The following is a 244334-nucleotide window of genomic DNA, read 5'->3' on the forward strand; positions in this document are numbered from 1 at the left end:
CCAGCGCAGCACGACGCGATAACGAACCAACTGAAACTCCAAAGCGCGCGCGGCGCAGTCGAGTGCGCAGAGTCGAGCGAAAACGAACCCTTTCGACCACCCATACTACTGAAGGGTAACGTCAAAATGTTATTTTTTCTTAGAGTCGAACAGAAGTAGACAAGTAGCATTTTCTTCCGTCTTATAACCTAATAAAATGACCTTTTTAATACGAGTAGTTGAGTACCAGTGACATAAATTACGATGAGGAGTGCCTTCGTCATCGGGCTAGTACCGGAATGTCGCTGGGGAGTGTGAAATCGTTTCATGCATTTACCTCAATTTCTCGGTTACTAAAGCTCTGTTCGCGATTATATTGACGCCTTAGTCCTTCTAGACCATTGCTTTACCACTTTGACTGGACTTCATAGTAACCTTTAGTGTCCCTTTAAGGGAAATATTCACAGTATTTAAGAACTCTCCCGTAAAGTTATGTGCCAAGAATTTGATCATGCTAACAGATATACCATCATAACCCGGAGCTGCCGATCTCATACAAGGTACGACAGATAGAAGTTCCGACGAGTTGACTTCTTCAAAGTCATTGCACTGCGACGGAATTTTCAACACAACTGCGCACGGTGTCTGGAATCGCAATGCAAGTCCATGTGCCATGCAATCAAGATTAGTCTTACCTTCCAGTGGGGCCAGTAGAACGCAGTTCAAAATATGGCTGACAAAAGGTTTGTACTAGTGCTCCATGGACATGTGTTGGGCTTTCCTGTGCTTTCTGGGTCAGATAGGTAAGCATTTGCACTAGCGTGTAGCGAGACAGCAGTTTTTCTGACAGGCTGACCTGACGCGACGGAGACCATAGAAGAACCAAAGAACCAGGCGGGAAGTGCACGTCTCAGTGTCGCCGGTCTTACAAACGACTTTGACTTTCTTGGAATTTCAGAAGGCGGTCACGGGCAATTTCCCTTGCGTGGGCACAGCGGGCGATGGCGTCAAGTGCATATTCACTGGTCGGTGCCGGGTGAACAGCGAGGGTTGTGTCGAGGGGCAGTGCCGGCTTTCGGTCGAACAGAAGGAGAAATGGGGAATAACCGGCTATGTCGTGGCGCGAGGAATTATGCGCAAATGTGACAAACGGTAGAGCGAGGTCCCATTCAGTGGGGTATGAAGATACATATTTCGCGAGCATGTCTGTGAGAGTGCAATTGAGACGCTACGTGAGGCCATTTGTTTGCGAATGGTATGACGTGGATGGCTTATGCCTCGGGGCACAGGAATGCAGGATGTCCGCGATAACCTTTGATAGGAATGCCCGGCCACGGTCTGTGAGAAGTTGGCGCGGAGCTCCATCTAATAAAATCACATCGCGTAGAAGAAAATCGGCGACATCTGTGGCGCAGCTTGTAGGAAGCGCTTGGGTGATCGCGTAGCGCGTGGCGTAATCCGTGGCCACAGCGATCCACCTGTTCCCAGAGGTACAAAGAGGAAAAGGGCCAAGTAAGTCCAAACACACCCGAAATAATGCTTCCGCGGGAATGTCGAGTGGTTGAAGGTAGCCAGCAGGGAGCGTCGATGGTGCCTTGCGTCGCTGGCATTTCTCACACGCAGCTACGTATCTTCGAATGGAGCGAGCAAGCCCTGGCCAGAAGAAGCGTCGGCGGATGCGGTCGTAGGTACGTGGCACACCCAGGTGACCGGCAGTGGGGAGGTCGGGAAGTTCGTGGACAACAGTGGAGCGAAGGTGTTAAGGGATCACAAGGAGTAATGCAGGACCGTCGGGGTGACCGTTGTAGCGGCAGAGTACGCCATCTTAAAGTGTGAATAAGCGAAGGGAACTGTCGGCAAGTGACGATTCCAGGCGGCCAATGATGCGCAAGGACCGGTCGCGGCGCTGCTCGTCGGCGACGTGGAGCAGTGGAAAAAAAGAACACAGGCGTCGGTTTGAGTATCACACGTAGAGGTCGCTTTTTCGACTGGGTAGCGGGAAAGGCAATCTGCGTCGTGGTATTGGCGTCTCGACTTGTAAGTCACTGTGTAGGAATATTCTTTTGGTCGGAGGGCCCAACGACCGGGCCGGCCAGTAGGATCCTTGAGCGACGAAAGCCAACAGAACGCATGTTCGTCTGTGATTACTGAGAAGGGCTCGCCATATAAACAAGGGCGAAAATTTGAAACAGCCCAGACGAGAGCAAGAGATTCGCACTCTGTAATCGAATAGTTGTGCTCTGCAGTTGTCACAAGCCAGCTAACGTAGGCTCTAACGCGGTCGTGTCCGTGTAGACGTCGCGATAAGACAACGCCGGTCCCATAACAACTGGCATCGGTTCGGACCTCTATAGGTGCGGATGGGTCAAAGCGGTCCAAAACCAGTGGATTTGTGAGAATCGTGATAACGTTTGAAAATGCGGCGGCCGGAGGGTAAGCCCACGTAAAAGGCACGTCTTTCTTCAGAAGTTCTGTGAGTGGTCGAGCGATTGCTGCTAAATCTTTCACGAACCGTCGAAAATAAGAACAGAGCCCTACAAACCTCCAGACGTCTTTGACAGATTGAGGTACAGGAAAAGCCTTTACTGCTCGAACCTTCTCCGGGTTGGGTTGCACTCCGGAAGCATCGACGAAATGGCCTAGCACTGTAATCTGTAGGCGCCCGAAGTGGCACTTCGATGAGTTTAATTGGAGCCCAGCGTTGCGGAAGACGTCAAAGATAGCTGCGACGCGCTCAAGGTGCGTCTCAAATCTAGGAGAGAACACAAGGACGTCGTCGAGGTAACAAAGGCAAGTTGACCATTTGAAACCTTGAATCAGAGAGTCGATCATCGGTTCGAAAGTGACGGGCGCATGTATAAACCGAACGGCATAACCTTGAATTGGTAGAGGCCTTGTGGAGTGATGAAAGCGGTCTTTTCTTGGCTTCGCTCATAGACGGAAATCTGCCAATAACCAGATCGAAGGTCGATGGACGAAAAGTATTTGGCACCGTGAAGACAATCAAGAGCGTCGTCGATTCGTGGTAAAGGGTAAACGTCCTTTTTAGTAATTAGGTTTTGGTGGCGGTAATCAACGCAGAAACGCCACGTGCCATCTTTCTTTCTGACGAGCACGACAGGCGACGCCCAAGGACTCGGCGAGGGCTCAACAATGCCTCTGGCGAGCATCCTGTTTACTTCCTGCTAAATAACTTGCCGCTCTGCCGTGGACACGCGATAGGTCGGCGGTGAATGGGAACGGCATCACCAGTGTTTATACGATGCTTAACAAGGGATGTCTGACCAAGTGGTCGATTGTCAGTGTCAAATATGTCGCGGTAGGAAAGCAAAAGGCGATATAGCGCTGCTGCTTCGTCAGGTGCGAGGTCCGGAACGACCATAGGACGTAATGGGCCGTCGAGGTTCAAGGCATCCTGCGGGTAATCAGGAAGATCTCGAGACGCGTCGGCTGCAAAAGCAGTGACGTGGCCGTCTGTCACTAACCGGAGCGTGGCCACCGCTATGCCTTCAGGTAACACTTGCTTCGTCGAGCCAAAATTGATAACGGGGAGACACATCCGATTAGCGGTAAGGGTTACGATGGAGTGTGGCACAGAGATGTCGCGCGCCAGGAGGACATCACGAATATGTGCGACGACATAGTCGCCATCAGCCATGGTTGCCGCTCAGGCCAATTCGACGAAGGTTAGGACTTTTGGAGGTAAGCGAACAAACGCTGTAGAGCAGAGGGTGTTCGGTTGTTCGGGGTGAACGTCTGAAAGAAGAGGAAGCTCGAGGCACAGCGTACCTGTGGAATATCCGATGAGGGCAGAATGCGTCGTCAGAAAGTCGAGCCCGAAGATTAGGTCATGAGGGTAACTGGTCAGCACAGTGAACAGGACTGTAACTTGGCAGCCAGCAATTCCTACGCGAGCAGTGCACATACCCCTGACGACAACAGTGGCGCCATTGGCGAAGCGTACGGCTTGAGTGATGGCCGGCGTAAGAACCTTTTTGAGGCGACGACATAGGTTCGCGCTCATTATGGACACTTGGGCTCCAGTATCAATTATTGCCGTCAACGGAACACCATCTACGTTTACTTCAATTAGGATCGCGTTGGTGAGGAGCGTCAACGGAGGATTTGGACAGGACGAACGTGATGCAGCACTATCTCCAAGAGCTGTATGGCCTAGTTTTCCGTCCTTCGATTTCGCGAGGAAAAGCGGCGAGGCTGGGGTGGCGGGGAGCGCCGGCGTTGAGGCGACGGTGATCGCACGGAGGAGCGGCAGTCAGAGGCGTCAGAAGTAGGGTACAGACCGCGAGGTGAATAACGGCGAGCGTCGGCGTATGGGCGAGGAGCAGGGAATGAGCTCCAGTACGGCGGCATCCAGGTGTTGCGGAAATAGATAATGCGTCAAACAATGCAAATAAACAAGTTGCGCAATCACAGATTCACAGATCACAGAATCTGAAGGTCCACCCCCTCCCTCCACACCCCCCGATGTATCGTGCGCGACGGAAGGCGGCGCGCTTCTTCCCCGCTTTTCTACCTTGTGCGCACAAGACTGAGCCACCATCGTCGGCTCCCTCCTCCCCTCCCCCCTACGCTTTCATTCGCACAAAGAGCATGCGGCGCGTGGTGACGATGTTATCGCCCTTGGACTTTATACGGAACATGATGGCGACGCCAGGAATGCGCCTGAAGGCTCCATATAATTGCTGTCGCAATAGTATAATGAGAGTATCTATCAACTGAAGAGTCCCGTCACGCATTACTTTCCGCAAAAGAAGAAATAAGAAAATCGAACTTTCTTCATGCGACAGTTCGCTGCGCCGCAACAATGTCTTTTTTGTCTTTTGTGGGGCGGGGCCACCGAAATGAAAAAAAAATGGGAAAGGGAAGTATGTTGGCCACAATCGAATGCATACTTTGGGTACCTAATGTGGCTACCGAAGGAATATTGAAGAAAACGTGAGACGCTTGGTACACAGAGAACCATACGCATAGTGCCAGGTATCCAACACCGGCGAGACAAGCCTTTCCGGAGAGGTGGCACTCAAGCGAACGCGTTGCAATCCGTCGAGTCGCCACAGTGATGGCGGCGAGCGAGCATTGTTTCTTTTTCTCGTCTTCTAACCAGAAGGCGTCAAAAATTCTGCCAGGCCAAAATCCACTCCGTCAGAGAAAAACGAACGCGCACAGAAGCGCAATCCCTGCGGTGGTCGGGGCAACACGAGAAAAACGCATGCGCTCTGGCTGGCTCTGGCAGCCCGCGGGTCGCGAGATTAAGAAAATTGAAAGGGATCAATGTGGGTCCTCGGGAATAAAAGTCCAAGTATAAAAATAAATAAGAACGCAGTTACCTTTGCTGGCTTTAGTGTCTTGACACGGATGCTCTTGCGCAGGTGAAAAAAAATGTTGATATTCTTTTCTGCGACATGACTGCACAAATGAACCACGGCAACGCTTCGTCTCATTGGACCTCGCTGCGTGCTTTGCCAACTTGTGTGATAGTGTGTTGATTTGGCTTGTCTCGTTGTACGTTCCGATGTACGACTTTAGAAAATTTAATAAACCTTCGGTGTCAAATGCTTATATCATTGAAGCCACAAAATTCCGGCATTGAAAATCTAAACCACGACTTTCGAAGTGTCAACGCACCTTTATGACAAAAGTATATGAGAACTTTATACCCATAAAGTTTCAGAATTGAAATCCACGCGCTCCGCAGATTCCGCGGGCAGGCGCGGAATCTGCGGGATGCCCCGCCCCCGAAATTAGGCGCCATACCCCTTACCGCGCTAGCACTCCTCACAAACATTCCTAAAGCGCCGCCAAATCAATCTTGAGACTTGACAGCTATTCGGCGTTCAACATTTAGCTGCCTCTTACACTCTTTTTGGATGGCGGTAGGTAACGGCATCTCCTGGGGTGTGAAGGCCACTTTTCTCATCGATTCGATGCCCGCGCGATTAACTAGAGATACGTTTAGTTGTCACCATCTATTGCAACGGTCACGCGCAACGCTGTTGCTTCGTTATTTCAACCTTCTTTGTTTGGACTGATCCAGGGACCAGGAAAGGAATTCAATTTGTAGCCAGCTGGTCGGTATGCTCGTGCAACGAGTTGCGGCCGGAGACAACGCTAGTGGTGTTGAGAACAATGGCAGTCGCATGCTTGGTCGCTTAAGGTGCAATTTCTCTATGGCACCACCCTCATTAAAACCTTTACACTACATATAGCTCGTACGCCCAAAAGAGGAATATGCATGATTGGTGTGGGATCCCGGTCTTGAGTGTTTGATTCAAACTTTGGCATCGTTGCAAAATCGCATCGCAAGATTCATACTTCTCAGCTACTCTCGTCCATCTAGCGCGTCCACAATGAACGCTACTTTGAACCTTTCTCTTCTTTCCTTACGAAGGAAAGTGTCTCGGTCATCACACTTTCACAAAATTTATCATCATCGCCATTTTAAGTAAGTCCTATCTGAGCCAGAATACATTTCATTCCGTAGCGATCACCTTCATTAAGTAGGCGTCCCGTTTTCTCGAACGAACGTATATCTTTATTCATTCATTCCTAAGGCAAGTAACGATTGGAATCGCCTGCCCCTCCCCCCTCCACTTGCCGCAATTGCCGACACTGTGACTTGTTTAAATCACCTATTGAAGTTATTGTTTATTTTCAATAATCTGCATTTTGTTGCAATAGAGTTAACTGTTGTTTTTGTTCTTGTTTTCTGTATTGCCACATTTCTGTCTTAATACATTTGTTTTTTAAACATTCCACTCCCTTCTGTAATGCCCATGGGCCCTGAAGGTATATAAATTAATTAATTAATTAATTAATTAATTAATTAATTTTTCCTTTTGCTTCATGATTTCCTCTATATATATAGTGACGGCTCTCCGCGACCCTGGTATATCCTCGGAAGCATGTACCCGTGATAAAGGTTAGATAAGGTGGAAAATAAAATCACGCGAAACAGCGTCCACGACCAAACCCTGCAATAACCGTTAAACCCATAAGGAATGTGAATGTCACTCGTTACCTCATCTGGTTTTCCCTAATTGTACGGCACTTTTCATGCAAAGTTGGCAACTGAAAACATGAGTCTCAAGGAGTAGAGAAATTAAGCGATCTACTAAGGGAGAGAGCCGAGGCAGCAGCCACATAGGAAGGAAAAACGAAAATAAAGAAATTTACCCTTCGCTTGTGAAACTATTTATGGATCAACATATCTTTATTTAAAAAGGAATTCAGTAGAGAAAACACCGCCAGTAGTGGACAAGGATTCCAGGTGTTTTGAATGACGCTTCTATTGTTATCACTCTTAACTGCATGACGCAGCCACTTCTCAGCTATGCTTATGTGTGTGTTTTTCTAACCTTCCGTGGTGGGCGCAGTACGTGTAGAACCGCAGCGTCCTGCTCACTACGCGGTTGTACAGAACTGGCAGCCACGCATCGTTACGCAACTTCCCAAATAACAATACAGGTCGGTTTTGGTACTTAACTTGGCAGATCAATAAACTAGGGATCCAAAAGTAGTCTGAATGTTACGCAAATATATGTTTCTCTGTATTTCTCCAGAGCTAATTAAAAAACGCTACTAGAAATCTTTGTTTTACACTTTCGCTTGTTTACTTGTTCTTGGCCGTGTTCTTCCTGCGCTTCTTTCCTGCGCGAGTCCGTTTGATGTAGTTCCTCGTTTGTCAAGCAAAGGAGAGGTGTATCTGAAAGGCGCACCGGCGAGATACACCTTATTTGATTTCTCTTGTGCGAGTTTACGCGTTTTTATGGCGAACGGCGTCATTATTCACATATACACTAGTAAAGGTACTCCACCCCCCTCACTTGCACAGAAATGTTGCCTTGAGTTGACACCCCGCTCCCCAAAAAAAAAAAATCCTGGGTACGTGCCTGCGCCAGGTGCATCATTGTTGCCACAAAATCCAGCCCGAGTTCGAAATGTTCGCGCCGAAATGTCTTTTCCAGCGTGGAAAAGACAATCCCGACAAAATCCAGACTGATTTCCGGCGCCGTGGGTTCTCTTCGTCGGCGGTGCATGACAGCACGAAAAAATTTGGAGGGGGGGGATGAAGCCCCACAAGCCCCCCCCCCCCTCCTCTGGCTATACGCCCCTGGTATTGTAGTAACATATGAAGATGATGTAGTTCACAAGTTTCATTTTAATCAATAATTTCAATAATGTAAAAGCAGTTATTATTAACCGATCAAACAGACAATCAATAAATATGTTTTTTTTTCTTAATCAATCAGTTCAATAGGTGGCATAGGAGAGCAAAAAAGAAAGAGAGAAGGCTGACTCAAAGCACTATTGAAGTGAAGACTCTACTCTTGACGGTATAGCTAGGCCGACACCCGCCGCGGTAGCTTAGCGGCTATGGTGTTGCGCTGCTAAGCAAGAAGTCGCGGGATCGAATCCCGGCTGCTGCGGCCGCATTTTGATGGGAGCGAAATGCGAGAACACGTCATGCCCTGTGCATTGGAGGCACGTTAAGTATCCCTAGGTGGTCAAAATTAATCTCGAGTCGCACACTACGACTTGCCTCCTTGTTTTGGCATGTAAAAGGCCAGAATTCAATTCGTTTCAATTTAATAGTAAAGGAGGGGATGGAGGATGTGGGTAATGTGGACATATCATAGCCCAGATAATAATTCAACGTCGATTATTAAGACGGAGGCCCACGCGCTGAAAACGACGACAATACGATGTGTGAACAATCGGACACGTTCGCGAGAAGTGACGTTTGCGTCCACGCGCAACCGCAGGCCGGATCAGACACACGAGAAAGAAGAAAACAAAATGGTGTGCTCGTGTCTTATGGATAAAAATTCAAAACTCATACTTGTTGCTTTATTAGGGTCTTGGAACACGACTTCTATGCGGGTGTTCCGTATTTACGGTAAGGATTTGTTCGGGTCTAATTGATATTAATAAGTACTATTTTGTTTCCTTTCGGGAAGCCGTGACGCTGAACTCTTTATTTTCTTTTTTCTAGTGACATTTCCTATTCGCGTTCTTTCTTATTAATTTGTATCTCCATTTTTCTATCTCCTAATATGTTATACGACGTTGCGTTTATCTTCCTCACGAGATTAATTGCATCACCGGCTCACAGCGCATGCCAAAGTTATTTATTGGCTGCAAGCACATTCCAAGAAAAAAACTCATTTTTAGCCATAAGTGGCAGAATAAGGCAATAAGGCTTTAGCAGGCATACCAGATTGAGCAATTAAAACCCCAATCGGGCTACCTCTCGTCCGAGTTGGCATCAAAAATTTCCTTTTGGCTATGTGGTTCATTTTGGGGTTAGGTGCGTTCAAAAAGCTTTTCGAAATATTATTTGACAGCTTCCTTGTTGCTTATTCGGTGGCTACAGCGCAGGTCTGCTCAAATTCCGGCCTTCTGCTTTCAGTAGATATCTGCGGAAGGAACTAATATGCAGACATTTTTGGCAGAAAAGATAATTTAATATGCTTCACAAGAAATACAACTATTTAGGCACTTTGGGGCCACTAAAAATTTGTCTATCTTGCCTGCCGTTTCGCCACTACGGACGCCAATTTGGCGTCCGTAGTGGTCAAATGGAGTGATTTGGTAACCGCGGGCTTTAGCGAAATGGCCGTCTACAGCCAATCTCCGCACAGGGAAGCGGCGAAACTGAGCCACACTGACCATGCATGCAGCCTCACTTGCGTGCTGCTGGATGTTAGCGGTTTGGTTCTTTTTTCTTAATTTATTGAACGCAACCGGCAGAAACAAGTCCCGTGGACAAATGTGTGCGCCGTGAGCGAAGGCGGTATGTTTCTTAAATTAAAACAAAAAATTTCTCATCGAAGACATCACTCGTAAAACGTGCTTCTCGAGAAGAATTGTGCGAAGGGTCCCCCCGCACCGGTTTTCAGAGGACGTTCGAACCCTGACCTGATGCCTACCTTCCGCGAGTGCGACTCGCTACGGCGAACCCATCCGAAGTAAATCCCGCCTCCTGCCGCGTACCGGAGCGCCGCGGCAGCGTGCACCTCACCCGACGTCAACTCTTCATGTATGTACACAGCTGACCTTTCAGCGATTCGAACAGGTGCTTACGTCTTCGGACGTCAGCACCCGTGCAAAGGTGATGGAACAATATGCCCCACAAGCGATGACTTTCACGCTGTCATCTCGAATAAGACTGCCTCGGTGCTCCCAAGGCCTTCTTATCCAGGAAGTGCACCATTCGCGCATCCCGTCGCGGTCATCCTGGGCCCATTCGCTGCGAAACCGCCGAGGTCGTAAAAACGACCTGGGCCAAATACACAATTCACCGACATCGGATCAGAAACACCCGACGTCTCCCATTGCCGGACTACCGAGATACCTTACATGTATCATTGGCCGCGGTCCTGGTGAGGACTGGTCGTATTGCGACTGCTTATCAGTGTTATCGTGCAGGAGCACGTGCATGCATGATAGACCGTTACTATACGCGTATATATAATATATACGCCATACGAGGTAAAATGTACAGAAAGCGGCAAAGTGAACCTACTTGGGTCACCGAGTACACGAAGAGGAATTCGGGCCGATCTTCAATGACCTCTTCGCGGCCAACTTTGGTCATTGGATAAGTCTCATTGGGCATGTGACACCGAGTATGTGCCACATTTAAATGAACCTGTTTGAAGCCATATTCGGTCACGGAACTTGTGCAGCTCCTCTGCGACGAAAAAAAAAAGATTTCGTTAAATTTTTTTCCGGTCCTGGCCAGAATTGTAACCGCGTCATATTGTCACGTGGTGGTGACATTGAAGAACACAGTAGCAATACTGTGTAAGACAAAACTAACTTTTATTGGGCGAACCTGTGCCCACAAAAACAGCTAGCACAACGATAGCGGCGAACACGGTCGGCGATCGTCGAAAATCTGATCAACGGGTCAAGCGCGTCGGCTTTTATACACCAATCGTCGAATGTTCCAGGCTAATCGTTGGGACCCGCGTGCCTTCCACAAAGTTCTACACCATACGCGTCAGGTGATGAAGTCAGATAACATAGGGTTCGGCGACAACAGACAGTGCATAGAAGCATCGATAACTTTCCAGAAACTTCGGATACTACAGGCGCGTCCCATGCTGTGCGATAACATTTGTTAGGCGGCGAAACGTGGTCGCCCGATAAAGATTAGTACACGAGTCCTTACCCCCCTCTTAAAAAGCATTGTCCCGATGCTACAAATATAAGAGAGCAAAACACAAGAGGACACTTATTAAAAAAAAGTAACAAAACAACGAAAAGAAACAAAGTCCAAAGTACAGTTACGCGAAGTTCCAAAGTTCATTAACGCTGGTAGTACGGCTTGAGTCGCACAACGTGGGCTATTTCAGGTCGTGAACGGCGCCGCTGTGATAGCGAAATGTCGTCTGGCACGACCTCATAGTCCAGTGCGCCAATACGTCGGATGATCTTGTACGGTTCGAAATAGCGACGCAAAAGCTTCTCGCTCAGTCCTCGTCGGCGTATAGGGGTCCAAACCAAAACACGGTCACCGGGCTGGTACTCGACGAAGCGTCGTCGGATGTTGTAGTGTCGGCTGTCGGTACGCTGCTGGTTCTTGATCCGTAGGCGGGCTAGTTGTCGGGCTTCTTTGGCGCGCTGGAGAAAGGTCGCAACGTCAAGATTCTCTTCGTTGGTGACGTGCGGCAGCATGGCGTCGAGCGTCGTCGTCGGATTCCTGCCGTAAACCGGCTTGAACGGCGTGACCTGTGTTTTTTCTTGCACAGCCGTGTTGTAAGCAAAGGTTACGTACGGTAGGACCGCGTCCCACGTCTTGTGCTCGACATCGACGTACATTGCTAGCATGTCGGCGAGGGTCTTGTTCAGGCGCTCCGTGAGACCATTCGTCTGCGGGTCGTAGGCAGTTGTCCTCCTGTGGCTTGTATGGCTGTACTGCAGAATGGCTTGGGTGAGCTCTGCTGTAAACGCTGTTCCTCTGCCAGTGATGAGGACCTCTGGGGCACCATGTTGCAGCAGAATGTTCTCTACGAAAAATTTCGCCACTTCGGCTGCGCTGCCTTTCGGTAAAGCTTTAGTTTCAGCGAAGCGGGTGAGATAGTCAGTCGCCACGACGATCCACTTATTTCCGTATGTTGACGCCGGAAACGGTCCCAGCAAATCCATCCCGATCTGCTGAAATGGTCGGCAAGGAGGTTTGATTGGCTGTAGTAACCCTGCTGGCCTTGTCGGTGGTGTGTTGCGTCGCTGACAGTCTCGGCATGTCTTGACGTAACGGGCGACGTCAGTGGTCAGACGCGGCCAGTAATACCTTTCCTGCATCCTCGACAGCGTTCGGGAGAATCCGAGGTGCCCAGCGGTTGGATCGTCAGGTAGGGCTTACAGTACTTCTGGACGCAGCGCTGACGGAACAACAAGAAGGTAGCTGGCGCGGACTGGTAAGAACTTCTTTACGAGCAGGTTGTTTTGTAATGTGAACGAAGACAATGCGCGCTTAAATGCCCTAGGTACTACGTCGGTGTTGCCTTCTAAATACTCGATGAGGCTTTTTAGCTCCGGGTCTGCTCGTTGCTGTTTTACAGCTGCGTCCCACGCTGTACGATAACATTCGTTAGGTGGCGAAACGTGGTCGCCCGATAAAGATAAGTACAGATGTCACAATACTGGGCGTTAACACGTAACTTGTGCGAAAGTTTTGACACGTGTAAGTGCCACACAGCTGGACAGAACCAAAGTAATGTAATTTTCATAAGGTCAAGTTCAGTGCAAAAGCGGGCAAAAAGCGGGCTGGTCAACAAGGAATTGGCAACGACGTCATTGATTCTAGGCACACTAAAGGAGAGATGCTGGTAGAATTTGCGGGAAGCAATATGCTTCGAATTATGAATACCTTCTTCAGGAAGCGTAGCAACAGATAGTGGAATTGGAATAGCCCTAATGCAGAGAAAAGAACTGAAATAGATGTCGCACTTTCTGCTGACCCCGTATAGTGCAGGATGTAGAAGTATTAGGTAGAATAAAGTGCAGTGATCATAGCTTAGTCAGGTCTAGCATTTACCTCAACATGAAGAGAAAAAGGGTAAAATTAGTCAAGAAGAATCAGACCAACCTAGATGTAGTAATGGTAAAAGCAGAGAAATTCAGGCGGGTGCTTGTAAACAAATATTCAGCCTTAGAGCAGAGGGATGAATATCACATAGAGGTAATGAACGAAACCATAATTGGACTGGCTTCAGATGCAGCAATTGAAGTAGGAGGAAAGACACCAAGGAAACCAGTAGGTAAGCTCTCTCATAAAGAAAAGACAAAGAATGAAAGTGTCCAACACACGAGATCTGGTACGATTCGCGGAACTGATCAACAAGGAGAAAGTAAGCGATATTCGAAATTATAACGTGAGAAAGACTGATGAAGCAGTAAAAAATGGACACAGTATAAAAACAGTGAGAAGAAAATTTGGCATACGACAAGTCACTGAAAAATAAGCAAGGTAATATCATCATCAATTTCGATGATATAGTAAAATATAATTGTTCAACCTGACCTTTACAGTACCCAGAGCAGCCGCGGTAGCTCGATTCGAAGTAGTAATTTACAGGATACCGAGGTCCCTTCTATAACTAGCGATGAAGTTAGATAGGTATTGCAAGACATGAACCGGGGAAAATCGACAGGAGAAGATGGAATAACAGTCGATTTAACCAAAGATGGAGGAGACATTATGATTGAAAAGCTTGCGGCCCTTTATACGAAATGTCTCACGACTTCAAAGGTTACAGAGAACTGGAGGAATGCCAACATGATACTAATAAAAAAGCGAGATGTCAAAGTATGGAAAACTTAAGGGTCCATTAGCTTAGTTTTAGTATTGTATCAGCAAGATAATTTCCAATAGAGTAAGCGCAACACTTGACTTCAGTCAACCAGGAGAACAGGCGGGCTTCACGAAAGGACACTCTACAATGAATCACACCCATGTCAATGAATGTCAATGAATCACATCCATATAACGGAATAATTAAGAAAATTTGGCCATCTATCAACAATTGTAACTTTATTAGGTTGTGGCAGGTCTATGCACATTCGTATTGATCCATCTTTTTGCCGAACCACCACTATTGGAGACATCCACTGAGGGGTGTCAACGCGCTCAATAATGTCTTGTGCTTTTCTTTCTACATTTCTTGGTCAAGCTTCCGACAACATAAGTTACACAGCTTCTCTGCTTACCCTTAGCCACTCCTGGTAAGTTGCCGCAAATCTTAAATGCGTTGACAGAAGAGCGTCCCAAAGGGCAGCAGTTGTTTGCCTGACAATTTCATATGCTGTGGACCTCCCTGTTAGAAAAATTGTAGGATAAATTTCTTAATTTGGTCTCCGTTCGCAATGAACCTGATAAAAAAATCATATAAACCTTTCTTTTCAGAATAACACTCAATATTGTGCTGCACACAATATTTGCTCGGTATTGTACAGTAACACAGTTATAATTTCAGTGATAACATAATCAGTTAAGTAAATAATTACTGACTCGCATGTTCATTTTTTGCTCAATCGAGAATACTCAATTAAAATAAACTCGAGCTACACGTGCGAAAACAACGATCTGATCATGCACCACGCCACGAGTAAGAGTGTGCGTGTGTTCAGAAAGGAGGGGGGATGGAATTTTCGATCGCCTAGGTTTCTTGAGCGTGCACCAATGCACGGTACACAGACGTTTTAATGCACGGATCTCCCAATGCAATCATGGGCTGTGCGGTAAGCTTCCCGTGCGTAAATAAGATTTCTTTCATGTGTCAGTACAAGCGTAGCATATATACTGAGTATTCCTTCGTTACAGAAACAAATATCATTGAAATAGCTATAACCGTATCGTCATTGCTAGTCGATGACGACGAGAAATGGGATCTCGGAACGGTGTCACCTGCCCCTCAATCAAGGGCCGCACGAGACCGAGCGAAGTGGTGCAGACACTCGGCGGCATTCGCAGGTAGCTACGAGAAACGGCACGATCTTTTGTGAGCCTCGATAACATTCAAGTGGCAAGCACTAACTTCAAGAAATAATTATCCATCGCATACTCTCTGAAGTAGCTTTCATCCCTCACGCGCAGACGGGGAAGCAGAGTGTATGCCTGGCCCTCAGTGTCCCTGTATCTCCAAATCGGGCGCACCCAAACCTTCTCGTCCGCTTTCTGGCACATCGACGACACACAAGTAAAGAATGCGCTAAGATTATGATGTCCACAGTCACTGACACGTCATCCACATATGACATCTCTGAGCTTGAGCGACGCCCAGTGAAACGCCGAAACGCCAAAACAACTGCGACAGAGAACGTAAACAGCAGAATGGAGCGCGCGCATTCACGAGAAGTCTCGGAAGGGAACAAGGCAACACGAGAAGCCAGGTGGTGTTACGTGACTCCCGCGTCCCGCAGAACGCGGGTCAGCGTGACCTTCGCAACACGGGGCTTCTTCGATTTTCCACTTCTGGCTACCCGCGGGCTGCCAGAGCCAGCCAGAGCGTCTTCGTTTTTCTCGGGTTGCTCCGCCCCCCGCGCTACGCACTTCCGCCGGGCGTTCGTTTTGCTCGCGCTGGATGGTTCTGGCTACCCGCGGGCTGCCAGAACCTGCCAGGACGATTTTGGTCTGGCTGCCCTCTGGAAGTTCTCTGGCTAGCAGACGACTAAAAGAGGCGATGGGCGCTCGCCGCCATCTTTACGGGGACTTCACGGATTGCAACGCGGGTGCTTGAGGACTTAAATTTACCTCGCTCAGCCAACCGTCTACGGTCATCTTTGGATTTCCTTACTTCTAGCGTTTTTTAGGTACTAACGCACCGTTCCGCATCGCGAAGCGGTGTGATACGAGCCGTGGTGAACCGTTTGAAGCTTTTGTGTGCGTGTCCCCAGCTGATTGCTTCTTCGCGGCGGTGAACAGCGCGCCGCGCTCTCATGCGTGCATGTTATCTGCATCGTGTTCCACGCAAGTTGTAGACGCTCACTCACACATTGCGGTACATTTTGGGTTCGTATTTCTCTGGTGGCGTTCCTTTTCACATATCTCGCGTATGTATATCTCCTTTCTCTGCAGTTAGCGAAGGCCTTGCAGCTAGCCCGTGTTTGCTCCGTCTCTCCGTCGTATGCTGTGGCAGCTCGAAACCGATATGTGTTCGAACTGCAGGCCGTTGATCTAAGAATACACTGATTGCACTCGGTACGTTTAGACACACGTACATTGGCTTATTGCTCTCATGATTGCGACCAATGTTGTTTTTCCTGTGAAACGTTTCGCTCGTCACAGGCGACGTGCATTTTCATGAGCCAGCCGCGTCCCCAGCTCCTTAAATGAGAAGTACCATCAGCCACAACAAACTTTACGAAATCGAAGCCCAAGCAGGTCGACGCGAAATTTTATGCGTATGAGCTAGACGTACCCGATAACCTGCTTTTTCATCTCTTGTGATGACACAACGCCAACTTATCAAATGTCGCCGGTGGTCGACGTGATCGCTGCGAGCAGGGATCCTCCAGCTATCGCTTTCGAGTATACAATCACGATTTCGCGTCTTCTCATCCGCCGTGTCGGAGGCCATCTGTTGCGCTGCGCAAGCGAGATTGGCCGAGTACGAGTCCTGCGCCGAGTCGCGCGAAATCGCGCGAAAGTGATCGTATCCCTGAATGCAACAATATATTTTCAAGCTGGCAACGCATAAATGGGCCGACTACGCCGAGCGCGCGCCGGCCTCGACGGGCGCTGCCATGCTGGTAGCATGTCTACATTTGGCCAGCTGTACCGGCGTTCGATTTTGCAAACTTCGGGCAGGTTCGGGTTGTCTTGGGGTCCCAGCCCATGTGACTTCCTGTCAGAACCGGAAGTAACTGGCTGCCATCTAGCTGCCAGCGGGCTGCCAGAACTCCGAAAATCGAAGAGGCCCACGGATGTGCCGCGCACTTGCTTGCCGGGCACGTTTTTGCCGCTAGTATGTGCGTGCTCTGGGCTCTGCCCTCAACGCAGATTGCACTCAAGATACGGCCGCGCGCAGCAACCACATGCGCAGTTGCAGCCGGAGTAAAACACCGCCTCCTCCCTCCCTTCCCTCGCTCCGGTGCCTCGCAACGTTGGGCGCCGCGCGCGCGACGGAAGGTGGCACGCTTCGTCCCCGCTCATCTCACTTTCGCACAGGCGAGCGGGCGCAAAGGCGCAGAGGGGATATGGCCATGGACAGGGAAGAGAGCTGCTAGTCTCAATTGGTCTCCTCCGCTGCTTCTCCCATACACCATTTTTTTTTGTAGGCGCCGCTATATTGTGAACGCAGTGGCGCCGCCTATGAGCAGTGCCACTGCTCATAGAGTCTTTCATGTGACCTCTAGCCTGGATTTAAAATTTTTACCGGTATTTTCGAGTGCGCGGCGGCACGGATTCATTCGTTCGTACACTCAGACTGGTTGCTTCTTTGTTTCTGAAACTAGTTTCTTGCGCTTCGATGTCTCGCGTTATTTAACTTGGGGTGAAGTTACGTGTTTGCAAGCGGACATGTAAGCGCGGAAGTTGTGCTTCGGTTGTGAGCCATTCGGAACACGTCTGCATCGAAACGGGAGTTGGATTTTACTGCGGCTGACAACGGCAATAATGGTGAGTCGTTTAACACCGCTGCTTGAATCGCTATATAATATCCGTCTCATTACCTTCCAGGCGGGCACAAGTTAACGAACTAGATCCTGCATTACAAATAGGCAGTTAGGATTTCAGTTGCTGTTTCCTAAATAAACCTTTACTTGCTAAGGCTGTCGTTATACACACATAACCAGGAAAGAAAGAGCGATGTCGGGACACGCGTCTCATTTTTCATCTTATTGTAGCCGTGGTCTATGGTGACTGAGTAGTCTTATCAATATACATATTAAACTTTTTTTTCGAGTCCGCCGGAAGCTTCTTTCGTCCACAAAACCGAATATTCCTTTGGTAAAATGAAGTGAAAGTACAGAATTTAATGTATTAAACAGTTGCAATTGTTCTTCCTGTTCAGTTTGGTTTACCGTAGGACATTTATTTTTGCAGTAGTGAAGCGGTGCATCATTCATTCATTTGCGTGTGGAACCAGCAGTGTGATCTCTTCTAGTGTATAAATGAACGCACAAATGTTCTCATTTGTGATCTTAATAATATTTAAGCTGTTGACATGCATTGTAGTTAGGCAGGCATCAATTTTATGGACAATAGCAATATTTATTTACCATGCTGCTTAAGCACCCTAGAACAGACAGTGCACATTTGCATGTGTTCTGTAGTCACAAACCATTACAATATATATGTCACACCTTTTTGCATTTCATATTGCAAAATTTTGCTTTTTCAATTTCTGATTCAGTCAAAATTTCTGTTCCAGACATGCAGTAATGAGGACGGCACCAGTATAAAGCAACACACTCCACGCACTAAACAGAAGCTGCTGCCTGCTACAACAAGGTCATTGTGTGGACGCTGGCTACTACTACAAGGTAAACAACACATGGTTCAGAAATAAATATGTTTGATATATGCTGCATCGGCTTGCTGTTTGCAGCAGATATGAATGTTTGTTCATATTTATGGTTCAGCATAATTGGTTCGAACATAAAAGAAAACACACATGAGTTTGGCTAATCTGTGCTGCATCTCATGTGTCACCGTTCTGCCCCTACAGAGTCTATGCCAAGCACATCTTGGTCGTCACAGGAGCTCCCATCTGCACCAACAGGAAGGGGCTGGAGCGGAATTTGCAAGGCTTTTACACCACGAACAAAGAAGCGTATGCAGAAGAATATGGATGAAATATCAAGTCTGCAGAGGACTGTGTCAAGACTGAAAAGAGCTTCAGCCACCATTCCACCAGCACCGAGATTTGGCTGAGTCAGCCAGGTAACTCAAAAAGGACTTTCTAGAAATTCTTCGTCTTCAGATGCACCTGCAACATCTGACCAAGCACGGACGACGCTAGCCAAAAGATCGAGTTCCGTCACTGTTTGCCTTTAATCAGCTTCCTAGCCACGTCAATTCCGTTTGTGCCAAGTGTAATTTTTCTTCTATAAATGCAAGCTTTGTCATTGCCCATTTTTGTTAGAGATCATTCATCTTCATCTAAACATAAAGGTCAACCGATTCTTCGCTGATACTTAATACCAGTCACTGTCTAGTAGCCTAACATATCTGTAGCAGTATCTTCTAGTGTATGTTGTCATGCACGATTCCTCTCCTGAAATAGCTGATGCAGCATCGGCATGTGTCTTGCAATAACCTATGCACCATGTGCTATGCACCATTTTACTTTTCTTGATGTTTTAGCCTTCAATGCTTGCAGAGCAGAGTGGCTTCTCTCTTGAATGCAAGCTTTCTCATTTTCCATATTCCTAGTCTCGTTGATGATTGCTTTTCTTCCTCGATAGCCTGGGCCTTTGCGCAAGCTACACTAAAGTGATTGATTGCAGAATCTGGTTTTGCTGCCGCACTTGGTTGTGGTAACTGTGTTACGTTTCTCGGATGTAGGGGCCTGGTCAGTTGCATTGGTAAGCAGTCCCTCGAGGTAAGCATTTGCTCCTGCAGTCCGCAAAGCGACATACACTCCCAGCATACACACACCGTAACTGATGCTCCCCGTTCGTTCTTGCCTGCTGCAGCCATGGGCAAATTGTGCTTGTGGCCTTCCTCGGCCTTGATTTGTTCAAAGCGTAGACCAGCATATGTGCTTACATGGTTCGATGTGTACGAAGTTGATAGCCGTATGGGTGGAAAGGCCCACAAAAATGGCTGCCGAAGGTGATGCCCACAAAAGTGACTTGTCCACACTGAGGCAAAGCGGGACACAAAGTGTGAGCCACACATTAGCGGCCCTCGAAAGAAAATAAATGTGCAGGTTGGAAAGGAGTTAACGCTAAAGTGCCGGGTAGTCCATCTCGCTGTGTTGGTTGCGGCAGCAGATGCCTGCGTCACTTGATTGCTTCGCAATGGAAGTTGCTCATCTTCAACGGCAACTGTTGGTTAAAACAGGTGCGAGGCTCTGTCCAATATGTTTGTACCGCTGGTTGTCGCTCGTTGCCAGACCACCACATGCGACAAAGGCAAGCATTATACCTGTAAGATGGTTCGTAGCCAATGTATAATGTATTGTCTGAACCTCACGCGATGACTGATTGCTGTTTAATTTTGCATTTACGTCACTTGGTTACGGTCGCAGCGTTATGTTTTTCGAATATTGCGGCCTGGTCGGTTGCACTGGGAAGCAGTCTCTCGAAGTAAGCATTTGCTCCTACAGTCTGCACAGCGACATAGACTCCCAATTTAAACACACCGTGATTCGTGCTCCCCGTTCACCCTTTCCTGCTGCAGCCATGGGCAAATTGGGCCTCTGGCCTTTCTTGGCCGCGATTAAGCACGAACGGAGACCAGAATACATGCTTACATGGTTGGACGTACATGAAGTTGGGTGGAAAGGCCCGCAAAAGTGGCTGATGAAGGTGATGCCCACGAAAGCGACTTGTCCATATAGAGACAATGTGGGACACCAAGTGTGAGCCACACATTAGCGGCCTCCGAAAGAAAAGAAACATGCAGGTCGGAAAGGAGTCAATGCTAAAATGATGGGTAGTCCATGTCGCTGTGTAGGCTGCGGCAGCAGATGCCTGCGTCACCCGATTGCTTCGCACTGAAATTTCGGCATTTTTTCACGGCGACTGTCGCTGCAAACAGGTGGCACACTCTGTCCAATCTGTTTCCGCTGCTGGTTGTCGCTCGTTAACCTAACCACCACGTGCGACGACGACGGTGAGCCGTTTACGAGCTCGCGTCAATGATTCCAGCGTATCTCGACATGCAAATTTTATTTCTGCTATTGCACGAGAATGTACACTGCTTGTCTTCTGCCAATAAAGTCGCACGTTCTGTTCACTCACTTGTGGCTTGTTTGTATGGACGTCAGTAGAGGCGCTTGGCAATTAGAACGCACCAGCTACGCGGCAGCGAAGGCATTGAGGCATGCCTCATAGCCGGCAGGCAAGCACGGCGCGTACCAGCGTACGCGACCAGCAAATAGCGGCCATATTGGATTTTGCTCTTAAAAAAAAAGTGCACTTCCGCTTTTGGTTTGAGCAACGTCATCTGGCGTCCACCTAAGTAAGTTCCATGCGCTGCCGCTGCTTATTTTCGGACCACTGCGGAAGGTACAGTTTCCCTTCTCTAAGTTGGTTCTTTATTCTATGGCCATACTGACTTGGGTGAAAGCGGTTTTTAGCATGGCAGGTATACCGGTATACGCTCGGCGGTAGGTTCTGGCGTTTGTTTTCGTGGTCGTGTGGTCTGTTTAGCATGGCGTGCGTGTTCTACGTGGTAAACGGTTCTGTGAGACGTGCTGGAGTGGTTTAAGGCGTCATGGCGGGAGTTTCTGCTGGCGTTAAGGTGGATGGAACACACAGAGCGATGTGTGCGCGCATAGTTGAGCCTACAATCAGCCTCGTATGGATGGATGGATGGATGGATGGATGGATGAAAAACTTTATTAGGGTCCTTTATGGCGCCGCTCCCACGTCGGGACAGAGTCCGAGCCTCTCCGCCGCGTCGCGGGCCCGTTGGACAGCCCATAACTGTTCTTCGAGGTTCCATTCACTAATGTGACCTTATTGCAGTATTATCCTCTCTTTCTAATCTGCTGTTTAGGAGCCATGAAACATACGCGACGACCGTGAGAGCGTGGGTACCGTTCTGCTACAATAGGAGGTGTGATGTTATACTTTGGCAAGCGTTGAAACTGCTCGCTGCAGGTTACATTGCATGACTACTTGGCTCGATAGATGAGGTTTCCGCTCGTGTATAAAATAGTTTTGGCAAGTAATAGCAGCATACCTTACAGTCTGAATTAAGCTTGACCAGCAAAGGGACTGTTTACGAACTGCGCGAGCGTTCGAAGCAGTGGTAGGTGCTGGATTACAGATATCTTTGTTCTATATACCGCATGGTCCAAGCATACGGCATCAGCGGTTATGTATCCATAAACGCTGTGCGGCGTGACTATGCGAGGTCGCATTGCGGCGTTAGCTCATTTCCTCTTGCTTTTTCGAGAAAGAGGATGATAACCGATTTTTTTTTTTTTTGTGGTTGTGTTCATTCCGTTCTTTACGACGCACCCACTCGTATTACGGAAATTTTGTCCTCAAAAATAGCCATCGCATTCTTTTTATACGATCCCTCTCATATATTATGGCTGTATACAAGCCAAAAAGGCAATGCCGAAGCGCACAGCTTACATTTGTATCGTGCTGGCTCACCAACCGCAGTGATCGCTGTGTTGAGCAGCGCCATCGACCTCATGCAAGAAGGCCAGCATAGACATATAGTAATTTCAAGCCTACTAGACTTGAAATGCGCGAGAACGATGCCGGTGCATCACAAATATTTGATAGCGCCTGCTGCTTAGATGTTTGTGGTTGCCTTAGGTTGGCCGTGCACGAGCATGCGCTCTTATGCTTTGTTTTACTGCCTGTGCCAAGCGATCAGACAGTGAGCTGATTTATCATTTATTGCTGGTAATACAGAGACACCGGTTTTCTTTGTTGAATTGAAACCGATATATGCAGAATAGTTCACAACACGTACACACACCGCGGCTGATAAAGAGCGTCACATTTGTGCGCCCCCAAGACAAATTTCCGCCTACTGTAGCAACACACCGTATGAACGTAAGTACATGGCGTATATTTTACAAAGTACGGTTTAAAACATCTCGAAATCGTTCCGCAGCACGCGGCAGGATTACTTTCAAGCAGCGCCGCGGCGGATCGCCCAAGCCAGAGAAGAGGAAAGGCTCTCCGCGAGCCCTATCCTCCTCGCCCGATGAAAAGGTTCCAGTTCGGGGCGGCTTTCTTCCGGTAAACGTCCATGAAACGTCCATGAACGTCGTCTCGCCCTCCTCCTGAGTGGCAGTTCTTTCTTCCCTCTGTGGCGCTTTTTCTCTGATGAGGGGAGCTCGTTGCGGGAAAATTAGCAGCGCCCAGTATCGTGTGGGAACTGTCCTCCAACTGCGTGGCTCTCGCATTCTATTCCTGCGCGTCGCAAACAGCATGTTGGTTACTGCAGTCATAACAACGTTAAATCCGAATGTGAACCCCTGTTAGGGGATTGTGATGATGTGGATAGTGGCGTGTGGTGGTGGCAAGACCAGCTTGGAATGATGATTGCTTTGTGGCAACAACAACAGGAGAATTGGTGATGGTGATTGCGGAAGAAGACCACGTGCCACCAACAAGGAAGCGGCGTGCAGAGCGCGGAGAATGAATGAAAAACTTTATTTTCACAAAGGAGGTATCCCGTCGAAGGTGGAACCCTCAGTCCAAGGCCTCTGTGGCCTTTGCCATCTTGCTAGCTCTGTCGATCCGCTTGAGCTGTTCTTAAGGCTTCGAGCTGGGCAGCGCAGCCTCCCACTGGTCCGGTGTTGGTGTTTCGTGTACTGGTGCTACCTTTGGCTTTTGGCAGGGCCATGTAACGTGGTAACGCGTTGCGCGTTCCCCGCTTAGCGGGCATTTATTGTGATATGTTGCCGGGTAGATTTTGCTGAGTAGGCTCAGATTGGGGCATGTATTAGTCTGCAGTTGTCTCCAGGCAACCGACTGCTCTCTACTAAGGTCTTTATGGGGAGGCGGGTAGATCCTCCTTAGGGCTCTTTCGATTTCTAAAATTGCTCCATAGCGTCTGGTGACTGTGTCCGGTTCCGCGTCGTGATGCGCCCCCCGGTTGGCGTATGCTCGGGCGTTAGCGTCGACACGCTGGTTCCCTGTCACAGTTTCATGGCCTCGTGCCCACGTAATGAAGCATCTCGAAAGGGTGGTTTGTCTCGTCGTGAGTATGTGGATGGCCGCAGGGGATATGCGTCCACTGCTGTACCTTCTGCAGGCTTCTTACGAGTTCTTAAGTATTGCTGTAGTGGCCTCTTCGCCCTGGTGGGTTATGGCCAGTGCGACTGCCGCTTCCTCAGCCTCGAGGATGTTCTTGCCTTTGATCGAAGCGCAATTGACTTCTCTAAGCTGGTGATCACCAACGCTGACTACCACCCCCGAAAGTTCTTTGTACGTTTGTCGCGTCGACGTATAACACCTCTTTCCTCCCCGCGAAACATATTTTGTGTGCTTCTGATCTTGCCTTTCTTCTGGCCTCGTGTATTCGAGGGTGCATGTTTCTCGGGATTGGGCTGATCTCAATTATCTCTCGAATCTCTTTACGTATGCTTTCCGTGCTGTTAATTTCTCTGCAAGCATCCTTCATACCCAGTATCTTCAGTGTGTTCCTGCCCGCTGGGGTCAGCATGAGTCTCACTTCCTGCGCGAGAAGTTGAGCTTCGATGTGTTCTTGCACTGTAGTGTTTATTTCCAATTTAAGGAATTTCTCCGTCGAGGTGTTGACCGGCAGTCCGAGAGCGCATTTGTAAGCTTTCCTAAGGTTTGCCTCTAATTGTTCTTTTTCCTGCTCGAGCGGTATTTGGTAGGGGACACTGTATACAAACCTACTGACCAAGAGGACCTGTATTAGCCTACATGTGTCCTCTTCCTTCATACCTTGTCGTCTGTTTGAGATTCTTGCGATCACCCTCTTGATTTGCGCTGTGGTATTTGCGAGCTGTCTGATTGTGTGATCCACACGACAGTTGCTTTGCATCCACATGCCAAGGATCTTAACTTGGGATAGTTCCGAAATATTCTTCCCCCCTATGAAGATGTCTAGGGAGTTTTGCAGATTGCAACCTCTTTTGCAGACTCTCAGCACCTCAGATTTCTCCAGGGAGCATGCAAGTCCGCAGTGTTCAGTGTATGCGTGGACTGTATCAGCTGCACTCTGCAGAAGCTCTTGTTTTTCTCCGGAGGATCCCTCACTCACCCAGATTGTGACGTCGTCGGCGTATATGGCATGCATGGGTCCTTCAATTTTTCGAGCTTCCGTGCTAAGCCAGGGCGAGCGGAAGTCTCGAACGGCAGCTAGCTGAACGGCGGTTCAAGGCTCGATGACCGGCGACCGGGTGTCCTGTTACCGTGCGGACCTGGTCGGAGATCCCGCTCGTGGCTGGGCTCTCCTGCGTACCAGCGGCCTGCTCTTATAGCGGCCTAGTGCAGAGCTTCCTGCTGGGGACTGGGACGCCTGAGCTACCTGCCTGCTGAGCGAGCCCGACGTTCTAGCGGCCGAGGCGTTACAGGCCAAGCGTTACGGGCCAGCTACAGCAGTGGCCTGGTGTTCTGCCGGCCTGCTGTTCCCCTGCTTCCACGTCGCGACAAGGTGCGGCGTGATGACGATGGCCTAAGCAACACACCATCGGTCGTCGCAAGCAACACACCAGCTGTCTACAAGTGTCAGACGGCGCCGCGACGCACTACGCAACGACAACCGCCATGGTCACTGCATGGTCATCACGACGCACACCGGTGAGTGGGGATGCATGAGTCCTAGGCACATATTTATATAGAAGGACAAATGTCTTCCGAAGCCTAGCCCACGTGTATGTAAATCGTCTGTATCGTGTTAGCGTGTGTGTATAAAGTCTGTGTTGCATGTAAAAAGCTCCCGTCTGCCATGTCGTTACTAAAAGGATCTTGGACCGAATGGAAACAGCAAGTTTGTTTCCATCACAGGGACATATTCAAAATGGTAACATCAAACATATACGGCAGATCAGTTAGGTTCCACTGGTTCCCAAGCAATGTTGGGATATAGGGTAATGAAGCTGCTGATAGATGCGCATCAATGGCAGCGTACAAAGCTATAACAAACACAACACTTCCCTATAAAGATAGTATCCGTGCGATACGGGAGGCATTGAGATCAAAATGGCGACACGAATGGGATCACTGTACAAGCTACATCTCACTAAACCCGCAATTGGCGAGGGTAAGTCGGGCAGTCACCAGCAACGGTTCTGTGAGGTGATCTTATGTCGGCTTCGGATTGGACGCACACATGTTACACACAATTTTCTCCTTCAAAAACAAATGCCACCAGTTTGCGAGAAGTTCCATGAATTGTCTTACAATGATACACATTCTTATGACATGTCCACAGATCGAAACACAGAGACGGAAGCTTTTACACAATCTGTATAACTTACATATACCTTTACACCCTGTCCTAATATTGGCAGATGAACCACAAGTGCCATTTACTAATTTGTTCAAACTTTAGATAAATCTGTTTTTTAACAAACTATAATGTAACAGCGCTTTAGCTACTTTAACATTGCATTTTCTATTCTCTTGTGACTGGCGCAGCATAGCCTCAATCGTCCTTGCGCCATTAGACCGGAATAAACTAACCAACAAACCAGCCAAACTCTAGATTTAACCACAGAAAAGTGTTCGTACATTTAGTTTAAACGTTTACATCAACTTGTACCTTGATCGCTTGCTTCGAAAAGATTTTCGAGTCAGCCACAACACACGATTGAGATACACGTCTCAGAGTTTCCTGTAAAATAAAACTCAATGAGCTCGTGGTGTGAACCAACCTATATCGTCTTTCGGGCAGAATGAAAACGCCCTAGCATAGCACATCATTTCATTTTCCACCGCATAGCCCTTGACAATTTATCAACTATGCGTATTGACCTTTCCAAAACAGAATACTGCGCAGCGCGTGCAGCTACGCCAAGCGAAAAATGGACACATGGCCACGCGATAGGCTGAAGAATAACGATGGCAGTAGAGTGTATCACAAGAATCCACATCTACATCTACATAACTTTTAACACTGCGTGAACCTGCAGTGCGTAATTTCCTAGCGAAACTCGTAAGCACAATTCCGCAGCTGTTCTCGTGCGATGGTGTAGTGGGTATTGATGGTCAATTAAACAGCATGTGAGCAACGCGGCCTGCGTCTGAGAATCCAAGTGGGCACACCAACCCACCGTTACGTTGGTATGACCAGAGCGTCAGTGAAAATTTATGGCTGGACGCCGCGGTCGGCAAGGTAAGTCGTCACTAAAAATAGACACCAACGCAGCCCGTTCAGGGTGACCGCTACCCACAGTCAGAAACCGGTATCGGCAACATCCAGGGTCCGCCCTGAAAGGGATGAGAGAAGTCGTGGCGTTGCGCGCACGCGTGCTTGAGCGGGAAAAGGATAGCGGTGGGGGAATCTTTAGTTTCGCAGCACGACGAGTTCAGTTGGCGTCGAACTGGCAAAGCGAGTGCGTATACATGAGAGTGTATAGCCCTGTTTCGTCACTGCGACATCAGTGGCTCTGCACCATGATAACGCCCTACGACATACGCTGTTTCATGCTTAGCTTGCAACGCTGTGGAAACTACCCACAAAGTTCGATCATGAATTTCACCAGTTTGATCAGTTTTCATCAGTTTTCATCAGTTTGATCAGTTTGATCAATATTTCGCTGCTGGCCTAAAGCGTTTGCTCACGCGAGCACGCATGCGCAGCCGCCGCAACTGGCTGCTTGAAGATAAAAGTCCGCAAGAAAGCGAAAAACGAATTTATATAAAATAAAGCATCAAACTGAATTTAATCTCCGACAGGCGCGAGTAGCCAGTGCCTGAGCGATCGGCGGCAGCCATCTCTGTTTCATTTCGGAACGGGGCAGCCTGCGGCTATTAAGAAGAAAATTCAGTTTTGTTCGGCATATTAGCATCGTTAACGCGTACACGTCCCTTTGACGCGGTCAGTTCTTGCGGTTTTGTAACGTCGCGTGACAGGCAGAAGCGGGTGCAGCCCGAAAACTTTTGACCGATAGCCGAGGGCTAATGGCGAAAAGGCGTCGAATCAGAAATAACTATTTTTCTTTTGTTCAGTCAAATAATGCATAATCAGTGTGTACACGTCATATCAGATGGGGAGCTATCGCGGTTTTCGTGACGTTGCGTGACAGACAGGTGAAGTGGGGGTGGTCCAAAAGAAGGTTTTGACCAATCGCGGAGGCCTGATTGCAGAATTGGAATAGGAAAGTTTGGAATAGTTTTACGTTATAGCGCCCCTAGTCTTGGATCGACGCTAGCGCAGAACTATTCCGCGACATTTTTATGCCATATCCGCCGTTATACATCTGTGATTAATTAAAATCTTAAGCAACCACGGAGGTTTAACAGAGGACTTCGAATAAGGATAGAGGGAAATAGTTTAACGTTATCATGACCTTGCATTCGGCGGTCCGCTCAAGTTTTACCGCAATAGCGTGAAGGGCTCCGTGCCGCAGAAAACCCGGTGTCAGTGTCCGGAGGCGGCGTTACCATGAGCGAAAATTGCCGTGCATAGCTATATGCATACGTACACGGCGTACCTTGCTATATCACATGCTATATATGTGGGTTATATTGCCACAGCATTATGTCACTCATGTTGCTCATACTTTGTTTGACATTCTTGACCAAGTTATTCCTCGGACGCGAGTGCAACCACTCGCAAGGACTTCTGCGCGATCGCCGCAGCAAACAGAGTCACTACGATAAACGGTATACGGTTAAGACTACCTCGGTATGTACAACAGAGGCAGCGGCAATGGCACTGACGATACGAGACGTCGACTTCAAAGGTCAGTCGGATCATGTGCTTGCACACTCGCAGGCAGCGTGTCGACTCTTCACGCGGGGAATGCTACCGCGCAGCGCCCAAGGAATGCTCGGCTCACGCCTGGACCTGGACCACGGAATTATGTGGTGCCCCGCGCACGACGGACTGGACGGGAACGCAAGGGCAGACGGCATACCTCGCTGAAGCAACGACCGAGCGGTGGCCAGAACCCTAGAAGGCACCTCCGTCCGCAGTGCGCGACATATCAGAGAGTCGGAGCAGGGAGAGACGAAACTACGGCCCTCCGCACTGCAAACTCAAGACAAGCACACAACTGGGGTTGCATGTAAACCAATTCTTACACACGCCTAAGCCTCTTACACATGAAGCACCCGACTTAATACACAGACACCTGCCCGTGGTGCGGCGCAAAACCCACGCTGGCCCACATAACGTGAGAATTTGCGGCTAGGCCAAGAACGCCAACTCACCTTTTCTAAGGGTCACGGACTTCGTATGGCAGTGGCAGGCACTGCCCGCAAGCGAAGACCGGGTGACCCAATTCACCCTCCTCGACCAAGCTCAGCGAGCCGCGAGATCCAGTGGAGCCCTGGACTGAGGGCCTCACCCAGACCTGCCGTAACCCCAATTAACTGTTCAATAGTTTTTTTTCCTCCTCCTCCTCTAATTTTTTGAGAATGACAGCCCAGAAACAAATCATGAGAAGCCAACACACAAAGACACCAAGGACAACACCGGGGAAGTTACTTGTACTTACTAATTGAATTAGTACACGTAATTTCTCCTGTGTTGTCCTTGGTGTCTATGTTTGTTGACTTCTCATGATATGATTCATAAAAATTACGCCCCACGGTTAACCCCCGTTTTCTAGCCCAGAAACAAATATCATGAAACAAACCACAGACAGCGCATGCCTTTTATGTTAAATGATCTGTCTGAAATATCTAAAGTGCGAAACAATAATAGAAACCTGAAAATGAGGTCATTTCTTGGCGCGGCTTTCCGATACATCCAGAATCGGCCCAGGCAAGAGGCCGCGTTTCTACCAGAAAGCTCGCTTTCGTGCATAAAGTTCGCCCCCTGAGTCTCCTATTAAACATAACGGTCAAATAAGCTGCAGTTGTCGGGAAGTGTAAGAAACAGTCAGATATCTATGAATGCTAACGCGTTCCACTCTTAAAGGCAAAGCTTAAGCCTCCTCCAATTTTTTTCCCTTAGTTTGCCAGCCATTTTCGATAGTTTCTCGAACCATTAGTCATGGTGTTGATTTGTATTGTAATCGCCATCATCATCTTTTATTTAGGAAAATGACCATTCAGAAGAAGATCCAAACATTTGGGTCCCTAACCAATGGCATCGGGGGTGTATCAAGTTAGTGCACTAAGATACTGAACTGTAACAAAAAATTCAGTGCCCTTCCACTTTGTGAAGAAGGATTACCAGCGAAGCTATGTATGTAGGCCTCCTAATGACAAAATGCACCTCCGCCCCAGGCTGGCCTGGTATTGCCCTGTCTTCGGGATGGGCAGACGTATAGGGAGTGCTTTACGCCTGCTTCACCTGCGCCGCGGGTCGGCCCGGTTTTGCACTACCTTCGGGATCGGCCCACGCATGAATAGTGCTTAACGCCTGCTTCACCTGTGCCGCGGGTCGGCCCGGCATTGCACCTTCTTAGGGATCGGCCCACGTATGGAGAGTGCTTAATGCTTGCTTCACCTCTGCCACGGGTCGGCTCGGCATTGCAACATCTTAGGGATCGGCCCACGTATGGGGAGCGCTTAACGCCTGCTTAAACCGCCGCGGGTCGGCCTGGCATTGCACAACCTTCGGGATCGGCCCACTTATGCGAGTGCTTAACGCCTGCTTAACCTCCACCGCGGGTCGGCCTGGTATTTCAATATCTTCGGGATCGGCCCACTTATGGGTGTGCTTAACGCCTGCTTCACCTCCGCAGAGGGTAGGCTCGGTATTGAACTGTATTCGGGCTAGGCCTACGTATGAAAAATGTTGTTCTAAGCGCGGACGCGATGCGCCAGATCCTGGCCATATAAGTCACAGTTTCAACCGAAAGGCGAAGCATCGATTGCGATAGCAAAGTACAGAAAGCTGTACAGAGTAAGGACAGTAGTTTTATTGGCCGTGTGAGCTTCCGAACATTCACTTAATATCTACATTAACAACCTTGGTGTCAGAGCGCACAGGAAAGCATGGACAGATCACACCCGATGAAAGCGCATGCTTGGCGTGAGGATGCGCAGCAGCAGCAGCGAGCGAAGTGACCTTAGAGCAGTCTATCGCTTCAATGCAAATTGAGTGGCGACAACGAAGTACGCACAAATGTAGGATCCGTCCAAGCGCCGAGCCTCTTCCCTCAACGCAGATCGCTTTTAAGATACGGCGCGCCGACGCTTTTACCCATTTTGCTCTTTTTACGGAACATCAAGGCGACGGCGACGCCGACAGCAAGTATGTGCATGGTGTGTCCATATAATTTCTATCACAATAAAAGAACAACTAAAGCTAAGTGCTGCAATATTCGAGCATAGACACGCACGTTTCTGTGGACACAATGATGTGTAAGTCCTTAGCGGCAGCACTCTCGCGATGAGCACACGGTGCATTGTTATGCAGCCCCACTGATAGACAAATCTGTCTATTTCAGGCATATGGGTAAGAAAATCTTCCGAACTGCATATATGGTCTACTCTCATCTCTGAACTGCAATGATGTGTTTTATTACCATCTGTATCCTTACAATCCGTATGGTAGGCTAACATATGCAAGGTATTGGTGAAGTATTTTAATGTGGCTGCTACGATTTTCAGTTTTAACATAGGCTCGAGTGTGTGCTTAGTTAATGCCCGACAAAGGGGCGAGACCCATCGCGACGGGTCTAATATAGGACAAGCAGGTCGGAGCTTATACGTACTTCGGCTCCAAAGGCAACAGAAGGGGCTGCGGTGGTGTGGTGTGTAACACATGTGGTCTTCGTTAGTTCTTTGCGACAATTTAGTTGTCCTGGGTGCATCTAGCGTTAATCGGACGCATAGTTATAGAACGAAAACACTCCTTTAGATGCACGCGCTCTCAGCCACTGTGGCTTGCGAAGGTTTAGATACGTTGAATGCTAGTGGCACTGTCTCGCGTTTCTTTGTCATACCGCAACGCTCCCTAGCAAAGTACTCTTTGACGTCTCTCTCATTCCGTCCACCGGGCACGAATGGACACCACCTTTGTTTCATGATCCACGTGTGTATTCCCTAACATCGTAAACCACACTCGGAGAATTATTTACTGATTAATATGCACCTATTTATTCCTCTGATTGAGTACAGTGTCGCCTATCTTGAACATATAGCACCGATGAGAACGGAGAAACTTTCTATTAACGTTTCATCAGAATGTCAAAGCAAACAACAAAAAATGCCGACGAAACCAGCACGTCTGGCGATGACGCCGGTAAGCATTCTGCAAGCATCGAACACGCAGCAAACAGGACCTAGAACTGATATTTGTGAGTTTATAACTACCACTACGTCCATTCAGGGTTACTGTAGTGCGTCTTGTAGAGAGCACGCACTCAAGGCGTAAGGGCTCACAGGTCCCTCCACATATGGAAAATCGTCAGTGGTGGTGATGTCAGGCGACCATGCACCATCGCCAAATCTATATTGCGCTAGCAGTTGTCATGGTGACAAAGAGAACGCCTTATCGACATATTCTGTTTAATAGATTCATTGCCAACAAAAATAAAGCTTGGAACACAGTGGCAATATGGCGTTGTTGCCGGAGGCATTGACAACGATGAATTCACGCGACAGAATAGTACTATACGAGGCAGCATGCCATTCGAGTGCCTATTTTTGTATCGGTTCATGCGTTTCACATGGGTTATGGTGGCTAGCCCTCTACTGTGCGATTTGGTGCACGCCAATTCACGTGCGATGCAGAGTACGTTATGTGAAACCACGCCTTAGCGGTGAATGGCGTTATGTATGACATTCACATGGCCAAAAGCGGTGGGATATCGCGCTTTTTCCAAATTAAATACATATGATATCATACTTGTTCCTTGAAGTAGCCAGTATGTGGTGGGTTACATAAGGACGTGCGAGTAAGTGTTAGACCTGGCTGGACGTTTTCTTGACGGCTTGTTTCTCACCGCGTTTGCCACCTGGTGCCGAGCCTTGGGCCTCGTTCGACTTGCTTTTGATCTTCGACGAAGTCCCAGCAGCACTGCGCGTGGTTGACTTTGCGCTCGACGCTTGTAACGAGGGCGCATGTGCCGAGGAACCAGGCCTTTCTTGCGCTGGCCGAATTGCCGCCCGCGCTTCACGCCGTTCTGGCGACGCGCTCGCCTGATGCAGTGGCTCGTAGCTGGCGTAACCCGGGTAAAGCGCGAAAAAGTCGGAGTATCCCGGTGCGTACGTGCTGGTGTACCCGCAGTACGGCCCCCACACGGCCGGTGCATGGGCCCCTTGGTAGGGCACCTGCTGCGACCAGTAGAGTCCCTGCGGGTGGTACGGCATATATGCGTTGTAAGGGTCAAATGTCAAGGCTTCGTACTGATTCGGAAAGGCCAGGGGTGCCCCGTACGAGGCTGCGAAAGGGATCGGGGCGTTCCAGGAGTACACGTCTTCGGGCCAGCCGAAGCAGTCCTCCGGGTCTGTCATATACCCATCCAGGTAGGCCTCGTAGTCGTTCCCTTGCGACGAATAAGTGTAGGGGGGCGAACGCGTGCCCTCGGGAGACCGGACCGGGAGCCAACGCACCTGACTCCTGCCGCTGTTAGTGCCACCACGGCCCCTGGGCGTAGACGGCTCGGTGCGGGTGGTCTCCGTCCACTGAACACTTGCGCCCCTCCCGCTGCTCGGACCCGGTACGCTGTTGTCATCTTGCTCGGTCTTGTCGGTGGCCGTGCGAGCCTGCTCGTGTTTCCGACGGAGGTCCTGCTCGTGTTTGGAGATGGTGGCCGTTGGGCCCAGGGCGGCCAATGGCTTGACATTTTTGACCGGTGGTTTGGTCGGCTTGGCGGCTTTCGCCCCTTTCCCGCGCGTGACCAATAATCCGGGGTCGATGTCGCTGCTCGATTGCTCCTCGATGTTTATGATCTGGCTCCCAGTCATGGAGAGCGTCATCGACGGCCGCTGCAATATTTGTTACAGTGCATATCACACAATTCTTTCGTTCAGCGTGCGCAAATTTCGACACTGGCAACGTACGTTACAGCGAGTTTCTGTCGCTGCGTATCTGATCAGGGCCGGGTGTGACATTTGCAGAAACACCCAATTGCTGAATGTTAATAATTAGTTGAACTTCAGCCAATAAGCTTCGATAAACAACCTATCGAGTACGGGGGAATGGGGGGGAGGGCAACACGAGATCATTCGGTCCCTCTCTCTGCCCGTTGCCGTTTGGGCCTTGATTAAGATGTCAGTCTGTACATCGTCAGCTACGCTTAATCTTTGGCCGTAGGATGTGAGGGCGAACTCCGTTTGTACTCTTAGTAATTGCCGGTGAAATGCGCATGGTCTTGACGCGTGTTCTCTATGACGTCATTCTCTCTTTTGCCAATTCACTATTGGCAAAAGCAATCCATCTTGCGAATGTAATCCTGAACCCTGTGAAGTGTTATGTGCTTATTTGCCTCGACTTTAAGCGGTGTGATAACGTCCTACACGTCATACCATAATAAAAAGTAAAGGGCAACAACTCCATGCAGCCCACAACGGCAAACTGTTTTTTTTTTACTATTATTGAATAAGCTGTACATTCTTAATATTTAGAAGATACGATAGTTAAGATACGATTTAGGAGATACGATCTCTCTAATGCTATTCATAGCGTGTTTACAGGAGGTATTCAGAGACCTGGATTGGAAAGAATTGGGGATAAGAGTTAATGGAGAATACCTGAGTAACTTGCGATTCGCTGATGATATTGCCTTGCTTAGTAACTCAGGGAACCAATTGTAATGCATGCTCACTAACCTGGAGACGCAAAGCAGAAGGGTGGGTCTAAAAATTATACTACAGGAAACTAAAGTAATGTTTAACAGTCTCGGAAGAGAACAGCAGTTTACGATAGGTAGCGAGGCACTGGAAGTGGTAAGGGTATACATCTACTTAGGGCAGGCAGTGACTGTGGATCCGGACAATGAGACTGAAATATTCAGAAGAATAAGAATGGGCGGAGGTGCGTTAGGCAGGCATTCGCAGATAATGAACAGCAGGTTACCATTATCCCTCAAGAGAAAAGTGTATAACAGCTGTGTTTTACCAGTACTCACGTACGGGGCAGAAACCTGGAGGCTTGCTAAAAGGGTTCTACTCAAATTGAGGACGACGCAGCGAGCTATGGAAAGAAAAATGATGGGTGTAACGTTAAGGGATAAGAAAAGAGCAGATTGGGTGAGGGAGCAAACGCGAATTAATCACATCTTAGTTGAAATCAAGAAAAAGAAATGGGGGGCATGGGCAGGACATGTAATGAGGAGGGAAGATAACCGATGGTCATTAAGGGTTACGGACTGGATTCCAAGGGAAGGGAAGCGTAGCAGGGCACGGCAAAAAGTTAGGTGGGCGGATGAGATTAAGAAGTTTGCAGGGACAACATGGCCACAATTAGCACATGACCGGGGTAGTTGGAGAAGTATTGGAGACGCCTTTGCCCTGCAGTGGGCGTAACCAGGCTGATGATGAGGATGATAAATATTTAGAAGCTATTTACGCAAATATTTTTATTGCCATAACCTTTCTGATACGGAGTCAAGAAAGAAAGAGATTTATGAAGGTTGTGCGCTACGAACATCCGCATTGTTCAAGGTACATGCGGCAAACCAACTTTTTAACTCAACCAGTCGAGAGCAACCGCGTTCAAGGGCAACCATTTCTGATTGGCCCAAGAAATTGCCCTACGGTTTTAGCTGTTGGCTCAAAACGCCAACATGACCGAATTCGAGTGTCCGGAAGAACACCCCACGTCTTAAAGTGGCAGAAATGTACGTCCCAACTATAGTCTAAGATAGGCGGGAGTGCCGGTTCGTCCGATAAAATGCAGTCCAACTTGTCCGGCCCGATTGAAGCTTCGTGGGGTTAACACATTGCTAGCATTAAAACTTCTGACTAGTTGGGGCGATGGGGTTGAAATGTAGAAGAGACACGTATGTCTGCAGCCTTAATGGAGAGGGAAGTGGGAAGAAAGAGCGTAGAAGAATGAGGGAAGTGTTAGAGGAGTAAGCGGGCAGCCCATAACAAGACTGGCAATGGGCGGCAGCAGACTCCTAGAGTATCATGGACAGCCAGGTGACCTCCAGGATGTCGAGGACTGCCTTGAAGACGTGGATTTGGTGGCGGGTGGAAGATATCAGGGCCGCGGTGTTCGAAGTAGGGAGCCCTAGCAAGAAACACCCGCCGTGGTTGCTTAGTAGCTATGCCATTGGGCTGCTGAGGACGAGGTCGCGGGATAGAATCACCGCCACGGCGGCCGCATTTCAATGGGGGCGAGCTGCGAAAACACCCCTGTACTTAGATTTCGGTGCACGTTAAAGAATTCCAGGGGGTCCAAATTTCTACAGTCCCCCACTACGGCGTGCCTCAAAACCAGATCGTGATTTTGGCATGCAAAACACCATAATTATTTAGCAACGAATGTGCTGCGGGGTGACGACGCCTCCTCGCAACGCCGAAGATGCCGAAAACTTTCGCCGCGTTTCCTCAGAAATCGCACTGCGCAGATGGCAGCGTCTGTGCAATCGCGCAGGCTACACTCTGTTCACCAATGCGCCTATCGCTCTTTTTCCTTAATTTATTTTTGCAAGTGAAGGTAACGAAGCGAGGAAATTTGGAGACACTGTGTTCCACCCGATAACCGACGTATTTTGCAATGTCGGCTCTGTCCGACAAGCCGATGGGTGCTAGTCATCCTCGCCAGCGCCTTGTTTCTTCCTGGGTTTTCTACACCGCTGCACGCGCATTTATTGCCAACAAGGACAGCCGCATTGAAATATTAGGCCTCTGTAATGATAACTTCGTCTCTCGTGGCGAGAATATGACGAAAACGAAAAATTGGGATGGCGTTACCACTTCTAGACTATGGTACGTATCTTGACACGTCAGCTTTGGCTGATTAACAGAGTGCGTCTTAGAGAAAACTCGCATGGGGTGAGCGTCATGAGAAAGAAAGTGAAAAAACTTTGTACAAAAAGGACACGATTGTAGGTAGCTCCTCCGCTCTGCAGTGGGCGGTCCCCTCAGTCCGGGGATCAGCTGCCCTTCTCGCTCGTTTGACCAGGTTGAACTGGTCCATTGAGCCGGATCTGGACAGCGCTGCCTCCCATTGCCGTGTGGTGGGGTGTATTATGGGTGCGAGGTTTGGTGTGCTTGCGCAAGCGCATACATGTGGAAAAGCGTTGCATATTCATCGAAGTGTGGGCATTTATAGGAATCCAGCGCAGGGTAACAGATTCATTTTGGCACGGGTGCTTCTAATTCAAAAGCAGCGGCGAAACCTTCGGCTACAATTTTCTATGCAAGAAATTGACCTGTTCGCACACAATAATGGATAATAGACTTCTAGACCAACAATCTATCGACCAAGTTCAGCTTTCTTTTTCTTTAGTGAATCTTTTAATTTGGGTGCGACGCGTCGTCGAGACAATTATTTGCATAGCCAGAGTGCATTGCTAGACAAGCAGGTCGGTGCTCCCGCCTATCCTCAGCCAGCATGCCAACAAAATCAGGTCTGTGGAAGAGACTACGTGATGACGACTTCTGGTAGACTCGTTAAATATGGAACTGATTGTCATCTTTAATAGACATAATATTCGAAGAAGAAGAAAAAAATTACGTCCTAGTGATATCACACATTACTTAACATTGATTATAATATGCGCCGTAAATTCTACTTTAATTTCTAAAATACTGCGATTGCACAATGCACAGTCATATTCGTACTTCTCGAGGATTATTAGATTGCGATTTCATTTGCGAATTCTGCAGCTACAGTGACTGGGTGCTATAGCTTATCTTGAATATGTCCATTTTGGCATTGCAGACCGCGCCAGCCACCTTTGCAAGTCCAAATCAGGTCCTCAACACCTTAAGTGTCACCTTCCTCATCCTGAGCCTGGTCAATTTCGGGACTAAGACTCGAAGTTATCTTCAGTTAGTCCTCGCCTGCGCGACCATAGACGGCACTTCTAACTCCCGCGAAGTTACTAATCTCACAAACCCGTCTCATTTTCTACCGCCTTCGACCGTGCATCGCGAAAATTGCTTACGCTGCCAATACTTCGAGACAGAGAAATGTGAACGGAGTGAAGGTACTCGACAAAGGATGCAAACAAAACTGACGCGCCTAAATATAGCCCATAGAACTTCAACAGTAATGAAAATGAAGACAACAAAAGATTCAGTTAAATACGTTCCGGCAACTGTGCATGGGAGCCTTCTCCGCAATAAGACTGAAAAGCGTGAAAACGGTCCGAAGTACAACGCATACCGTGACCCAGTCACCACGACTACAGATGAGGCATAAGTTTCCGATATTTTGCCTTCATCTGTCATCCCTTACCTTGCGCGACCTGTGGGGAGGGGGGGGGGGATTACGTCAAATTAAATTGCGGTGTTTTATGTACCAAAACCACGACGCTATTATGAGACGTGCCGTAGTGGCGGATACCGGAAATTTGGATCACATGGTGTTCTTAAATGCGCACCCAAATCCAAGTACACTGGTGTTTTCGCATTACGCCCCTCTCGAAATGCGGCTGCCGTGGCCGGGATTCAATCCCGCGACCTCGGGTCTAGCAGCCCAACAACACAGCCATTACGCAACCAGGGCGGGTTGGATGCCGTCATATTCTTGATTTCAAGTTCAACGATAAAATTTTGAAATAGACCGAGAATAACTAAGTTTTAGTTCAGACTATACAGGAAGACGAGCAACCGTACAATTAGTGTAATGTCTAGAACCGATAAACGATGGCGTATTTGTAGGACAAAGCAAATAGCTCAAAAGACAAATGGCGACTGTACGTGATCCACTTAGTCATTTTTCTTCGATTTCCCCGACTTCTACGTTTTGTTAGTTTGTTAGTTTGTGCACTAATCGTGGATACCGAATGGTACTCACGCGCCGCGCGAAGGGATCGGCGGGGGGGCCTTTGGCGAGGGCTTTTTGTCCCTTGTCCTTGTTGGCCTTTTGCGGAGTCGCTGTGCCGCTGCTCGGTCGGATGACGTTCGGCATGTTGCTGCTAAAGGCTATGCCACGCTCCTTGTACCACGCCACGGCTTCCTTTTTCGTCACCAGAAGGTTGACCTCGTCAGCCGAAGACTTGATGCGTTCCACGACGTCCCGCTGGCTGGCGCCGATAACGTTCACTCCGTTCACCTGGAAGAAACCCGAGCAGCCAGCGTTTGGGGCGCGTTTTGGGGCGCGTTTTGGTGCCGGTAACGAGAGGGCGCCACATGTCGAAAAAAAGAAGTATCAAATATTCGCAATAGGACGAGGCAGGTGTCTGCTGCAGCAAAAGTGACGAGTCGATTGAGCACATTGTAATGCAATGCCAGGATATTCACCTGGCCAGGATCATGGAGAACGTCCAGCTTCCAGAAAAAGCTGCAGTTCTGGGCAGAGGAGAGTGTTAACTCTACAGCGGTCGAAAGAAGGAAGCCCCGTTTAGAGTACTTGTGAGAAGTAAGCAGGGATGGCATGGAGCCGGTTTAGGCACCTCTAAATTCATATTTCACTGTGATAAATTTAACCCAAACGGCACAGTACCATTTTTAATACGCTGTTGCGGGATTTCTATTGTACATACCAGTACATCGGCAAACCAATTACTTACTAGGTGGTCCCTATTCTATCTACCTTTGTCCTCAAAAATCATTTCATACTTTTTTCTGTACGATAAAGTCTCCATAGCCATAAATAACGGCGAATAATCAAGTTTTCAAATTTCGCTCGATTTGGAATAGTGTTTACGCTTTCCCAGGGTTTAAAGACGCCGTTCATACATATAGCGCATTTACTCTTCGGAGTTCATGCACAGAAATAATCTGTTCATATTTAAATCGTGCATCTGGATTCATAAATCAGATTATGTGAATTATTATTCCATTTAATTTCCAAATATTGCAATTGAGGCTTTCATTTGACGCGCTGCCCCATTTTAACGAACTGCGCCGTTGCGCTGGATGCTGCCAATGGAGCGTTGCCTTGCATTGCATATATTGTGCCTAATGCTCTGAAATCCCTTCTATCCAAACGGCTGGTGCTACTTTGCACGGGATCTGAATATATCCTACCATAATGCTAAATTATTTACAATATGGGCTACTATTGTCATTCACTATCCTTGTGCGGAAAACCCTGAGGCAGATTTTCGCCCATTCCTGTGTCTGAAGCATTTATTCTTTATAGCTTGATTTAATTGCTTAGGTTGGTCTTCGGCGCCCCAGGTCTCGTCCGGGAATTCTGCAGGCCTTTAGTGCCTCCAGAGATTTCTGTAAATCTCCGAATAAACTTACATGACCCTTACGTATTCTTATGTGTGCTCTTGCGTTTATTGTGACACTTGGAAACCTGCTCATGATTACTATGCTTTTGTTACTGTGCCAGTTACGACAGTTGTGTGGGTCTACACTATTAACTGCTAATATAGTACTTTCATTCTTCATATACGCGAGTTCTTTTTCTTTTTGTAACTGTATGAGATCTGGAGATTTAGAGATAATTAAGAAGGAGCTGCAGCCACTGGAACTTACGCACGAGCTTCTATGGGTAATTCCATGCGTTTTCTAGATCCTAGGCTTCACGTTTCGAACAAACATGTATACTGGTTCTTCGAAACGAGGAGTTGGAAGCCACTCTTGCCCTTTAACTCGGCACACTCAAAGCTCGTTAAACGAGGTATTATAAATTCATGCATTTTTAATAGCCTCAAGAAATCATGCCCGCACGCGATATAACATAGTTTTGCTGCACAGGTTAATCACATTTGTTGTGCTTGATACCCAATGGCCCAAATTTTTGTGCAGCTTCTTAAGCGCACCAAAGGTGATGAACCCGCTCAGTAACTGAGCCAACCTGATGAAATGCGCGGGTTTGCAGTGCTTCCGTATGTTTATGACCCCATCGGCTAAAATATATTGGGCAGCGCGGAGGAATAGCTGCGGTTTTCTAAGCTCCGAAAAAGGTGGCAAAGCTCTGTAAGCGTGCCAATGCGCCTGCATCACATGAGAGTTTTTACTCTGTTTGGCACACAAAACGTTTTGTGAACATGCGCAACAGATGTGGTTTATCGGATACCCCTGTTTTGCGGCAGTAAACTTGTTGGACAGAGCGGCAAGTGCTTAAATGGGCGCTTAAAGGAGCACTACAACAACGTTCACGACACTGCACAAGGCCCCCCATTTGGGCATCCGTTACCGAGATTGCGGCTGCGTGCCCTTCTTTGAAAGTACGGCAGCTCTGGCGTACTCATCTTACATCTTACGCGGGAAATAATAGAAGCAGATTTCATCAGGGAAGGTTGTGCGTTATTTCCCCTTCTATCGCGCTGGCTCCTACTGTTGTCATGCATCTGAAGAAATAAGCGACGACCACAGAGTTTCTCATTATATACCTAGAAGGAAATCTGGCGCTGCTGCGCTGTGGTGTGCATGGGAATACCGGTACATTGCGAATTCAGATTGGCATCGTTCTCGGATCGGCATCGTTCTCGGCGAGCCAGGACATCTGCCTGACAAGCACCCTTCTGTCTCTCACAATGATTCATTCTTTAATAAAACAGCACGTAAAAAGCTGTTTTAGCTTTATTATTACACAAAAACATGTTTTGTTTAATTACGAGAGCTCGTTATCGCATGTACAATTATATGAACCGTATAAGGTGTCCGCGGGCCGCTAAATATGGAGGACAGGCGACAAAATTCGCACTTGCTTTGGAACAACTTGTCGTTTACTCTTGCTTTTCTTGGGTTGATTATGCATTGTATTTGAGTAAACTTCATTGGAAGATTTATTATGGTTTAATGAAAGCCTTTTATGAAGATTTTACATTAAGAACGCATTATTTGTGTAGCCATATCCACGTTTTACACGAAGCTTCTTACAACACCAGCCAACACATGCCTCGCAGACACATATACCGTCATTCCCGTGACGGCAAAGCGTCCCTTAGGAAACTACCATAGACGGTGGCGCCAGATTTCCCTCTAGGTGTTATAGTGAGAAACTCTATGGCGACAACAATGTGCGTTTTTTTTCACGTGACCATGTACTTAACACAAATGACTTGCTCCTAGAGCACCCTTCTTGTTCACTTTTCGTGTTCTGCGCATGCCCCCTTGTGTATATATGGACATGATTTGGCAACGGCAATGAAATATTGTTGGCAGTCAGCGCAGTGAGCGTCAGCCCTCTCAGCCCTTGTCCTTCACGCTGTGCGTCGTTTTTACCATGAATTACCAACTAGCCCAAGCCTCCGCCCTTGTCAGACAATGACCGTCCGTTACTCCTGCTTCTGAAGAAAAGAAAGAACATCCCGTGACTTCCTCCGTTAAGCTGTGAGGCACAGAATTTCCCTCTCTATTTTGCCGTTAAAGAAGGGTGGAAACAAACGATTTCATTTTGTTTCATTAAACTACTATTCTGTCGGCAAGGCTGAGCTCACCAGGACGATGCAGTCCTCAGCTCGAAGACCTCCGGCTTCGGCTGGTCCTCCCTTTTCCACGTAGGTCACGGTGGCCAGCTTTTCCTTCTCGTCAACCAGCACGCCGAAGCCGTAGCCGTCAAAGCTGGGCCGACGCACGAGGTGGCACTGCCGAACGGGCGGGGCGCCAGCCGGGATCTCCGCCGCTTTGCTCGAAACGGAGGATGACGGAGCACTTTTCTTCGCCGCCGAGACTGGGCCCTTTTCCGCCGTCGCCTTGCCACCATTTTCTTTCTGATGGTGAGAGAATATAAATGAAAAAATGCATATATTCGCGTATAAATCCCGCTCATTGGTGCATAAAAAGCGAAAAGGAAAATATTCGCAAGAACCCATCTCACGATTAAACCCCAACGTTAATACGATTGGCTATTGAAACGCTTGAGTGACACATCGGGTTGCCAACACCGCAACCACGTCATGTATGAACCGTGTATGCAGCCGAGCTCCTTCCTGGCACTACCTTCTGTTTAAGCTGCGCCATCTTGCGCCGCCGCCGTGAAGTTCGCGCGTGCTTGTGCTTAAAATTTTAGCCAGAGTTTAAAAATATGCCAATGCACTCTAAGACAACGCGACCAAATGCATGTTGCTGAATATTGTATGGAGTAAGTCACACTATTTTTTGTATTCTGCTTAATTTTATAGCTAGTCAAGATTAATTATACAACTTCGGAAGCAACAAAGTTCGGCAAAAAATTCCAATTTGAAAGTTGTAGAGTGCTTTGCAAGATGTCCGAATAAATAGGTTCTAACTTTCTATCTATTAAGTATTAGTGGTTGCCCGCTTACTTCAGATGCGCGTGAAATACAAAAAAGAACGAATACCACGTGACTTGCCCGCTTGCGCGTCGTGATTGCAGCGCTCCTAAACATTTCTCGTAGAAACGAACATAGAATCTAGTAGGGTGGGCTGCCGCTTGAAAGGCGACAGGGCAGTGACGCGGGCGTTGACTGTGCGATTTACGCCACCGATGAGCTTCCCCCGTGGTGGTTCATGAGAGCGATAAGCAGGCGCAGCGGCAGCACATCCGGCTGAATGCTATGTTCCTTTGTACGAGAAGCGTTTGGGGGCGCAGTAAGCGGGAACATCGAAACGAATCCAGGACGACATCGTCCTGGATTGTTGGCGGCATCGAAACGAATCCAGGACTTACCCTAGACCAAATCGCAAGCTCGTTAAAGGAAATCGCTGCGTATATTAAACTCATCAAGGAAAACCGACTTGCTGATATAGATAAAAAACTAGATGCCTTAAGAAGACTCGAAAAGAGGGTTGGCTTGTGTCAAGAGGAAATTGTCAACATGAAGCGCGCATACGAAAGATTGGAAAGTAAAATCGGCGACCTAGAAAATCAGAGTAGGCGATCGAGTTTAATTATTTCTGGCGTGTCAGAAACTGACGGAGAGACGGAGAGACGGCTGAAATTCTTGAACGGACAGCGAACAAAACTGTCGTTCAGGACACTCTCGTCTTAAATCCGGTTACTATCGTACGTGTAACATCGTCTAGGAAGAGCATGACAGAAGAAAAATAGGCAAGTAATTTTCAAGCTGCTAGATTTCAAGCAGAAATCAGCCATACTTAAAGAAGGTTATAAACTGAAAAACACCAATTTCTCAATCGGACAAGATTTTTTCACCCAGAATCAGAGACATTAGAAGGAAGCTCTGGAATAGCGCCAAATGAAACCGCGAGAAGAACGAGGAAGTATCGCTAGCATTTGATAAGCTGTTCATTAACAATCGAGCCTTCTTTTGAGACGATGAAAAGAACGACAAAGTCCCTCTCCAAAAAAAGGACCAGGTACCACTAAGGCCGCAAACTCACCAAACTCGCCAACAACTAAAATTAAAGCCCTAACCATTTTAAATGTTAATGCGAGAAGCGTTCTGAACAAAATAGAAGCCATAGCATACCTATCTGCTTGCTGCCGCTCGGCTTTAGCTTTGCAGATCAACCGCGTGGACCAACTGTAATCGATTTTAAAAGGGCAGACGATAACAGTGTGCTAACCTATCTCACACATGAGTTTGAATTTTTTTCACAGCTAGCGTCCGACGCAGCCAGTGATACTAATCTAATTTGGCTCAAGTTCAAATCTGCTGTTATCCACTGTATTACTAACTTCATACCAATGAAACTGACGGAATCAACAGTCAATAATCTTTGGATAGCACATCAAGTAATTCAGGCAAAGCGAAGAATAAAAAGGCTGCGCAGGGTGATAAAGAACACAAACTGTGAGCCTTCCATTCGACACAAACTACACTGCGCCGAAGCAGAGTTCAGACAAAAAGCAAGAAATCCCAAACAATACTACTTCAGCGTCACCCTTCCTAGTTTTATTAAAAGCAATCTTAACAGGTTTTGGAGGCATCTTCGCACTAATAATTCCACGGCGTCGCACACGGTTCCCGGGGAAAGAGAGGAAAAAACTAATGCATACAACGATTTTTTTCCGCCCAGTTTTCACCACAGATAATGGTATCATTCCTCCCATTTTATCCTTTGGTCCATCAAGCATCGATTGCCTTGAAGTCACAGATGCAGGAATACTCAACCTACTGCTTAAGTTCGATCCTGAAAAATCCAGCGGCCCAGACGATATACCAAACGAGTTCCTTAGAAAATATGCGGAATGGCGTAGTAAGTATCCTGGGCAAATTTTCCGCAAATCACTTACTTTGTCTCAACTATCCGACGACTGGAAAATTGCAAAAATAATACGCATTTACAAGTCTGGAGTTAAGTCTTCAGTACCAAATTACCGTCCGATATCTCCTACTAGCCCTTCGTGTAAGTTATTTGAACATATTACCCTAAAACACATAAGCGCTTTTCTTGAACTACATTTTTTGTCCCCTAATCAGCATGAATTCCGTAGCGGTTTGTCCACTATTACCCAGCTAACCGAGGTAGTTCATGATCTCGCACTTAACATCAATAATCGCGGACAAATGGACATGATCTTACTTGATTTATCAAAGGCCTTTCATTGCGTATGTCACACTAAATTAATGGTGAAACTAAGAAGTGTAATCGGGGAGAGATCCGTTCTTTCATTAATAAAAGGTTTTTTTTAACAAACCCCTCACAGTTCATGTTTTTTGAAGGTGTTAAATCAGAAACAGTTCCTGTAACTTCAGGAGTTCCCTCAAGGTTTCGTCCTGGGACCACTATTATTTTTAATCTTTATAAATGATATTACAGAAAACATTGACTGTAGTATCAAGCTCTTCGCAGACGACTGCATTATTTATAAAGAGATTCACAGCATCACAGACCACCTTAAACTCAATACATCCCTTGATAAGTTAGCAGACTGGTGCGCTAAATGACAAATATCCATTAATGTAAAAAAATCCGTAACCATCGCAGTAACACGTAAACAGAACGCGTCCCGACTCACCTACACTATTAATGGTAAACCACTAGCGAATGTGGAACAACATAAGTATTTAGGAGTTACGTTGACCTCTGACCTCAGATGGGACACACACGTTGCCAAAATTACGGCGGCCACACTACGCAAGCTGTTCTATGTGAAAAGATGTTTAATAATGGCACCCGCGTCCGCAAAAGCTACTCTCATGCACTACATTCGTAAGACCGGTGTTAGAATATGCTAATACAGTTTGGTTCCTTCATTACCTAACTAGTACAACAAAAATGGAGTCAGTACAGCGCAAAGCCATAAGATTTGTGTATAACAAGCATGCACGCATAGACTCTCCCACTAACCTTCTAGGTTCTTCTGGCATTAGGACTCTATCCACGAGGGCAAATCAGGCACGTCTCAAGTTCTTGTACCAACTGCTTCATCACATCTATAAGATAGATGTGTCTAAGTATATCGCATTTTCACAGTCGCATCCAACTCGCCATCAGCGTAAATACACATTAACTGAATATTCTTTCAACAATGATTCGTTTGGGCAATCGCTTTTTCCACTTACGATGCGCAAATGGAATCGGTTGAATCCCGATTTCACGGACGCCGAAACAGTGTCCGCTTTCACTGCAAAGTTAGAACGTACATCTAACCTCTAGTACCATCGCCGCGCATCCTCTCTCGTTTGAACGCTAGTTCCCTTTTTAGATTCCTGCACTTTTACAATGTATTTCGTTTCCTAATATTTGCTTGTGATGACCGTTGAAATGTGTACCGGTCGTCTTGGTGTAAGAGATCGCTTATGCTATTGCACATAATTTTGTTCTTGTACTATCACTTGCTTGTTTTTTATCCCATTCCCATTTTGTAACAGATTGCAATCCTGTGCCCGGTTGTGCTTCGCTTTTTTTATTTGCAATATTATTTTGTGATGTTTGCACATTGCGCATGGTCGATACGGCGTTGATTCTCTTTGCTTGGCAAACTGGTTGTAAACCATCCTCGTGGTTGTGCTTCATTTCGTGTGCGCAGTATGCACATTTTCGAAATGTTAATTTGAATTTGTGGGTGATCTTTGCCTTAAATGCTCTGTATATAAGCTTGCTTTCTTCTCTTTTTTTCTCGAATAATATTTTGTATTTTAAATTTTTTTTCACAATTTGCTTGATTGTGCACTGTTAAACTTTATTGTAGTATTGATGTTACTTCTTGAGAAACTGCTTAGACCACATTTATTTCTTTAATGCTACCTTGGCCGATGTGCTTCGATATTTTCTTGTCGATTCTTTCTTTATTTTTCTTTTTTAAACATGATTGTCTTTGTAATGCCCACTTGCTATGCTCTCAACTGAGGGTGGCAGTATCGAAAATAAGATAACATACGAGTGGAAACAAACGTGACAGTAAAAAATAAAACATTCAGTGGTGCATATTGATGAACCGCACACGCATGTAAGGCATGGTGAAAACACATACTGTGTGGTGATGCGCGACTCTCACGCATCCCCAGATATGTTGTTTTCTCGCAAGCTCCCGTCTCCTGTGATCCGACTTCACCGGGGCAAAATTGGAGGTGGACGTAGTTTTCTCTGCCCCTGAGTGTCTACAGAAGCTATGCAAACAGGTTAATACAGATAATAACAAAAGGCACGCATATTCTACTCAAAATCGCAAACAATTTGTAACCGGCACTCATAACGTTGTTATGCCATTCCGCTTTCGTGCGCAAGAACGTACGTTGGTCAAACCGGCAGGTACATCAATGAGATATTAAAAGAGCATCGATATAACGTCCCTAAGGTAATCTCGTGTATTTTGGGTATTCATTGCCAAGATTGCTCCTGCAAACCCATGTTTGAAAATACTTCCATTCTGTATAGGGCTCAAAGCAGGATGACAGGGGAGATTGTGGAAGCCTACAAAATAGCAAAATTACAGGAAAGGTGCATGACCAAGCCATCAGTGTCGCTATCTGAAAAGGAGATACGATTCCTCGGTTTATCCTGGTAACCATTGCAGTATATGTTTTCACCATGTATACACACGTGTACGGTTCATCGATATGCACCACTGAATGTTGTTTTTTCCACGTACGGTATATATATATATATATATATATATATATATATATATATATATATATATTCTTCCCAATCCAGGTATCTGACTACCTCTTGTAAACACGTCACATACAGAAATACCTAATTGGTTGGTGCTTCGCTTAGTTTCGAACCCAATTCTGCGAGCACAACTGCTAGATGCGCGACCCTTCAGACTATGTACTACCGAGTGACCTAAGACGGCGGGAAAATGGTTGGAGAAATTGACAAAGAAGTGCATTCTAAGGTGTATTCTAAGAATGCTAATTATTTTAAAAGTTACCTTGGAATTTTCAATGTGACTGCAAGATGTGGTTGTCATTAGGGGGGGGGGGGGGGGGGGGCGAGCGATGAACAATGTGCCGACGCGCTTTTTTTTTACGTCGGCATCCACCGAGACAAACTTACCTGAACTACGTGGGCACGTCATTCCATTGCTATTTTATCTGCAGCCTCGATTTTGCAATGAAAGGACCATCTCGCCCTGATTTCAGTTTGCTTGGAGCTGAACCGCTTCCCCAGAATTTTTAAGATCGCATTTGAGTGGAAAAAGTCGCAATGACTCAGTCGAAGAGAGCTTTGAATATTATAAGCACAGACGCGCTGGGTGGCAGCCAAACAATTAAGCATGATCTCCGCCGACCATCACATATTCTTTCGTTAAGTTGGTCGCCATAGTGCACTTTTTTTGCTGCCGACAGCAGAAAGGTCTGTGGTCGTCTCCGACGACGTGACACTGCTTTAACAACAATCTCGCATATATGACGACTGGAAGCTTCCACTAAACAATGTCAGAGGCTCTTTCTTTAAACTAACTTACCTTACTGGAGCCTGGCGCTGAAGAGGTCATTACCCGTACTTCTTATTCTTCTTCTTCTTCTTCTTCTTCTGTTAAAATTCTGGCACGTACCCACGAGGGGGGATTGGCCATGGCTCTCAGTGGAAACATAATATGAACTTCTTGCTTCGTGTTAACTTATTGATCTGTACTATTCATATTTAATTAATAGTGAATATAAATCTTTTTCCGTTTCTTAAATAGTGGTCATGCTAATTTTTGCGAAGATGCTATATTATGAAAATAATGCGATTCAGCATTAATAATGAGGAAAATGTGCTTCACATGAGAGTCTCCCAGTCGCAATAACGTACTCATGTAGAATCTGACACAATTCCTTTCAGGCCTAGCCAAGGGTACTTGCCCCCAAAAGATTAAATGTTAATCACCGAGAGAGGAAGGCCCACACGCGATAGGGGCTGCTCTAAGTAGGTCTTTTTTGGGCTTGTAGCTCAGCTCAGAACGAGCAAGAAAGGAAGGTGGAAGGGGCAATGAAAACGAACGTAGAACAGGGTAGCGCTCACACTGTTCTCCAATCCTTTTCATTGCCCCTTTCCACCTTCCTTTTTTGCTCGTTCTGATCAGCGCTGCAAGCCTAAAAAAGCCATGACATACCAACTCGCCAAAACTGCCACGCTAAGTAGGTCGTTCTTTCGGAACTATATTTTCGGCAAAAGAGGAGGAAATGGTCCAGTGATTCTATATCCCCACATGATGCACAAAGGTTCGATGGTGCGAATCCACACCTATTCATGTACAGATTTAGTTGCGGTATTCGACATCTTAATATTGTAACGGAAACTTCGCATTGCCGAGAGGGACAAGCGCGGACATTCCAGGGGAACGCCAAAGGTTCCTAATATCGTTGCAGCAAGGAGGGGCTCGTTTTTTCTACCTAAGACTTGTCGCCTTCTAAATTTTGTTACCGCTAGCGGAGTAAGGCTGGGTACAAAGAAACTCACTGGTCCACCAAGCGCTGCCTTTTCCAAGCGGTCTGCCATCTCATTAAGTGCTAGTCCACAATGTCTAGGTATCTACAAATACCGAATTTCTTCACCATGACGTGGAATGAATAAACGTGTAGTGATCGGTGCAATCGTGAATTATTTGTGCCTTCTAGGGACATAAGAACTATTTTTCGGAATTCTGTATACGGCCAAGGATATGACCATGAATTTGGTCACATAAATGGGAGTGTAATTGAGAAGACGGATAGCAAAGCTCCATGATAGTGTTTGAGAGCAAGTGCCTATCGCTGATTTCTCATCTTCTTGTGACGCGTCCGTGTACACTACATTGTATGAGGGAAAACTTCCAGATACTCATTCAAGATTCCGACTAGAGTCTGTTTGGCTATGAATTTAGCATTCTTTGGAAAGACGTTATCAAACTTACAAGTATTACATGTTTTTTTTATTGATGCGACAGATTGAACTGATCCTAGGTTAAAGTTTTTATTTGCTAAAACACTCTGCGTAAACACGACTTGGGGGAGCTTGCACCTGCGCCACATAGAATCAACAAACAGTTCCGGTTGTGCGACAAACACAGGGTAACTTGCCCCGGGAACATGTTGGTATGCTCTAAGCCAAGTTTTTACTGTTAACAGCTGAAATCATGACACTAAATCTGGCATGCTTGCTTCTAAATACGGCACAGAATTCGCAAAATACTTGGGAATGCCAAGACGCTGACGCAGCGCCCGTCTCAATCATAAATAAAGTTTGCAACCTATAATTTGGAGAGCTAGATATAATCACACAACCAACTTCCAGAACGGGTCTAACATAAGCGCGATATATGTAAAGTGGAGTATCATTACGCATACTAAACTTCCTGTTGCATTTTCTTGTCAACCGGCCAATAGCAATTTCACCTCTTCTCAGATCGTTTTTTTTTTTTACATTAGGACGCCAATCTAGGTCAGGATTATCAGGTCAGGAAGTACCTGATATTGTCTACCTGCAGAATCAGTTGATTCTGATACACAAGAGATAAGGAAACCTATTGTTGCGTGGGGAATACAGGTAAAGCATCTGAGTATCTTTAGTGCAAGCAAAGGATGCAATGTCATCCGCATACACAAACAGCGTGACGTCCTGCATAATTGGAATATCATGTAGTAATATATTAAACAAAAACGGGAAAGCACTGAACCCTGAGGTACACCTCTGGCCTGGGAGAACCACTCAGGATGATGCTTTCTTTTTGTGCAGAAAAATGTTCTTCCGTGCAAGAAATCCTTGATCCGAGCGATGATATACGATGGAGGGTTTAAGACAGCAAGTTCATTCAGCAGAATGCTATGCTTTACGCTGTCATATACTTTTGCAACGTCTAGTATGACGAGGGCCGAAACTTCTATCTTTGAGCTAACCGTATTTTTGAGCCTACCGGAATCTTGGCAGAACGCTAACATAATCCTAATCCATAAGAAAGGGGATGCCAAAGACTTGAAAAATTATAGACCGATTAGCTTACTGTCCGTTGCCTACAAAGTATTTACTAAGGTAATTGCAAATAGAATCAGGAACACCTTAGACTTCCGTCAACCAAAGGACCAGGCAGGATTCCGTAAAGGCTACTCAACAATAGACCATATCCACACTATCAATCAGGTGATAGAGAAATGTGCGGAATATAACCAACCCTTATATATAGCTTTCATTGATTACGAGAAAGCGTTTGATTCTGTCGAAACCTCAGCAGTTATGGAGGCATTACGGAATCAGGGTGTAGACGAGCCGTATGTAAAAGTACTGAAATATACCTATAGCGGCTCCACAGCCACCGTAGTCCTCCATAAAGAAAGCAACAAAATCCCAATAAAGAAAGGCGTCAGGCAGGGAGATGCGATTTCTCCAATGTGTGTGATCTCTCACAGTGTGTTTACAGGAGGTATTCAGATGCCTGAATTGGGAAGAATTGGGGATAAGAGTTAATGGAGACTACCTTAGTAAATTGCGATTCGCTGATGATATTGCCTTGCTTAGTAACTCAGGGGACCAACTGCAATGCATGCTCTCCGACCTGGAGATGCAAAGCAGAAGGGTGGGTCTAAAATTAATCTGCAGAAAACAAAAGTAATGATTAACACTCTCGGAAGAGAACAGCAGTTTACGATAGGTAGCGAGGTACTGGAAGTAGTAAGGGAATACATCTACTTAGGACAGGTAGTGACTGCGGATCCGGATCGTGAGACTGAAATAATCAGAAGAATAAGAATGGGCTGGGTTGCGTTTGGCCGGCATTCTCAGATCATGAACAGCAAGTTCCCATTATCCCTCAAGAGAAAAGGGTATACGCCCCCCCCTCCAGCTGTGTCTTACCAGTACTCACGCACGGGGCAGAAACCTGGAAGCTTACGAAAAGTGTTCTACTTAAATTGAGGACGATGCAACGAGCTATGGAAAGAAGAATGATAGGTGTAACGTCAAGGGATAAGACGAGTGCAGATTGGGTGAGGGAACAAACACGAGTTAATGACATCTTAGTTGAAATCAAGAAAAAGAAATGGGGGGGGGGGCATGTGCAGGACATTTATTGAGGAGGGAAGATAACCGATGGTCATTAAGGGTTACGGACTGGATTCCAAGGGAATGGAAGCGTAGCAGGGGGGCGGCAGAAAGTTAGGTGGGCGGATGGGATTAAGAAGTTTGCAGGGACAACATGGCCACAATTAGTACATGACCGGGGTAGTTGGCGAAGTATGGGAGAAGCCTTTGCCCTGCAGTGGGCGTAACCAGGCTGCTGCTGCTGCTGCTGCTGCTGCTGCTGCTGCTGATGATGATGATGATGATGATGATGATGATGATGATGATGATCTTGCGTCTATATCGATATGCGGGGACCAGATAGAACAACTATTGTGAAATCCAACCTGAGCAATGCTTAATGCATTAGTTTTAGAAATTTGCTCTAATAGAGGATTATAAACAACTCATTCCGTTATATACCATATTAGAAGTCACAGCGACTGGCGAAATGTTGTCCAAATCAAGCCCTTTTCCGGCGTTCTTTAAAAGCAAGACAATTTTAGCTATCTTCCACTCGTCAGGTAGCCATGTTTTCTCAAGGAAAATATTCCCAATATATAGCAACTTAGCAAAGTTATGTGCCAAGAATTTGATCGTGCTAGCAAATATACCATAATAACCCGGAGCTGCCGATCTTATACAAGCTACGCCAGATAGAAGTTGCGACGAGTTGACCTCTTCAAAGTCATTGCACTGTGACAGCATTTTTAAACACAACTGAGCATGGTGTCTGGAATAGCAATGCAAAGCCACGTGCTATGCAATCAAGATTAGGCTTAGCTTCCACTGGGGCCAGTACAACGGAGTTCAAGATATGGCTGACAGAAGGTTTCTTCTAGGGCTCCATGAATCTGTGTTGGGCTTTCCTGTTTTTTCGGCCAGATAAGTGCTTGCATTAGCGTTATAATCATTCTTAGCTTACGCAGTTGTCCGCTTAAAGGTGGCCGCATAAAATTTGTAGTTAATTTAATTTAGAGGGTCCTGGTTATGAAGAAGGCTATTCCACGCAGCTTTACTAAGACCTTTTCAAGTTTTTCAGTCCACCACGGAGAACCGTTTTTGTCTCTAGTAGAAACTCCTATAGTAAATGTGGACTGTTCTCTTGCGTCAATCAGGCATTCTAGAACCTGCTCCATGCGCTCAGACTTATAAGGCGAAGTTAATGAGTTAATAGCAGGTTTCACATTTTTATATGTGCAGCTGCAGATAAATTTCAACGTCTTATCACTAACTCTCGGCGGGGGACACATGATAGAAAAAAGAATAGGGAAATGATCACTGGAGTCCCACCACCTAGAGATATCGATAATTTCGATATCGATATCGATAACTCCAGCAGCTACCAGAGTTAGGTCAATCACGCACCTTGAATCTCAGCACATAAATGTCGCAGCCCATCTAGTACAGCAGCGAGCACTTTCTGATGATAACCATGACCATAGGAGTTCATAACTCACATCTGAGCTGTAACGCCACGTGATATGATGTGAATAAATTCCCTTGCAATGACAACTCTGTCCGATTTACTCAATAAATCATCAAAGTAGTCTGTTTTACGGACATCCGTAGGAAAGTAAACGTTTACTATGGTAATGGGAGCGCATTTGGGAAGAACTAAATCAATGGCCAACAGTTCATATTCCGGATTCATGATTGCTAGATCTATAACAACCCTATGAAAAGATTTTGAGGAAACCATAGTAATCAAACCTCCACCACGGCCACAAATTCGGTCTACTTGGTAGACGCCAAAATTATTAAAAGAAAATGATTTGGCAGATGTCAGCCAAGGTCCTTGTGAAATAACTATGTCAGGGTCATAGGTAAAACAAGGCGTTGGAGAACTTGGAGAATCCATTGGCGAATTTTAACTCAGTCACGATTACTTCAAGACAGAAGAGGCAACGTCTTCTTTCAATACATCAATCTATTTTATGCTCGGAGAACCTTCCTTGCTTTTTGTCTGAGAATGATCATGTTTGGTTGACGAGAAATGAGAAGAGCTGCGCTTCTGAGCCACATTCGCCATTTCCACAGCAGCGTTAATGTTAAATTTGGACGTGCTGGCAATGGCATTTGCGGTTGGCATCATTCTAGGTGATTCACGCCAAACGGAGGCTACGGATGGAATGTCGGAGCTTAAAACATGTTGGAAGGCGAGTTTATAACTGTAGGAGATTCAGGGACATGCACCTTGGCCGAAAGAACTTGCGATAATGCATCAGAAAAGGTAGCCAGTAACTGATCTAGTACGCCACTCAGTGCCCTCACGACAGCTGTGTGTACTGATATCGTTATAGTGTTTTTTTTTTCTAGAATATCTCCAGGTGCTCTTACTGCATCAGCGTATGTGTGTTTTCTGCTCTCTAAAGAGTGCACATGGGTCTGCTCTGGAGCACTTGTTGTGTTCTATAATCTCCAGTATTCTGGTCTCATCGGACTTTTTTGGACACTGCGGGTAAACCGCTGCATGACCATTCAGGCAAACGCTTTAGCTTGGCAAATTTTAGGGGCAGACTTCTGATGTGTGATTTGCGCCGCAGTTGCGACAGCGCATCGCACATTTACAGGCTTTGCCGCTGTGTCCAAAACGCCGACAGTTTTTTCACTGGAGAGGGTGTGGTTCCAAACGATCTACCCTATAGAAATTAGGCCTTACGAAAAGCTCTGTAAGACATGATGTTCCAGCAAATGTTGCTATTATGGACTCTGTCGACACTCCAGTGGGGTCAGCCACCCTGTTGCAGCGGTGCACTGAAACAATCCCCGCGCCAGCTTCCTGGAAGTTCTCTAGTACTTCCTGGGGAGAGCAAGACGGGTCTTGCGCTCGAGAAGTTGCTCCAAAATGAAGGCCTTTACCGATAACAAAGCTAAGGTTGTGCATCGGAGCAAGTCAGACACACAAGCCAGATCTGAGGATTTGCAGATAATTTTCCTTCTTCCAAACGATCTGACCTCCGAAATTTCAAGATAGTGCCCCGTAGCTATGCGCAACAGCTCCCGAATGACTTTAGCAGTCTTGCTGATGGCCCCGCCGCCACTTGGCATGAACACCAAGGGTATGTCACATAAGCCATTCCGAGTGAAACATTATAGAGGATAGTCTTGGACAGACAAGCGGGCAAACCGGACTGCCGACTCTCGCCCTGGGGAGTTAACAGACATGACGACTCAATACACAGAGAAAAGCTCAAAAGCTAGCGTAGGTATCGAAAAACCTGACCAATCACCCACTTACGGGAGCAGCTGGTCTACACACCTTCAGCAAGAAATCGCTTCGCAGCAAGCTACAGTCGAGCGCGCCCTGTTACGTCACAACATGGCCAGAGGCGTTGATTAGACGTTTGCCACGAGGCAACCCCACCCATCTATCAGCGCCTGCTAAGAAGTCAATGCAGCGTTGACACCGACTGCTGACGGGTCCACAAAAGGCGCACACCCCCTCCCCAACCACTACCTGACAACCTGAACTAATGGTGAAGAGGACCAGCATCAAATGCTACCGAAGAACGGCACCGGCCTTGGATTACCAGGTTGCTAGCGTGTCCCCTATTCCATGCTTCGGGTGTGCGCGTGCATTAGAGGTTCGAGTGCTGCAGAAGAATGCGATATCATGGGCGTGGTACGTAGCTACAACGGCGATTTCTGAAAGTTTTATGGTTGCTTGCAAAGCAGCCAATTTTTCAGTATACATATATAAAATATATATGTATCGGCTTTCCATACGTATTATGCGATATATCAATCTTTACAGTGCCGTAACACGGCTAATATATATCTACCACATGCATGCACGAAAGCAGTCATCGAAAACGCCCATTTGCGGAAAGCGATGGCGCACCCAAAAACCGAAACGTTGAGCGAAAGGTTCGGACTATTTGGAGCAGTAATACATGTGCATAGGCTCCGCCCACGTAGCCTTCGCTGCACTGCCACAGAAAGTTGTCGCCAGGTGTAGGTGCGCTGGAAGACTGTGAAGGCGAATGGTTGCGCCAAAGTTGGTCGTCGGTGTTGCCGCCAGTCGCCAACTTCTCCAGTGCGCTGGCAAGGCGGTCGACTGTTTCCTCCAGGCGCCAGAGTCGGTCTCCTGGCTCCGAGACTCTGAGGCGATGGGTAGCTGTGCCGAATACGAGCAGTCGCACATGAAGTCAGCGGGTGCAGCTAGCCGATCGAGACTCGTCTCGTCGGAACCCGCCAGCACCATGTGTGTAGACTGTGGGAGGCGCCGCAAGAACAGCTCGCGCAAAATTAGAACTTGGCTCTCGATTGCTCACTCAGTAACAGACGCAACCAGTGCAGCAGGAGTTGTGATGGTCGTCAGTCGCTGGAGTTACTCGGACAGTAGCTGTTGGAGACTACGCTGTTGCGATGGCTCAAGGCGCTGCAGGACCGTGAGTTTCAGGTCGTCGTATGTTGTGGTCAAAGGTGTACCCGCTAGTAAGTCGTCAATGGCATCGGCAACGTCGGAAGGTTTAGCGGCGACGACGTGCTGGTACCTTCCTGTCTGTGAAGTGATGCGCCGGAGTTGAAAACGGGCCTCTACTTGCATAAACCGAACTCTAGGATTCCTGGGCCAAAGGCTGTGAAGCTGAAGCTCTGTGGCGATGACAGGTGATGTAATCGTGGCTTTGTCTCTGTCATCAGGAGTAGGAGCAGCGTCCTCCATGGCTAGTGTTTGACAAAAAAAAACGTAAATGCCCTGGGTCACCACTCGTTGGGAGCTCGGCTTAGCGGAGCTAAGTAATGCATGTTTTCTTGTTTGGGATTTGATTGAAGCGCACATAAGACGGGGACAAAAATGGGAAGGTAGACAGGACGGCGCTTGTCTACCTCCCTCTTTGTGCCTCCGTCTTATGTGCGCTTCAATCAAATTGCAAACATGAACGGCAACCAACTAGCTCAGCTCGCCATCTTATTGCAATACACGTCTTGATAGGTTGAGAACGAAGAGTCGACTGGCTTTATTCAAAAGTATAAAGAGGTTCGCCGAGTGGCTCTGGTGGTGCCCGCGTCGGGCGAGCAGGGGGCAATGACCCTCGCGGCGAGGCAAACTGGATTTGTGAGGATCGGGGACAACGAAGGGACGGACGGTTGCTACGTGTTCATGTTTCATTGTGCGCGCGTGACACCACGCTTGTTAATTTAGTTGGTACGCCTTTGTTTACAAGTTTATACGGCCGATAAAACTAGTGTCCTTATTTCGTATAGCTAGCTGTCCACTAATTTGCTATCGCAATCGATGCTTCGCCTTTCTGGCGAAAGTGCGACTTTTTTGATCCCCCGCTGCGCGCCGCCTTCGCTCTCATCGGTTACGCCGGGAATGCTGACGCTCGCCGCAGGAGCGGGTGCCTAAGAGCAGCGCTCTGAAACAAGCAGAGCCAACATGGGCGACTGGGTATGCGCGCCCGAGGACACAACTTTGGCCTTTCGTATGGCAGGATACTGCTTTTGTTTTCGTCGGGGGTTTGAGGTGATTATGAATTATTGTGTTTATTGTGATTCACGTAATTATGAGACACGCCCTGACTCCGGATTCATTTTAACCCTGCAGGTGTTTTTTAACATGCACTTTAACTGTAAGTACACGAGCGTTTTCGCGTTTTGCCTCTACCAAAATGCCGCTGCCGCGGCCGGTATTGAACTCGTGAACTCGAGCCCAACAGCGCTATACGCCATAGCGACCGGACTGTCGCGGAAGGTCGGTGATACACTATGGTTGAAACTAATATACTGGTTAGTGGTATCATTTTGCATTGTGGTTGGCAGCGAGACAGCCATTTCGTATTTCTACGAATAGGATTTGTTACGCAAGAAAGCTATCGCTGAATTGGACCCTGGTTGCGAACTTCTGACCCTGGACATGGCGGCAACAATCATGTTCATTGTAGTTGTGAATTTTCACCCGAGTGCAGCTTTGCGTACCGTCAGTGCTCCGGACTATCTCGGCTGACGATATAGTGTAAGAAGATATTTAGTATCTACGGGAAAGAAAATGTCGACATCTTAATTTAAGTATTTCCGTGTAGCAGAACGAAGTAGCCATTATGCACCAGAGTCTAGAATTCTTACTGATTATATGGCACCGCGGTAGGGTGAAATTCCCGTTAACAGTGCTGAACTGCCCTATACGGAAAAAGCCCCTGGTTGTACGACAAATCCTTTCCTCCAGCAAAAATGGGGAAAGCGCACCGCAGTTGGCCCGCGTGGCTACGAACGGCTAACGTGAAAACGTATGGCTGGGCCAGACTGGTAAGAACGTATGCGCCAAAGCCATCCGAAGCTTCGGGCGACCCTCAGAAAAGACGTCTGCCCCATCTGTTGGAGCCGGTTGGTACAGGCCCCGCACACTCTCAAGTTCAACAAATGGCCACAGAGGGCGAAAAATCAATCGAGGCGCGTTTCAGCGTAAGCGCGCAAGTGGAGCTACTGTAATTTGGTCGAATACTTTAATTTGTGCTTTCTCTGCTAGGGGCGCTGAACATGCTGAATTTTTTACTTTACACAAACCATTGACATAAACAATCGAGGTGTCTAAGGATGCTTTTTTACCTCAGGCAAATAGGTAGTTGATTTTTTTTAAATTTGATTGTTGAAGCTGCTTTTTAGTCATAGCGTCAAGGTTTTTGTACTTGATTAACCACCGACAGCCGACAGCCTATTGGTATCGATGTGTTTTCCTGGCCGTTGGCGTTCGAATACTACGGCGGTAAAACATTTTCGAAAGCATGCTGGTTTCGTCTGCGAGTCACTACATAGACTTGCTGTAAAGAGGTCTACTCTTGGCAAAAAATAGTGCCTCATTTTGTTTAGGCGTTGATTATCATAATGAATGCGGCGGAGGTTGAGGGAGTACGCTTGAAGGTACGTTTTTATGCCGTTGATCTCCATAACACCGTAAGTACGCAAGCCGATGTCACAGAACACCCGATGCATCATTGTGTGTTCTCCGTCATCGCTTGTTTGCTGTACGCCTACTAATTCTTCATTTCTTCTTCAAGTGTTGTATCCTCCTTTTGTCCTTGTTCTCTTGTGCTTCACTTACAGTATGTCGTTCCGTCAGCTGTAATGCGCATTTGCAAAACCAATACGTTTGATAAGACGCAGTGGTTATCATAATTTCACTACACATGTATTAAGCTGGCACATATGGTTCAGATACATGTATGCGGACTTGCACGACGTTGATGCGGAGATTAGGATAATTATGACACCCGTAAGGAAGAGGCAGCTGACGGCCGTAAGCTGTTGCGTTCTTTCCGCCAAACTACCCGGCCTGGTAGTGCTGTAAAGATGCTGTATAAAAGTGACACGCGGTGACAGGGAAATTATTATACTTAGCAGCCGACCATACGTTTTGTAGCTTAGGTCTTCTTTCTTGTGCGTTTGTGCTACCCTTATTAATGAGCCATTTCTTGACTATGTTCTTGACTATGTAACCGCGTTTGTATGGATGCGTAGTCGTGTGCTTTTTGTTGTACTTGTAAACTGCAAATAAAATATTTTCAGGCTTACTCAATCTTTGGTGTCGTGAGCGTTTATTCCAGTCGAGGCCATCGTGCCACCTGGAAACCGCATTCTGTCAGTAGCCCTACACGAAATGCAACAGCTGGAGCGCGGCGGCACAACTCGGGGTAACGGCGGCGTAATAAACGAAAAACCGCTCGGGATGCCCTTAAAAGTCAGTTGAGGGTGTGCCTTAACTCGATATGACTCAGTGCTACATGTATTCTGCTGCGCCTCGATCGTGCTCCCGCCAGTTTGGTTGCTGTGTGGCAAACGTAGCGCCTACATACATATATAGGCGTTACGTTTGCCACACAGCAACTAAACTCGCGAGAGCACGATCAAGGCGCAGCAGCCAGAAACCCAGTAAAGCCACAGAACACCTGGTAAACTGCGCAAAACCCCGTTTCCGTTTCCTGTTGTACAGCGCCACCCGTGGTCGCATACTTTAGTTCACGACGCCACCGCTACGCTTATTTCCGTAGCACTGTGGAAGGTACAGTTTCCCTTCTCTAAGTTTGTATAGGTGTTCTGTGGGTTGGTATACCTCTCGGAAACGTGATGTAAACTTGCAAATGCGTCGGACGCATTAACGGCGTGTACGAAGGCCGCTCATACCGCTAAGCGGAGGCAAGTGTGCTTTGGTCGAACGGCTTATTGGTTCGACGGGTCCGATGGTTACTACACGCATGTGTACCACGCTATAGCTCTATAAATAATTGAAATTTAATTCTTGGGTTTTACGTTCGGAAACCACGATCAAATTATGAGGCAGGCCGTTGTAGGACGCTCCAGAATATCTTTTTCCTCACTTGGGGTTCTTAAACGTGCAGCTAAATCTAATTCACGGGCGTTTCTGCAACGCGCCCCCGTCGAGACGCGGCCGCTGTGGTGGGGATCGAACCCGCGGCGTCGAGCTTAGCAGCGCAACGACATAGCCACTAAGCTGCCGCGAAGCGTAAATCACATAGAATACAGCAATAAAATGCATAAATGAAAATGAAACCGTGAACAAAGAACAGCGACAGTCTGTTAGTCAGAGTTTCCCGAGCCCTTGACAATGACTGCAGTGGGACAGCGCGTGGCAAAGAATCGTTTTTTTTTTTCTCTCAAGCTTCCTGCCTTCGCTTGGGATGGCGGCCTCACGCTCTTGCGAAATCTAAACAACACAAGTCAACTATACCGAAGAGCGAAATTCCCCACTTGAACAATGGTTTAACGCATCTGCTGGATCTCCTGGGGCAAAAAAAAAACAAGTAAACTCACAAGACCATTTCGGAAACAGAGGTATTGTCTGTGACTCGTAATAAGAAAAGAGCATTAGTTTATCTTAAGATTTCACATCACTACTAGTATTTCAAGACTACAGAGAGCTCGTGTGATAAAGGTAATGAATGCGCTCATTTCCTTCTGCTGTTTTTCTATTTTTATTTTTCTGCTACAGTCACTTGCTTTCTCGTCTACTACTAGGCCAGTACGTATTAACACCTTTAACAAATGTGAAATGTTCGGATCCCTTGCATGCGAATGACTTAGTCATGAGCAAATTTATGCCTTCACCTTGACTTAGATTGTAACGCAAGGTTAAATTATTTATTATTTCTTTATTCCCGTGAAATTTAGCAAGCATTGACTTTATACTTATTACGTAGCTTTATTTCCCTTTTTCTTTCTATTGACGAAAAGTTTGTGTTCTACTTAGATTTCTTAGCCAAACAATCTCAGCTTTCCCGTTTGAATGCTACTCTACAATGGATCACATCCATGTCATTATACAGGTAATAGAGAAATCCGCAGAGTACGATCAGCCCCTCTATATAGCTTTCATAGATTACGAAAAGGCATTTGATTCAGTAAAGATATCAGTAGCCATAGAGGTATTACGTAATCAAGGAGTACAGACCGTTTACGTAAATATCTTGGAAAATATCTACAGAGATTCCACAGCTATCTTAATTCTCCACAAGAAAAGCAGGAAGATACCTATAAAGAAAGGGGTCAGGCAAGGAGACACAATCTCTCCAAATTTATTCACTGCTTGCTTGGAAGAAGCATTCAAGCTATTAAACTGGGAAGGCTTAGGAGTAAGGATCGACGGCGAATATCTCGGCAACCTTCGGTTTGCCGATGACATCGTTGTATACAGCAACACTGCAGAGCAGTTACAACAAATAATTGAGGACTTTAACAGAGGAAGTGTAAGAGTGGAGTTGAAGATTAATATGCAGAAGACAAAGATAATGATCAATAGCCGGGCAAGGGAACAAGAGTTCAGGATCGCCAGTCAGCCTCTAGAGTCTGTGAAGGACTACGTTTACCTAGGTCAATTAATCACAGGGAACTCTGATCATGAGAAGGAAATTCACAGAAGAATAAAAATGGGTTGGCAGACATTGTCAGCTCCTGACTGGTAGCTTACCATTATCATTGAAAAGGAAGGTGTACAATCAGTGCATTTTACCAGTACTGACATATGGGGTAGAGACTTGGAGGCTGACAAAGAAGCTCGAGAACAAGTTAAGGACCGCGCAAGGAGCGATAGAATAAATATTGCGAGGCATAACGTTAAGAGACAGAAAGAGAGCGGTTTGGAACAGGGAGCAAATGGGTATAGAAGATGTTATAATTGACATTAAGAGAAAAAAAATGGAGATGTACAGGTCATGTAATGCGCAGGTTAGGCAAGCGTTGGATCATTAAGGTTACAGAGTGGATACCAGGAGAATGGAAGCGCAGTCGAGGATGGCCGAAGACTAGGTGGGGCGATAAAATTAGGAAATTCGCGGGCGCTAGTTGGAATCGGTTGGCGCAGGACAGGGTCCGGTAATTGGAGATCGCGAGGAGAGGCCTTCGTCCTGCCGTGGACATTAGATAGGCTGATGATGATTATGATGATGATGGTAGTGGTGTTGGTGGTGGTGGCGGTGGTGATGATGATGATGCCGATGATGATGATGGTACTTCGACCGTATTCATTCCGGACCGATGTAATCATTCAGAGACGGCATAATGTAAAGATTTCTTTCGACTGGTTTTTATCTTTTGTTATCACCCACCGTTCCCAGCCGACTGATCCCGGTGATAACACGAGTGAAAGCGCGAAAAGGAATGACATTGGAATGGAATTGTAGAATCGGCAAGCAAACTTAGGAGCACACGAATTTATTTGTACATGCCTTCACTTGATCTACTCTATCATTTCTAGCTCTTCTTTCTCATCTCCGAATCCTTAGCCGACTACTCGCTCATGTCTAGAACCAGCGACGCGGTAGACGAAGAAAAGTTTGCCACAGGTGGGCCCCAAGCATTGGTCAATGATCTTCAGTTTCGTAAAATTTTGCATGCTCTACAATCTCTACCTTTCGATTATGGCTAGCCTATTATAAAATTTTGGATTTTAGACGTCACAATATCCCATCCGATTCTTGGCAAATCCACCGGAGTGAGTACGTTCCAGTAGATCACAAGGATCTACATCTACACTACTGCTGCACACAAGTTCATTGAAGCATCGGGAAGGATTCGCTGCTAGAGTACCGACTGTGGGGCGCTTTGCTTTATCTTCATTTATCCCAAATTTATGTATAGACCCTCTAGAAATTTCTATTAGCATTTGGTTGCCTAAGGCTTTGTTTTGAATGTACGCCTTTACCCCTGTTTGGTATTTTATTCGATGCATTTTTCAATCAACCTCGGCACCGTAGTCTTGTTATCGTTACTTCAATTTTCCTAGTCGAGCACCATTTGTTGTTTCAAGTAAGATTGAGATGTGGGGAAATCAGATTTTGACAACGATGACTGCGCGAAGTTATTTGTAGTAGCATCGTGGCCGAATCGTGCCGCAGCTGACGTAGGTAAAATAGGCATTATAGGATCATCGTGGGGTACTACAGCGACTGCATCTGCACATTCGTTTAAGGCTAGACCTCTGTGGCCTCGCACTCACACAAAACGAACGAGACGTGAGTGTCTTGGGAGAAGAGAGCAGAAAGTTTCTAATGAATCTGACTATTTGTATGTGGTTGGTGAAGAACAGACAGACAGGCAATCAGTCAAGATTCCAGCTGATGACAGACATGATGGTAATTTGCGAAAAGCTAAGACGATTGCCAATAATTCCACCTGAAATATAGGCGCGAAGTCAGATAGACGAATGGAAAGAGACCAATTTGGTGATACAATGCTCACACCTGTATTTGATTCACAGACGGAAGCGTCAGTTGCTATAATTTTCTTTGTATTAAGGTGTGCAAGGTGGTCTTCCAAAATACTATTCAGATATTGATAGGAAAAAAATGTTTAGCGTTGTTTGGAAAAATACCATCAAATTCAATTTCAGCGACAGGAACAGAGGAATTGAGTAGGAATTGAGAGGAATTGAATTGACCTCGCATAGGTTAACATTTAATGGGTCCGATAGTTTTGGTACGAAAACAACTTGAGGGCAACGTGAGCGATACCATTGATAGGTAATAAATGAGGCCGATTCATCAGTGAAAACATATCGTGACCTCCTCTTTTGTGATGCATCTATATTTAGAAAAGTTTGTACTGTTAGGATATGAAACCGCGCGAGAAGGCAGGCGTGCTTCTTGATATAACATATCATTAGCGACAAATTTAGGAAGCCCAATGTATAAACGTAATGCCTCTCGTTCTAATAGAACCAGAGGCCGAATTTTGTATGCAGGTTCTCCAGCAAACAAAATGCTGCTGAAGCCTCTTATTGGGCGAACATATATCCTATATATCATAATGAGGGCATGCCGATGCAAACCTGTTCGATTGAAGCTAAATCTATGCAGCATTCCTAATGCGCCCGCTTCCTTTGAAATATTATCCTCTCTATGCGAACTCCAATTAAGCTTTTCTGTGTACGTTGGACCCTTCTATTTAAGTGAATTCACCCGTGGGATACTTTCATGTCGATAAAGAATCAAGATTTGCACATGGACGCTTTGAGGGAAGATTAGAACGGCGCATTTTCTGACATTAAGAGAGAGATTAATGTCATCAAGCCGCAATTCTATAGGCAGCTCATATAGGACTGTAGAGTTTGGTAGAAAACATGTAAGTCTACCGATGCAGCAAAAATGCTGTCTTCGGCGTACACGCGCGCATGTACATCCCGTTACAAAGGTACTGTACTCAGTAAAACATTAGGCAGCCACGGCGATAGTACTGATCCCTGTGGTAGGCTTCTTGACTGTTTATACGTTAATAAAGACAATCCGCGTAGAGAGCAGTAGAATTCCCTGCTGTTTAAAAATTCATAAACCCACGCGACAAAATAATTTGACAGACCTGCATTCTGGAGCGCGTTTATTAGGCTTACATGTTCTACGCCGTCATACGCCATAGTGACATCCAAAGCGACTAAGGCTGCATATTTTGTTCTGACATCGAGCTAGTTCAATACGACTTTCTAGGTCGACAGGGGCACACCAAATCTTGTTCTTGTTCCTTAGTGAAATGGCGCAACCCACTCTGGGAGATCGGCCATGAATCAGGCGGTAAAATAACTGTTAGAATTTTTAAAAAATAAAATCTACTCCATCATTTATAACTTTTCTTTCACATCTCTGAAGCCATACCTCACTACTCGCTCATGTCTAAAATCAGCTACATGCCAGACGAAGAAAAAAAGTTAGCCACGAAATCGTTACGCATATCCCAGCCCATCGCTTTTCTGCAGTGCATCTGCTGTCCAGAGTATGACGAAAGCTCGTCTAGTCAAGTAACGTATAATAGAGCATAAACGTGTTGGGCTGCTGAACACGAGGTCGCGGGATCGAATCCCGATCACGGCGGCCGCATTTCTATGAGGTCGAAATACAAAAACACCCGTGCACTTAGATTTAGGTGCACGTTAAGGACCCTAGCTGGTCCAAATTTCCGGAGTCCCACGCTATGGCGTGCCTCATAACCAGAAAGTGGTTTTGGCACGTAAAACCTTATAATTTATATATGTAAACACAAAGGCTCCTGGTGATTGACCAAATCAAAAGTCAGTAGACGTTACGGGACCGATACGGCTTTATTATTGACAATCGTAATTAGGATTCAGAAACCCGCATCTGTTCAGAAAAGTCGACTACTTTTTCTGTTGTTCAGAGACTGGAAGCCTTTGTGCTTCCTTTTTTTTTGTATGTTCTCCACGTCAGTATTTTCATCTCAGGTGCTTCGAACGTCGGATCGCTAGATTGACGTCTTCCGAAAAGCTTCATCAAAGGAGTCTTCATAAAATTATTCATTAGCATCAATTCGGAAGTGGTGAATCCTTGCTGGTGCACTTACGACTTTCGTTTACAACACGAATAAAGCATCGATTCCATGAATTCCACGGCTGCAACTTGCCAGATTTATTTATTTATTTATTTATTTATTTATATATTTATTTATTTATTTATTTATTTATTTATTTACTTATTTATTTATTTATTGTCTCAATTCAGCACATTTTCTTTGGAAGACGCTTTAGTTGCGGGCTTCTGCTGTATCCCCTTTAGTCACTAATTAGAACGGAGTGCTTATAACTGTGTCAAAGTTACATAATTTTATTCTAAAGCTTCGCAGACACAACTGAACCCAAAGCAGCAGAATGATGCTTTGTAAGTTTTGCAGTCAGTATTCATAAATACAGATTTATTCAATGTATTTTACTTGACTATTGTTTGTTGTCTTTGAAAAAAAAAGAACCGATTGATTTACTCAAAGTGTATCGACAAGTTAATCATCGGCTACAAGTGTTACGAGAAAGGAAAAACGATTCAAGCACTAGGAGCACAGCACTTCAGACATCCCTCTAAATGTAGTGTAGTGCCTTCAATGAGAGGATCGCGTGTAGAAATATTAAGCGCACTGAATTGGAATGAAGACACATTGTCTATCCACTAGCATCAATATACCCTCAGAGCAATGCCAAGGGTTCTTTTTTTTCGCTTGTCACCCTCAGACATAACTGGCAAAGAAGAGTCGCGTTCACAAACGAGTTTACACTCTTAGTGAAGGAGACAATTTCGACAGCCTGGGAAATTGTTTTTCAACCTAAGCCCAGAAGCGTTTTGCATTCGCATCACACAAGCATGCTGCCACTGCGGACGGTATTCAATCCTTCGTCCTTGTGCTTGGCACCAGGACGCCATAACCGTGCACTCACCCACCGCGCTAAGCCTAATGGCAGCCGTCTGCAACGTCGATATGCAGGATCACCAGACTGCAATGACCCGGAAGCAAACTGTGCGAACGTTGACCCTCGTGGCGTGGACGCTGCTTGCTCTCGCTCACGGAAAGGATGGAATGTTTAGGATGGGTCAAAAATGTCCGGTGCTCAAACCCGTCATCAATGTCGACTGGAAAAAGGTAACTGTCGCCGGAACGTGGTTTCGCCTTCTGCTTCTTTTCATCGGATTTCGGCGGCCGCAGCTTGGCTCCGGAAACTCCAAACAATTTATTTAATATTTATTCAATTATTCGTTAATTATATAGTAGGTTAGCCAGTTATTCTCTTAGTAAATTAGTCCCTAACCAACAGCGCGTGCAACACACTCAAGAAAAGTCACGTTATTTCTGCAGTTTTGACCCCTGTATTTTAACAACAATGACTTCCTCGACCACTAGACCATATCCAATAACTGCCTACACCCCCCCCCCCCCCCCCCATAGTTCATGTAAGCGAAATTGTTGGAAGCGTGTCTAGGCTCTGTGAATTGTGAGCAAAGGCAAACGACGGCACCGTCACACGTCGCAGAGTATAACTCAACGGATGAAGCAAACCCCGTTTTGGAGTTTTTAATTGCTATCGCGGTAAAATATTGAATAATATAGAGGCACAGTGACGGTGAAGAGATTGAATAAATTACACAAGAGAAATTTTCAATGAATCGGATTCGTTATTGGGCAAACGTCTTCCCGGAAAGACATGAAACACTTAAATGACAACAGTAAAATCAAACAAGATCGGCAGTAGTGAAATCGAGTCACGCAGCTCTACAAGTCCGATATAGCAATAAGTATTTCTTTTCTTGCGGAACATTTTGTTTTAAAAGAAAGTGTTTAGAAAACTGCCCTTTTTCGCTCATAGGCTACGTGGCTAGGTGGATATTGGCAACAAGAACATGTTCGACAAATTTGATAATTAACGAAAATGTGCTAATAAATGTTTTCATTATTATACTTAGGCCGCATGTTTTAATTGCGAAATTGAAGCCCACGAGTAGTGAAGTCATGTCTGCTTAACAGAAATCCAAACACTATAGCACCACCTTCAAGATATCGGTCCTAAAATCTGGTAAAAATGGCCTCACCGTTCCAGTTAAGGCTGTGTCAAACTGTTAGAAGTACGCTTTTATGAAATTGTTAACCTGAACGCCAATGTATTTCGTAGAGCAATTTAAGCTAAAATGGTAGGTTCCTACTATTAGGAAGGTTTAGAGGGTGAGCTGATATCAAAATATATGGGCACGGAGAAATCGTCTTGCTCGGCAACCACCCCACGAAATTTGTAAAGTATGGTTCTACTTAATGCAAAAACTTAAACTGTAGTAACTAAGCAAATGTATTTTTAGCGTTCTTTGGGAATTGCAAAGTTTTTAAAAACTCAAATAGCAAGTTATGGAACTCTGTAACTAAGCAAAAAATTACCATATCATAAATCTGCCAAGTACGCCTATGGCGGACAAAATTGAAGTACAAATGCAACGTTTCCAAGCACACTCTTAACTTGTGATTATGTGACTTTTGCCGCACCATCGTAAACATTGTAGCAATTTGACGTAAACCGTAATAGGCACGTTATATTTGTCCGCTTGACATGCTCTAGCAGGCGCAGTTTACAGAAGTGCGATAGCTGATTCTGGAGCGCATTTCTAAACGTATTTCTTTATCTGGCGCTTTTTTTTTCTTGGAGATTTTCGGCATTTTTCTTCCGACATATTTGAGGGCCTACATCAAAAAGTATGCTTTCTAGAGTTATTAGAATTTACCTTGGTCTCTCGAGTGCAACAAGTGTCATTGAAATAGGTTCAGATCTTCTCTGGAAAAATCGTTTCTGCATTTGCCTTTTGTCTTTTTGTGCTAATATTACTTAGCGCACCGGAAATAATTCATGACATTGTTGAGTGATGTTATATCGGGAAGACTGAGGCAGCTAACATTTTGGGCACTTTCCTGCATCATGCTAACGGGCAGCATTGCAAGATGACGCTCCCGACTTTCTGCTTTAGGCGGGATAATTACGAGATGGATGTTACCCTCTACTTGCTATTCTAAATCACTGCCTCTTGTAGCAAAACAAATAATAATGATTTTTAGGCGAAAGCGACAAATGGCCCTCTAAGCAAAAAAAAGATATGACCAACGCTTCCCGTACCAGGAAAGAGGGGTAAGCGAAGCTTGCCCTGCGTGCACCTGACCTTCGTCACGGTTAAGTAACCCACAGGTAACGGTGCCGGTTTGCTTCGACCTCCTGCTCCCTCAACTCGGTATCTTCTCGTTGCTGTCGGATTGCCTGCGATCGGGCGGCTCTAACGGCTGAATTGGCGCGCCGACCGCGAGCCCTTTCACTGGCGCGTTTTCGCCGCCGCTCGTCGAACGCTGCCGGTTCCTCTGGGAAACGCACAACGTGTGGCCGTCCCATCCGTTTTCTGAGACTGAATTGTAGGGAAACAAAGCGATACCCTTTCCTGCCCTTTCCCTCCTCCGGATGAAGCGAAACGGCTCTGACTGGTTGCGCGCACGGCTTGAGCGCGCGCCTATGCAGCTGCTATCCTTGCTAATGGCTCACGCTCTGGGGCTGGCCCAGCTGTCAACTCATCAAATTGCATTTTCCCGCAGCTGTTCTGCTCTAGGAGCAACTGGGTTTCTTTGCGTAAACACGACAGCGCTACTTGTGAGCCAGTACAAGCTTCGCTTGAAAATGCGGCGTCTGTAGCAACGAAATGGCACCTAAATTTTCATTGGTTGCGACGCCACGTAACCAGCGAGCGTCGACAGAGCAGATACGGCGACTCGACGCCGCGGGGAGACACGGGCTGTCGTTGGCGAGGCGGTGGCGTGACGCGCGCGTGCGAGCTGTCCGTATCTCTCTCTCTCATCCACAATGGGCTTAGCTGGTGCGCGCGCCTGCCGGTCTTGGTGGCCGCTGCTGCGTCCTCGGCCTATCGTTCCGCCGGACGTCGGTGGCATGCGGCGTCCTTGATTTCTCAGCAGTATCGCCCAAATGATTCCGGTATACAGCCGGCATGCTGACGTAGAAACTGTACAGGAAGAATAATCCGCACCAATTTAAACGCGAAACTCGGTAACGTGCTCCGCAGCAAAACTCGAAAACGTTACTCGCAGCGCATAACTCGAAATACCGCTCAGCGGCGTTCAGTTGGACATTAATACTTTCGCATTCCCAACTCATAAGTGCTTAGGTGCTCTCGAATTTTTTTCACTGGTATATAGGCCTAACGGATTCAGTGCTTCACTTCCGTTAGACAGCTGATTCTGCAAAATGACAGCCATGCGTTGTCGTAGTTCCATCCATCTTCCATATAGTCATATACGTCGTTTTATACCTAGCGGGCACCACGACACAAGCTAGAGTAACTTCTTATACATTCTAAGTTCGCGGCCACAAAATAGTGCGTGTCACATCAAGTAAGAAATCGAGACCGCCCTACGTAATTTGGCACGCTGTTCATTTCATAAGTTGTAGTTACAACATATGCAGCAACTGTTGCAGGATCAAGACGTCGCAGATATGAGACTATACGGGCCTTGGAAGGAGGAGCGGAGTAACACGTTTGTGCGACCGCGCTCACTGAACAGCTGCCACAACGCCCCGCTCGCGTTCGCGACCAAAACATAGGGCGTCCTGCATTGTTAGCACAAGCCATAGAAGAATACGTAATTTGGTGTAACGTTAGCAGCTTACGTTGTAGTTCAAATATACTGTAAGAGGCGTTATCTAAGGTCAGTACACTAGGAAACGCGTGGAGCGATATCACTTCAGAAACCGCGCTACTTGCATAGTTTTCGCAGCGTTGCCTGCTATGTGTTAAAATGAGTATAGCCTGCACGTTGCAAAAGTATTTGTCAAAAGTTTCTAGGCCATCTTAGCTTGTGAACTGATCTATTTCGCGGACCTAGTGCTCTAAAACACAGGAGAGTAATGAAGCCTGTTTATTTCCTCCTGTGGAAATTTATAACGAATACTACTATACTACTCCTACTACGGCAATAATATATGTAATGGTAATATAATATATAATTTAATATATAATAATATAATAATAATATTATTATTAATACGGTAATACTACTGCGGAGCAGTAAAATCCAGACTTTCGACAGCGACTGTGCAACGATGAAAACAGCTCCTTAAACGCGACGAAACGTTCACACCTCTCCCAGCATTATATGCTCCACATTCGCAATAGGTCTTTGTAGCACTGGTTCCGTCGAGCCGCTTCACAGGTTGGGTCCTCCCCATCAATGTCTGTGTTTTATTTGTGTGTGTGTGAAGGCGGACGATATAAATAGATTTTTAATTGTCTACGTGTCATGACGTGTTAAGTCATATAAGTGCCAGTATTGTATATCGCATGCTCCTTTCGCAGATATACATGTAAACCATAAACATAAATGTCGATATAAGTATACGTTCACTCGTGAATTGACTTGCTTGCTTTCGCGTTGTTCGTGAAAAGTGCAAATGCTTTAGTAATCTCTCTGTGCAACGCTCAGTTGTCCGTAGTAAAAAAGTGCAGGAAGTTGCCCCGCAGGTTTTGTCTTGTCCCCTGTTTTCAAAGTGAAAATGAAATTTATTTATTTATTTATTTATTTATTTATTTATTTATTTATTTATTTATTTATTTATTTATTCTTCGTTGCTCTCGATGTCGTTTGCCAGATGGAACGAGTCGATTGGCTGCGAGGACTCACTTTTCCCGTGGACTTTAAGGAGTGCCTCATAATGAACTTTTATCCACATAACGAAACTCTGCTTCTGCAATTGAATGACGGGTAAGATGGCGGTATTTTGACCACGTCAAGTGGTTTCGTAATGCAGTCATGAGCGAATATAAAGACGTGCGTATTTCCTTCAAAATTATTTTTTGTTAAAAACTTTGCGCCTACCACTCCTGTGTTCTTGGTGCATATGCAGAACGAGATCGCATTTTAAGATTCTAATCCATCGATATAGCACTCGGCGCTGTTATTTTCCTTATTTGGCAAGCAAATAGACTGCGAATTGCCTTCCTCTGCGCACTTCGCACCGAGATGTTCAAAACATGGCGGCTGTGTCACTTCCGTCATCGCCAGTGGCGCAGCCAGACATTCCGGTCGGGGGGGGGGGGGGGGGGGTAGTCTCACGTCGGAGCTCGGCCTCCTCCTTAGAGAATTTGTCGAGGGATCAAGCGTGTAAATAATAACTGCATCGCCATTGCCAAAGATGCCGCAAACGAATTCTTGGATGCTACACCCTGTCAAGACAAGTATGTATTTTTTCGTAAAACAATACTGGCGGCGAGGAGTTACGGAGTCGCCATCTATCGGAAGCGCCTCGCTGGCGTAGTATGAGGGATCACGTGGCGCGCTCCTCATAGGTTTTGCTGTCAGCGCTCACTGAAAACACCACGCGCGAGCTCTCCCGGACATTTATGTAAGTACTTTCGAAACGAGAGAAGTTTCTTACTGTCTAAATAATAATCTTGGGCAAACTGAAAGCACACAATCGTTTACAGACGCTATCGCTTTACCGAATACGTACTAGTGAACGCCACTGCGCGCGGTCGCCGCGATGCAGACTTCCGAACCGGCTTTCTTGCGTGAAAGGTGGGTAAACGCTGAGAGCAAACTATGTGAAATATGTTCTTATAGTGTTTGAATAACTAAATGTAGCGTAATAGAATGAAGCCTCAATGCAGCAGTCGCACAGATTCGCAGCGACCTACTGCGCGTCTGCATGCTTGTCCGCGCAGTTTCGCTTTCGCCGCGTGCGGGCTTTCGCACCGTGCCATGAGCTTTAGGCCGCAGAATATGAGCATTTGACAGTATACAAGCAACCATTGTTGCGTGGGCGCTATCAGAGCTGCTCAAAAATAATTTCGTTGTAGAGACTTCAACGTGATGTGCCGTCATGACGATTCAATCTTTTTTCTTCTAAATTCTTGGACGTTTCAATATTATTTCTCGAGTTGCGTCGCACTGTATGTTTATTGGTGTTTTCAGCGTGCGACTTCCCGCTGCTTCTTTTTTGTAATCCAGTGCACAGAATTCATAACACAAACATGACCTTATGCCATGCTTTTTTTAATGTGCGTCTTACCGCTCCCGTTCCGCTCCAGTGAAATTGCCAGTATCTATAGCATCGACAAGTTCATAGACCAAACCGTCATGACATTAGTCGGGCAGAGGATTCGGGCGAGCGTCTCAGTGCGCGTTTTCTGAACATCGCAGACCCGTCGCCGTAGCAGAAATCTTCCTCGCGTCTGTGCTTGCTGCATACCCGAGTTGTAGCCGATTACTATTTGCCGGTTTTATGTTTCGCTAGCCAAGCTTCACGCAGCTTCTTGTCCTGCGGCTACGTGTGAATAAGGCTGACACCGGGCTCCGTTGCGTACGTCCGGCACTGCGGCACCGAGCAGTATGCCTACCATGTTGCGCACCTTCAAAGGCAGCCACTACCTATTGCAGTGCTTTCCAGTGTTGTAAAGGAGACACTCGAAGCGGGAAAATCTCGCCACTAAACGAGGACCGCAGCGTACAAGGGAATTTAAACTCAGTTTCAGCTCGCTTCGGCACTCCCGAAGCAGCCGACGCGTCCGCTATGTCCACGTGATCCCTCCTAGCACGTCACGCCGACGGTGGCGCCAGCTTTTCCAGTGGTGGAGCTCGAGGCCAATATTCGCACGTCCCAAAAATAGTCCCAGAAGAAAGGAATGTCAAGGCTTCCATGTTTTTTGTCTATTTAATAAGCAATGAAAATATCACACGAACTTTAAGACTGTATCAGTTCGAAACGAGCGAAGCAGTGCATGCCGCTGATATGATAAATATAATGTCCGTGAAATGAACAAGTTCAGGACAAATATTATAATGAAATTTGTCATTCAAGAACCTTGTTTGTATTTTTTAAATATGCAACGGCCAGAGAAAAATCTAAATGACGCTGTCCTTCGTTCCAATTCAACGGTGGCAGCGCAGGAGCAGCTGACACCGGTCGTGTATTGTAATTCTACCGAAACAACATTCGCGACAGAGATCACATATAGAAAGCACGAGTTCTGCAAAACATACATTAGAAATGCGAAGATAGAATGGAATACACAAATGCGATATAAAGTTTGATAAAGGGCAAAAAAGTGTCACTGGAAAGAAAGTTCACTGCATGTATCCGCAAAACCTCGCAACAAGATATTTAAATATACGTATAAGTCACCAATATATCTACGTAGCTAAGCAAAAGTCACTGTATACAGGGTGTTTCAGTTAACTTTAGCGAGAGTTTAAAAATATGCCGGTGCACTCTAAGACGACGCGACCAAATGCATGTTGCTCACTTTTGTCTGCAGTGTGTCGCGCTATTTTTTGTGTTTCGCTTAATTAGATTTTTAGTGAAAATTAATTAACCAACTTCTGAAGCAACGACGCCAGGGAAAAATTCCGATTAGAAAGTTGCAGAGCGGTTTGCGAAACGTCCGAATAAACAGTTTCTGTCTTTCTATCTTTTAAGTATTAGTGTATTTCAGCTTGCTGACGATGCCCGCGAACTACAAAACACCACGTGACATGCCCGCTTGCGCGTCGTTATTGCATTACTCCCAAATGTTCCGCGCCCAGACAGCCATAGGTGCTCTGCCGCTTAGAAGGCAACAGGGCATATCGTCCAAATGATTCCGGTCTACAGCCGACATGCTAACGTAGAAAGTGTACAAAAAGAATAGCCTGCACGAAATTCATCGCAAAACTCGATAACATGCCACGCTGCAAAACTCGAAAACGTTTCTCGCAGCACAAAGCTCGAAGGGCCTCTCAGAGGCGTTCAAGCGGAAATTAACGCTTTGCGCATGCACAACTCATAAGTGCCTAAGTGTCGTCGGATTTTTTCCTTCTTTCTTTGGTGAAATTAAAGTGACATTGTATATTTGTGTTAAGACTTCATACTTCCTGGTGATCGAGTTTGTTTATTGATTTTATGTTACTATATTGATTGATTGTGTTTCGTTGCATAGCGTGCAGAATGTGTCGTCTTATTGCCGCCTTTTTTTTCCAATCGTTGTGGTTTAAGCATGTTTGCAAAATGCGCTTTATTGCCCGAACGTGTTTTTTTTTTTTTTGCACTCACCTGTGGCTGCGATGTTTTGATCAGTGGACAATTTATTGTCTATGGATACGCTGACGAAAAAAAGTTGCCGACATTTCTAATTTAACCTAAATAAATCACTCACTATAATATATCGCCACTGAGCAATAGAAGGCGAAAAAATACAGTATACGGCTTGGAAATTGTCGATAGCTATCCGATAGCTATCCAGGAGTTGAATCGAACTGAGTCACTGTTTCAGTGGTTAAATATTATGAACATTCCACCAAAATCAAAGACGGTTTCGTATCGTAACCTGAGGAAAGAACTGTATTTACAAATGCGCACTTAACAGTACATAATGTTGTTCACAAGATGAAATAAGATGGGTTGAGAAGGTATCGAAAACATTTCCAGATGGCCTGTCAAAGGAAAGAATCCCATGCCGCTGAAAAGTGTGCTCGATAGCGGGATTCTAGTAAAGTTTCATTTTCTTTTTCTTTTTTTCTTTTTTTTTTGCCGTGGTAGCTGATCATGTTCATATAATGATGAAAAACAGTGACCTGCGCCACTGTTTCTGTCATCGCGGGAGTTATGAATTGAGAAGTATACTCAGGGAAGAACATCGCGGTGCTCTGCATGATGCAGTGTGGACAAAACGAACAAAGCGCCTAGAATATCAGGGTAACGAGGAGATTGGAATATCTCTGTCCACCGGTATGGCCACTGTACACCGAAATCTCAGGGCACCACCAAAGCAGCACAAACAGTCGCAACGGCTGCCATGGAATATTTGCAGAGCACCGGACTGGACGGCAGACTTTAAGGAAACCACACTGTTACGCGATTGTTGTATGTAAGCATCCCTTCTTCCTGTTCTCATCGCCATCGTTTGTCATTCTTCTTTGTTTGTCCCCTTCCTCCGTTCCATGCGCAGATGTAGCAAAGCCAGAACAAACTAGCTCAGGCCGACCTCTCCTCTTTTCCTTTAATAAAGCATCATCGTTGTCAGTACAAGGGGATGTTTTAGTTATTTTGTTGTTCTGTTTTGTTAGGCTTCTTTCAGGGTTTCTTGTTTCTTGTTTTGTTTTCTTTCATCTGTCAGAATGAGGCCGTCGGAGCAGGAATCAATACCGCGGCCTCGCGATCTGCAACCGCTCAGCCACTGTTAATAAAACTTCCCGGGACTCTGCTTTGATAACACCAAATTGAAATGTTATATTTCGCTACGTTTACTGCGGAATTTTTTTTTCTTTTTATATGCTGCCGGCGGCAGACCTTATAGCCGCAAGAAAGAGCCAGCCCACGTCACGCTTCTACGCAACGGCACTAAGCAGTACTGGGGCAAAAAAAGTAAGTATATAGCGTAAGCAGACTGCGTAAACCCATACGCCAACGTCTCTCATGTTTTTACGTTGTTTCTTCGTTTTGTCTATATATCGTCATCCAACCTGCAAAGACAAAAAGTTCCAACAGGTTTTAGATACCGACTATTCGACGTGGGCCCTACTCCACCACTGCTGGGAAGACGGTGAGTAACAGTCGACGAAGCCAGCTCAAACCGAAAGTATGTATTTACCATGGCTAATTTGCCGCACACTCATTTGCGCCAGCAGCGGAGTGCAACGCAGTTGCTCCGTCTTAGTAAGTTGGATGCAGCATCACAATATGTTGCCACTTGGCGCTGTTCTTCCTATCGATGTCTCCCAATCTTCCACGTTACATCTACGCTGGCACCTCAGTGCTGCCCTGAAACACTGTAATTCTCAACAGCAAAAACACAATGACGGTTGCCCCTAAATAATTTCAATTACGCGGCTAAGCAAGTCATGAAGCCCTGCCTACACAGGGAATACTAGAAATGGGGGAGCCAAAGTTTTCAGGGAACGCTGTCGGCCGGGGCCACAAAACAACGCAGAAAGAGTGCGAAGGATTTGAGCTGGGGTTTTGGAAGTGCGCTAAGTCGCTCATGGTAAACGCGACTTCTAAAGATTTCCGGTATCCTCCTTCGCGAGTCGCAGTCTCGCATTGCGCATCCGCGTATGTACAAGTAGTCTAGCCGTCCCACTGTTGTAGGTTGTTGTAGGACGTTCGACAGTTCCACCAACGGAAATGTCGCGAACTAAAATCCACTCATTACTGGAATTGATGGCTGGGGTCTTGATAAATAATAATAATATTTGGGGTTTTATGTGCCAAAACCACTTTCTGATTATGAGGCACGCCGTAATGGAGGACTCCGGAAATTTCGACCACCTGGGGTTCTTTAACGTGCACCTAAATCTAAGCACACGGGTCTTTTCGCATTTCGCCCCCATCGAAATGCGGCCGCCGTGGCCGGGATTCAATCCCGCGACCTCGTGCTCAGCAGCCCAACACCATAGCCACTGAGCAACCACGGCGGGTCTGGGGTCTTGATGGATATTACGCTCAGTGTTTCGCCTGACGCCATTACGCGTAGTTTCATTACCATTTTTTCACCGCGACGCAGTGACGCCACCCCGAAGCATCAGTCCCGTTGAAAACCGCTTTTTTAAGACTGCCTTCGTCTTTGTACTTAATGGTTAAACACGCAATAATTCTATTTGAGAACGTGTTCTACTTTTCTGGGGACGCTATGTGGCTTCGCCACAGACGTGACTTTCCCCGCCAAGAAAAGTAGTAAGACATTCGAATGCGATAAAACACGGCACACTAAAAACAGATCGCTGCGAGATTCTGCCGTCAGCGCTACATTTCCCAACTGCGCTTTCACGGTAATATCCGTGTGCGTCACGATATAGCCGCCTAATTAGCGTTAATTTCTGGAGCACACAGCTATAACTATGCCTAAGTGTAGACGTCGACACAGGGAAAGGCAACTTTCCTACGTCAAAAGAGGGGGACGGGAAGAAGAGAGAGAGGAGCGACGGCAGTTGCACCAGAGGAAAGGTGCGAGATGACGGGACCAAGATACAGGAAGCTTTTCGTTCGTAAGAACTTTTGGCCATTGGTTCGGCCATCAAGGGTGCCTGGCACCTGCTTTTATGAACAGCGTACCGAACTGTTTTGCGAATACTGGCCCTGGTCTCCTTCTATCTTTTGCACTATCTCTAGGTGACTGCGTTTCACAATAGGCCTCGCAATTATGCGAAAGGAGATCGTTTGACGATGGACAGCATACGTGTCCGACTTGGGAAGTTGGTTCATGGTTACTGTGTAGCTTATCGCCTAAATTTGCGAGGAAAACGTGAAGGAGGCAACAGGACACACGGCTGACTAGCACTTGAAATCTTCATTCAAGGAACCGGAAGAGTATGAGGGGGAAAAAACACTTTAATATCATCAGACAAATGTAACTGCCGGCCGGCATAGATAGCAACAGCGCACGCCTTTTACAGAACGCAATGGGTGCAGACAAGCCTCCCCCCCTCCTCCTCCTCAATCGCAATGCGGCAAAAACGGTAAAAGCAGATAACAAATGTATGACAAGCCAGCCGGCAGTTCTTACGTGTGTGTGTGTTTTTTTATTACTATCTACAAGTGCATTCCTTATACATTTCCTGTGACTTAGGGAATACGGTAGGCTATCCGTTTTAAGACAGCTCAATCACGTCGGAAATGGACGGTGTTGTGCAATGCGAAATCAGCGCTGCAGTCGCTGGAATGCTATTGGAAGAAAGAGCCCTATCACATGCTGGGGCTAGAAATCTCAGATCTTCATGACAGTGACTGGGGAAGTGACCACAGCATCATGTTTCAGTGAGTGCGTATGGTTACTGGGGAATGCTTGGCAGTTAATTCGCTGACGGCGAGGAATTCGTATTGGCATTCTCTACCTTTGATGAAGTGCAGATTGCCTACTCGCGACCTGACGCTCATTCACTGATCAAGCCCAATCATACAGGACCTTACAGTGATACACGGGGCTCATGCTCACAACACCCACACACGCTTGCACGCAGTCGACCCAGATTGGAAATTCCGTAAGTCCCCGAAGGTCACGCAGGAGCACTCGACGGGTGTTGCTTTCACCCGCCTCTATGCACGACTCATTGGCCGCTCGAAGGGTCCTGATGGGAACATTGCCAGACGCCTGAAACGCTATAGGACGCTTACTATGTGATTGCCCAGCATATATGCTGTAGAGAGGGACGCTGGACAGTTTCCTAGCCAGTGTTGACAGGAAACCCGTGTCGGGGCACGCTATTCTGGGCCCACGGCATTGGTAGTGCACCTGCAAGGTAGAAAACGAAAGCCTGGTTGAAGTTTTTGAATAACTGGGAACAAGACGGGTGGCTTTAGCAAGTCCGCTATCTAATGTACATAAGCGCTCATTCCTTATCTTATCCTCACCGTCATTCATCCCTGTATTTTCGCTCCCCTCCCATCTTCGCCAGTGCAGACTAGCAAGCTAGCGAGCACCAGCTCAGATCGACCTCTCTGCCTTTCCTGCAACAAAATATCTATCTATCTATCTATCTATCTATCTATCTATCTATCTATCTATCTATCTATCTATCTATCTATCTATCTATCTATCTATCTATCTATCTATCTGTGCCGTAAATAAAAACTTCAGCCATACGTCAGCCATGTGTCTGGTTGCCTCCTTCGTGTCCTGCTTGTAGTTATATGCTGTACGCTACAGTAATGAGGAACGCGCGCGCGCGCACTTTCGCGCTATCACAGCCATATAGTCTTTACCGCGGCGCGTGAAGTCATGCAATCGCGACTGCTTTCGCTGTGAGCCAGGGGCCAGATTCGCAAAGCTTTTCGTTCGCAAGGGCTTTTAGTCCCCAGTGGCCGGCCGCCTTCGTAGATAATTCGTCCAACATCAGGATTGGCTGATGTTCTCTCGCGCGAAGAATTCTAGCCAAAGAACTTTTTTGTGAATGCGGGCCCAGGACCAATATTCGCAACAAAGCTTTCACGCTATAAATGTTCGTAAGTGCATATGCGGGTGAATTATGATGTTGCGCATATCAATAGCGATAGCGACCGGCCAGTGGGAAACATCACTCAAGAAAAAAAAAAAAGTCGCAGTGTCGCCCTAAGGCTCATTCACACCGGCGACTGACAGTGGTCGCGCGACCAAGTCGGTCGCAAAGCGACCAGTCGCAAATGGTCGCAAACGGTCGCCTTTCTTGAAAAGCGGCCATTTTGGGCCAGTCGCTCTCTGCGCGATTTTTCAGTCGCGCGACCGTGGTCTCAAAAGTGATAAACCAAACAGCGGCGCACCGGAAGTGTTCTTGCATGTGTCTACATCCGGCCTCCTCCCGCGTCGCGTTCAAATTCCGCGTAGATTCCGAGAGTTCTCGCTGAGAACGATAATCTCCGGGACTGCGACTTGCGGGTCGCGCTCAGCCGGGCTTGCCGGTGTGAACATCAGTCGTCTTCGGTCGCTTTTTGGTCGCAAGTCGCAAATGGTCGCGCGACCTCCTCAAGTCGCCGGTGTGAATGAGCCCTAAAGGCGAAGCATGGATTGCGATAGCAAATTAGTGAACATTTATGCGAAGTACGGACAGTAGCTTTATCGGTGGTATAATCTTGCAAACATAGGCGTACTGTACTCGCGGACAACTTTCTGTGGCTATGAAGGAAAAGCTACGGGCGTGTGGCTGCTGCAAATGTGTTACTGCGCCAAAAGTCCGGCAGCGTTTGACAGTGCTTTTCGTTGCTCGGAAGAGACGCTGAATCGACGCAGCTTCCACGTGCGACGTTTTCACGTTTCCCCAGACGCGGAAAGGAAAAGCTGCCAAATAAGAAAACCTTTACACTAGGTGGTGTGTTCTGTATTACATAGCTGTTGCTGATAAGGTGCTTATGTTTTGCGTTCCTCAGCCTAAACGAACGTGAATTAAAACGCGAGACTCTTTTCGGAAGCGCTCTCACTTGTGCACGCTTTGCCTTCATAACTCTCCCTTCATAGCCACAGAAAGTTGTCCGCGAGCATAATTAACAAGCGTGGTGTCACGCGCGCCCAAGCTGACATGAACAGATCTCACTCGATGACCGAGGAATCTCGCTGTCAAAACGCTACAGCAGCCGCGAGTGAATTGACCTTCGTGGAGCCGCTCGCATCAACGCGAACTTCGCCTTGAAAACACAGCGTGGAATCTGTACCCGTCGCAGATGGCTTCAAAGATACTGCAGCCCGGCCGGGCGCGCGTGACGGAAGGCGGCCCGCTTCCCCCCCCCCCCCCCATCTCGCTTTTCGCCATCGCGTGCGCGAGGTTGATCTGCAATCACCGGATCAGCCTGGCACTCTTTCACTCGCACATACAGCATACGGCTCGCGGCGACGATTTTATCGCCCGTGGATTTTATTCCGAACCTCACGGCAACACCGACGCCTACGGCAGAAATGTGCCTGGAGTGTCCATATAATTGCTACCGCAAAATAAAAAAAAAGAAAGCTTTGCGAATTTGGCCCAAAAGCTTGTGTTCTTATCAAGCGGCATATCAGCGTCAAACCAGGACCTTCCCTCGCTGTGTAGTACATCTTAAGTAGTGAAAAATTGTGCATTGGCCATAACTTACAGGCGTGTAGACATGCGTCGCGTAAGCGTGGTGACAGGCATACCTTTAATATTGGTGAAATCGTAGATCATATGGTACAGACTATTAGGTGGTTCTTGAATAGCGCCCTATGGCTGTTTAAATAACCCCTATGAGCGCACATAAAACCAAATATTTATTCAGGCTTCTCTACGCTTGTAATAAAGCCAGCATTCACGCCATAGTTCAACAGCATATTAACAGCACTCTCGAATCACAATTTGCGACTCCAGAGTTCAAAATGCAGTTCAATATAAAGTCGTTACTTATCTACACATTTAGTAAATGTGACTCACGACGCTTTCTGTGACAGGCCCAGGATCCTGGTTCATGGTTCTCCTGAGAAAGCCAATGAAGACGATACCCGAAAACATAATGGCGAGAGTCAATAGGTCAGTGACCAAGGCTGGGCGCACCAAGAAGTTCTGGTGGAAGCGTTCTGGCTGTATGCTCCCGGAACATGCTCAAGAGCTCGTGCCAATGGACGGACTTGTGCCATAGAGCAGCAATAAAGGTGCGTCGTTGAACGAAATGTGTTGACTCGTTCGTAGAACTGGCAACAGCCAGCACTGTTTTCGGACAAAAGAAATAAAGAATAACCGATTGCAGTTTAACCTGAGAGACAAAACTCGTGCATTTTTAGCAAATTATTAGACAATTACACGAAGGAATGTTCGTAGTTTGCCAAGCCAGCCAAATTACAATAAACATTCGCTTATTAACTAAAAAAAGGTACGGTGTCACGCGGGCGCAGATAAGCATAAACAGACGCCACCCGATGACAATGCGCCCTCGCTCTCGCAACGTTAGCGGGACAAAGGAGCGCCGGTAGCGGCTGTAGGGAACGCTTCGTGTAGCCGCTCGCTTCATCATTTTCAACAGGGAGGGTCTTCGAAACCGCGACTACGCGACCTCCAATACCATAGGCGCGCGAGAAAACAGCGCGCGGCAAGCCATCTCGGCACGGCCTTAGACATGACACCAGCCGCGCGCGTGACCTGCAAGTACGACGCGCTAGCCGGGTGTGCGCTCGGTCGCGCAGACAGCCACGGTCGCACCCCTCCCACCCGCCCGATCGCATCACCTCCTCCAACACTGCGCGCGCGGGAAGACAGCGCGCGTCAAGCCACCGGGTGCCCTTCCTCGGCTCATCTTCTCACGCTTGCCCTCCCGACCTCAGCATACGGTACGCGGGCCACTCGTTCTCTTCGCACTCATGACTTAATACGGAACGTTGCAGCGATGATGAGAACTAGTCTGGAGTGTACACATAATTGATATCACAATAAAATTTGGTATGCGAGTTGATTAATATATATTTCTCTGTCTTTTTTTTTTTTAATGAGCAGTTGATGAGTGTGTGCATGCTCGCTCCAGTCTTGTCCATTCGTTGTTCTTGTGCAAAAAAAATATCAAGTACGCTTAACCAACTAGCCTACTGGAGAGTTTTTCCTGGAACTGACAATATTTATTGTGATTAACATCATTTGAATAGTTCGAGCGCTCTTCGGTCTGCTGGTATCTACCTTTCTAACATTTTTCACGGTACGACTTGCCCGGAGCGACTGCATAACAGTGCGTGAACGCGGGCTCCCATAGTTAACAATAAAAATAAATGGTTTACACGTGAAGTACTCGCATATGCCATCTCGCCGTAGGTCATTCGAAGTCAGAGATACTGAAGCACAAATGTACCGGGCCAGTGGCACAACACTGGCAGCGATATACGAGGCCGCATTTAGTGGAACTTCCTTTGAGTCATTCGATGCGTTTCGGATAAAGTGGCTGTTGGGGGACCAGCTCGGCATTGAAAGATAAATTTTTAGAAAAGCAATGAACGGGGCTAGTTGGTGGACATTCGGGATTGTATTGCGCTTAGTGTTACACTAACGAACACAAGGGACAAGACGCGGAGAAGACGCGTAGTAGTTCTGCGGAAACCCGCAAGGTGGAGAGAAGTAATTAATAAAGGGAAAATCAGACTACGTCAAACTACGTCAAACACTTGCCTTTGACTCGTGTTGTCGACAAATTCGACTTCGCCCTGCCATCTGCTAGCCGCCTGGTTAGCTCAGATGGTAGAGCGGCTGCCCCGGAAAGGCGGTGGTTCCGGGTTCGAGTCCCAGACCAGGACGACTTTTTCTTAAACTCTGAGGCTTTTCTTTCGAGGAACCCGTATGGGTTTTCCTTGTAGCAACTGCTACGAACGGGAGGATGTCTGATTTTCCCTTTATAGATTACTTCTCTCCACCTTGCGGGTTTCCGCAGAACTACTACGTCAATTCCAATCATACACAAAATATATGTGCGACCCATTTTAGTATTTTATTGTGTATTACATTCTGCTGCGCCAGCTTATAAAGTACGCTCCATTGTTCTGCTTGAGCGAAAAGCCTTGTGGCTGTGCTGTGGATTAGCGAAATTTGTTGCCAATAGCGTACTATATCAAGAAGTTAGGTTCCCTCAATAATGTCGAGATTTCGATCACTGATGGTGCAAACATATTTAAATATGTATGAATCCCCTATTAGAATGTTGTAAACCATAACAATTTCCCAACCAGCATTGTTCTTTGGAGTACACTGGCCTCGGTTTTATACACAACAGGTTGTCTTTATGCAAACATTGATTAATCCCTTGAATGAACGTGTCTGGAAGGTGCCACCTACTATTTGGGATGTGCGAAAGAGTCTACAAATCATCAATGACGACATCTACCGAAACGACGTGAAACTTCTCTCTCATAATATATTAAATGGACTACTGCAAGATAGCTTATCGAGTTTAGCTATATATACTACCATTGCGACAGTCGCCTTACACTGTGAAGAAAAATCTGGAATTGACATTTTCGCTCCTGCTCTAGGCTCCTCATTCTCAATCAGGATTCCTCATTTCTTATCCGTATCTCTGGCTGAATTTCTAGCTGTGGTCTTCGGCTTGCGCAAAATAAGTTTATCAATGCAGGCTGTAGTCATAGTAACGGATTCTTTATCTTTGGTTTCATCCCTCGCAGCAAATAGTCGAACTAACCTTTGGCGTAAATTTCATTTTCTAGTGTCTCTCCACATAAATTTAATTGGATTGCTTTGGGTGCCTGTAAATAAGGGATTGTTCATCAACGAAATGGCTAACAGTCTTGCGAAAGCGGCCCTCAATGGCCCTGTGCTATCATTACTTCCTGCAACACTTTACTTGACCACAGCTAGATTCAGGATATATGCAATTATTCAAAACTTTTTAAGCCCAACTATTCAGAATATCGACCAATCCTATTTCCTTGGCACAAATGTTCCTTCCACACCTGAGAATCTCAAGTAATTTTTACCCAGTTACGTTGTCGGGGATACCGATATTAAACTTTTACCGTGATAGGGTCGGTCTGGCGTCCTCGCCTCTGTGCCCAATCTGTGAAGAAGATGGGGCTATATATCATTTTCTTTCTGTCACTGTGTTCCTTCTTTAACAAAAAAAAAACACTTTAGAATTATTGTTTGGTTCACTTGGTTTATTTTTTTTTTCCATTCTGAATACCCTTTATCTAGAAGCTTCCTCTCTTGGAAACTGCCATGAGGATGTTTGCTCAGCCGTGAAGGAAGTTATAGCTGTTTCAGAGAGATTTCATTATGTTCTTTTGTTCATTTCTTCCTGACAATTTTACTAGCCTTAGTAGCAATTGCCATTTCCTACTACCGTCCGAATCTTGGCGAACCCCCACAATGGGTACGCGCCATCATAAAAGGAAAATGAAACGAAACGAAAAGATGGCTACCAATATTTCGCCTTTTCCATGATCGATTTAATTCTCTTTCAATAAGTTATACATCTAGGAAATTAAAGAAGTAAGAACACAAATTCATAGCTATAATATTATTATTATTACGGCAATCGTAAAGCAAGTTCTGTGAAGCATGTCACATATTAAGGCGGTCACGCGCTATATGACGCGCCGCGTTCGTCCTAGCGATGACATATCTTGCGCGTACTTCGATTGTTGTTGTGGAGCGGATGGTATTCACGGAAAGTGTCGGTTCACGGCCAAAAAGAAGTTAAAACGGTGAACGACCTGCAGTATCATGGCGTGACGTATTATAAAAATATTATTCGAAACTTGCTCATTTTTACGTCTATCGTTTATGTATTTTATTAACAAGCTCGTATTACTATTCCAATCTAGTTAAGGCTGACTGCCTTATTATACACTTATTGTACATTATACAATATTTTATACTATATTATATATTTCATTTTCTTTGTTATTGGTTTACTTCTCGTCTTCGATTGTTTATTTATTTTCTTTTTTATTACTTATTTCTTTGTTAATTACTAGATTTGATTTTTCAATCATATTACCACCCGCTTCGTGGCCTATCCCCCCACAGAGAGTTTGTGCCATTAATTGAGGCTTCATCGTCATCATCGCCCGCGTGGCAATTAAAAGCAACTAGTTACTGCAATTCCCGCAACATTTTTTGTAACAAGCGGTGGGATACTACCGATGGAGCGACTCAAGGATGACATGGTGAGCGCACCTACTACGGCAGGCTCTCGAGGCATACTAGTCGCTGTTCCCTGATTTTGTAAAAATGCACGGTCTTTCCGCTGCTGCCCTATGTTGCGTTGTTGAAGCACTCATTAAGAAGGAGGCCGTTAAGTGGGGAACGAATGTGAGGCAAGTGTAATGGGTGTGGGACTGGGTCCCGACTAGACGCCGGACGTGCGTGAAGAGGTGTCTCGGTATTCGGTCGAGAGTTGTGGATTGAATCGGCTCCGACACCTACTCATGGCGCACTCGCGGAGAAAGGACGTGCACTAGAACAAAAGCAAAGAAGAACAGATAGCGGAGTCGCCTTCACCAGTCGCTGTGACCACTAATTTGTCTTCGCGCGAAGAAAAAAAAGGGAAGACGCCCTAAGCTTCGCCTTCAAGAGTGGAACGCGATATCATTCAAAGATCTCCGACTGCTTCGCATGCTTCTGGGCAACTGCAGCTTATACGTAACCGTAATGTTTACCGAGAAACACTGGCGCCGGACGCTATGCACGGAGGCGAGCTTTCTGATAGAAACGGCACGCGATGATGATGATGATGATGATGATGATGATGATGTAATGCGGCTTTAACCTTTGCAATGTCAATTGCATGCCATGGCATCGGATGTATGGATGGATGAATGTTATGAGCGTCTCCTTTTGAACGGGGCGGCGGGTTGCGCCGCCAAGCTCTTGCTATTATACTGCCTAATGTCCTACTTGGGTAAAAAAAAAGAAAAGAAAACACTATGAACTCCCACAACCAAGTTTTCTGATCCCCTATTGCGAACTGTGATTTTGTACGTCTCCGTCTTTTTCTCGTTTCCCTAGTTTTGTTCCACCAATTCTCCAATCGCCTCTTAGTAATCTCTATTGCGGACATGTCTACTTTTCCCCTGCTCTCGCTGAACCCAAGGCCTTCAAGGAGGCCAGTGGTGCCTAAATCGACCGCTGGGCAGATGTCCTCGCATTCTAATAAAACATGCTACATCGTTTCCCTAGCTTTACCGCCGCAAGCACATGCAGGCTTCTTCTTCCTTATATTCCCCATTATAGGTGCGTGTTCTAAGGCATCCTGATCTTGCTTCGAAAAGTAATGAGCTTTCTTTTTAGTTATCATAAATTGTTTCTTTCCTGATTTCATTTGTTCCTCTTAAGTAGTTACTCATGGCAGGTTTCTTTTCCATTGCCGCCACCCATCAGATTATTTCAACCTCTCTGACTTTCCACTTGACGTTCTTTGTTGTTGTGTTGCCCATCTTACAGGCCGCATACTTGCTGGTAAGCTTCCTAGTTCTTTTCCTAAACTATGAATCAATCTTTTTCCTGTACATATACCTCAACACTCTCCCAGCCCATTTACTTTCTTCCATATTCCTCAGTCGTTCTTCATAATCAATTTTACTGTGAGCTTCCCTCACTTCAAAACTAGTCCAGCCCATATCACCCTACACAGCTTCATTTGTAGTCTTGCCGCGAGCGCCTAATATGAGGCGAGCCACTGACATATGGTTCCTATCGAGTCCTGATTGGACCCCTGATTTCAAGCAAACAAGTCCTCGAACCATTACACATTTCCACATATACGCGATGCGGTGGAGGCGAGCGCCATCTGGAGGTGTTACAAGGAAACGGCCGCCGCTCCATGGCCTCCTAGATAGACGCGCGAGCACACGGCGGCTGGTGCGCGCAAATCTTGGAGGCCATGGCCGCCCTATGAATGGTAGAAATGCTGGAAAAGGAGTTCGTGTTTGAGTTTTCACATAACAGAATGTTTTCTCGTACACTCGAGTTACAATGCGACGCTATCCTGTCTGTAGATTGTGTTTAGATTGTACTTAACGATTTTTCTGACGCACGTTATTTTGAAGAATTCAGTTGGTTCAGTAACGCCTCTGCGCTACTCGGAAGGCTTGCGTGGTTGTGGTTCGGAATGATTATACCGTTGTAGCGTTTATAAACATCGTAACGTCATGAACGCGCTCGTTTTATGCACTCATGACGTGGTGCCACCTCCTCCCCATTGTTGGCGCCGTCACGTGACTAATGACGCAGGCTCTAGGCGACATCTTTAGTCAGCTTGATGGTTGCGACGTGACGCGTGCAACGACGCGCGCACCAGGCACAGCTTAAGTAAGCCGGCACTGTGGAGCCGCCGCGTGGCGTCGAGGAAACGCGCTCGAGCACGTTGCTCCTCGAAGTCCCAGGTTCGATTGCTACTCAGACCGAAACGTACTAAATTTTGTTTTCAAAACCATTAATGCACTTTGTTTACAGGAACCTCCCCGAGAAATCTGACGTCAATCCCAGCCTCTTTGCGCCGTCGGCAATTTTTGGTACCATCTTTCTGCCACATCAGCATACAGCACCGGGCACCAAAGGCAGCTCAGTGTGGACCCATCTGTGAAGTCGCTGCTTAGCAGAACGCCGAGAGCTCTCATGAGCGCCTCCGTGGCAGAGATCAGCGTCCAAGACGATGCTGGCAGCTGAAGATCCGGGCCCTGGCGACAGAAAGCTTGGAATACATCTTTAGTACGGAGTTCGAGAGGAACCATCGGCCCAACATGGGGTCACTGATTATGTGGCGATGTGTACGTCCGTGCGGCTCTTCAACGTGCCTCTTTCACGCCTACGTGGATCACTGTAGATGCGGGACTGGCTGGGTAAAGTACTGCTGTTCGAAGAAACTCTCTGACGCCGACTTGGAATACTGAATAGATGCTACTCGGTCTGTGCAGGGGACGTATTCTGCGACGATCCACTTCGGCGATACTATCGCCTTCGCCGTCAGGCACGCGCTGATTGGCTGGTTGAGCCAAGCAGCTCAATCAGCCAATACTATCTCCTAGACACGACTCTGTCGTCGAAGCTGAGCGTCTCAGAATGTGTCCCCTGGTCTGCAATGAACCTCTCTGATGCAAACTGGGGGCACTGGGCATGTGACACTGGAAACGGGTCGCTCTACAATTACGAAAAAGATCCCTTAAACTTATCCGATGCGTAGCGGAATCGAACCCGCGTCACAAGGGTTCCTCAAGGACAGCAACCCAAGCTTCAGCAGGCTGCGCCACAAACTAACTGGGTATATGCCCCGGTTTCCTGTGAACATCTTACACGCCGTTTTAGCGAGCTGCGCAATGAATGCACTGGATATGGGCTGCGCTTCAATTAACCTCTGGTCAGCTTGGGTCACTGAGTATGTGCCACTGGCTGTGTGGCCAAGCGACGCAACAATTCTCAGCGTTCGCACGCACCGACGCGTCGCGCTTCTCGTTTCGGAGGCCATTCGCGGACTTCTCAGCAGCGCCATAAATGGAGCAGCGTGTCTAGAAAGAAGTGCGAGAGAGGAGCCCGGGCTGCCGCATGGCTCGTGTCTCAGCGTTCGCGCGCACCGGTGCGCCATGCATTTCGGAAGCCACGCACACGCTTCGCGTCGGCGGCGCTAGATGGCGCAGAGCGTTCTTAGGGAAACGCGAAAGAGGAGTCCCGCCCCCCTGCAGTACACACCTTACACACAACTCGTTGCCATGCTGGCAATACGTTGTGTCGCTAAATTGATCCAATGCTAAACGCGCGCATTTCCTACAACAGACATTGTGACATGGGTTCTGGCAAATTTTCTTTCTCTTTTGTGGCGTCCTAACGTGTAAACGCTGAGGTCTGGGGCCAGTGGGGCTAAACTGGCTACGGTTGGGAGGCCGCGTTTAGTGAAGCTTTCCTTGAGGCGTGCGAACGCGTAAACTCTGTGGACTGTCGGTTCATTATTGCGGTTAGTATCCTCAGCCTACTTTTCCTACTACACATTGTAAATAAAAGTGTCTTCTGCAATATGATGTGTCGCCACATTGCTGTAATGCCAATTGCATTACCGTCGACGGTTCATGGTGACTTGGGCTTTGCCGTAATTTTCTAGCCAAGCCTTTTAGTCAAGCAATGGGTGAACGTATAGACTCGCTTACATACGTTGATAGAGGGAACTTCGGCTCTGCGATATGACAGCATATAGGAATGACGAGTAGTGCATGGATGGCTCTAATATTCCTGCCTGTTGTTCTTGTGGAGTCATTTATTACGCTTTGCTTTCGTATATTTCCAAGCAATCAAGTTCCTTTTTCAATGATCGAAGACAGCGTGTTTCTGCGCATACGCATAGTCATTGCGCAATTGTGGCATTTCTAACACAATCTCTTACTGCTAAAGGTCGACAATAGCCAATTTGCAAGTCAGAGAAAGAAACATAGAATAATAATAATAATTTCCGTAGTTTAACGTGCCAAAACAACGTTCTGACTGCGAGACACACCGTATAGCGGGGTTTACGGGTTAATTTCGGCCACCTGGGGTTCATTAACGCGCATCCAATACACGGTGCTCGGGCGTTCTTCGCATTTCACCCCCGTGGAAATGCGGCCGCGGCGGGCGGGACTTCATTCCACGTCCTTGGTCTTAGCTGCCCAGCGCCAAAGCCCCTACGCCACCACGGCGGGTAAGTTCGCCCAATAATTGATGAATGATTGAGAGCTTGATTCGGCCCAGTCAGTAAAGAGTCTAGCATTTTGCTGAGCGGGAAAAATTGACGGGCACCCACCAAAGTAGCATAGTGGCTTCGGCGTTGCGTTGCGAAGCCCGAGGGCGCGGGATCAAATCCCGGCCACGGCGACGGCATTTCCATAAGGGGGTGAAAAGCAAGGACGCCCTTGTACCATGCATTTGGTGCACGTTAAAAAAACACCAGGTGGTCAAACTTAGTCCAGAGTCCCCCACTCCGGCATGCCTCATAATCACCCTGATTTTGGCATGTAAAACAGCAGAACTTCAGGTTAATTTTAAACGTTGGCGGGAAAAGAGAAGCTAGGCGCACAGAATGTACGCTCTTTTCCGCCGACATTTTTTTCCCCGATTAGCACAATGATCAATGGGAAACACCAACTACTTAACAGTCTACAGTGATGTAAACAATAACGACAGTTTCGTAACTCAATAGCACTGCCTGGTTCTTCACCTTCAGTTCGACCTGACAATACATAGCATTTCCTAAAGCTCATCGAGCAATCCATTATCATCTCAATTAGCGAAGTCACAAAGCCATTTCAAGCCAGAGGGTCAAAGTTTAGGCAAATTCATTGCCTTAACCATAATGGCCGCGCTGTCCAAAACGCTATAGCAGCTCCCATAGTCAATAACAACAGAGATCCCTCCAGTAAGCTTCGTAGGAAACTGCATCGCCTAAAGGAAAGCGGACGCTCACAAAATGGCCGCTATATACAGGGATGTAAGACCAATTATTAAATTTATTTGACTAAAGGTACTAGTTTTTGCAAAATTCTTAATGACTCTTACGTATTATACGTAACGTAGGATTCCTTAAATACCAATCTTTTTATTTTTCAATGTCGGTAGTGCTGCCTCAGGTCTTTCCTGCCTCTTAAGCAGCGGCTTCTGCGGCAGCCTTCACAGCAGCCACCTCGCTCTTCTTCTCGAACAGCTCCTTGAAGCTCTTGAGTCGCGGCAGCAGCGTTTCGTGCTGGTACGTCGCGACCCTCGAGAAAGTGTGCGCGTCCTTCATCACCGCGTGCCCGGCAGGTGGAGCTGGGCCGCGACAGCGCCTTCGTACTTGCTGTGGGACTCAAGGAACGGCTTCTCGATCTGGTTCCTGAGGGCCGCTGGACACTCGGCACTGTCCTTGAAGGCGGCTTTAGTCTGGTCGCACACGGAGACCCCGATGGCCTCGTGCTGAGCGAACGAGTTGTAGTGCGTCGACTCACCCGGGGAGGTCTCCTGGTTGTTCTAAAGTACGATTTCTCGGTTATCATCGACTGCACGGTGAGCAGGACGCTGGACAAGCTGCGGACGGAGGGGCTCCAACGTGGCCCGTCCCACGTGCCCAGAGGGCTCACGCATACAGGAACGGGAAGAAGCCCCCTTCGTACGGCGGCCCTGTCGTGCCCACGTTGCTGGCGTGCACCTTCAGCTTCAACTTTTTTTCGCATTGGTGATGTTACCCATAACCTTTGTGAAACGAGGGTGAACAAGAAAGTCTTTACCCTTATTTTTTATTAGCCAAAATAAGGTACGTACAGGTAACTACAGGTACTGGAGACCATAGACCCCAGCAAGGACTTTGAATAGTTTCTCTCTCTCTCCCTCTCTCTCTCTCTCTCCCTCTCTCTCCCTCTCTCTCTCGAACAGATGCAACCATGTAACTACGTACCTCCCCTAACGCTTATTGCCATGCGAGTCTTCGCGGCCTTTAGCGAGCTCACAACACCACCACCTCATACTTCTCAAAGCGAGACACCTATCAACATACGTGGGCTGCATTTCCCTGTGGATTTCGATGGGCGTACCTCGCTTGCTCCACAGAAAACGAATCACGCTTTGTTGCTCGTACGCCGTGTTCGCGTAGTGCCACAACTGCCGTCTTCAACAAATGACAGCAGCGCCGTGCCGCTGGGCTACCGGCAGGTAAGGCCGGGCCGGTCCAAGAAAAGTCCACCGCTGGATATGGATATGTTGACTTCGCATTTACAGCCGTAATTTGGCTAAAAACATAGGGGCAAAGACTTTTTGATTCGCCCTCGTATGTTATTCTCCTCGGCCGAGACGAAGATGCCCGCAGGCGGCTGAGCGCTAAACTCGGGCGGGTCCTTGGCCTTGAACGTGCACTGCGGTGACGGTTGCTCGTAGTCGTACTGAAGTGGGTCACAGTTATTAAGGGCTTTGGGAGTTGTCATTTTATTTAATTTTGGCTCGCAGAGAGGTGGAATGAACGGATTGCGATGCGGCTGCAGAAATTCGTCTTCTCTCGTGCTGTGATGATCCTGATTATCGGAAAATACGGCACGGAAACTCCAGTGCTGGCGAATGATCATGTAGCAGCAGGAAACGTGAAAAAGTACTATAATAATTTGACAAATTAAAAAAAGAACACAGCAGCGAACAGTAACAATGAATAACGCAGAAATCAGACGAGACCCATTGAAGAATGCTTGGTTAATGATAGAAAAGAAGCAGAGCGGGAGAAGGTCTAATCAGGGGAAAGGCGGAGAAGTTTGCCGGAGGTTCTTGCTTCTGGCCTTCTACTCCACGATAATGTAAAAGCGAAGAGGTAAACATACAATACTAGAGGAAGATGAGTAGTACCGATACAATTAGCTGACTAATGTGCAACGGCCGCCTTTCAATAAATGCGAAATGCTAAAAAATCCTTGCACACAAAATTGGGAGCGTCGGGTGCACCTAAAAGAACTTCAGGTGGTCAAAATCAATCCGGAGTCCCCCCAAACGGCGCGCCTCATAATCATCTCGGGGTTTATGCACCTAAAACGCCAGGATTTTATTCAGAAATTAAAGTTTTGTTTTGTTTCCTCGTGTGAAACTGCAAGTGAGAGGGAAGCGATACGAATGTATAGGGCAGCGACCTGAACTGCTGTTTAATGTGCTGCACGCCATCTCAGATAAAGCTTTCTCTGCTTGCTTCCAGAAACTCGATCCAGACATGACGGCAGCTGCGGGTATAGATATCCGAGGGAACTATACTTTGGCCTACTACTAGAGTCACTGGTTTGTAAGTTGTATTGTTGGAAGACGCGAGGCGACGTGTGTCCCACATTTCTTATTCGCTCGTACTCTTATTTCTTATTCGATCGCACACCTTCAAACACAGCTCCAATCCTACATTCAGAATCACCACGCCGAGCAGTGGGAGACCACGTTGCTCAGCGAATGCCCGGCGGATCAAATCTGGGCATAGTCCGGCTGGCCGACGACGCCGCCAAGGCTCAAGGTCTGGCCGCCGCCTGAGGAAGGGAGGCTTCGGTGGGGCTAGTCTCCCGGCCCCCCGCCTCCCTTGACCCCAGCAAGGACTTTGAATAGTTTCTCTCTCTCGTATAGACGCGACCATGCGCGCGAGCCACTGCTCCGCTGCCGCGATGCCTGGATCTTCTCGCGCGCCACCTGGCTCGAGCGCTGGGAGCTTAGCGGACGTGCAACATCGCCTTCGGCGTTCTGGCGGACACCGGCTCACCACAGAATAACTAAACATTTTAAAGCGACAGCTTTACTGGCCGCGAAATTGCGATTTCACCGTGGCGGTGCTCCGAGGAGGCACATGACGTCACACCGCGTTCCTCGTCGTTGCGCTCGCCTCCGCTCCCTTCGCCAGCTGCGTCGCATGCCTGATAACATGTCGGAGGATTCAAAAAGAGAGCTCGCGTGCGCCGCAACCATAGGTTTTTTATGAGCCAAATCGCGAAACTCTTCCGAGAAAGTCTGCACACTTAGCTCACTATATACTCTGTTTGATATACTGTCGGTTTCTTTAGTATATTCGCTCATCTTTTACTTGCCGCAATGCCAACCGATTATTTAGCCTATCCGTCAAAGCGCGCGTGGGTGCCATTCTTGGAGGAAAGCAACGTCGACAACGAGCTTCGCACCTTGTGCAGCCTTACTCGCGCAGTGTCACGTACACGTGTGCCAGAAGACGCGTGCGCTACGTGCGCGGTCTTTAAAGTTAAATAATGGCTAACTTCAATACGACCTTTACTCTAGTTACGGAAAGGCTATTCGAACAGGCATAGTCTATCACGCGCTTTGGCCCGCACAACTTTCACCAAGAAGCATGGTCAGTCAATCCCCGTTAATTCGATCTGGTTTAATGCAACTCATCGCTTAATTCACGCGCACTGGAAAGTTTTGTCGGAAAACTATACATTGCTTGGGAAAGAAAATTCGTTTTGTTCGAACTCGAAAGCATGTCGCATCGGTTAATTCAACCCCCACTAGCGCCCCCTCGTGCGCGCAGCGGTTTTAGCAGGCCGTGCTACTGCTTTCCTAGGCACGAAGATGATTTACTTACATTTACTTTATTGCATTTTTATTTCAGTGGCCGACGCGCCTTTCACCCATCAAGTCATATCCGTTCCCACTGATCTCCATTTAGCGGGGGTTGGTGTCCGTTCCCGCTTTTTTCGTGTCGCAAAATTCATCGTCAAGTCTGGGCCGCGACATAACGTATAACCACATGGATGGGCGCCACACCCATGTGGGCGGAGCGCGAAACATTTTGCCCTTTCACGGTGGGCCAATAGCCGATTTGGGATAAAAACAGATTGGAATACTTTTACGTCATACCGGCTTTGACATGCAGTAGGCTAATTTTGCACTCAGAGGCGGGAGCCGTGAAACCCCTCCCCCCCCCCCCCCCCGCCTTATGTTGTCAGCTCCGCCCGGTGTTCTCCCTTCCGTAGTCTAGTCTGATTGACTGAATTATGTATGGGGTTTTATGGCGCAAGGGCCAGATGTGGCCAAAGAGCGCCTTGCACATGGTGATGGGTTTTCAATAAATCGTTTATGAAATGGAGAAATGTAGTTTGAGAGGTAGTTGTAGGGCATGGCTGTAAATAGGCCTAAAGGGAGACGTGGTCAATTGCGTAAAATGTAATAAAGCAATTACAATGACCAGAGATGCAAACTATGGGCGCTATAACGTAAAACTATTCCAAACTTTTCTATTCCAATTCTGCTATCAGCCCTCCACGATTGGTGAAAAACATTTTCGACCACCCCCACTTCACCTGTCTGTCACGCGACGTCACGGAAACCGCGATAGCTTCCCATCTGATATGATGTGTACACACTGATTATGCATGATTTGACAGAAAAAATAAACAGTTATTTCTGATTCGACTCCTTTTCGTCATTAGTCCTCGGCTACTGGTAAAAAGTTTTCGGGCTGCACCCACTTCACCTGCCTGTCAAGCGACGTCACAAAACTGCACAAACTCACCGCGTGAAAGTGACGTGTACGCGATAAAGATGCATTAATATGCCGAACAAAACTGAATTTTCTTCGGAATAGCCGCAGGCTGCCCCGTTCCGAAAGGAATAAAAGATGGCTGCCGCCGATCGCTGAGACACTAGCTACTCGCACTTGCCGGAGAGCATGGATGTATTTGCGTATAATAAAACATATTGCGTGGCAGTGTAACGTTTTCGAGCACTTTCGGCACGTTTACCACCTCATTCTGCCAACTCTTCTTTGCTGAGAGTCAGTTTTAGCGTCATTCTTAAGCTTCCGTTGCTTGCCGCCGCGATTTTCGACCAGCCACCACAAGCTATATAAGTAAGGGAAAGCCGACCAATCGCAGACGCCGGCACCACCCTCTTCATCCGGTTATCGATTTTCAGTGCACTGGCTCTGCCCCAGCGGATCCCTCTCCACTTGAGCGTTCTCCTCGCCTCTTGTCAGCCAATTATATATGACAAGCCGCTCAGTGTAGGCAATGTTATTCGTTTTTCAAGCAAACAAAAGTGACCTCCTATGGACGAGGAGAGTGTTTGATTGGTCTGTTCGGACAACCCTGCGGGTGACCGCCAGGTGCTTGCGTCGGTGGTTACGCAAATTTGACGTCAGGAGATAGGAATAGAAACATATTGGAATAGTTTTACGTTATAGGGCCCTATGGCCATAAATATTTTGTTACGCGGGGATAATGTAATAAAACATGTAGGTTAACGTAGCGCTACTGCCTCGTCAGGGCCCTGCAGACACGTGCTGTGCTAGGTGTACCTAACGCAGCAGCAGCGTCTGGTAAGAGGCCGTCTTAAATAACTTTTGGACTGATAATTTGCAATGTAAGAATGTCACTGAACAAAATTAAAACATGTGGTGTCAAATAATGGGTTTGTGCCAAGAAACTGTGCTGGGCGTAATGGGTTATGTTGCCGATATGCTAAAGGAAAGTATTCCTTCCTCTCGATTTCTGCTTACCGACACTCGACAGGGGCGTGGAGGACGGTCAGCCTTTTACCACATCTGCCACATGTAGAAGGTGGGCCACAAATCAAGAAGTTGTGCGTAACGTATGTGTGCCCTATTCGAAGTCGACGTAACAGCACATCGGTTTCTCGTGATTTGATTGTCAATGGCAAAGTGCCTAACTGTGGCTTAACTAGATTAAATTTATTCGAGGTTTGGGCGTCCCACAAGCATTGCCAATAGTCTCGTAAATTGTTTTCTTTTTTTTATTGAATGAAAGCTTTCAAATCTATGGCGCGAACAGCTATGGAAGAGTTGAAATGCTTTGTTGTGTGTTTTGCTATTTCGTCGGTGAGCACATTGTCCTCAATGTCTCTGTGCACAGGCACCAAGCATATTATGACACGTTGATTACATGCATAAATAGTGCACAGTAGTGTATAAAGGTCAATATTTACAGGATTTTTATGCTTTTGTAGCGATACTAAAGTCATACAGTTTGCACAGACAGCTTGTCAGCGCTGTTGGTCTGTAGCTGCTGGCTAAGGACGGGTCCTTGCGTTGTTTAAGTATCGGGATGACTATGACTTCTTTCCACGAGGGCGGAATATACACAGCCGCCCACATAGCATTAAAAAGAGGCAGGAGTATTTTCAGTGCTTCAAGATGAAGTTAGCTAATCATTTCATACATAATACGATCACCACCTGGCGCAGAGGTGCAACAAGTAAGAGGTGCTTTAAGTTCAGCTAAGCTAAATGCACGATTGTAAGCCTAGCTCAATGAACCTCTGCGACTAAGGGGCTGCCGCTCTTCGCGTTCTTTGAACCTCAAGAAAGTTTCTGTATAGCGCGATGTACTTGAGACATATTTAAAGTGTTCCCCTAGACAATCTACCTGGTCTTCCAGGCTCTCACCTTGGCTACTTACTAAGGGTAGGGGTGCGACTCCCGGCCTATTAATTTAGTCATCCTATTCCAGGCTTTCGTTTCATCTGTGTAGGAACTGATACTGCAGATGTACCTTTCCCAACTCCTTCTCTTAGCGCGTCGATGCGTTTTCCTGCCCTGCGATCTTGCTTGTTTAATATTAATCAGGTTTTCGACTGTTGGGGAGTCGCGAAGCAATCGACGGGTTTTTTTTTTTTTTTTTACGATCTTCCTGACATTCGTCGTTCCACCAAGGCCAGCAACGCTTGTTAGCCAGTCCACTAGTTTGTTGTATGCATTCTTCAGCAGCGTCGATGATAAAACCTGTTAAATAAGCTACAGCGTTGTCGATATCAGCCGCATCAATGTGATCTGGGTCTAAATGTGCGAGCTCTCGAAACAGCTCCGGTTTCGCTGTGTCGACCTTCCATCTAGGAAAATGTGAGAAGCATCCACCTTGTTTTCTTAAACTCAAAATTATTGGGAAGTGGTCACTTCCCCAGGGATTCTTGCATGAGTGTACTTGATGCTATACTTAAATCTACGGATGAGTATGTTTTGTATGCCATGTTATAGTATGTTGGCTCTTTCTTATTAAGCAAACACAAACTAGATGACCAGAGGAAGTCTTCAAATAAGCGTCATCTTGCATCACAGCGAGAATCTCCCCACAGAGTGTTGTGTGCGTTGACATCTCCAACAACAATATACGGTTCAGGAAGTGCATCAATGAAGTTCTCAAAATCAGCTTTACGAAGCTGTTAACTTGAAAATGTGTATATAGAGCTAATAGTACTAAGTTTAGCGAAGCGCACCGCCCTTACAGCAACTGCTTCAAGGGTTCTTCGGAGTTGTAACGGCAGAGAACACACTTATCAACTACTATTGGCCTCGAGCTCCACCACTGGAAAAGCTGGCGCCACCGTCGGCGTGACGTGCTAGGAGGGATCACGTGGACATAGCGGCCGCGTCGGCTGCTTCGGGCGCGCTGAAGCGAGCTGAAAACGAGAGGTTAAATTCCCTCGTACGCTGCGGTCCTCATATAGTGGCGAGATTTTCCCGCTTCGAGTGTCTCCTTTACAACGCTTGAAAGCACTACAATAGGTAGTGGCTGCCTTTGAAGGCGCACAACATGGTAGGCTACTGCTCGGTGCCGCAATGCCGGACGCACGCGACGGAGCACGGTGTCTGCCTTATTCACACGTAGCCGCAGGACAAGAAGCTGTGTGAAGCTTGGCTCGCGAAACATAAAACCGGCAAATAGTCATCGGCTACAACTCGGGTATGCAGCAAGCACAGACGCGAGGAAGATTTCTGCTACGGTGCCCGGTCTGCGATGTTCTGAAAACGCGCACTGAGACGCTCGCCCGAGTCCGCTGCCCGACTAATGTCATGACGGTTTGGTCTATGAACTTGTCGATGCTATAGATACTGGCAAGTTCAGTGGAGTGGAAAGGCGGCGGTAAGAAGCACATTTAAAAAAAGCATGGCATATGGTCATGTTTGTGTTATGAATTAATGCACTGGATTACAAAAAAAGGAGCAGCGGGGAATTGCACGCTGAGAACACCGATAAACATACAGTGCGACGCAACTCGAGAAAGAGTATTGAAAGGTCAAAGAATTTAGTATAAAAAAAAGATTGAATCGTCGCGACGGCACATCACAGTCCCCGTAGGCGTCGAAGTCTCTACAATGAAATTATTTTTGAACAGCTCTGATAGCGCCCACGCAACAATGGTTGCTTGTATACTGTCAAATGCTCATATTCTGCGGCCTAAAGCTCATGGCACGGTGCGAAAACGCGCGCGCGGAGAAAGCGAAACAGTGCGCGGACATGCATGCATGCAGACGCGCAGACGGTCGCTGCGAATCTGTGCGATCGCTGCATTGAGGCTTCATTCTATTACGCTCCATTTAGTTATACAAACACTATAAGAACATATTTCACATAGTTAGCTCTCAGCGTTTACCTACCTTTCACGCAAGAAGCCGGTTCGGGAGACTCCATCGCGGCGACTGCGCGCAGTGGCGTTCACTGTACGTATTCGGTAAAGAGATAGCGTCTGTAAACGATTGTGTGCTTTCAGTTTGCCCAAGATTATTATTTAGACAGTAAGAAACTTCTCTCGTTTCGAAAGTACTTACAGAAATGTCCGGGAGAGCTCGCGCGTGGTGTTTTCAGTGAGCGCTGACAGCAAAACCTATGAGGAGCGCGCCACGTGATCCCTCATACTACGCCAGCGAGGCGCTTCCGATAGATGGCGACTCCGTAACTCCTCGCCGCCAATAGCCACACCACCCGACGAGGCGATAGCGTAGCCGCGGTTTTAGCGAAAAATGGCATGTTGCCTTAGAAAGTTCTTGTGTACTGATTTGAGACGCGTCTCCTGGACACACAGCATCCTCTGACTATATTTACGGAGGAGCTCTTTAACGCCATCAAGGTTATGGAGAAGTCCCCTGATGCTCCTGTCTAATATTTGCGTGTTCATAATGAAAGGCGGTTTGAGCTGTGTGTTAAGGAAATTACATTTAGGTTGCAGAACCCTTGACGGGCCATGTGATACGCTGTTTTTCTTTTTTGGAGTGATCGCGAGAACCTCGCCGCTCCTTCGGCGCTGGCGGCGCCGTTTGGCTGTGAGTTGTGTCCGTCGCCTCGTGACAGACGTTGGACGCTCGCTCTTGCGAGCGGTTTGTTCAGCGTCGGGCCACCAGCCCAGACGTTGATGGGCCGTCCTTCTTGGATGGTGGTGCAGCACTGGCTGCATCCGCCGGCTCGCTGCGAGCGGATCGGACAGCCGCCGGAAGCCGTTGTGACACTGCCCCTTGACGCGCCACTTCCGGTAATGCTACTCTTCGGCAGGTAGGATACCCGCCTGTGTGCGTCTTTAAACGATATGTTCTCTTTGACCTTTATTGCCCCAGTTACTTTCAATTTCTTCCATGATGGGCAGGACCGCGAGTATGCGGCGTGCTCCCCGTCACAATTCACACAGCGTGCAGTGTTTTCGCAAATTTCAGAGGTGTGTTCTTGAGCACCACACTTAGCACAAGTCAATCCGCCTCGACAGTTCTGGGAACTGTGGCCGAATCATTGGTACTTAAACATCTCAGAGGATTAAGCACGTATGGCCTGACACGCATCTTGACATACCCGGCCTCAATGGTCTCGGGTAGCACACTTGTTCCAAAGGTAAGAATGATATGTTTGGTCTGAATTTCTTTTCCGTTGTGCCTCATCTTAACTCGTTTTACGTTAACCAGATTTTGTTTTTTCAGTCCTTGCAAAAGTTCTTCCTCAGTGAGCTCCATCATGTCGTCGTCTGATATTACACGTGGGTTGGTGCGTGTTCATGGTATGGTGTGGGGTGACCGTAACTGGGATTTGTCCAAAAGAAACTAAATTAGACAGCTTTTCATACTGCTTTCTAGCGCGGAGGTCCAAGAGGTGACCGCTGGCCAACTTCGTAGCCTGCGCCCTGGGCCTATACTTTCGGTCATACATTTAGAAACTAGAAGCGGTGAGATCGCCCCGACGGTCTTCTCTGGTTTATCACTGTGTACTACACGGTAGCGTGAGAAATTCTCTCTGGTGGCCAAGAAACTTGAAAACGTCTTCAGTGTGCCCCGTAGCTGGGGGCGATCTGGGTGCCATCTGGGGGTCGAGGGAATGAACTTGCCATGCATAGATTCTGCTTCGGCAGTAACGCCAGCCACCCACCATGGAGCCCAACGAGGGGACGCCGGAGAAAGCGTAAGACAAACGCTCCAGACGCCAGCTGTACGTTACTGCTATGACCTAATATGACAAACCTAGATTGGTTGTGTCACACACGGTTAATCCTCGCTGCCTAGAAAATCGGACGTTAAAGAGAAGACAGGAAAGATTGAAAGAGAAAGACGAAGAGAGAGGAAGACGGGAAAAAACAACTACAGATTTCCCCGGGGTTGGTAAGTCCTGGGGTGCCGTCTACGTGAAGCGGAGGCCAAAGAGGTGTGTGGCCTCCGCCGAGGGGCCATAAAGGCCCAAACGCTTAGCATCGGCTCAGCCCCCAGGATAGCTTTTTCCCTTCACACGGCTACACGCGGGAGGGTCCAACGCTCGTGTGCTCGGGTACGGGGTGCCTAAACACACCAAACGCCTGTCTACCCTAAAGACATTGTTATTGTGCACATGCTTTCCCCTGAGCGGCTGGAGCAAATTACTACAGATTTAGCTGAGCATTGATTATGACCCGCTTCATTAGTTTCACGCTCTTACGCGCTGCAGAGAACGTTAATTGCGCATTTTTCATAAGCGCATCCCGCAGAGACGTTAACGGCGCTCAGTGAGCTTTTGCTGCGGTAGTAGACTAGGTATGCTATCTAGACATGTTGTGCAGAACCACAGAGAAACCAAAGCGGACGCACTGCCACGCTCCGCTTAATCGGTTTGGCAGCGGAGAACAGCGTCCATGCCTTCTGCTGCAGGCATTGTGCGCAAGCGCACTACCGTGTTCGCTGAGCGGCTGACTGCAAAGCGTTAGCTAGGATATACATGTGTCGGAGTGGAGCGGACCACAAGCGCTCAGATAAACCTAATGAGGCAACATACGACAGTATTCGTTTTCCTTTGCATTTTTATTTTTCTCCTTAGTTTTACAGAGGGCAGAACAGCGTGAATGTGCTTCAATGCTCATGAGCAGCAGGACTTTTCTTTCTTCAACGCCACAAAATTTACGCGAGGAACACGGAGCCCACCAGCTACCAGACGGCTTCACTTCCCGCCCATCTGACACGGCATTCGGTGTACCGACCCAGACGAGCTGGAACACACAGGTCTTCCAACGCTCAGCAAGGTTGCCCGCTTCCTCCCGACTTGGAACTTTGTGCGCATACCCTGCAGTGTCGCCACTGGATTAGCCTTAAAATGAACAAGAAAAAAAATGTAGCATTGACCATTTAAGGAGTGAGTCGTCCCTTGTGGTCCTCGGCAGAAATGTGGACTGGTCGAAAAAGAAAGGAAAGAAGCTCGGTCAATGCTTGTCTTGTGCCCACTCTGCTGTCTTGAGAAGCAGAATCCACAATTGAAGCTGCTCCTCGCTGTCATAGGTTCCACGAACAAACTCCTCGTACCTGCAAGGTCGTACGTGCGATGATTAGCATATGGTACATATACCGTGGCAAGATATGGAAAAGACGCGCTGTGAGAGAATTCGAAAGCGCAGCGTTGGTGCGCGATTGGAGCGGAAATACATCATGGTTAACAGCATATGGAACCGACACCGCCTAACTAGAAGGTTTGCTGCTTAGAATATACTATAGTATGGAAAGTGCTCAATTGGCGCTCTTTCAAACTCCACCTCAGGCGTCGGATCGCGTGAAGTAGACAATAAGCCAAAGCAGCGACAACGACACGGTTGGCGGGCATACGTACTTATCTTCTGGCAGACACTTGAGTTGCATTAGCACATTCTTGAGGCACTGGCACAACTCGTCTTCCTCTGTGGGAAGGGTGAGGTAGCCCTTACTCGCCCCGGACGGATCCGTGCTGATGAGGACCCAGCGCAGCAGTTCCATGCGCTCACGGCTCGGCTGGAGGAAGAAGCGCCTGACGTCCTCGTTGTCGCCGCGAAGCTCCAGCGCGTCCAGCAACAGCGACACGTTGCGGCACTTGGCGAGTTCGGGCATGTCTCCAGATCCGCTGGCCATGACTTCGGCAAACGCTTTGTCCTTCTTTGTCCTTTAGGTGGTAGAAGCAAAAGGTTATCGACGCGCAGTCTTACCACGCGAGAGGTACTTCTTCCTTAATTGCCCCGCGACGCACGATGCGTTCGGCTGCGTGAACAGCAACACAATGGAATGGACCGAGAGGGACAGGACGACCCACGCGTCTTGGCAGAGAGACAATGCGGATGGAACGACACAATCGCGCAGTGTTCGAACGGTTCGAACGGGATCTCTTGCGCGAGCGACGCTGCACGCGCCCATCGTACGTGCATCGTGCTCGTGAACGAGTTCGATCGAGTAAAAGGTTTCGACATCACTTACTTTCGGAGCTTCTACGTTTATTCGACGTAGCGTGCCTCTCTTTTATTTACTCATTTATTTATTTAGCTGCCGTACTTTTAAATTATGTGACATTCAAAAGCAAAACTGAAAACAAAACTGAAACCAAACTAAAACTTCGTTTTTCGCCGATGGCGTCGCTGATGTCGTCTTACGTCATAACATAATACGAGGCGGGTAGATCGATTTCGAACGGGAGCGCAGGCATGCGATGTTCTGATGAAGTCGCGAAGCTCCTTTCGTAGTCATGACTGTCGACAAACATCAAGGAGCACAGCGCATCACTTCCAGAAACTTTCATTTTGTCTTCAAATGTCTGTACTAAATGCCCTCGCGGCATGGAGGTCGAGCAGTTTTACGGTTGCTACCTACTCTACTGCACTAATCCCAAGTACAAGGGGCACACTTACATCGGATTCACAGTCGACCCAAACAGGCGGATTAAGCAGCACAATAAGGGATTCAAGGCCGGAGGAGCATGGCGCACGAGCCGTAAAGGTCCATGGTGAGCCGAGATTGTTCAAAAAAGACCAGCTCCAAAAGCGGTTACCTTCGTCTGTGCATATGACATGCGAATCGTATCCATGGTCAGCAGCTTTACTCTCGACGTTATCAAGAGTGAAGTTACTCGACTTGTAATGTTAAAGAGTGAGGCTTGTGTGAGCAAGATCACGAAATAGCGCTCCTTGGGCTGGCGCCGTTAACTTCCAGATCCATGTCACATACTAAATGCCATTTTCGAGGTGTACCTAATCTCCTTTCTTCTTTGCTTATTATACGTATAATTCGCAGAGAAAACTGCCAAAGTTAACCTTGCTCACGCCTGAAATCACAAATATAGGTGCTGGCCTTTTTCTTATTCGTAATATGGTGACAGAGTATGAAAATAAACCAGTTATACTGGTTAAGCATTTTCACCTGTTATGCTGCTTTTAATAGTGCAACTATGCTGCAACTTGCATAATGCATGCTGGTACTACGGTTTGAGAGCACGACGTGCATGCAATAGAGCATGCTGGTTAATACAGTTTGGGAACACGACGGTTATGACACTCTGTTATAATCACATTGTTCTCAATATATAGGTTGACAATTAAATGTCACAGAATCTCGTTTAATGCTGTATATAACTGCACAGCTCGCTAAGTGTACGTGCCACGAGCACGTTTTTGTTTTGTTTCTGTTGGTGACAAACGAAAACTTATTCCCACATTATGTACGACACAGAAATATAAACTGACGAGACACTAATACGTCAATATATGTGAGGAGATCTAATACTATGTCGCATTTTCATTGTTTCAGGGACATGGCACTGATTGTACATGGCTTCCCAAATGAGATATCCGCCCTGCGTGTACGTCTTTCTACATTGTGTGCCTTTTGTGACTAGACATACAGCATTATGATAAAAACTAGAAGTGTGAGCACCTATACAGCAACATAGTGTGTACACATGAAGAATAAGCACACTACAAATGACCTTGGGACTCGTTCCTTAGTTACCGCTTTTTCAAACAAGCATGGGCTTTATAATCATCAAGGCTGCTTTCTTGCTTCATTGTTTACTCTGCTACACTTTTTACTAGTGAATGCCACCTTGCTCTATCATTTACATCTAAAATACCTCCTTTGGTTAGCGTATATAGCTGTGTACTTATTTGAAGGACAAGGAGAAAATTGTACATTCACTGAAAGCTCTAATGGACTCTTCAGTACAAAAATATTTGAAGTTCCACATCTGAGTGCCCTTTTTTGTCATGCTGGACCTACCCGTATGCTAATAGCTAATATCATACATTTCTTGGAATATGATACATGCAGAGTGCAATTCATACAGCTGATACTCATTTTAAATGGCCTCAAATTTCACATTGTGTTTATTTCTAAACTGCAGTTTGAGTGGGCTTGGCAGCACCCAGAGCGATCTCGCCGGCTCAGCCACGTGGGGAAGAAGCTTCGCACAGAAAGCCGATTCGCATATGCTTTCAGGGTCGTCTCTAATATGCTCAGAGCTGTCCCATGGGTTAGACTGCCACTTACAATTCAATGGCTCATTGAAGACTATCAGCTAGACTTCCAGGTGAGTGTCAACCTTGCGCATAGGTTCAACTGATGCAAATTTTGCAAGGAGGCACGGCAGCTTGAAGCAGCTTGGCTTCATAAAAAGGCTTGTGAGCGGGACCAGGATAATGTAAAACTGTTCCACCATGTTTCTCCAAATCTCCCATTAGCCCTCTGGGATTGGTCAAAATATCTTGTGCTATGCTTGGGCAAAAAAATGTTGTCTACTCCCAAAGGGCTAATTGCTGATTTGGTACGAAAACGGAGAAGAATAGTTTTATGTTATCCCATCCCAGCACTTCATAAGCAGGAAAAGTCGGCACAAAAAACAAAATATTGTTTAATATCAGACTTAGTGCAGACTCTGCAACATGCAAGTACAAAGCTAAGCGTGCGAAATAAGTCAAACGACTTATCAACACTCATATCAAAGAGTGTCACACATTTTATATCAATGAAATGAGGTCCAAGGCACTGCAGCAGAACTGATAGTTGGGCGAGTTGGTACAATTGTTGGCACAATTGACAAGGACAAGCACTCGTGTGTGCCTCCTTCACTGTGTCCTTGTCGATTGTGCGCGCAAAAATATTTTACTATGAGGTCCAAGGCCATCGCTGACCCTGGCGAGCGCACTCTGCATGCATATGCACTGCCTACAGTTGTGCATAGCAGCATGTCTCTTGAGCTGTTCCATTGCTTGCTTACAAAGCCTTCAACGTCACACTTTCTTTGGAACGTGTGTAACATCACATGAAGAGTCTTTTGCAAAGACTGCACCCACTGAATTATGCATACTTGTAAGCATAGCACTGTCATGTAGTGACGGTTGTGCATTAATCGCTTCTGTCAGCAGCTGACGTGATTTCGGTAATATCCAAAAGCTGTGCATAACGCACTGTATCAGCTGATGCTGATTATCGTGTCATGCTTATGGGTACCACAAATGACTGCAGAATGAGTGGGATTGATTATGGCAAGTTTCAGGAAGCAAACAATTATTTAGGTTTGCAAAACATTCCACACCTATCCTACACCAGAGATTAACTTCAGGTGATTGGCTTAGGAATTGCTACTTTATATAAACAACGAGAAGAAAGGGGGTTAACCGAGGGGCCCGATTTTTATTAGTCATATCATAAGAAGCCAACAAACACTGACACCAAGGACAACACAGGGGAAATTACTTGTGGTTAGTAAATTCAATAATGAAACGATAAATTAGTGGCAATTAAAGTGGATGAGTTGCTGAAAACTTCCAGAGGGAAGTTTTCAAAGACGATATCTGTCAGTTGTCACTCGGGAATGCCATTAACAAGAATTCCGTGCTGACAGATCTGCATCGATCCTTTGGTTCCAAAGGAGAACTTTGCCTTGGCAGACGACTTGAATAAATGGATGGTACCTGCCAGGAGAAGCACCATGTCATTCATCGATGTAAGCATGCATTTACAAGACTGATTATGACACATGCACACTGCTGTGTTTTACATGGTAACATGTCAAGCACAATGATGCAAGTGTGCATGGCAATATGCTAGGCTAGGCAATAGGCCAAAAGAGGGATCAATGATTGTTTTTTTTGTTCAAACAACACAATGCAAAACCAACAGATGTGAATTATGCTCCTTTGCCTGTAGACAGGATCAGAATGCCTCGACGCTTCAAACATGTGGGAGTAGATTTTGCAAGCCCCCTTTACACAAAATAAAAGGAGCTTGAGTATGGCGCCGCTAAGTCTTTCGTTTTGCTTTTCACTTGTGTGAGTACCAGAGCAGTGCACCTTGAACTGACCAGTGGCCTGTCAACAGTGGCCTGTCAACAGTGGCCTTCCTCGCGTTTTGCCGATTTCTATTGCGCAGAGGAGTTCCTCTTACTGTCTATTCTGACAGCGCCTTGGCATTCAAAAGAGCATCACGGGACTTGCAAGACTTCTGGAGCATTATGAAGGGCTCACCTTTTTCCACTTTCCTTGCTTCCCATCGCATCAAATGGAAGTTCATTGTACTGAGTGCGGGGGGGGAGGGGGTAGGAGAGATTGCTAGGGTCAGTGAAGTCAGTGCTACACAAGCCACTTGGAAAACACACGCTTTATAGCGAAGAGCTAACAACATTACTGGTGGAAGTGGAGGCTGTAATTCTGGACCACTAGCCTATTACGTACACGAACGCCAGAGAACTTGCTGTGATCTGTCCAGAAATTTTTTTTAGTCATAAAATCTTTGTTGGCTGAACTGGAGTACGGTGGCGAGGAATGCCAGAGCTGAATTTTACAGACAAGCCAAGAAGACCTCATTAAAAGACTACAATATAGGAATGAGCTTCCCAAACACCTGTGGCTCATTGGAAGAAAGAGTATCCACTCGAACTTCGTTCGCTTCATCATTACTCAGCAGCGACAAATAAAGGCTTAAAGGTGGACGACATAGTGATTGCCTCACGATGCATTTGGTCACTTCAAAGAATGGCCAAGGTCTATCCTGGACATGACGAATTGGTAAGAGCCTGCCAAGTTCAGACACGGGACGGGAAATTAACAAGGCCTGTGCAAAAACTGTACAAACAAGAGATGACATCTGTTTTTTTGGGCCGGCAGACTGTATTAAAAAAATGCTCTAAAAAAGAATGGGCGCTTGTAGAGAAGAGGGAAGGAGGATGAAGTTCGAGGGGAGCCTTGGTGTTCAAGTCAGTCTCTTGCATTTTTTAATAAAAGGAACATGATTGAATGCCCAACACTTCTTGTGTGAAAAGGAAATTTTGAGACGCAAAGAAATTTATTATTAGGATTATTATTATTAGTAGTAGTAGTAGTATTGTTAATAAGCATCTGGTGCAGTCACCATCATCATCAATTGCCATCTCAGTCAGACCCCCCACCCCTGAGAAAATGGAAACCAGCAGCACAACTACGTTTTAGCGCAGCCCAACTGTCTGTGCACGAGAGAGAAAGGCACCCCAACCACGGAAGTTGGCACGTGGCCCATTCTTGTTTCTGTACCCTTTGCTAGACAAGAAGTTCTTGTTGGTCTAAATTATACAGCGTATCTATAGCTGATATCTTAGTTGAGATTAATATTAAGGTTAAGTGAAGTTGGACACGACATATAATGTACAGAGCAGACAACCGGTTGTCTGTTAGGGTAGCAGAATGCGTGTACAAAGGGAAGAAAAATGCAGCGAGGCCAGCAGGGGATCTGGTCGTGCCTCAAAATTAGGAAATTTACTGGCCTAGGATGGAATTGGCTCGTATAAGATAGTAAGGGTAATTTGAGATTGATAGAAGAAGCCTTCGTATTGTAGCAAACACAAAATATGCTGATGGTCAAGTCCAGCTTCACTTCCAGCTACTCAGGAAAGCCTTTCTGGTTTCTTTTTCTCCACTTAGTGCATGACGTGCTTGCTTCACTTGACCTGAGGTCAATAGACAATAGTGCATTTAGTCATTTCCAAATTAACTTGTAAGAAATGGCTGTTGGTGTGTTGCTTACGTCAAAAGGCTTTAGAACGTGTGGGAGCTGCAAAAAAAGAACAAGAAAAAAAACTCTGGTCTGCGGTGCATTGCTGCTATACCTTCACAGCCCGACTTGAACCCACCACTCCACATGGCCATCGCATACGGACCAGTCAAGGCTGTTCGTGCTCCTGCCATTCGTGAATCTGTTCACGGTGCCCTCTCAGTACCAACGTGCACGGTGTGTGGCGAGCTGGTTGAGCGCAGAAGAAGCTTGGTCGAGTGCCCGTACCCCGAATGCAGCACTGTTTCTCACCTCTGCTGTCTTGCTAAGATTTTCCTCAAGAACGAGTGCAATCAGACCATACCCGTGAGTGGCTATTGCCCCGGCTGCAACAACTGGTTGCTTTGGGGTGAACTGGTACGTCACAACAGGCGCAACTACATGAAGTCGAAAGCTGTACCCCAGACTGTTGGATATTGAGTGAAATGATAGGCCAAACCAATGACTCACTCTATAGATAAAGCATGACTTACCTCACCGGCACCAAACGTAATTAGACGCTCAATGGCTGCTCTGGCTGGCCACTTGAAGTGTGACTGAGTGCCACGTCATGCTTCATCCATGGACTGTGCTGACAATTTCGTTCACCGTGTGATTGCGCTTTTAGTGTTGTCATCTTGTTGTGTGTTGTACATAGAAATCACTTGAGACTTTTTAGAGAAATGATTTTGGCAGACCATGCATTGACCGATGATTTGCTCGTTTTAGTACCATTATTTTTATTACGCTACATACATAGCTTACAATTAACTCCTTAGACAAATTATTTTTAACAGATGGTGCAAATGACTGATGGTTTCGTTGTGCCATTACCATTCTATTATGCATTTACTTTGGTTGCATATGTAATGCATTTTAGAGAAATGGTTTTAACTCCGCGGTGAAGCGACTCACGGTTTTGTTGCAGTGATGTTTTATATATATATATGCACATAGTATACACTAATCTAAAGTTATTAGTCCATATTGTACTACTATGTAGGAGTCTAAACAAGACAAAGATTTCGCAGGAAAATGAAAACTTGAGGTGCTCAACAGTGTCCAAACTAGGATGTGCGAATTGTAGCTGGCGAGATTGCAAGGCATATCCACTTGGAACAAATTCTGAGGATGACACCAGTTTCAGGATATGTGTCATTAAATTTGAGGTAAAAATGAACCGCTGTTCCACCTACCTTTTCAATGAATTGCCGTTTTTGTCCATTTAAGCACTAACTGGAACACTAATGTATTCCATCGCACACTTTTGGAATCATTATGTTGAAACTGGTGTCACTTTCAGAATTAATTCCAAGTAAATACACCATGCAAACTCTATGGCTGCAATTCGTAAATTGCAGCATATGCTGTATATTAGTTAGTTCAAACATAATTAGTAGAATGTTGTTAATTAGTTGGTTATCGCATTTTGGTTTGTTGTACAAGTGATGTCCGCCTCTACAAATAATCCAACTCTAGGACAATAATTGTTACGGGCAATATTAAGGATTTTTTGGCAGCCTGCTCAAAAACACCCAGTATATTGGGTGATTATTTTTTAAGTTTTACGGAATTTTTGAAAGATCACCTGTTGCTGATACATAGCATAATTCTGGTCCTTGAGCTAGATTATTCAGAGAGGCAGACAGTACTTCCATGAAAACTTGAAACACATATTCCACGAATTGACAACGGATCACTAATTAAATATTTATTTCATTACCTTACAGCACATATGATAACTTACTAATTGTAGCCAGAGTTTACAAGGCGTATCCACTTGGAATAAATTTCCAGAATAACGCCAGATTGGAGCTACGCGCCATCAAACTTGCCACAAAAATCCACTGTTCCACTTACATTTTAAACAGAATGCTGTCTTATGCAGTGAAACACTGGTGCGCTGCTGCGCACGAGGTCACGGGATCAAATCCCGACCGCGGCGACTGCATTTCAATGTGGGCGAAATGTAAAAGACACGCCCCTTGTCCTGTGCTGTGGGGCCATGTTAAAGAACCCGACGTGGTCAAAATTAATCCGGAGTCCCCCACTACGGCGTGCCTCCTGATCTAATCGTGGTTTTGGCAAGTAGTACCCCAAAATTTAAATTTAAGTTAGACTATTCTGCAGTGTTTGTAAACCGTAACTTGTTCTGTATGTTATCATTTTTCATGGTTCTGTGCTGTGCGTCTGATAATTTGTTATATTTCTTTTGTTCTAGGAAAGAGACTGTTCGCATGTTTGTAACTTCCATCTTAAATGTTTTACAAAGAATATAATCAAACAATTCTGTCACAAGTAAGACATCATATTTGATGAATAGCCTGTCAGTGCAATAATACATAGGCACGTTTTCAGCAGTCCTAAGGAATTTTTTTTGTGATTTATGAATCTTATGCAAATTTTTATGCATCATGGTTGCCCAGACTAAATGGGAGTAATTAACTCTACAGTAAAACAAGTCTTTTAAATGAGTATCACAATGTTAGATTGCAGTGTGTGGCATTTGCGGTAAGTAACACCAAGCATTTGTGCCAGCTTGGTCAGCATAAGATCAACGTGGACATTCCATGACATATTTTCTTGCAATTCGATGCCTGACGTCTTATCATCATCGGCAGCAGCCTATTTTATGTCCACTGCAGGGCGAAGACCTCTCCCTGCAAAATCCAATTACCCCTGTCCTGCACCAACCGATTCCAGCTAGCGCCTGCAAATTTCTTAATTTCATCACCCCAACTGTAGTCTTCTGCTGTCCTCAACTGTGCTACCCTTCTCTTGGCACCCATTCTGTAACCCTAATGGTCCAACGGTTATCTAACCGGCGCATTACATGACCTGCCCAGCTCGATGTTTTCCTCTTGATGACAATTAGAATATAGTCTATACCCGTTTGCTCTCTGATCAAAATGACTCTCTTTCTGTCTCTCAACGTTATGCCTAGCACTATTCGTTCCATCGCTCTTTGTGCGGTCCTTAACTTGTTCTGAAGCTTCTTTGTCAGTCTCCAAGTTCCTGCCCCATACGTCAGCACCGGTACAATGCATTGATTGTACACCTTTCTTTTTAATGATAATGGTAAGCTTCCAGTCAGGATCTGACAATGTCTGCCAAATGCTTTCCAACCCATTTTTATCCTTCTGTAAATTTCCTTTTCATGATCAGGGTCCCCTGTGGGTAATTGACCTAGGTGAACATATTCCTTGACAGACTCTAGAGGCTGACTGGCGATCCTGAACTCTTGTTTCCTTTCCCAGCTATTGATCATTATCTTTGCCTTCCGCATATTAATATTCAACCCCACTCTTATACCCTCTCTGTTAAGGTCCTAAATCATTTGTTGTAACTCGTCCCCAGTGTTGCTGAACAGGACAACGTCATCTGCAAATCGAAGGTTGCTGAGATATTCGCCATTGATCCTTACTCCTAAGCCTTCCCAGTTTAATAGCTTGAATATTTCTTCCAAGCACACAGTGAATAGCATTGGAGAGATTGTGCTTCGTTGTCTGACTACTATATTTACAGGTATCTTCTTGTTTTATTGTGTAGAATTAAGGTTGCTGTAGAATCTCTATAGATAGTTTCCAAGATATTTCGTACTCCTTGATTGAGACATTGCGTACTCCTTGATTACGCTATGCCTCTATGACTGCTGGTATCTCGACTGAATCAAATGCCTTTTTGTAATCTATGAAAGCCATATAGAGAGGCTGATTGTACTCTGTGGATTTCTTGATTACCTGATTGATGTCATGGATGTGATTCATTGTAGAGTATCCCTTCGGGAAACCTGCCTGTTCCCTTTGTTGACTAAAGTCCAGTGTTGCCCTTATTCTATTCGAGATTATCTTGACGAATATTTTGTATAATATTGGAAGTAAGCTAATGGGCCTATAATTTTTCAATTCTTTAACGTCTCCCTTTTTGTGGATTAGTATAATGTTGGCATTGTTCCAGTTCTCTGGGACTCTTGAAGTCGATAGACAGTTTGTATAAAGGGCCGCTAGTTTTTAAAGCATTATGTCTCCACCATCTTTGATTAAACCGACTGGTAGTCCATCTTCTCCTGCCGCTTTTCCCCTTTTCATGTCTTGCAAGGCCCTTCAAACTTCATCACTAGTTACAGAAGGAGCCTCTGCAGCCTGTTCATTACTACTTCGAATGGAGGTATCGTGGCTGCTTTGGGTACTGTACAGGTCAGTATAGAATTCTTCCACTGCTTTTACTATATCTTTGAGATTGCTAAGGATATTACTCTGCCTATCTTTCAGTGCATACATCATGGTTTGTCCGATGCCTAGTTTCCTTCTCGCTGTTTTGAGGCTGCATCCATTTTTGACTGCTTCCTCAGTTTTTCCGACGCTATAATTTCGAATAACCCTTATTTTCTCCTTGTTCGTTAGTTTTGACAGTTCCGCGGATTCTATCTGATCTCTTGAGTTGTAGTACACTTTCGTTTTACATCGTTTCATTATTAGGTCCTTTGTTACTTGGGAGAGCTTACCTACTGGTTGCCTTGGTGCCTTACCTCCTACTTCAATTGCTGCTTCTGAAGCCAGCCTCGTTACGGTTTCATTCATTACCTCTATATCATCGTCATCTCTCTGTTCTAAGGCTGCATATTTGTTTGCAAGTGCCAACCTGAATTGGTCTGCTTTTTACCCTTACTGCGTCTAGGCGGGCCTGTTTCTTCTTGACCAATTTTACTCTTTCTCTCTTCAAATTGAGGTAGGGCACAATTTCAATGTGCATTGATCTTAATAAAACAGATTTATTAGTGGATATACTCTTGTCTTTGGATCAAAATACTACCGCTTTGGTTTTTGCCAATATTAATCTGAAAAGCTATTGCATTGGTCCATTCATGTAATTTTATTAAAAGCGAGTTTGCTGCATCGATTGACTCATCAACTGACTTACTCATTAAAAACAAACAGGTATCGTCCATGTACATAATGAATTTGCTGCTTGCACCAACTTTGAAAATATAGTTAATGAATGTATTAAATAAAAACAGGCTTAAAATATTCCCTTGTAGTACATCTGAAGATACAGGAAGCTAATCGGAAAGTGAATCATTAAGTGAGATGGTTGCGTGGAAGTAATGTATGAGAGATGCAGGCTTTCCACGTATGCCATACCGGTCAAATTTTCTGATCAAATTGTCATGATTAATGTTGTCAAAAGCTTTTGACAGGTCCACAAATATTCAGAGTATAATATTTCCATCTTCTAATTGGGAAAGTATGTGTTGTTTTTGAGAGAGCAGAGTGTGCTGGGAGGGGGGGGGGGGTACTGAGGCCTTTACGAAAACCATATTGGGAGTTTCATCAGAGGTTTCATCAACTCAGTAAAACGTTTTCAAATAACTTTCTCGAATATTTCAGAAAAAACAGGTAGTAAAGAGATTGGGTGATAGTTTCCCAATGTCATTATTATTGCCTTTCTTAAACAAAACTGTTATACATGCACTCTGCATACTTTGGGTAAAATAGCTTTACTCAAACAAAGATTAATGATATGCCTAATGCATGGTACTGTGAGATCAGTTACATACTTTTGGCTTTATTTGAAGGTGCCATGAATGTCTCTGGCTTTGCTATCTGATATATTGTATACTACATTAACTACCTCACATTCAAGCACAAGATATAAGAACAATGAACTATTATTTATTGATATGGCTTCAAGGTTATTATTACATGTGGTTTTACAGGCTACATTAACAAAGTGCTTGTTAAAAGCATCTGCCAGTGCCTTTCCCTTCAGTTCAATGCCATCTATTTCCAAGGCACCTATTTTTCCTGCAGGTACTATACAATTTAACGAGGAGGTCAATCTCTTCCGCATTGTAGACCCAGCAGCAGAAGTGAATGAATTAGCGAAGTATTCATACCTAGCTTTTTTGAAGCCCTTATCTAGGCAATTGCAAAGTTTTTTATATGACTCAAGTGTTACTTGGTTCTTATGAATTCGTCGTACAAGGCATTTTGCTTGTGTATCCTTATAGTTAGTTGGACTGTAACCCAGTGCTTACGAGTTTTTCTACTTTTTTATTAAATGTTTAAATGGAAAACTGGCATCACGAGTTGACGTAGATGATGCTAAAAAGTTACCTTATGCTCCACGTCATCACTCATAAGGACTGTGTCCCAAAAGGACTGCTCGATTGTGTCACGAAATTTGGCAAGATTTGCCTCTGTGATCAATTTTGTGAGATGCCTTATCTGTTGCCTTTTGCTTTTGAATTGTTTCTTAATGCATAGAACTATTGGTAAATGATCACTTACATATGTTGCAAGAACACATGATTTTACAGCTTCTATGTTTATGTTGGTAACAAATAAGTCAATAATAGTGGATAAATTCTTCTGTTACTCTTGTGGGAAGATTAATTACATTCCAACAGGCATATAAATTTAACACACTTTCTAACTGTAGTTTAGGTGAATCATTTTTCATCATATTAATACCACCACAAAAAATTATTTTTAATTTGTTCTAATTAACAAAGCTAAGAAATCTATCCAGGTATTACAGAAGAACTGTAACAGAACCATGACGTGGTCGGTAAACAACGCACAGTAAAGTGTTTAGTTGAATTGCTAGAATTTCTTAATTATGTATGATTGCAGAATATTGGTTTAATATCTCAAAAGCATGAGTTTGTCATGTTAAAAACTCACTCCAGCACACCGAACAGTTGAACAATTGAGATAGAAAGTGTTGTACATCATCAAGTGAAATGCATTGTTATTGGTGCACCATGTCTGTTAGCACGATTGTATCAAATGAATGCTTAGCTTCCTCGATGAGAAGAGGTGGATCAGTTTTATTATTCTTAATAGACTGTATGTTAGCCTGCAAACGCACGAATTATTTAATAAAAGCACTTCGTAAAAACCAACAAAAAGTGTTCATCACTTGAGTAAGCCATTGTAAACGGTGACCATAACAGCTGTGCGAGTTGCTACCTTATCCAAGCTTTCCACGATCGCAAACATTGGTAATAACTATCACTCATTCACCATCACACTGGCGAACAACCTTGTTGTTGCTATGCCAAACCTAATTGAAGTCATTAGCTCTGGTCCAGTATTTTGTCTCAAACAGCAATGTTCATGTTATTTTTGTTAAGTTTTCAAGGAGGAGGATGTTGCTCTTTGCATTGTGCAGTTCTTTTCTGCTTTGCCACCATTTGTATCCATTTGCTTGCTTTGTGAAGCAGCAGACTATGCCAGGTATCTTATCTTTTGTTGAAGGCAAGCGATGAACTGCTACTATTTCACTCTTGAGAAGCTGTGGCAAATTCATCCGTACACCTTTCACATTGTTTAACTGATTACGTTTCCCTTCATTTATTTATTTTTGAAATATTTGCCTTTTCGCCCTGTATTGCCTACGTGCCATGCTCTCGAACGAGAGCAGCAGTATTGAAAATTAAATAAATAAAATATAACCTAATGTGCAAGTCCTGTGCTCAAGGAAGTACCAAGACTTGTAGAATTTAAATAACCACGCATAATGTGTATAGTTGTCGGTGCTTTTAATTTCTTTATGCATGCAGTACAGCTACAAATCAGCATCTGAAAGCACCCCATGGCAAATTTCATAGTAGCCAAACTACCTCAAAAATGTCTGACACAAGCTAAATAAAACAAATAATAGATATACAATTAAGTCATGACACTATTTTTTTACATCACAATTACATCATGTCCTTTAGCTCAGTCCCAAGTGCAATGATCTTCTCCCTCAGCAGTTTTGCCTGGTAGCGTTCCATGCACTGTTTCACGTAATCCGCATACTCCTGCTTGCCAGGTGGAAGAAGATTGACAAGCTGTTCAGGCGTCAGTGCTTCGCTCAGGTAAGACAGCGCACCTTCCATGATGCTCTTGTAAATGGCAGCTTTCTTTTTCTTGCTAGCCGCCTGAAGTTTAATGCTCACAGATGTGTACAGGGACACCCACTCGCCACTGTCTTCCGGGAACTTGTGTTCCATGAATCCCAACACAGAGCTCGGGTACGACTTGAGGAGAAGCGCAAGCGCCTTGGTAGGGGGCAAGCAGAGGGCCTTCAGTGACACATAGTTTTCGGACTCCAGGAGCGACGACTGTTCCAGAAGCTCCAGGACCCGTGGTCGCAGCGAGGCCGGCAGCAGGTCCGAGCAGAGGAGTGACTGCATCCGCAGCAGCTCGTCCCAGCAGCTGGAGCAGATGCAGCACTCGGCGAGGTTCATTGTAGTTGTGTACTGGTTGCAGGTCTTCGGGATGGTCCGGCCCAGGAACGGGGGAAGTTCCAGAAGCCAAGCGTGTCGGTTCCCAAACAGTGTCGTTGGTTTCGTGTGAACCAGCTGTGCTGGTGCCTGCTGGGGACTTCCGGAGCCACTGTACGGTGCCATCTTGCCGACGTACGCCTTCACGAGAGTCATGAGGAGATGAGGATATGCCTGGGCGTTGGTCCGTTTGCTCGACAGTATGGCCTCGAGGAACTCTCTCAGCATCGGGACACAGTGAGGCTCAGCCTGAGGGCTTGCAGAGTGCTGAAGGATGAGGACTATCTGCTCCGGTGCCATCGTTCCGTTGTTCTTTAGGTGCACTAGCATGGAAAAGTAGACGTCGGGCCTGGTGGCCTTGATGAGCTCACCCAGTGGCGTAAGGACTTGATTCCTGTGCACGAGCTCGTGCAATTCCAGAAGAACGGGCATCAGGAACTCCTTCGAAAGCACCTTCAGGATGACTTTCCCTGCCTCGGTGTTTCCACTCAGCAGCAGCAACTGCACACACGCCAAGCTGTCCGCAGCGTGGCCTTGACTTTGTCGCTTGTCGAACAAATTGCTCTTTAGCAGGCTCAGCGCTTTTTCCGACCTGAAGGCTGCAAAACTTGTACAAAGAATGAGCTTGTGCAAGTATTCTGGACACTCTTCCGAGAATATTTCAAGTATGGTGTCTGCCAGGGTGGACGATATGGGCATCGACTTCTTGGCAGACAGCACAGTGGATTGTTCGCAGACAATTTTTATGTACTGCACAACAGTTTTAGCCAAGTGAGTTTCGTTTACGAGGCTCTTGAAAAAGAGTACTCTATTAACGACTGTCTCAATGCACTCCTCAGACAAGCTGTAGTACAATGCGGCGTTCTCTCTCTCGGCAGGTGATTCACTCTTTAGGAAAGTGTCCCCCAGAATGCAGCATGCATCGGAGAATGCTAAAAGCAATTCGGAACTGCAGGAATACCTGCCCTTGAGTGCAATGCTGAGATATAGAAGACGGAAACCATGCTTGACAGCATTTATGTAAGACAACAAGTCATCATCTTTGCGTGCACTTGCGGCCTCTTTGAGATCTGAAAAGAACTGATCCGTGGAAGGTTTCATGAGAGAATAAAGTGTGCACGATGGTTCCCCTGCATTTTGACTCATCATGGAGTCACCACCAGCAGCAGCAGCAGCCATGACTAGATGCTGGTCTGACATGAGTAAAGTCTTCAAACCCAGGAACGGTCGTAAGCCAACCATCACTGTAGGTTTTCCTAATGGAGTTTTACGAGTGTCGACAGGTTCCTTTGGCTCATACAGAATGGGAACAGTGTAAGTTTCTAGCCCTGCAATTGTGAGTGCATGGAGGAAGAATGCATCAACTGCCACACTCTGTGCTTCTTTTGAGTACCTGTAGATGCTCACAAGCTGTGGAATTTCACTCAACCTGTAAAGGTAGCCACGCTTTCCCGATGAGACCAGGCAGGCCAATGTCCTGAGCTTGGTAAAAATCCCAGAGTGCAAGACAAACGATGTGGTCTTTGGAGCATTTGACATGGCCTCTGTGAGAGGGTGTGCCGTGCTATCATTTATGTAATATGGCATCCAATGGAACGCTATCACAGGTCCACTGTCCCTGCCGCTAAAATTTCTGTATAGTAACATAATGGCAGAGACTTCATGCGAGGTAATGAGGTCAGTGTCAGGATCAACAGTGACGGCAACCTTACAGAAATCTGGAGGATTAACCCTGGGCCCAAGAACAAACGAATCCAAGTCTTCCAAGTCTTTTTTGCGAGGCTTGCCGGCCGGCCTTAGGGTCAGTTCCACGGGAAAGCATGAAGGATGCAGGACAGTTTTCAATTCCTGCTCCCAACTTGCATTAGCCCATTCTGTAGATTCGTCAGATTCAAATCTCAGCTGTACATAGCTTGGGTCATCTGCGATGACATTGCTTTCGTGAATGTTCATTGCCAGTTGCTTCTTCTTCTGGCTGCCAGCGGTCGTGGCTTCCGCGGCCGCCTCTAGGCTTTTTGTTGCTTCGGTCTCAAGTATAATCCTAAAGACAAGGATCTCGCTGTTGGAACAACAGGCTACGTGATCTTCACACACATAAACGTGGTTTGGTTTAAAGCTGACTTCGAGAACCATCAACCGCTCAAAGTCATTGTACAACTGTCTCTTTGTTTTGTCATACGCAGTCTTCAGAACGAACACACTGATGGCACGGCCCACTGCAACAAGAGTTGTGCCCGCCTGACGGCAACACGCCACGCAAGACAAACCGTGCCTTTTCGCCGGCAGTTCGACCATTTCGAGGCGCCTACCGGCACAGCCATTGCTCTCCGGTTCGGAGCCGGCCTCCCTCGTCTTCGGTACCTGGTTGCAGGGCTCTACCCACCAGTTGAAGTATGCGCGCACATGAAACACGTCCACCGACCGCGTCATTTCTTTCTCCAGAGCTAGCACAAAGTTGGCTCCTTCGCAGTAGTCTATCATTACCGCCTGGTCGGTGGTCGGGAACGCGAACAGGAGCAATCCCTTTGAGTTGAGATCGCGAACCTCCACGTTCATCCTGGAAGTGGCAACGAGAAGTTTGTCCCTAGCCGCGCACATAGCTACGATATCCTTGTCCTGCGTAACGAAAACGTCTTGGGAAACAAAGTTGTGGCAGGCCAACAAACGCCAGTTCACGCTGTCCGCGGCCGCCTGCGCTTTCCCAGCGCTCTTCATGATGTTACGGACTCGGAAAGGCAAACGCGACGTTCAGTGCTCGGTCGAAAGCTCGTCGTCTCCTGCGGTGTTTATCTGTGGAGGATGAGCGATTCCTGAAGCGATGTCGTAGAAAATCACATTCGTGTCGCCGTCCTGCAGAGCCAGAGTCACTTTTGGCACGCTTGGAAGGCAAGAAAGAATGCTTTCTATGGCTCCGAAGTCCAACATGACGTTAACGGAGAGGGGCACCACGAGCATAGCTTCGGCGTCCTTACTTCGCTTGCCCGTCAGGTAGTGCGTGCTGCAGCCTTCGCAGAATTTCGACTCGATTTCCCACCAATCGCTCGATTCGCTCAAATACTTGAATACGTTGCTAGCGATACGTGCTTGCGCTTCTGAACTGCACATTTCACACGGCTGCCGCAGCTTCTCTGACTCCTGATAGAGGTGTTTGCCGCAGTGCAAAGCAGCCACTTTCACAAGTGAGCTGCGCAAGGCGCAAGCTATGTTAGTTTAATAATCAAACTTTCAAAAAATATATTGTAATAATTACTATAGATATAATTTTTTTAGTTGCAAATACAGTTAATTACGTAAGGATACGGTCATGGATATATACGGTGCTGCGGAACCGCAGTCTGAAATGTCTGGCTTACTCTGTAGGCCGCCATGATCATTGTTGCAGTCGGTGAGGTCGGTGGTCATCGCGAGGTCAACAAGGTGTTTTCAGTGTTTTCGCAGCATCTACCTTTGACAAGATGGGATCACTTCACCTCTTCAACAGCGCATCATCGTCAGCTTCGCACTTTCTCATCCTAATCACATCCCTGAAGCCATTTTAGATAAGTAGACGCGTTCTTTGCTAGTGGGAGGCATTCGCGCGCTACATTTAACAGCACGTTTATCATCACCGCCCTTGTCCCTTTTCTAGTGTGTAGCTCTCACAATCGTTGTCCTCTTGGGAAGCGTAAACTCTTGCGTCTTTCGATCTGAGCAGCAGCACTGCAGATGTCCTCATAAAGAAGGAGCCGTTACTTCTTGAAAGGAGCCCCTTCTTTACCAGCGCATCTTGCAGTGTCTGTTTTCGTCGGCGTCTCTCCTACGATGGATGACGACGGTAATAACAGTCCCGCCTCACGGCGTCCCGATTCTACGGTGGCCACCGGCTCCGAGGAAGCGTCAGCCTCACCCCTGTCCATGCAAATGTCCAATCGGACGATAGTCGAAGGGTTGGACTTTGGGCATGGCGACGGTGCGAGCGCTGAGTCGAGAACGTCGACAACGGTGGCGGCAAAACGTGTCGCCGACGAATCTGCCGGCTGCGGCCAGCCATCTCCGCCAACCAAGCAGGCGCGCTGCGACAGCAGCGGCCTTTTTTCATCTCCCAACAACGCCGCGCACGCTTGCAACAGCGATGTGGCACCGACGTTGTCGCTGGGCGACGAGTTCTTCCAGAACGACCAGATGGTCGACGGCTTCGGCGAGGACGATCGCAGCGGTTACGCACGTGATGCGGCGGCGACCGGCGTGCAGCAGGGAAACGATCGCCCGGGGTTGAGCTTCGACATTCTCGACGAAGTGGGCCCGGGTCAGGGCGACGAGGAGGACATGGACGATGAAGACAGCGCCAACAACGGATGCAACCCGGGCGTCGAGGAGGCGAGCGACAGCGACATCTCGGACGACGAGATCGAAGCCATGCTCGAGGCCGGCATGCACTCGCCCAGCAGGCAGGAGGTCGAAGAGGACGAGGACGTCGTGCACGAGGTCAAGGAGAAGGTGATCCTCAAAGGTGAGGAGAGAAGGTGCACATCGCCACGGAGACGGTTACTGAGCTTATCGTGGAAGGGAGCTTTGGGGCCCAGCACCGTCTGACCGTGGGTTGCGCTTGGAAAATGGTTTCTTTGCAGCAGATAAAGTTGCACCTCAAAGTGCGCTACTCATTAGCACATTCACTATGTGGAAGAAGAAAAGCTTCTTTTAACTAAGGAAATTAGCATGAAAATGAAGACAAGGGCAATAACTTGTCCCAATCATCTCTCGCTGTAGTGCTATGTTATGAGAAAAGCTTGTTTTCTTTTAGAAGGTTATTGTGTTGAAGAGATCGTTGAAGGTAAGAAAACTTAATCAGTGAAAACAAAAGTTTTATTGGGGCTGTAGAAGAGTAGGCAGTCATGAAATCATTACACTGCCAAGTTCTTTGTTTTTTACCCAGTGCGGGGACATGACCACTTTGATGTGCTGCCGGAAGGTTGGATCCAGGTCACGCACAACAGTGGGATGCCCGTCTACCTCCATAAGCAGTCCAGAGTGTGCACACTGTCCAAGCCATACTTTCTCGGTCCTGGCAGCATTCGGGTAAGGCCACCATTTTAGTCTCAGATCAAAAAGCGCATGGAGGAGAAGCTGTTCTTTGATGATAGTGTGAGCCGAGAACACGTGCTGCATCTGGGAAAGAAAGTTGGTCTTTTGTGCACACAGTTCTCAAGCAAACCTTATTGCGCAAAGCATGTGTTGTTGTTGCGTGGAATACAAACTTTGTGTCAGGCATTGCGTGTACTTCGGAGCTGTTGGAAAATAGACTCGGGTGTTTTCCATGGTTGACGGAGTGTTGGCCTCCCGTAACCTGTAAAACAAGGAAGACTTGGAGTATAGTGCAAATATCTTTTGCTCAGCATCCTTGCAGTACTGTGCTACATACTGGTTTGTGTTTCCCACCACTACTTTGCAGTTAGATGCTACTCTCAGCGTACAAAGTTTATTACAGGCACCATCCGATGGCATAGGACAGCAGCTGCTTTAATTACCATGGCAACTATAGAAACTGGATAATTTCGTTCTGCCCTGTGGGTTGGTTGATATGACCCAACTTTGCTTTGCTTCCATTTCTATTTCATTCTTACAACCTGCTGCTTCAGATGGGCCCAATTTTGATGATAGTGTTAGTAGCGTGTCACTTTAGCCTGTGACGCTGAAGAAGGAAATCATTGCAATATCATTTCAGCTTTGATAGCATCTTCGTACAAAGGCTTGCAAGTTTCGCGGAACGTTTTGTTACATATGTCTGCACCAGAGAGCAGACTTCCTCCTCCTTAGGCACATTCGTACTCGTGCCACATGGAAGTTGCATATACGACTTGCACGCAAAGTGACGACCACAGATGCTCGCTTTGGTTAAAAAGCAACCATCTGCGCCAATAGACCATTAATCGAACATCTGTGACTGGAGTTGCAAAGCAGCCGAACCAATCAGCAGTACATTGAAGCTCGACATCAGAAAGTGTGGATGCTTATTTGACGTGCAACTTTACACAAACGGAGGCACACCGCCCCTGCCGGAGATTACACTGTTTCAGCATAATTCAAGATTGTTGCAACGACACTGTTATTGAAATATGTGTTCACAACCTAAGAAGAACAAGTGGAAAAGCAACAAGAGCCAACAAGAATGTGTGCAATTTTAGACATAAAACACTTATGCAGCTTGTTGGTGTGGGCAGTAGAAATTCATGCCTGCTTGAATGGAACAAGATGCAGCAACATACGTATTCTATTGGTACCCTGTCTTAGGATTTCCTTGGTTACGAAGACAGGCTCATTCAACACTAAAACAGGCATGACTGCGCGAACAGCTCTTATTTCGACAGTTTTTCTTGGACACCTAATAGCAGCTTCCAGCAGGCTGCACTGGCCAATATGAACATTATTTATGACAAGTCTCGCTGCTTGGCCAGCTGTCGTCATCACTTGTGCTACTTCTGCCACTCACCAGTGTGGGTCCTTGAAGTACCTTTTCTTGAAACTGAGCACCACTCTGGAATGGGTGCAATGCCTTTCAAGGACTGTATTTCAAAAGAAAATTTTCTAAAAGGCTTATGGTGAGCCGTCACTGCCAGCCTGATGACAACAAAGCTGCACCTCCTCATGCTCCCCACACTTGAGCCAGGTAGCACGTGAAGAAACCTTGGGCGTCTCAGCAACTCGGAGGCGCGGTTTCATCATTGTCAGCGTGGCGGTAATGTCTCACCGTAAACTTGAAACGAATGAAAAGGCAAGAGCCCTTCAATAGAATGTAGCAGGCATCGTCGTAGGGCCTTGAAGCAGCAAGATAAGCGGTTACTACCGTCGCTTTCTTTCTGTCTTTATTGCATCTGATCCCATTCCACGCATCTCGTACTTCGCGCATTCCCGCAAACCCCTCTTCTTCCTTCCTTCCTTTCTATCCGCAAGCGTAGCAGTGATAGAAGACTGCAGCTGTTCTGTTGGAGCCATCAGTGAGAACAGATATAATGAATGCAATGTTTACGTGCCCTTCATCTCATTAACTCCTTGACAGTGCCAGGAGCAGTGCCCCGCCGATCACATGATTCTTTCCTTTACTTTTTTCCTTGGCACACTTACGTTAACCTTTCAGAGCTGGCATCTGAGAAGGAAACCAGGTGAGCAATAAGGAACCAGCGAGAGAATGGGTGCAACATATTAACAGCTGCCGATTACCCTTCTCAAGAAGATCTGGAAGGGCGCAGATGTGTGCGCAAGCTTCTGCTCGAGAGTAATCGGGAGTCATAAGTGACTGTCCAAAAGCTGGTATCTGTGGGCCAACGTGCCTGCTGTAGCATCATCACACAGGGTAGAAACAAATGTGGGGCCCTTTAAAGGTGCAGGAGAGAGTAAGCAACCTATTATGTGAGATTGTAGGTTCCCTGCTGCATTCAACAGCACAATACAGTAGAACCTTGTTGACATGTTGCCTTTTGTTTCGCCTTTTATTTTCCAGCTTTTGCACTCCAAAGTGCCAGTCCCATTTTTTCCATATTGTCATGTGTATTAGCTTCCTGCTTGTTACGTTTGCCCCTCTTGGTTGTTACATCTGAAAACTGTGACTTCCCACCGCCAATGCAGCATCATCCGTTGATGGCACCAACATTGACTGCCGAATGTCGCCACTGAAATTGACAGCTTCATAGGTATTCGATAGCTTGTTTAAAAAATTTTGATTTAGCAGGTTTTGAATACTTCGTTGGCTTTATACTCTACTTCAAATAAAGTTTTTATCTGAGAGTTGCATTTTGCTTCATTTAGAGTGCTGTCACAAGCATTATCGAATGTTATGTTTTCCCTCACCGTGCATTCTTTTCCCCTGGTTCCACATGAAATACATCAATGGGGTTCTACTGGATTTAGCCCACACGTTCGTGCCAGCGTTGTGTACAGATCAGCAGTGTTATCTTACTGGGTTCAAGAAATGTTCCAATCTCCCCTTACTGTTTCTTCCTTTGTGGTCTTCACGAGAGAACACAAGTGGGAACCTGATCCCTAGTACGTATGCACTTGATTGATTCTCCATGCCACGTCAACAAAGTTTGTGTGCTTGCTTTTCCAGAAACACGAAGTGCCCATCTCTGCCATTCCCTGCCTGCACTACAAGAAGGAGAAGGAGAAGGAAGAGCAATGTCCGGTCACAAATGGGGTGTCGGATGGGAATGAAGGTACGCACACCTTGAAGTTTTTCTTAACGGGACACCAGAGTGAAGAATAATTCGGACTGTTTTTGGCATTTACTCTTCGGCATTACAAAAAAAAAGAAAGAGAAGGCCAGTCTTTAATACGAGAGAAGGGTAAGCCAGGAAAAGATGACAAATGAAAGATCGTTTTGTAAAAGAGCCAGGAACATAGTAATTTGGGGAATTTCAAAATATCTGTTGAGTGACAAGGATCCAAATATAATTACTTTATGTCGCACTTATGTACCAGTGTTGCAGTATCATCGTGAAATTTAAATGCAATCGAACTCACTTTAACGGCACCGGTTTTAACAATATATTGAATACATATAACAATGAGCAGTCAATGCACCGTCAACTTCGTGTGTGTTCTATGGTAAAATGAACTGCTTACTACAATGGTCCCACGCAGCGTTACCAGTTATAGCAATTACATCTGGCTACTGGGTGTGTGTGCTGAAAGAAAAAAAAAAAAAGACAGAATTGGCAGAAGAAAAAAAAATTCTAGCTGCTTCACCGTGCCTGGCGTTGTGCTGCTCACCCCGCAGGGCGTGCTTTCTTCGCATCGCAGGCCTCGCACCCCCCTCTCCCTTCCACACACTTACCGATGTCGGAGTGGTGTAAAGGGGAGGGAAGAGGCAGCAATGAAGGGGGGCCACGCCACATGCGCGGCACAAAGGCGAGTGTGGCAAAATGGTGTTTTTATTTTTTCGTTGATTTCGCGTTCCCTTTAATTTCAGCGCAGACACTCAGTAGCCAGATTTAGTTATACGCAATAATATCGCATGGGAACATTGTACCATGGAACACAATAATGTTCACAGTGCAGCTGCTGCTTATTGTTACGTCCGAGTTGTGAGTTGCTTCACCTGCACTTTCTGGCTAATCGAAGTGTTTGAATGGTTGACATCTTGAATTTTTTCATGCAACCCAGTTATAACCATTATCAGTTACAGTTTAGTCCACTTAGGTTTATTGATACTGCCTATAACAGTATATTGGTTATAACAATGAGTTGACTTAAAACTATCAACTTTTGCATTAGGGCTATGAGGGAAAAGAAAACATATATAACACTATGTTATGACTGCATGATCAAAATGTTGCCTTCTGTACAGCATTTTCCATGCAGACTGAACTCGACATTTTTGTGGCTAAGTTCCTCTTCAACAAACGATGCAGAGACAGGGCGAAAAGTCAGCCCACGCGAGTTCGTATCTGATGCCTGCACACTGATCGCAAAAGCCACAGAAAGCATCGCCAGTTGGTGCAGCGCAGCACAAGATGGCGCTAGCTGCTTTGCATCCATGTCGGCCATGATTGTGGGCCATACACGTCCATGGAAAAGGGAGAAAAAAGAGAATACAAAGAAGCGGCGCGGTGGCGAGTGCAGCCATAGAACATCTATGTCAAGGCCAAGTCTGTGCCAGCAACAACATGCGCTGGCAAGCTTGGGCCACATTTCTGAATAGCCACTTTCGAAAAATACTCCCATTTTCTTGTGACTAGCACCGGACGCATTGATAGACAGCAAGCATTTCCGCACTGATAAGATGGCGTGCCTGGCACTTTGCCAAGAATGCCGTCCCTCCTAGATGTCCAAGCATCTCATTCTGTATGTTCATAGTCTCGCTATATATAGTCGGGCAAAATTGAAGCTATCTTTGAAAGTGACAATCTGAAAATACAGCACATCTTTTTGGCCATTTATGAAGTAATGTCACGTTTATTTTGTGTGAATCCAGTATTTCAGACTCGATAATTCGGACATTTTGGCGTTTCCCATCAAGTCTGTATTATCAGTCGGCGACTGTATTTTTGTGGTTGAGATTCGAGATGTCCGGAGTCCGTCAAAAATGTTTTTTGTTGTAAGAGGTCATAAATACATGAAGGCAACACCATAGCGGGAAAAAATTTTGAAGTTAATCGTTATTTTGAGATATCAGAGTTCGAGTTAAAGAGGGTTAAATGAGTATTCTCAACTATGATGCAAGTTGCACGTGCAAAATGATTACTGATAGATAGGAGCTTATTCCTGCGTCATTTGCTCACTCTTGTTACGTCTTTCATTTTTTTCATCTGCTTACTGGCTGCCGTTCTGACCCTTGATGACATTAATTTGTTTCTCTCCCCCCCACCCCCCAGGTGTGCCAGAGAAAGTGGCTGAGCTGGCAGGACGAATCCCTACAGCAAAGGTGGAGAGTGTAAAAGAGAGCCAAAAGGAGCGGTCATTAGGTAATGTCGAACGCCTTCCCCCTACTCTGGTTTTAATAATTACAATTTGACGAAAACCCTGCCATACTCGTGGGGTCGGCATCATGTTCTGAATATACAGTAGAACCTCGATATGATCCCATTACGTACGATTCCCCGGCGCCACCATTGACTGTCGAGAACACAAAAAATGGTCTTGCGTAGTTACGCCTTTTCTTTTTTTTTACTGGTTAATACGTTCCTGGAAATCACTATCTTTTGGCACCAAGATTCAGTACATCGGCAAACGGCAATCAAATGATACATTTTCCATTCACTCCATCCCATATTAACAAGAAAAGGTGCAAGGCATGCACGATCGAGAGCAGTAGGCTTCCACCACGGCTACTGTATTCACACGATTGTAAGTTGACCTTTTTTTTTTTAATTTAAAAATCTGAAGTGGGGGAGGTTGACTTACAATCGGAACCAAAACATGCACCGCCAAAAAAGCTAGACCAACGAGATATCAGGGCAGCTACAACGCAGTTACAATTTTATGTTTGCTCTATGGCTCTACCCATAGTTTTCGCTATTCCGCACGTTTGTTTGCTTTTCGGAAGGGTTTTGCAACATTTTTTACAGTTGTACAGCACACACAACACTCATGGGGGGTGTCGATAATCGATGGAAGTGCCGCTGTTCAATTCGCAGCGGCACACCCAGAAACGGCGGCGCTTGCAGGGAGAATCTATAGTTCATGGAAGAGTAGACTCCGCTCACGTGTTTCTATTTCCCTGTAGCTCTTAGCCATTGTCTTAGCATAGAGACGTGTTCGACTCGACTGCCGGCTACGTGCTACTTCCATCCTTCCTCAGTCGTCATGAGTGCTCCAGGCCCACTAAACATTTGGCCCTCGTCCACAGCAGCGTTCAAGAGGGCTGCCATCCTTTACGCTGAAGAAACAAATCACTGCACAGCGTGTCGCAAGTTCGATGTTTCTGAACGGGTAGTGCGAGAGGGGCGAACGCAGCGAAGCAAAATTTTCACCTGCGACGGCAAGTGCAGAATTTTCCACGGGCCGAAGTCGGGACACGTTCCGGAGTTGGAGGCAAAGCTTGCAGGGTATGTCGCTGAAATGCGTGATCAGTCCCTGCCAGTGAAGTGCAACATGGTCATGAAGCAAGCTCGGATCTTCGCCTTTTAAGGACCTGCTCCGCCGTGAGTACAACGAGTGGCTGGTGGCAGAAGACTGCAAACTTACACCAACTGGACCTGTCAAATGAGCCTCCCTGATGGCTGCGTGTGGTTGGGTGCATTCGGTGTGGGCTGCTGTTCCATAAGATGTTGTAGTGTGGTCGTTTGCCAAATGTGTAATTTCACTGGACGACGATGCACTGTGGAACTGTAGCAGCGATGACGATGGCACAAGTGAAGACGAGTAGTCCAGTGACCATGCTAGCTACTAATAAATTTTCGTTATGGAATGCGCCCTCGGATATGCTCTGTTTTATTTTCCTGTCAGGTGATATAGGGAGGTCAACTTACACTTGAGTCGACTTAAAATCGTGTAAATACGGTACTTCCCCACGGAATTTGCCTGCCTGTGTCACCTGAAAATGCCGGCACACACTCGGGTTTCCTCACCTGGTACCAGCAAATCTCCTTGTGGTTCATCGCACGTCACATTCATAGCTATTGCCTCCAACTCTATTTCGATAAGCATGTTCAACTATCCTTTTTACAGCATGCGGAGTGCAGTGCCGCTTGCAGCTTAGAGGTGTGTTCTCTTGTTTCGCTCGGGCAGTATCGTGGCCACCGTATTCTAGTGTCACCCACCAGCTCAATTTCGCTTCGGTTTCTTGTCGCCGTCTTACATCACTGGTCAATAGGAAAACGGCAATGTGCGTCTCAAATTGCTCAGGCCTCACAGTTGGATCAGTTGGAACAAGGTTCTACTGTTTGTGTGAGTACAATCAAACTTAATGTTATCATGCCATCGTCGTAACACTGTCATAATTATGCAGCCGTGACAGTAGCGGCATCGTCATCCCACCACAATCATGCCATTGTCGTCATTGCATCGTCATGATTTCATGGCCATACTATCGTTCTGATGGCCTTGTAGTCACTCCATCATGTCCATTCAAGCTTCACCATCCCATTGTCATAAAGCCATCGCCATCACTCCATTGTCACCATCTCATTGTCATGCCATCAACACCGTAACATAGCCACCCCATCATTGTCATCCCTTCCTCATGCCATCATGGTCATTCCGTCATTGTCACTTCAGTGTCGCCATCCCATTGTCATCATACTGTTTTCGTCACACCGTCGTCGTACAGTCGAACCCGACTATATCGAACTCGCAAATAAAATGCCTATTAGTTCAATATATAGCACAATTCTATACAGTCGACTCCCGTTAATACGAAGTTCACGGGGACCGCAAAAAACTTCGAATTAAATGAACTTCCAATTAAGCACAAAACACAAAAACAGCACTTTATTTGTGGCGAAATCGAGTATTTTCTCTAAGAAAAATAGTCGGTCATCTTGCTTTGCTTCTTGCCGAATCGCGCTGCTGAAAGCAAGTTCTGCAGGCTGTAGATGTGGCGGAACGCTTCTTCCACGTTATCTTCAGCGGCAAAGAAGCGCTCCGCGAGAGCAAAGCCAGCAGCTACATCAGCAGCCTTAGGTTGCGGCTCGCCTTCAATGTCATCGTCGCTTTCCTCGGTCGCTTCCTGGGGCCGAATAATCTCTACGATTTCGCTATCCGTCAGTGCACCGCACGTTTCAACCGCCTTGTCTACGGCGACGTAATCTTCAAAATTGACGTCCCCGAGAGCATCACCAAAATCAGTGCCGTCAAGCTCGCTTGTTGACGCTTCCTCCGCTGAAATTTCAGAGGCATCCACCGAAGAAGCTGCCACAAAACCGCAAGCCCTGAAGCAGTTTGCGATTGTTTCTTGCTTCACACGATCCCATGCTCCCGCCAACATGTGGATGGCACTAAGCAGGCTCACCTCGTACTTTGTGGAGCTATCCATACACAAAATCATGTGCTCGAGGAGGTGCCGCCTGTACAGGACTTTAACATTCTTGATGATGCCTTGGTCTATTGGCTGCAAAATAGCCGTTGCGTTTGCAGGCAAAAATGCGAGGCGTATTGCACTCAAGGCTGGCACATTCACGTGAGCACTGCAGTGATTGACAAGGAACAACACCTTGTGGTTCGAAGCAGCAAACTTGCGGTCCAATTTGCTTATCCAGCTCTTGTAGATTTCGGCTGTCATCCACGCTTTTTTGTTGGCCTCGTAGTCCACAGGCAGCGTCTTCACACCTTTAAAACATCTCGGCTTCGCGGCTTTCCCGATCACAAGTAACCGACATCGTTCCGTGCGAGTCATGTTTGCCGCGATCAGCACAGACACTCTCTCCTTGCTGCGTTTGCCCCCAGCACAGTCGTCGTCCTTGAATGTCAGGGTCTTCTCTGGTAGAAGCCGATATAGAAGAGTGCAGTCTCATCTGTATTGAAGATGTCTTCCGGTCTGTATTCGGCGAGATGTTCACGTGGCTTTCCGTCCTTCCACGTGGCGCATGTTTCCTGGTTAACGGACGCCTTTTCACCACACACACTCTTGAAAACCAGGTCATGGCGATCTTAAAAGCGCATCAGCCATCCATCTGACGAAACGAAGTCATCGATCCCCAACATTGCTGCAAGCGTTCGGGCTTTCATCGCAACGATGTCTCCGCTGAGAGGAAGTTTGTTGCTCCTGGGCCTCCCTAATCCAAACCAGCAGAGCCTTCTCCAACTCTGGGTAAGCGCTGGTGCGCATTCGCTTCCGAGAAGTCTTGAACTTGTCGTTCTCAAATGCATCCATTATTGTGCGCTTGTTCTTGATGTAGTTTGAGAGCGTGTTCGGCTTGATCCCGTACTTCCGCGCTATGTCTTGTTTGGCGGCACCTCCCTTCTCAACTTCCTTCAAATCCTCGACTTTTGTTGCCAGGTCGAGCGTGCGATAAGAGCCACGGTTTGCCATGGCTATAAACTGCGCGACTAGGTACAGTCAATTCCGAATCACTCGTGGAACAACCTAGCCTAAGAGCTTCCCGCACAAAGGCGCTCGACCAACACACGCCTCGACGCTGCGCACGCTGCAAGACTTAATCTCTCACAATCTCGCCACTGCCAGTATGCAGCGCTGCGTGCACATATGGCACCCGCGAAGCCTCCGGCGGGAGCCGTTTCGCCTCCCGCCGGAGTTGATCGCGGAGGCCATGGCAGCCGTACCAATGAATAATCGCGCCGCTCCAAGAAGGATGGCGTTGTGGGCGGCTGTGATGGCAATGACACCAACGCGGAGCACGGAACCGTTGCAACACTTGAAAAATTGCACATTCTACCAAAGAATGACGGTCAGCTCGAGGATCCCGGCTGAAAATTAACTTCGAATTAAACAATATTACTGGATGAGGACTTCAAATTATCGAGCGATTTCTTCTATAGGATTGCATGCAAAACTGACGGGACCAGCACTTCACTTCTAGTTAACCGAAAATTCCTATTAAGCGGCTTCGAATTATCGGGAGTCGACTGTATAAGCCTGTTGAAGAACTGGATGTCATAAAAGCACACGCCATTTATAAAATCACTTTATTGATGAAACAGCTTAGTATCACATGAAATAGTCCTGTATTTTCTTCTGCTTGGGCAGTTTCGCTGCCTGCGACGCACGCACTTCTCCACAGTGTCTAAGGAGTCAGAGCAGCTGAGGCCATAATCTTCCACATTCGCGCAGAAGCATCGGACTAGTGCGAGTGCACCAATCACCTCGGAGGACGTGGGCGAAGGACCGTCGTTGCTTCCCTCATTGTGCCCACTTTCACTTGTGCTCGGTACGATGTCAGCAATGTAGTCTTCGTTTTCGGGCTCTCCCGTGCTGGCAACACCATCATCTGCACTCACAAACTCATGGACTGTCGATTCGTCAACGGTTTTTGAAAATTCTGACAGCTCGCTCCAAACTTCGGTAACACCAGCAACGGCTTTGTCGCACTCATCAGAATTTACAGTCATCACCGGGCATGCAGAAGCGGGCACGTCTTAAACAATTTCGGATGAACCACTTGTACACAGCCGTGCGTACACGTTGGGTGCCACGGGCACCGGATCGCGAGTTCGTCCACTTTAGCCCTAATCTCTCCCTTATTCTTCAAGATTGTGCTGAGAGTGCCCCTTGGAATCTTGCATGCTGCGGGGCATCAGACTTCTCACCCCGTTTGATCCGATTTATGATTTCGAGCTTCACGGCAAAAGACGAATTCTGCCGCTTCATCATGGGCACACTGCGGGAGAAGGCCCACAAGGTGCTAACACAATCAAACCGAAAAGCACAGACAACTCGCACTTGCGCCATCTTTCACGATGAGGGCACAAGAGCCTCTTCTTGGCTGTCTGAGCAAGCACTGCAGGCAGGACAGAATCATTTTTTGCAGGGGGGTGTTGACGGCTCTCTCGAAGCAGCGCGGTCACGTTAGGGAGAGCAGTTTGATGGAGCCGCACCGCCGGGTTTCCCCGCCACCGCGAGGCGAAGGCAGCTTCTGACGGCACTTTTCTGCCGCTTGACGTTCTATATATCGGGAGTCGCTGCTATTTTTGTTCGTTGTAAGCATAACTTTTGCTATATATACCGTATTTACTCGTATAATGGTCACACTTTTTTGTAAAAAAAAAATTGATGCAAATTCAGGGGTGCGATCATTACACTAGTTAAATTTCCCACAAAAAGATTTTTTTTTCATCCCGCATTTGCTGCGGAATGACAACAGATCAACAAATAGGCGGCTGCCGCTGTATGTAGTGCAGGACACCAAAACAAAAATGCCGGCCAGTGAAGCAAGCCAAATGCAATTCTTTTTCTTGTGAGTACATCACGTGCATTCAGATAGTTTCTTCCGTATCAGTAATGAATAATATTGTTAATATCGGCAAGTTTGCGGCAATAACATAGCCATGTCCACTTTGAGGTGATAGAAACAAATGGGCGCGCTTAGCTGCCAGCGACATAGGAACACATGGCGGGCATGCTGTGGAAACTGCTGCATTTTTCTTCACTACTATCCTAATACGGCACGTTCCCGCTAAGAGTGGGCGAATATCTTAGCTGTGTTACAAGTGTCGCCGTGCATATGAACAGGATACACTTCTAACGTATCAGTGTAACCGTGGCTGCAATCGTTGCCGCTCACAATTTGTTGCATGCCCATGAGTGCAGACGAGAAAAATCAAAAGGCGCCTTTTTTGTTAGTGATGTTGACCGCAACCATTATAAAGCCTACACATAATAAAGGCAAGTTTGGTTGTGGTTTTTTTTTTTTTTTTTTTCATGGAAGTGCGGAAAGTGATAGAAAGGAGTGAAATGGGGGCATCTGCTTAAGAATGTTTGGTGTGTGTAGACCGCTTGGTATGTCTTGGAAGAGTCGTTCGCGTAGCATTCGACAGCATTCGACATATGGTACGTGCGATCATCATTGGGTAGATTTGGCCCACAACATATCGCTGCAGCAAGTTCGGGGTGCGATGATTACACGGGAAATTAAAAAAGCGAATATTGACACCAAAATTCAGGGGCGCGATCATTATGCGAGTAAATACGATAGGTATTATTACTATTCCGTGTTCAGAAATTGTTCGATATAAAGAATAACTCGATGTAAACGAGTTTGATATAGTCATTTTCGACTGTAATTACTTCAGTGCATTCCATTGTTGTCATCCCTTCATCATTAGGCATGTTCGATCGCCCAAACTTTATTTTGAGCGGGCATTTCTCGGTGAAAATGTGCCCAACTTGGTTGTGTGTTCTATACTAGCAAATGGTTGCTAAACAAAAATAGCATTCTTCAGAAACGCCAATTAAAGCTTTGCCTGAACATATCTGCCCACTTTGCCTCTAGTAGTGAACCATTGTTGCTTCTGTTGCAGATGCCCTGGCATTTCGACAGTACTGTGAGGGAGTGTTTGACTTTCAAATCATTCAGCTGCGGAAGTTCAAGTGAGTTCCACGCATGCGCATTAGCACTGTCTGCCCACACTGTGTGCCTGCAAAGCTTTTGCTGTGTTTTTTTGTCTTTTGATTGCTTGTGGCATGCATGACTCAGTTGTCAAACTCGGAAGCTGAGCTAGTACAGTATCTCCGTGGAGAGAGGGAGTACAGACAGCTGTGGCTTGAGTTCTGGATGACAATTTAAGGCCTACTTTAGAAAAAGTGCGAAATATGAAATGGAATAGTGGAGTGAAACAGGTAAAATATTTCATAAAACATCTGCCACTGTTTGTGTGCTGTTTGTGTTTTACTTGCATTAGCCAGTTGAGTGGGATCACACTACCTCTCAGCGGTGGAAAGAAAAAAAAAATTGCTGCCCAGGGGGCACTGCTCATGGATGAGAATCGTGGAACTCCCATCAACCTTGTGAGCACCCACAACCATAGGATGAGATGAGATTCCATCAGTCCTCTCTGTTGTAAAATACACGTTGCAGCGTGCCATGTTCAAAAGTCGTGTCATAACTGTTTTGCATGCAGCTGTTTGCTTTCATCTCTCGTGCTTTTTTGTTTTGCCCACCCCTACCCCTCCCGCAGGACGTGGGCAGGTCGCCGTAAACACAAGAAGAAGCTGAAGCAGATGCAGCGACCCATGCTTGTAAGTAGCCTGGTGTGATTGCATACTTGCTGGCTCTTTCAAGGGCTAGACCACCTGCAGAGCGCAGGGTATGCTATAGAAGCGTACTAGTATAGGGTTGAAAGGGGACATGGGGATCAGATTGCGAAAATTGCAGGGAAAGAAGATTGATTTTGGAAAATCGTGTGTTTGGACATCCTTAGCGCTTAATCTACATTGTAACAGAACAATTAGGCTGAAAGCGCATTCTGAGTACTGGAAAATAAAAAGTCATTTTGTCTGCATGGACGGTGAGACGGGAGTTCAAAATTGCACGAGAACATTAAAGTCCGTGCAGCCATCTTTCGTATATCCTGCCCCCGAGGGCTGCCGTCTTGGTATCGTTTGAAAGCTGCTTCTTTATTTTTTTTTCTCATGCCGGCCCCATCCTTGAATGCCAAGCAAACGCACAACAAAGGAAACAGTCGAGGTCCCCCTTTCTCACGTGGCGGTTTCCAAGCTGACATTCTTTTCACGTGGTGGCCAGGGTGCACCGCCATTGGCCGAGTGGGCTGTTGCCCTTGCAATTTCCTCTTCCTTCTGTGCATCATTCCACGTGCAAGTGCTGTACCGTCTGCTAAATTGTCTCAGCACAGCACTTTACTTTCCTCATTGGGTGGCTATGATCATGTTAACGCGACTGAATAAACAACAATCGTTCAAAAAGAAGTATAGAACAGTTCATCGCTTCCGTAGCCGAAAATGGAACTTTACAAACCCCTGAAAAGACAAGAAAAGGCTGTCTGTAGCCACTTCTGATAGTACCTTTGCTGTGTGTGATCGCCTCGAGACCGACGATCCAAATCCTGTGCCGTGTGGTTCACGCAGCGAAACTTAGCACAAAGCGCTTGCCCACTGCCACCAATCGTGTTTCATCATCATCATCATCAGCCTGGTTAAGCCCACTGCAGGGCAAAGGCCTCTCCCACACTTCGCCAACTACCCCGGTCATGTACTAATTGTGGCCATGTTGTCCCTGCAAACTTCTTAATCTCATCCGCCCACCTAAATATCTGCCGCCCTCTGCTACGCTTCCCTTCCCTTGGAATCCATTCCGTAACTCTTAATGACCATCGGTTATCTTCCCTCCTCATTACGTGTCCTGCACATGCCCCCCATTTCTTTTTCTTCATTTCAACTAAGATGTCATTAACTCGCGTTTGTTCCATCACCCAATCTGCACTCGTATTATCCCTTAACGTTACACCTATCATTCTTCTTTCCATAGTTCGTTGCGTCGTCCTCAATTTAAGTAGAACTCTTTTCGTAAGCTGCCAGGTTTCTGCCCCGTACGTGAGTACTGGTAAGACACAGCTGGTATACACTTTTCTCTTGAGGGATAATGGGAACCTGCTGTTCATGATCTGAGAATGCCGGCCAAACGCAACCCAGCCCATTCTTATTCTTCTGATTATTTCAGTCTCATGATCCGGATCCGCAGTCACCACCTGTCCTAAGTAGATGTCTTCCCTTACCACTTCCCATGCCTCACTACCTATCGTAAACTGCTGTTCTCTTCCGAGACTGTAAAACATTACTTTAGTTTTCTGTAGATTAATTTTTAGACCCACCCTTCGGCTTTGCCTCTCCAGGTCAGTGAGCATGCATTGTAGTTGGTCCCCTGAGTTACTAAGCAAGGCAATATCATCAGCGAATCGCAAGTTACTAAGGTATTCTCCATTAACATTTATCCCCAATTCTTCCCAATCCAGGTCTCTGAATACCTCCTGTAAACACGCAGTAATAGCATTGGAGAGATCGTATCTCCCTGCCTGACGCCTTTCTTTATTGGGATTTTGTTGCTTTCTTTATGGAGGACTACGGTGGCTGTGGAGCTGCTATAGATATCTTTCAGTATTTTTACATACGGCTCGTCTACACCCTGATTCCGCAATGTCTCCATGACTGCTGAGGTTTCGACTGAATCAAACGCTTTCTCGTAATCAATGAAAGCTATATACCGTATTTACACGATTGTAAGTCGACCCCTTTTTTAAAATTTGAAAGTCTGAAGTTGGGGGGTCGACTTACAATCGAAACCAAAACATGGCCCCGCCAAAAAAAGCCATACCAACGAGAGCTACAACGTAGTTACAATTTTATGTTTGCTCTATGGCCCTACCCGTATCTTTTCGCTATCCCGCGTGTTTGTTCGCTTTTCGGAAGGGTTTTCCAACATTTTTGAGAGTCTTACAGTGCATGCAACACTCATGGGGGGGGGGGTGTCGATAGTTGATAAAAGCGCCGCTGTTCCCATTTGCGGCGGCACCCTCAGAACGGCGGCGCTTGCGGGGAGTATCGGTAGTTCATGGAAGAGCAGACACCGCTCGCGGGTTTCTCTTTCTCTGTTTAAAGGCATTGGTATTGGTTTGACGCGTTCCACTTGACTGCCGGTTACGTGCTACTTCTACGCTTCCCCAGTCGTCATGAGTGCTGCAGGCCCACTAATCTTTCGGCACTCGTTCACAGCAGCGTTCAAGAGGGCTGCCACCCTTTACGCCGAAGAAACAAATCACTGCGCAGCGGGCCGCAATTTCGATATTTCTAAACGGGTGGTGCGAGAGTGGTGACTGCAGCGAAGCGAAATTTTCACCTGTGTGAAGGCAAGTGAGAAATTTCCCACGTGCCGAAGTATGGACGCTTTCCGGAGCTGTAGGCTAAGCTTGCGGCGTACGTCGCTGAAATGCGTGATCGGTCCCTGCCAGTGAAGTGCGACGTGATCATGAAATAAGCTCGGACCTCCGCCTTAATTTTAAGGTTCTGCTCCGCCGTGAGTACAACGAGTGGCTGGCGGCAGAAGACTGCGAAATTACGCCAACCGGACCTGTCAAAAGAGCCTCCCTGACGGCTGCGTGTGGTTGGGTGCATTTGGCGTGGGCTGCTGTTCTGCAAGATGTCCGGTGCGGTCGTTTGCCAAATTTGAAATTTCGCTGGACCACGACGCGCTGTGGGACCGCAGCAATGATGACGATGGCAGCACTAGTGAAGACGAGTAGTCCAATGACTATGTCAGCTACTAATAAATTTTCGTTATCGAATGCGCCCTCGGTTTCTTTTTTTTTTTTTTTTTTTCCGGTCAAGCGATATGGGGGGGTCGACTTACATTCGAGTCGACTTACAATCGTGTAAATACGGTATAAGGGTTGGTTATATTCCGCACATTTTTATATCATCTGATTGATAGTGTGAATATGGTCTATTGTTGAGTAGCCTTTACGGAATCCTGCCTGGTCCTTTGGTTGAGAGAAGTCTAAGGTGTTCCTGATTCTATTTGCAATTACCTTAGTAAATACTTTGTAAGTAACGGACAGTAAGCTGATCGGTCTATAATTTTTCAAGTCTTTGGCGTCCCCTTTCTTATGGATTAGGATTATGTTAGCGTTTTTCCAAGATTCCGGTACGCTCGAGGTCACGAGGCATTGCGTATACAGGGTGGCCAGTTTCTCTAAAACAACTTGCCCACCATCCTTCAACAAAGCTGCTGTTTGATGTGGCAACGATCGTGTTTGCCACATTCAAAGTTTCGTTTTGCCAAGGTCACATGCGCACGTCAGCGACGCAGATGGTTTGAATGCTGTTTCCTGGGCTTCACATGACAGCACTCTGGGCAAAATGCTGCCTACGACCACCAATTATGTTTGCCACATTCAAAGTTTCTTTTTGCCGCGGTCCCAGGATCGCGCCAGCGAGTTGCAAGGTGATAGTGCTGTTTGTACTCGGTTCACTATGTGTGCTCTTGATAAAGTGCTTTGCGCTGGTGCTAGTCAGACTACTGACTATCATTCGCGGCTCAATATTCATTCACCAGGAGTTGCTGGCCGTGCACTTTGGCGAAGTGCACGTTCTCGTGAAGACTTCGGATGCTGTTTCGCGTATCACTTGCGTGGTGGAAGATGCACCATCTACGAGCGCCAATCGCGCCGTTAAGTTGCATTTGGAAATGAAATTTCATTTGCTAGATGCGTCTCGCGAACGTGCCGAGGTGGTCCACGCATCGCTGAGTTCCGTGTTAGCTACCGATAGGAAAATGCAGCTGACCAGCAAGAGTCTAACTTTGCCTGCTGCAGAGCTGGCTGATCAGTTTCTCGTCGTTCAAATCGCAGCACTGAATACACTGCTAAGGAACGCCACCTGCCAAAGCTGCCCTAAGGCCTGGAATCGGTGTGCAGGCCAGGCAACAGACTTGGTTTCCCTGTAAAGGTGATGTTGACGAGCTCCACAAGTGGCACTGTTGAAAACGAGTGGTCTTCACCGCTCGTAGAAAACATCCGAACATTTTGAGCAAATCTGAGATCAGTGCAAGGGTTCAAAAGTGCTGACAGATTTTTCATCAATAATGAACATATCACAATTGGGGGCTGCACCACAAGACTTATCAGGGTCATCTGAAGAAACCACTTCGGCCTGCTGCAGAAGCAGCTGCAGCAAGTGGGTTTAAGGGTGCTGTGGATGCTGTGCACGGTGCATATGAACAAATATAGCTAGGGTTAATTAAAAATGTCACTGTTGTGTATGATGCCACGTGGATGACACGTGGTCACATATCTCATGTTGGCGGGGGAACTGTTATAGAGTTTTATATGGCCTTGGTACTGGAATCCATTATTCTATTAGTCCAATGAAATGGGTGTGTCTTAGGGCCTAAGGAAGGTGACCTAGGTCATCTGAAGAAACCACTTCGGCCTGCTGCAGAAGCAGCCGCAGCAAGTGGGTTTAAGGGTGCTGTGGATGCTGTGCACAGTGCATATGAAGGAATATAGCTAGGGTTCATTAAAAATGTGACTGTTGTGTATGATGCCACGTGGATGACACGTGGTCACATATCTCATGTTGGCGGGGGAACTGTTATAGAGTTTTATACGGCCTTGGTACTGGAATCCATTATTCTATCAGTCCGATGAAATGGGTGCGTCTTGGGGCCTAAGGAAGGTGGTGGGGGCTACAGCCAATGGATGCAGGCATATGAGTGTCAAAAGAATATGGGTGTGTAAATGCAAGCAGAATAGGGGTTGAAGCAGCACTACAACTCATTGGGTGCTCTCTTGCCAACAATGACCTTCATTATACAAACATAGTATGCTATGGTGACAGTCGCATATTCTTGGCATCAGCCATGTGCAAAAAAGAATGCGATCTGCTGTTTATGCACTTGTGACCAGAAGCAAGGACAGCGAGCCTCTTGGTGGCAAAGGAGGCCTAACACAGGACCTCATCAAAAAGCTGACCGCCGGTTATGGCTTGGCTCTCAAAAGCATTGCAAGGTTGACAAAATGCATGGAGTCGTCATGGCTGTGTTTTGTCATGTGACATCGACAAATGACCGGCCCCACCATGAACTTTGCCAGGCTGGTTCCACAAGCTGGTACAAGCACCAAACAGCAAGCGTAGTCACTCGTTGCAGCTGGGACAGTAGTCAGAGAGGCCATCTGTAAGTTTAATTCTGGAAGCATCCATGCCTTCAGCGTGTTCTGTTCTTCCCTTGGCATCCTTACTGGAGGACTCTCGCTTCAATGGGCCGCAGAAAAAGATGCCAAACTAAAAAAGAAAGCAGTAAGATTGCATGAGAAAAGAAAAAACCGGAAGAGAAAAAAGTTATGCCTAGGAAAGGACACCGAGAACTACCACCCTGGTGCTTTCTAAGGTACAGAGAACGCATGCAAAGCTTAGGCGTCCTTTCTCAAAAAAAAAAATTTTTTTTATTGCTATCTGTCTTGCTCATGGCACTGATATCTTGGCAACCACTTGGGTTATTTTTAATCCGTTTGTGTTGTTACATTCCCTGAAGAATGCTGTGCTCTGTGACACACTTATTTTTGTCTCGGTGTCATTTGTGAATGTATTATGCAGCCTTTCATGTATATATATATATGTCATTCTTGGTTATTCAGTATAGGTAAAAACAAATGTGAACTACACGTCATCACACAAAAATTGGGAAGTACAAGCATTTCGCGAGATGTAGCGTACGTCTGAGAATGCATAATGAGATCAGACACATTTCCAGCATACTTTACAAGCTCTCCACATTATCCACGAGATTAGTGAAAGAAAAGTGTTGTAGCATGGAAAGTATTTGTGTCGGGGAAGTGATACTTTGCCTAGTTCGTACTATAGCAAAAACAAATGTGTGCCAACTTTCATGCAGTCACAAATACCTCATTAAAAGGACCCCATTAAAATCCCCCATATAATGGACACTAAAATCACTTCAGTAATGTGGGATATTCTATCAAGATAGTGGCTTCACTGACTTAGCGGAAAAGGGCTCATTACTAGCCCATAAAGCGAAGTTCGAAGATTCTCATATTGAATTATGCGCACGAACTGCAGCACCAATTTCAACTATCTTCACATTGACAGGCTGCTTTCGTGCAAAGTAAGTCTTTAATTTCTGTGCCTCTTCTGGCTTACCAACTGTCCACGCGCACTAAGAGCGATGGTTTCAGAGTTACAAAAGGGTTATTTTTTAATTTGCTATTCCTAGTGATCCTTTAAACGTGTACAGCTAGGGAAAAAATGAAAACGAAATCAAACCAAGTTACGTCACATAACCACACAAAAATCACTGACTTCCGGCTGATCGTTATTGGAAATTTTAACTTCATTTATCTAGATGGATGAAGAACAGTAGTGGCTCTGAAAAGGTTAAATTCAGCCTCTGCCTAGTAGTGAAATTTTTTCAATCTTGTTACTAACTTATTACTCATGAGAGGCGACCTGTCAAGTGGCTTAGCGGCTATGGTGTTTCGCTGCTAAGCATAAGGTTACAGGATCAAATTTCAGCCGCAACAACTGCATTTCGATGAGGGAAATGCAAAAACACCCCCGTACCATGTATTGGGGGCACGTTAAAGATCCCCTGACAGTCAAAATTAATCTGGAGTCTCCCACTGTGGTGTGCCCCATAATCAAATTGTGGTAGTATTAGCATGTAAAACCCCAGAATTCAATTCAATTCTCATGAGAGGTGTTCAACTTTACTCTCCATCGTTCAGTTTTAATTTGTTCACAACTGTGCAAGGTGTGCCCATGATTTGACAGTTTGCAAACCTTTTCCTCTTCCTTTCATTAAATTAATTTTCTTTCTCTCTTAGCCGGAGAGTACAAAGCTCATCATGTGCTCACTGCCGCCAACTACAGATACAAGCCAGATCACCAGTGGGCACTCCAAGAGAGGTGAGCAGTTGAACTTTTCTTTTGTTCGAATGGGCAGCTTTGCACATTCACGGAATTGGTTGCAGAATTGGTTTCACAAAATTAAATGTGCGGGATTCAATGCAGTATCATTTGTAGCGAAGCAAGTTTTTGTTTGCATGTGCCACAAAATGCATATTCTGGTAACAAAAATGTCAGGCACAGTCACCGACTCATTTTTCAGATGCCCGACTTTTTGGACTTGTGTGTGATTCCTGCATCACTGCCACCTACCCCTAGCACTAATATTGACATGCGTACTTGTTTGTCTTTTTCGGGTGACCGCTCTGCACCATCTAATGAATGTTGTTCTCTACGCGGGACGCGCCCGCACATATCAGAAGTTTCCCGAATGTTATCAATGGTTCTTTCTGCTGTCTCTTGTCACTGAACCTTCTGTAACCTGATTTCATGAATCGAATGATGTAGAACTTTCTGGAAGACACGCGGGCATCAGCAATTACTCCGGAACCTTCGATGACTGATGTATAAAAGCCGACACACTTGATCCGCTGATCAGACTTCACCAACTTCACACAATCACCAACTGTGTTCGCCGCTATCGTTGTTTTTTGAGGGCACAGGTTGACCCAATAAAACGCTAATTTCGTCATTCACAGTTTTGCTGCCTTCTTCACCATCACTACCACATGACAATATATAGCAGCAATAACTGAAATTTCAGACGCCGCACACTGTTTCGGGCATGAACTGCTTGTGCAATGCTGTAAACCTGGCAGGCATGGACAAAGTCGCCATCATGTCAACCGGCACGATACTGGAACTTCTGTTGTCAGCGCCCAACAGAGCAGCCTAAGCAGTGCAGTCAGTGGAGTGGCTAGTGACAAAATATCGCGGGAAGCCCGCCGCCAATATGTTCGTACTCGTAGGCCTTAGCATCGATGCAAGCCTGAGATCAGACGCATGGGCAGACTGGTAGCCGTAGTAGTGGCTAGCGTTTGGTTTTGGCTAGCGGCTTGGCAGGACCGCAGTTCGAAAGCCAACATACCGATTCTGCGTGATAACACTGATCACACAGTTGAATATTTGCAACATTGCAAAGCATGTGTGTGTAATGTGCTATTGTTCCCCTGCCTCGCATCACCACAACAAGATCTCGACGGGTCATCAAAATTTGCAGGAGACCCTCTTTTTTTGCCCGTCAGAGGCACTCCACTTGCATTTTTTTCGCATAGGCCTGATAGCAATGTCTTCGTCTTAGTCTTCCTTCAATATCTACATGTACACTTAAATATCAATTATGAAGGTATTTCTTGTGTCCAATGTGATTTCTTTATTATGAGGGTCCAACTGCAATAACTTACTATGTTCTTGCACCAAGGCATCACGCACCTTACTTTGTCTCGTGTGTAATCTTCTATGGGAGTGAGTGATGACTGAATATACACTGACATGTTTACAATTGCAGTAATTACAATTGTTTACTTGCAGTAGCAGTGTCCTTTTTAAGCTTACCTGTGGTTGTTTTGTTTTGTTGGCTCAGAATTCATCATGAACCCAAGTGGAAAGTCGAACGTGTGCATTCTTCACGAATATGTGCAACACGCCATGAGGACGCAGCCCCAGTACACATTCAAGGAACTCGGTATGTGCGCCTTTTGCAACTCCTCATGACTTCCCCTCGCCAGTTGAGCTTCTGCCCAGCTTAGCAACAACACGAGTGGACAGTGATCGAATGCTTTGTTTCGTGATTGCAGAAAGCTCAAGCATGCCGTACGGCGCCACTGTGGTCATCAATGGCATCGAGTATGGCTCTGGCTTTGGAAGCAGTAAAAAGCAAGCCAAGTCGGAAGCAGGTGTGTGCCAGCCACTTCTTGGTGGCATCATGCTTTTTCTTTCCTCCTTCTCTTTATTGTCCTTTCCTCTCCGGAGCACTAACATATTTCTGAAGCTGTGGAAATTTTCTTCAAGCTTCTCGCACATGGAAGGTGACATCTTCAGATGGTCACTGTTATCCTCTGAATCCGAGCAGACAGAGGCGATCTGGGTAGACGTGGGAGGTGTCTTGCTCCAACTGAACAGCCGGCTGCTTTTCTCAGCAGTGAGGGAGGGAAGAAAGCGAAACCTGAGAGGGGACTTCCAGTAATGCAATGCAGCCAGCTCTATTGCTGCCTGCGTACAGTCACGATTCAGGCAACCGAAAAGTCAAGGCAGAAAGCACAAACATTAACAATGAATGAGCAGGGTCAGGGGACCGGAAACCAACCAGATTTCTCAGCTGCTCTGACGATGATACTGGAAGCACCTCTCAGCAGCGTGATCTGGAGTCGGGCGATCAGAGATGACCATCTGGGCATAGCCAGAGCGCCAATTTTGAACCATCAAGAATGCTCGAAACGACTGTCCAAAGATGTCATTAGCAAGCATGGAAGCTGGGAAACAACGATCTGGTTTGAAACACTGCAAAATGAATGAAAGACACTGAAAGATGTGCACAGGACAAGCGCTTCTCATTGTTTCATCCTATCTGCACTGTTCACTTCACCACTTGTGAAGTACCGTCCTAATTTGATGCTGAAGTTTTCCTCAAAATCCTGGACCTGGCGTCATCAACATTACCGTAATGTGGTGACATTGAGCTGAGTTGGCATTATGTAGGAATAAGACTAGGTACAATGACATTGGTTATGCAGTAACAAACAATATAGCTGAGGGCATTTCTTCTTACTGCATTCATGAGTGGCTTTGTTTCTCTTCTTTCTTTCTTTCTTTTTTGTAGTTTGGAGGGCTTGTGCTACAGTCGAACCCAGCTATATCGTACTTGCAACAAAACGCCTACCAGTTCGATATAGGGCATAATTCGATATAAGCCTGCTAAAGAATTAGACATCATAAAAGCACACACCATTTATAAAATTGCTTTATTGATGAAACTAACTTAGTTTCGCATGAAATAGTTCTGTATTTTCTTCTGCTTGGGCAGTTCCGCTGCCTGCAACGCATGCACTTCCCCACATGGTCAAAAGGAGCCGGAGCAGCTGAGGCCGCAACCTTCCGCATTCGTGCAGAAGCACCGGACTAGTGCGAGTGCACCAACTACTTTGAAGGACGTGGGCAACGGACCGTCGTTGCTTTCCTAATTGGGCCCACTTTCACTTGAGCTCGGTACGATGTCGGCAATGTAGTCTTCGTTTTCGGGCTCTCCCATGGTCGCGACACCATCATCTGCACTCACAAACTCTTCGACCATTTATTCGTCAAAGGCCTCTGGAAATTCTGACAGTTTGCTCCAAACTTCGGCAATGCCGGCAACGGCTTCGTCACACTCATCAGAATTTGCAGTGATCACCAGGCAAGCAGAAGCCAGCACGTCTGAAACAATTTCGGATTAACCACTTGTACATGGCTGTGCATACACGTTGGGTGCCACAGGCACCGGATCGCGAGTTTGTCCACTTTAGCCCTAATCTCTCCCTTATTCTGCAAGATCATGCTGAGAGTGTTCCTCAGAATCTTGCACGCCGTGAGGACATCTGACTTCTCACCACATTTGACCCAATTTATGATTTCGAGCTTCACGGCGAAAGGCGAATTCTGCCGCTTCATCACGGCCACACTGCAGATGGTCCACAAAGCGCAAACACAATGAACCAGAGAAGCAGTGAGACAACTCGCACTTGCATCATCTTGCACGACGAGGGCACAAGCACCTCTGAATGGCTGTCTTAACAAGCGCTGTGGGCGGGCCAGGATAACTTTTTTTTTGCGGGGAGGGGGGGGGGGGGAGGTGTCGACGACTCGCCCGACGCAGTGCAGTTAGGCGAGGTCACAGTAGGGAGAATGGAGCCGCACCACCGGGTTTCTCCGCCGCCGCAAGGGAAAGCCAACTTCTGGGGGCACTTTTGTACGGCTTGTTGTTCGATATATCGGGAGTTGCTGCTATGTTTGTTCGATGTAAGCCTAATATTTGCTATATATACTCATTGTAACTGTACCGTGTTCCAAAATTGTTCGATATACAGAATAATTCAATGCAAATGGGTTCAAGATAGGATCGACTGTATATTCAGTGATTCAAAAATGAACAGCAGAGTGCATAGTTCTTGTGCAGTAATGAACAATATAGCGGAGTGCATTTCTTCTGACTGCACTCATATGTGGCTGTCTTTCTCTTCTGTTTTTCTTTTCTTTTAATAGTTTGGACAGCTTGTGCTGTATTCAATGATTCAAATATGAACAGCAGAGTGCGTGGTTCTTGCACAGCCCTGCAAAAAGGAAAAGGCGTAAATCCGTACAACTAATTTTGATGTGTCAGGGACTCACCACTCATAGTATGTCACAGGTAGTCGTGTACATCTCCGCAGCCTTTTCTTTTTACTTGGCTGTGCAAAAACATTGCACTTCACCGTTCGCATTTTAACGACTGCACTTGTAGTACATTCATTTAGCTAAAAGAAATTACAAGGTAATAATTTCAGATCTGTACTTCTTTGATGAGCACCCTTTCAGTGTTTGATCAGTTGTCCTCCTCTGACTGCATTTTCATTCCAGCCAAAGCAACACTGGAAATCCTCATTCCGCAAATGAAGGACACAAACATGAAGAGTGAGAAGAGCGAGGACTTCTTCCAGGACGTTGCCGTAAGTTTTGTGGTCTCCGTTTACACTTTACTCTGTGTACTCATTTTTGTAAACACTGCTTTAATAAGGTGAAGCGGCAGTGAACTTGTATGAAAGGCCTTGCTGGCTTGCATGTGTGTAGGTGGAGGAGGCGGGATGTGAGACACACTTGAGCAACACCTAGTTAATGAGAATGATTTCATTATGCACGCCATAGCAAGCTGCAAAATTATAGTTTATGTGGATTGCTGCTGCATTGGCATGCTACATTACGGGCCTTGGCTAACTTTTGCTGTTGGCCGTACACCCTAGTTTTGCAAGTTATGTTTTACTCTCTAAGGACCCACAAAAAGCATATCCAAGCTAGCACAGCTTGTCGCTGCCACAATGTACAGTCAAGTTTTGCACCAGTGTTTTTCATTATTGCATCAGTGATGATGGTGCCAAATTATGTTTGTGCTGTGTCCGGGTGTCTAGCGACCTGGAAGACCTTGAAACCCTGGAAAAGTCGGGGAAATTTTAAGGGCCTGGAAAAGTCATGGGATTGTCAGGGAATTTCTTGTTTTACCAAGGACAGTCATGGGAAATGTTCAAGGAAATTGAAGTTGCAAATTATGAACATTAGAATAATATATCTTTTTAACCCAAAAAGTCACTATTCGAGGAATATCCATAACCAGTTAGAGACATTCAAACAGCTGATGCTGCTAATTTGTGCACTGAAATGAATTCCTGCTTATTTCAACCAGGAAACCAAAATTGCCGAAGAGAGTGACTGTTTATGCCTTATCGTCGGGCGAGCATGAAGCTATAGCATCCTTGTGAAAGCCGCTATCTCGTATAGCTTCATGCTCACCCTACTCAACTTCGCTGCACATGCTTGCCTGTCCATGAGCATTATTTTATGCGATGAACCCTGCTCCAGTCAGGTTTGTACCCCATAGAGCCGAACAGCAATGTTGAAAAAAATCTGCACACCTGAGAAAGCATATATGTGCTAGGTAGCTTTAGTGGAGTGGAGTCGTGCATTGCTTTGTTGGGAGTCAGTACCACACAGACGTGTGTGTTTTTTCAATGAACGTCGGTAATTAGTTTAGCAATCAACACTGTTTATCTAGCGTGGATGTTTTTTTATTACATAAATATTCACCTGTGTTAATAACATCTCAAGGTAAGCCTGCTTTGCTGGTTTTGACTCATTTGATAACTGTGCTTTTGTAATGTGAGGTGACAAGTAGTAATAGCTTGTCTTTTTGCCTCCTTGCAGTTCTTTGATGAAATCAAAGTGGAAGATCCCCGTGTAAACGACCTCTGTGCCAAGACTGGGCAGCTTTCTCCTTACCAGATTCTTCTGGAGTGCCTCAAAAGGTAGCCATACATCTTTGTCTCTTTTCATTAGTATTTTTTAAAGCAAGCATTTAAGGCAGAGTGCGACGAGCGCCGGTAGCTTCGTGGGTGCTGTGTGCCGCTGCTTAGTTAAAAACTGAAGCGAGAGGCAGCCTGAAGGTCACTTCGCTCACTGCTGCTTCCACGCCTCCTCACTCCAGCGTTCTGACAGCACAAGTGTGTGGTCATCGAGTGAGATATGTTCATGTTTGCATGTGCACGCGTGACACCATGCCTAACTTAGTTGGCAACCCAGTGTTTACAATATTGTATGGCTGATAAATTTACTATCCTTACTTTGTATAGCTGTCTACTAATTTGCTATTGGAATCTATACTTCGCCTTTCTGGTGAAACTGCAACGTTTTATTTCTTTTACATAAGAAAATGTTGCCGATCTGTCGACAAGGCTCCTGTGAACATGCGAGCCAAATATTATTGTACTGCATGCTGCCAGAAATTTACCTGGCAAATTTATGATCTCATGTCAAGAATAGCGAAAAATCGTTTGCTCTCTCCTCCGCAGTGCCGTCATGCAGCCGCGTCACAAGCGGCCGAGTCCCCCAACAGTTACCGTATTTACTCGCATAATGATCGCACTTTTTGTCGAAGAAATTAACGCAAATTCAGTGGTGCGATCATTACGTGGGTTAAATTTCCTGCGAAAAGAAAACATGTTTTTTCATCCCACGTTTGCTGCGGGATGACAACAGGTCAACAGACAGACGGCTTCTGCTGTAACAGTGTGAGACACCAAAACAAAAATGGCAGCCGGCAGGGCAAGCCGAACGCGCCGAATGAGATTTTTTTCTTCTAGTGAGTGCATTACGTGCATTGAAACAGTTTCTTCCGTATCAGTAATGAATAATCGTTAATATCGGCAAGTTTGTTGAAATAACGTAGCCATGTCTGCTTTGAGGTGACAGAAATGGAGATGGGCACGCTTAGCTGCCAGTGACATATAAACACATGGTGGCCATGCTGCAGAAACTGTGGCATTTGTCTTCACTGCTAACCTAATACGGCACGTTTCCGCTAAGGGTGGGCGAATAGCTGTGTTACAAGCGTCGGCAGGCATATTAATAGGGTTCACTTCTAACGTATCAGTGTAAACGTGGCTACTATTGTTGCCGCTTGCGATTTGTTGCGTGCCCGTGAGTGCAGACAAGAAAAATCGAAAGGTACCTTTTTTGTTGTTGTTGTTGACCACAACCATTATAAAGCCTACAAATAATAAAGCCAAGGCAAGTTTGGTTGTAGCTTTCTTTTCTTTTTCTTTTTTTTTTTCATGGAAGTGCAGAAAGTGATGAAAGGAATGAAATGGGGCATCTGCTTAAGAATGTTTGGTGTGTGCAGACCGCTTGGTATGTCTTGGAAGAGTTATTCGCGTAGCATTCGACAGCATTCGACAGATGGTGAGTGCGATCATCATTAGCTAGATTTGGCAGACAACATATTGCTGCGGCCAGTTCGGGGTGCGATCATTACGTGAGTGCAATCATTATGCAAGTAAATACGGTATTGGCTTATTGGCTCTGAAAGGCTTAAAACATGAACGCAGAATTTATGCACCTGTTAGTCTTCGGAAAAGGCACATTCCTGCGTCTGTTTCTACCTTTATTATCTTTCTTTTTCTTTATTTTTGTATGTTTAGCAACTGAACGCTATTTAGAAATGTCTCATCACCTCACAAACTTATTTTTCATGCAGGAACTACGGCATGGGGGACACAGAAATCAAGCAGGAGATGAAAAACATGAAGCATCAGCGAAATGAGTTCATCATGTCAGTCGGCAAACACACAGCTAGCGTAAGCACTGTCATCATGTGGCATGGCTTGAATTTTATTTGTGGAGTACTCACTCCACCTTTGTTCTGAGAAAATCCTAGTTTTTGGCACGAGCTAGCAAAAATTCAGCGCACATGCCGTAAACGAGAACCAATCTGCCTCTGCGAAGGGAACCCAGTCAGGATTTATTTCATGACAGTGTTAAAAGAAAGGCCCTTCACCAGACTCCCTCGGAAATTTTTGTTATGTGCTGGATGTCTTAAAGTGCCATTTTGGGAGCATTCTGCCACAAGAATTCGTAAGAAGAGTTTAGTAAGAATTCGTAAGAAGAGTTTAGTGTTGGACAAGACATAATTGAATGAATTGCATTGTTTCATTTAATTACATCTCAGCTAACACTAAACTCTGATCCTGACACTAATTCAAGATGCTAAGAACACCTTGGAGAAAATAGTATTTTTTGTGCCCTTATTAATAGATTAGGTATAAAAATTCAGTAATTTTCAAATTATCAACTTTATGACCACAATGTCAGTGCAAGGTTCGTAGAGCACATTTGAAAACATTACATTCAGTTTGCGACGTGCTGTCTTTTGCATAGCTCTTTTTTCCACATTTAAAGAAAAGGCTGCTACATTGCACAAGCAGCAAGCCAGCTGGGCCTTTATAAAGGGGTTACGAGCTTTATTTAGAGGGTTGGCGAAAACCAAAGTGCTCTGCAAAAGTTAGTGCGTTGCAAAAAACTGAAGTGGATCCTTTCATATATGCTCTTCGAACCTTGTACCGACGTTGTGGCTATAAAGTTTTCATCAGTACTAATTATTACTCTAATAATAAAAATGCACAAACTACTGGAGGCATCTCCAGGAGGTCACTAGACAGTTTTAGTTTAGCGTACGCTATAATATAGCGGGTCGTCACTGCATATGTGCAAAAGGCTAAACGACCCATAGCGTATAGCGTACACATACTATTTCTCAGATTTAGCGTCTTTGCCTGGTTTGCAGAGTTTGCACGAGACATGACGGCAGTCCCGGCTGCCTGCTTTGAATTGAATTTTGCGTTGCTTTTGTAAAACGCACTTCTTCGTGGCAAATGACTGTGTAAACGGCTTTCGCTTAGTCTCAGGCCGCTTCGACGACGGAGTATTATGGATAACCTTGTGGTGTTTTCGAGATCGCTTCTCATTTTGAATGAGTCGAAGCCTAACGAAAGAAACATTCAAGATGTCGGCGCCACCTATTGCCACAGTCGGGAGATAGCCGCAACTACGGCATATGGCCTCTGAGATCTGAAGATCTCGCAGGCCAACTAAAACTGTAAAAAACTTGCGCTGCTTAGCGTACCCTGTACTATAGCGTATAGCGTATGCTATAGTTGCATACACTAAACTAAATCTGTCTACTAACAACATGCAGTTAGCTTTATCTGCACAGAGGTCTTGGCCGTTCTCAATAATTTTATGCATTGTCTCCTTGCACTTTCTTCCCATTAGGTCATTTGTAGAAACAAGAAAGATGGGAAACAAAGGGCATCACAAGCAATTCTTCAGGTGAGTCGTGCATCATGCGAGAAAGATGAAAGACTTCTCGAATGAATTCTTTGATCACTCATTAGGTGCATTCGCATCAACGACTCGCAGAAGTCGCACGACCAAGTTGGTAGCAAAATGAAAGTCACGAATAGTCGCATTTATCGACAGGTGACGCTTTCAGGTCCCTTGCTTGCAGCCCGATTTTTCAGCTCAGTGAACGCAGTCACAAAGCCGCAGATTGGGAGGAGCAGGACATTGTAATATGCTAGCATCATTTTAAATAGAAAGTAATAGTGCAAGCAGGTTCAAACAGCACCAGCCACGAGACATTTCAAGGTGATGACGGACAGGTCGTGCTTGCTGGTGTTGTTGGGCGCCGTTTCTTGGTCAGCACTTGTACTAGCTCATGTGACCCCTGGCAATTGCCGGTGAAAGTACTTCCTGGAGCGACAACCACACGGAACACATTTACGCCATATTTTCAGCAGAGAGTCGCTGCCCCACCAGCGTGCAACGTTTTGCACCATACAGTAACTGCGCTGTTTCCATAAGCAAAATTCGCAACAGTGGGGGCTTCAGCTTTCACCAGTGAACACACACAGAACACTTTGGGACAGGTTTACAACATTGTTGTCACGCAGCATAGAATAGATGTCCCAACGTTGGCCAACTTTAATGCCAAAATGCATTGGAAATACATTGCATGTGGTTGCATATTGAAAGTTCAGTTGTGAAGATTGCGGATTTCAAGGCACTACCCAAAGAATCAGTTTTGATTTTTTCTTAGATTGAGGCAGGCGCGAGTTATACCAAGTTATACCAATTTCTCATACAGTCAAACCTTGGCTTTGATCACCAGGCTAAACCCTCCTGTTGCTACAATTCACCACCGCCACCACAACCTCAATATAACGAGCCTTGATTTAACGAAATTTGCAATTTAAAGAGCCATTTTCATTTCCCAATCTTAGTTGCATTGAAAACTGTCTATTTTTTCCGATTCAGCGAAGTAACTTTGTGACGCAGTTTCGATTTAACAAAGTTTTCGGCCATTTCAATCATGTACTTGGAGCCTGTATGGCTAGTAAATCTAGCATAAAACTATGTCAGCCGAGGCAAAAGTTATTTCAAGCGTTCTGCATGAAAAGTTTGAGCGGCAAAACCGCTGCCAAAGCACCTACGCCTAGGCGCGGTTGGCAAAAAACACCGCTGCGCCATTTGTCACAGTGGTAAACAAATCAGGAAAAACACTAGAGCCGGTGAGTGATGATTCCTTCTGCACAAGAGGGATGCGGAGGGAGTGAACGCGCAGGAACGTGGTGAAGCACGTGCTGGTTGGGGGGGGGGCAGGAACGCGTACCTATCTGCCTTCTCCCCTGTGCATACGTATGCGCGTGGGCCACGTGCCTTATGGATCTTGGAGGCAATCTTTCCATAGCAAGCCAAATTGGATGGTGCCTCTATTTTGTTGTTCCCGCGCATCTAGTTTTGGCGGTCACGTAATCTCAAGTTTCTGAGACACGGTGCAAAGCGCTAGCTTGCGTTGTGACTGCGAGTTCGTGGTCACCGAGTGAGATTGTTGATGTCTGCCTCAGTGCTTGCAACACCGACTTGCACATAATACTTGCACGTGCCGCCAGGCAGATGTACTACACTGTGATCTTCATCAGTCGACCAAGCTGCGTCCTTGCGTGAAGTTTCGTCAGCTCGTCGCGGTTCTTTTGCGCCTCTGCTGCCGTCTGCGTCTGTCCTGCAATGATGGATATCGATTAACATTTGGGCATCGAGTTAGGTTCATTTCTTGGAAAATGTTTTCATATCAAGAAGCCTGTTGATTTTAACTAGATATCACAAGTTCGGGTAGTCAACTAGCATTTTTAGGTTGAAGTACCCAAACAGTTGGGGAATGTGTGGTTACGAAGGAAATCCCCCGATTTGTGGAACTGAGGTGAGTGGCTTGTGTACCACGATGTCCCTCCCGCCCGCACAGGTCTGAGTGTGTGGCACTGCCCGACTAAGCATTGGATGATGGGATGACAATGATGGCTCACCTTCCCTGCCCCCCCCCCCCCCCCCCTTCCCCGAGTCTTGCTCTCCTTCGATTTCTGTTTTCCACGACTGAAACCGGAGCTTAAGGACAAAATTTTAAGAGGCAGAGGACTTAAAGAGGAAATAGACGAGAGCACTGAGCGCCATCAGTTCACACAAGAGTCCCCGTAAAGTTTTGAACAATGTATAGAGCACTGGGACAAGTGCGCCGAATCTGATTCGTTTTGGGCATTTTCGAATTAAAAAAAAAAAAATTACCGACGATTACGTTACTTCCTAATGCGAAATTTGAGCGCAGCAAATAAGCTGTTTCACCTTTTGGATAGATTGAGGCAAAGAAATCGAGCAACACATGTATGCGCTATCACATAATTTTTTTTTTATTTTTCACACGTATTCCTTTAACAAAGACTCCACTAACAGTTCTTGACAGTCATGAAGGATGCTTTGTGGTCGGAGAAATAGACTGATATATGTTCGACTTGGTAAACCAATGCTTGATTCTCAAAGACGAGATCTATACAAGTGCCTCGCGAGGTTGTCACAGCCGTGGGGGAAGCAGAGGCTAAGCGCCGCCGCCGAGAAGACCCTGCCGTTCGCGCCGCCGAAGCGGAGGCTCATCGCCGCCGTCGAGAGCAACCAGCAGTAAGCGAGGCTGAAGCAGAAGCTCATCGCCGCCGCCGAGAAGACCCTGCAGTTCGCGCCGCCGAAGCGGAGGCTCATCGCCGCCGTCGAGAGCAACCAGCAGTAAGCGAGGCTGAAGCAGAAGCTCATCGCCGCCGCCGAGAAGACCCTGCCGTTCGCGCCGCCGAAGTGGAGGCTCATCGCCGCCGTCGAGAGCAACCAGCAGTAAGCGAGGCTGAAGCAGAAGCTCATCGCCGCCGCCGAGAAGACCCTGCAGTTCGCGCCGCCGAAGCAGAGGCTCATCGCCGCCGTCGAGAGCAACCAGCAGTAAGCGGAAGCGGAGGGGGGCGGCGTGTACACCCAGCGGCAAACGATGGGGGCAGAAGCGCGCGCAGCAAGCGGACAACACGATAAAGGGAGGAGGGAAGAGATAGCAGCGACTGACTGATGCCGCTGACGGCGATAGTGAGTCAACCCCAGCTATCCGCCACACAAGAACAGGGGGAGGGGGGGACCCTTTCCTCCTCTTTCTGCATGGCGGCGACGGTGTTCTATGCAGTCACGTTATCTTGACTCTCTAGCGGCGTCAGCGGCATCCAGCGGTATCAGTCGGTCGCTGCTAGCGCTGGGGGGATGAAAGGGGGGCGGAGCTGGTTACGAGGCCGACGCCGACGACGACGACGACGCGAAACCCAGGAACGGACGCCAAAGAGCTGCGCTCTAAAAAAGTCATTTACTGTTGCCCCCCCCCCCCCCCCCCTATATGCTGCCTTGTGTGCATTGTAGGGCAGTTAGTGCATGTGTAGATGTACTACCGTAAAGACCCCTGTAAAATATGGACCTGAATATGACAAGATGACATCTGGGGACAGTAAAAATGGGGGCAGAAGAAAAGTTCTATATGACGCATAAAAGAGTCATGAAAATTTTCAAAAGAAAGGAACTACAGTAAGTATGAAAGGCAAGAAAAATGACACCACCAGAGCTGAAAGCACTCGGCGTAAACATATTATTTGATGACTGTTTGTACCTTAGTCATGCTCATTGGTTGCACTTTCGGAAGAGAGTCCCTTGTCAGAGATGCCCTCCTATAGAAACATCTTTGGTGCCATCGAGCGTGTTTCAAATCCTGCGCGCTGTCCTCATGAATACCAAACATCTGAGACCCTGCGGCACAGTCGCACATGCTTTCAGCGGCTAAGGTAACTTTTCCTTTAAGAGCACCTAAATATCGCTTCCCTGGTCCCAACTTGGCAAGTTGTGCTGATTGTGACAAGGTGGATGTCACCATGGTCAAAATGACGCGGTAGTGTCTCGTCTCATTAGTAAACCTAATGATGATATTGGCTATGAAAGGACCTGTACCACAGATTTGTGCTGAAAATTGTTTGCTTTCGCACACAATATGGGGTTAAACTTTAACGGGTCAGAATAAAAACCTCGTATTATATATAGTTATTTACGGTACTTGGTGAGAAACCTTATGCAATGTTGTACATTCTATACATTTCTTGTACATCTCTCACTGCTGCTTCTTTGACTCTTCAACCAGGGCTTGCATCCTCACATCTCTTCATGGGGCTCACTACTCAGGCTTTATGGGAAGGGCTCGTGCAAGACGCTCAAGGAGAAGAAGGTGAGTCTGTTCACTTTGCGCCAACCTCGGCAACTCAGTGGCTGTGGCGTTCTGCTGCCCGGTGCGAGGTCGCGGGTGCGATACCCAGCTTCGGCGGCCACATTTCTGTGGGGGTGAAGTACAAGAACGCTCTTGCACTTTGCTTCATGCATACGTTAGGAAACCCCAGGTGGTGAAAATTAATTCAGAGCCCTTCACTGCAGCATCCCTCATAATCCACTTTGCAGTATCAGGATGTTAAACCCCGCTCTGTAGCACAACTACAGATTGCCTGGCAGTAAATTCAGACTCCTCAAAACGCAAGTTTGAGTTGAAATTTCTGGGCAAGGTAGTGTGTTTTTGTTGTGAACAGACCGATGAGCAAAGCGAACTTATAGCTGTCATAGGCTCACTCGCCTAATTGATTGTTCATTCGTCGGCGTCCGGTGGTTACCGTCGCAGCAGTCAAAGTGCTTTGCGAATAGTTCATAAAGAAATAAAGAAAATCTTCAGTGCCTCACGAGGGGTTGGACTCCGGGGCAACAGATTTCCAGTCCATAGGTTGTGAAGGTAAAGGGAATAGTGTACGCCTATAGCTATGGTCCAGCACAAATTACGGTAACCCCTCGTTATAATGAAATCGCTTTATTCAAAATTTCTTCCAGTCCCGACTCAAACGCATCCGTGCAGTGCACGAAGCGTTTAACCCGGTTAGAGAAGTGGCGAGCGTAGGCATCGCCGCCACCGAGCAGTGGCGACCCTCTTGCACGTGCAGCATCAAATTAATAGTACCACTGATGAATTAGTCTCACGCTGGCATAGAACAGGCCACAAAGGTACCAAACCCACGACCGATGACCACCTAGTAACGGGTACCAAGGGAGTGCCGCATGCTCCCAGCTGTTTACTGCGGAGCGAACGAAAGCCGTCAAATTCCATGGTGCTGCACACCTGAACCATTATTCACAGTCGCAGTCTAATCGCCAGTGTCCCTTGTGATAGAATCCGCACAAAAAGTAAAGTTTTCCTGACACCTTGTGATGCCAGAAAACTGTGGTTCTCTTGGACGCCAACAAGTGGCCAGAAGACCACGGGCAGACCATGGGGCGCTCTCGATGAGCAAAGTTTCACTGCTCGATAGAGCACTTCTGGCGCTGAAACATGCCAGAAAGCACAAAAGAACTGTCTCTCCGATTATAAGGGCCATGTTCGATGCAAGGAGCTACATTAACAAATCTGGAAGACAACTTTGAGGAAGCCAGTCTAGAAATTTGTTTGCTGCTCGCCATAATCAGCCTGCATCACAATAAAACACCACTTCTAGCCTCGTTTCGCTTTTGACGGTGCAAATCGGCAGATAGCTTTTGGACAACACGAAAAATTTCTAGTGTCGCCAGCGGCGAGTCAGCCTTTCAACATGGCGAGTCAGTGCAAGCTGGTGTTGCCCCGGTGATTTTCTCAAGCCAGTCATGCTCAGTTCACGTCATCCAACTTTAAACAAACAGTCTAAATGCGTGGTAGGGTCATTTAATTTTGTTCCTAGACATTTGTCGATGACACTGACACAATGGTGCGCGAACACCGACACTCAAACCGTAGAATTAGCGCAGCGTCGTCAATAACGGTGCGCCGAAAAACACTTGTTTTGCAAACTTCACAGCTGTACACCTTGGGAAAAAAATTGCCCAATGATCATGCAAAGCCCCTACTGCAACACCGTTCAGTTTTCACATTCGTGCTGCATACCCACAACGAGCGGCTAATAATTTTTTGAACACAACAAGCACAACCGCAGACTCGAGCCACGGCGTTTGCAGCCCTTTCCAGCATGATACTCTTGTAGTCTTCCATGACCTCCACACCCCTCCTATAAAAGCAGCCACTGCCTTCCCTTTCTCATTTGCTCTCCAGTCTGCAAACCATTTGGATGCCAGTCACTTCTCTCACTTGCCTTCATGTCAACTCCTCGCCTCCCACTTTTGCGCCGATATCACATGCATTTGGATCCATGCTGCAGGCCGTGCGATTGTGTGTTATTCGGAGTGCTTCGTTAGGTGTGCCTGCTTTTGTGGTCGACAGCGATAAATGGCTCCGTCAGTCACTGGGCGAAAGTGTCTGACTTTGGAACAGAAAGATGACCAGCCCGACAATGACCGGACTTGCAGCGATCTGTACGGGGCTGTTCATAAAATTGCTGGCCAAGATGTAGAAGGTGACTTTGAGACATTCGCGTTGGCTGATGCTGCTGCTCTTTGGTTGCCCCAGCGACGGATCTGGGTATACTATTTGACACAGTTTGTGGCCTCAACAAGGACGAAGAGCCATGTGAAGTGCCAACTATGGTGCAGACGCGGGAGTACCTACGCCTGCTGCGACATAAGGTTGAATGCATGGGCGGCGACCACGGCCTCGCGCAATGCTTTGTCAAATTAAAGCGGGGGTTGCTCGTGCCCAGTAAGAACTTGAAACAGCCAAAGCTCACTGCCTTTTTTTGCACCTGAATAAAGTTTTGCTTCGTTGAATACTTTGTATTTTGACTTCCTCGCAGTTGTGGTGCAATTAAGGCTCGACTGCTTTAGCTTTTCTCGAGTGGTCGCTTATATTGAATTAGCGCTTATAAAAAATTTTTTCGTCATCCCTTTGATTTCGTTATAACGAGGGATTACTGTATGAACAAGGCGACTATGGTACATGGATGAGTAAATTGGTGTAATGGGCAATCCGAAAGCCATATGTACTGGCTGCATGAGGTATTTGAGAACACGACTTCAAATCGCCATAGACAATAGCACAGAAACCCAGTACACGCATGGGATTGTTCGTTCTTTCTTTCCATCTTTCTTTCTCCAAGTCTAAGCTATACAATTCTTTTAAGAACGCAGGTGCAGCTCCTCTGGCCTACATCATTTCAGCTGACTAACCTGCTAGCTTTTTAATTCGCGTGCCCTAAAGGCCCTTTACAGGCATTACATAGAGGGTTGAAAAAAAAAAAGAACAGCAATGAATGAACGTTGTACATAGCACCGCTAGTAAAGAGGGCTACGCATATAATACCACCAATGGTGAATGTAATAGCACTGAAATTGTCAATTAATAAATCGGAAAAGTTAACTGCCCCAGCCCTGCTTGCAGCAGCACTGTACAAATTGGAGCTGTCGCCGTGCAGGAGGAAGAGCAGCGCATCACAGAATTGCAGAGCAAAGCCAGTGCCAACAGGCCCAACCTGTGCATCCTCAATAAGCTCAAGGAAGAGATGGCGAAGCTGAAGGAGCGGCGGGTGAGTGGGCTTGCACGTATATCTCGTGGTATCACAGGTGCCTAGGCAGTCTACGTTGATAGCGTTGCAACTAGAGTTGCCAGTGTGTAGAGAGCAAATAGTGGTGTATATTCTAGAACTTCTGCAAGCACCAGCGAGTGTGCTGGAACGTGCATTGAGTTTTGTACAAATAGCTGGCATACCTGACCCGTAGATCAGATTTCAGAAACCGGAATCTGTGCTTTTTGGTGCCACTTGTTTTTCTTGGCACAAGTTCTCCCAATAAAGAGTTGGATAGGTGGGTCGCAGTTCTGGCACTGCCTTGTTGTTCACTCGCCACAATGTGGCAATGTAAGAAATACCTTTCTTTCCGTAATTTGCATGTTTGCCCTGCGGCATAAAGTGGGTGTTGCATCTTACAAATTTTGTGGTGTTCTATAAAGTACAGCTAAGATTTGCGATTTGGACCGTATTATGCACATGGTCTGGCAAGAAGTTTGAATGTAATGGAGCAATATTTAGAATCAATCAGGAGGGGTAGCAATTGCCATTTCAGTACCAATGGCATGTTCATGTGATATTGGTCTACGTTGAGCTTCCATTTTCTAATGACACCTTGATCTTTGCTAGTCCTTACTCTATATGCAGATAATCGCAGAGATGTGATTGCTCTAGGTTTTCTCTAGTGATCCTGCATTTTCTAGTATGGGTGTGCGCTAGTGTATTAAAATCACTTTGTATTTTGTTTTTTTATCAGTAATAATGAGACTACATTCCTGTTAAATTTATTGCAAAGATTAATTTGTAATTAGTTTTGATGTGTGCCAATTACTTCATAAGGTAATTAACATACAGTCGAACCCACCTATAACGATACCCGTTTTAACAATATATCGGTTATAACAATGAGAAGCTGCTGCACCGTCAACCTTTGTATGTTTTCCATGGTGAAATAACCCGCTTACTACAATGCCCCAATACCGCGTTATCGGTTATAACGATGAAGTCTGGCTGCTGGGTGTCCGAGCCAAAAGGTAGTGAAATGTGAAATCCTTGACAAGAAAAAAAGGGAAAATGAGAAATTCAAGCCGCTGCATGATGGGCTGCTGCTCCAACAGCCGCCGCGCTCATTTTCCAGCCATCTCCACGCGGCTCTCTCCCTTTGCCCTTCTACCCCTCCGAACACGAATGGGCTGCGCCCATAGCTCTATGCCACCCCACCCTCTGAAACACAAATGGACCGTGCCAATTGTGCCACAAGCAGAACGCTCGCATGTTACTCACTGGCTCCTTGTTCAGCACAGTTCTGCACTCAGCTAAATCGCTCACGTTCATCTTCGTCGCTTGTGTCGATGTCATTCCTGGCCACGCGGTTTCTCAGCCTCGCTTGACTCGCCGCCTAAGTGGAAGATGGCTGATCCGCCCACTGATCATCGGCATATGCGACGTAGCTGGTGAAAAGAAAGCACACAGTGCTTCTAACCGATGAGACGATTGTTGCGGACGTGCTTGCATCAGATAGCGACGGTGACGACGGCAGCGATGACACGGTAGGGCAGGCTCCTCAACGTTGTCCTCACAGGAGGCCTGGCAGATGATTCAGTCCCTCCGGGGCTTCATTTTCGCAAGAAACCTTCTGCTGCACTACGTGGAGCACTTGGATGCCTTGAAGAAGGATGTCGGCAAGCTTCGCGTAAAGCATGCAAGGCTGTCGGACATAGGCTTTTCTCATGCAAGCCAGTGAGAAGTATGTGGCAAGATGCTTGTGGGGATCTCTCCTCAGCGTTTCTTCTGGATTTCTCAAGCTGACAGGCTGCCGCAGCAGCCTTTTCGCAATTTTTAAAAGGCCCCTTTTGGTGCCACCAAAGCGATGCCTTTGCAGTGCTCGCATATCACTTGCCACCCGTGACACCTCTTTGCAGTTGCTACAGTATGTAGTGACATTCTTTAACGCCAACAGCCACGGCTTGTTACACGCAATTGGAGCGCCCAGGAAGCAGTTAAACGAGAACACAATCAGCAGCCGGATGGAGGAAGGTGGTGGGGAGGGGCACTGGCCTGCCTGCTTTTATAGTTTTCTCACGTCAGTTCTGCCATTCTCCTATTTTGATTTTTTCATGCAACCCATTTATAACAATGGAATTTTCGTGGCACTGGAATATTGTTATAAGTGGGTTTGGCTGTATATTCCATTCTTTAAAGCCTGTGAGGGTATGCTCGGCTTGCGACTAGGGCTTAAGGCCAGCTGTCCACAGCGTGGGATCTTGCCTACTTGAGTACGCCGGAGGAAACGGGCGCATGTGCTCCCCAAAACCCACGCGATAAAAAAACACAGCTGGAAGAGTAAGAAATTAAATGTTGGAGGCAGGTTTTCTGTCTGACCATAATTAGCTATATTACAGGCCATTTAGTTGTGGCAACCTTGGGGCAGTAAACATTGTAAAATAATTCATTTGTGAAATGAAGACTGAAAAATCTGCTTGCAGCATTTCATTTCTTCCCCTTTAGCCCATCTAACCATGCCATCAAAGTTATTTTTCACGATGGTATTTCTTTTTTCCATTGTGACCTCAAGCAGTGGAAGTGAAATGAAACCTACTCGAGAATAAATACCATGTTAGATATCAGTGCAATGAGTGAACAGGGATGTAAATATTTGTTAAAGTATCATATATAAAAGCTTTTAAAAAATGGTTACAATATTGACATTTTCCCCACTCAACTTTAGTGAACTGTTCATTTTGACCAAGCATTTCTTAAATGCGAGTTTTGAAGAACTTGGGTGGGATTAGTCTACCTTTCGTAAACATTCTTCAATATGCAGCGAAAATCAGCAGTTTTCAAGCTTTTTACAATAATATTCTCTTCTGCCTTCTTTTCTAACCTTTTTCAGGAGGCAGTGAAGCCCATTGGAAAGTTCATTCCTCAGGAGGCGGAGTTCCCGTCAACGTCAGCGGCAGACCTGAAAGTCGTTGAGTTGTGACTCTGCGGCAGCAGTTGTAGTCAAACATATTCTGGTCACGCGGATTTCACCACCAAGTTCCAGCGCTCGTTCTACCCCCCCATCATTGGCTTTCTGCCTCATCGATCACGCACACATATGTTGAAGCGTTGTGTTCACTTATCCCGTTTTTCTTTTTGCAACGAACACCCCGTGCTTTTATATATTGCAAGGAAGGAGCTGCCAGCACAGAGCCATCTAGTTAGGAAGCGCATTCACAAGTTGTTTTAAGAGAAAGGAATGAGTGCCGAAAGCAGTAGTACTTCGAAAGGGGGCCTACAGGGCTGCCACCTGTTAGCGATTTCTGTCAGTGGTGTCCAGTGCCATTTTTCATATCCTTCTCTCTTTTGCTGTTCCTTACACTCCACTGGGCATCATTCTATCCTGTGGCATGACTCTCTCTTTGTGAAACTCCTTCCACACAGTGTGGAGAACTAGTGATAGTTTGCGCTTTGAATTTCTATTTAATGCCCAGTCGTGACTGCTATTGACAGAGCCGCTTAGTGGCTTTGGTGTTGGGCTGCTGAGCACGAGGTCCCGGTATCAAATCCCGGCCACGGCGGCCGCATTTCAGTGGGGGCGAAATGCAAGAACACCCATGTACTTTGATTTATGTGCACGTTACAGAACCCCAGGTGGTCGAAATTCCCGGAGTCCCCCACTACGGCGTGCCTCATAATCAGAAAGTGGTTTTGGCACGTAAAACCCCCTTTCTTTCTTTTATTTTTTTTTTTTTGACAGCTTAGACTGCTGCAATAAGCAGCAGTGTCCTGTAGTTAAAAGGTTAGCCAAAAACGTGTGAAGCCTCGCTCAATGCTACGAACATGTCGCTAGGCATGTTTCATATCTTAGAAAATGGCTAGTGTGTGCAATAGATGTAAGGCATTCCATAATGAAAAGGAGATTCAACAGTACTACACCGGACACAAAGAACCACAAGGACATAATGCTGCATCCTTACATATTATTTTTTTTTTTTTTTTTCCTGTGTCCGGCGTCGCGCAGTTGAATCTGCTTTTTACCAAGATGTACAAAGCAGCCTAGATAAGCATGCTGTTGAGGCGTTTCGTGTCTGCATCCCTTTACGAATGCTTGTGCTTCAATAGGTTACTTTCTTTCCACTGAAGATATAAACCCCTGTCACACCAGCACTTTTGAAGTCAGTTGAAGCAGTGGAGAGTGTGCAGCTTTGAAAGGATGCATTGAGAAACGTCTAGTTCAAAGGAACATTGAGTTGAGGAAGCTGCCGTTCGGGTTTTGAAGCACACTTATTCTTGCACTGTTTTGTTCTGAAAAGCACTTGTTTACGCAAGGCAACAGTTCATGTTAAGAGCACTCTGGTTTGAAGATCATGAGGCAAAGGCCACAACTTCCTTGAGCTAGCTTGCTCCTTTAACCCTTTCCTTCCGCAGGAAATAACGAAAATTGTACCACATTATCAGAAATTTCTGAGATGCAGCGCAGGCAGCCATGGTTTTAATGCAATTATTCGAGCAGCCAATAATAATATTCGTACAATGCCAGTAACATTGACAAGCATTGCCATCTAGTGTCGGAAACTGCAGCTAGAAACAAGTTGACTGATATATCATTATTCGTTCACACTGTGAGGCATTTTTTTTTTTGTGACAATTATAAACTCATTGGCTTTATCGGTACAAATAGTAGGAAAAGGGTTAAAAGTGTCACTCCTCCTTGCTTCCAAGGAGCTTCAGGATTTGTGACAGGGGTTTAAGTACTAGTATACTAGTTTTTTTTTTTTTTTTTTTTTCAAAATGTGCTCTGCTGCTCCATCAGCTTTTAACAATCAAACAATTGCGCACTGATTTTACACAACCTGCCAATAGGAGCAGATACGGAGTATCAGGTGTGCCTGTTGTGTGGAAGTGAAGCTCATTTTCTGTGCTAGCCAGTCCAAATAATGTTCTGGATGCTGTTCTGGCATCTGTCTCAACGTGTGCATAGAAAAACAATTCTTCCACTTGCAAAGGCTTCCACGTCGTGTGCCGTAGTTAGGATGTCGAAGCGAGTGTTTTGTCCTCCTTTTGAATGGTTTACTGTGTTGGTTGAAGGGGTAATAGTGCTGCAAGTCTGCTACAGTCGAAAGCACAAATCATTATATATTAGACAGTTTTAGCATTGTTGAAATGGAAGTACTCTCCCAGACGCCAGGGGTCATAGGCATGAGGGAACAGCACCAGTGGGGACATCTCGGGACGCTGTGTTTAATTGACCAACATCTACCAGGAATGTTATTTAAATGACCAAAGGTATTCCAATCGTTGATGGAGTAAATGTATTGGCAGCAACATGATAACCAGAACAGGACTTTCAATGAGATGACTTGTGTAACACAAGAACATTTCTAGCACCTTGTGGTTGATTGCGCATTTCAAGACATCGCTACCAGTGTTTCTGTTGTTGGGCATGACCTCTGTTACTCTGACACAGGTGTACACAAGTAGCCTATCGGCTATGCTGAGCCTCTCAATTAACCCTTGTATGGCACTATGGTCAAATGTGAAAGGGAACATGTATTCTACCATCAATTATCACCGGGGGGCGGCACAAGGGCTCTTGGACAAATTTTTGATGCAGAAATATACATGCAATAGCACCAGCAAAAAAAAACTAGTTATATTGGCTTTATTGCTAGTTAGGTGTTTCTTTTAGCAGTGGACTGTACTAGCATACCTATGAAGTGTGCATCATATTTGGTCCCTTTGTTCTGGTTAGCAATAAAATGATTTAGAATGCAACACCCAAAACTCTGCACCTAAGATTGGCCAGCAAAAAAATTTTTAGGAAACAAAACAGCAGCTTTGTAGTGATGTTTTAGCAACCCTGATTGTAGGATACCCAGGGAAACATGAAATCGACATAAAATGTTTAAAGCGGCTGCGTGTGTCACGACATCTGCTCTGATCTGCTGCTGTGGATTTTAAAAAAAATTTTTTTGCTCGGGTAGATATGGATTTGGGAGGCTTATTCAAAACAGCTAGTGGAATTTGCTGAGAGAAAGCCCTGAAAGGTGGTGAAATTTTACCGCACCTCTCGTCATTTAAAACGCCACCTCCTTTGGGAGGGAGACCCAAGAGGCTCACATTATTTCTACTAATTGTTGAACACTTAAAGGTACCAATCCCCCCCTCCTGGAAAGTACATGTTCCCTATTGACCTTGGGGCAGTCCATGATGCGACCTTTTTGATTTGGGTCAAGTGTAAAGCCAAAAACCTCAAAGCTCATTTCGCATTGCTTGGGTTCTCCCCACCATACCACCCAAAGTAACTTGTCTCCTGTTCAAAAACTCATTCCTTGTTTCTGTCATTCAGTGTGAGAGTCTTCGTTGCGATTAATACCAGTTTTTACCTAATAGTTTGCAGCTGTTTTGCATGTACTACTTAAGGGCTTTCATTCCATATAGCCTCTATTGCATGAGGAGACATGCTCGTTTGGGTCCTCTGGGAGCATTCTTGTTGCTACGTCACTCGCTGGTAGGGCTTCAAGAGCATCGGGAAACGATCAATAATCAGGTGTCACCGACCTTGTCGCAGTTGCTTGCTTTTTAACTTGTCACAAGATGGCGATATTGGTGCGTGTATGCCTCTGTTCATGTTATGTTGTGGTGCCTTGTTTAGCCTGCTATCTTATGCACAGTTAAAATTTTTCTAGTTCTTTGTTTGTTACCTTCACGTATTGTTTAATGTGGAAACAGTGCAAGTTACTATTTCTTTAATTTCATCTTGGATGTCGTGAAACGTTCTGCATGGATTGATGCGGCATGGAGCTTCAAAAGAGTCGTTCACACAAAGCATAAGGGGTCAGTTACCCTGTACATGCTGTATCGCCGTTTATTTTCTCAAGCACATTAAATTTTCTATTTGATGACAAAATAGCAGCTACTTAGTGAGCTCTTACATTGTCATGGAGCTTGCCGCACATTTACTAGCGTGGTGTGGAGTGGCCGATGGTTGTGGAAACGTACGAACCTTTTGCTGTTTGTATGCACAGTACTTTCGCCATCCTAATGGAAGTCTGTACTGTTTTTATTAGGCTATTTCGTTTTTAAGTACTGCAAGCCTTCTCGAACTACATTGGGGATATGGACGGTTATGTCATACACCGAGATGGAAGCAGTGGAAATAGAAGCAACAAAACAAAACCACTTAGGGAATGCAGCAGTTGCCTTACCCCTAGTCAGTGCACATATGACGATGTTGGTATGACTTGAGAGCTGCGATTCATGAAAGTGTAGGACTATGCGATTTCGCAATAGAATCAGCTAAACGCAGGAGCCATGCCTTTGATAGGTTTTTAATCACACATTGATGCATTTGAAGCAAGAAAAGATAATTTAATGGGCACGGAAAGAGCAAACTTCTTGCGAAAATTCCGCTATATTAACAAAGATTAGGAATAATTACACGTCTGATAAACAGCCTAACTAGCAGTAATGGCCATGTGTGTGCATGTGCGTTTCGTTCTTTTAAGTTATGGTATCGAAAACGTCGGTTTTCGCAAGTTTTTCATAATGCAGCTGTGCTCATATTTCGAATGTGTAGATTAGAAACGAGGCTCTATAACTGCACTGTGTGAAGCAAGGCTTCTTGCGCTATCTAAAATTTTGTTGTAGTTGATTGTAGTACATTCCTTTTAGCAGTTATAAAAACGGACGCCACACAGAGAACACGGCACGCTCAAGTGTCTGTCGTGTTCTCTATGTAGCATGTTTTCTCGTGCTGTGAAAAAGAATTCCTAGTAAACATATTGTAATTGGTCTTTAATAGCAGAAGGTATTTCCCTGCATGGCTTTGACTTAAGGGTAAGGTTAGCATAGCAAGAAGGTCATCACGGTGGCAATCCATAAAGTAGTGCCAGATAGTCAGCCTTTCATTGTCAACAGTCGCCACTGTTAACCATGATGCCGTAGTTCTGCTTTGGGGGCCATGTATATGCGAGCACAAACATTCAGTATGTTGGGACAAAGAATCGCTTACACAGGACACTTGGCCTGTGGTTTTAATTTCTATCTTTTAAAATTTTAGATGACTGTTCAACCTCAATTTACAATCTTTTGTATACCTGGTAGTTGCTGTGTGATTTTTGTCTTGGCAAAGCATACAATGTTGTTTCGAGCACCTGCATATTAAGGAGCTCCTGATAATTGAAAGTAATTGAGTAAATTTCAACTCAGGAGAGTGAAGTTACAGTCGCATTTGCTTGTGTGTGTGTGTGGCCGATTTTTGCCGCTGTAATTCAGCACTCTTCGGGATTCGGTGAAAAGGGGTGTTTGACAGTATACATGCGGCCTTTGCCCTCTGAACTCCACCTGTTCATGTCAGCCATTGCATATATGTATTTTTTTCTTTCATTTTCTCGGTGTTTCAAAACTGTTTTGATAAATAGTTTAACCGATCGCTGCAACCATTGCCTACAGTCACATTTTCCAGGCAACAGGAGCAAAGCCATCGCTTTAAGTCAGCCTTGTACACATGGATTGTGTGATTATCTGTCAAATGAGCTTTTTGTAATTGTCTTTGTCTTGATCATTGTCTGGTGGTTGGCTCTGTGTTTCTTGTTTGTGAGCCATAAATTTTCTAAGAAATTGCACAATCCACATTTCTTTGTTCCCATCCCTGTGTGAGGCAGCTATAGATCGCCCTTAAATTTTTGTGTCTAGTCTACCTTAGCAGTTAGTTGTCATGCGTTTATGCCTTTGTGGATTGAACACAATAAAGTGACATCCGTTTGTGAAAGAGTGGTGGTGTTCTTACTTAGCAAGCATCTTGCAATGCCCTCGAGTCCATCATGCGGCAAGTATTGCGCTGTTTCAGCATATCTTATCTTTCTGAACAGGCTTACCATTCATAGCCTCAGAGAGTTCATCTTGGGGGTATGTACTGTTAGTGCATGTTTTGCTAACATTCCTAATCATATATGACAAACTACACAGCAATGGAGTGTTTGTTTCTGCAAACACTTACAAAAAAATTAAGTTTGTGCCGCTCGTGCACTTCGAAAACATTCTCTGTTGACTCACCTGTGACCAGTGCATTGACATTGTGACACTCTGAGAGCTCTGAAAGGACGTTCATTTTCGCTTGTTTGAGGCACGACACAAGAAAACTGTATCACTAGCAAATACTGCCTGTGCGCAAGAAAGCTCAACCAGCGAAGTTCAAGACGTCGTGACCTAGAACGGCACCGTGCGGCGCATTTCTCTATTCAGTTCAGTTTCCTAGACTTTAGGTTTATTTTAAGCAACCATTTATACATAGTGAGAAAAAGGGGTTGTAATGTATTCATTGTCTCAGAATCCTAAAAAGAAATATCCCTGGAGTTGCCCACAGTGTTTCTGCTGAAGGTAATTTCAGATATGTTTGGACAATCAGTTTTTTGGGAGGGAGAGGGTACCATAGACCACAGAAACTCTGAATAAGGAATCTGCAGTATTTAATATAACATAGGTCATTGAACTGGTTTATTATATAAAATTCATAAGTGGTTTCAAGGCGACAGAGACTGTTTTGATCGACAGTATACATTGTCCACGAAAATTTGAGTTGGTGTATTGTATGATGGAGAACTGTCTCTGGTGGCCTTTTCCACTTCATAAAAAAATGTATTTAGTAGTGGGAGCAAGTATTGAAGGCCAAAGTCTAATAGAAAAGACAAAAGATATAGTTATGCAATAAGATTGGAGAAGACCCACATTGGTAAGACAATGAACATAAGTGGATCAAGTCGATTAGTCTATTCAGAAGTCGCAATTGCTCAAAGATGGGACAATTTAGTAGGCTGAGGATAGCATGGGTAAATGTACAACAAAGCGGAAAAAGCACAAATAAATTTGTGCAAAAATCATTGGATTGTCAATTTATTAAAGGAATGATGCGCTTAACAACATTTGTAGCACTGCGTGGAGATATTTAGGTAGGGCTTGTCATTTCATTGCATAATTCTGTCGAGAACGGAGCCGTTAACCAACACGTCTCTGGTGGTAGCAGCACGTGTACCACAACATGTGCATGTGCACTATTTGTGTGGGCACTTTTGTTCCAGCCTTCGACCGGCAACTGCCAACCACCGACCACAAAAATGTGCAAAGGAGCCAAAGAAAGCTATTGACTTTAAAAAGGAAAGCTTGCCAGGATATTTAATTTAGGGGGGCTGAAGGTGCACCTCCCTTGGCAAGGATCATTTTTCCCTACCCTTCCCGCCGGTCCTACCCAACCGTCAGATTTAACTGTCTGTAATGCTAAACAATCTCCTTGACCTGCACAGGCACTGCCCTGAAAGACATGACGGTTCCTCAGTGAAGGAAAAGTATACTCCGTTTATCACAGAACACCACAACAGTTGGTGAGGAGCACACTCAAGAGAGGAGGCTACGATAATGGTCGGGGAGATTTGAGGAAACCATCCTGATGCGCAAATACATCTAGTAAGAATACAGCTTTTCTTGCAATGGCAGTCACAGACACACCCCAGGCTAATTACCGTCGTCGTCGTCGCCGTGATATTCCGTATAAATTAAGTCCAAGTCCAAGTACGGTAAGATCCTATCGCGCCTCGCGGCGCCGTCTGCGCATTGGAAAGCGTAAGAGGGTGATGCTAAACTCCCTAGATAACTTTTAAGCAGAAAATATCTAGGGGCTTTAGGCAAACGGAGAAGGATGGTGGCTTGATGGGCGGCGTCTTTTCTGCGATATGCACAAAGAAGCGGCCTGGATAATCATCCGGTGGGCTGGTCAAGCTGCTTCGAGGCTGCTAGCTAAATAAAATGAACAAGTCGAAACAGCGCTTCGTCTGTGCTCTGGTTCCCTAGTGAAATGGTGCAACCCACTTCGGGGGTTCGGCCATGAATCGCGCGGTGAAGGAACTGTCAGCAACTTCTTTTTAATAAATTCGGGTGAAATAAAATACGTATCTTGCAGATGGGGCTTATAGAGTGTACTGTTTCTTCGTGTTCCTCATCCTTTGTCTCGTTTTCTTCGCGCTGGTGAAGGTTTGCTTCGAGATCATGAACCGACTAACTCGCATCAGAGTCCTTTTATACGCATTTTATACAAGAATGCACAGTGCTCAGCTATTAAACGCGGTACTCGGACAGCATGGTGGCCGGCACTTTTTGCACCACTGCTGGACGCTGCAGACACTGAGCTGATGCATTTTTGCATTACATGTAAGTGAGAGGTTCTTTTTTTTATGCACTGTGACTTACCCCACACTTTCCCCAACTAGCGATCCCTCAACGCTCACCGGTGGTGCAAAAAGAAAAAGCGCCGGCCGCCGTGCAGTCCGAGTATCGCATTTCAATCGCTGGGCGCGCGCAAGTTACGACCGAAACCGAAACGGTTTCTGCGAAGACAGAACAGAGCCGATCTGAGCGCAGTCGTATGCAATGTCATTTGTATCCACGGTCGCAGCCATGGTCGCAGCCTACGATTCCCGTGTGATATGACATCTGTGGCGCGCAATTTTTCGCGCTGATTTGTGCGTGTTATGACTTGACCGACCGCTTCCGGCTGCTTCCTGATTCTACGGCAGGCATCCTATCGATGGTTAAAATGCCCGCACGACCCAGCGGTTAGAGATCTGGAGAAATTGGCGCTTGACGGCTGCCAGTCGAAAAGCGTCAGGTAAACAAGACCATGTTGGTTTCCATCACTGCCGCCCTTGTTGGAGGGGCCTGTGTAGTTGTTTAATTTCCAGGAGCTGTTTCGTTGACGCGATAGAATGTGTACATGTTCGAAGTAAAATAATAAAAGAATTTGTTGACGGCGTGTGTCATTTTGCGTTCGTCGGTGCCCGCGTGACAGTAAACTTTAGCAGTAGCGCGCCAGCGTATTGCCGAATATGCCCTTATATAAGGGCGTCGTGTGTTGCTTGTGTCACCTGCATGCATGTTTCCGCCGTTCCCAAATGCGTGCATGCAAAATGGTTGGTGAGCTTTTTCTTTTTAGTTATGCGATAAGGCCGTCCTCATTCTGTGGTAGTTCGGTGCAGTGGTCGTACAAACTAAGAGCTCGTACTAGCGCCCCGCCAGTGTTGGTTTCGATTAACCTAATTAATCTTTTTTATGGTCTTTGACTTAAAGATACGATGGACGTGGAAGCGGAGAGCTCTGCCAAAAAGGAGCCCCTCTACATCGAGTCGCACGCTGTATACTTTCCACACACACCGTACCAATCCCAAAAGATGGTCATCATAAAGGTGAGCGCGAAAAATTCTTTAATCTGTGCTGGTGACGTTTGCCATACGCCTAGCAGGCTGCTCCAAATGACGAGGGTGGCACATGAAATGATACATTCGTACATGGCACACTTGCGCACAACGTTCGCAATCGCACGCGGGCCAGCTTCTCCGAGGAAGGCTGAGAACGCCACTGTTGCTCACACCAGCTCTGCTGTAAGCAGTGGCGTAGCAAAGGGTGGGGGGGGGGGGGGGGGCGTGGGCCCCGGGTGCACGGGGCCAGTAGGGTGGGGGGGGGGGGGGGTGAGGTGTATGTCATATACGTCTGAAGACACCCGAAAATTGTCGATATCCTCGCCTTCCTCGACTACACCCGGGGGGGGAGGTGACAGAAGAGCTATCGGCCCCGGGTGCCAGATGACCTAGCTACGCCACTGGCTGTAAGGAGCCGCCTTGTAGGTGTAGAACAGATTTTATAGTAGCCCTTGAGATTGCAAAGCACCTGTAGATGTGCCAAACATGATACAAGCCATCACGAAGGTTAGGTGATTTTTGGTGAAACACTTTGGTGAGAGACGAGTTGACCTAAGCATTTCATTATAGAGCTTTTCTTTTTCGCACACATGTCTGTTGCCATAAGAAATGACACTTTTGTGTTTAGGACTGTTTATCACATTACCTAAAAAGCTGCACTAGAAAGGTCTTCGTGCATTGTTACGTTTCAAGAAAGGTATTGCTTCATTTTGCTCTGTTTTGTAATTTGTATTTTCATTCGTGCAGACCTGTGGCTTTTTACCAGTTTGTCCCAAGTAATAGGGATGTCTATTACTAATATGCCTTAAATAAACACGTGTTGACTGATATGCATGTGCAATGGTTGGGATCACTGCAAATTAAGAGTATTGACAGTGCAAACAGGGCAACTTTCTTTTTGTTACAAGGGGGGTGACTCTAAATTTGTACCTATCACTTTAAATTGGAAAAACATTGCACAAGTGCTTTGTTCCACTGTGCCTTACAGGTCCTGCAGGGCTTGAGGAATGGAAGGAATTGCCTCATCGAATCGCCCACGGGGAGTGGAAAGACTCTGGCCCTGCTTTGCTCATGCCTGGCTTGGCAGAAGAAAAAGAAGGGTACGCAAGAGCACACATTTTACTGGAAGAATGCTCTCTTATGTATGTTCCTCAATGTAGCAAGAACTCGCGCTGCTTTGCTCAACAGTATCAACAATTATCAACATGTTCTGATTAAGGTCTGATGTGCCATATCCCAGCAGTTGCTATTTTGGAGTGCGACACTGGCTTGGTAGGCACGTGTCAAGGCCATCGGCGTTTTCGTACATGGCTCCATGTGTACTAATATTGCTGGCCTAAGGCATCAAGTGCATAGCAGTCGTGGCCTAACGCGCATATAGGGGGCTGCCTTCAGCTGTCATCCAAAAGAAGAAGAAAATGGAAGTTTGTTTGGCCTTCCGGTGGTAGGGTGCTCGATTGTAGCGATGTGTCTTTTGTTGTGACCTGTGTCGCTTGCCAAGCTTACTAAAAACAAAATTAAAAGTGGCCTTTCTTGTGTGTTTCAATATTGCTATTTGTTGTTCACTATGACTGCCTACAAAGGAAAAAGAAGACCTTTGTACTGTTTTACAATGTTGGTGATGTAAATTCCAGGTGTCTATGCAATAATAATTTCTGTCTGCAACAATACCAGAACTTTCCTAGAAATACTGTCTTGAAACTTTTTTATATATGCTAATGTCCTCTGAAACAGGGATAACAGACCATTGTAATAATAGTAATAATAATACCTTTATTAACAATGAGACATAAAATACATCAGTCAGGCCTGCCAAAGCCACAGAGGGCTTGACCGGCAGTCAGCAAGAAAACACAAGGTGATGCTTGCAATTCTAAGTCGAAACTTTCAGCAAAGCAAATAGTGAAGGGAAACAGTATAGAGTATGGCAAAGTTCACAAGAAAAGATCGAGTTATAAAAGGTATGTGACATGATAGTATACAAATGTGTCATGACAAGTTCAAGCACAAAATTGTGGTTAATTAGAAGTGTGCATTAGGGATCTTTCTAAGTTTGTTCTTGGAATCAGCCTCAAGTACATGTTGTGGCAGTCAATTAAAAAAGATATGTATATAAAATTCTCGCCTTTTTCCATACCTAGTTGAACACCTAGGGATTCAGCAGTGTTGATTTGGTCTAAGACTGCGAGGAACAGAGTATGGCACCTTAAAGCAGCTTACTCAAAAGTGCCTGAAAACAACTGTCTCTGACAACATCGCATTGAAATCAGGCAAAAGCAGTGCGTAACATAGATGTTTTTGATTACAGATATCTATATCATAGGCAATAATTTTTAACAAGGAAAGCTAAAGACGGTCCACTCTGTTGTGCCATCGAATTGAGCAATGCCCATATACCGTCATGCCGTGCCGAATAATGCTGTAAGCTCAAGCTTGTGCAGTTGTCATTCAGATCAGTAATGGTCAAAAGGTATCTTATACATAATGCATGGCACAATACACAGCTTTTGGCATATGCGAGCTAGATGGGCGTTCCATGAAAGGTTACTGACAAAAAAACCGACCAAGTTATCTTGCAGTTAGACATGAGGTTCACAGGTTCACATTAACATAGCGAACAATTGAAACGCGCATAAATGTTATGGAACGAAATAATCTCTGTTGTGGAAACATTTACAGCATCATAGTTAGCTGCACACCAGTCCATTGCCTTTGTAACTCCGGTTCGCAGAGTGGAAATGGCATCTGGATAAACTTGATGCCCGCGCTAATAAAACAGCGTCGTCAGCGTATTGATAAACAAAAGCAGGTATAGCATCGGCAAGATCATTGACATACTATAAGTTAAATAACAATGGACTTAATATTGATCTTGGTGGAACCCCAGCCTTTAGTTTGGAGACAGAGCTTCGGAATTTTCCTACGGAGACATACTGTTGCTGGCCTTGCAGAAAATTTTCTAAGAGAAGTAGAAAGTGCCCTCTGAATCCAAGCGATGAAAGCTTTTTTAACAAAATAGTGGGACACTGTCAAACGCTTTATGCTCAACAAGTAAAAATGAACAAGCTATCTCATTGCTCACAAAAGCCCAAATTCAACATATGAGAAAAATTATCTAACAAAGCTTGCATGTTATGGCCTCCTAGAAAACCATACTGTTGGGGGGGACATAAGGCCCTGCTTATCTAAGAAGCTTGTCATAATGATTACCAAATGTTATTCTAATGCTTCTATCTGTAATTTCCAACCTTCTGTCTGTACTGCCTTTATGTAAGGGTGTAATTCTTGCAGTTAATCATTAACTGTGGAATTGCACCACAGTTAAATGTCCATGTTAATAATTTACCGAGTTTTATTAAATTTCAATGTGGGCAGCTGTGACGTGCAGGCACCGTTACAGTGTATCGAAGGCACAGCTATATACGAGGGTGAATCGGAAAGTCTTTGCCCCTATTTTTTATTAGCGAAAATGAAGTGCATACAGGTATCTGCAAATATACGTACTATTCTACGTACCTTACACTATTTGTCCACATAGTCTCCACATCGGTTCAGACATTTGCCCCATCGCAGCGCTAAATTTGAGAGACGTCGTCAGTCGGCGATGCAGGCAGTCCCCCCAAATGTTTATTGTCATGCAAGTCTTCACGGCCTTTTGCAAACTCACAACACCACCACCTCACACTTCTCAAAGCGAGAGACCTTTCCCCATACAAAGCTGCATTTCTGTGTGGATGTCCATGGGTGTTCATCTCTTGCTCCATAGAAAATTAATCATACTTCGTTGCTCATACGCTGTGGACTTGTGAAGCACAACCGTCATCTTTGACAGCTGACAGCAGCGCCGTGCTGCGGAGCTGCCGGCAGATAAGGCCGGGCCGGTCCAAGAAAGGCCCACCACTGGGAATGGATATGCTGACTTCGCAGTTGCAGCTGTAATTTGGTTAAAAAAAATAATAAGGGCGAAGACTATGATTCGCCCTCGTATATTAAAGTGTACCCATGAAATATTGAATCTATCAGTGATAACAGCTGACTTGGAATGTTTGACAATATGGTGGCGCAGCAGCTTGTACACAGTACCGTGGAGCATAGGTACAGCATCAGGTTTCTATGCACCCAAGTGCGTAGTCTCATCAAGGCCACTACATTTTTCAAGCTCAAAGCGAGACCTGAAACTGAAAAAATAAAAAAAATAAAAAAAAACACTGAGAGCCAGTGGGCTATATAAAGTTTCGTTGAACTTAAAAAAAGAACAAAAAAATTGGAATTAGCCTTCTTGGCACAGTGTTTGGGCACTGCCTCCCTGACGAATCTTGCATATAACCCTTGGCCCTCAGTTCCCAGCAGCTGAGGAGCACATCACCAAGGTGGTGGTCAGGCCTGCAACTTAGCAGAGGGTGCTAACAACCACTTAGCACTGCAGCTCCGTAGAGGCTGCAAAGGGCAGGGGTAGCACCGCTACATCCATTCGTTGTAAAGCAACAAATCAGCTGTCGAGGAAATTCCATGATTGTGCAAGCAAATTTGCCTTGACTTTTCTGTAGAGACATATGCGGTACATATGAAAGATGTGAAATTTGGCTGGGACATACGGCATGCCTTGTTACAGAGGTAATTTAGTTGCGGAGGCATCCACAGCAGAAGCATTTCACTGTATTGGCATTGTTATGAAAACTGTAATGATAGTTTTGATTGTTTGCACACATCTACACTTTTTATATGTATCGACTGTCGAAAGCAAGCCACACATAAATAATATAAATTGCTAAAAGAGGTGCATAAGAATGCACTGTACGCGCACAAAGAAGGTAGCTTTATCACGCTATAGGGCAATTGCATTAAAGGAATACCAAAAACTATTTGATAATTATTTGAAAACAAACCATGCAATACCAGAAAATATGGCTAATGAGCCATTTAGAAAGTGACTACTATGGTGTTTGTCCAAAAGCTTTTTAAAAATCTGGCTATAGAAATTTTGTTTGAGAAACAAATTATTTGTGACCGCTAGCCAGTATTGATCATATTTGACTTTTAAGATACACCATTTTTCTCATGCAGAGGCACAAGTGCATTTTGTGTGTTTCTTTTTTGTCTGCTTCTGTATGAACACTGTCTATCATTAGTTTTGTAGTTGTTGCTGTCATGTCTCTCATCTCACTTTGTTGTCCTTCATTTTGTCCTACAATAATACATCGCATGTTATTTTGTGCATAAAATGTGTATCTATTGCAGACTGTGAATGCAGAAGCCTTTGTCAGGTACGAAAAGCACCGTTTGATTCTGGTTCTTTTGCTGCGTATGTATGCAAGAAAGAAGTGTACTCCTACTACTGCTACAACAGAAGTAGCCCATAAGAAGGGCACGCTCAGCTATCGCTTCTTTAGTTCGTCTGCACATTACGAGGCTTTATGAGATGTTTGCCAGTGATAGTTGTGGTGCACTGCTGACTCCCTTCTTTGCGCAGTGACCCATCTTTTGTTGCATTTCAGAAATTTATCAAGCTCAGGTGGAAAAGATGATGCAGGAAATGCAAGGCAAGTCGCCCTTTCTGCCTTCCCGTGTCCACTTACATTTTTGTTGCATATATAGGTGCCTTGATGTAACAGACTGTGTTGTCCATAGCCTTTCGTAACTGTTCACCCTGCATAGGTGCTCTTGTCTGCACGCGTCCTACCAATTTGTGCCAATATTGTCACCGACAAATTCTACTCCTTCGTGGCTCAGTTTCCTTTCCTTTGCTTGTTGTAATTGAGTCACATGTTATGGCTCAACTTGCCACTTGCAAGTTTAAGCACTTGGTGCACGCTATTTTTCTGTTTGCATTAGTTTTGCTGTCATGCGTTGAGAGAATGTTATTCAGGACTTATAATGAGTTGTGAGAATAACTCTTTCCCAAGACACAAATGTGCTGCTTCGCACTAATGCTCACACTGATTGTTTGCAATTGTTGGCCGGTAGAAGAGGTTTATGTTCACTGACTCCCGTCTCGTCATTTCGCTGTGGTTTGAGCACACAAACACAGCACAGAGGACCATGGCCAGCGAGAATGTCAGTAGAAACACACTCGTGCTTGTTCACTGCCGAGTCAGCTGAGCTACCGGTGGCACTCCGTAATGGTGGACCGGTGTCCCAGAATTTCAGGCAGTGATGCAGGTGCAAACTATCTGTAAGCGTGGCTTCGTGAATCATTTGCAGTGTTTTTTTTTTTTTTTTGTAAACTATAGGTCATTCACAACAGTTAAACCAGCATGCCAGTTGACAGCTCAGTTAGAGCTGCTAGTTTGGCTATACGAGCTTCGCATAAAGTTTTATTCGCCGTCTGGTAGAGCCGCTAGTAATATATCTATTTTGTGAACTCTAATGGTCTCTTCCTTTCAGATTCAGCTAATTAATCTGATAGTGACTGCACATATTTCGGGCGTTGGTATCTTAGCCTTCCTTTCCTTTTTTTTTTTTTGTTTACTCACAGCCAGGCAGTATGACATGGAAGGCACTCCCCTGTACGATCCTAGACACACAGCTGTGGCATTGGGCGGCGCCACAAGCAAAGGCTCCAGGGTGCATGGAGGCGTGAGCTCTGCCACACCATTGAAGGAGCAACAGTCGCCAAAAACTTTTAAGCCCCTCACACACCCAAATCATTCTGTCATGGCAGCAAGTGAGCCGGGAGTGACATTGGCCAGTAAGCTCTCCGAAAAGGCAAACAGTCCATCTCGTGTTATGTCTAGTGGAGCAATCCAGCCGTCAGACCATCAGGGGATGTTGGCATCAAGTCAGCATGCCATGGTGAGCCAGGCTGTTGCTTCAACAAGCCAGGTGTCTGTTTCGGCAAGTCCGTCGCCTACGTTACCCCCTGCCTTAGCTGTCCATCTTCCTGTGGCCCTCGGAGGTGTGCTGCCGGCGTCCCCAAAGCCAGGCACAAAATATGTCGTCGTTCGCAACTGCACCAATCGAGCACTGGACCTGAACACAATCCTGTCATTGCCTGAGCTGAAGACAAGCAAGCAGACGGTCGTCATCCAGGCAAGCCGAATGACACCTGCCAAACAGGAATCGGCTGGTTTGTATAAAATGCTTTTTGTATCGCTTTGTTTTTTTTTATGCTGACAGGCTTGGGACCATGGATGCATATTGGGCTGTCTTACGTGCACTGTGCTGTTCCTGTACTTTTCTGCTTTGGTGATAATTTTTTCATGTCAAAGAACAAAAAGAAAAGGAAGCACTAATTGATCTGCCAATAACATTTTGCTGTGATAGCTGTTGTGTATTTATACCCGCAGTCTCCAAGTCCGCTGGCAAGCAGTATTGGTGCTGTGCGTGTTCTCTAGTGTCCCAAATGCAAAACATGTGAACTGTGAAAGGCATCGCTGATGAAGGCCCGTAAATTTCTTTCCTTGTGTTCTCTTCCACAGGTTTTGCTAATCGGTCTGCTTGCTAAGTCAGATTGTTGAAAGTAATCAATAGGAAAGTGTGGCCCTCAGTCACACGCATAGTGGCCTGTGCACTTTTTCCCGAAGGCTGTGGTCTGTTTTGGCGAGCTATAAATGCCAAGTAATTTTTGTTATTGCTGTCGTGCTTTTTGCTTCACTATGGACTGTGGCATGTATGTATTGAGGCACGAGTACTATGCTTTGCAAAAACTTGCAGGTGAACCAGCGAAGGTGCAGCCTGTTCGAACTTCTTTTCCACCTATGGATGACGACGATGATGACTTTAAGCCAGCGAAGAAAATACGCCATTCTACAAACATTGTGAGCCATGCCCTCAGAGTATTTAGCTGTATTGCCTCCGTAATGCAATGTACTATATTTACTCGTTTCGAATGTGCATGTTTCTCACTGAAAGATTGACGAAATGTCTGTGCATGCATTAAATTTGACTACAAAACCATAATTGCAGTAGCAACAAGCTATGGTTGTTGGCATTAAACATTCTTGTGATCAGATCCACACATTGTGGCAGCAGTAGTGGCTAAGGTTGCTTTCTGTTAACCAGTCACTTTTCGGTATACATTTAAGGGGTCTCTGAAACAGTTTTTGTCATACACCTAGACACAGGGAGTTTCTCTCAAGGAATGCTTTCTCATAAGACTTTCGTGTCAGCACGCTATAATAACGTAGGTGTGAGGGGTTAAGCGTTACCCTCCTCTCAAGCCATGGCGTTCTCTCTTAACTTTAAAAAAAACACCATGCGGCCATTGCTATGTCCCGTCTCCTTCAAGCGGGGATGCAAGTGTTGTCTACTTCCAATTCATTTTAACCGAGTGTGTTCCTGCGTGTCTTTCCTACACCGTACTTATCATTAAGCTGGGGCTACATGGAGTGAAATTTAAAGACAAACTGTATGCGGTGGATGCAGGCGCATCGGCATTGTGCACAATGTTCGCTGGCTTATTGTTATTATTCTTTAATGTTACAGGAAACGATAAGAGGCGGATGCTGCCGTCGGTGTTCGCCTTATCGCTGCGAGTGTGTACACAATGTACAAACTACAAAGTAGCTGTTTCCGGCATTATTTCAGTTTGATAATTGCCCTGTAACGTAAAAATATCTGATACGTGTGTTTACAATTGTCTCTCTATTATGCTCGTAACATTTCTTTGCAGCCGTCAGCAGTCTAGTGAAATGGGCTGTTTATAGCGCTTTTGCTAATAAAATAAATATAAAATACAAAATAAATAAGTAAATAAATTATAAATATGGAGGGGAAAAAGAAAGAGTAAATCCACCGGGAATCAAACCCACACTTTCAGCGTGGAAGTGAAATATGGCACTAGTACACCAAAGTCTAACTCAAGATGGCAGCTTTCTGACGGACGTTTTAACTCATTGTAAAACACATTCAATTTCCTTCGCAATGCTTCTTTTCCATATCTCAGCTTGTTGGATATTTTTCTATTTTCATTCTTGGCAAATTATATACTAAAAATTGTCTCTCTGAAAAATGCTAAACCTGCGGTTACCGCTGAAAGCGACTTTGTTTTCAAAACTCAAAACTGCGGGTGACCGCTGCATGGACCAAGGAGGTTGGCGTTCACACCGACCTGCAGCACTCGTGTCTTCTCCAGTTTAGTCACTGCAGTTTACTCCCTGCACACACCTGCAATGCAAGACGAGCGTAATACGGCGCTGGTACCATTCATGTTCCTGCTGCAAAATAAGACATTGCTGCTCCTATTTTGATGTGAGAACTCCTCCGTGCCACATTGGCTGCCCCATTGCCAGAGCTGTTACAGACAGCTCATTCTCAGGCTAAAGGTTGCCATTAGTTTGAAGTCTAGATTTATTACATGTGTGTAGTTATTTTTAAGGGTACACAAATTGCTATGCATACATACGCTGTTAAAAATAAGCTTAATGCAGCGGCATATTTCAAGCATTTCGAATGACGCAACGAGGGTAGCCAATCGTATAGGTCGACCAACTGTTGTCACATGCGCCCGCTGCATAGCAGGGAACTAAAAACTCAGAACAGTGGCGTCGCTGCGATCGGTAGCAATGCACATATTTAAGACCTTATAATAAATTAAATTACACGCTTCTTGCGGAACACATATATGTGTCACTTAATGATCAGAAGGACCTACTCTAATGACTCAGTTCGCTTGTACAATCGAATCTCAATTATCGAACTTGAAAGGGCCTGAAAATTTGTTCAAAATAAAAGAATTTCAAATTAAAAGAAACTAATTGAATGGAGGACTTACCTGCAGTGGTGCATGCGCACTAAACTGAAACATGAGTGGGGAAGCTCCAGAAGATTTAGTCACACGTGTTTGCAAACTACACTCAACGTCCCATTTTTCAGACTCCCTAGGGACTGCGAAAATGTCCGAAGAAAACGAATACATGCCTTTTGCTGCCCCCAAGAGCTCAAATTGCCACAGGCACATCCGAAATGCTCTAAAGGCTTTCCAGTGCACCTATTAGGCGCATCGTGCTCGTACTGTGATAGGAGGCGGCGGGTGCACGCGTGTATAATTCAAGGAAACATACCATGTCCGGTAACAATTGCCCCTTCTAACTTTTGTTATGCTTTGCCGCCTAAGACTGCCGTATTGGGGTGAAGCTGACTTATGGAAACCGCATTATGCAGAGCATCATGCTTTCCGCGCTCCGAAGCCATTGGTGAGAATCACAAAGGTGGAATCGGTACCGTTGCTAACAGCGGCGAATTGTTTCAATTCAAAACATGTCAGTGAACAGCAAGAACTTGGTAGCGAACGTCAGAGTAGCTAGGCCTAGCGTTGCCGCAGTGTGGCTACGGCTGCCAGCGCATGTGCGTGCGGGGGCGCCAGCTTGAAGCGGCGAGGTAATCAAAATGGCGGTGGCGGTGGCTTCAATTAATGCTATTTCGGACCAACGGTCATGGTAAAGAGTCCGAAAAATCGGACGGCAAAGGTTCTTTGAGTCCGAAATTTCAGATGTTCTTGTACACTGATTCTACAGGGTACATGACAGGTGCCGGGAAGGCGTCCGAATTATCTGGCATGTCCGAAAGATTGGGGGTCCGGAAAATCAGTCGTTGACTGTACAGTACACTCGTCACTAACAGAAGTAATTGGGGATGCACGCCTGTAGATGCCTGCGCACAAATTTCCGCCTGCTTTTTTTTTTTCTTCGCTCGCGGCATTGAGACGTCTCTTCTAAGCTTTTCCTCTAGTGGGATCAGAGCAGTGCTGATCGGAGGGGCCGCCATGTGATTTGACGCGCTGCTGAGAACAGTGATAGAGCGCAGTATGTTCGAATTAACTGTCGCAAATGCATGCGCGTTTGAATTATTGGCTGTTTTTGTCCATTCAAATACACATAACTTTCACGGGACCACAGTGTCATTTCAAGTAAACCGAAAGTTTGAATTAAGTGGGTTCAAACTAACAAGATTTGACTCTACAACATTGTCAAAATCCTTTCAGGGACGCTTTAAGAAATGTGACATCTCAAATGCAATAGATGGCACGAAAGACGAGGTGCTCTGGGGCTGTTGTTAGGGATAAGGAGGCCTCTGGCAGTGACAATAGGCAATGCCCGGTTCACTGTAGCTCAGATGCTATAAACTTTCTCTGGTCAAGTCGTGACAAATCGTCATTACTTTATCTCTCTTACCTCGAAAAACTAGTTTGTGGAATGTCAAGGATGTTGCATTTGTCGTTTATCATTTATTAAAGCATGAGAATCTGGGTGCATATTGCAGCCAAGGTGCCTTAGAATAAGTATGATACATCTCATTTCTTTTGTCAGGGCAGGCTTAAGCATATGTGCATGTTTAGCCCCATTCTTCCTGATACTCCATTACATATGTACCAGGCAACAGTGCGTGGGCTCTAGCCTTCTCTCCCTGCTTGTATTCTCACCCCAAAAATTGGCGTGTTTCTTTAAACAAAAGATATGCGTATGTGTCATTTAATTTAGTCCAACATTAAGTCTCACACTCTTATCTTGCGAAATACGACTTAATTATTAGATGTAAGGCATTGCAGATCTGGATCTACTTACCATTGAATGCGTAGAGTGGCGCGTGTCTGCCACTAGCGGCCGCCACTTGCATTTGTGACCATAGCATCAGTACATTGCATACTGGAAGCGCAGAGGTGCTCAAAGTTATTTGTGATTTGGCAAAGCCTTATATCCACAAGTTGTGTATAGGGAGTCTTCGCATGACGTCACATGGAGCCATGTTGTGGTCCTATTCACAGCTTTCAGTGTGCCGTTGGAGATAATGAGCAGCTTTTCACCTTGTTGGCTGTAATACAATAGCGCGACCTTGACGACGTCAGTGCATAACCCCTATAGTGTTTATGAAGTATATACTTATTCCTTAGGTGTTGCAGATCAAGGACAACTGCACCACGAAGCGTGCAAAGTGAGACTTGTACGACCGCATTACTTGCATAGCTTCCACAGCATTGTCTGCTAAACATGAAATGGAGTGGAGGATAGCACAATGCGTTGGCGGGCTGGTTAGTGCGAATCCATAACTACTTTGTTTAGCGCAAAACAGCGGACACAAGAAAGACTGTCTTGTGTCCGTTGTTTTGTGCTAAACAAAGTAGTTAATGGAGTATAGGATGCTGTTTATGGCACTCAGCACAAGTGACCTGAACTGAACTTTGTTTGCTTTTGTGAGCAAGCTTACCTTGCTTTTACTTATGTAGATATTGATTCCTTTTGCAGCCTGTACCTAATAGTGTCGCAAGCCTTGCACCGCCAAAGCAGGAGATTCCAACAACGAGCAGTGCCTCAAGCATCTCCGCAGTTGTTGACCAGTTATACCAGCAGCAGCAGCAGCAGCAGCAGCTTCCTCCTACACAGCCTTCCACTCCATCCAAAGGGCCTCAGGGGATTGCAGACAAACCTTTGGAGAAGTGAGTTGTCTGTAGGTGGTAGTGGTATATAAAACATACTGAATAGCTTTCTCAGGCTCTTTCACCCGTTTTCGTGGTCTGTGCTTGGTGGTGGTTCGACCTTCACTGCCGATGCAAAGGCGTTAATGCAAAGGGCTGGTGATCTCGCGCACCCGAGTTGCGGGGTGTGCTAATTGCTGAGCACCAACTATTATAGCTCTTTAAGACGTACTTGCTGCCCACCTATACTATCGTTGCAGATTTGCTGGTTAACGACTCTGTTCTCTGTGGAATTACACAAAGAAACAACAAACATTCGAGCACATCATTCCTTTTGATATCTCCTACAATGCAGAATCCGGGTCAGTCTCCATTATGTACGAGAAAAACGAGTTAGGGTGAAGACCATGCCCCCATGCTCATAAGTTTGACTGGATCACTAAGCTAGATGTTCAGCTGAGGTTGTGTGTGGGATGGCCAGCCTGAAACCAATCTGACCATAGAAATCCAAGGAATGATGTACAGGGTGACTCAGGAGTAACAGAAAAAGTAAAATATTAAGCATTTCAAAAAGCATAAACCATATCAAAATGTCGTTTTTGCAGAAATACACAGAAGAAAGTGGGATTTTTCTTTGCAACTGAAAATCTTGTAGCTGGAATAGTTACATTTGTCATTAAGAGGTGGTGGCACTGTCATGACCCTAGGGAAGTGGCGGAACAGCTGAAGTGCCACCTGTCAGTAACAAATGTAACTAGTACTTTTGATATGATGCTGTATTTTTTTGTCATAAAACAAGCATCTCATGTTTTTCCTGTGCGTTTCTCTGACAAGTGCATACTGCTGTGGTGTATGTTTTCAAATAATTAAACGTTTATTTTTATTTTACTTTTGGATCACCCTATATTCGGCTGCTTTGACTGACCACTAGCATATATTTGGAATCATAACAACAAGACTGCAAGCATTTAGTGGATATATGCAGGTCCAGTGCAGTTCCTGTATTGGCGCAACAAATAGTGGAGCATTGCATTCTGTCCTGCGCTCGATGGTCGATGTTTTTTGCTACTCGCTGGTAACGCTTGCGCATAAAAGAACGCGCACCAATAATCACTTCATTGTTGGGGGAGTTCCTTCTTTTCTTTTTGCTTATCAAAAATGCAAGTGTACATGCGTGCGCGGCATGTGGACTTCGTTAAATCAAAACTGCAGAACTAGATTCCCCACCTGCGGCAAGCTGTTTTTTCTTCCACTTTCATTTCGATTAATTTATCGTTTCTTTATTTCATTTATTAAGCACGAGTAATTTCCCCCATGTTGCCCTTGGTGCCAGTGTTAGTTGGCTTCTTATGATATGACTAATTAGAATTGGACCCATCGGTTAACCTCATCCCCCTTTCTTCTCGTTAATGACTGTTTATGTCATATACCCGTTTCTAACACGCGCCTTTCTTTTTCAAAAAAAAAAAAAGAAAATTGGGCCGAAAATTGCCTGCGCTGTGAAATCGTACAAGGAACCAAAACCGCCTCCGCAACTTATGTATGCTTTACCGCATAACACGGGAAGTTATGCGGTGAAGCTAACTTTAAGAAACTGTGTGGCGAAGCTAACTTTTAATTAAAAAAACTGGCCGCCATTGTGCAACAATATTTCTTGCTAAAAATCGGGTGCCTGTCAGATTTCTACTTTGTTTAGGAGCTTTAATGTCATTTCTACGTTATTGTTCTACTTGGGAATCATTGAAAGTGGGCACACGTTTGATTCAGGGGCTTGTTAGAATTGGGCAACTACTGCGAAATCAGCTGCGTGTTTGGCATTTTCTTTGCAATTTGTTTAATTTGACCTGCCGGATAACTCGATCACTTTCGTAGCTCTCATCAGGGGCAAATTAACGGAAGTCGACTGCATTGCTTTTCGTTGTTGAGTTTCAGATTTGTGAACTGGGTGCCTTTCTTTTTTTCATAACTTTCTGATTATAGGAAATTTTTATTATAAGAAGACTTATGGTCCAAATAAAAAGTATACTGCCAGTAATTGCTAGTTTTTAGCTCTTCTTCTTATATGCTACAAATTTCATCTAGATTAGTTCATTGAATGCTAAAACAAACAACATCCTCTTCACTCCTGTGTATTTTCATAGAATCTCCAGAGATTAAGCATCATAGTGACAGATTTCTCTTTCTCCAGGTTAAGTCTCACATGTAATATATACCACTGTTGCACAGGCAACAAATGTTAAAAGTGTACTGACACATAGGCTATAGAAAATCTATCACAAACTTCTCGCACATAGAAGGGTGGTAGTTAGCAAATGTGAGCGCGGTGAAATACTTCATTTATTTCAATTTCACACTAAAGTTGGTCTCAAAATGCTATGCCGAACATCATCAACATTATCGCGGCTGCACGACACAGAGCAAAGTTTGCTGAAGCTGTGTAGCAATAAGGCTCCGTATGATGACATTGCTCATTATTAACATTGCGCAGCCGTGGCCCAGTTCTAGAGCACCTGCCTTAGCTGCAGGATGTTGTGGGTTCGATTCCCACCACCACCATACACCCACTGGTTCAAATGGGCACAAGTGTATCCCAGCCTGGCGTTTCTCAGGGTTGATACGCTTGGGTTGATAGCCTGCGCCCTAAATTCCTCTCGAGACCCTCGTGAGCACAAAAAGTTATTTGCACGTATCTTGTGGCTCTCAGTTCGTGTGTAGCACTCACAGCGTTTGCAGGAATAGAGTGAGCCTGAATGTCATGACATCATGATGCATCCCCCTCATTTTTACTGAAAAGATATTCTCAGAAACTATTAATTTGTATTCATAGTAACAAGTAAAAGTTTTACGGTTAACTTTTTTAGGGTGTCCTGAGGCTTATCAGCATTTTTTTCTACAGGTTAAAGGGCTTGAACCTCCATTTAACATGCGCAAGCAAAAGAAAAAAGCTTATTCAGAGATGTCATGTCAATACTCTTTAAGCATAATTTATTCTCCTGACGACGTTTGCTGCATATTTGTGTTTTTGTTTTTTTAATTCAAGGGTACCCACCATCTACTATGGCACGAGAACCCACAAGCAGATAGCACAGGTGGTGAAGGAACTGAAGAAAACCGACTATGGCAATGTCAGGTGAGACGTCGGTGCTCATTCTCAATGCCACAAATCAAAAGTTCACAAAAGCACTTCAGACAGCAATTTTTTTAATTGTTGTAGGAGTAGAAGAGACATTGAAATCTCGGTTGTGTGTACCTGTTTAGAACCATACTAAACGTGCCATCACTCAACAGTGAACACAATGTGGATTACACTGGGAAGCAATTGCTCACTCAGCAATAATATCGTAATTTTGTGTATTAAACGAATGATACAGGCAATAAATACTCATGGGATATTTATCTACAGGGCGATTTCAGTTTCACATTATCTCTCATCTAGTTCAGCGAAGAGCCACATGATTTCTCAGAATCATGCAGGATGTAAAAGTTTGGGTAGCACGTCTTTTTCGCAGAGGAAAGTATGTCGTGTGGTGTCTGTTCCTAAAGGAACATCAAAGAGCAAGCAAACATTAGGTTTTCATAGTGATAGACTATGATCCTCAATATGTCTCGGCATTAGTTCTGAACCAAGGGATGACTTTGTCACTCATAAATGAACATTTTAATACAAGAGATCACCTAAGAAAAGAAGTGTTGATTTATCATCCACATGTTGAAGCAATGTGAGAATCCTGCTGTGCAATGACAATCCAATACAGCAAGCTTTTAAACAATGGATGGACTCCATGTTGAGGCGGGGCTGGTATGGCCACCAAGGCCGTCATGTCCTGTCCGTTACCTTCAGGCTAATCTTCACCATCTCAGATGCTTTACCATCACACGAAGTCTTAGTGTATGTCCGTTTTTTAATTCTTACTTCATTCTAACATGGGTATGGTGTTCTGGAATGGTGAAGTGTGTCATCTGCACTGTAAAACAATGGGAGAATTGCGTTCATGTCTGCGACAATGCCACAAAAAGGACACTGTAACCAACTAGCATTCTTAGTGTGCAAAATTTCTTTTTGTAGCACAAAACATTCTTAATTTATAAGCTAAAATGATGCCGAAACACAACTCAAGTGAAAACACACACATACACACAATTAAACCTCAATATAAAGAACTTCAATACAGTATAACCCCGTTCATACATTTTGTAAAATATGCGAGGAAAAACATACTAATCGAAAAAACGTGCTATGATCGGAAATAAAAAAAAATTCGCTCAACTGTAGATGACATTTACTTAATATGCGAATCGTTGCAACATGAGACGCTGGTATGTGCCAAGCTGGTGGGGCTCGAGTGGCCCCGTGATGCGCATTGTCATTTTAACGGCTTCGGCATGCATACATTTGTGCTCCTCGAATTCGGCCTGGGTCAACAACTTCTCCTGGCGAGGCATTTTGGCTAGAAGTTTTGATGTGCCCACTCGGTGTGAATCATTGCGGTATGCTGATGTGCATCGACTTGGTAGGGCCTAAGCGACCCGAGACCAACATTGTTGTTTTCCGATTGTGTAGTGTTTTCAGACTCACCGGAATATAAACAGCATCGAGCTGGTGGGCAACACCGGAATACAGTGCCGCCAGGGCGATACATGATGCTCCCTTTGCGGCGCCCGCAGTAGGGTATGGCGGTGCTCTTGAGTTATCGCCTTTTAAAAGCATGTAGTATGCTTACAATGGCACTATGGCCCACACGCTGTGAAACAGATAAGTGAAGATGCTTATCGCAATAGGATTGGCAGCGATAGCTGTGAATGTGTTGTGTGACAACCCGGGAGGAGATTTGCTGGTACCAGAGTAAAAAACTTAGTGCGCACCAGCATTTTCACCTGAGACAGGCGGGCGAGTACTGTGGGGAAGCTGCTGCAGTAGGCAGCTATTCTCGATCGTGTGCACGCCTTTCGCCTTTTCTTGTTTACATGGGATCTAGTGGCCGGAAAACGTATTGTACGATTGTAGTTCGGTGATCTAATGAACATTGGTGCTGAAAGATTGTGTTTTCCAGGAATGTATGAACTGGTGAAAAATAAGAATAACTGTACTGGGTCATTTTTTGTGTACTGGGTCATATTTTGTGTTCTTGATCGTGAACGCTGACACCAGGAAATCGTACCTAACAGGATCGTATCAATGAGATTCTACTGTATAACAAGATTTTAAATATAATGAAGTATTTTAACTTCTTGTCCATAGAAGGCCATGTTTATAAAGCTTCTATAACGAAGTGTGTTTATACATTACTTAAATATAACGAAATTTTACTGTTACTGCGAAGAAATGCCAAGACAATAAAGTGAAACCTCTGTGGATGCAGATGGTCAAATGGTCGAATTACAAGTAGCATCATCTAGGCATACAGAAGTGCACATTCCAAGTAGTTCAGCACAGAATGACCAGAGTACCTTCCCAACCGATTATCATGGCCTTCATGGTCACATCAAATCAGTTCACACTGCTTTAAAAGACCTACAATGGATACATGCTACACTCTGTTGATGTACTGTCTGCCATCTTGACTGTTTGCGAAATCTTGGTTACTCTAAACAGAGGCCGCCAAGCTCGGTTTGAAGTCAACCATGGTTAGCGGCCTAACTGTCGTTTCGCCTCCTGTGTAACTGTGCTAACCGTGTTTAGCAATAACTGCAGTTACACTAACCATGGCGTCATGCGGCAGGTGGGCTTCTCTCGCACGCTTCTTTCTGGACGCACTGCGCCATCTAGGGGCGCTGCCAAGAAGTCCACATGTGTCTTCCGAGAGGAGAAGCATGGTGCCAGGTGCCTGCGAACTCTGAGAATCGTTCCCTCACTTGCCGCACACCCAGTGGCGCATAGTCGGTGGCCAAAGTTGGCAAGATGTTCATTGGAGAGTGGCACTTGCTCAGTGCATTTGTGGCGCAGCCTGCTAAATGCCGGGTGGCTGTCCTTGAGGAACCTTTGTGACTTTGGTTCAATTCCACTCAGCTTCGGAGAAATTGAAGGGATCTTTTTCGTTGTTGTAGAGCGGCACTTTTCCAGGGGCACATAGCTAGTTACCCAAGTTGGCTTCAAAGACATTCATTGAAGAGTGACGCACCCCTACTAGCACATACCCAGTGAGTCAAGTCGCATCAGAGAGGTTCATGGAAGAGCACAGACCGAGTGGCGGATACCCAGTGCTCCATGTTGGTGTCGAAGAGTTTCATTAAGAGAGTGGTACCTATCCAGTCCTACATCTACAGTGACCCATGTCGACGTGAAAGAGGTTCATTGAGCACCGGCACATATGTACACATTGCGGCATACTCGGCCACCCAAGCTGGTCTGACGGTTGGTTTCAAACCCTGTTGCCTCAGCATGGCACTTCGATACGCTACCCATTAGACTGTGGTCTACCCAGTGACCCAGGTAGGCAGCAAAATGGTTAGATGCATACATACTTACAAACATAGCCCACGTGAAGTTAATGCTAACACATTAAGATTCCGACAAAACCCATCTCACGATAAATTTTGTCATTAATGTGATTAGCTTTGAAAGCAGTGTAGCGACATGCCATGTTCCCAATGCCGTAACACGTCATGCATGAGACCTGTATGCCGTCAGGCTGCTCTCTTGCACTTCCCACTGGATTCTCGGCACCGTCTAGCTCCGTGACTGCGAAGTATGCACATGGCGCGATTGTGAATATATATTTAGACAAACTTGTTTAAGCATGTACAGTGCAGGTTCAAGTCTGCCCAGCACAGGAGAAATATTACAGGATCTTTTTTTGTCCCTAATGATTGCCACATACTCAGTGGCACACACCCAGTGACCCAAGTTGGGCCAATGGTTTCAAACCCGCTTCTGTCAGCACAGCAGCCCAACGTGCTATCCGGTGGACCATGGACTGCACAGTTACCGATGTTGGCGGTAAAACAGTTAGAGGCAAAGTTAGCCCACGTAAAGTGTATTAGGTATACTGAGGAATGATAATTGCATAAAAAACAAATTGTGAACTTTATTTTGTCAAGCTTGCTTAGTGCGTGCATTGTAGCGCACCAGTGCAGTTTGTGTAATATAATCCTTACCCTAACCATCTTTGTCCGTTATCCAGGATGTGTATCCTGTCCAGTCGTGAGAGGACCTGCATCCACCCAAGAGTGTCGAAATTACCGAACAAGAACGAGTTGTGCAAAGAGCTGCTTGACGACATGGTCAGTTATGAATTGACTTGCTTCGCCCTTACGCTCTTCGAGTGAAATGTTTTGAATCTAGCAGCCTTTATAGGAACAAATGAGCATGCGTGTTCAATAAGGTCATACCTGTCGAAAATGAAAAATCATTTACAAATTAGTACATAGTTTGAGCAGCGCAACAAATGTCACTGCAAACAGGCTGCTAGGCTTGTTTGTTCTATCATGCATTTGTTTGATTTGTGTCAAGTTGCGTACTCTTCCCATGTGGTTATCATATGCAATATTTTCACGTGTATAACCTGCACCAAAAATTTTTTGATTGAGTAAGATGTGAAAATGTGGGTCATTGGTTCACCAGATGAATTACATTTCTACATGTGAGTTTATAAATCCACAGTTAATTTCTCCTATGCTTTCTTCAGCAGCTTCCCTGGCTATTGGCTTCATTTGGTCATTGCTAACAATAAATCAGGGCTCTTGGCTCCCCTTGAGTCTTTTCATTCAGGTAGTCTATCTTGGCAAGTTGCCAGTGAAGCCATCATGCCTGCAGACACCCAACGTTGCACTGTCCCTTCCCATGCGACGGCGCAAGAGCTTCACAGATTGAATACTGAGGCAATAAATGGAAACTGCCGCAAGCACAGGTGGTCAAATAGTTGAGTTACATGTTTGCAAACATACTCCTAAAATCACGCGCAGCATGACAGAGAGCGGCTGCCAAAGTGGAGCAGTGTCTGATAAACATGAGTAGCAGTACTAGTACTGTACGCAATCATCTGAACACAAAACTTTCTTGCCTTGATGTTCAGTATAAAGTCCAAGTGCGATAAGGCCCTATGGCACCTGTGCACCCTGTGAGTGTGATGGAAAGCGTGCGAGTGTGAGCTGAGAAGGCTGGTGGCTTGAGGCGTGCTGCCTTCCCACATGTGAAAAGGGGATGAGCGGGAGCATGTGCTGTCTGTACACCCTATCTTGGAACTAACTACGCGTTTAGTGCTGGAGAACACGTCATCTCGAGTTTCAGAGAAACGTTAACAAGAGGCAGAAGAAGCGTTTGCTGTGCCACAATGCTGTTAATGTAGTTTGTTAGGGGAATGTTTACTGCAACTTATGTGGCCGATAAAACTACGAACATTTGTTAGTTGCCCAACACAGTGCTATTGTTATCAGTGCTTCTCCTTTTGGACGAAACTACACATGTTTTACTCATAGAACCAATGCCATAAAAACAACACGTAACGGCTAGCGAAATTTTGAACGCCATGCTCAATCTTGCTCGATTTCTCAGGCATGACATGTGCACGCACTGCCACAAATTTACAACAAACATGGCAGGCGTGAACAATGAGCTGTCACCTGTTGCCTCGATCTCGTGCAGTTTTAAAGCAAAGCTTTCTGTGCGGTGTCCGACAGGTTTGATGCTGCATCGGTTGGAGTGTGTGGAGAGCGGACCTCTGATAGCATCGTCCCCTGCGGGTGCCTATCAAGTGTGGCGGCGGAGTAGACGCAAAGGCCTCGTAGGCTTTGCTTTATGCTGTCGATGTGAAGATATTGTCGAATGGCATAAAACTGTATCTTTAATCGCCAACTCTCCAATTCAACTAAAGAAATTTTTTTGTTATTCAAATTCTTTTTTTTAGGTTTCCAGATAATGCGGAAATTTTTATGGCCCCTTGCGTGTAAGAAAAATTGGTTGGCAACTGTAATTATTTGCATAAGAGGTCAAATTTCAATATAAATAAATGTTGGTACCATTAGGTAAGGTGCCGCTTTTACTGACTTATTTCTATCAACGTTTAACTGTATCATATTTACTTGTTTCTAGCCTGCCCTCGATAGTAACATGCATACCATTTTACACGGCCAGAAATGGGCGATGCAATGCTCTCGATTGTAATGCACACACTTATTTTCATGCTTCAAGAATCAGAATCGGAGTTCGTGACGGAGTTCCAGCGCCTGCAGTACGGAACTGCAGCGCCATTGAGATCATTTATCAGTACTCTAAGACCGTTGGACCTAAGGTTTTGACAGGAGCTTTAGGTGGCGTTCGATGTCAAATTTTTGGCACTAGCAGAAGCTTCCGGCACCCACATTATGGCAAAGCATGCCCGTAGGGCTTGGGGGAAGGGGGGGGGGGGGCTTGGGCACCATGTATTGCAATTTTGATTTCGTACTCCATTCTAACGTGCATTTCATATTTTAGTGACCTTTCCCGGAAGAAAGTGTGTGTTAAAATTGAGTAAATATAGTACCTGCTTGTTCAGTTTGAGTGATCGTCAAGTTGAGTCTGTGCTGCTGGGCAGACTTCAAATAGAAAACTTAAAAATAAATAATAATGAGGAGCATACATTTTTTTTTTCACGAATGGCATTCTGACAATCTGGAAACATTACCAATAATAAATTTGAAAGTGATAGGTTTTCTTTACAGGTCCTCCACGAATGTTCTTAAGAATAACTGATCACAGTTTTTAAAGAGGCACTAGAACAACTTTTCTTGAAACCTGAGATGCATTAACGACCTCCACTTTTTAAGTTTTTAGCAGGTTTGAAAATGCATGCATGCACGTGCCCATTGATTGGATTTTTGGGTTGCCGTAGTTCACGTAATATTATAGCTAATGTTGCTCAAGGTTGTTAAGGTTGAGAAAGAGCAGGTGTTTGGAAAGCCACAGGAGAGAGCAAGCAATCTGTTATACAAAATTGTAGGTTGCCTGGAATATTTGGCTTGGAACAATATTTGGCTTGCAAGCTCACAGCAGCATTGTCTGCAGACCGGGAACGTTCTCTCACAGTGTTCAAAAATTGTTTCAGCGCACCTTTTTGAATAAAAGTTGGAGGAGGTTGAGCTTGGATGTCTCAGTAGTCTACCACCGACTGAATTGCATGTGCTCATTCGCGTGCAGGGGCCAAGAAGCTTGCTCGTGCACAAGCTTGCCTTCGAGGAAACCGGCATGTGGGTGCGTAAGATGGAGTCTGGGTGCGCTAGGCTAAACGTGCCGCTGTTGCCAAAGCTTTGCCGCTGCAAGATGACGCCTCGTAGGCACAAGGACTGATGAAAATTATTCCACTTACTATAACGGGGGTGTTGCATGCATTTCATGATGGTTCGGATTAGACTTGGGCTACAAAGGTTAAACGTATTGGTCAAGCATGTTGAGGAAAAAAAGTACCATAGTCGTAGTTGATGCCTGAAGCCATCTTATGTAACAATTCTTTCAATTTTTTTTTCATTTCTTTTGCCCTTCATCCTGGATGGCATGGCAGCATGCCTTTGTGCAGAAGATGAATAGAAGTAAAGAAGAATCCTTACATAACATGGCTCCTAGTTGATTGCTGCTGGAGGCAGGGCATAGTCATGTGCTGTATATTCACTTCTTTCCTTGCTTTTGACTGTACAAATTTACGTAAGGGAAATCGCTTAAATGGCTGGCAATTGTAAGTGTATGTGGGCAAAATATTTGTCCTGGTGAGCGTGCCCCATTGTTTTCATAAGTGAAATGTTCTTTTTTTTTTTTGAGCTCAGGCATTGGGAGTCAAGTTTACATTTGTGGACTTTATGCCCAGCTCGCAGAAAAATTTAAAATTTATTATTCAGTATGCTTCATTCTGGTAGGTACAGAATGCAAGGTGCATGCTGAAGCTGAATTTTAACAGACAGGAATATTGCGGCCCGAAAGGAATAAATTAAGCACACTGATACATTAAGCATGATACATAATTACTCTGGGTTAATCTTGACCACCTGAGGTTCTTTAATGTGCGTCCAGCACATGGTACAAGGTCTTTTTGCATTTCGCCCCCATCAACATACGGCCACTACAGCCGGGATTTGGTCCCTTGCCCTCGAGCTTAGCAACGCGACGCCAAAGCCACCATGCCACCGCAGTGGGCCATCGAATTCTATTCTTGGTACTGGTAACATGCAGCGCAACCCACAGTATTCAAATCAACATAAGTTTTGTGTATCATGAACTTCACAGCAAAACAGTGTTCAGTGTGACACATTAGTAGATGCGTAATGGCCAAGAATGGTTCACTATACCTTTGTGTAAAAACAGCTGTAACCAGTCCTAATACTAATTTGGTGTTGCCTTTAAGGGCGGAATGTACTATACACAAATACATTCTAGTACCAAAAAAGTTTTGCTTGTCGGCCTTCAACCACACCCCAGAAAGTCTTACGATTGTGAGAGGACCCTTGTGGGGTACTTGCTTGGGAACATGTTTATTCAGACGAGTTCTAGAAGCTGGTGACATCAGCAACAATGTTGCTGAAAAAGTCACTGTGATCTAAAAACAGCATATTGCCAGTCGGTCTCTGCTGTTACAAGTTTCTTTGTTGCTCGTGTGCTGCCTCTGAAGGTTATTCATCGTTTATAATAAAGTGTGCGTGTATCCCACAGAAGGTGTGTTCTTGGGGCAAATTAAAGAAATAAATGCAGGCCGTCCTCCCTGCATTGTTTCTGTGGGATTTTTACCAATCTTAAAAGTTCACGGGTTGGCAGGCATGCAAATGTGAAACATTTCAGTTCTTTTTAGTTTTAGCTTTTGGTTTCTTTCATGGTGTGGCTGTCTGATGGCATGTGATGAATATTTCTTTTAGGGTTGCAGATTCCACAGCAACATGAAGAGGGCGCCCCCCACTCCGGCAATGGAGCCATACGACTTGGAAGAGCTTGTCAAGATTGGGAGAAAGATTGGGGTTGGTTTGGCCTACCTGTTTGCCACACATTATTGGTACTGCAGTTGGCTTTACGAGCACGCTTAAAACCAGCCGAACAGAAAACATTGCAAGTAAACTTGCTTAGTCACTAGACAATGATTTGAGGAGTGCTTTGGACAAATAGTATTATTACTGCACATGCAGCAGGCAGCCTACAATTTCTATTCATCTTCTTGAAGTTGTCTAGTATGTACAATTTTTTTTTTTTTTACATGAAGACCCATCGATAAGCATGATGACTAATGCGCAGAATTCTTTAGACACTATGTCTAAGCAACGTTTCTAGAAGGAGTAAAAACAGAAATATGTTCAATGAGGAAGTGGCGCACCATCTAGGGATGGAAAATAAGAGAATCGGAGAATGGGTTAGGTGGAGGTTAGGTGTCCCGACTACAGTAGAACCTTGTTGGTACGATCCCATTTCGTGCAACTTCCTGGTGCCAACGTTTGTGGTCGAGAATACAAGAAATTGCCCTATGCAGTTTTTTTTACTGCTTAATATGTTCCTGGAAAACACAATATTTCAGCAGCAACGTTCAGTGCATTGGCAAACTGTGATCGCATGATGCATTTTCCGGCCACTAGATCCCATGTTAACAACAAGAGGTGCGAGGCACGCAGGGTCGAGAGCAGCAGGCACCCACCACGGCTGCTTCCTCACAGTGCTCACCCGCCCATGTCACAGGAAAATGCCAGCACACACTCGGTCTCCTCTCCTGGTACCAGTGAATCTCCTTGTGGTTCACCACACATTGCATTCACACCTATTGCTGCCAACCTTATTGTGACAAGCATCTTCACCTAACTGCTTCACAGTGCATGTGGCATAGTGCCACTGGAAGCGTACTGCACGCTTTTAATAAGCGATAACTCAATCGCGCCCCCGTTCCCTGCTCCATGTTGCACTAAGAAGCATCATGTTTTGCTTTGGTGGCATCATATTCCAGCATTACTCACCAGGTCGATTTCATTTCAGTTTACCGTCACCGTTTTAAAGCAACAAAGCTTGTCATGGGCTGCTTGGGCCCAACCAGCTCAATGCGCGTCGGCAGCTCGTACCACAACGATTCTCGCTTAGTGGGCTCGTGAAGACTTCCCACCATAATGCCCCACCCAAAGAAACTGCTGACACAGGCTGAATTCAAGGAGTGCAAACATAAGGGGGCTTGCTGAAGTAGCAGAAACAACTATGCATGTCTCGGACCGACCAAGCGCCGCAAGCTCTGTGTGTGTTGGTGTATCGTGCTGCAACGATTCGCGCAACACTTCAAATTGAGTAGATGTCAGCGACAATTGCCTGCCGAAATTTTTTAGCGACTTTGGGCCATACATTTTCCCACTTAGTGCGTTTTTTTCTCACATTCTTTTCCAAAACGTATGAACAAGGTTCTGCTGTACAGCCTCCGAAGATCAACTTATTGTGTAACCAAATCTCTAAGGCCATGCTGATACCATATCACGCAGTGACACAGGTGTCACTGTGCGTCAACTCAGGGAAAGAGCTTCGAGTGCAGCAAGAAGAATAAAATAGAGAGGTGGCCTTTGAAGGAGTAGCTAGGGTAGCATTTGATTGCAAACAACTCTGCTCCTATGAGGTGAATTTCAAAACTATGTGTTGGGAAGCATCTGTGAAGTGCTGCCCTTTAATATCAGACGCATTCCCAAACTTTCTTGGAAGGCTCGTTTGTCGTCGTTAGAAGCATGCCAGTGTAATGAGACTGCTGGAAAGAGCATTCCTTTGTTTTGTGCCATGGCATAGTAGCTCATCTCACAGCTCAAGTAATGGTGAAGGGCAGGGCTCGTTTCTTACCTGCCACTGTCCCTTGGTGGCTATGGCTTGGTGCCAACAGATTGCGTGGTTTCCAGGCATCATGGCAACACATACTTGAGCCCACTATGCAGTGGTCGTAGATCTTGCAGGCCAGCTTTGACACTTCACGTGTGCAAAATGCCAGCAATCTCTTATGCTGTGATGATGTGTTTCGGCCAAGGATGACAACTAGTGAGGCAAAGGCCGCGTTTAATTTTCTGGAGCTTTCTTGTCAAAACATTATTGCCTGGGCTTTCGGCAGCCTCAACAACATCAGGTTGAACTTTTGGATAAGTGCACGAATTGAAGTGTCCAGAACAAGAAAAACTTTCAGATAAAATTTCAGTAAATGTTTTCTGAATTTGCTTTGATTAAGGTTCCCTTTCGTTTGGCACACTCAATGTGCCTTTTTATTTAGCAATATTGGACGTGATCGTAACAGCTTGGTGAATTCAATAATGAACTATATTTGTGGCCTTGTGTGCTTGATTATCACAGTGTCTGGCTATAGCAGAACCCCGTTGATACATTTCTTATAGTACCACAGGAAATTAGCATGTTGTCTGAGGAACTGTAATGTGCCAAAACACTTGCAGCAACGCTACAGATTACGCAAAAAGCTACACTTGCATAAGAAATACTTGAAGTTGAACAGGAAGCTAACAAGCTGTCAAAAACAAGCTAAATTAAGAATATTTAAACAAACAATTGAAAAGCTGGGATGTGGCCATTTTCGGTTATGACCTGCAACAGTCAATGTAGGCACTGCAGACAGACGGTGCCGCATTTATGGTGCACCGTCGCTGGTTTTAGACATAAAAACTGGGAAAGCAAATGTAACAAGTAGGAAGCTAACATACGCCTGACCCCATGAGAACTAAACGGGACCAGGATTTCAGAGCATAAAAGCCAGGAAAATGTAGTAAGCAGGAATATGTCAACGAGGTTCCGCTGTATACTGAACGCACTTGTGAACAGAAGCATGGCTTTCCCTTTCTTTTCAGATTTGCCCCTACTACTGGAGTCTAGACCTGATGCCGAGTGCGGACATCATTTTCTGCCCGTATAACTATCTGATCGATCCAGTCATCAGGAAATGTGTAAGAGACAGCTGCTCCTACATGTGCCATTGCTTTTTTTCTTTTTTTTCTTCAAACCCTGTTCTGTGCATCATTCTCTAATGCAAATGCTTCATTGCTGATGTTTACGAGAGTCTGGCCAGGCACTAAGTAGGAATATATGTAGCTACAATAGACAATGCCTATTACTGTACTAATGGCAACAAATATTTTGAATGTAACAGGCAGCAGTTGTAGCACTGGCGTCTTGATCATCTTTTCTGTGGCACTAGTATTAGAATATCTTATACTGATGTAGTTCATGGTACCTTATCAGTTGTATATGTTGAATTGTAGAGTGCTATGACGTAGGACAAAATTTAAATGAATAAAGCTGCCACTTGTGCCCTACATCAAAGTGGAAACATCTCGGCAGCAATACATATCCTCTGCTTTGGCTCATTGGCCATGATGTTCTGCTGCTGAGTGTGAGGTCGCAGGTTCGATCCCCAGCCATGGTGGTGCATTGATTTAGGCGCACACTCGAGAACTCCAAGTTGTCAGAACATTTTGCCGTGCCTGGGCTCCAAATGGTGCTTTGCCTCATGGTACAAAACATTTACACAAGCAAACATTTCTGATCAGACCACATATTGTACTGGAAAATGCCTGTCAGCCTTGCTGCATCGTTTTTATGGTGCTTCCTTGTTGTTCTGACGAGTGACTGCCCTGATGAGGGGTCCCAAGTAAATGAGTGTTTAAATCAGTGCCAGTTTTAGAGTACACTCACTTGTCTCCATTTGCCTCCTGTCTTCTAAACTTCTCTTCTTTTTTTTCTTTCCTCCTAGTTGTCCATTGATTTGAATGATGCTGTCGTGGTTCTTGATGAAGCGCACAACATTGAAGATATTAGTAGGGAAGTGATGAGCATTACAGTGACGCAAGACCAGCTTCGGGACATCATCATGGACCTGGAAGAAATGCGTGAGCCGCCTATTTTAACGCTGTGGCATTCACACACGCTTATCTCTTCTCTAGGCGAGGTGAAATGTTCTGTTCACAACCACCACAAAAAACAAGATAACATACCATATGTTTCAATTTGTTGCTCAAATGCACAGATGTGCCTGCCAGCCGCATTATCTTACTTGAGCTTCCTTGCTTTTGAACTATCTTCACTGTGGGTTGAAGTCAACAGAGAATTTCATGGCACTAGCAATAATAAAATAATAATAAAAGACACTAAAGAAAAAAAAAGTCATTTGAGCTGTATCTATATATAACCTTTGTGCAATACTGAAAAAAAAAACTTACCATGAGAAGAGGCGTGGTAAGTAAGTAAAGACACAGAATCTAATACAGGCGGCACCAGTGCCTTGAAGTTCCTGCAGCAACACTCAGTGATGTTACAGATTTGAATGGCATCTTCCCGAACCTAGTTAATTTTTTATCGCCAAAGGTAGAATACATTGTATTCTAAAGGATCCAAAAACGGCCTTTAGCACATTTAAAAAAGTTTTACCGAACAACAACAACCCAAATACAAAAAAATATATATATTTTAGAATTTCTCACGTAATCATGCCGTATCGGCGCTGGTGTTGCGGCATGAAATTCTAAATATGAAACTATGACTTTCGTTTTCTTTTCTGATAGCCAACCTCTAAATGCAAAACTAACAACGATAATGGTTTCCAAATGCTTTATCTGTCTGAACGGATTCTGTGTTTCTCTGTCGTCTTCTTTTAAGCTGACAAGGCTCTTGCCTCGTTTGGTAAGCTTGTTAGAAGACCTCGAGAGACACGAGCAATGCGCAATCGTATTGCCACTGTCGCACTTTGCTCAGTTGACTCGGCAGCCAAGCCAAAGCGGTGCTCCGTCTTCTGCTGCTGGCTTGAGCGTTGTGTGCGTGCAAATTAGCGTTTCTGCTGAGCAGCTGTGCGCATCCGCTGGTCTAAACGGAACGGGCAGTAAACGTCAACAAAAGGCTATCTAATCCTCTTTCGGGCGCTGACAAACATGGACCGCTTTTTCTTTTTCTTTTTCATCGAGAGAATATTTCTTTCTTTGCTTACGAGTGAAACTGGGTTAGCTCGCAATTGATCAAATAAAAACCATGTTCTTTCAGAGCGTATCCAGATCATGCCTATGGAACACAATGCCATTGCGAGAGTGGTGAGTCATTCACTTATGACTGTGTAGATGCTTTCAGGGATCATTTATTTAAATTCACTTCATTATAATTGACCAAGAGGTCCTAAAAGCTGGGACATGTCACTGCACTAGTGTTACTGCCTTTGAATGAGCACTTGAATGTTATTGATTGCTTAGAGCTTTTCTTCGTGTCAAGAAAGAGTCCCGTACTTGGATGGCAGACAGTAGAGCAGTGCATTTCACTTTTTAACACCTGCTTGCCAGCACGGCATGCTTGCGGAAAGATGCCCTGCAATTAATCAAGTCCATCCCAGCTGGGTGTGTGTGCAACTCGCCTGCAGACTTTGCTCGACACTCAACGAGCAGATCTCCTCCTGGGTAGCCACACGCCGCATTCGCGGCCGTTAGCACCAACCTTACAGCGATAAGTAGCATGCAGTGTAGTAAAACGTCTTTATTGGTGCGGATGGTCGATAAGCACCTTCACCTATCTGTTTCACAGCACTTGGGACTTGGGGCGTGGTGCCATTATAAGCATACTGCATGCTTTTGATGGGCAAAGCGAGTGTCATGTTTCGCTCTGGTGGCATTGTGGCATCGTATTTCGGCATTGCTCGCCAGGTCGATTTGGTTTCGGTCTCCCGTCGCCTCCTTAAAACAACTGTATGCATCTTGGTTTGCATCGCATTGCATTGGCCTCTCGTGCTGCAACAATTCTCGCCAAGAGGGCACACCATAACTGTCCCGCGAAATCTGTTGACCCAGGCCGAATTTGAGGAGTGCGAACATAACCTTGCCAAATTAACAATAACAACAATGTGCATGTCTAGCGGCTCGGTGCCCCACCAGATTGGCTGCAGTGAAAGGGGCAGGCCCACCTTCCACATGCATATTCCAGAAAACTAGGAGCTGAGCTGCTGAGCATTGGGTCAAAGGTTTGATAGCAGCCACACATCAATGTGGGAAAAATGCAAAGCCACTCATGTGGTACTTAAATTTTGGTGCTCGTTCATGAACCTCGGGTGGTCAAAACTAATTCAGAACCCTTCGCTGCGGCATCTCTTTAATCGGCTGTGCCGGTTTCAGGTCGCACAAATTGCATTCTGTGTTCGTCCTACCTGTTCCTGTTTGTACAATGACCTTGCCCACATTGCAGATGTCCAAGCTCAGTCTGTGGATAACGCAACATTCGGACCACCTGAACGACTACAAGAGCTTTGAACAGTCTGGAAAAGTCTGGGCTGGCACTGAGATCCTTGCTTTCATGACTGATGTTGGCCTGAGTCCAGACAGGTTCAAGGATTTCAAGGTTGGTCCTGGCAAGAGACACACATACCATTAGGGTAAATCTTCGTCATGGACAGGCTTCACAATGTTCTTACATGAACATGGCACTAAAGGTACAAGTTCGTTATGCCATTAAGGCAACGTTCAGGGGGCTAGGTGGTAGCCATTTTAATTAGAACAAGCCAAAGTATGCAACAAGGGTAGCGATGTGAGCGTATCTGTACATTTTGACTAAAGGTGGTTGAGCACAGGGAAATTCGAGGACAAAAGAAGGCACATTAGACATACAGGTGCTACTGACAACAATGATCTTTATTTCTTTGCAAGACAAACAAAGCTACTTTCAGGGGATGGCATCGCAGATCAGGTGAATATCATTACAATAAAAAACCAACCATAAAAGAACCAAACAGAGCAATAAAAAAAACTCGGAAAAGACAAACCGTCGTTAAACCCCTTGTCAGTCACGGTTATGGAAGCTTTACTGATACATGTATCACTATAATAGTGAATTTGCTAGACCTCAATTATTAAGCGAGTGACTTCACGTTTGTTTCTACCAACAATAACTGCATTATTAAAAATGTGAGTGCACCCACCCCTCTGGCAACGTAGCACAAGAAAACCATCACGTGGTGTTTTATTAACCTTTTATTAGCCTCTCTTAGCCTTTCATTTATGCAGCGTCCTGTTTTACTGACGTAATATTGGTTACAGGACAACAGGATACAGTAGATGACACACGTTCTGCACTCAACGAAATTTTTTATGGGCTTTTTTTTTACATGCACCCTTCAGATTCCTTGTGGGATCTGTCTATTTTACACAAACTGCCTAGCTTACTGGGTGCTTAAAAGCAACTTAACATTGCTTTGTGCAGCTATTTTATTTAAGTTGTGAGATACCTGGTGGATGTAGGAAATAACTGCTAGTACATGTTTCTTCTCGAAAGTCGTTTGCACCTGTTGCAGTCAGGTCTAAAACATTTTTTTCCCCCTGTGTGGCAGTCGCCCGTGCCACATTTACCTGACATGTTGTTCGGTGCAGCAGCTCTTTGTTGATTACTGTTAATTGTTTCTTTGTTTTCCTTAGAACCTTGTTACTGTCATCACAGCTGTTGAAAAAGGGCCTGACAAGGATCCGGAGCTCATTCGCCCCACAGTCAATGCAGCGACATCTGCGACTTTGCAAAATCTTGTCATCATTCTCGACTTTATATACAGAGACAATCTTAAGTATCTGGGTGATTTTAGGTAAGTTTCACATTATAGCATCATGCGCTGCTTGCAGTTATATATAGAGAGAGAAATGAAAGAAAAAGAGGGTGTTGTTATAAGCTGCACATGTCATCGTTTACACAGTGTTAGAGAAGCATTTAGCATATATATGTGTTCATACAAGGGTTGTGCATTTTTTTCCTTAAGAGGAAGCTTTAGCTAGGGCCCAATTCTGACGTGGCATATTCAAATAGTATATGTAAAATGCAAAAATGCTTTTCTAAGATTACCCCTGGACCGATTTTAATGAAATCTGTTGCATTTGAGCGAGAAAGTTAAATTCTAGTGACTTTTGGAAGCGGAATTTCTATTTAAGGCCTGAATTTTGTTACAAAAATTTTCAAAAACTTGAAAGTTCAAAGAAAATAAAAGCATAAAGTTTACAAGTCAATAGCTCCGCATCAAGAACAGACAATGCTGTTCTGTAAATGGCATCCCTTAGTTCATTCAAAGCGGAGAAATTTTACATGTCAATTTGCATATTACGTGAATTTGTTACGTTCTGTACGAGGGTTCCGCAAAAGCTGTATTTACACATTACTAAACTTTTTGAGATTCATGTGCAACATATCAATTTTGTCCACTTTAGATGTACTATAGATGTAATTCACAGAATTGTGATCGCATTTTTCATTGCTGAATTACAAAGTTGTAAACTTGATAGTTTTGTTTCCTAAAAAATTTTTCTGCCAATTTTTAATTAAATATTGATGACCGAAATAAAAAATTTGAAACCAACAGTCACTAGATTTTAAGTTTTTCTTTTAATTGCAACAAACCTCACCAAATTTGGTGCAGTGGTTGCCAACAAAAACGAATTCTCCTTTTACATGTATTTAGATAGGACCACCTGAGCTAAAGTTTCCTCTTATATTTAGGTCTGTTTCAAGCGTGGCCCATAAGCAAGCAAGTGCCTTATATGCTGGGTCTTATATGCATTCCATAATGGTCGATGTGGTTTAGTAAGCTTCACTGCAATACAGATACGCATTGTGGTTAAATTGGCTTGCAAAAATAAAATCGGCAAATGGAAGCTTCAAGAGAGCACCTGAGATTATGATAAAGCGGGTGGTGCAGGATCTACTGGGCACCCAAGGGGAAGCGGGAGGATCAAAGCTGGAATCTTGGCGGTCCGTGGGTTGGACCCACTGAGATCAGAGTGTGCTGGGTTGTGCTCGCATATAAGATCGGCTGTCTGCAATAACAGAAAGTGCATTTTCACACATGCCGCAAGTGGCTGAGAATGGTTGCGTGCAGTGCACTGTCCCACACATTGTAAGTTGACTTCCGTTAATTCGACTCTGATGGGGCTGACAAAATTAATCAAATTGAACAAGAAGCAGAAAAAAATGACATACGTCGGATTCATAAATGAGCAGCTGACGCGTCGTCAAATTTTTATGTGTTCTATGGCGAAACAAACCATTTACTCCTACAATTCTCCCATGCCGTGTGATTTGTTATAACAAGTAAGTCTGCCAACTCGGTGCACGCACCGCAAGGAAACAAAAAACTAAATTAGAGGGAAAAAGAAAAGCAAGCTGGCACATTTGCATGTGAGCCCCACGCCTTCGCCACAGCCACCTTTTTGCAGTGCACCCCACACGGGGCACGCCTTGGTGTGCCCCGTGGCATGCCTTGCATCTCTGGCCTTGCACGCCCCTCTCCAGTCTCCATTCCACCCCACTGACGTCGGTGCAATGGACTCGTGCATTGGAGGGGTGGAAGGGAGATGGGAGAGGGGCGTGCGGCACTCCCAACTGATAGAGTGATGAGATGAAAGCGTACTGTGCAGGGTGGCTGGCAGTGGCTCACATTTTTTTTTAGAGCGTCGCTCTTAGGCACTTGTTCTTGGGTTGAGAGCCGGTGACCCTCGGTGTAACCGCATGAATGCGCGTTCGTTGTCGTCTTCTACCAAAAAAGCTGCATCTTTTGCCACTCTTCATGCCAGTTTTCTCACACTGCCCTCGCGCTCGTGCCACTGCTCGCGCGTTCATTGTCGCCTTCTTACGCAGCTGGCTCCGATGCCGCTCAACGTGCCGGCGTTCAATACTGCCCCTTCCTCTGCAAAGCTGATGACGGCACTGGCCCACTGCCAGTCGGCGCGGTGATTTCGGTGTCAAATTCTTTGCCTCAATATAGTGCGGAATGAAAGCACATATCGAGCTGCACTCAAATTTCGCATTAAGGAGTATCGTAATCGTCTGGCGCATTTTCTTTTCCTAGATGTTGTATTCCTTTCTCTTCGGCGCAGACATTCAGTCGGCAGACTTACTTGTTGTAGCCAATAATGCAGCCCAGGAACATTGTATAGTAAGTGGCTTGCTTCGACATAGAACGCATGCAAAAGTTGACGGTGCTTCGGCTACTCATTTCAGACATTCAACTCACAGAATAAGAAACTATGGAATTATGCCACTGCAACATTCCATAAAATGGAATAGGAATGGAATTGACAGCCATGCTAAGCAATCCTGGTCATGTCGTATGTTGTGAAGGCATTTTGTTGCCCTGTCATATGGTTGCTCGTGTGGTTCTGTCGTCCAGTGTAATGCGAGGTGCATAGGTCCTTAGTGAAGACTTATCTACACTTGCAGACCTTCTTTTAATGTAATATATTCATGACTGTTCTTAATTATACTGAGTGACTCATTCGTCTTGTTTCAGAGCTGCTATGGTGAAGGCTCCTTCGAAGAAAAAGCAGACAGAGGTGCGTGGGAGCTGCTTGGAGCCTGTTAATTTCGTAGACAACCCTACAGCAGACTCGGCTGTTCGTCAGCTGAAGATGCATTTTCATAATGCAATTTGTATTGTTGTGTGCTTCCGTGTTTCTCTGCAATGGTTGCTGAATATTGCAACATCTTTCTTTGAGTCACCTGGAAGATTTTCTTGGGGCATCTCTAAATAGTTCATTTTTCAATAGCGCGACATGTGTCATACAATTTTTTAGACAAACTGATGCTGCAAAAAGTCTTGTACTCTAGACTGCTTTCGAGACGAACACTTAGGAACTGTGAAAACTTGTGTGGCTTATCAAAAGTTTGCCTTTTAAGAGAAGTGCATTTAATCATTGAGAATCAATCAAATGTTCCTAAACCTTAGCTTAACATAGAATTAAAATTTGCAGGGTTCATGTTAAAGGTGTTTACTTCTAAAAGAGTAGTTGTTTTCTGCCAACATTCTGACATGCTTAAAGGCTTTGCTTTTAATGATGTTGTTCTGATGAAATTTTTTTTTACACTTTTTTCTTTGTCAGGCTGGTAGGCGATCATCAGGTGGCAGCGCATTTAACGTGACCTGGACGCATAGTCTGAGCTTCTGGTGCCTCAACCCTGCTGTTGTGAGTTCTTCCATTTCCGTGCTTTGGTGGCTCCCAATAACAAGCGCATTTCATGTGCTTCACTTTTCCCCACCAAAAAATGGTTCTTTATTTGATTGAAGATCTTAGAACTTGGTGCATTTCTGAGCTTGTGCATGACAGAACACATACACACACAAAAAAAAAGCATCTTGAGACAGTTTATTAACCACATTATATGAATTGTGCCTGTGGTTGAAAACACACCGAAAAACGGTGACATGCTTATTCCTCACCGTTGCACTATAAAGCGAGCATCCTTATCGACTCACGATGTTACTGCAGCTATACTGTGGGCTTGCATGTTCACCTCCATAGCCTATTAGTCTGTTATTTTGATGGTCACCTCATTTTTGTGCAGCTTGTGACCTGATCACGTACGCTCAGAAGCACTGCTTAAAGTCGCGATTAATAAGTGTAATGGTCGAACGGTGTGCAAGTTGTAGATTCGTAGCAATGCCTATACAGCATGATGTAACATAGACAGAAAAAGAGGGATGAAAGAAATAAGCATGTGTTGTCTATTGTTTGTCATTTTCACCGTATGTAAGCGCACGTGCAATTTTTTCACTATACAAGTAGACTTCCATTGATTCGACTCCGGTTAATTCGATTTTTCAGTTCTTTGGAACCCTACTAAAGATTCAGGGGGGCGCCAATGTATTTCTATAGGCTTTAACGTTCGTTATTTGGATCCTGATTTATTTTTTTCCAAAGAAGATCAAGCCAAAAACCACGTTCGCGGCGTTAGTATGCTTTGCCGGATAATACGCATGGATTGCGGCGAAGCCGACTTCAGCAATTATTGTGAAACATGTCTAATACTCTTGCCCATTTTTCATGCTAAAAAATTGGGCGTGCATAGGATTTCTACTTAGTTTAGAAGCTTACTGTTATCTCTGTGTTAGTGCTCTGCTTCGGACGCATGGAAAGCGGGCGGGCGTTTGGTTCTGGGACGTGTCAGAATCAGGTAAATATTTGCAAATTAATCAGCCATTTGTCGTTTATTCCATGTTTTGTTTAGTTCGTCCCACCAGATAATTCAATCAGTTTTGTTGGTCCTATCAGGACTGGACTATCAGAGTCGACTGTGTAGCCATCTTTCCAAAATAAACCTTCAGCTGACAGTAATTGCTCGTATTGTGTTCTCATCCTGTGCCTTTGTCTGGTTTTAGTGCTAAATTTTCTGCATGAATAGCTGTGAGGTTGTAACCACATTGATGTACCGCTAACAGCGTCCTAATTGATAGGGGGAAAAAACATGCAGATCTATCACCGTGTTAGCATCTAAAAGACGCGAAGCTTTTTTGAGTTGGCGAGGTAGCAGCAGATGCGCACGGTGCAAGCACAGCCTGTAGCTGTTAGCAGCCTGTATCACGAGGACTAAGGCAATGTACAATGCTTGTCGAGGGAAGAATGTTGGTAAGAAGTGTAAGCGCAGGGAAGTGTGCTACACATACCTAAATACATTTGAGCTTTCACACCCATTCTGCCACATTGGCACATCCATTCTGGGGATTCACCAAAAGTGGGTGCATACCCAGTAGCACATACCCAGTTGCACATATCCACTCCTGAATTCCTCTGTTCGGGCGAGCAGTGACCCAAGCTGTTACTTATTGTTTTCCCTATTGTCCAAAGTGGTAATACATATAAGTGAGTGTGCCTGTACTTCTTTCTGTCTAATTAAATAACATGCCAACTACCCACGAACAACGTGTTAAGCCCCAGCCACACTGGAAGAAAATATGCAAATAGTGTGCTGCCACCGGTGAAACGTTGCTGTGGTGCAGCCATACCAACTGGTGGAGCACCGCTGCTCAGTTAAGTGAGGAAATAGCAGCTTCTTTTTTTAACTTGCGGGACAATTTTTGTATGGGCATTGACAAAAAGATAGTTTAGTGCACACTGACAAGCTATTTCAATGTTGCTGAATAAAACTGCGTTGACTGCGGCTCGCGTGGCGTCGAGTGATGCTGCTCCGCGTAACGTTTTATGCGGAGCAGCATCACTTGATGCCACACGAATCTTTGCTATTGAGTTTGTCACCAAGTACACCTATTTTCATGCTTCTTGGAGCTTGCGTTGGACAATACGATTTTCGGATTATACGTTTTATTTTCCGTTTCCTGTGAAGATTGTATCAATGGTACTCTACTGTATATTGAAACCTAACAGACGCCCGTGTCAGACCATGCTGTGCTTGGACCACTTTGGCATGGCTGCACACCAAGAAGAGCAACCCTGCCTTCATTCATTCCTCTTTTCCTTGTTTCCAAAAAAAAAAAAAAACAGGCCATGTCAGACATAAAGGACAAGGTGCACTCCTTGATTGTGGCATCAGGAACGCTAACGCCCATGGAGTCATTCGAGTCGGAGCTGGACATGCCCTTCAAAAGCCAGCTGCAGGCCAACCATGTCATTCCACGTGAGGGGGTGAGAAAAAGCATTCTATATTAGTGTTGAACCTCAGTGGTTGTCTGCTCACTTGTTTAATACAGGAGTTTGTGAATTGAGTTTCAAAGAATCCTGATGCTTTAAGGATTCTTTGAATCCTTAAAGCTAGAAGAAGCAGATGTACCCTTCGTGGTACCTCAGCGGCGATGGGGTCGCGCTGCTGAGCTCGAGGTCGTGGGTTCGAGTCCACCTGCGACAGCTGCATTCTGATGAGAGTGGAATGCAAAAACGCTCATGCACTGCGCACTGGGTGCATGTTAAAGAACCCCAGGTGGTTAAAGGGACACTAAAGGCAAAAATTAAATCAAGCTAAAGTGATAGATTACTGCTCGAGAACGCCTAAGGTGCCAATATTATTGCAAACAAAGCTTTAAGGCCGACCCACAAAGAGCAAACTTTCCTGGCGAACTTTCGGCGGCGAGCCATGGCACGGCGGCGTGCCTTCGTTGAGCTGCACACACATGCAACAAAAACCAGGTGGCAGCTGCCATGATTTCAGTGTTGTTAGAAGTGCCATGGTTTGTTACACCGTAAAATCAAAGCAAAAACAGCTTTATTTTTACAGGCAGACTATTTATTATTTAGTGGCGACATGGAGAATTACTTATTACTTAGCTTTCATGTTAATTTGACAATTCTGACCGTTTTTTCATCAGAACCTAAACTCCAGAAGGCGAAAAAATCGCTTGAGTTGCTCACACTGTGCAGTGGCAACTGGGATTGGGTGTAGTGGCAGCGAGGTTCTCTGTGACATGTGCAGCTTTCAGGGCCACACTCATATTATGGCTAGGTGTGTCATATTTTGGCAACTGGAAGTTGGGTGCCGTCAAGCCCTGATTGATTTGCACTACATCCTGCGTTCACGACTTCTGGCGGGCAACTGGTTGCCAGCTGATGATATCAAGCCCGGCTTGATTAGTGTCAAATAGCTACATTCTGGCCGCCGGCCTCCGGGCAGACGCCAACACTTTTTCGGCAGAAAATCACTCCACATAGTAGCATTCAGTAATAGAAAAATTGAGGTAAATGCAGGACACGATTAGAAACTCACCTGGGACGTTCAAGTACTAGCGCAATGACATAGGCATTCCTCATTATTATTCTGTCGCTAGTAATGAGCCACTCATAATGAAAAGACCATTGCATTGCATTATAAGACGGAAGAAAATGCTACGTGTCCAGTTCTATTCGATTTTTAGAAAAAGGAACTCGTTTACGTTGCCCTTGACAATAACGTGGGTGGTCGAAATATTTTGTTTTTGCTTGACTCTGCACCGCCCGCGCTTTCGCGTTTCAGTAGTTTCATTATCGCGTAGCACTGCGTTGGTTTGCTGGCTTGGTAAACTCACACAAACTGCAAGTAGCAGAGAATTCCACGTCCATGTGATGTCGTGGGATGCTCGAACGGTCCACACCACTTGACCAAGAGCAGCTGCAGTGGCAAATCTGGCACCCTGTCTTGGTCTCTTTTTGCGGAAAGAAGATGCAGCCCCGTCTGTTGGGTGGCATTTTACTCACCGACGGCAGTAAAGCGCAGATAATGGCATATGCAACCTCACCATTCCCCGCTTGGAACCGGTTAATTGAATTGTGGTAAATGTATTCGAACCCTTGATATGTGATTTACTCTTAAACTAAGTCTTTTCTTGGCACGAAACAAGTGCTGCGAGGTTTGTAGAATGTTTGTGCAGTGTGCATTGACTTAATATTTGCCTTTAGTGTCCCTTTAAAACTAATCCCGCGCCTCACTGCGGCATGCCTTATAATCGGATTGTGGTTTTGCCGAATAGAACCCCAGGACTGAAATTTCAAGGGAGCAGACGTACCAATGGCTAGGCCCCCATCAAGCCTGAGCACTTACAGTGGCACTGTAAGCAAAGCGGGTACAGTAGAACCTTGTTGATACGATTCTGTTACATACAATTTTCTGGTGCCAGCGTTCATGATCAAGAACACAATAAATGGCATAATACAGTTACACTTCTTTTTTACTGTTTGATAAGTTCCCTTAGAACACAATCTTTTGGCACCATCATTCAGTACATCGCCCAACTGCAATTGTATGATACGTTTTTCATTCGTTAGATCCCATGCAAGCAAGAAAAGGCACGAGGTGCATTGTAGTCGTATGCCACTGCAGCTTCCCCACAGTACTCACCTGCCGGTGCAACATGAAAGCGCCGGTGTGCACTCAGTTTCCTGCCTGAAAATTTCCTTGAGGGTTGTCACATGCCGCATTTACACCTATCGTTGCCAACCCTATAGCTTTAAGCATCTTTAGTTATCTGTGTCATAGTGCTTGGGGTAGTTCTATTGGAAGCGCACTTCACGTTTTGAATAGGCGACAAGCCAAATATGCTGGCATTACCTTCTGCAGGTAGCGTCAAGTAAACGTCCTGTTTTGCTCTAGCAGCATCGAATTCCGGCGTTGCCCACCAGCTTGAATTCATTTCGGTTTCTCATTGCTATCTTGAAATACTATACAGTTGGAAAATGACAGAATGCATCTTGGGTCACTGGGGGTCCACCTGATTGAGGCATGTCGGCATCTCGTGCCACAACGATTTGTGCCGAGTCGGCATGCCGAAGCTTCTCGTTAAAATGCCCTACTTGAAAAAGCTGCTTTCCCAGGCCGAATTCAAGGAGTGCAGACATGAGGGGGCTTGCCGAAGCTGCAAAAACGACAATGCATGTCTCCGGCCACTCAGGCCCCACCAGCGTGGCCAGCGTCGGTGTCTCGTGCTGCAATGATTCACACAATGCTTTGCATTACGTAGAGATCAACTACAATTTAGTCTGCCAAATTTTTTAGTAAATTTAGATCGTACGTTTTTCTGGTAAGTGTTTTTTCTTGCATTCTTTTTATACGTATGGGTAAGGTTATACTGTACTCTCCCCCCCCCTTTTTTTTTTCTTCATGGTGCTTTGCCAGGGCAGTCGGCCAGCCAAGCTTTCACTCAGTCTGTTAGGTCGACGCGCAACAATGATGATAATGGTATGCAGTGAGTGGGAAAAACTAACTGACGCCATCTTGTAGCACTTTGTGGGAATAGGTGCACTTTTGGCGTGTTTTTTTTTTTTTTCCATGTTCTTGCATACGAAAGTGGGGGGTGCAGGCTTTATGCGGTGGCAGCTTATACACGAGTGTGTACAGTACGTCAGGGCAGTGAATTTCGTACCCAGGAAGTTTTAACGCCATTGAGGCCATCAGTAACTGAATATCAACTGCTAAAGGAGTTTCATCTTGTGTGCTGTGTATAAGAGGCCAACGCAGTGAATTGAGGGGAGCTGTTCGAATCATTCGCACAGAACTGGAGTTAGAAATGGAAGTAGATCCTTGTTAGAGCAAATACAAAGTTTATTCTTTGCAATCAAGATCAATCAATGTCGGTTACATGCATGCATGGTGCATGCATGCATGGTGCATGCAGCGCTGCAGAACTACAACAATGCACTACAGTACTTGACATACACCTTCTGCATTTTTTCCCCATCTAGGTATGGATTGGAGGCATTGCGTTTGGTCCCAATAAAGTAAATCTCACTGCCAATTTTAGGACTGCGGAGACTTTCGAGTTTCAGGATGAGATAGGGTCCATTCTTTGGGACATCTGCCGGGTAAGCTTTCCAGTTTTTACCAGACTCGGAGTGCAAGTTGAAGCCGGGGATAGCTGAATGGACATAACCCAGCTATAGGTCCGAGCTGAATTTTGTTAGTGAGGACAATGTGGCTACATGTACGGTGTCCCAGCTAACATTCACCAAGTTTTTAAGAACAAGGAGATCAATACGGATGAAATTGATTCCATGTTGTTAGCAGCAACCACAAGAACTGTGGCATACTTTTTATGCTCTCTCTAATTACTTAATTATTCCCTAATTAACTAAGATCTTAATTACTATATTTACAGCAGACGTGTCAATACTAGGTACTGGAGCGAATTCAGAAACATCAATTTCAATTGTTTTCGACACACTATATTTTGCGCGGGTCTTTTTTTTCTGCATGTTAAAGAAAACCCTCAAAATAAAAAAATACACCACGTGACCATGTGCCCGCACACAGTAACGACAGCACTCTTAAATGAACTCAGTGAGAAAGTGAAGCCCTGCAGTGTGTCATGTTGGGATGGCTCTCAAGTGTGCGGTCGTGCGTGCTTATGACACATGATGGAAAAATGCTAATGCTACTGCTAATGCAACTGCTAATGGCATGCAATTGCTTTAATGCACATAGAAGGCTTCCGTTTTTCTTAAAGCTTGGTGGATGATAGCTGGGACACCCTGTATGTATGTGCAAGTGTGAGAACAAGCACAACCATCACAGAACGTGCAGCACAGTTCTTGTTGTGACCCCCGTACCCGATGTAAATCGTGCTGTTTTCATGTAAGAAAACTCAGTAGCTAGAGCTTATTCTTGTCTGCCTTGCCGTCTACGTTTTAATATCATGCTTTGTCTGGGAGTACCGATTGGCCCACTCATATGCCTTGTTGTATGATTGCTTTTTTATTTTTCAGTGCTACTTGCATTTCTTTATTTTCAGTTTAGTGAGCAGTCATGTAAACTGCATGCCAACAGGGGAGATAAAGAAAGAGAACAAATTCTGCAGGTATCCTTATGACAACCTTGAATTGCTGAACCAGATCAGTTAAAAGCAGCGTAGCAGGCCGACAGATTTCGACCTAATCGGTGCACAATGATTAGAAAATGTTTCATATTCACTAGAAAAAGGTTTGTTGTATTTATTGAAAGTAAATTGTCACTTCATTAAAACTAGATCTTAAATACCTTGGCTTCATGAGAACTTTGAGGAGAATTACGATTACTTCATTAGATCCATTAGTTAATTATAACCCATTTTATTATTATGAGGTGTGACAGTATGACAATTCTGTATGCTTAATACAAATGCGCTCACTTTGCACTGTTCCACGGCCTCGCAGTTGACTGCCTTTTCTCAAACACCTCCATGTGTGCAGCTGTCTCTTGACGACCTTTCCACTTGTGTGTGTGCAAGTGTGTTGTCCTGCAATCCTCAGTGATTGTTTTTATTATGTCTTTATCATGTTTTCTAAGTGAGTATAGTAAAATCTTGTTATAATTCAGATTTCACGGGACCGAATAACATGTCCGAATTAACCGTGTGTCGAATTATCAAGGGTATCAAGAAAACTGTAAAAAAATGCTTACTACATCCACATGCCTTTATTACTGATTGAAGGAGAGCAAATCCTGTTTCTATTTTACATGAAAGCAATGCAGAAGCTGCAGTTCTCATCATCTTGTGACTGATTGGCTCTCGCAGCGGCAAAGCCCTCGCGGCTTCCTTCGCAGCGCAACTGCGGCGGGCAGGTTCATCTGAGACAGGCTTTTCACTACCATGCACACATCCCAATTATTTTTGTCGTCAGTGAGCTGGTCACCAGCAGATGTTCTGTCCATCGCAATATATCTGATGCTGTTCATTCTCAACAGCACTGAGTCAAAAAGAAAAAACTGTTTGCTGCAACCGCTTCGGACAAAACCGTGGTCGCTGTTGTCGTGATCATCACTATGCAGTGTTGAAGGCATGTGGCCTAACAAGTGTACCAAGTCAAAACAAAACTACTGTTAGCCACAGCTGTTGCGAAAGAAACAGTTGTTACTATCAAAGTGATCATGGACACCGACTGCGCTATTATGAAGGCAAGCAGCCGACACACGTACGGAGGAAAAACAAAACTACCGTTTGCCACAACTGCTGTGGACGAAACTGTGGTGGCTATCAACATGATCCTGGATGGTGACTATGCAATTATGAAGGCTCACAGACTACGTGGTGTTATCCGCGGTGGTAAACGCAACAATAAAGGCTTTAAAGGAACAAATAGGCGCAAAGTGTTCCAGCATTGCTATCATTCACGTACGATCTCCGCTGATGACTATGGCGATGTAAACTCCACCACTTCGCTTCGGCGGAATTCTAGCACCGTTCTTGTGCTTTTGCATTGCATATTTGTGGCGCTCTGCGTTCACCAAGCTCTGAGAGTTTTCCCACTTAACCGATGTGCGGCCAAATGTGTCCGAACGAATGAGAGTTTGATTCTATTAAATGATGCTTAATCCTGCCGGGACCAGAGGACAGGTTGAATTAACGACGTTGTACTGTACTGACAATATTTTTGTTTTGTTTTTGTCTTTATTGTATAGCTGTTGACTCGGTAATTACACCATGAAGACTCAATGCCTCAAAAGTGTAACAAATAGTCAATTATGTTACCTTTCAATGTTTGTACCAGTGCGGAACATGTCAAGTGCAGCATGGCTTTGAACTTGAGAAAGGAGACTATTCACGTCGCTGAAACCCCATGTGGTGATCTTGTGGCACCGGACACCTCTGACGTGTGCATGCATGCTATGACTGTGCTACCAAAAGCCAAGTCTATTCGCCACTTGATAACACAAGAGGGGAGAACAGGTTCCCCTGCGCAGAATTGGAGGGGTCAATTTGGCAGATTTTGACAAGTTGGTCATTGCATGGCCGTCAACAACTGTGCCGGGCTGACTGGTGCATTCTTGAGCTGTTTATTATACCACATGACTGCCACCTCGGCTTTTGGTTACGTGAATATAGTCTCCTTTTCATGTCCAAAGCCACGTTACACTTGGCGCGTGTTCTGAACAGGTTACTGGAAAGGTGTTTTAATTACTTATTTGTGACACTCTCATGGAAATGGGGTTTCATACTATATAATTGTAAAGTCAACAGCTATCTAAAGAAGCGGAAAAAGCAGGCCGCCAGATCTTCATGTCAGTACTCCTTTAATTAATACTTCTGTTCTGAACTATTCCTCCTCTCCTGGAAGGGAATGGTCACTGTATGGGGGCCTTCCCAGTGGCTGGCTGTAATTTTGCTATATGACGCAGGTGGCGCGATGAGCAGGTTTTCTGACTTTCCCCTTAAAAAGAACTTTGCCCAAGCAATAACTTGTGCAATAAATCTCTCTTGCTCTCTTCTTTTCCAGGCTGTCCCTTATGGAGTGCTATGTTTCTTCCCATCATATGGGATGATGAACAAGCTGTCACAGCGATGGCAGGTAGTGATCTTCACTTTGGCCAATAAGTTTTAGAGTGATAAATGTCCTGTTTGTGCATGATGTATGTCACTGAGTTGATACGGGGAAAAGGCTAGAGCATAAAGTTTGGTTCTCCATGCTTTCGCACGCACCGGTGAGTGCGTTTTGCATGCGAGCGGACGCTTATAGTTAGTATATTCTTCATGAGCCAACTACTAATGGGTATGCGACACATTTGAGGGAACAGCTTCTAATCACCGTAGACATCAACATTCTCATTTCATCTGTCTAAGCTGTTAATTACGTCTTCACAAAAACCCCTTTGTCACCTATTCAGCACACTGATTCCAGGGTCCAGTCAGACATAGGAGATGGGACCGTAAGCTGTCCTAGTTGCCTTACGCACAGACCACAGTGGCTTGGACATTGCCACCTTCTTGATTTTGGGTTGATGCAACAGCTTATGGCAAATTATCACATGGTGCAAACAGAAATAAGCGCTGCCAGTGGTAAGATGTCATTCAGGCGCTTGAATTTCTTCAGCAGGTAGAGGCCATTATGAGTGGGAACGCTGAAAAGCCAATTATGGCCATCACAGCGCTCCAGCAATTGTCAGAATCAACAGCCAAGCATTCTGTGCTCGATATCATTACATGCCACTTCCAAGCAATGGATGTGCTTGCTCCTACAAAGCCGGCTCTGAACCTCTGTGGCCATGTCACCCTCAACGCAGCGTCCCTAGTTCCCAACATAAACCGACCACGCAGCTATGTATGGGCTGCGTTACATAGATGAAAACTGACAAGGAGTCACAGAATGCATAAAAGTTGCTTAAAAGAGTGCTTAAAAATACATCATAGTGAAATCGCGATATAATGAACTTTAGGGGACCGTGGCAAATTGTTCTTTATTCTGAAAGGGCGTTATAGTGAAAGCTCCAAAATTGACCATTCCGCCTATCAAACCTTCAGTGAATCAGTTGTCGCAGTATGGGCTGTCCACGAAAACGTCAGTGTTGGCTCTCGGCTCACGCTGCTGCCATTTTCCATAGATTTAGCTACTACACACCATCAATGCACCGTATACCAGCAGTGGCATGCGCAAAAAAAAAAAATTAATAAACGACGGCACCTACAAAACCACCGACAAAAAGGAAGCTCCATGTCGCCTCCAAAGTGCAGTGTTATTTTTTTTTTTTACATCCCTTGTCACAAACACTGCAACTGTCTTGCTTGAGGCAGACACCTGAACTATCCAAAGCACAAGCGTGTGTGACTGATGCTGTCCGGAAAGGACAGGCTGTGTGTCATCCTTGCGAGCTTCGAGGTCACATATCTCCATGCGCGTAACATCCACAGAAAGAACCGCAAAAGAAAGAAGAGGCACGCACAGAAAGATGGACTAGATGGGGAAGAGTTGTGCCTCGGTTTCTAGGTGACATCGTCGCCTCCGACGTCGAAAAAGGAATCCCCTCTAGCGTTTTTCTCTTCCTGTGTCGTCATGTGTTTTCCGACCCCTTGCACCATGGCGTGCACTGCCTGCACCCTGTTGTCTGCTAACCTACTGCTCCAACTGCCATGAAGGGTGCACTGTAATCTAAGAATCCCCAGATCTTGGAACATGAATTTGTAGTACCGAGGCATTGTTAACATGACGCAAAAACTGAATCAGGATCACTGTTCTGAAAAGGTCGGTACATATTCTGAAGTTCACAGTACTGCAATACTTTTATATTGAAGCTATAAGCAGCCAGCAGGGGATTCCTGAAATGTTCATTAACACCCGTGTGCTTAGATTTAGGTGCACGTTAAAGAACCCCAGGTGGTCAAAATTTCCGGAGTCCTCCACTACGGCGTGCCTCATAATCAGAAAGTGGTTTTGGCACGTAAAACCCCAAATATTATTATTATTATTATTATCGAAATGTTCATTAATCTGAAAATTTTTTTTAATACATATAATGTTCGTAGTCACTAGGTTTCACTGTAATGGCTGCTAGTGGGGAAGCGCTACCTAACATTAACATGCGCTAGGTGACTCGAGCACGCAGCTGTTATGGAAGTTGAAATCAGTCAATAAAACAACAGCGGTAAAAGAAACACTGTCAAATTGGGAATGAATGTTTCAATTCTTGATTGCAATATCATTGCTATTATTGAAGTCATCATTATGCTCTCGAATACCTCGTGCACCCAGTATAATATGATTGCTGCATGTTGTTCATATGGTTGAGGCTAACAAAAACCAAGCCCCTCAGTTCCCCATATTCTCGTTAACTACTATATTGTGACAAGGATTACGCATGTGTACCTGAAAAAAACGGAAAAGTATATTTACTTTTTTTGTCTTGAGTAAGCTGATTCTGATACTAGATGTGTGCATATATCGAGTTTTCAATTTTAAAGCGAATTCGAATAATTAAATTCAAATGTGAATCGAATTGGGTACTTTTCTAATATTTTTATAATACGAGTACGATTTATATTGCAAAAGTGCTCTTTTCCTTCACCATCTAGAGGTATGAAAGAAAGAAAGTTTATTGCACGGCAAATAACGTGCAGAAAAATTGTGCTTTGTGATCAACAAAGTTCTCTAGCACGACACTTTTGCTTGGCAGCATCATAACCGCATTTATTTAATGTTGTCATGAAGGAAGGCTCGCCGCTAAATTTGTGCAGGGAACAGTAACACCTTCTTTCACATCGCAATTCCGTCAGACACCGAAAAGAGCTGCTCACTGGGCACGCCAGTGTCTGGTATCGGCAGGTGTCTCTTCACAATCCGAGCCGACAATGGGCACCATGTTTACACCGCCATTAGCACGATCTTCCAGACTTCTACATCTGTGGAAGCACTGCCTTTCTGTTAGAACGTGCGACTTGCAGAATTGTCCTTATTTAGCAGGCTCTCTAGCAGGCAGGGTTAGCAGGCATAGTTAAAAACTCGCACCACCAGTCGTGCCATGTGTTATTACTTCTACAAGGGCCTGGCTTCCTGGCCAATGGTTCCAAGCACTCGACGCCAGACTCTCTGATGATCGTGAACAAGCGTAGCGAAGCCTGCTTATGGAATTTCACGTGCAAACTATTTTTCAGGGCTTATTGAACTGCTTCTACGTGTCCGTTCATGGATTCTTTTGATACATGCGAAATCTCACTGATCTCTCCCTGCTTATCAGATCTTGTAGAATTAGGGTCAAACACTTTCTGGTATTCCTGAACTTTTCAGAACACGGGTTTGTGGGACAGGCTGGAAAGGCTAAAGCACATTGCTATGGAACCTCAGAAGGGAGACTCCAACTCCTTTGACTACACGATGACTGAGTACTTCAACCACGCCTCTGGATACAGTGATGGTAATTATCCGCCAGCATAATGATAGCATAGTATGCTTGTCTTTGTTTACTTAATTTTTATTTATGGTCTCTGGTAAAGTTGAAGTTTGGTGCCGAGTTGACATGGTCCAACTTTGTACAGAGCTGCTATATATAAGGCATCACATGCATGGGTCATATCCGAAAAATCAAGCGGCACACCGTATGGCATCCAAAATTTCAGCCACCATTATACATTGTTTTTACTGCAAGTGGTAGTGTCAGAGGGTACATTGAAATACAATCAAGCAAGTTTAAAAATTGAGGCATCAGAAACAATGGTCGACAACTGTATAGGTACATATCGTAAACCACATGCAAAACAAAAATTTGCTTTGCTGTAACTGATACCTCTTTGGCTCCCATGTTTTTAATTTTGTTACAGCAGGAGAATGCTAATTATCATACTGACTGTATGCACTCAGTTGTAGCATGCACCTTATTTACACAGCCATAAATGAAAAATACAATGATCTTGACTGTTCACTTACCAGATTTTCATTGTGAGAGAGAGAAGCAATGACAGTTTGTTCTCACTTGGAAGAAAGAGTTTGGTGCATCAGAGCAACACTAATCACTAATCGCCGCTGTCAGAAGCCTCTATCAATATGCAGTCGACTTCCGTTAATTCAACCCTGACGGGGCCACCGAAATTGATCGAATTATTCAGCAGGTCAAATTGAACAGTATTCAGAAGAAACGTCAAAACATACTGCGATTCAGTTAGCAGTATTTGCCCTATTCAAACACGCTCCCGAATCAAACGGGCACCCACCTTCTATGTGTCCAAAGTAGAAAAGTAACCTAGGAATGGCATTAAATCTGCTAAACAAAGTGGAAATTAGCAAAAAGAATGGTTGCTCAATGGCGGCCGGTTTCCCAAAGTCAGCTCTGCACAATAACCTCGGTGATTCAGTAAAGCATACGACTGTTGCAAAGGCGGTTTTGGTTTTGTGTTCATCTGCACCGTTCTGGCAGTTTATTGCTAAATTTTCTTTAATAACAGGAAGGCGCACCTAAGAGTCAGATAAATACCGTAATAAGACATTGTGAGTTACGGTTATTGCTTAAAGATCTTTCCAAAGTGGGCCACAAAGAGGCGTTTTCGATAATGCATTCACTGTCCCATAAGCTCCACTGAGACCAACGCTGCCACTAAAGGGGTTACTACTGGGGTCCCTATAGGGGTCAGGCACAGTCCGCTGACTGGTCAACTTCAAATTATCCGGCAAAGGACAACTTCAGGATCGAAATAATGAGTTTCGGCCCATAGATATGCAGGGTCTCCAGCCAGGATGTCTGGTTGGGATTGAGTTAACTGAAAGATTGAATTAACTGGAGTCAAATTAACGGAAGTATACTCTATAAACAACCTGTGGCATTTCATCTTCAGTGCTGTCTGTGGCAATTTAGATACTGCATAAATACCTTGCAGATTGTGGCAGCCTAACAAACTTTCCAAGTGGGCACACATAGTGTCGGAGCCAGTGTGTGGATTGGCTTGGATTACAGCAGTCTTGAATGCCAGCCACAATAGCCTGTCACTGTTGCAAGTTCAGTTTTGTACTTGGTCCTAATGCGCATGTGATATTTTCAACACATTTTGCTGGAAAGGAAGGGCTCATTAGAATGGAATAAAGTAAATATAGTAAATATAGTAAAGGGCATAACCAACCATATCTTATATTTACTTTGTTATATCTGATAATTCGTTATATCTTACATGCAGTTCAACTGCGTTACAACTTTAGTCATATATAACTTTGTGCTGGTCTTTTTTATGATGACCGCACTCTGTTCTGCATATGTACTATTTGTAGAAAGAATTTTACACTGCGAAAGGCTTCTTCCTTCAGTTCTGTTTGTTTCAGGCTTTCATAGCTTTTGCCATTGTCTCTCTCCATGTCATAAAATTGACATGATTCCAGTGACATTTTCTTGTGCTTCAGTTGCTGCACAGTGTCCTCATGTTTTCCTTCATCACCAGGCTACGATGACGATGACAGGGGAGGAGCCCTCCTGCTCGCGGTGTGTCGGGGCAAAGTGAGTGAAGGCCTAGACTTTGCCGACAACAGTGCGAGGGCCGTGGTGACGGTAAGATAGTCATGGAATCGTCTCTTTGCAACACCTCCTTGTTAGTCACATTGTTTGAATGCAGATTAGAGTAGCACTGTGCTCACAATCTTGGGTCTAAGCTGTACTTTGGTTTACTTTTGCAGATTGGCATTCCATTTCCAAATGTTAAGGATATGCAGGTAAGACATCGCCTATGTTTGTTTATTTATTAAAGGGTTCCTTAAACAATTTTTCTTGTATGTCTGGATGTAAAAGGTATCTCTCGAGGAACGGTTTCTCACAAGAGTTTTGTGTCAGCACACTGTAATAAAACAAGCAAGAGCGGTTGAACATCGGCCATCTCTCAAGCTGTGGCATTCCCCTGAACATTAACTCCGTGTGGCCATCGCTGTGTCCCGCCTCCTCGGCCATAACATCATGCGGGGATGCAAGTGTTGCCTACTTCCAGTTGAATTAAACTGAGTGTGTTCCCACATGGCAGATAGAGACTACAAAGTAACTGTTTGCAGTATTATTTTGGCTCGGTAATATGTAAATAAGATGTAAATATCCAAACTGTATGTTCATGATTGTCTCTTTATTGTGAACGCAAGATTTCTTGTTAGCCGTCAGCAGTAAGAACAAGCGCTGCTACAGACAGCTAGGCTAATGCTGCAGCTGACTTGCGAATGTGGTGAAATTGGCTATTTATAATATTTTCTCTACCCTAGGATTAAAAAAATAAATTAAAAAAAGTACATTGACATCCGGAATCAAGGCCATGCTTTCTGAGTGAAAAGCAGAGACTACCACTACGCTAAAGGCGAACTCAAGATGGCATCTCTCTGACGGGTGTTATGACTAGGGGTGTGTGAATGCAGAATTTTCTATTTTCAAGCGAATTGGAATACATGTAGTGAAAACTAAGTGGAAATTGAACCTATTATTATTTGGATACCAGTACTATTGGTTTTGCAGAAAGCAATTTTTTTTCACCAACCAGAGGTGTGAAAAAATGAAACAAGTTTGTTGCACAGTAAATAATATACTGGAAAATTATGCTTTGTGGTCAACAAAGTTCTCTAGCACGACACATTTGCTTGGCAGCATCGTAACCGCCGTTATTTAATGTTGTCATGAAGGAAGGATAGCTGGTCAACATGTACAGGGAGCAGCAACACCCTTTTTCACATCACAGTTCCTTCATACACCAAAAAGAGCTCCTCGCCGGACACACTGGTGTCTGGTATCGGCAGGTATCTCCGCAAGCTAACAGTGGGTACCTTGTTCACATCAACACTCACATGGATCTTCCTTTTGGGCCCAAAGTTCACACATATATCTTTGAACCTGTGCTTGTGGCAGCAAATATTGCTGCTGGTTGATGAGCTTATCGGTATTTCCGCAGTACTGCCGTGGAGGGAGCTTCTTCAAAAGGTTTCGTTGTTCAGGGCATATGTGGTTTTCTTGGTGTTGAAATTTTCAACACCCTGTGGTCCGTATACTTTTGCTCACGGGTGTACATTACTTGCATGAGAAATCAAAATGCATAATCTACTCATTAGGAAGAATTTACTCATTAACTTTCTAATTACATTACAGCACATATTGCAATTTACAAATTGTAGTCGGTGAGTTCGCAAGGTGTATCCACTTAGCACAAATTTTCAGGATACACCAGTTTCGAGTTACTAATTCCTGAAGTTGGTGACGAAGTACATTGGTGCTCCATTTACTTTTGTGTGTCAATGCATAAAACGATGTTTTCTTAGAAAAGTAAGTAGAAAACAGTGCATTTTCTTGCAAGTTTGACGGCACATATCTCGATACCAGCAATTATGACTTGCAAACTCACCAGTTACGACTGACAAATAGCAATATTTGCCATAAAGTAATTAATTTAGAAAGTTAATCAGTGCATTTTTGTTTAGTCGATCATGCATATTTATTTCTTGTGTGAGTAATGTCTGCTGCTTCTAGTAATCCAGCTCAAGGTCTGCAGCTACACTCTGGTACAGGCGATTGTTAAAAAATTATGTTATGGTCTAAAAAGAACACCCTGTATATTAAAAAAGTTGCGTAAGATTTCGAGATTTCCTTTAATAATTGCTTTACAATTCCCTCACACACCTTTCCGTGTGATGTCGACTCGTGCACGCTTCCGCATGACCCCCGAGACAGAGCTGGGGAGATCTCGGAGGCCACGCCCAGCTGCTCCTGCCTGTGCGGCGTGCAGTAGAAGTGAATGCACTAACCTTTCACACCGCTGCTTGTCTTTCGCATTGTTGTACGTCTTGCGCAGCCAGGCACACGCAAGAGAGAGAGAGGTCAGTGGAGAAGTGCGATAGTGAGCTGCTTCTTCTGCAAAGGTGTGCGGCTACGTGCGGTGGTGACAAAGACCAGTGTTGCTCGACAACGTATTCGAAGCGAGGACACGGGAGTTTTGAACTGCTGCAGCAAACAGGTGTTGAACCCCGCAGAAAGCGATGTACTCGGCACACAACAGTCGGGTATTCTTTAGTTTTGGGTACGAATCTACTTGGTTTAGTGGCAACTAAACTAAGTAGTGGTTTAGTGGCAAGGTGCATGAAATATATATGTAGCTACAAGAAAGCATCGGGACATGTCGTCGCAACACTTCACAAAGCGTCACACCGATAGAAGGCTACACTATCATGAGTCACAGAACGCGCAGTTCTGTCATGCAAGGTTAAACTGATCAAGAAATCTTACTTCTCGTGGAAATAGGCACAAAGATGGCGCGCTAACGCACATGCCGCCAGCCCTTGCTATGAGTCAGCGCTCGGTTCCTTTATCTGGCCGGCTCGGCTTGTTTGTTCCTTTCTATGTTGCGCTGTGCTAGTTTTAGAGTGCAGTACCAACTCACCCAATCATCTTTGGTGTTTTCTTCCTAAAATTTTAAATTTGTGAAGGCTGCAATTTTGAACAAGATAATAGCAGGGTGGGCACAGAAGAACACGTTGCAAGAGAACAAACAATAAAAGAACAGTTTTACCTATCAATACATAACATAAAATAAGAGTAAGGGAAGTGACTTTCAAACAATGAAAGTGTATCTTGTAATACACCATCACTCGCAACATTATTTCAAGTTAACCGTGTTATTGTTTTGCTGTGTTGTTTCCAAGTGACATAACCTGCAAAATGAGCATGGATATCTGAGGCATCAATTCCAAAATGGCCATTGGTTAGCTGAAAAAATAACTTGAGGGGACAGCAGTAATAAACTTTAATAAATAAATGAGCAGGTGAAACACCTAATTTTTTTTCCACAACAGGTTGTGAGCTACTTCATACCTGCTGTGGTTGCTTAGTGGCTTTGGCATTATGTTGCTAAATACGAGGTCGTGAAATCAAATCCTGGCCCCCGCGGCCACTTTCCAATGGGGGTGAAATGCAAAAACGCCTGTATTGCTGTGCATTGGGTGCACTCTAAAGAACCCCATGTGGTTGAAATTACCGGAATCTCCCACTACGGCAGACCTCATAATCAGATCTTGGTTTTGGTACGTAATACCACAGAATTAAATTAAGCCACTTCGTGTCAACAGCTCACTTTGGTGGGAAACTGAGTAGAGGCCGATTTTTGTAACAATACATTTCATTTTCTATAGAGCTTTTCTTTGTAGTGCTTTGCAGTGAGGTCGTCAGGAAAGACATGCAGGCTTATTAACAATAAAGAAAAAAAAAGCATGCCCATAAACAAAACACAGCAATACAACAATGCTGTCTGTACCAATATAAAAGGTTATAGGATTTACTATGTGAACTGCCATTACAAACTAGCACGGCTTACAAGCCGCGACAAAAAAAAAAGCTTGATGCTCTCACCCCCAGCTCACATGAACATGTCAGTCCACATGGACTTGAATACGCAAGTGTGGTCTGGCTACCCCGAACCTGGCTTCCATCCAGCGAGTCCTGAAGCAATAGCTGTAGCATTAACATGATAAACAACAGACACAAGAAAAATTGACTCACCATCCCGGCCCTGTGAAAGTGAATGTCCAGCGAAGCTGTAGGAAAACCACCACCACAACTGGTGAGGGAGGTATGCAATGCTTTATTGCTTAGAGTAATGGTAGTACAGCAAACACTCATTAATTTGAACTCAAAGGAGACCATAAAAGTGTTCGAATTTAGCGTAATTCGAATTAGCGGGCGGGCGCTAGAGTAAACAGCGATCATGCCACGCTGTGTGAGCAGAACCCAAAGAAGCCACCTCTGGACTCGTTATCTCGAATTAGGCACCACTACACATTTGTGGCAGGTGATTCCATAAATTAAGTTCATCTAGCTCAAACGGCAAACAAAATTAATTGATCAGTCAGTTGTACGCCAGAAACAAGCACCGACATGCATTCATGTGAGCAGCGAGCCTTAATGTCGAAATATATGACGTCATTTATGCTCCAAATTACGTTTATTTACAGGGCAGGGTTAACACAATCAAAATTGCCGATGTCTGTAGCCTTCTACACGAGGGCTCCATATTCTCCTTTTGAAACGCTTCAATGATTGATTCTTTGTTCTTCGGGTAGGTTGACAGCGTGCTCTTCTGGATGTCGTACTTCCTTGCGATTTCAGTCTTTTTTTTGAGACCACGTTCTACTTCCTCCAACATCTTCATCTTTGTTTTTAAGTTCTTTGCCGAGTATTTTCCCCGACTTGCCATGGCTCACAGTCGCTGAGGCATCACTGACGAAGCGCTGAGGCAGCGAAAGAGGTGACACAATAAACTGGCTACCCACCGCGGCACAAACAAAAGCAGGACTACGACAACCAGCGCACGCTACAGCTGAGTTCGACGACTGCAGTTCTTTGTCTCCTGCAGAAGCGTAGCTGTTGCAGCAATGTGCGCATGCGCTACCTGAATGGCGCGGGCACATGCAAGACAGAGAGCGCGCACGCACTATGGAAACAGCTGTTTGCCGCAGCCATGAAGTTGCGCTCGCAGACACAGAGATGGCGCTAACCTTGTAAACCCAGGGCTCTAAACCAGGGACTTTCAGTTCAAATGAACCATTGCGTATACTGACGCATTCGAATTATCAGGAGTTTTCATCCATTGAAATACACCTTGCTGTGCCGAGACCAGGGCGTCAGTTCGAATCAACAGAGTTCAATTAATGAGCTTTTACTGTAATGGTAAATCAGAGTAATGGCAGTAATAGCAGTAATGGTAATTTTGACAGCATGCCGCCATTGGTCGTATTGCCGTTTTGTTTTCCCTTTGCAGCTCCTTGTATTGACGCTGCTCCTTGGGAGTCCTAACTATGCATTGTGTACCCATAGCGGTACTACAACAACAATGAAATCAGTTGCTAGGCTGGTTCATTTATATATGAAAGGATAGTGACGTCACTCCCCACATCGCAAGCTGCTGTCACCGTGGCAGCGTGCGCTACAGCAACCTTTACCGGGAAATGTGTGCGGGGAGTGCTACGTGCTTTGCATTGTTATCAGAAGCACCTTATCATCAATTATGTGGTTTGGATGCTTGTTTTATGCTTGTTCTTTGTTGAAAGAAATGTTAAGCACTGTTCGCTTGACTTTACTGAGTGCTTGAAGCCTCTGCCTTACAGGGACATAAGCCACTGGTCCTGGCGCTGCACTGCCGCTGAGATTGGCCCACATTTTTGGCAACGGACGCGGACACAAAAAATGACGACAATCAAGAGACTCACAGCTTCTCTGTAAAAGGAGATGGGACAAATGCTGCACTCATTACGGGTCACTAGACTCACCTGTCGCGAGTGTAGGGTTCATTCCATCAATTTTTTATGTACGTCATGTAAATGCCACAATTATTGCTTTATTTACTAACCCGCTAGCACAAGACCAAGTTCTGCTTACTGGGTCCTAGTTGGCTGCCTTGGTCGTCGGCTTCAGACCTTTTGTGGCACCAGAAAGTCACGGGCCTCGTTGAGGACATCAGGTCCAGTGGCTGGAGGGATCTCAGCCACACCTGTACTCATTGGCTGATGGCCACCATCTCCTGTTTACTGGCTGCATATCCCACCACCACTGATTTAGGCATGCCCTACCCACACGTGGCCGAATTATGGCCTGTCACATAGTGCCACCAATACTAGGCCTTCTCTGATTGGTCCACATCATGTGCACACAAGGCCCAACGACAACCCAACCTATTGTGACACTTCGTTATCCAACACTTCCTTTCCTTCACCTAATTGCTTGTTATGCTGAGTGGCTGATCCCAGTGATAATGGCAACTTTCGAGCCAATGAAAATGAAAGGAATGATTACAGTGTTATGTGGACCCTGATTTTTGCAATGTGCGGTACAATTGTCTCTTGTTGCATTACATTTTACCTGCAGCGTTTAGTGCATTGTGGAAGAGCCCAACATAGAATTCTTTAGTCTGATCTTTGGACAAGGTAAAATTTATAGTGACTGTTAACGCATTGTGTACAATTCTGCAAGGGCTGCACTTTCTTCCTGCTATCTTGACGAGGTGTGGTTCTTATGCAGAAACAGGCCTTTTGAGTCCAGCTTTCGCAGCCATGCATAATGCCCATAATCCGTACACACGAAAACAGAGAACATTATTGTTTTCATGATGCATTTATTTGTTCACACACTTGATGATGCCCGTACGGTCCTCACCACAGTCGCTGTTGCCATTTCTCAGCCTCGGTTCGGCAGCACGCTTGTGGATGCAGTCATCTTCCCCGCCATGCATTCAGAATCCAAGCTCAGAAAAGCTGCAGCGACTTTATGTGCAGTAATTTTTTTTTTCTTTTTCATTTCCAATTTTGGGTTGCCAATTTCTGGGTGTGGCTTTTGTGCAGGTGCCGCCAAATATTATATGAACCTAGAACATCAGATTACCATTCTAGAAACCTCATAGCGTTTATTTTGCGCCAGAAGGTGACCTAGTTGCAGAGAAAAGCTCGACGAAGTGGGCCGCACAATTGTTCTACAGTTCAAACCACTCATGATTGCTGTGGTAATGTACAGAGGTCTCTGAAGCTCTGCCAGCTATATAAGAGGTTAAGCTCTATCGGGCAGCACAACTTGCCTCGAGTCCAAGGCGCACTTGGAGCAGGCACCACATCCCTGTAGATAGATCTGACTGGCTGGTGTGAACATGGAGCATCAATCAGTTCTGTGTAGAAAAATCTAGTAAATGTAACTAAATGGCGTTTTCTTTCACCTTACCCGCCGTGGTTGCTCAGTGGCTATGGTGTTGGGCTGCTGAGCACGAGGTCGCGGGATCGAATCCCGGCCACGGCGGCCGCATTTCGATGGGGGCGAAATGCGAAAACACCCGTGTGCTTAGATTTAGGTGCACGTTAAAGAACCCCAGGTGGTCAAAATTTCCGGAGTCCTCCACTACGGCGTGCCTCATAATCAGAAAGTGGTTTTGGCACGTAAAACCCCAAATATTATTATTATTATTATCTTTCACCTTCTTTCTTTCTTTTCTTGCCTTTCAGAAGCTCATACAGGAAGTGCAAACACTTTTGGACCCTTAGCCAGAAGCTGAAATATGTTGAAATAGGAAATACTAATCTACTTTATTATCAGTGGCTGGCTACAACTTATCATGTATAAACAGCGCATGTTATATTACGGTGGCTCGTACTATATTTTCATAGTGGCAGCTATGTTTTTGGTAAAAGTGATGTTAGTGCATCGTGAAACACTGGCCTGTTGCTTTTGTTTCAGTTAGTATGTGCTTGCTTTCTTTGTCCCTGTAAGAAAGCACAGAAGTTTATGACATTTCAAGCATCTCGGATCTTATTTATTTATTATTGTTGTTATTTTCTAAAAGTGCGTGGGTATTGATTGTATGTCGAACTTGTTTCGCACTCATCTGTCTCAGGCACTGCATAGCATAAAGCCTGTGCACTGCGCAGTCTTTGTTTTTTGCTTTGCATGTGGAACGCAGGGTTTGTTATGGATGCCTGCTCTTCGTCTTTTAGGTTGACCTGAAACGCAAGTATAACGACCAGCAGCTGAGGTCTGGCCGGCCAGTGATGAATGGAAATTCTTGGTATGAGACGCAGGCATTCCGTGCTCTGAATCAGGCCCTGGGGAGATGCATTCGGCACAGGTGACTTGCTTTGGTTTGCGTAGACATCACTATTTGTCCATGCAAAAGAAATAGTCCATGGCCCATAAATATTAACGTAAACACTTATTAATCATACTCTGATGCACCGCAAGAGAGATGCCTTCACTCGAAATCAGTTGTAATGGCTCTGTACCGAATTAAAATGTCTACAATTTGTTCTTGCCTCACCATTCCCTGTTTCTCTTACTTCTGCAGGGACGACTGGGGTGCCTTGATTATAATAGACCACCGTTTTTCGCAGCAACCAAAGTTTCAAAAAGGTAACAAGCTAATTAGGAAAGGACAGCATGGCAACTCTGTAGGTACAGAAGTGAAATTTCAAATGAAAATGTTTGCCTGGTTTTGTTTCTTTTTCTGTTGAGAGGCCTCTGAGAGGGCAGTTTAACCACCCTAGTCTGGTTTAGCATTTTGATTTGTGTCCCTTTAAGAACAGAAACTGCTTCTTATGACAGGAAAGACAAAACCTGCAGCATCAATATCTGTACAAGAGCTGTATCCTGTGTCATTTAGCAGTCATTCCATGTTTGCACTGTTTATTCACAATGCCTGTACAAAGGGACATTTACTTAAGGCTTAAGCAGGAACAGTTTTTACACTCAAGTGACCATACTTTTTGTTCCCTTTTGCAGCTCTGTCGAAGTGGATTCGGGAACAGTTCCAGTGCTTTCCATGCTACAATGAAGCCATTGATTCCCTGAAGTCATTTATGGAGTCCAAAATGAACGCAGCCAGGAAGTTGTCCTGTCCAGCAGGGGAAACGTCAAGCATGTCCGTGGACCAAGCAGAGCCCTTTGAACTCTCTGATGATAGCAGTGAAGAAATGTTCATGTCAAGCATGTCTTGACATGGGCTTGGCAGTGTCAGCCTGTAGTCACATTGGACTAATGACCTGTCTTGTGGCTGCATTCTTGCAGCAGTGACTGTGATCTGCGTCGTTTGAAGTAACTTAATACATACAGATGTACATATGTGCATGGTTTACCCAGAATGGTGAATATTTGTGAACATTAAGATATTGGCTGTGACCAGAAGCTTTGCTTCTCGTTGGTTCAGCTTCTTACCATTTTTTTAAAATGATTTTAGAATTGCATCAAATCGCGGTATAAATTTCTAACATTAATTTGTGTAATTTTATCCTGTATGTTGATCCTGAACGCTTTGTTTCGATTATTGGACGCAGTATACAAATAAAAAGTATCCACTGTATTTTTCGTATAAAGGAATTCGTATCGCACTTTACGTGTGCGTTAGCGCGTCGCTTCTGCGCTTGCAGTGCGTACGCGCATTTCGCTACGGTTGGCCCGTAGCCTCCCTCGTCTGGCAACGTGAATGACGTCCAGCAGCCATTTTTTGAAAGGACCTCGGCGTGCATGTGCCGACAAATGTTTTGCTTCGAAAGGTCTCTTCGCTGCGGCAAACCGATGCTCGCCAGCGACAGAGCCTTTACCGGCACGCGCCGGTTAGTTATGCCACTCGGCGAAGCCTAGCGAACGATGAACGTAGCGTGCGAGCCTCGTATTCCTTCGACGACGAGAGGCCGGAGATAAAGTGGTTTCGCGCCGAGCCCGGTGGCCATGGAGTACGGGTGGTGGTTGTCGCTCGCTGTTTTTGTTGTGTCGGTGCTGCTTCTGTTTTACCTGTTCGTGTGTAACGTGTGTCGACTGAGGACGCGCAAGAACATTGGTTCTGTGGGGAGGGTGCTGCTTGTTATAGCGCATCCAGACGACGAGTGCATGTTCTTTGGTCCGACCGTGCTCGGGTTGCTGCAGCGGAAATGCGAGCTCCATCTCCTGTGCCTTTCCAACGGTGAGCCCCCGTTGCGCTGTGTTATGCTGTGCTTTGTAGTGGTGCCTCGACACGGTGTGTGCGTGTTGCGTGCAGTGACTTTTCTCGTAGCTGATTGTATTGGAGCCAATGTTTGCGGACGACGACCTCGGAAGATGCAGGAATGTCGGGAATGGGCGCGGTTTGTACGCACTGCTCGCCGCAGAGTACCCCGTCGCTCGTCCAGAAGGGCTGAAAAATACTTTGTAAACTGATAAACTTGCGAAGTAATTGGAAATCAGCTTAGTACTAAGCATGCCACGCGAATTGTTTTGTTACAAACGTCGACATTCGCGTGACCCGCTTTCTCAGCTGAGTGTATGCGTGTATTTACCAAAAAATTACATGAGTGGGCGTTTAAGCAGCACCAGTGGTATACAAGATGCCTGTAAAAGATAACCCACTTCAACCAACGTCTCCGAGTGGTGGTGTATAAGGCGAGCGTTCTTTAAACCTGTCGCATTGGAAGCATCGTTTTATGCATTAATTCTCATGGCCACATAGTACATAGTAGTATGTGGATTGAGCGAAACTGTCACTACTGCTCAAGCTTTGTTTGTAAACGAAATCACTCTAAACCTTGCTGTGACTGACAAGATAGCTTCAGTGCTTAATGAAAAGCATTCTTAGTAGCAGTTAACAGAAGTACCGATAAATGAACTTGTGCTGAGTAGCTAATGCTTGCGCATTCAAGGGCCATTGCAGCAGCATGCCAGAACCATATTTTCTGTTTTTGATAGCTGGTGAACTGAAGATTCTCTTAAAATATGCCACTCACATTGTAGCTTTGAGAGTGTGTACATAAAGTAACATATTAAAGAAAAAAAACAGCACTAAATAAATGAGGACAAAAAGAACAGGTACAAAGTATGTATGTTCTTTTTGTCTTCGTGTCTTTAGCGCTGTTTTTTCTTCAAGTATGTCAGACCAACAAGCCCACATCAAGCGCTGCTGCATGGCATAACGTAAATAATTGCTACAAAGTGTTTACAGCTTGTAATACAGCCACAACGCTTCTGGTGTTTATCGCAACAGCTGGGCAGGGTTGGCTTTCTAGCAAATAATTAGATTGCCTTTGGAAGCGTTGTAATTGTTGATATTGTTGAGACTGACATTTCCATTTACTGTTCACAAGTTCCAGCATGATGTGATGAAGGTGTGGTGATGTGATTCTATTTCAGCCCAGGTAAAACAATCATTCCTATTGGTTTATGTATACATGGCTTGCATTGGTGTCCTTGTGGCTACCATCTTGGTGTATTAGCATGTTGGCAAGCTGTGTAATCAACAAACGTGATAGCATGACAGATGCGCCCCGTCAAAAAGCAAAACAATGTTTGAGACTGTGGTGCACTGATGTCGTCACAGCGTCCATGTTTGGGTGCTGGCGCTGTGAGAAGCTGCAGTCACGATGTCATGGAACGACTATCTATGCATAAACTTGCAAAATAATTTACACGAGTTTGTACTGTCATGTGTTTTCTCAGTAGACAACGTTCAAAGAGTACGGATGCACATTTTCGAAGTCGTGGAAGCACTTCCTTGTGAAAGGAAGAGGGTTGTAGAAGCTTTCTAGTGAAAGAGTTCTCTTTTCCTGATATCTCGTGGAGTAGTCACTGTTGCATAGGAGTTAAAGTACTGACACACATCTTTATTTAAAGTTTTAGAAAGGACTGCTATGTGCTTCTTGCATATGAAAGGGTGACAGCAACTTAGGTAGGAAGTTGGGAAACACTTGAAATGTTTAAATTCTGTACTAAATTTGATCTATAAATCCCGTGGCAGGCATCATTGACATTATTGCATTGTAATGAAAGATGAAAACTCACTGCCATTGTGTAGCAGTAAGGTTAGTTAGACTACATTGCTCATAAAAAAATATTAAACAAGTGTTGCGTGCTTTTCTCGCTGCTCTTGCATGCAGCAATCGCATGAATGGAGTAAACCTGTATGTCATGATTTCATGATGTGTTCGCCACCTGGGTACCAAAACCTGTTTATACTTGAGTACTGAAATTTATTCGTGGCCCAGACAAAGAGAGCTCCCTTTGTTGAAATGTGGGCTCCAGAAGACTGTGGAGACATCTTGTTTGACTGCCATTGATCACTTCATAGAAACTAGTACAGTGGAATTTCGTTCATACGATTCTGCATAATACATTTTTTGGGATAATAGTTATCTTTTGCTGGCCAACGTTCCATAGGAGCAGTGTATTTTCATACGATTATTGCAATTGCATTTTTACCTGAAATTGGATCATACTACTGTAGAAGTGAGCTTTTACTGGTATTTCTAAAGGTATTAGCTTTGTATTCCAGTGTACTAGCTTAAATAACATTCGAACGACTCATGAGCGTGTTAAGCCCCAGCCACACTGGAGGAATAACGCACGCGGCACGCTGATGGCGGTTAAATGCTGCTGCGGCAGTGCGACCACACTGACTGGTGGTTTGCCGCTGCGCAGCTCAGTAAGGAAATGGCGGCTTCTTTTTTAAAGCGAAGCTTTCTTCGTCTCTTCCTTTGACTTTCCCACTGCTGCTGCTGTCTCGCACACTGCGTCGGGGGGTGGTTCAGAGCGTGTATATAGATGACAGCCACGAGTCGGAGAGGAAAGGCAATGGGAGAAACTCATTTTCACCCACCGCATCGAATGTGCACTATGCCCTCTGGAGCTCCCTGGCCATCGACAGTACATTGCTGCTATTTCTGAAAAATAAAAGCCATGCAAATATGTCAAGCGGGAAACTTAGGCAGGGCGGGCAGAAGCAGAGCCGCATTAATTAAAGCATACCGCAGAGTTCAAGAGACACTATGGAAGCAGTCAACTGTCAAATGAACACTTCTGTGCCCACCGTGGTAGATTTGTGGCTATGGCATTGCTAGATGTCGTGGATTTGATCCCAGCTGCGGCAGTGGCATTTCATCGGGGGTGAAACAGAAAACGCTCCTGCACTTAAATTTTGGGACACATTAAAGAACATCACGGTGTCAAAATTAATCTGGAGTCCGCCGCTATGGTATGCCTCAATCTGATTGTGGTTTTGGCGCGTGCAGCCCCGTAATCCAATTCAAGTTTAATACTTCTGCCACAATGTGATGTGCCGTGTGAGGCAATAACAGCACTCAACCCTCTCGGAAGTTATAAAATATGGCACACAACAACGCCTCAAGCAAACACCTCTCCCTGTGTGTTATGTGTGCTATGCAGACAACCGGCAGTGGTGCACACGAGGTAACGTTTAACATCAACTCACCACTCTCATGTTAGCCTAAACGTTGAAGAAATTAAGCTTTAGCCATCAACATCACCACAAATTATCGTCAGTCAAAGCATCCAGCATGGAAAGCTTCGCTTACATCGGTTCCCACAGTGCGTGGGATCTGCATAATTTTTTTTTTCCAGAACTTTTTTATGGACATTGAAAAGAACAAAGTTCAACGCAAACTGACAAGCTAGTTTAAAGTTGCTGAATAAAATTGGGTTGGCTGCTGTTTGTGTGATGTCGAGTGATGCTGCTCCGTATAACATGTTATGCGGAGCAGCATCATCCAATGCCATACAAACCTTTGCCATTGAGTTTGTCACCAAGTACACCTATCTTTATACTTTTTGGAACTTTCTTTGGATAATGATTTTCAGATACATTTTATTTTCCGGTTCCCTTGAAGATCATATCAACGAGATTCCACTGTATGTAGAAAATTATCTAGGGCAAACTGACTCTTGCTAGTATTTTTTTTTTTTTTAGGATTTAGAAGGTTTGGACTTCATTTAACATTTTAAAAGTACGGGGCAAGTCGAAAACGTCATGTCAGTACTCCTTTAATGCTTGGCAGCGCATTTAAAAAAATTTTTGCCACAAGTTTAAAAAAACAAATAAAAGAAATAAAAGGTGTAGAACAGTGAGGTCAGTGTACACTGGAATGTAGGTCATAGCAGTAATTCCCGCTGTGCTGCTGTGTAGGGCTTCTCTGCTGTGCAAAATCTACATATTTTCTAGAAATTGATGAAGAAAAATTCTTGTTGCTTCTGGTTTGACGTGCTGTGGTGCCATCTCTCCGCACCTTGAGAAAGTTTCCAAGGAGCACAACTCCCTGGTAACTCATCTGTGGGCCATGATGCACCAGACGAATGTGACAAGTGACCCATTGGTGCGTCTTCACGTGCAGGTGAAGACGCACCATTGAAAAAGAAAAAGAACTGCCACAGTGAAAAGAGCTGCCACGGTGAACATGTGTATTTGTTACTTTAGGCCCACTGCCATATGCAACTAGGTGCTTTAGTACACTGTGCTCATCTTGCTTTCAGATACGCATCTTGTCTGTAGAGAGAGCTTCACAATATGAGGAGCCAACCTTGATGTGGCTTTACTGTGCACTGTAGAACCTGCACACAGTCAACTTTAACACAGTGTTGGTAATGTTTGCAGGCAACTACTACCACCAAGGTAGTGAAAGGAAGGAAGAACTATGGAGCAGCTGCGTTTCCCTGGGGATCCCAAGTGAAAACTTGATCATAGTACAACACAGGTTTGTGTCATTGAATCATCTGAAGGTAGTGGGAATGGCTGTGAGGAAATGCACTAATGGAAAAAAAACTAAATAATTTCAGACTGGTAGGTTGCCTTCTCAAAGCTATCTTTGTCATATTTGGCGGAAGAGAAGACTTAATGGGCTCCTTAACCACATCTGGCGTTTCGAACACACTTTCAGTAAACATGAATCTTGTGCAAAATGCCCTGAAGACCAGCTTAGGCAAACATGGCAGCACTTAGTGGAGCGGGTAAGCCACAAATTAAAAAAAAACAGTCTCCAATCTGGGCTTTTCCGGTCCCCTCTTTGCACATTGCGACATCGGCAAGGTCATGAGTGTGATGTCAATAGGGGAAAGCTGTCGTTTGGTTGATTAATGAGGAGGAACAAGAACGTCAACACAAGTCAGCTGTTTGCTTTGACAAAGGAGGGAAGGGGGGGCTCTTTCCCACTGTGTGTCGCTGATCTTTTCATGAAGCTTCCATTCAGTCGATTAGTTAGAAACATGTATTATAACTTCTTTCAATATCAGCGTCACTTGGGAACTACATTTTGGAGTGTGGAGGCGCAGAGGGCAGACGAAATGCAGTTTTGTGCGTGCAACGTGTCCGCTGCTGTATTTATAATTATAATAAAGTTATATCATTTTATAGAATGCATTGCAAACCAAGGGAAGGGAGGTTAAACTAAAGGCATCTCATCACACCAAGGCAAAAACTCGGCCTCCCCTCAGAAATTCAAGGACACACACTTGCATTGTCGCACGTGCAAGGTTATGTACAGTGATATCGTTTGCAAGGACACTATAATTTGGACAATTTTTACATGTTGATGCATAATAACAAATAGCATGTACCTTAATACAATACATCTGAACAGTACAATGTAATACACAACACGTTTAACTGCAAAAACAGTAATGTGAAAAAATTCGTTGTGATGTTATAGTCCTTTACATCAGCATACCATTTAGTGAGCTTTGAGATTTTGTCATTAGTTCATTACCTTATGCAGTTTGCCTTGCTGCCATTACTTTTACATACCTTTTCTGTTTTCTCTTCCAGCAACATGCCTGATGATCCAGAGTGCATGTGGAATTCAAACCTTGTGGGCAGGATTGTGCAGAAATATGTGAAGTGCCTCGGCATAGACTCTGTAAGTCTAGTCGGCTGTATTGGCGCAGTAGTGAAGCCAGAACTTCATCTCTTATCATCGCAAGCATTTATAGACTACTTGCACTTTGCAGGTCATCACGTTCGACCAGTCTGGAGTGAGCGGCCACCTTAATCACATAGCAGTCCACAAGGGTGTCATGTATGTATTAATGCCAAAGTGCAGAAACACATTTTCCACATATTTAGTGGACGTGCAATAAACGTGTGCAACAGTAATGTCTTGTTATAGTATAGCATGCATAAAGTACTAGCTCTCTGGCTTGGTACTGAGGCAGCAAAGCATGTCTTAGTCTAAACCTCAGCCAAAAAAGGTGTTTCCTTTCACATTCATGCCCCTTTATCTCATAATCGAAAAGAAGTCCAACAAATTTAATATTTTATCTCAGTTAAAACGAAAGTTAGGTTGGAAGATATAATGTAAACTATTCTTTTCACTCATCTATATTCTTATCATCCACTGCTCACGATCAGCTGATCCTTGTGATAACATAGGCAGAGCCTTGCTCAAATCTGTGACAAAAGCGCAGAAAGGAATAGAATTGAAATACTGGAATCTTTACATTATCTTGGCCTTTATTTCGTCTCCTTTCCATGGCTTCAGCATCTGTTCGCATCTTATGATAGTAAATTCCCGAAGAGTAATATGCATTAGCTTGCTCTGAATGGCCAGCTTATTGTAGTCATAAGAAAGGTAGTGCACAACCAAAGCCAATGAACAAAGTGCAGAAAAGGAATAGAATTGGAATATACTATAATTGTTGCATTATCATGGCCTTGGAATTTGTTAGCACCTCATGATAGTTAAGTCCCAAACCAGTAAAATTCAGCTTGCACTGAATTGCATAATCTTGTATAGTTTTAGTGCAACTGTGCGATGATTGATGCACCATTCTTCTTATCTCTTAGGGGCATACTTAAAAAGGACCTCGCTCCCGCAGGTAGGTGTTGACAAATGCACCGTTTCAAATTTGGAAAGGTTTCTCGAGATATGCTTCCCTGATTACCTCTTTCTTTCATCCCCAAAACAAAGGCTGCAGACTTTTTGTACTCGAGTCGGTGAACAAGCTGAGAAAGTATGTTGGCTTACTGGACGTTCCGCTCAGTTACCTCCTTTCGGAGCACGCCTACGTGCTGCCCTGGAGCATGGTGTCCCTCGTCAAAGTAAGTCTGATCTCGGGATTACTATGCAACTTTGAAACTTGCTGTGAAAACCTGAATCCGCAGCTACAGTTGAGCCTGCTTGTGTTATCAGTGCCATTGTAATGTCACATTACTCCGTGGCAGAAATATACATGCCCTCCGCCCAAGAAACTTCAACGATGGCGTCAGCGGCTGGTGTGAGCACTGCAAATCCGCTCTTGTTTGCACCCTCTGCTTCTACTGCCCCAAGTGTAACTTGTGTCATGCCAGGTTCCAGTGTGAAATAGAAGCGGCACCTTGTCACTCTAACAACTGGTCGTAGAAGATTTCGGAATAGAAAAGTTGTGGTATCAGCTGTAACTAAAGCATAAAGTATTTGTCAGTCACAGATAAGAACCAGTGGTGTATATATCGGATCTTGGCTTTGTTTGGGAAAGCATAATGTAGTATGGCACATAATGTGGCTTTTAAAAAAAATACCAGCAGTGACAAAACACGCCAAGTTAAGAGTCGGAAAGGAAACTATTATTACCGTGTATAATTCATGTGTTCACATGTCACATTAAATGTCACATCTTGCAAAGGTTAAACTGACATAGTGACCACATTCAGGTATCATCAGTGGCTGAAAGGAGGGATCATGTGCACTGAAGGTGAGGCTTATCTCAAGGTTTGTCAGTGAACAGAATGCTTAATTTATAGCCTCATAGGCCATTCCTATGTCCTTCGTGTTTGTCATGTCTATCGTACTTGTAGTTTCTGCTACAGCATCGGCGTGATGGCAGAATATGTGGCAGAACGCCACAGTTTTACCATTTAGTGCTGTGGATATTTGTTATTCTCAAAACTCGTGCGCTGGCCATGTGGCTGAACTAGCAGGGAACCTTTGTGTGACATGTTGCTTTCCACTGTGCTGCCGGAAAAGACTGTACAAATTCCTCCCTTGGTTACATTTTCTCTTTCTATTAGGGTGCTGGCAGTATAAGAGAGCATGTGCAATCTCCTTCCATCCTAATATTGTCCTTTCCATTAAGATTCCGTTGCGAAAGAAAGATAGTGGAGATAGCACAACTAAGAGGTTCGTATGTGAGCACTTACGAGGAAGCTTTAGCTGGGACCCAACTCCGATGTGGCCTATTCGAATGCATGTAAAATGCAAAAATGCTTTTCTGAGATAACCCCTGGACCGATTTTAATGAAATTTGTTGAATTTGAGAGAGACAGTTAAATTCTACAGACTGTTGGAAGCGGAATTTCGATTTAAGGCCTAAATTTTGTTAAAAGAATTTTAAAGAATTTGCATGTTTGAAAAAAATAGATGCACAAAGTTTATAAATTAATAGCTCTACATCAAGAACAGATATCACAGTTCTGTAAATGGCATCCATTAGATCATTCAGAGCGGATAAATCAACATGTCAGTCTATATCATGTGAATTTGTACGTTGTGTACAGTGGTTCTGCAAAAGCTTTATTTCCATATTACTGAATATATTCGGATTCATGTGTTACATATGAATTTTGTCTGCTTTAGATGCAATATCAGATGCAATTCACAGAATTGTGATATCATTTTTCCTTCCCGAGTTAGAGTTGTAAACTTGATAGTCTCATTTTCTGAAAAATTTCGATTTTCGCCAATTTTTAGTAAAGAATTCATGATCTATATCAAAAATTTGAAACCAACAGTCACTAGATCTTAAGTTTTTCTTTTAAATGCAACAAACCCCATCAAATTTGGTGCAGTGGTTGCTGAGAAAGACGAATTCTCCTTTTACATGTATTTACGTAGAAGCTCCCAAGCTAATGCTTCCTCTTAAGCAGATAGAGAAATTTGCGACGCTTAACTGGATTGGAGCTTGACTTTTGCAGGAGATGGGAAAATTGGCCAGTATGTAGCAACATTGGCACAGCGGGACTGTGGCAGAATAAGTGGACTGGCTGGTCCCCTTATATCAAAGGCCTCGGCACTGTTTTGCGTCGGTGCTGCTGACCCACACTGAATCAGGCCCAGTGCAGCATTCGTAATACACCTCCTTGAAAACCCTTGAATTTGGAAAAAGAGAGTCAAGGGTCCTCGAAAAACCTTATATATAGTACATGTGAAAACTGGGGGTTGGGGGTGACTTTTGAACATTCGAAATGACAAACTCCGCCGAGGGGCTATGCCATGGACACTGTCCATTGGCAAATAATCCTAGATATCTTCTTTTGAGAGTGTCACTATACATTTGTAATAGTGACACGTCCACAGCCATCAACGAACAGGCTTCGTTATACAGTGCGGCCCAACTATCATGCACCAACATTTTAAAATATGCAAATGCCACATAGCTGGACAGAACCAAGGTGATGATCTTTGCCGTCGCTTGGAGATACTCGGATAATTTATTTTGCATTCTGCCTAATTGATCAATCAATTTCTGAAATATTATAATTAGATGAAAAGCATCAATGAGAAAATCGTAGGGCAGCATAAAGAACTGTCGCTACAGCTTTCTGTTGCTCAATATGCGCTACATAAGTGTTTTTCCGAGCATGAAAGAAGCCTGCGAATACATGCAAAATAGCCGCGCGACTGGCCGCTCGAGGCACTTTGTGCGTATTCGTGGGCTTCTTTCACGCTTGGAAAAACACTTTTATGTAGCACATATTGAGGAACAGAAAGCTGTATCAGGAGTTTTTCATGTTGCTCTACAATTCTCTCATTGACACTGGTTGGTACATGTTATAGTAAACGCTGTAACAGTAAATGGGACAGCACAAACCATAGCAACGGATGAAACTCTGTACCAAACATCTGTTGTGCATAAGGCAGTGTGTAAAGGCACTGGAAAGGAGAACAGAGAAAGAAGCAAGCAGGGCAAAATACAAAACATAAATTGGGTGCCGCTCCTAAATGCGAAAGAGGTGAAATTTCTTTGGAATGCAGCAGCACGGCCAGTGCACTCATCTGTTCCTTCCACTTGTCCTGTACCATATGTTATTAATCTATTTAGCTACCACTGTTCACACTAGGTCTCTTCAATTTGTCGTTCCGGACTGTCCTAGAAGCTGCATATGCCAGCATTCATTAGCTGAAGGTGGAGCCTTGAGCAGTCCTGGACGACAAATCGAAGAGGCCCACTGTCTGTCGTGTACTGAATTGTCTGCATCCACGATGTTTGGACCTAGTGCTACTGTGCCGTTGTGTACGCCTCGCCAGACTTCATCAAACCAAATGTGTGCCGTGGGTTTCGCAGGTTGCACTTCACAAGCACAAGAGTCAGATGCTGTGGTTTCGTCACCTGTACAGCTGCTTCTCTCGCTACATGGTCGTCAACACGCTGTCAGAAGTTACCGTCGACCAAAACAAAGACAATTGATAAGCGAGTCTTACGGGAAAGACAAACACTCTCCGTCCTATTACGCTCCTGTTTTTCCCGTAGTCAACCAAGTACCGAGGCTGCGTCCACTTTAGTCGCAGAATACTAGTACTCAAGAAATCCAAGCGGCCAGCAGTGTTGTGTGCTGGCTGATGCCATAGGTTAGTGTTATTGCTTTTTTACACAATTGATCTCTCTGGTTGAGCTGTATCATGTTCAACTATGTTTGAAGGAGATGATACAATAAAGTGCTCAATATTTTTCGTATGTTTCAAGAAACTTCCTGTGGTGTATGTCAGTCTAGTGTAACTTTGAAAAAAAGGTTTTAAGTTGGTGTTTGCATGCAGAAAATGGGGGGGCTAAGAAAGTTGTAGCGATGCCCGATCCCTCAATTCCTCGCAAAGGAAGCTTCATGATCAATTATTCGACTGCAAAGCTTGCTTTCTGGTGAAATTGGCTTGCCACACTGAAAGCCGGGACTGAAGTAATTTATTTAACTGGCGAAGCCTGACTGTGGTGTCTTAGCGTAGGGGGCCGCTAGCCCGATAGCAGCAAACTCGGACATGTGAACGCCGCCGTGGGCTACCGATGATCGACTATATTGCACAGTGCACTTATATACATGACATCACAGGCTACAGATCACGATGCCATCTCTAATGGCGTCGCACAAGCAATGCCAGTATAGAACACTGACGTAACAAGTGGCCGTCCTTCCTGGCAATTTGTCGCAACCAGATAAATGTCTAGTTCTACAACAAGCGTTGTAATCTTGGCACACAGATGTCTACTGCTACTTTATCCCCGTTAAAATTTGCTCCTAGCAGCGAAACACCCCATCCACTTGTTTTGCACAAGCTGTAGTTCTGCCAGGCATATTATGTGCTACACAAAATTCCCGAGTGAAAGAATCGAATTAAAAAAATTCCGGTGTCGTTATGTGCCAAAACCACAGTTTAATTAATAGCTCACACCATAGTGGGGAACTCCAGATTAATTTGGACTTGCTGGATTTTCTTAAAGTATGCACAGTGCCCGGCCGTTTTTGCATTCTGCTCCCATTGGAATGCATCCGCTGTGGCCGGGATCGAGCTTGTGATCATCAGTTGCTGATCATTAATCACATAGCTGCTGAGCTACTACCGGGCTAGGTGGAAAAGCGGAATACCATGAAAGCTGTGGGATTGGCGAGAAAGGCATATAACACATAAACATGGCCTAGGCTGTACCATCTGTTGAAAAAATTCACAGGTCAAATCAAGCCAGAACAAATAGATACCTAATCCAAGTGGCACTGCCGTTGCTATCTCTAAATCTATGTATGGGCATAGAGGTGTCTTGGGTTTTGTTTCCAGCAGGTGCATGTAGTCGTGCTGCAGATGGTGGTCACATGGGAGCAGAACATGGAACATTTTGGCACTCCATCGTCTTCTGTAATGCTATTTGTCGCTTGGCTCCATGTAGCAGACAGCTAGAGCCCCAAAACATTCTGTCTTAGGCTCCCATGTGACAAACCTTCTACATTCCGACCAGAGACTGGAACTTTAGGCAAAATGCCTATTTTTTTTCCTTACGTCCTTATTGGGCTATATAGGGTGGTCATTTTTATGTTTTATGCAATTTTTAAAATCGCTTGTTTACTAGTCCTTGAGCTGGATTGCTCAGAGAGGCTGACATTACTTGCACAAAAAATCGTAATGCATATTGAACTAATTAACAAAAATTCAATAATTAACTTCCTAATTACGGCTTGTATTGCAATTTACAAATTGTAGCTGGTGAAATGGGCAGGCTTATCCACTTGCGATGTACTTCTAAAGTGACACCAGTTTGAAGAAAAGCGCTATCAAACTAGCCGAAAAAATGCACTGTTGGCCCTCTCAGTTTTTCAACAAAACACTTTTATGCATTGAAGCACAAAATTAATTGGAATGCCCATGTATTTCGTCTCACATATTGGAAGATATCTCCAAACTAGTGTAATCCTGGAAATTGATTTCAAGTGGATGCGTGTTGCATACTCGCACGTTACAATTTTGTAAGTTGCAGTATGTGCTGTAAAGTAAA

At 45.4% G+C, this 244334-nt stretch overlaps 8 protein-coding genes across 9 annotated transcripts; 6 read left to right on the forward strand and 2 right to left on the reverse strand.

Annotated features, from left to right (window-relative positions):
• The first annotated feature begins 60870 nt into the window (after positions 1-60870).
• Positions 60871-81992, forward strand: LOC142576130 (uncharacterized). Its single transcript, XM_075686091.1, has 6 exons — positions 60871-61006; positions 66826-66981; positions 71519-71631; positions 76191-76267; positions 76374-76445; positions 81768-81992. The coding sequence occupies exons 2-6, from the start codon at positions 66841-66843 to the stop codon at positions 81953-81955; spliced, it is 591 nt and encodes a 196-aa protein (XP_075542206.1). The 5' UTR covers positions 60871-61006; positions 66826-66840; the 3' UTR covers positions 81956-81992.
• Positions 81993-102281: 20289 nt separating this feature from the next.
• On the reverse strand, positions 102282-103593 carry LOC142576132 (uncharacterized). Its single transcript, XM_075686093.1, has 2 exons — positions 103097-103593; positions 102282-102795 (listed from the first exon to the last, which is right to left on the reverse strand). The coding sequence occupies exons 1-2, from the start codon at positions 103369-103371 to the stop codon at positions 102696-102698; spliced, it is 375 nt and encodes a 124-aa protein (XP_075542208.1). The 5' UTR covers positions 103372-103593; the 3' UTR covers positions 102282-102695.
• Positions 103594-103694: 101 nt separating this feature from the next.
• slx1 (structure-specific endonuclease subunit SLX1) lies at positions 103695-114555 on the forward strand. The gene is made up of 4 exons (XM_075686092.1): positions 103695-104233; positions 105034-105085; positions 105626-105811; positions 109369-114555. The coding sequence occupies exons 1-4, from the start codon at positions 104067-104069 to the stop codon at positions 109723-109725; spliced, it is 762 nt and encodes a 253-aa protein (XP_075542207.1). The 5' UTR covers positions 103695-104066; the 3' UTR covers positions 109726-114555.
• Positions 114556-116811: 2256 nt separating this feature from the next.
• LOC142576133 (BLOC-2 complex member HPS3) lies at positions 116812-120696 on the reverse strand. The gene has a single exon (XM_075686094.1). The coding sequence runs from the start codon at positions 120272-120274 to the stop codon at positions 116993-116995; it is 3282 nt and encodes a 1093-aa protein (XP_075542209.1). The 5' UTR covers positions 120275-120696; the 3' UTR covers positions 116812-116992.
• A 25-nt stretch (positions 120697-120721) lies between these two features.
• On the forward strand, positions 120722-168469 carry pasha (microprocessor complex subunit partner of drosha). Its single transcript, XM_075686095.1, has 16 exons — positions 120722-122048; positions 122472-122614; positions 125640-125745; positions 127906-127995; positions 134948-135017; positions 135605-135665; positions 142778-142859; positions 144382-144483; positions 144596-144694; positions 147390-147478; positions 148725-148825; positions 150553-150652; positions 152127-152183; positions 156391-156474; positions 159620-159730; positions 162603-168469. Exons 1-16 carry the CDS (start codon positions 121361-121363, stop codon positions 162690-162692), a joined length of 2073 nt encoding a protein of 690 aa, XP_075542210.1. The 5' UTR covers positions 120722-121360; the 3' UTR covers positions 162693-168469.
• A 2670-nt stretch (positions 168470-171139) lies between these two features.
• Positions 171140-178337, forward strand: LOC142574672 (regulator of telomere elongation helicase 1 homolog). The gene is made up of 5 exons (XM_075683709.1): positions 171140-171353; positions 171812-171927; positions 172928-173039; positions 177435-177479; positions 178324-178337. Exons 2-5 carry the CDS (start codon positions 171817-171819, stop codon positions 178335-178337), a joined length of 282 nt encoding a protein of 93 aa, XP_075539824.1. The 5' UTR covers positions 171140-171353; positions 171812-171816.
• An 81-nt stretch (positions 178338-178418) lies between these two features.
• Positions 178419-231435, forward strand: LOC142576135 (Fanconi anemia group J protein homolog). 2 transcript variants are annotated; one of them, XM_075686096.1, is made up of 22 exons: positions 178419-179005; positions 179593-179696; positions 184119-184309; positions 187329-187418; positions 191410-191509; positions 196100-196198; positions 199034-199129; positions 199936-200071; positions 201216-201262; positions 202398-202550; positions 203621-203781; positions 206473-206515; positions 207062-207145; positions 209459-209599; positions 213119-213238; positions 216626-216697; positions 219905-220031; positions 222037-222143; positions 222269-222304; positions 230078-230208; positions 230425-230489; positions 230859-231435. In XM_075686096.1, the coding sequence occupies exons 1-22, from the start codon at positions 178429-178431 to the stop codon at positions 231071-231073; spliced, it is 2895 nt and encodes a 964-aa protein (XP_075542211.1). In that variant the 5' UTR covers positions 178419-178428; the 3' UTR covers positions 231074-231435. The 2 variants fall into 2 exon arrangements, with proteins under 2 accessions (XP_075542211.1, XP_075542212.1); XM_075686097.1 differs by lacking the exon at positions 230425-230489 and having other exon boundaries at positions 230859-231041.
• Positions 231436-231553: 118 nt separating this feature from the next.
• On the forward strand, positions 231554-242534 carry PIG-L (phosphatidylinositol glycan anchor biosynthesis class L). Its single transcript, XM_075686098.1, has 7 exons — positions 231554-232035; positions 236485-236584; positions 237652-237742; positions 237834-237901; positions 238669-238700; positions 238793-238923; positions 242145-242534. Exons 1-7 carry the CDS (start codon positions 231804-231806, stop codon positions 242265-242267), a joined length of 777 nt encoding a protein of 258 aa, XP_075542213.1. The 5' UTR covers positions 231554-231803; the 3' UTR covers positions 242268-242534.
• Positions 242535-244334: the final 1800 nt, after the last annotated feature.

The sequence above is a fragment of the Dermacentor variabilis genome, chromosome 3 (assembly GCF_050947875.1).
Source record: "Dermacentor variabilis isolate Ectoservices chromosome 3, ASM5094787v1, whole genome shotgun sequence".
In the NCBI taxonomy this organism is placed as follows: Eukaryota; Metazoa; Arthropoda; class Arachnida; order Ixodida; family Ixodidae; genus Dermacentor; species Dermacentor variabilis.

Excerpts from the sequence above, each read along its gene's own strand:
- LOC142576130 (XM_075686091.1), top strand. The coding sequence starts at position 66,841 with ATGACCCGGAAGCAAACTGTGCGAACGTTGACCCTCGTGGCGTGGACG. Across the intron at positions 66,982-71,518 it reads TCAATGTCGACTGGAAAAAG|ATGGAACGAGTCGATTGGCT; the intron begins GTAACTGTCGCC and ends GTCGTTTGCCAG. Across the intron at positions 71,632-76,190 it reads CTTCTGCAATTGAATGACGG|ACCTTATAGCCGCAAGAAAG; the intron begins GTAAGATGGCGG and ends TGCCGGCGGCAG.
- LOC142576132 (XM_075686093.1), bottom strand. The coding sequence starts at position 103,371 with ATGGCCAGCGGATCTGGAGACATGCCCGAACTCGCCAAGTGCCGCAAC. Across the intron at positions 102,796-103,096 it reads AAGTGTCTGCCAGAAGATAA|GTACGAGGAGTTTGTTCGTG; the intron begins GTACGTATGCCC and ends ACGACCTTGCAG.
- slx1 (XM_075686092.1), top strand. The coding sequence starts at position 104,067 with ATGGAGGTCGAGCAGTTTTACGGTTGCTACCTACTCTACTGCACTAAT. Across the intron at positions 104,234-105,033 it reads ACGAGCCGTAAAGGTCCATG|GGACATGGCACTGATTGTAC; the intron begins GTGAGCCGAGAT and ends TCATTGTTTCAG. Across the intron at positions 105,812-109,368 it reads ACTATCAGCTAGACTTCCAG|CCCGACTTGAACCCACCACT; the intron begins GTGAGTGTCAAC and ends ATACCTTCACAG.
- LOC142576133 (XM_075686094.1), bottom strand. The coding sequence starts at position 120,274 with ATGAAGAGCGCTGGGAAAGCGCAGGCGGCCGCGGACAGCGTGAACTGG.
- pasha (XM_075686095.1), top strand. The coding sequence starts at position 121,361 with ATGGATGACGACGGTAATAACAGTCCCGCCTCACGGCGTCCCGATTCT. Across the intron at positions 144,484-144,595 it reads GTACACATTCAAGGAACTCG|AAAGCTCAAGCATGCCGTAC; the intron begins GTATGTGCGCCT and ends TCGTGATTGCAG. Across the intron at positions 148,826-150,552 it reads CTTCTGGAGTGCCTCAAAAG|GAACTACGGCATGGGGGACA; the intron begins GTAGCCATACAT and ends TTTTTCATGCAG.
- LOC142574672 (XM_075683709.1), top strand. The coding sequence starts at position 171,817 with ATGGACGTGGAAGCGGAGAGCTCTGCCAAAAAGGAGCCCCTCTACATC. Across the intron at positions 171,928-172,927 it reads AAAAGATGGTCATCATAAAG|GTCCTGCAGGGCTTGAGGAA; the intron begins GTGAGCGCGAAA and ends TGTGCCTTACAG. Across the intron at positions 173,040-177,434 it reads TTGGCAGAAGAAAAAGAAGG|AAATTTATCAAGCTCAGGTG; the intron begins GTACGCAAGAGC and ends GTTGCATTTCAG.
- LOC142576135 (XM_075686096.1), top strand. The coding sequence starts at position 178,429 with ATGGAAGGCACTCCCCTGTACGATCCTAGACACACAGCTGTGGCATTG. Across the intron at positions 199,130-199,935 it reads ATCCAGTCATCAGGAAATGT|TTGTCCATTGATTTGAATGA; the intron begins GTAAGAGACAGC and ends CTTTCCTCCTAG. Across the intron at positions 207,146-209,458 it reads GGTGCCTCAACCCTGCTGTT|GCCATGTCAGACATAAAGGA; the intron begins GTGAGTTCTTCC and ends AAAAAAAAACAG.
- PIG-L (XM_075686098.1), top strand. The coding sequence starts at position 231,804 with ATGGAGTACGGGTGGTGGTTGTCGCTCGCTGTTTTTGTTGTGTCGGTG. Across the intron at positions 232,036-236,484 it reads TCTCCTGTGCCTTTCCAACG|GCAACTACTACCACCAAGGT; the intron begins GTGAGCCCCCGT and ends TAATGTTTGCAG. Across the intron at positions 238,924-242,144 it reads GCATGGTGTCCCTCGTCAAA|GTTGCACTTCACAAGCACAA; the intron begins GTAAGTCTGATC and ends TGGGTTTCGCAG.